A 288,358-nucleotide genomic window follows, 5' to 3' on the forward strand; every position below is an offset into this window, starting at 1 on the left:
AAGAGGACCATGAAATCAGAGTGATGTCATGACTTGCAGTGAACTGAATGTAAGTGAGGGAGGGCTGTGCAAAGTCACCAACTCGCTCTCTCCTCCAGAGCCATCTGCGTTCAGTGGCAAGATATACATCAGGAAAACTGCATTAATTAATTAATTAATTAATTAATCATATATTAGGCACTTACACTGTGCAAAGCAACATTGTGCAAAGCACTGTGTTAAGTGCTGGGGATACAAATCAAAAAGTAAGACAGTCTCAAGGAACTCACATTCAAATGGTGGAGACAACACACACCAGTGTACATTAAGTACACTTCAGACATGTAAAACAAACTGCTATGCAAGGTTAGCTGGAAAGGAGGAGAACTATTCATTCATTACTGGGAATGAGGAACGTGAAAGCCCAGGAACCTATTCTTTAGGATTTGCCTTAAGACTTCCATTTATTTATTTATTTTATTAAAAGATTAACAATTTAGTATTGAACATCAATATATCTAATCAAACTTCCCTAGTAACTATTTACATTTAAATTAATTTTAAATGTCATGGCAACTTTTTAGTAATTCCATCTCAGCCCCCATCAGCACTGTTTGTCTATTCCTTCTCTTTCGTTTTCCTTCTTATATGGTGTGTGCTCCATTCTGCTGGTTTTGTTTTGGTTTTTTTTACTTCATATTATTTCATTTAAAAATCTCCAAATGTTTTATACTCCTCATATTTACTGGTCTTAAACATATTATAATATTCCATAACATTCATGTATATGTAAATAGGAGAAGTAATAGATCAGCTTACTCAATGACTCCCACCCACCCTTAAACTTAATCTCAGAGTCTAAACTACATATATAATTTAACCATTCTCCAATTTAGGGCGTTTAGGTTGTTTCCAGTTTTTTTTTTTAATTGCACACAATCTTGCCATGAAAAACTGTTTAGATGACTATCTTTGTGTGTTTGTGTTTGTGTGTGTGTGTGTATTTTTTTTCTGTGGGGCAATGCGAGTTAAGTGACTTGCCCAAGGTCACATAGCTAGTAAATGTCAGGTGTCTGACACTGGATTTGAACTCAGGTCCTCCTGAATCCAGAGCCGGTGCCTTATCCACTGTGCCACCTACCTGCCCCTAGATGGCTATCTTTTGCTTTTAAGAATATTTTCAATATTCACACACACACACACACACACACACACACACACACACTCCTAATAATTAGAGTTGTCCAAAGACAGAATGGGTTTCCTCAAGAGATAGTTCTTCCTCCTTGGCAGAATGAAGTAAAAGCTTAAAAATAATCATACCTCTTGACCAAATAATTCTATTGTTGGACATACACAAACATGTAAGTATGGTGTGTGTATGTATGTATATATGTGTAAGAGGTATGCTATATCTACATCTATGTAGCCATGATATATAGTATATGAGGTTACATATATGTGTGTATACATATACATATATAAGAAATATCCTCAATGATGGAATTATTTGGACAAGAAGTATGATTATTTTTAAACTTTTACTTCATTCTGCCAAGGAGGAGGAACTCACTACCTCTTAATTTTTTTTTTTTTTTTGGTGAGGCAATTGGGGTTAAGTGACTTGCCCAGGGTCACACAGCTAGTAAGTGTCAAGTGTCTGAGGCCGGATTTGAACTCAGGTACTCCTGAATCCAGGGCCGGTGCTTTATCCACTGTGCCATCTAGCTGCCCCCGAACTCACTACCTCTTGAGGAAACTCATTCCACCTTTGGACAGCTCCAATTATTAGGAAGTTTTTCATGACATCAAGAACAAATTGATCTCTTTGCAAGTTCCACCCATTGCTGCCAGTTTTCCCTGCAGAGCTGAACAACAAGACAAATCACTCTTCAACATGACAGCCTTTCAGATTCTTGAAGACAGATATCATGTACCCTCTGAGTCTTCTCTTCTTCATGCTAAATGTGCCCAGTTCCTTTAACAGATCATCTTATGATGTGAACTCAAGGTCCTTCACCATCCTGTTTGCCTTACTCTGGATCCTCTCCAGCTTCTTAAATGGTGATGCCCATAATTGAATACAATATTCCCCAAGGAAATCTATAAAAATGGCTGAGAACAGTGGGACTAAAACCTCTCTATTCAATCAGTCAATCAACGAATATATTAGCCACCTACTGGGTGCCAGGTACTATGCTAAGTACTGGAATCTTGGAAGCTATGCCAATTTTAATGCAACACAAAATTATTTCAGCTTTTTTTGGATGCCACATCACACTGCTGACTTATATTGAGTTTTGAATTTCACTCAAACCTCCCAATCTTTTTAAGAATAACTGCTTTCTAGCCATGTCTCCTTCATCTTCTTCATCTAGAGTTGATTTTCCAGACTCATATAATGACAAAACAAGAAACCAGATCTAGACAGGCTCAAGTCATCATGGTAATGGAATCACATATCACAGTAGAAGGGCAGGACCAAACCATATTTGTATCAAGTAGTTAGAGTTAACTCACTCATCCGTAAGCAATCAAGTGTCAGTAGCTGAGCAGAAGTATACAAGACTCCAGGTTAGTTTGTACAGCATTAGCAAGGTTTCTGCTAAAGCAGGCACTTTTAACCAGGATTGGCACCACAGAGCATTCCAAGGAAGTGGTTCCTTCAACAAAGTTCTTCTACTAAAATGAGGTCTTTAATCCTATTTTCAAATTCTGCCTTAGGTACCGTACTATCTACGTGTCCCAAGACAAATCGTTTAATCTCTCTTTGAGCCTCAGTTTTCTCGTTTATAAAATGGGGATAATAATAGCACCTATCTCACATTGAAGTGAAAAATCAAAGGAAATAATGTATGTGAAACACTTTTTGAACTTTAAGGTCCTATGCAAATGTCAGTTACTATTATCGCCCCATAGCTATTCTTTCAGCTATGCTACAACTCCTAGGGCAAAATTCTTCTTCTTTGTCTTAGGATAATTAGAGCAAGTTCATGTCTCCTCAGAAGGAAACCATTTACTTCATTTACCCAAGAACCTTTAGAAGAGACTTGTCCTTTAGATGCCTTCTAAAAATGGTAAGTCAGTCTTTCTCAAAGGCTTTATTGAATCATATCCAACACAGGCAGTACTGCTTTTTTCAGAGGGATCTGCTTAGAATCAGGTCTCAATTGCAATGATCTCCACTGGAGCTGGGGGACTTCTGGTCAGGAAGACTGGCCTCTAAGTCAACTTGGAGTCATGAAGACCAGAGCTCAAATCATACCTGAAATACTACCTTTGTGATCCTAAGCAAGTTTGGAAATGTCTCCCTCCTTCCCTTCCCTCCCCACCTCACACTAGAGGAGACATAAATGATAATGTGGGAACCAATTTTTAATTGGGGAGTGCTAGTTAAGCGGCTCACCGCAATATTGGGGCAAGGAAGGAGACCAGCAGCCTCCCTCAAAACAGAACAAGATTTATTTTAACAAGAACGAACTTAAAAAAAAAAAAACACAAACAGGATCAGTAGGATCAAGGGAAAGGAAATAAAATGGGGAAAGGGAAATTATAATACCTGAAAAAATGCCACCACCCAGGAATCAGCTGAAAATACGCAGCAGAACACCTGTTGCTTTCCAGCTTCCACCTAGAATGCCCAATTCTCCTCCCCCAAACCTAGAAACACCCCACACAACTCCAGCCAATGGGATGGCCACTCTGACGGTCACATGACTGCCCTCACTAGGCTTCCAATCATTATAATTTTGCCAGGCCCATGTAGGTGTCCGCGAGTGGTGATGACATGAAGTGCCAGAGCCCTGGCAACAAGCAGTGGGTGGAGCACCATGCGGTTTGCAGAGCCCCAGGCCAGTGCACGCTGAGGCATAAAAACCTCAAATAACAATTAATTCTTTACAATAGATAGATAGACAGACAGACAGAAAGATAGATAGATGATAGATATGTGTATACATATTTACATTATATATGCACATCATAGATACATCTATGCATTGTCATATATATACATTTATTATGCATTTACAAATGTATGTAAAACCATACTCTGCATACTACTAATTATCAGTTCCTTCTCTGGCAGTGAATAGCATCTTCCTTCATAGTTCCTTTGTAGTTGATTTGAATATTTATAATATTCAGAATAGCTTAATGGGGGCAGCTAGGTAGCGCAGTGGATAAAGCACCGGCCCTGGATTCAGGAATACCTGAGTTCAAATCTGGCCTCAGACACTTGACACTTACTAGCTGTGTGACCCTGGGCAAGTCACTTAACCCCCATTGCCCCCCCCAAAAAAATTGATGTCAGAAATAGCTTAATCATTCACAGTTATTCTTCATACAATATTGCTGTGACTGTATACAATCTTCTCTTGGTTCTGCTCATTTCCCTCTTCATTATTTCATGCAAGTCTTTCTGTTTTTCTAAAATTAACCTGCTCTTCATTTCTTATGTTTACAGAATACTTTCTATCCATTATCGGTTCTGAAAAGACCATGTATCTGGCTGCCCTGAATCCTATACTACCCTAAGGGTAAGCCATAGATAAAACAAATCCAACCGACCAATCTTCCAAAACCCTATTACTTCCATATTTTCTCATAGAATCATGGAATTCTAGATTCAGAAGAATCCTTAGAAATCCAACTTCAGGCCAGTGTGTAAAGCATCAGCTTTGGAGTCCTTCTACACTCACGTCTTTTGTGACTTTAACCTCCCTCAGGCTCAGTATCTTCATCTGTAAAATAATTCAATTAGATTAGATGGCCTCTGGAGTCCCTTCTATCTAAATATCTCTGATTCTATGAACGCTTTCCTTTTACATGCCAGAAAACTAAAGTCTAACAAAATAAGGTAACTTCCCCAAGGTTACACAGCCAAGAAGAAAAGTTTGGAAACACACTTTCCAAAACACTCCCCCAGTCTGAAATCTCTCATGTCTCTCAATTACCTGCAGAACAAAGCTCAAATAAAGGATGGCATTCAAAGACTTTGCCATCTTAAACCAATCTACTTTTCCCATTTTACCTGGGATAACTCCCATACATGACCTAATTGAAGGAGAATAACTCAATTCAAATGGCTTAAATGAGCTAAAAAAGGGACCTTCCCACTAAGTTCCCAGCTTCAGGACAAAGTGACTCTCAAAAAGGCAGCTATAATCAACAGGCAGGGGGCTGGCTTGCCGAGGCAGAGAACACAAGGATCCTCTGGAAGCTGTGACCTAAAGATGGTATCATGAGTTTTTCTCTAGGGGAACATCAGAGAACCAATTTCCAGAAACTAAAAAGAAAACAGCCCTTACTGCTTATAGCTGTTTGAATTCTTTGAATATAAGACTGAAAAATATTTGTTATTCCATTTGTTAAAAGCTGGTGACAAAGATCCAGGCTTTGTTAATAAAGAGCTTGATCTGGCTCAGAGAATTCAGGCTTGTGTCTTTTGAAGTCCTTTCACAAGCTACTTCTAAAGAGATCAAAGACCATTCAGCTGAAGCATTGCATAGGCGCCATCTCGTGCCCAGTCTTCCACATTGCAGGCACAATACTAGGAAGGCAGGAGAAATACCAAGGATACAGTGAGCTGGCTATAGAACAGCCTAGATATGTAACCAGTATCATCCTACCCAAGCACACTAAAATCATTCCCACCTATAAGCCTTTGCTCACACTGCCTCCTTTGCCTGGAATGCTCTCCCTCCTTTTCTCACAAATGACAAGTCTTTGAAGGTACAACTCAAGAAATCTAAATAATGATGATATAGGAGCAGCTAGGTGGCAGAATGGATAGAGCACTGGCCCTGGATTGAGGAGGACCTGAGTTCAAATCCAGCCTCAGACACTTGACACTTACTAGCTGTGTGACCCTGGACAAGTCACTTAACCCCAATTGCCTCACCAATAAATAAATAAATAAAATAATGACGATGCTGAAGATGATTATGATAACTAGCATTTATATAGCACTTTAAGGTTTGCAAAGCAATTGACATATCCTATGTCATTTGGTCCTCACATCAACCCTGTGAATTGCTCTAAAATGCCAAAGGAGTCCCCGGCATAGCCACAAGCCTTTCTCTAATGTAGGTGCAGTTATTATCAGTCAGATGAGGAAACTGAGGCTGAGAGAGATCAAGTGACCCACCCAGGTTCACACAGCTAAGTGTCAGAATTTGACTTTCGGCAAGGATTAGGTGAATTTAGGTCTTCCTGACTCTACCACTCTATCCCCTGTACTACCTACCTGACTTGACTAGACAGGACTTTTTGAAATCCAAGAACCCATCAGGCCAAAAACAATTTGCAACCTTCTGCATCTGCACTTTCTCAAGCACAATGTAATGAATCCAGATTCAGTATTTCACCATGAATATGGGAAAGAGAAGGTACCCCAGGATGGAAGTCAGGAGGCTTGTGCTCTGCCATTATCTAACTGTTTGAGCTTGAGCAAAACAGGCTCTCGGGGCCTGTTTTCCCAAATTCATATTAAGGGAATCAGACTTACCTTCCATCTCTAAACTTATATAATTACAACTAAAAAATTGTAATAACTTTGTTCTCTAAGGCAAGGAATCTTAACCTGGGGTCTCGGAACTAGCTAAATATAGATACACACACACACACATACTACACATACTACACATACACATACACATACACATACACATACACATACACATACATATACATATACATATACAAAACTGCATTTCAATGTAATCCCATGCTTTTATTTTATTTATCTAAAAGTCTTTTTCTGAGAAGGGTTCCATAGGCCTCACCAAACTACCAAAGGAATTCATAACCCACAAAAACCCTTTAAGAACACATGTTCTGGGGCAGCTAGGTGGCACAGTGGATAGAGCAATTGCCTCACCAAAAAAAAGTATAAAAAGAAAAGAAAACCACTTTCTTTCAAGAAAAGAAAGAAGAAAAAAAGAACACATGATCTGGGGGCAGGTAGGTGGTGCAGTGCATAAAGTACCAGCCCTGAAGTCAGGAGGACCTGAGTTCAAATCCGGACTCAGACACTTGACAATTACTAGCTGTGTGACCCTGGGCAAGTCACTTAACCCTCATTGCCCTGCAAAAAAAAAAAAAAAAGAACACATGTTCTAATATATCCTTAGATGCCCATTGCCTCATTCAGTATGACATCATGGACATTCATCATTGGCTTGAACAGACATTTCAGCCTCCTGGCTTTGTGAGTAAAGGAAATCCTAAGGTCTACCTAGGGATTGTCTTCTTTCTTCTCTGCAAGAATACCTTGGTGTTGTCCTTCCTGGATCTCTCACTTTCAAACTTTTCCCCACACCTTCCTGGAAAGAGGGAAAGGTTATCAAGTACAGGAAGAAAAAAGAAGAAAATGCTCTGGAGTAAATAAGTCAGAGGATCTGTGTTTGAATCTTTGCTCTGTCACCTGTGTGACCTTAGACAAGTCACTTAAGCTCTATGAGCCTCAGCTTCTGTATCTGTAAAAGAAAGTTATACTATATCACCTTTAAACAACCTCTCCCTCCCCATCCTCAAGATTCTAAATCAATGATCTTAAAATACTATGGACCTGCTTCCAGACTACTTCCCAAGTCCTCCTTTCTCTGCATCAGTATAGAGGAATGTTCCTTCACCCAAGCTAATAAAGAGCAGAAAAGTCCTAGAGAGTTGCCTGAAGCACATAAAGGTTAAGTGACTTAGCCAAGGTCACAGAGTTAGTAAGTATAACAAGTTGAACTTGAATATGGATCAGGCCTTCCTGATTCCACACCAGGCACAGTAAGATGCCTCCACTCAGAGGTCAAAGGTGTCCCTTAGGAAAAACTGAATTAGCCTTAGGAGGTTTAACCTTTCCTTGAGCTAGGGGGAGGCCTGGATATGGAATCACAGAACCTGGTTGCTGTTCAGCTAATTACAACCTGTGAGGCCTCTAGCAAGGTATTCTACCTATCTGAGACTCAGTTTCCTTTCCCTAAAAGCAATAGTATTGAATCGAATGTTTTCAGGATCTATTAGAGCTCTAAATCTATAATCCTCTGATCTTTGACTGGAGAAAGCAAGGCCTAGTCCCTCCCCATTCTTCCAAACAAAATATTCCCAGTGAACCATTTATCTCTTTGCTTACTATATTAATATTTTTTCCCAGTGTAAGACTAAACTGACAAATTAGTTCTTTTTTTCCAGTCAAGATGAGGGATTTTTCTTTTTCAGTCATGTAGAATAAAGTAATTAGAACTGTAGCAATGTGAAAGAGTTCCCCTCTCTCATGTTCTATCAACTGAGAAGAAACTCTCTTAACTTCCTGATCATTCTTCATCCTGAAATTTAACATTTTTCCCCCAAGTGTGAGGATGAAAACAAAGTGTTAGTAATAACACATCTTAAATATCTTAAGATGCCTTGTACCCATCTAAAAGTTCAGTGCTTTGTGAGCTGGCATGCTAACCAAAAGAAACCTCTCCCTGAATAAATAATTAAAAAAGAAAGAAAGAAAAGTGAAAGATTTAAAAGAAAAGGCTGTGGAAGCACTATTAGTGCTGTTCTTTTTTGGTGAAAGTGCCATCACAAATCCATGCATTGTTAATGAGGAATTCTCCTCTCCTAGCCTCCAGACTTATGTGGAGACTGACTTACTCGTTATAGTTGTCAGGAGCAAAGCTTCTTACAATGAGTACTTTCAAACCCGGTCACTTCAAAAGTTCTCTGGAAAAGAAGCCTTGTGAGAAAAGCAAGTTCCCAACCCCACCCCCAAGCCCCAGGCTTCCAAAAATAAATCAGATTCCTGTGAACTGGCAGGGTGAGGGGATGGAAGTAATATTGACCCAGGCTTTTCAGATCTCCCTCTGAATTTCAAAATCTGTAGCAGGATTTTACCTTTTCTCCTTATTACAGAATCATGAGCATGAGGGCAATCTACCTGGTCACACTGATAAAGGTAACTCATCAAGAAGTCAGTCAGTCAATAAGCATTTATTAAGCTCTTACTATATGCCAAGCACTGACTTGAGGGCTCAAATACAATGGGAAAAAAAAAAAGACAATACCTGTCCTCAATAAGTTTACATTCTAATGGAGGAAGACAGCACATAGAAGTGGATGGAAAAGCTCCCTGGGGGAAACTAGGGGATACATGGGGAGGAAAATAATCTGCCTTCTGTGGGGGTATGGTGGTGAAATCCAGAGAGTCAGAAGTAGAGCTGGGAGAAGGATGGAGGGTAGCATTCCTCAAAAGGAAGATTCAACAATGGGAGAAGGTGGCCCCAGGGTGGGAGGATTTTCCAAGGTGAGAAGGCCATGGGAAATGAAGGAACTTTCAAGGTACCATTTAATGTATGACTGTTGTAGTCAGTGCTGTCCTTGGGGGATGGGGTTGTTGTTGTTGTTGTTTGTCCTTCATTCTTGAAGAGGACCATGACATTGGGTGTCATGACTTGCAGTGAACTGGATTTAAGTGAGGCAGGGCTGTGCAAAGTCACCAACCTCACTCTCTCCTCCACAGCCATCTGGGTCCAGTGGCAAGATATACATGAGGATGACTGGAGATGGCCCTGGACGTTTGAGGCAATTGGAGTTGTGACTTGCCCAGGGTCACATAGCTAGTAAGTATCTGAGGTGAGATTTGAACTCAGGTCCTCCCAACTTCAGGGCCAGTGCTCTATCCACTATGCCACCTAGGTGCCGCTAGGGGTGAGGTTGATAGGGCGGGGGTAGGAATAGGACTGGGAAGGGATAAGATTCTGCCTCTGATCCTTACTACCTATGTGACTCTAGGACAAGTCACAACCATCCTGGGCCTTAGGTTCCTCATTTGTAATAAGTGAAGAGAATGAACTAGATGATCGCTGAAGCCCCTAAAAGTTATGTTCCTATAATATTTGGGAGACAGAGGTAAAGGGTTTGAATACAGGGGTAGGAGCCAGAATGGAAATGGCCTATCCCAAGGATGTTCAATAGAGGAGTGTTCAGAGAAAGGGAATTCTCTCAAAGGTAGAAACTAATGGTGGACTTTTAGTGACAGGAACACCAAGGGTTCTCAAAACCTGCTGGATCTAGTACTGAAAATTACAATCCAACACTGAGAGAGCCTCAAAGATGAGTTTCCTTAGAAAGGAAACCCTCTGAGTGTTCTGAGCCTTTTGAATGTTTCAGAAAATATTCATGAAGCATTCATTATAAAGTTATAGCCTTTGCCATGACAAAGCTACAGTTGGGCTGGAGTAGCGTGTTCATGTAGGAGAGTGATGAGAAACAAGATGAGGAAGGTAATTTAGGATCAGAACTTCAAAATCCTCAAGAGACAGGCTGATGATTGAGGCCCATGACAAGTACCACCAGATATCTAGGGCAAACAATTGTGGGGCTAGGGACAGTGGGAATGAGACAAGGAGAGACTTAAGGTGAGAGATATCGCCTGAGCAGGATACTCCAGGCCCACTGGGAGTACTGATGAAAGAGTTTAAGTATTGCCAGCTACTGAGCCCTGGGTTGGGCAAAGCTCAGATCACTCTGCCCTAGTTACCACGCTGGTGTTTGGATTTGATCTTTAGGTAATGGAAAGCCATTGAAGGTTTCTGAACAGTAACATAATGAAATGAAAATAACATTTCAGGAAGATTTATCTGGTGCTAGTAAAGCCAACCCTTTGAGACTAATAAGTCTAAAGATCATTACAGATGACTCATAGGTCCCAGGACAAATTTCACAGTATAGCTACTTCCTACTCTCCCTCCCCGCTTCAACTCAGTCCCCCCCCAATAAAAACCTTTCATAAAAGTTAAATCAGATTCATATGAACATGTACAAAAGGGGGAGGTAAGTCACACAAGGATAATATGCATCTTGCCTTAATGAAGGCATGTGTATAGGTTAATTGTATATTTAAGGATGACACAGGCTTACACCTTGGTTCCCCATCCCTCTGTCTAGTGCTGTGTTGCTGGGCTCCAGACTGCTACAGTTGCTTAGGCCTCAACCACCAGCTTGATCACAGTACTTCAGGAGTGAAGACCTGCTGAGTGCACAAACCTGGAGGCACCAGCACTATAGGTTCTGAACTGCTGGTGTTGGTGCTGCCCATGGTGGTCCAGAGAACTGAAGGATAGGACAGATCACCAGGACAAGACACCATGCATGGGTAAAGGAGGGGGTATGTAGCACTCCACCAAGTCTGAGAAAAAGAGTACAGCATCCAGCTGGGGCCAGTTCTAATCACCCAAAAGTCAGTTGGGGCAGATTTCCCTGTATGGGGAAGGTTAAAATGCTTTGAGATCCAGCCCCTAAGGAAACCACAAATGGAGGGGAATGAGTCAGGAAGTGAGTGATAAAGAAAATGAGGAAAAGAAAGAAAGTACCAAAGATTTTAGGAAGAACTCTCCAAATCCTTGAATGTAAACAGATAAACCAACAGGAAAAAACAGTAACAAGAGAAGAAAATATGGCCTTCAGATTTAGCAAATGAATTCAGGCATCTAATGCCTAAATTGGTATACAAAATAAAAGAAAATGACCCAACATTTGATGAGACAGAGGACCCTAAGGAATTTGAAAAGAACATGGAACATGGCGTTCCTGAATGATTTAAAAGAGAAATAAGAATCATGAGAGCAGAATTTATGTCCTGCACAGCAAAATAATGAACAAGATTGAAAAACTTGAATCTGAAATGGCAAGCTTCAGCAAAGAAGCAAAAGGGAAAATAGACTGGGAATGTGAACATAAAGAAGTGAAGGACAACTTAGAAAAAAAGAAGCAATAAACAATGACATTAAAAGAAAATATGCTCCCTGTGCAAGCATACTGAACTCAAAGAGAAGATGTACAAAGATAACCTAAGGATCATAGGTCTCCCAGTAGAACATGACAGAACAAAAAACCTCATCTCCCTAATGAAGAAACTAAAAGAGAGAATTGACCAGAACTTCTAAATACAGAAAAATGAAATTCCAATAGAAAGAACTCAGATTGCCTCCAAAAACAAAAAGAAAAACCCAAGGTTGCAAAATCCAAGACACGTAGTTAAATTTAACAATTCAATTCAGAAACAAAAAGTTCTGCAAGCCATAAGGAGAAGGATACACAAACATAAAGGAAAGGACATTGGAATAACACAAAACCATTCTGCACCCAGTAGAAAAATGAGGGAATAGAATAATGTGTTCTGAACAGCAGTGGAGTTCAGGATGCAGTCTAGATTAGCCAATTCTTGTAAATGTGATATTAACTATACAGGACAAAAGATAGATCTTCAATAATAAAGATGAGTTTGGAACAATTTTAGAAAGAAAATAAGAAATTAAGAGATTGTTTGTTTCTCAAACGCTCCAAACAACAAAAAAGCAGGAGTGAATAAATGTAGCAAGACAGAACAGTAAAGGCAACAGAGTAACCACAGAGATCGGTAAGAAACTTCTTTCTAAAGTACACAAGGAAAAGGGTGAAGGCAGAAATTTGGTAGAGATAATGGTGAAGAGGATGACAGGTATTATGGACAGAATCCAGTTACACTGTACCTTCAGGTGAATCAATGCTTTTTGGGGGGAGGGGGAGCGGTAACTACAATATAGAGAGATGGTCAGTGAAGGGAGAAGAGGGCCTACACTAAATGAGGCCTGAGGGATTTAGTGCTTCAAGTCAACTTATCCTAGAGGAGAAAGAATTGGAACCTCTAGGGCAACTGACACCTGGAGGAGTGGAAGAGCATGGACATAGGGAGATTTCCAGACAATTATAGAAAATAAGAAGGGATCAACGAGAAGGTATAGTTCAGTGGTGGGCTGCATAATTAGGGATATGGGAGGGTGGCAGGTGAAGGGACTCTGCCATGAGGTCAGTGTCCTCTCTGACATGGACAATAATGAGCATTGTTCTGGAAGTGAGGTGATGGAAAAGGGGAAGCAGTGGGACAAGCTCTCAGAAGTGGCAAAAAAATGCCCAGGGGGAGAGCCAAGAATGGATACCTTAGAAGCTTTGATTGCCTTCAGATTATAGAGAAAAGAGATCAGATAATTTTAGGAGTCATGAATCAGAGACTGAGAACCTAGAGTAAACAGAAAAGAAAGTGGATAATGAAAAGAGTGTTAGAGAAAGCCTTCTTGGAAAAAGGGCACAAAGAATGAAATTTGAAAACTAAGGTACAAGATTAGTTGAAGGGGAGGAGAGGAAGGAGAAATAGATTATACAGTAAGAGGAAAGCAGGGTTGAAGAGAAGAGAGCCTGTGGGAAAAAGGCCACCTTAAAAAAAAGATTAAAATAAGTGAAGGAACACAATACTGTGTTTACAGCAGAAGAGGGAACTTGAAAATGAAAAGCTTCTACACATTACAACATTAATGCACCTAGGATAGGAAAGAAAATAGTCAAATGGGGAAAAGTCTTTCTATCAAATTTCTCTGATAAAGTTTGGTATCCAAGATGGAAAAACAATGAATAAACATATATTTAAGAATAATAGGCATTCCCCAAAAGATAAATGGTCAAAGGATACAGTTCTCAAAAGAATTGCAAAGTATTCACAGCCACATAGGGGAAAATGTTCTAAATTGCTAATAATAAGAGAAATGAACATCAAAACAACCCTAACAGGGGGCAGCTACGTGGCGTAGTGGATAAAACACCAGCCCTGGATTCAGGAAGACCTGAGTTCAAATCTGGCCTCAGACACTTAACACTTACTAGCTATTTGATCCTGGGCAAGTCACTTAACCCCCATTGCCCACAAAACAAAACAAAAAAGCAAACAAACAAACAAACAAAAAACCCCTAAGATTATACCTCATATCCTGGGAATTGGTAGAAATGACCAAAAAAAAAAAAAATGACATCAGTCAATGCTGGAGGGATTGTGGAAAGATAGGCACTCTAATACACTGTTGTTAGACCTTTGAAATAGTCCAAATATTTTGAAGAGCAATTTGGAATTATATAAAGTGACTAATATGTCTATACCCATTGAGTCAGAGACTCCATTACTGGGCTTATACTTCAAGGAAGCCATTGATAAGGGGAGGGAGGGGGTCCCTATGTATTCCAACCTGTAGTTTTTGTGATAACTAACAATTGGAAACAAAACAGATGCCCATCAATTGGGGACTAAAAATTGTGGTAGATGAATATAATTGAATATTACTGTGCTCTAAAAAATGGTGTGTATGAAGAATATAGAGAAGCATGGGGAAATCTGTGGAGTGAAGTAAGCAGAGCAAAGAAAACAATATGTACAGTTAACTATAACAATGTAAATGGAAAGAACACACACAATCAAAAATGAATGAAACAAAATTATAAGGATCAAGTGGCACTCAAATGAAGAGATAGGAAAAGATACCTCCAACCTACCACTTTGTGAAAGCAAATTATAAATTGCACAGGTGTTACAAATTGCACATATTTCTGGACTTTTTCAAGGTATCAATCAATTGTGCTTTTTTTCCTTTCCAAAAACTGCTATTTGTCATAGGAGTTGACTCTCTAGGAGGAGAAGGGGGAAGGGCCCATGGAATACTATGGTGATGTAAGAAAGAGAAAATATCAATAAAAACTTATTTTTTAAATAGAAATGATAAAGGGGATAGTTCCAGAGAAATATGATAAAATTTGTATAAAATGATGTAGAGTAAAGAGAATGAAAAGTTAAACAACTTTGAAAGAATTAGGAATTTATCAGCATAATGATCAACCATCATGATTCCAGAGGACTAATGATGAAACATGATACCCATCTCCTGGTAGAGAGATTAAGAATTCAAAGTACAGAGTGAAACATCTTTCTGGACATGGTGAAAGTACAAATTTGTTTTACTCAACTATACATATTTATAATAGGGGTTTTGCTTGTCCTTCATTTTCAACTGGTGGTGAGGGGGTAGAGGAAATGAGGAAATTGGATTTTTGTGATTAAAAATGTAATTTTAAAAAATAAAGTATTTTGATAACTATATTGCAATATCTAAAACTTTTTATTTGAGTCTTATATGACACCACCCAACAAAACTTTTATCAGTCACTGACCAGAAACATAGTGCTTCCAAAGCCAGGGGACTAGAACAATTACTTCCATTTATCACATGTAAGGATGGATTGTAGCTGTAGAGCTAAAAATGGTGCACCAGTGGTTGGGGAGTTAGTGCAAAACCATAAACATACTAAGTTATTGGCTCAATTCCACTTACAATGCCAAGGCCCTGTCCTAGGTGTTGAAAATAAAAAGGCAAAAACTAAACAGGTTTTATGAATATAAGATTTATATTCTCATAAGTGGCTAATATTAAACTGGGGGGATACAAAGCATACACTGATGAGTATAATACAAAGTGAGGAAAAAATAAGACAAGGAAGAGCTCAAAGTATTTTATGGAAAATTTGAACAGGGGAAGTATACTAACAATTGTGTGGATCAAGGACTGGCAGGAAAGAATTTATAATTTTCTATTTGTAAGGGTTATAAGTTCATTGATTTAGAGCTGAAAGGGCCAGTAGTAACCATCTAGTCAAACCTCCTCATTTTATACGTGAGGAAACCAAGTTTCAAAAAGACTTACCCTAAGTCACTGAGCTAAAGGATCAGTGGTGGAGCACAAGAACAACAGGTACAAGAAGATGAGCCCAAGACCCTGGAAAACAACAGAGTCTATAATTTCTCCAGTGACAAGAAGAATGTACTTGGGCAGTTGAATACTTGGCCCTAAGTATATGACTTTACATTTATCCGAACTAAATTTCATTCTTTGAAAGTATTTTGGAGGAGAAACGGAATGTCCAAAGAACTACTATCAGGAAGCCTAAGATGCTTTGCTTCTGTCACAGTGAATCTGAGGTACTTGCAAGACAACCAAGCTTTATTTCAGCAATTAAAACCTGATGGTTACAAAAGTAATGTTGATTATTTTTAATATGATGGAAACAGAAAAAACAAATAGTCATTCTATAGACATTTATTAAGCACCAGGCATTGCACTAAGTGCTGGGGATACAAAGAAAAGCTTAGAGCCTTTCTCTTTAATAATTTTAGCCCCTAGAATATTACTGTGATGAATCCTTACACTGAGTAAACTTCTTTTTTGTTTGTTTGTTTGTTTGGGGGGGGGGGTTGTGGGGCAATAAGGGTTAAGTGATTTGACCGGGGTCACACAGCTAGTAAATGTCAAGTGTCTGAGGCTGGATTTGAACTTAGATCCTCTTGAATCCAGGGCTGCTGCTTTATCCACTGCACCACCTAGCTGCCCCATAAACTTCTTTTTTATTAAAGAATTTAGCCATAATACTTACAGTTGAGATAGTGGTGAGAGTGCAGAACAGAAAACATGACCCAAAGTAAAGTAAGGTTAACAATAATCTGGTAAATTTGAATAGTTAAGGTAGAAAGCACAGAAAATTCAAAGTGACCTATTTTCCCTTAACAATAACATTTGTTTGATTAGACTGTCCCCCAATTCATCAGCTATTCGCTTGAGAGATAACATGGGCTAGTATGAATAAATGAATGAAAAAAGCATTGATTAAGCACTATGTATCAGGCAGCAGAGACACAAAAATAGAAATGGAAGACGGTCCCTGCTTTCAAGGCGCTCACATTCTAAGTTGGGGAGATAACACTTCAAGAGGGATGGAAGGGACTTTTGCTCTTAAGGGGGTGGTATTAAGAAAGGATGGAAAAGCTCAGGGGTCTTTATTGACATCAGCAGATTATATGTCTGTGATTGGGGTCTAGAGGACATAATAGCAGGACAGATGGTAAAACCCTTTCACCCTCCTTGCTGGACACTGCCTCCGACCCCATGTCCCTGAAATGGCAGGAAGGCAAGGGGTAAGTGGATGGATTGCCTCTTAATTGTTTCCCACTGTGCTGTTGGATATAGAAAGAGAACTGGTTTGGGGAATTAGCAAGATGTAACTTTTACCAACAGTATGATGAGTAGACAAGTGAGTTTACTTTTTAAAAGCCATAATTTCTTCATTTGTAAAATGGTGGTAATAATAATAATGACAATACAGGGACAGCCAGGTGGTGCAGTGGATAAAGCATTGGCCCTGGATTCAGGAGGACCTGAGTTCAAATCTAATCTCAGACACTTGACACTACGTGGCCCTGGGAAAGTCACTTAACCCTCATTTCCCTGCCCCCCCCCAAATTAATCATGACAATACCTGCTTGAGAGTGTAATGTCATAAGGAAAGGTAATCAACATTTATATAGTGCCTACTATGTGCCAGGCACTGTACTAAGCTCTTTTTACAAATATCTCATTTGAAAGTACATGGTCAGGGGCAGCTAGGTGGTGCAGTGGATGGGGCACCGGCCCTGGATTCAGGAGTACCTGAGTTCGGGTCCGGCCTCAGACACTTGACACTAGCTGTGTGACCCGGGGCAGGTCGCTTAACCCCCATTGCCCCGCAACCAAAAAAAAAAAAAAAGAAAGTACATGGTCAACCTTAAAACACCAGCAAAATTATTTATTTTAAATATTTCATTTACATAGCACATGTATAGAAATATATGCAGATAGTTACCTCTAAATAAAATGTTATGGTAGAGAAATTTGTTATTATTAGCTCAATGCCTAAGGACACACTAGCCACATAATACTTATTGACTTAGATTGAACTTAACCTTGTTCTTTTGAATAAGAAGTTATATTCACTATACCATAGCTTTCTCATCTGCAAAATCAAGGAAATAATACCTACTTCACAAGAAAGTTGTGAGGAATAGCTATAAATAGCCACAATGTTGGATTTACAAGGCACCTTTTTCCTCTGAAGGTTGTATTTATCTTCTCAGCCTTCTTGTGAAATAGGAAGAGGCAGGTATTTAGTTCACTTAACACAGGCTAAGTGACTTGTCCAATGTGATGCTGTTAGAAAGCCCTACATCCCCCATCTCCTGTTTCAGTTGTCTCTCTACCCACTAGCTAGGACTGACTGCTTATAAAGGGATCTGTGAAGTACTCTTTGTCAGCTGTGACTTCTAAAGAACTGATGTGAGGCATGTGTCCCGTCCCTGGCAATGGTGGTGGACAACAGTTACTAAACAAGGTATACACTTTCCAACATGCTCAAAGCACTAAATTAATTTTATTTCACTATACTTAGTTGTTGTAAGGGACAATTATGTTGTGGGAGGAGGGAGATCATTGGGAAATGTGATGTAAAAAAGGGAAAGACTACCATGGGGCAGATAGGTAGCACAGTCAATAGAGTCAGGACTGGAATTAGGAATCCAGGAGTCCACCCCAAGTTCAAATCCAGTCTCAGATACTTTTATTGGTTATATAACACTGGACAAGTCACTTAACCTCTGTGTTGTCATCTGCAAAATGGGGACAATAATTGCACCTACCTCCAAGGGTTGTTTTGAGGATCAAATGAGATAGTAATTCTAAAAGTGCCCAGCACGTAACAAGCACCATATAAATGATGATGATGAAGACCATGGAAAGAGCTGGATTTGGCATCAGAGGAAAGGGACTCAGATTCTGTTTGTTCCATATTACTTATTATTAAGCCACAATCACACATGAACCCAGGCTCCTCATTTGTAAAATGAACAACTAGGACTAAATTTCCTCTAAGGTCCCTTCTAGCTCTAACTCTGTGATCTGCACACTGAGATTCTGTGAAAAGAACATCAATAAAACATATTTTTAAAAAATAACATGCTTCATAAATAGTTAATGTAGTATTCTCATTGCAAATTAAAACAACTCTGAGGTACCACCTGACACCTATCAGATTGGCTAAAATGACAAAAAAGGAAGATAATAAATGTTGGAGAGGCTGTGGGAAAATTGGAACACTAATGCATTGTTGGTGGAGCTGTGAGCTGATCCAACCATTCTGGAGAGCAATTTGGAATTATGCCCAAAGGGCAATAAAGCTGTGCATACCCTTTGACCCAGCAATACCACTTTTGGGTCTTTTGCCCAAAGAAATCATGGAAGGGGGAAAGGGACCCACATGTACAAAAATATTTATAGCTGCTCTTTACGTGGTAGCAAGGAATTGGAAGTTGAGGGGGTGCCCATCAATTGGGGAATGGCTGGACAAGTTGTGGTATATGAATACAATGGAATACTATTGTGCTGTAAGAAATGATGAGCAGGAAGAGTTCAGAGAAACCTGGAGGGTCTTACATGAGCTGATGATGAGTGAGATGAGCAGAACCAGAAGAACATTGTACACAGTATCATCAACATTGAGTGTTGACCTACTGTGATGGACTATATTCTTCTCACCAATGCAATGGTACAGAAGAGTTCCAGGGAACTCATGATAGAAGAGGATCTCCAAATCCAAGAAAAAAAAAGAAAGAACGAACTGTGGAGTATAGATGCTGATTGAACCATATTATTTCTTTTGTTTTGGGTGCTAGTTTTTTTTTTCTATTTTGAGGTTTTGCATCACTGCTCTGATTCTTTCTTTTGTAACAGGATTAATGCAGAAATAGGATTAATGTTATTATGTGTATATATATATGTGTGTGTGTGTATATATATATATATATCTATATGTATATGTATAGAGATATATAGATATAACCTATATCAGATTACCTGCTGTCTAGGGGAGGGGGGAGGGAGGGGAGGGAGGGAGAAAAATCTGAAATTGTAAAGCATGTATAAACAAAAGTTGGGAACTATCTTTACATGTAACGGAAAAAATAAAATACCTCAAAACCTGAAAAAAAAAAATGTAGTATTCTCATTTGGAACACCATCTCGACTGTAGAGCATATCCAAGGACCAGGTTCTGTATTCCTTAGTGTCATGTCAGGGGCCAGACCTCAAGATTGCCATCCTAAATCTCTGGTGAGCCTCCCAGTAACCCAGCCTGATGCTGCTTTGCTTTCAAGACTGGCTTGGCTCTTTCTCACCACAACATTCCATGTTATTTTGGCCAAACCAATTTCATTTATTTAATTCAACAAGTATTTATTGGGAGCCTACTATTTTCAAGGCACTAGGCTGGCTGATATGGGGGCTGGAACTAGGTATCTACCATCCAATAAAGGACCTTTGTATACCATGAGTGAAATGGACAGTAAGTGCAATAGGAGTTCAGATCCCCAAAAGGTCATTCCTAGATATATTTATCAGGGAAGGCATCATAAAACTAGACCATTATTGATAGGTGGCACAAGGGCATCTAGGTGGTCCAATGGATAGACTGACAGGCCTTCATTATGGAAGACCCTACTTCAAATGTGACCTTCAATACTTAATAGCTGTATTAACCTGGCCAGTCACTTAACCCTGTTTGCCTTAGTTTCCTCATCTGTAAATGAGCTGGGGAAGGAAATGGCAAACCACTCCAGTATCTTTGCCAAGAAAACCTCCCAGACATGATTGAAAATGACTAAATAACAAACAGCAAAAGGATGAGCTGTGGAGAGAGAGGCAGAGAGTAAATGATTTCCAAGGCAAAAAAAAATCCCATCCATGGGGCCTCTACAATCCTGCCACACTAAATTACATACTATCCCATCTCTGTGATTTTGCTCTGGCTTCTCTCAGCCTGGAAAGCCCTCCTTACCTCTTCCTTTCAGCATCTACGGCTTCGTTCAAGACTCAACTCAGACATTACCTTCTGCAGGAGGCTTTGCCTGGTCTCCTCAGCTGACAAAATGCTTCCCTTCTGAGGTCACATACCTCTTTATTTATATATTCTATTTCCTATTAGAATGTAGCTAACTCCTCGATGGAAAGCAGTTTTTGCCCATCTTTTTTATTCCTTGAATTTAACATGGTACCTGACAGTGCTTAATAAATGTTTGCTGACTACCTATTCATCCAATTTGATTGGTCCATGGAGTTCTTACAGGGGAAAAGGGCAAAAAGGTTAGAATATGAACGGCCTTGAATGCTAGGTAAAGGAATGTATATTTTATCCTGTGGGCAGTGGGTAGCCTGAAAATGTATTTCTACACAGTGAAGAGGCATGAGAATAAGATTCTTTACAGTAAAGATGATTTTTAAAAAGTAAGACACTTGTTGTATATGAATAAACTTTTATTGAATTTTAGACAATTAGAAAGAATAAAGAAATACAAGAGAAGATTCTCTCTACAGAATGACCGATACAGCTTCCTGAAACAACAGCTGACAGTGTCTCCTTTACAATGTCAGAATATTCCATTTACTTTATAAAAGTAGAGACATTCATTTCATTTATTTAGATTTTTACAAAGCCAAGAGCAGTCAAATGGAATAATAAGTAGTACACAAAAGCAAATCCAAATCCGTACTGATATTGGAATTTCTGAGAGGATGAGGTTTGGAGTCTGGCCTTCTTAAAAATGATCCTGGTGGAGGAAGGATTTTTTTTTCTTCTTTTTGTGCAAAGAAGGCACAGCATCATGTGAAATCATGGCCCAGGAAGCCATCTCCAAAGATGACTATGTTGATCAAAAAGGATGTGTGTGGTAAGGAGGGTGGAAAAGGGTCATGGAAAGGGAGGGAAAGAGACATCCTGGAAGAACTAATTTTAAAATGAATTATGGGTCCAGTAATCTGGATAAGCTACATATTAAGTAATCATATCCCAGAAGCAGCTGCTTGTGCTTTTAGCAATCTGGTTTGATTAAGGCTCTACAGTTACCAAACACATTACCTGTGGGCAGGTCTACACAGCACAAAATGATGTGGAGAGGTGGCCTATTTCCCAATGAATCTGGGCTGTGTAGAGACCCAAGCTGGTTCATTCTGGAGAAAAGGAATACTTTTACAGTGGCGTGAGATACCTTTGGGTAAACCCCTGTGCAAAATGGCAACCCTGAGCTGTCACAGAGATCGGGCAGGCCTTGCTTACTTTGAGCAGGAGCATATCACAAAGTAGGAAAACATCCCAACTAGCCTATCTTCCCATTTGTCTCTGCCTTTTCTCTTTGCCAAAAATATATATTTCTTTAAAAAAAACAAATTAACTTCACACTCCCCCTTCCACCCATCTAGTAACAAGTATCTGTCACATGAGAATTAAGTTATCTGCCTCAATGCAAGAGGTATTGTGTGCTGCCCTCCTAGTGTGCTAACAAGGGAGACCCACAGACAGCCCTCTACAAAGAAAGTGCCCTATAATGCTACATCCCCAGAAGGTTGCCTTCCCTGAACTGTATGAACCAAAAAATAAAACAGAAAACAGCTCTTGGGTGATGAAAATGTTACCTAACTCACTAAGCATAAACACTGATTCTCAAACCTCTACTACTTCTTGCTCAGCCTCACACCCTCCTATCCCAAAATAGCCCTCTCCCCAAAATATTTTCTTCCCCGGGGAATAACGAATAAACAAACAGTGGTGGTAGCCATGGGCATAAAACCAATCCTAGAAAGAAAAAGTGGTCATCGATATGTAACTAGTAGCGAAATGGTCTAAATATGAGATGGTTCAAGAAAAAGAGATAAATAAATAAACAGGAAGGGAAACCTTGATTGCAGCTGCCTTCTTTTCTCCCCACTTCACACTAAGACATGTTCTCTCTGTGCTTTTGTCACTGAGACCTTGAAGGGGCAGGGGGGAAGTCCAATATTAACCATTTCTGCCCCACTCCCTTCCCATAGAGGATGGTTAGAACATCATTTCTCTAAAGGAACCTCTCTTCTGAAGTGGTTTTCATACTTCAAATACCACCTGGCACTTTAGTCTTTTTTTAAAAGGGGGAAAACAAGGTAAGTTAGGCATAGATTAGAGAATAAGCCCATCTGGACTGGAATTTGGATTTTACCTGCCCTCTGTACTTCTTCCCTGGGCTTGGCACATCTATGAGATTCAACTCTGTAATAAGAACCCCATGAACCCCACAGGGTAGAATGGAATCAGCATGCTGCAGGAGCTCCATCCTTTTTTTTTTTTTTTTTCCAAAATCTCAAGATGGAGGGATAGCCAGTTCTTCCCAATGATTTTTTTTAACTGATGTGAGGATGAGGAAAAAAATCTCCTTTCCAGTGTTCTACCCCTTCTATAGTAAAATCTTCTTTTCTTGGACTATCTCAGCTCTATACTAGTGACCCTGCTCTACTCTGGGCTGGCACCATAACTGGCACTGCACCGATTCGCTCTAGCGTGGTCTGGCTCACGGCATAGGAGTGTGTGTGCTGTGGCCGAGGCTTCCGGCTGATGGAGCCGTTGCTCCTGGGCGTGGCCTGTGGTGACGGCGCTTTGTTGGCAGTCACGACCAGAGTTTTCACTGAAGGTGGAACCAGATGGCTTCCATTGGCATAGATAGATGGTATATTGGCACTGCCTGAGTGGAGAGAGAAGGACTGGTGCAAGTCCCGCAGGTGGCCATAAGACTCCATGGTGTGATGAACTTTGGGGTTGTTGTTCCAGTAGCGACTATTGTAAGTATTAGAAGAGGTCAGTGTGTTGTTCTCTGAAGATGAGACCTCGGTGTGGAAAGCTTTGGCAGATGAAGTACATTTTGGTGGAAGGTCATCTTCCCTGGAAAGGAACAATGATAGGGTTTAGAACGGAATAAAGATTTGTTTTCTGTCTTTACCCACAGGCTCAGCTTAGGCATGCCAAGGCTGAAGTCATCTATGTAACACGAACATTCTTGTTTTAGCCTCCATGGTTTAAGAAGGACACTGACAAAGCTCAGGAGTGTCCAGAGGAGTGTAGCTAGGATGGTAAAGGGCCTTGAGTCTATGTCACATGAGAACTATTTGAAGAAACTGAGTGTGATTAGACTAGAGAAATAAAAATTCGAAAGGATGCACACAGTAAGCTATCTTTAAGGATTTGCAGTATGAAATGACAACTATGACTTGAAGAACTGTCATACGGAAAAGGGTTTAGATTTATTCCACTCAGCCCCAGAGGGGAAGAATCAGGAGTAATGAGTGAAATTTGCAAAGTGATAAATTTAGGCTTGAGGTCAGGAAAAACCTCCTAAATATTAGAGCTTTCCCAAAGTGGAATGGTCTGATCAAAAGAGGTGGTGCATCCCCTTCCTTGGAGGTTTTCAGTCACTCATCATTTATGTTACATTGAGGATTCCTTTCATGTAGGGCTGGGACTAGGTAGTTGCCACAATTCCTTCAAACTCTCAAATTCTGTGACTCTGGTTCAGTCTCCTATGACATTTTAGACTCACGAATAGAATGCTAGACAGGGAGTCAGAACATCTGGGTCCTACAAAGAGATCAAAGAAAGAAGAAAAGGACTCATATGTACCAAAATATAGCCACTCTTTTTTGTGGGGCAAAGAACTGGAAACTGAAATCAAATGGACAATGGCTGAACAAGTTAAGGTCTATGAATGTGATGGAATACTATTATGCTATAAGAAATAATGGGAAAATCTATATGAACTGATACAATGTGAAGGGAGCAGAACTAGGAGGACAATTTCTCAATATCAACAGTATCATAAAGACAATCTATCTTGAAAGACTTAGGAACTGTAATCAACCCAATGACCAACCACAATTCCAGAGGATTCATGATGAAATCTGCTAGTGATCTCCTGATAGAGGTGACAGACCTCAGACTGCAGATTGACCAATGCAATTTTTTGCCATGGAATGGTCTGCCGGGGAGGTGATGGATTCTCCCTCCTTGGAGGTTTTTTTTTAATCACATTATTTATGTTACAGAGGGAATTTCTTTCATATAGGAGTTAAACTAGGTGGCTGCTGCAAGTAAAAAAAAATTATATGACCAATGTAAAAAATTGGTTTTGCCTGACTATGTCAAACAAAGAAGGGTTTTGCTTTTCTTGCTTTCTCTTGCAAGGGAAGGGGGGAGGAGGAAAAGGAGACAGGGAGGAGAGAAGGCTAATATTCATTGTAAAAAAATCAACTCCACTCTCAGCTTTCATACTAACTCATGTCCTCTGTCTTCTCAGCTCAAGTGGTCTACCTGCCAGTCCTCAAACATTCCACTTCCCACCTTGGTGCTTCTTGATAGGCAACTGTTCTCATGCCTGGAATGCCCTTCTCACCAATGCTTTTTAGAATACTTGGTTTTCTAAATGGCTTGTTAACTTATATGACACCTCCTCTAGGAAGTTTTTCCTGATACCCCCTAGTTACTGTCTCCCTCCTCACTCAGTCATGTTTATTCTGCTTACATGTTTTAACTCCCAGTAAAATGTAAGTTTCTTAAGGGCAGAGGTTGTTTTTATTCTGTTTTCTTTTTTCACAGAATCTAACACACTACCTTGAACATAGCAGGTGCTTAATAAATGCTTGATAGATTGCATTGGATTAGGCTGACTGGGCCTTAAAGCAATAACCTAAACAATAGTTTAATTTAGGATCATGGACAGTGCGAGAGGAGACCTCTGAGGCCTGTGAGTATAACTCCCTGTAAAAGTCAAGAGTGATCTTTATTAAGCAGGTACAAATATGATCATGTGGAAGAGTCGGCCTAATGCTCAAACAGCCCAATTTGGGGAAAGCCAAGAGAGGGTTTCTATAATTTGCAAACAAAGGAAGGTGGAAGATGGGCTGATTCAGGGAGGGAAGGGGCTGTCTTATGTATGTAAACTGAGGCATGATGGGATGGAGAGTTCCAGGAACATGGGCACTGAGTTCTTGGTACACTGAGAAAAGCACAATGATGCAGAGAGTCCAAGGCTCAAGTACAGATGATAGGATAAGCAGGATGTTTAGAAAGTCATTTTAAAGGGAAAAAAACTGAGGTTCACAGTAGTGCAGTGACTTGCCTAAGATCACACATGTAGTAAGATGATAAGTCACTCAAGTCCAAAACCAGCACTCCAAATCCACCATCACCAATATCAATATGACCTTGGGCACATTACTCCATCTCTCTAACCCTCAGTTTCTTCATATAAGGATGGACTAAACGATCTGGAAAGACCCTTCTAAGCACCTCCATTATTCCAACTTACCTTGCATAAGAACAGAAGAAAGGAAGCTGTTGGACATCCCCTTTCCAGGAGCTAGTTGGTAAGTAACACCAGTTAAGAAGTGATTAACTTATTCTCTGGCTATGGACAAAGGAACAATCCTTGTGGACCAGTGGGTGGTTAATTAGATCAGGTGTGGTATGAGAAAAGTAATGCTTTTCCTCAGGTCTATTCCGGTCAGAGGTAGTGTTATTCAAGGGAAAGAACTCTGGATTAGAAGTCATAGGACTCAGGCATCAATTCTGAATGTTCTTTTTTACTACCTGGGTGAACCCAAGAAAGTTATTAACATCTCTGGGCCTGAGTTTCCTCATTTTTAAAAGAAAGGGTTGTGGGGGCAGCTAGGTGGCGCAGTAGATAGAGCACTGGTCTTGGATTCAGGAAGACCTGAGTTCAAATCCAGCCTCAGACACTTGACACTTATTAGCTGTGTGACCCTGGGCAAGTCACTTAACCCTCATTGCCCTGCCAAATATTAAAAAAAAAAAAAAAGAAAGGGTTGTAAAATAAATTAAAGGGGGGGGGCAGCTAGATGGCATAGTGGTTAAAGCACTGGTCCTGGATTCAGGAGTACCTAAATTCAAATCCGGCCTCAGACACTTGACACTTACTAGCTGTGTGACCCTGGGCAAGTCACTTAACCCCCATTGCCTGCCGAAGAAGAAGAAGAAGAAAGAAGAAGAAGAAGAAGAAGAAGAAGAAGAAGAAGAAGAAGAAGAAGAAGAAGAAGAAGAAGAAGAAGAAGAAGAAGAAGGGGGTTGTGCTAAATAATGTCTAAATCTGTGCTCCTCTGTGTCACACAAAGAAATAGCCAGAACTGAGAACAATATGAATAACTAGCATTTATTTATACAGCATGTTAAGATCTGCAGAGCATTTTACATACGTCATCTCATTGGATCAAGAACTTAACTGGTCTCAATAACCATATAGCACTTTACGGATGCAAATTCCTTCCACACCCACACTCTAATTTGCTATTTATTATTCAGTTAAATTTAATAAACATTCATTGAGGGGCAGCTAGATGGCGCAGTGGATAAAACACTGGCCATGGATTCAGGAGGACCTGAGTTCACATCCCGCCTCAGACACTTGACACTAGCTGTGTGACCCTGGGCAAGTCACTTGACCCTCACTGCCCTGCAACAAAACAAAACAAAATTAAAAACAAAAACATTCATTGAGTGGCCACTCTGTGCAAACAGAGATAAAAATGAACAACATACCCTGCTCTCAAGAAGTGTGCACTGTGCTAGGATATAAAATGTGCTGAGATAGAAATACATTCAAGACAATCTGAGGTGGGAAAGAGCATTAACAGCCAGGGAGGTTCCATAAGATAATGGAAGACACTTTTGAAAGGAAAAAGTCCTTTTAAAAGGTCACAATGATGATGATGATGAATGTAATAATCATAATAAATAACTCCTCATTTCTTAGAACCCTAATAACCTATAAAATATGCATAGCAGGCACTGGTATCCTCATTTTACAAATTTTCAACTACAAAGTCTTAAGCAACATCATTAATAAGCAATGGAGCCAGGATTTAAACCCAGGTTTTTCCGCTCTAAGCCCTGTGAGTTCTCCACTCTTGTTCCTTAACAACTTCGCATACTTTCCTCAGTGTGCTCGAATTCTTGTTCTGGCTTTCACTTTTAGCTTGGGCATGCAGCTTTGGCACAGCTGTGCAGAATATAAGAGTGTCCCTGAGTATTCTCTGTAGAACTTTTCTGGCTCCTATGTCACCATGGCCTAAGTGGAGCTCAGATGTTGGTATGGGGGCACTTCTGTTAGAATAAGAACAAACATTTATATAATAGAGCTTAAAAATTTGCAAAGCACTGGAGCTACCTCTACATTATCTCATTTGATCCTCACAACAACCCTAGGGCATAGGAACTATCCCCATATGAAAGATATGGAAACAGGATGAGAGAGAGTAACTAACTTGCTTAGGATTATACAACTAGCAAGTGTCTGAGGCATGATTCAAACTTGGGTTTCCCAGGCACCTAGGTGTCACAATAGACAAAGAACTGAACTTTGGAGTCAGGAAGATCTGAGTTCAAATTCTGTCTCAGATACTTAGTTTTGTGACCCTAGTCAAGTCATTATACCTTTGGGGCATAATAAAAGTACATACCTCACAAGGCTGCAGTGAAGATTAAATGAGATACATGTAAAGTGCTTTGAAAACCTTGAAGAATAATATAAATGCAAGCTATTGTTATTCTTATTATTATTATTATTATTTCTGACTCCACATACTGACAGTGTGAAAGTTACCAACTGGTCCCACACCTGGAAAATCTTAGACAGCAACAGGGGATCAATTAAACTGAATATTACCAAGCTTCCTTATTTTATTGAGGTGTGTTTAGGACAAGTGAAAAGAAATATATATATATTCATGCACACACAGAGAGGAGGGTGGGAGGGAGAAGGGAGAAGGGAGAAGGGGAGGGAGGACAGGGAGGAGAGAGAGAGGGAGGGAGGGAGAAAAGAATCAAGGATCATATAGCTATAAATATTTTTGTACATGTGGGTCCTTTTTCCTTTTTTAATGATCTCTTTGGGAAAAAAAGACCTAATAGTGGTAAAAGTGGGTCAAAGGGTATGCACAGCTTTATAGCCCATTGGGCATAGTTCCAAATTGCTCATCAGAATGGTTAGATCAGTTCACAGTTCCACCAACAATGCATTAATGTTCCAATTTTTCCACAGCTTCTCCAACATTTATTATTTTTCTTCTTTGTCATATCAGCCAATCTGATAGGTGTCAGGTAGTACCTCAGAGTTGTTTTACTTTGCATTTCTCTAATCAAGAGTGATTTAGAGCATTTTTTCATATGACAATAGATAGCTTTGATTTCTTCATCAAAAAACTGCCTGTTCATATCCTTTGACCATTTCTCAATTGGGAAATGACTTGGATTCTTATAAATTTGATTTAGTTGCTGATATATTTTAGAAATGAGACCTTTATCAGAAGTACTGGCTATAAAAATTGTTTCCCAGCTTTCTGCCTCCCTTCTAATTTGGATGCATTGCTTCTGTTTGTACAAAAACTTTTTAATTTAAAGTTCACATAATTCTTTGGATTAAAACTGGAATAAAACTGAGTCTTTAAAGCTGTGTATGTGTGCTGTAAGATATAATGAACAGGTTGATTTTAGAAAAGCATGGAAAGACTTGCATGAAATAATGAAAAGTGAAATGAGAATGTTGTATACAGTAATAGCAATATTGTCCAAAGAACGAGTGTGAACAACCAAGTTATTCTGAGTATTACAAATTGTAAATACTCAGAAAAACTACAAAGCACCCATATAGGAGATGCTATCCACCTTCAGAGAAAGAACTGATAAACAGAATTATGGATAGTACAGTTTCACATATATTTATAAATCTATGTCAAATAATGACCTTCTCTAGTGCGAGGCAGAGAGGAAGGGAGGGAAACAGTTTGGAACTTAAAATGTGACAAAACTTAATAAAATTAAATTTAAAAAATAAAGCTGTGTGTGTGTTACAGTGAAATCCATCAGTAAATTAGCAAAATGAACCTTTGTTGATACTTCTGTTCTCAATATAATGGAACATCTATTTAACAAATGGTCGCTGGCCTTATTAAAGCCCCTTAGCATACCAAAGAGGTACAAAAATAACTAGTCTTAGGAACAAAAGAGTAAACACAAACAGAATTTTACCTTTGGCCAAGCTCCATCATCAAAGGGGCTAAATCAGAGCAATAATCATTGGTTAAATGCAAAAACTGAAAGAGAGAGGTCAGCATAAGCCCCACTTGCTAATTGGATGATCACTGATGGCCTTCAGCTTTAATATCTTCACATGTGAAGTGAAGTACATGGTTAAATCTGTTATCCAAATAACTCAAATATTCAAAATATTATTACTGAAAAAATGTGGCCTACCCTGTGAAGATTTGTTAACTACAGCTTGACTTCAATTTACCTGTAAAATAAATGTGTTCCTAGAAAACTGTCTGCAAGTGAAGATCTATTATTATAAAATAAGATTTTCCCCATTAACTTTCATTGTAATGAGTTTCCAAGCGGGAGGGGGGGGGGAATGGAGGAGGGAGAAGAATGACTGCAGAGTATAATAAGAATCACATTTAAGAAACCTAACATTTGCTTTGAGAAAGATACTGTCATTATTGGGTTATAGTCTTTATTGCATTTAATTCCTCCACACAACCCCAGTAAGAAACTTTATTCAAATGGACAATTAATCCATTTGACCTCAATGCATTCATTAACCAGACAAGTTTAAAATAGCCACTTGCTTAATTTCCATTTCAACTTTTCCTTTCACCATATTATATCTGACCTAAAAATCTGTAGAGTCCAGTATTCTGTCTCCTATAGTATCACTGAGGAACAATTTGTTGGACAGATGATATAAACCTCAAAAACTGAAGACTATATCCCCAAATCATATCTTGTTTCCCTTAACTTATGACTCTACCATCCACAAATTTGTACAGACCTTCTCTGAGCCCAATTATGTTTTCAATCTAAACTACCTGATGGGGAAAATGAATATTAATATTATCCCACCTGGGAAGACCATCAAATGAAAGGTCTAGATGTTATTCTTCATCTCATACATAAATTTATTTCCACACATATGAAACTTTCTCTGAATAAGTGATTACTGCTCTCGCTAATGTCTCATCTGTGAAATGCACCATGCTGCATGGCAAACCATACCACAACACCCCCAGCAGCATTATGACTAAAAGCCTGGCTGAGAGCTACCATGTATAAATTCTTTCTTTTTTCTTTCCTTTTCTTTTTTTTTGCAGAGCAGTGAGGGTTAAGTGACGTGCCCAGGGTCACACAGCTAGTGTCAAGTGTCCTGAGGCCAGATTTGAACTCAGGTCCCTCCTGAATCCAGGGCCAGTGCTTATCCACTGTGCCAACTAGCTGCTCTCCCTGTATAAATTCTTTTTATTCCCACACAGATGTCTCTAAAGCTACCAGCACAATGATATTCATAACAACTCACAGTCCTAGTTGGCATTGTAAGGTCTACAAAGTTCCTCACATACTGACAGTGCATAACACCTGATGGACCCTTCCTGCTGCTCGACAGTCCTTCTATGCTACTTCCAATGGTTCCCTAGCTCATTCTCCACAACAGTCGTTCTAAACCTTTTCTTCTTTTCTCAGGCCCCCAACTTTCCTGTTGGGATAAAGAACCCACTTTCTTACCACCCATCCCTCACACTCCTAATAAAGAACTTAGCCTTCCATTTCACTGAGAAGACTGAGGCAGTTCAAAAAGATACCCCCATTTCCCCTCCTCCAAAAGTCTTAGTATCAGTGCCAAGTCTCTACTCTTCTTCACTAAAGCTAATCTCTTTACCTCAGAAGATCCTGGTCTTTTTTATGTCATGGACCCCTTCAGCTGGTATAGTCTATGGCTCCCTTCTCAGAATAATATTCTTAAATATATAAGCCAAAACACATAGGATTACAAAAGAAATCAATTATACTAAAATATAGTTATCAAAATGTTTTTTAAAATGACAAGTTCATGGACCCTAGGTTAAGAACCCATGCTCTACCCATACCCATGACCTCTTCCCTTCTACCTCCTTCAGAAGCTTGCTCCAGCGATTATCCTTTTTCTCCCATTTATCTTCTATTTCTCTCTCCATTGGCTCCTTCTCATCTGACTATATGCATGTTCAGATCTTCCCAGTCCTTAAAAAGTCCCCTCTTGACCTTTCATCCCAACATAAATATAGTCCTATATCTTTCCTTCTCTTTAAATACCAACTTTTTACACAAGTTGTGTACATTTGACATAAACATCTACTTTCTCAATACCTGCTTCTTTGATGCATACAACTCCTCCATTATGATGGTGAAAATGTTCTCTTAAAGGAAGACTTCCTACTCACTAAACCAATGTGGTTTTTTTATTTTTATTTTAATCTTTCAGTCCTCAGGCCTCCTCTTCCCCAATTTGTCTGAAGCACTTCTCAACAACGATCAAATCCTCCTCCCTGTATACTTTTTCCTCCCCCAGCTTTAGGGACATCATTCTGTTCTGGTTTTCACTCTAGCTAATAGCATCTTTTATCTACTTTGCTAGCACTCTCTCCTCTTCTTGACCCCTTATGGTGAGTGATCCTTGAAGACTTATTTTTGGCTTTATTCTCTTCCACCTATTCCTTTGATAATCTCATTCACTTCAAAATGAACCTAGTTTTACATATCATCTCAAAAAAAATAATAACTCCTGAATCTCTATCTTCCTGACCCCATTTTTTTCATAAGTCTATATGTCCAATGGCCAACAAAGTATCTCTACATGTATGTCCTAGTAGCATCTGAAACATGATATGTTCCAAACTGGTCTTGGAATCCTTCCCCTAAAATCCACCTGCATTTGACTCTTTCTGCTTTCATGTTTAAAATCTGTGGCATTTTTACTATTTCCTGTCCCTTACTTCTCATATCCAACTTTATATCAGGGAGGAAAGTATGACCTTAACAGGGTTGATAGAGAACAGAGAAGAACTAAGTCATGATCAATCAACCAACAAGTATTTCTTTCTTTTTCTGCAGGGCAATGAGGGTTAAGTGACTTGCCCAGGGTCACACAGCAAGTAAGTGTCAAGTGTCTGAGGCCAGATTTGAACTCAGGTTCTCCTGAATCCAAGGCCAGTACTTTACCTACTGTACCACCCAGCTGCCCAAGTATTTCTTAAGTGCCTAATATAAGCCAAGCACTGAGGATACAAACACGAAAAATGAAACAACCCCTACTCTCCAGGAGTTTATATTCTAATCACAAGGGGAAAAAGTCGGAGAGGTAATCACTGACAGGACCTGAGCACCAGGTAGGGAAAGGGTACCCTCATTGGGATATAGGCATGCTGCAACAGAAACAGACAAACTCAATTCTAGGTCACTTGTCTATAGGAATGACTATGCTTTTTGTTGAACTGAGAGTATGATACCTTACATGACATACTCTTTCCAATGTCAGTCCCTTGTGATAAAGAAGGAAGACAAAATCCAAGTAATCAAGGATATAGACAGCAAGACAAAGGAAGCCATGCTGTTGCTTTTGCTGAAGTTTTTACATCCTAACTATATAAAGAATTAGACCTGGTGGTCAACACAGTGAAGAGATGAGAACATGCACCTCCCTCTTTTCACTGAAGAAGCAGGGGGTCATGGGATTGGTATGTTATGTTTGCCACCAGACACAATTGGGAGTTTTGGTTGGTTTTGTTGAATTAAAAAAAACATTGGAAAAAAAGGAAAACTCACTGGAGAGGCCAATGGGGAAGTATTTGTAAAGGAATTTGATATAAGAACAAAAGGTAAAGGGAGATAATGTGATGGTGAATGGTGCACTGGTCTTGGACCCAAGGAGACAGTTTCAATTATCACTTTGTTTTGGGGTTTTGTTTTGTTTTGTTTTGCGTAAGGCAATGAGGGTTAAGTGATTTGCCAAGGGTCACACAGCTAGTAAGTGTCAAGTATGTGAGGCCGGATTGAACTCAAGTCCTCCTAAATCCAGGGCCAGTGCTTTATCCCTGTGCCACCTAGCTGCCCCACAAGTATCACTTTGAACACACATTGGCTGGATTTTGGACGAATCACTTCACTTGTGAGTGCTCTGAGCAATTCTCTAAGAACTCCAAGTTGCAAAGAAAGTGCCAACTTTCTACTGGTACAAAGGGAATTTTCTCCCCTGGGAGCTAATTATCACAAGTCTGGTCCTTATCCCTTATCATTAAAAAAGTTTTGAAAAACAGATGAAGAGAACAGTTCTAATATATTATTTGATTCACATTTTGACCCAGGCTTGCATCCCACATCAGTGACAGATTCTATACATCAAAAATGGTCCCTTCTGGTATTCTTATTTAGGAAAGAGAAAGTACTCTAGAAAAATTCACTTAGGTAGAATTTGCAGCCATGTTGGACAATTAATAAAAAACAACAAATATCAATTTAATGATGATGTCATCATTTGAAAATATAACCACAAAGCTACAAAACAATGACATAGGACGCAGTCTCAGAATTAAGATGGCATTTTCATCATGTCATGAGATTATGCAGGTGGGGATGGGACAGTGTATGTATGAACACCTTGCAAGTTTGTCCCTAAAGAAATGGTCCTTAGGATATGTACTAAGACCTGAGAAATAATACATGAGTATTAGTCAATGTTGTAATCTTAAAAAACCATGGATGAAAAGTGAGGAAATGTTCATTACTAAGGTAAACAGAAATATATACAGAGACAACCCAACCTATAGCTATTTCACCAAGCCCCAAACTTAAACAAACCTTATCTCATTAGGGATCTCTTCCTCCTCTTCCTCTTTATTTCTGTTTCTCCAGTAAAAGAATGCCACAAGCATCAAAATTAGACAAAGGATAACGACAACCACAGCACTGCTAACAACTCCCGCAATGACACCAACACTCCTGGGCTGAGCTGTGACATACATTGAAAAGAGAAAGAACAACAGCATTGGCCCACATTGCATAAATATAAGAGATGCTACCAAGAAAGCATGGAATAGTATGTACAACTGTCCAGTCTGTTTTATTCATATTTAATAAAACTTCAATTAATTGGAATCGCCATTAATAAACTGTCTAGGATTTTCATTCCACCTTTATGATAGATACAAATTAAAACAGATTTTTACTGCTCAAAAAAGCAATTTCTAGGATTTATCATATGGGCAGTTAGGTGGCACAGTAGATAGAGTGCTGGGCTTTCAGTCAGGAAGATTCATCTTCCTGCGTTCAAATCTGGCCTCAGACACTTACTGTATGACCCTGGGCAAGTCACTTAACCCTGTTTGCCTCAGATTCCTCATCTGTAAAATGAGCTGGAGAAGGAAACAGCAAACCACTCCACTATCTTTGCCAGGAGATCCCAAATGGGGTCACAAATAATTGGATATAGTTGAAAATGACTGAACAACAAGAAGGATTCACCATAGGCTCAGCAAAAATTCAACCCAGTTTCCTACATTTTCTGCATAGTGGTTGAATGAAAATTAATCATCATAATGTGACTTTTGAGCCAATGTGGTATGGCAGAGAGCTGGCCTCAGAGTAAGGGGACCTGGGATCAAGTCCTTCCTCTAACACATCCTGTCTGTGTGATCTTGGGCAAACCACTAGACTTCTCACTGAACCATGACCTTCTCAGTCATGTCTGACTCTGTGACCCCATTTGGGGTTTTCTTGGCAGAGATATCAGAGTGGTTTGCCATTTCCTTCTCCAGCTTATTTTATAGATGAGGCAAACAGGGTTAAATGATTTGCCAAGAGTCACACAGCTAATAAGTGTCTGAGGCCAGATTTGAACTCAACTTTTCCTAACTCCTAAGTTTTCCTAACTGCAGGTCCAGCACTCTATCCATTGCACAACCTAGACTCTTCATGACCCATGGACTATACTGTCCATGTTTTTGGCAAAGATACTAGTATGATTTGCCACTTCCTTCTCCAGTGGATTAAAGCAAAGAGAGGGTAACTGACTTGCCCAGGGTCACACGGTTAGTACATGTCTGAGGCCAAATATGAACGCAGGTATTCTTGACTCCAGATAGAACTCTACCCACAGAGCCACCTACCTGCCTCATGAAATCACACATCAGAGAAATTTTCAAGGACAATAGGCAGAAAATATTTTAATAGAGAGAAGGGATTTTTTCCCTAACCCTTAAGTAATCATTAATTAACTAATTCCATTAGAATATGAGGTCCTTGAGGGCAGGGAATCTCTTTTGCTTGTTTTTTTATCTCCCAGAGCTAAGCACAGTGCCTAGCACAATAGTAAGTGATTAATAAATGTTTACTAAATGCCTAATCAGAATACCCCATTGCTCAAGATACCTGTTTGAATCCATGCTTTCTTGTTCTAGAAGCAGGAAATACTAACATAGTTCTCAAGATAGACTCACGTGAAATGACCTGAAGATCCAAGAGACAAGTGCTGGTCCCAATTGCATTAGAAGCGACACACTGGTATAAGCCAGAAGAGACAGAGCTGATATTACGGAGGGTGACTGTTCCCTGGATTTGGTCTGCATAGAGAGCGACAGAAAGAGTATTTAGGCTTGGAAAAGAAAAGGAGAATTTTTTAAAAGGCAATTTTGATAAAAATTTCTAGCCAAAAGAAATCTTCATTGAATATGACAAACATTTAGCACTTAACTATGTGCAAAGGCACTGTGGTGAGAAAAATAAATGATAAAAAATGAATCTGTCCCTCCCCTCAAGGAGAGTACATTCAAATGAAGAGATGCAACATGTAGACAAGTTAGTAATTGGTAACTCTACATACAGAGTTAATGCAAAATTATTTCAAAATTTCAAATGAGGAAAGGTTTCATGTAGAAGGCAACACCCTAACTCTGAAGGACTCTACAATGTGAAAAATGGAGCAGATTTCAGGCATAAGAGACCAACTGTGGCATGTCCTGTACCTCTACCTCATCTTTCACACCTATCCCTTTCGATTCACTTCCAGGGCTCTACCCAAGTTCAGGTCCTCGTCACCTTTTCCCTGGACTACTGCAAGAGCCTAACAGCCGCCTAATTGGCTTCTACCCAAGCCTATCCCCATTCCCATTCATCTACTATACATCTAATGTAATATTTCTGAGGCATAAGTCTGACCATGTCATTCCTGTAAGGAATTCTAGTAGCTTCCAATCACCTTTTGACTTAATTATAAACCCCTGCATTTAGCATTTTAAGCCCTTCACACCTGCCCCAGCCAACTTTTCCAGCCTTCTTATACACACTCTATGATGTAGCCAGATTGTGTTCCTTGCTGTTCCTCATAGCATCCAACCTCCCTGCAAGCCTCTTTGCCTTTGCAGCGGTTGTCCCTAAAGCCTCTAGAATGCTCTTCTTCCTCACCTCCATCTCTCAGGACCCTTAGTTTCCTTTAAGATTCACTTGAAGTACCACTTTCTGTATCAATTCTTTCTCAGTTCTTCCCAGTTGCTAGTGCCTTCCCCCTCCAAGATTAGCTCACATTTGCTGTAGGATAAAATATAAACTCCTCCATTTGGCTTTAAAGCCCATTACAAGGGCAGCTAAATGGCGCAGTGGATAAAGCACCGGCCCTGGATTCAGGAGGACCTGAGTTCAAATCTGGCTTCAGACACTTGATACTTACTAGCTGTGTGACCTTGGACAAGTCACTTAACCCTCATTGCCCTGCAAAAAAAACCAAAAAGACAAACAAAAAACAAAACAAATAAAGCCCATTACAACCTGGTTCCAACCTATCTTTCCATCTGACTATATATGACTCTCCTTTCAATCTATACTCATGCCAACCTGTCCTTTCTGTTCCTGACCCAAAGAACTCTACCCCTTATTTCCATACCTTTGCACTGGCTGGGAAGTTCTCCCTTTCTCCCTCCCTCTCACAGAATCTCTCATTTCCTTCAAGACTCAGTCCTTCTGCATAATGTCTTTCACAGTCCTCCAACTGCTACTTATTTCATATTTACTTATATAAGTACATGTTGTCTCTCCTGATTGAATGAAAGCTCCTTAAGAACAGGATTTGCTTTATTTTTGTCTTCATATCCCCCCAGTGCCTAGCACAATGCCTGGAATATCACTGGCTCTTAATAAATTCTTCTTGATTGATTTGACTGAAATGCTAATTATATGAAAGTAATATGAAATAAGACTGGAAAGGTAGATAGGCAACAGATTGTGAAGGGCTTTAAATGCCATGCTGAGATAATGTTTCAAAGGAGCATGCGCTACACTTCCCTTCTTTTTTAGTTGAATCAGGAAACAACCTTACTGAAGTTCTGAAGGGCATTATGGCAAAAGCAAATAAGTAAACGATCCCCTCTAGAACATTTGGCCTCTGCCTCTCCTCACTCATTCCACTCTTACTGGTTCAACTGTTAGGAACCTTTTCCTTACATCAAGCCAAAACCTATCTCCATTTTCCACTCATTGCTCCTAGTTTTAGCCTCCAAGGACAAGCAAAGTCAGTGAACTTCTGGCTCTCCAAAGAGCAATGGAGAGCAGATATTGCCTAGCCGTGTCTCAACCTGCCATTATGTATATCAACTTGGTACTTTCTTCTTCATTTCCACCCTAACCCTCTTCCCAAATTTTTACAAGGTTAACCCAGACACTTCTGTAATTGATTTTCTTAAGCTATAATATAAACACACCACCCCAGCCTTCATCCAAATCACAGATAAAAAAATGCTAGACAGGACAGGACCAAGGACAGCACCCTGGGACATTACACTAAAACTCCTTTCAAAATGTCTCTGGGTCTAGTCATTCAATTATATCTAAATCCACCTATACATATTATAAGCTAGTCCACACATTTCCACTTTGTCTACAGGGATATTATGACATTCTCTGTGATACACAGAAAGGCAACACTGGGTCTAGAGTCAAAAGAATGGGTTCAAATACTACTTTCTGAAACATCACCTGTGTGAACTTGAGTAAGTCACTTAAGCTAAATGGCCTCAGTTTCTTCATCCGTTAAAACAAATAAAAAGATGGAATTGGACATATGGCCTTTTAAGTCTCTTCCAGTTCTTTATCTATGGTCCTATGACTTGCTGTACATAATATCTACATAATTAATCGTATTATAATAATTTTAAAGGTGGGAAAAGTGGCATTTCATGAGTAAGATGTTGCCAGTCTCTGTCCAAGAAAAATAATGCAGTAATAGCTAATTTCAATTATTAGCTAAGTTATATAGAGAATAAGTAGAATTAATTTTAACAATTTTCAACTGAGATATAACCATGCAAACTACTGTTCTAGAATTCAGGATGTTACTCTGTACCCCAATACTACCATTATACTACTGATGTTTCAAAAATGTAACATTTCTGCAAATAATCACTATTTGTATAGTTATCAAGTCTCCCCAATGACTGTAATGAAAATAATTTCTTTATAGTAACAACCACTTATCCACAGGTCAGAGCCTCAGTTAATTCAATTGTCTGAAGTCACCAAAAACCTGGAAGTCAATAAAGAAAACTCAAGAATTAGCACTGATGAAAATAGAAGACACAAAGCCCAAGCATTTTATGCCTAAGAAAGAAGTACATGCATTGTGTCAAAATACAAAGAGTTAGGTCGTCCACTGATCTTCCACAGGGGGTTCACACACGTAGCGGGGTCCTTCCTCTAGATGTCTTGCCCTCTTGTGGGTATCAGTGGATGAAAGAACAGGACAAGGGGCAGTTAGGTGGTACAGTGGATAGAACACCGGCTCTAGAGTCAGGAGTACCTGAGTTCAAATCTGGCCTTAGACACTTAACACTTACTAGCTGTGTGACCCTGGGCAAGTCACTTAACCCCAATTGCCTCACTAAAAAAAATTTAAATTAAATTAAAAAAAAGAACAGGACATTTATCAGTTTTCCTTCATTTTTATCACATCTTTTTTCAGTCATAAAGCTTCTTGATAATATCCTTTATGTTTATTCTCTTGTATAATCTGTGGCTGTCAATGTCTTATAGACTATTTATGTCCCTCCCCACTGCTCTTTAAGTGACCCACAACTTTAATCCTTTGGAGATGATAATAGTCAATGATTTGAAACTATATAGCATCAGTAGGAAAATGTTATGATGGGGTTCACTGTTCGTCTAGTTTCTATCCAATATATAGATATTCATGATTCATATTCATAGTCAACCTTTTCTGCTAGTCAAAGTAATTTTACATACAAAACTAAGGCTTAATTATCAGGCTTCCCCTGGCAATCTTCAGGTTTTTTTAATCATCTTTTTAAAAATTTTATTATTTATTTTATTTTTATTTATGAAATAAAACAAGCATTTCCATAACATAGTATAATAAAGATGACTGCATATGAAACTGCATATATTATATAAAGCTTGCTATTCTTTTTAAATATATAATAAAGCTATCATGTAAATTACTTTTTTTCCTCCCCCAACACAAATCTGTGTGTATATAAAATCATTCTACACATACTTCTCCTTGTCAGTTATTTCTCTGTATGCAAATAGCATAGATGGGTATTTGCAAGAGTCAAAATTACTTATTTACTCAAAGTCGTTCTTAAAATAATATTGCTGTTACTGTATACAGTGTTATCTTGGTTCTGCTCATTTTGTTCTTCATTATCTTGTGCAAGCCTTTCTGTACTTTTCTATCACTGAACTCATCATTTCTTAGAGCACAGCAGTCCTCCATTACAATGATATACCACAACTTGTTCAGCCATTCCACAATCAATGGGCATCCCCACAACTTCCAGTTCTTTGGCACCACAAAGAAAGCTACTTTATATATTTTAGAACATATGGGTTCTTTTCCTTTTTCCCCAATCATCTTTGGAAACAGACCTAATAGTAGTATTGCTGGGTCAAAGGGTAAAGGCAGTTTAATAACTCTTGGCATAATTCCAGATTGCTCTCCAAAATGGCTGAATCGGTTCACAATTGCACCAACAATGAATCAAGTGTCCCAATTCTTCCACATCCCCTCCAACATTTGTTACTTTCCCCTTTAATCATTTTAAGCAATCTGATAGGTGTAAAATGATATCTCAAGGTTGCTTTAATTTGCATTTCTCTAATCAATAATGACTTACACCATTTTTTCAATGACTTCAACCTTCAGTTCTGTCCTGAGCTATAAATGGAAAGTAGAAAGCAAAAATCAGAGGCTATAGATAGCAGGTTAGAAGGGCAGGGGACAGTGAAAAACAGATGCACTGAATCTCACAGAGAAAGACACAGGGGAAGAAGCTAAATAAACACCAAGTAGGATAGCAGAGAAGTGAGGGAATTCGAGGAAAGGACAAACTGAGTACTAAATATCTCCAAAGACCCTTGAGGATATTTATAATGATTACCGAGTCATCATTAAAAGGTTAAATTGTGTTTAGTACACTTTATTTACTAAAGCAAGGGAAAAGTTAAAGTAAAGTTTGGACACCTAAAAGGTCAGGATTCGATTAGATGGTAAATTAATTTACCCAGACTACCCCATTCTCCAAGAATGCCTGATAAATAAGGCCTCGCTGTACACTGTAAACATTCGTTGGATGAGACATTTTTGTGGGTTTCCCTTTTATTGCCTGGACAATGTTTCTATGTTTTTTTGTTTTTTAATAGTCTTTTTTAAGTTGTAGTGTTAGGGTCCGAGTGTGATATCCTGTTCCTGAGGCTGAGGACCCTCCTTCTCCCAAGAAGGAACTGGAGCAATAGGTCTCTTTCCTGCACTATTACAGTGCCCTCCTGTCTAAAGCCTCTCCCCACTCTAATTCATCCTCTACAAAGATGCCAAAGAGATTCTCCTAAAGTATAGATCTGACCACCTTACTCCCTTATTCAAAAGATTCTGGTGACTCCCTCGTATTTCAAGGATCAAATATAAACTCTTCTGATGCTTAGTCTTTTACAGCCAGGCACCAACCAACTTTTCCAGTCTTGTTATATTATTTCCTTTATCCACACTAGAGTCCAGTCAAACTGGCCTGCATGCTTCCAAACCTAACGTCCCATGCCTAATTTGACCTTTGGGATAATTTTTGGTTCCACCAACTATAAATAAAACTTCAAAGGTTATAGAAATTAGCCATTATTGTCATTGTTATTAACACTATCACCATATAGCTACACCTGTTGTAATCCTAATTGATCTATCAGTAATCATTAAATACAAACCTACTCTGTGCTGGGTCAGGTGCTGAAAACATAGATAAAAGAAATTAAACAATCCCTACTCTAAAGAAGCTTACATCCCTCCCCTCTCAGCCTCACCAGTTTTTGTTGTTGTTACCCTTCCAATTTATAATGTTATCAGTTATCATTTGTATTGTTTTCTTGGTTCAGCTAACTGCACTTTGCATTAGTTTATGTGTCTTCCTATGCCTCCCTGTATTCTTCATATTCACCATTCCTGAAAGTACCATGGTATTACATTACACTCGTGTACCACAATCTGTTTAGCCTTTCCCTAATCAGTGGACATGTGTGTCACTACATCTCTTTGAAAATGTATTCCACATTTTACACAACTGTTTTAGAATGAAGCTTTTAGAACACTACTTATTTGTGAGTTGGGATGCTAGCATAAGAATGGCAAACCCCTACCTATCCCCAATTCCTACCCATTGTGATAGGAATCATAGGGACCTGAATTGAGTGGGTTAAAGATGCTCCAATGGAAAGAGCATTGACTCTGGAGTCAGATGGCCTGGGTTCAAATTATGACCCGGATGATGCTTAATAGCCCTGTATCTTTGAGTAAGTCCTCCCTTTCTTCATCTGTAAAAAACAAAAATAATATAACTTGTGGCTAACACCTCTGAAACTTTTTTGAATATGTAATTCTATTGAAATACTGAAAATTTATAATTAAAAATAGCAGGAAGCAATACCATTATAATGCAAGTCATCTAAAATGCAGAACAATTACTCCAAACAAGAATTTTTTTTTTATGTTGATGCTTAAAGAAAGCAAATTTAGAGGAGGAAGAGAAAAGGAGGTAATCATAATAGATTGAATATATTCTGAAGGAAATGTCTGAGTATCCTTAATTAGAGTTTAGACATTGCCTTATTGGTTCTACATGTCTAATTTCATACTAAAACTTGGGGCTTCCCTTTTCCATGAAGTAAGCATTTACACTTATTAGTCACAATTAAGGTTTTCTTTTTGACTCACAGATGAAATGAAGAGAGCTTCCCAAAGTAAGTTGGCAAAAGTCTGAAAATGGAGGAAGGATAAAGGAGATTTAAAGGGATGCATTAATGTACTCAGAATAAAGACTGCCTGTGGTACAATTTCTAAGCTATGAGCAATGAAAAGAGGAAAACGGTGGATAAGATTCCCTTGGAGAGGAAGAAAGGAGGTGGTGGGGGAAGAGAAATTTTCTAAAGCCACCAGGTGGCACCATTGGCCCAGGACAACTTGTCTGTTACATGAAGGTGGTTGGATCCTGTGTGAAAAGCACATTAAGTATCCTTAATTCAGAGTGCCTGAAAATATTTTATGAAATACATAATTATAACACTGCAACAGAACACAAAATTAAATGGAAGACAGGCCCATAACAAACATTTTGGTTTTATTTCATTCTAAGTGCCTTTCACGTACTCCAGCTAAAATGAACTAAATAACCATTCTTAAATTTCATTTTGTCTTCACCTACCTTGGTTTACACTGGAGAGGACTGTCCTCTACCTTTTCCATTGGCCCATCTCCATCTGCTAAAATGTTTCCCATCCTTCAAGGCCTGGCTCAGGTGCTACCTTATCTATGATCCAATCCATCCACCCCCCACCCCAGTTAAAAGTGATTTACCCCTCCCTCAAATCTCTCATTGCATAATTATACTTCTTTTTAATATACTTAAGCATATTATAAAATATTTTTTCATTTTTTGTGCCCATGTCTTAGCTCTCCCATTAGACTCTACACTCCTCGAGGTTAGACACTGTCTTATTTCATCTTTATAACTCCTCTTTGGATTGGATGCATCTTTCACAAGGTAGGCATTTAATATTTGTTTGGATTTAAACATTAAAGTGAATCTTGACTATATGGAAAGAAAATCTGAGTAACTTAGGCAAAGACTCTTACATAAGCCTAATCTCTGAGTTTTCTACACTGAACATTCTATGTCCTTCCTAGGGAAGATGAAATAATCGGGACTGCTAAATCTCTTTCCAAAGTGGCAGATTTCATTCATAACTGCTAAATTCTCTTTTCCTTACATTCCATTAATGAAATGCAATTTTCTTCTAAAATATCAAATTAAAGTTTCCAGGTTTCGTAAAGGAATGGCAACTACCCTATTCATTCCTACCCATTTTCATTTCAGTTTTAGTAAATACCTGAACCTTTCCTTTCAACATTTCTTTGCCAGGCTCTTTCTTACCCTGAAGCTTTCTCTTTCTGGACTATAAGCCTTATGAGGACGGGGACCTGTGTCTCACCTAAATGTTTTATCACCACTAGGGCACAGAACAATGCAAGGACCTGATATTTGTCTTCTGAATTTCACATATGTCTCCTTTGTCTAATAAAAATGTGTGCTGAGAGGTCCTCAAATAACAAAGTAAAGCTTAGCTTTAAATTTTCACTTCCATGAAAGAAGAAAATTGGATGGCATTATAATTGCCATCCCCATGGCCCTAGAAAGCAAATCTATGGGCAGATCTTCATTGTAATTATGGGTCTTAGGACATCACAGACACCAATGAATATAGATGGTAATTTCATAAATAAGGCACATGTAGAGATGAAAAGAATACAGTTCTCTTACCATAAAAGGTTAAGCATATACAGAATGATAATAAAGGCAGCATCTCTGTGAACCCTTAACACAATATTATTTTTCAAGAACTACATGGCAAAACCAGTGACAACTGAACATTATCATGATAAACTTGGTAACATTTGTGCTTATAGCAACAACACAGGCTGCGTCTGCAAATACCTTGTGTAGCAGATGGAGGTAGCCTGGGGATATTATCCAACTTTTCCCAGAGATACGTTGGCCGGGGAATGCCTTCTTCTGAACTACAGATCAGTATGACATCACTACCTATGTCCTGGGATCCTTGAATGCGACAGAGTGGGACAGAAGGGGGAACTGCAAAAGGAAAAGAAAGTTATATTATCTTCTAACTCACAGCAAAGTGATAACCTGTGAAATATATCCTAATTAAGTAACACTCCGGGTGCCCATACCATGGGAAGGATCACCTTCCAGGTGAGACTGCCTCACAGCAAGGTTCTAAGACCAGAGCAGGAAGAGACCTCAGAGGCCACTTAATCCACCCCTCATCTTTGAGATCTACATGTATAATGGAGGTCCAGGGAAGTTAAACTGGGCAACTAGGTGGCACAGTAGATAGGGCACTGGGCCTAGAGTCAGAAAGACCTGAGTTCAAATTCAGCCTCAGACATATATTAGTTGTTTGACCCTGGGTAAGTCAATTAGCCGCTGTTTGCTTCAGTTTCTTCATCTGTAAAATGGGGTTAATATGAGCATCTACCTCCCAGAGTGGTTGGGAGGATAAAATGAGATAATATTTATAATATCACAGTGTCTGGCACATAGTATGTGCTATGGAAATGTTAGACACCACCACCACCACCACCATCATCATCAGGCTTGCTCAAGGTTACATTAGTTGTAAGCTTCAGAAGTGGGATATGAATCTAGTTCCTCTGACTGTAGAATTAATTAATGCTCTTTCCAAAGTACTAAGATGCTTCCTTGTGGTACTTTCAAAATCAAACCCTCCTACATAGGATTATAAAGTGGATTTGCCTTATAATTAATTCCTCTCAGACTAGTTAACAGTACTGTAATCAGTACCAAAAGCATTTATTTACTACCAACAACAGGCCAGGTATTTTATGAACATCAAGAAAAAATGTTTAGGTTAAAGGTTTTCAATCTAGATTAATTAACATAGTACAGGTGACACAAAGAAAACAAAAGAGAACATTTGGAGAAGAAGTTAAGAAACAACAACTACGGAATAGTTATTAGATTTATTTCCCAAGTCAGAGGGAGAATGGCAATACTGTTCCAAGCCCAATTAAGGATCACATAGCTCTGCTCTACTGGGTTTTCAACAGCTCTTGTTGCCTCTGCTTTCAAACATCAAGTGTTCTTCTAACCTTCATCTCCCAAGTTTGTGTCCCTAGTCTCATGGAAGACTAAGAAAGTATATAGATAACTGGGCACAATTCAACACAAGCAGTGGAAAAACAAGTCCAAGCAGAAATGTACTGCCTATGCCACCTTAATAAATGAAGGATATCATGTTAACTACATTAAGAGCTGCCACATTTTCTATGAATTTACCACACCTTATTTCCACATTTCCTAAAAGTAAAGGAAGGGAGGACAATGGGAAGTTGGCTGAAGAGGGAAATGGTAGTTAAGTTCTAATTGAGTGATGGAGTCAGAGACATGACTTTAAAGCATGGTGATAAGCGTTCTTTTTAAAATGTGCATAATTGTCAATTTCATGATTTAATAACTTTTTGTTAATTTGGGGGAAATCCTCATATTCTACTTGAGAACTGAGGAGGAAGCAGCATAGGGTAGAGGAAGGAACACTGGATTCTGGGGTCAGACAATCTGGGTTTGAATCCTAAGCTTGGATACTTAATATATGTAAGGTTTGGGGAAAGTAACAATCTCCTGAAACTCTAACTTCCTCATTTGTAAAATGTGGGAGGGGATTGGACCAGATGATCTCTCAGGTACTTCTCACCTCAAAATCCCATGATCCTAGTTAATTCCAAGTCTACACTATATTCCCTCTCCAAGGGGGGAAGAGAGGACATACACTGAGTAGGGGGGAAAGGGCATAAATGGAAATAATACTTACTGACTTAAAGAAACAATAAGTATCCAGATCCAATTTAGTGAAGTCACTCAAGAGTAGAAGAGAAAGAGGAAGAGTTGGGAGGAGTGTAGATTAAAGGGAGTAAGATGTGAATAGTCAGCAAATATCCAGCTTAATCAAGTTAAGAGCAGGGAATTTGCTAGCAGCTCTCTACTTTTATATCCTATATCTTATTTAGGAGTGCTTTACAATTTATAGAGCACTTTCACCTATGTTATCTTAATTGATTCTCACAATCGCCCTCTGAAGTTACACAGGGGACAAGTATCACCACCTGCAGTCCCTCCAATTACAGAGTATCCTACAGGAATCCTCCCAATCTCACCAAGACCCGGGTGTCCCCTCTTACCTTCCCCTCCTTTGACCCACTGTCACCATGTGTCAGACTGCCAGACTACCTCTTCCATAATAATCAACATGGGGCAATGTTTTATGTTGACTGCAGGGAAACCAAAAGATTATAAAGTATAACTTCAGGGGAATTACCCTAGTGATCAGTCAGACAACTGTTCTCTACTTGTCACTAAAACTGACTCTGGCCAGTGGCAAGTGGTGGCTGCAATCCCAGAAAGAGACTGCTACTTTGGTAATGATATTTAATCAAAGGTCTCTCCCTATCCATCTCCTTACCCCCTCACCGGGGTCTTACTTCCTGACCAACTTTCCTCATCAGAAAATTTAACTTTGATCTAGGAAGAACACAACTAAATGATAAGTTTCAGAAAGGCACATGGGAAATAACATGGTACAGAAAATAGGTATATGGAAAAACATGGGGGAAACACCCAAGAGATGATAATGAGTGAAAAGAAGAACAGAGACTAAAGCACCAGCCCTGGATTCAGGAGTTCCTGGGTTCAAATCCGGCCTTAGACACTTGACACTTACTGGCTGTGTGACCCTGGGCAAGTCACTTAACTCCCATTGCCCCACAAAAAAAAAAAAAAAAAAAAAAGAAGAAGAAGAACAGAGACTATCTAATGGGATAACCAAGGGAAATAAAAGACAGGAACAATAACTAGACTTACATGTAAAGACCAAAAAAACCTTGATCCCTTTTTTAAACCCACCTAAAACAGTAAGCCCAGTGACCCCAATGTTCCTGCCACCTCTGTCTGGGAGGTTATTGACTAAGCACTGATATGTGCCTGTGTCCATCAGCTGGGTGTTATTGATGAAGATTGAGACATTAGTGGCTGGCATGGTGCCTGTAAATCCTACCCTACCATGGAACCGTGGGGCACCATCAAACATCTGTCCACCCTGATACAGAATGACCTGCAATAAAAAAAGAGAGAGAAATTAAATCTGCAACTGAACCTTCTCCTAGACTATGACAGAAGCGGCTTGGGTGACTGTAGGTATTAGTGCATATTAGGAGACTTAACCCCATAGAGTCAGATCAAGAAGCAATGATCACAAATTCTACTATTTGGTTCCTTTAAGGTGAGTGGTTCTCATAAGCTTTTTGATCTTAGGACTCCTTTATACTCTTAAAAATGATTATGCTTGGACATGTTTATAACGAGGGTTTTATTACTTTCTTTTTTCAACTAGGGGGAGAATAGAGAGGTAAGGAAAGAGGGTAGATATTTACTAACTGAAAAAAAATGAGGAATCCAAAAAGCTTTTATGTAGAACAGACACACACCAATCTTTACTGTATTAGAAATTAAAACTAAAACATTTATTAATTCAGTTAAGAATAAAATAGTGAACCCATTATTACATGGTTAACTAATCACATATTTTTATAAAAACTAACTTCATTTTCTGAAACAAAAAAAATGAGAAGAGTCACTGTTTTACAAAGCTCTTTTATGTCTAACTTAAGAAGGACAGTTGGATTCTCCTATCTGCTTCTGCATTCAATCTTGTTTCAATATTTTTTTTGATTGAAGTATATGAAGAAAACCTGGCTTCAAGCAGATACATAGTTGGAAAATGGAGGAGCATTTTAATAGACAAATAATATCTTAGTATTTTATGAGAATGATTTTCATCTGAAGGAATATGTGAAAAGGTTTGAGGGACTCCCAAAGTCCTCAAAACACACTTTTGAGAATCACTGCTCTAGGCCCTAAACACTAATCTGTAAAATGGAGATGAAAACTTTCTTCTGTCAGTTCCACAAGAACAATATCCACATGTTTACCTTGAGTATAGCTTATAAAAATCGGTACACAAAATGTTTTTAATAGCTCAGAAAATCACTACCCTTCACCTGATTAGTGTATCACAGAATCATAACTATAGTCAGAGACTGAATGCTGACTAATATCCACAACAAGGAAGAACAATTAATAAATTTATGATCTGTCTAGTTCTAATTTTATTACCAAAAATAACTGTTCCAGTAACAGATCTTTAACAAATGACAGTTGTTTATACTTCATAAGCATGTCTGAATTTCATAGCACGAAGACAGGTTCATCAGATACTTTCATGTGCTAATGTCTGACCAAGACAAAAGAACTTATGAAAAGCAATAATTATCTTTAAGTGCAGTACTGTATACAAAAGTACAATTCATTAATCTGCTAAAATTTTTTACTGCAATGAACATTAACCAGTGTGAATCTTTAGCTAAAAATAGATACATCTAGCAGTAATGAGTATTAGTAACCTGAGCAAGTAAAATATTAATTTAGTGAGTCATAGTTTCAATTTTTACTTGCATATACCTTTTTTTTTAAAGACCTTGTCATTTCTTTCAGACCATAATTCTAGCTAATTTCCTTGAGTGCTCTAATGTACTTTTGAAAACTTTGGAAGAAATCTGTTAAGTAAATACAAGTTGGAATTATCATTCCATTATTTCTTTATTACTGCTGCTATGACTAGCAATGACTGATACCACATTCTGGTTTGGGAATGACACTGTTTTCCTGAAGGTCTATACCAACGGAGAACAAACTCTGGCAAGGTCCCACAAAGCTGGACTAGTTTGAAGTAGAAGGCTGGCAAAAAACTATAGGTCTGTTGCCCAAAAGCCAGTGAAGCCAAGGACAGAATGGCTTATCAACAAAGGGCTGGAAAACAACACTTTTTCATCGGTAGTAACTCAGAAATAACATGGTAGGATTTCAATCCACATCAATGGAAGGTATGACCCACAGCAATAAATCATAGTTTCTTAAGTATCACACCTATAACCTAACTTCATTAACTCACTCCTTAAAAACAAAATGCTCAAGTGACATAACATAGGTTGGGGGATGGCAGAGAGAACGGAGAGGGCTATGGTTCAGGAAGGGAGGAAATTAGCTCAAAAGAAGCAATGTTATAAATGTTACAAATAGGCAACCAGTCAAAAAACACTACCGTGATGTTACCATAATGTTAAGTGAAGTTTGATTACAATGTATTAACATTATTGAGGAAGGATATTAGTTGGGGGCTACATTATTTAGAGCATATCTGTATTAAAATACAAAGCTCTCTTATTCATTAGTGCTTACTGGCCCCATCTTTACTATATCCTTTTTCCCCCTTTCAGTGCTCATACATCTTACCAATTCGCATGGGAAACAAACAGTAAACACTTAAGAAAGGGTCCTTTTACCCTTGGTTAATTTCAAAGTTGATATCCAGGAGAATGGGTCTATTCCTCTGGTGTATATGTATGTATGTATGTATGTACATATTTACACACACACACACACACACACACACACACACACTGCAATGATCAGAGCTGCTTGAAAAGGAATTTCTATGAATGTCACTTGTATCATATTGGATAGTTTACTAGCTCTTAGTAAATGCTTAAGTGATTAGAGGTGATCCAGAGCAGATACAAATATATTATTACACTGAACAACAATACCTGTTCAGGCTGGTTGGCATTGGAGAGGGGGATGACCATCCAAATGACATTGAGGTTAATTAGGGCAGCACTAGTGGTGAAGGTACAAGGCAGCACTGCTGTCTGGCCACGAGCTACTTGTATACTCCCTGGGCTCTCTGACACATCTAAAGATGATGCTATCCCTATAAAACAAGAAACACAAGAGTCAAGCACTTGCCTTATTCTTGCCAACTTCAAAAAGATTTCATTAACAACATAATAAAGACAACGCCAGAAGGCAGAGAAGATAATTTTGATTACATGAAGCTGAAAAAGCTTTTATACAAATAAAATTAACTTACCTGAAGGGAAGTAATCAAAAGGGGTAATGTATTTGTATTACATTTGTTACATATAAATAAGGGTTCAATAACCAAGATATATAGACAACTAACAGAAAGCTGTAAGATGAAATGCCATTCCCCAATAGATCAGTGGTGAAAGGAAATGAACAAGCAGTTCTCAAAAGAAGTATCACAAGCAAATTAGCAGTCATATGTTCCAAATCACTAATAACAGGATAAAATTCAGTCAAAACTACTCTGACATTTCACCTCATACTCTCAGCTAACTGAAAAAGATAACAAAAGACAAAAATGGTCACTGTTGGAGGAATTGTGGGAAGGCAGGTACACTAATGGGCTGTGATGGTGGAATTAAGAATTGGTATAACCATTCTGGAAAAAAATCTGGAATTATCCAAATAACGTGATTAAAATGACAATACCCTTTGACCCAGAGATCCCACTGCAAGGCATATACTCCAATGAAATTTCTGACAAAAAGAAAAACTCCATATACACAAAAATATTCATAATGATGCTTTTCATGGTAGAAAAATCTGAAAACAAAAGGCATGCCCACTGAATGGAGCTAAACTAACTGCAGTGTGTGAATATAATGGATTATTACTTGCTGGAAAAAAATACCAAACATTAATTCAGAGAAGCATGAAAAAAGCTTTATATTAACTGATGCTGAGTGAAGTAAGCAGATCCAGGAAACTACAGAGACCACAAAACAAGTAAAACTAAATGTAAAATTATATAAAGCATAAGCTTTCCCCAAAGATATGAGAAGACACTGCCCTTTTGCAGAGGTAGGGATCTAAGGGTGTTGATATAACACGAATATAATAATGTCAGATTTTTTAATGTGTTAACTGGTCTTACTGAAATTTCTTTTTCTTTTAAAAATAAATTCCTTGTTATGAGGAATGAATCTCTGGGAGGAGATGGAGGTATAGAACACAGGAAAAAATGTAGGCAATGTAAAAACTATAGCTATTTTAAAAATCCATTTTAGAAAAATCAAAAATGTGAATTGCCTGAATGAGTCCTACTACAGTCCTACTAAGTCACTACAGGCTTAAGTCACAAAATAATAAAAATGAAAATTTTGAAAGGTTATTAAGACCATGCTACCATCTTCTAGAAACAAGCCATATCAACATTAGAATCATATATATATATATATATATATTTTTTTTTTGTGGGGCAATGAGGGTAAAGTGACTTCCCCGAGGTCACACAGCTAATAAGTGTCAAGTGTCTGAGGCCAGATTTGAACTCAGGACCTCCTGAATCCAGGGCCAGTGCTTTATCTACTGTGCCACCCAGCTGCCCCCAGAATCCATTATATTTTTTAAAAAATACTCCAGACCTGCCATCCCTTCCTTTTGGGTCCATGAATACAGGTTTTCTGTCATATTTGACCAACAGCAACTGCTCTGAGTTACCTACACTGAGTTGCCAATACTGATGTGAACCACCTCAGCTAACCTCAGGTTTAATCCTAGGTCTTATTTTGTCTTCACTCCCCACCTCTAATCAATGGTAAAACAAGGAGAAAAGGAGGCTTGGTAATTTCTTACTTATGAAGTTTACTTAAACTTCCACGTGGTAGGGGGAAAAAAGCCTAACTGCCCACTGGGTCTGTAAGGACTGAATTTGGCCTTACTCCCTCAACACAAAAACTTCTATTTCAGAAGAAATAGCCTTACTGCTTCATCAAGTAAAATATTAAGGATTGTTATGCACAGTCAAATTGGGAGAAAAGGATAAAACTAAGTGCAAAGCTAAAACAAAACAAGATGTTGAAATATCTAAGAGTATGAAGTTACAGCATATCCATTTGATCTTCTTTTCTCCTTTGATATATACTATCTCATTTGGTGATCTCATCAATCATTTAAGTCAATGAACATTCATTAAAACCCTACTATGTCAGGAACTGTGCTAAGTGCCAAGGATACAAATATGAAAAAGAAAGACAATCCTTGCCCTCAAGAAGCTTACATTCAAAGGAGAAAGATAATATACAAAAAGAAACTGAAAAGGAGAGGTGGGATGGAGAGAAGAGAAGGCATAATGGAGAAGTCCAAGGAGTGCAGCAAGGTGGAAAAGCTATACAAATGATTCTCAGACCTATTTTTCTAGCTCCAACATCTCTCTCCTCCCTCTATGGTATCAAATCACAAACTGTCTATTACACATCTCAAATCGGATGTCAGGTATCCTTCTTAAAACTCAACATGTCTAAAACAAATCTTTTCCCTCTCCCCATACTCCAAACACTCCCCTATTTTGAATTGCTTTCCAGGGTACCACCATCCTCTCAGTCACTCAGGCTTGCAACCTGGCTGCCATCCTCACTCCTCCAGTGTACTCACCTCACATATCCAATCCATTGCCAACTCCTGTTGTTTCTACCTTTACAACATGTCTCACATACATTCCTTTCTCCTCTCTGATATCACCCTGGTGCAGGCTCTCATCCCATCATGCCCAGACTTTTGGAATGTCCTGGATTCCCCATTCTTGTCCATCCTTCACTCAGCTGCCAAAATAATCTTCCTGAAGTTCAGGTTTGACTAAGACACACACACACACACACACACACACACACACACACACACACCCTTATTAAATAACTCCAATGGCTCTCTATTACTTCCAGGATCAAATATTAAGATCTTGTTTGGCTTTTAAAACCCTTCACCATCTGGATGCTTCTTAACTGTCCAGTTTTCTTACAATTTACTCCTTTTTACCTACTCTTTGGTCCAGCAACACCAGCCTTCCTACTGTTTCTCAAACAGGACACTCCATCTCCTAATTCTTTACCTTTTCACTGAATGCCCTCCAAGTCCAGAATGCTTTCCCCTCTCACCTCTGCCTCCTGGCTCAGATTAAAATCCCATATTCCCCAAGAAGCCTTCTCTATTCTCTGCCCATTATTCATCATTATTCATTATTCACCCTCCTTCTGAGATTACCTCCAGTTTTATCCTGTATATTTCTTGTATGTATATAGTTATTTACATCTCCTCCATTAGAATGTGAGTTCTTTGAGGGAAGGTATTGTCTTTTTATCCCCAGCACTTAGCACAGCATCTGGTGAGTGTTAATGTTAAATTGCTGTTTAATTGCGTCCAACTCTCTGTGATCCCATTTGGGGTTTTATTGGGAGAGATATTGGAGTGGTTTGTATTTCCTTCTCCAGCTCATTTTACAGATGAGAAACTGAAGCAAAAGGTTAAGTGACTTGCCCAGGGTTAACAGAGCAAGTAAATGTCTGAGGCCAGATTTTAACTCGGGGAGATGATTCTTTCTGAATCTAGGCCCAGAACTCTATTTTGCCGCCGAGCTGCCCCAAAGGGCCTAGCATATAGTCATTTCTTTTTTTTTTTCTTTTTTTGTGGGACAATGAGGGTTAAGTGACTTGCCCTGGGTCACACAGCTAGTAAATGTCAAGTGTCTGAAGCCAAATTTGAACTCAGGTCCTCCTGAATTCAGGGCCAGTGCTTTATCCACTGCACCACCTAGCTGCCCCCACATAGTAATTTCTTAATAAGTGTTGGTGAATGACTTTTTACACAAGATCATGGCTTTTTTAAAAAAATCACAAACATTATTCAGAACACAGACTAAGTTATATTCTATAATTATTTTCAAGAATACCTATATGTCAACTGATAGATAACTGAAAGAACTAAAAAGGAAGGAATCATAATCTTTCAAGTTTCAGGTCAACATTATCCACAAAACAGAAATCTGAAAGAGATACATAAGCAGAATGGGAGCACATTCCATCACTAATCTCACCTTTTCCTAAACCTCCAAATTCAGTTTAAAGACTGTCTTATTTTGAAACATTTACTCATATTTGTGTTGTTAAAACTTAGCTATCCAACTTACAATAGAGAAACAAAACCCTGTAAAAGTAGTAATAATGTTCATGTAATCCTAACCATATCTGAATGTGAGGGTATTTCCTCAGCAAGCATAACAAGGGGGGCACTCGGGTACTCCATCAACTCCCTGAGGGAAGGGGCTGTCTTTTGCCTCTTTTTTGTATCCCCACTGCTTAGCACCATGCCAAGTGCACAGTGGACATTTAATAAATATTTATTGATTAATTGATGCATCGTTGCTCCCTTGTAAAATGAGCAGGTTTGAACTTGCCTATGGTCCCCCCTTTAGCTCTAAGTCAATGAGCTTAATCAACAGAAACGCAGCCATATTTGGAGTCAGATAACCTAGGTTCAAGAATTTCTACCTATGTGATCCTGGTAAAGTCATTTAACTTCTGTAGGCTTCAGCTTCCCCCAAACATAAATTTGGGGCAGGAGGAAGGGTGGAAAAAAAGAAAAAGAAATTAGACCAGATGATGGTTAAGGCCTTTCCAGGTCTAAATATATGATACTAGGGCTCCATTCTGTACTCTCTCTAGCACTCATCCCTAAGTTTCCCAACACTCATTCTAACGAGATAAGGGGGCCTCAACCACTGCTGCCACCACCACCACACTTAGAATAGAATAGTAACTTCCCTCTCTCCATGGTTACATCCTTCTGGACCAATTCCACCTCCACTGAGTTCCAGAGGCATATGAGTTAATTTTAGTAGAAATCTGACAAAGAGATTAAGGTAACACAGGGAGGGGGAAGTTCCCCAAAGGAAGAGTATAGTTTTCTGAATTTCTATGGATGCAAAACAAATATAATCTAAACTGTATATTTAGGTAAATTTGGTCTCTGTTTTGAGATCTGGCAGACTCATCAATCTATCCAAGAGATTACCTAAAAGAGTTCTTTACTAAAGAAGAAAAATTAACTGAAATGTAAATATAAAATCATGTGTGCTTTGCTTTTTATGCTTGGGGATATGGGGAAGAGGGTAGATTGGGAAGAGTCCTGTGTGTTTTATTTTTTTGGACAGGCATAAAGATAGTGCATTGAACTCACCTGCATTTTAAATTAAGAAAAAGAAATATAAAAAATGTGTTCAATATACTTTTGTTCAAGAAATAGTATGTTAGTTCCACATTGTAGTCAGTTACCAGAGAGGAAGTGAAAGGAAGGAAAGAGCAAAAGTGAGAGGGTTAAAAAAAGTAGAAATAGGAGGAGAAAAAAATGAAACAATACTTACAGAAGCTTGTGGGGGTTGGGAATGGGTAATAAAGGTGCAGGGGCAGGTGGGGAAAGTTGGAAGAGGAGAAAAGGGTTTATTCTCATTGCAGCAGTACTGTGACTAGAACAATCTCTTCTACAGTACATCTATAAACAAGTTGGCACCTATGTCTGGAATGAACTCCCTTTTCACCTCTGCTCTTCCTAAGAATTTCTAGTTCCCTTCAAGGCTATACTCAGATGCCCCCTGCTACTGGAAACTTTATCTGATCTCATCAGTTGTTGGTACATTCTCCTTCCTGAAATGACACTTTGCTGTGTATCTCCCTAAAAGAATAGAAATTCTAAGAAGCGAGAAATTCACTTCATTTTTTTCTTTACATCTCTAGTACCTAAGACAGTACAATGCACAAAATAAACAATAAATGATAGTTTATTCAATATTATCAGAGAGTGCGTGGAGCCAAGATGGCAGAGTGAAGTGATCATTTTTGAGTTCTTCCAACACACCCCTATAAACTTAAAAAAGCATGTCAAATTGATTTCTGAGTGGGATAACCAACAAAAGTTGAGGGCAGTGACCAGAATTCTCCCCAGATCACACCACTTTGGAAATATGAAACACTTACAGGCTGCTAGACTTAAGTGTGAAAGGATTAGGACATAAGAATAAGAAGACCAGGTCAAATATCTCCTCCTCCTATCCCCAGAGGTGAACAAAGCCCAAATTTAGCATAAAGTCCAAAGTAAAAACAAAAAACAAAAACAAAAACGGGCTAGAAAAATAAGCAAACAAAAACAAAAGGACCTGACAAGAAATGTTACTATAGTGACAGGAAAGCTCAAGACACAATTCAGAGGGAGACAACTTGAAAACAAGAAAAGCCTCAAAGAAAAATGTAAATTAGATACAAGCCAACAAGAATTCCTAAAAGTACTAAAGAAAGATTTTTTAAAGAGCAAAAAAAATTTAAAAATCAAATAAGAGCAGTAGCAGAAAATGGGTAAAGAAATGAAAGCAATGAAACAAAATTATGAAAAGAGAATTAGGGGCAGCTAGGTGGCGCAGTGGACAGAGCACCAGCCATGGAGTCAGGAGTACCTGAGTTCAAATCTGGCCTCAGACACTTAACACTTACTAGCTGTGTGACCCTGGGCAAGTCACTTAACCCCAATTGCCTCACTAAAAAAAAAAAAAAAAAAAAGAGAGAGAATTAACAACTTGGTAAAAGACACAGAAGAGCAAAAGTGAGAGGCAAAAAAGTAGAAATAGGAAAAGAGAATAAAAGGATGTTTAGAAAAGCTTGTGGGTATTAGAGATAAGTAATAAAGGTGGGTCAAAGGGGCATGCTAGAGGGAGGAGAAAAGGCTTATTCTCCAGGCAATAGTACTATAAGCAGAGTATTATCTCTAGTCATGTAGAAGAAAATAATTCCTTAAAAGTCAGAATTGGCCATATGGTAAAAGGTACAAAACCTCACTGATGAAAATAATTCCTTAAAAATTAAAATAGAACAAATGGAAGCCAATGATTCCATGAGATAGCAAGATACAATAAAAGAAAACCAAAAGACTGAAAAAAACAGATGAAAATGTAAAATATCTCATGGGGAAAAAACGACCTGGAAAATAGGTCAAGGAGAGATAATTTTTAAATTGTTAGTCTACCTTGAAAGCCATATTTTTTTTAAGTGTCTAGACATCATAGTTCAAGAAATAATCAAGGAAAGCTGCCCAGATATCATAGAATCAGAGGGCTAAGTAGAAAATGAAAGAATCTACCAATAAGCTCTTGAAAGAGATCCCAAAATGAAAACTCCCAGGAATATTATAGCCAACTTCCAGAGCTCCCAGGTCAAGAAGAAAATATTATAAGCAGTCAGAAAGAAATAATTCAAATATCATGCGGCTACAGTCAGGATCACACAAGATTTAGCAGCTACCATTATAAAGGAAGAGAAGGCTTGGAATATGATATTTTGGAAGGCAAAGGAGCTAGGATTACAACCAAGAATAATGTACTCAGCAAAATAGAATATAATCCTACAGGAGGAAAAAAATGAATATTGAATTAAACAGAGGACTTTCTGAATAGAAAAATCTGATATAATGCAAGACTTAAGAGAAGCATTAGAAGGTAAACATAAGTGAAAAATCATAAGGAATGTAATAACTTTAAACAGTTTATATTTCTATATGGGAAGATGATGCATGCAACTCCTAAGAACTTTATTGTAATTAGGGCAATTAGAAGGAGTTTATTTACAGGGCATGGGTATGAGTCTATTATATTGGGTTGATCTCAAAATTAATGAAGACCTTCCTCCCAGAATCTCAAGAGTTAGGAGAGACCTCTGAGGTCAGAGGTCTTCAAGTTGAAACCACCCCTTGCCAGGAATCTCTTTATAATCTCCCCAACAAGTGATCATCCAGTCTCTGCTTGAAGACCTCTATAGGGAATTCATTCTAATTGTTCTCAAAGTTTTCTATATATCAAGCTAAAATCTGACTTTCTGCAACCTCCACAATAATGCTAAGTGTACAACTGAGTAAGGTACATACAAAAACTTACCTTGTACCAGAAAACAATGTGTGCTATTTTGCAAAAGATCTTGAAAAAGAAACTGGGTAGCTTTTGTGCCTTGAGAAACTTCAATATTTTTCATTTTATGTTTCAAAAGAGTTGATTTAAAAGAATAATATTCAATAACATTCCCAAACATTTTTTTGCAGTAAAACCAAACACACAAGTGGATGGAGAACTAGACCCTGAGCCAAGAAGCCAAGAATTCAAATCTGACATCAGATACTTACTAGTTGTGTGACCCTGGGCAAGCCACTTAAACACTGTCTACCTCAGTTTCCTCATCTGTAAAATGGGGATAATAATAACACCTACCTTCCAGGGTTGTCAGGATAAAATGAGATATTTACAAAGTACTATATAAATATCAGCTATTATAGTACACTTCATATAAATTTGCATATTAGTGTCAAAAGGACTTAGAATTCTAAGTATGAAAAAGAAAATTAGTTTGGTTCACTATTGTTATTTTTATTTATTTTATTTTATTTTATTTTTCTCAATTACATGCAAACAAAAAATTTTTAACATTTGCTTTTTAAATTTTGAGTTCCAAATTCTCTCCTTCCCTCCTTCCCCTGCCCCCTACCTGAGAAGGCAAGCAATTTCAATAGAATATACATGTGCAATCATAACATATACGACCATAGAGAAGAACTGGAAACAGGGAAGCTGTCCTTCTCTTGGGGAAAAGTTAAACAAATTGTGGTATATGAATGCAATGGATTATTACACCAAAAGAAATGATGAAGTGGACGGTTTCAGAGGAAATATGGAAAACATCTATGAAATGATGCAGAATGAAGAAAGAAAAACTAGGAGAACAATTTATATAATGACAATGGTGTAAAGAAAAACAACCTTGAAAGAACTCTGCTCTAGGAAATGACCAATCATAGTTCCAAAAACCCTGTGATGATGAAACATGTTACCCATCTCCTACCAGAGAGCCACTGGAATTAAAATGCAGAATGAAATATACATCTTTGAACATGGCCAATACTGGAATTTGTTTTGATAGATTATACATATTTTTATGAGTTTTCTTTTTAAATTATTTAACGCAAGCATAGTGGGAGGGAGACATAAAATACTTATAAGATAAATCAAGAAATAATTTTTTAAAATAAATAATAAGATGTTTTAAAAATATAATAAATATAAGACTTTTAAACATAGCTCTTCTTTCCCCTGCTTTGTCAGAAACAGCGGTGACAAATTCAAATAGAAATAAACAGGAGGCTACTAAACAATACTGTAAGGGCTCCTAGGTGCTGCATATCGACACAGTCTTAAGATTCATTACCTATGTTTTATTTTCCAGTTATATTTTAATATTTCAGGCCACCCTCAGGAGGGTTGTGGCCTACGTGTTTGACACCTTTGCTCCAGAGTGCAGAAGTCACTGTAGTTGTACAGTCCATCAGGATTCATTGTTGTTATAATCAACACAGATGTAACATTCAATTATTTTGCATTTAATCTGTTAGCATGTTCACACAGGATCACAGACTTGGAGACGAAAGGAACGTGAGAAGTCTTCTAGTCCAACCTTCCGATTTTACAGATGAGGCCCAAAGAGACTAAGTGACTTGCATACGGTCACATAGGTAATAAGTGGCAGAAATGGGATTTGACTTTTTACCTTTGAACTGGCCAGCTTTTCTATTATAATACTCAGCTTCTATAGCAGCAGCTAGGTGGCACAGTGGACACAGTGCTGGGCTCAGGTTAGGAAGACATAAGTTCAAATACTACCCCAAATCGGACACTAGGCAAGTCACTTAACTTCTGTTTACCTCATTTGTAGAATAGGGATAATAATAGCACCCATCTCCCAGGACTATTGGGTGGATCAAATAAGATCATATTTGTAAAACATATAGCACAGTGCCTAGAGTATAGGAGGTGCTTAATAAATGGTTTTTCCCTCCTATCATTCCTTCTTCTCTAGGACAACATTCCAGCAATGTCAAATACGAAATACATAAGTATTCTCTGAGTAATCTGAATAAGCACTAGATCAGAGAAAGAGAAATGCAGATGCCCAGCATGAGGAACTGTGGAAGGAATATAGTCAAAGAAATGTAAAATGGTTTGATTGTAGAAAAAACAGTCAAAAGAGACAGATAGATGAAGCCCGAAGATGGGAGGTTAAATTCTCTTTGTGTTACAAGCAAGTAGTCTAACTCTGCTGTGCCCAGTTTTTTCTTATACAAAAATGAGAGAGGTGGATGAGATGATCTCTAAGATTCCTTCCATCCCTGAATCCAATGATGAGGAATTTTCTTTTATCATACCCAACTCCTATTTTCTACATATACCATCACCCTACAGTCACCTCCTTATAAGGACCCAAACAGGCATGGAAAACCCACAAATTCAATAAGTAGCCCCAGAGCAATTTATCAGTTTATTCTATTTTTTAAATTTCTTTTAAAAATATTTTATTTTTCTGCAATTACATGGTGTTTTTTTTTGTTTGTTTGTTTGTTTTTGGTGTTTGGTTTAAGTGACTTGCCTAGGGTCACACAGCTAGTTAAATGTTAAGTGTCTGAGGCCGGATTTGAACTCAGGTCCTCTTGACTCCAGGGCCGGTGCTCTATCCACTGCGCCACCTAGCTGCCCCTGCAATTACATGTTAAAACAATTTTTAAACATTTGGGTTTTCTTTTTTAAGTTTTAAGTTCTACATTCCATCCTTCCCTCACCCCTCCATGATACAGTAAGCAATCCAATATAGTTTATCCATGTACAATCTTGTAAGACATTTCTATATTAGTGATTTTGTGCAAGAAGACTTGAAGGAAGAAAGGAAGGAAAGAAAAAGAAAGAAGGGAAGGAGGGAGGGAGAGAGGAAGGAAGGAAGGAGGGAGGAAAAGAAAATATCATTTCCATCTGTATTCAGACAATATCTGTTCTTTCTACTTTGTAATCTCTTAATCCTCTCCATTCAATCCAATTCAATTCAATAAACATTTGTTAAGCACCCACTATATGCCAGGGGCATGATAAGTGAAGTCTTGGTGGAACAGAATGAAACGTAGAATCACAGATGAGAAGTGAAAGGGACCTTAGTGACTAAATGGGTGCTGGGTTTAGAGTCAAGTGGACCTGGGTTTTAATTCTATTTCCACCACTTATGACCTATATGGACACCTGGGCAAATTCCCTTAATGTCCCTAGATTTCAGTTGCCTGATCTCTGATGTCCTTGTGAAGATGTGACCCTATAAGCTAGACAATTCCTTCACTTTAAAGATAAGTAAACTGAGGCCCTGGGATGTCATGTGACTTGTCTACGGTTCCTCTGCTACTTCATAGGGCTAGAGATTTAGAGCTGGAATGGAACTTAATTCCAATCCCCCTCATTTTAAAGATGAGGAACTGAAGCATCCCCGAGATCATAAGAAGATCTAAGGCGGCCTGTCTAGTCTGGCCTATGACGTGACTTTCCCTTGGTGTCACACACTTAAGTGAAATAGACAGGGCTTGAATTCAAGTCTCCCCCACATACCGCACTCCAAAGCCCAAGTTCTTTTCACTGCACTAGGAGAACCAGAACACAGCTCTCAAGATTATAATATGCTCTTTCTAGTGCTTCTACTGGTTGTCCAAAAAAAGCTTAAAAACAAAATAAATAAAACCAACAACCCCCTCTACCACTCCCCAGGATTAAAACTGCACTAAAACTTTTGGGACACCCTTTGGGACCAGCATTGCAGAAGTAATCCAATTCACTGTTTAAAAAAAAAAAAAAGGGAGGGGAGATCTTTAAGGAGGAAATATGCCAAAGCAAGGGTTCTTAAACTGCAGTCCATACATAGATCCTCAAGAGGCCGGACAGATTTGAGGACTTCTATAACTTGGGCAGGAAAACAAATGATCTCTTTCTTTCAATGTTAATTGGCTTCCTGTGTAATTCTATGTATTAAACTTTATGAATTCAAAAACAAGCAAGAGTCCACAGGCTTCACCGGACTGCCAGAGGGGTCCACAATACCAAAAAAAAAAAAAAAAGTTAAGAGCCATTATTCCACAGAGAAGTATAAAGGCTTAAACAAAACCCTAAGGACAGTTTTTCTAAGAAAGGTTGGCATTCCAACTGAAATCAGGATTGATGTTTGATACTTTTAAGGTGGAAAAGGGAACAAGAAGAGATCTTCAAAACAATGTCAGCAAAAATGTGCCTTTTCACAAACTGGTGCCAAGTTAGGGGTTAGCTGCATTTAAACAGCATAGAGCCTCCTGCCAAGATGGACCAAACAAATAGCTCTTCTCCCACAGAAAGTTCCTCTGGAAGTTAATATTAGCTGTTATTTCTACTGGAGAAGGAGCCAGCCCCAGGGACTATGTAACAGGATCAGAGAAGCTAGGGATTATCTATCACAAGTCAGGTAGTAGTCTATAAAGAAGCTCATGAAAAATACATTCAGTAAAACAGCAGGAGCACAATTCATTTTATTGTAAAGTATCATCTCCATTTTTAAGGATAAGTGATGCAATAATAGGCCATTCATCTGGATTATGACTTGTAAACATGTTTGAGAAATGTCACCATGAATGTTGTCAAAGTCCCCTAGGATAAGGGCGCAGGAGTTGGGGTGGTAAGAAACAGAACTAGAGAAAGAAGGATGAATGACCTGGGATTGTTGTAGATAACAACAACCCAGATCTCAAAGAAAGAGGGTCTGCTGAGGATCAGAGGCCTTGTCCTGGGATTAAGAATTCTCCTTTGCCAGCTAGGTGGCGCAGTGTATAAAGCACTAACCCTGGATTCAGGAGGACCTGAGTTCAAATCTGACCTCAGACACTTGACCCGTACTTGCTGTATGACCTTGGGCAAGGCACTTAACCCTCATTGCCTTGCAAAAAAGGAAAGGAAGGAAGGAAGGAAGGAAGGAAGGAAGGAAGGAAGGAAGGAAGGAAGGAAGGAAGGAAGGAAGGAAGGAAGGAAGGAAGGAAGGAAGAGAGAAAAGAAAGAAAGAGAAAAGAAAGAAAGAAAGAAAGAAAGAGAAAAGAAAGAAAAGAGAGAGAGAGAAGAATTCTCCTTGATAGACATGAACAAGTATCTTTGTTGACCCAACACCATGGAAAAACTGACTAAGACAAGGCCAATCATACACCTGTACCCAATCCTAAAACACCAAATTGGTTCTCAAAGTATGATTCTAGGACTCCTTAGGGTCTATAAGACCCTTTCAAAGAATCCTTAAGGTCAAAACTATTTCCATAATAATACTAAGATATTGTTTGCCTATTAAAATACATCTCCCTTTTTACAAATACATATATGTGATACCAGATTTTCTTAATACACTTCAATCAAAACAACAAGAAACAACAGATTGAATGTAGAAGCAGATGAGACTCTAGCTGTCTTAAGCCAGGAATTAATAAAAAAAATTTTAAAACATTTGCAAAAGTATGTAAAACAATCCTACTTTTTTCACTATTTTTTTTGTTTTGGAAAATGAATAAATCATTTTACTGATTGTTTTACTGATTGTCTAGACTTCAGAAAGTGATAGAGAAAATGTTAATGTAGATTAAAATTAAAAGTATGTCCTGCATACATTTTGGAGGCAAAGTCATTGTTATACATCCAGCATACTTCTGGATATAATTCCCATAAATAAAAGTTCTTTGGGGTCAATAACTTTTAAGTATAAAAGTGTCCTGAAACCAAAGAGTTTGAGAAACAATGCCCTGGGGCAGCTAGGTGGAGCAGTGGATAGAGCACAGGCCCTGGAGTCAGGAGGGCCTAAGCTCAAATCTGGCCTCAGACATTTAACACTTACTAGCTGTGTGACCCTAGGCAAGTCACTTAACCCCAATTGCCTTATACACCCCCTCCCAAAAAAAAGAAAAAAGGGAGAAGCTATGCCCTAAGTTATGTCCTTAAGAAGGGAGAGCTTGGATAGAGCACCGGCCCTGAAGTCAGGAGTACCTCAGTTCAAATCCGGCCTCAGACACTTAACACACACTTATTAGCTTTGTGACCCTGGGCAAGTCACTTAACCCCAATTGCCTCACTTTAAAAAAAAAAAAAAGAAGGGAGAGCTGACATAGGACAGTGGAATGGAGAGGACCAAATCTAAGCGAATACAGAAAGGAGAAAGACTACAAATACCCTGGACTCAAATTGTGCTTTTCTTATAAAGAACTAAAAGTTCTTCACATGTTAAGTCAACAGTTATCAAGTACTCACTATATACTAGGCACTGGGGCTACAAAAGTATAAATGGAACAGGCCTTGTGTCCCAAAGGGTACACATTATTTATGAATATTACTTTAGATATATATATAGTAGATGCATGGGAATGGGGATTGGTTTGAGGCTGAGAAGTCAACTAGGAGGCTGTTAGGCTGTGGCACTAGTCCAGGGGAGAGATGATGAGGACCTGAACTTGAGTAGAGCCATGGAAGTCAATTGAAAGGGATGGGTATAAAAGATGAGGTAGAGGTATAGGACATGCTACAGTTGGTCTCTTATGCCCGAAACCCACTCCATTTTTCACATAATATAATCCTTCAGAGTTAGGGTGTTGCCTCCTACATGAAACCTTTCATCATTTGAAATTTTGAAATAATTTTGTATGGAGGGAGGGAGGGGGGAGAGGGAGAGAGAGAGAGAGAGAGAGAGAGAGAGAGAGAGAGAGAGAGAGAGAGAGAGAGAGAGAGAGAGAGAGATCATAAAGACTAAACAGTCTTAAATGCCAGAGCAAGGTTTCTGAGCAGAAGAATGTCATTGTCAAAACCTGAGCCACTAAAAGATAATTTTGGCAGCTGTGTAGAGGAAAGATTAGAGAAGGGAGAGACTGGAAAGCAGAGGGACCAATTAGAAGACAATTACAACAGGCCAGAGAAGAGATAATGAGGGTCTGAAAGCTGGCCTAATGAGTGAAGTATGATTACTTCAGATGCTTTTAACAACATCCTTGGGAATTAGAATTTTTGAAAGAAAATTTCAAACAGGGAATCAGTGAAATGTAAAGTACTTTAAATTGTGTATAAATCATCAAGATTTGAGCCAATGTTTCTCAGATGCCATTTCAATTTGGTGTTTACAACCAATCTATGACGTAGTTAGTATGAATGTTATTATCCTCATTTATATGAGGAAAATGAGATTTAGCAGACTTAAATGATTTGACCAAGGTGACAGGCCTAATAAGAGGAGGAAGAGGGACCTAAGTCTACTGACTCCAAGTCCATTTATCTTTCAAATTAGATAATATTTGTAAAGCACTTAGCCCAGTGCCTGGAACACAGTAGGTGTACTTTCCCTTCCCCTTCTTTCTACTATGCTTTGCTGCAGTTCACAGGATCATAGATGTGGAGTTGGAAGGAGAACTTAAATATGTAAACCAGTACTCCCATTTTACAGATGAAGAAACTGAGTCCCTGAGAAGGGGAGGTCATTTGCCTGAGATTAAAATAAATTGCCATATTCCTTCTTAAGAGCTAAATGGCATACCATCTTAGAGAAGAGAAAGAATCAGATGAGAAGATGAAGTCAGATCAAATTAGGGCACAGAAGAAGTTGGGGCTGACACATTTTAAGCAATGATTATGATGAAAATAGCATTGTGGGTACACATAAGAGTAGGTTTGAGGATGCAATTAACAATAATAATACCTTCAAGCTAGCACCTATCCCCTATTAATGACTAGTAACAAAAAAATTTACTGTGGAATTTAAAAAATATCCAACATGAGCTAAACAGGGTAGGATCTAGAAATAAATTATTTGAGGAACTCCACACACAGAGAAATAAAGAGTAAGGAAAACAGACTTCACAATCTTGCTAACGTCAAACCCAGTCTTATCTCAAGAAAAAAAGTATTCCAGAAAAGTTGTTTTCAAAATCTGGGAACATTCTTGGAGGAAACTACCATGACTCAGAAAAAAAAAAAACCAACAGTAAAGATTATCTAAGAACTAGTGGAGGGGATTGGGAGGAAAGGAGTTTTTCTGGTAAGAGAACAAGTGTACAGTGGCATGAATCTAGAATGAAAGCTATTTTTCATAAAGAAATACCATACAACTGCCTTACCTCCATTACCTCATTTACATAGAAACATTTAATATGAAAAATCTGGTAAGACTGTCATTGACAGTTGGAAAATCCTCAAGTACAAACCAAATTTCCTTGGGGATAGAGGAAGGAAAATAGGTGCTTTTATATGCCTGGGGTGGACAAAAATAAATACAAAACATCAGCTTATTGAAGACAACTAAAAACTCTGTTCCTTTTAGAAAAAAAAATTCATTCCCTAAATTTCAAGGCAAGACTTTAAACTTTAATGCTAAACAGTAGATTAAAAATTCATTGAAAATATCTTACAATTTGCAATATTTACATGTAAAATGCATAATTTAAGACCTCAGACTGGTGGCATTCTACAGGCCTGAATATTTTCTTAGTACTTTCTTCCCTAGAAAATTAAGTCAGCTCATGAACACTGAATGACCCTTGGCATTAAATGAAAAAGACAGAAAAAAGTAAACAGCCATATTCCTTCTCAAGAGCTAAAGCTATAACAAGCATTATACTATTCTAATTTCTTCTATCAATTGTTCCCATGGCTCAAAACAAGGAGATTAATAGGCCCATGTCGGAGGGGAAGAAATGGAAATGAATGAATGAATGAATGAGCCCTGATTAAGTACCTACTGTATCTCAGGCATTGTGCCTGGCACTTGAAATACTAACACAAATCCCTCAAGAAACTTACATCTAGCTAGGGAAAATAACATGTATATATGTAGGCATATGCTAAAGAGATACAAAGTGATGAGAAGAGACACAAAGTAAATGAGGGGACCAAATAAGGGCCTCATATAGAATATGATGCTTGAACTGAACCTTAAAGAAAACTATAGATTTTGAGAGATGGAGATGAGGAAGAATTGAGTTCCAGACATGAGATTCAGCTAGAGCAAAGACATGGATGTTCAGAGGCATAGAGAAATAGATGATAATAAAGATAATCTGCTAGAGATTTATGTGGGTGAGATCAAGGGTACATGTAGTGGGGTTGGATTTGGCAAGAAATGACACCTCTTAATCAGAGACTGAAGTACAAGGAAAGAGAATGGGGAAGGATGTCAAGGAGGTATGAAATGAAGAAAAAGAGGGGAGGGAATTGATGGAATGGCTTCTCAGTAAAGAAGGAAAGTCTTCAGCTGTGGTGGCTGGGGATGGGAGTACTATGGGAATTTTCAGGATACAAGAGAAGGTTTTCAATAGCTGTTGTGAGAAGTAGAATAAAAAATCAATAAGGAAGAAATAATAGAATTTCTTTGCTACAATGATGGCACAGTTGAGATAACAAAAAATGTAGACTGGACTCAATTAGCATAGGTGCCAGACTTTTTCTAATCCATTCTGCAACCATGATTAGGAGTATAAGAAGGTGGATGGTGGTAGTAATCAGGGTTAGGGTTTGGCAAGGTTTAAGTAGTGACAGAACAAGGGAGCAAGAAATTCAAGAATAGAGAAAAGTATAAAACTGATCTGGTCAACTAAAGGATTGAAAATGGGAGAGAACTAGTGTTAAACCAGAGCAGGGCTGATGGCCTTGGAAAGAACTAAGAAATTGAAGGACTAGAATTTTTAAAAGAATAAGGCATAAGGAAAAAAGAATAATAGGATGTTATGACTATATGAAGGTATTTCAGAGTTCTTGATCACAGAAGTGCATCTCTTGTGGTTGATGGCAAGGTGAAGAATATGACCACCTCTGTGAAGGTGAAATGGAGAGGAGCAGCTCATAGAGGTTAAGTAGATTGAACGACTGGGGCATTAAGGTGCTTGAGGGAATTTCAACCTGAATGTTAAAGTCCTATAGTATAAAGGTACGGATTGATGTGGTGAAGAATTGAACCCCTTAAGAAAAGAGAGAATTCCCTGAGGACAAGTAAATAACACCTCATATGTGGACTAGGTGATAAATTTGGGGAGAATGAACTTCAAAAGAAGAGAAATTGATAAAGAAATAGAGGCAATCTTCTGGAACTGAGGAATTGTCCTTGATGGGAGTAAGAGCAAGTCTCTTTGGGATGAGTCATGGAATGATTAAGTAAATTTGTTTGTAAATTAAGCAAGTTTGGCAGCTTTGCCAAACATTATGATATGGCCTTAAAAAGGGGAAAGCAAACACAAAACAGCAAAATGAAGAGTAATAAATCTAAGAGACAGTGAAGAGAAGGACAATAAGCATTCAAACTTGATTTCTAGGGAAGGGAAAACTGTTTATCTGCAAAGTCCTTCCATCAAACCACATGGCCTCAGAGATCCTAATGACTGTAGACAGTGTTGGAGTAATGTGTAGAGTTATTGTATAATCCCAAATTCCTGAACCAAGCCTTCTGGATAAGAGAGAAATTGTTCTTGCATAACACTGAGTTATAAGACCACACAAGAACTGGGACTGAGCAAGGAAAAAGGCTACAATGTGGGGAGAAAATTTGGGCTTTTCTACTATGATTTATGTGGCCTGAGGAGGTCCAGAAAAGAGACTTGTGTTTATCCAAGTATCCATTGTGAAGGAACCTCAAATCTAGGGTAGCATCCCAAGTCCCTGGGAGAGGTGGACCTTGACAGGAAGGGGGGAAATTGTCTCATTCTTTTATGGGCTCAGGTGTGAGCCCTTTACATTTGATTTTACATGGGGTAAAAGCCTTGATTTGTATTAAATGAACTGCTAAGTCCTAGTGTCTCAATAGAGCTGAAGGCCCTTTTTGCCTTTTCTGTAGACCTAGACACCAGCTTTCACTGATCTATGGCTTGAACAGAGACTTCATAGAAGAATTAGATGGACTTACGATGCAAGCCAACAGGCCTCTTATTTGTCACATTCAATTCTTTAAAAAAAAATAACTAGCTATCTAATCTGTTAAAAAAATATTAACTATAACTAATCTTAAAAATTATAAGTGATTATCTGAAAAAATTATAACTAGCTGAAAAATTATAACTGGCTCATAAGTCCTGCAGTGGTCACCATTCAATGTTAGAATTATTATTAACTGAGCCCTAATCTGTGAACTCCTGGCTGGCTATCTGACTGCTTTGCCTAAGCCAGTCTGCAAGGGTCGTTTAAAAATTCCCCCACTGCTTCTCCCAGACTGATAAGGAAAAGATTAAAAAACTTCTTTGCTATTAAAGCAAAACAGTTTATTTATGAGAACCAATTTAGAAATAAGAATACAGGAAAGTAAGATATACAACCTGAAACCTCAGCCAACGAACTCTGCTGCTTCCTATCCCCCTGCATGTTTCTCGCCTGAAGGTATGCTGGCCGCTACAGCCACACCTCACTTGGAACCAGTTTGCCTTCAGTGCTCTGCAACTTTCTCAGTCCTCTCCCTTTCACTCTTTTTCTCCTTCACTCCAGCTTCCCTGTGCTTCTTCTCCCACTGACCAACCACTAGCATCTCTACCTTCTCACTATCTCTCCTTCAGTTTCACTCTCAGTCATCTCCTCTGCTTCACTATGCCTTGTAGTCTCCCCTACTAACTGAAAGCCCCCCGGTGCCGCTTGTACTTCCACATAAAAACCCCTTTCTTTCACAGGAAACACGGGTCAGCCTACACCCACACACCCAAGCTAATTCATTGGCAGCGCCCAAGGCCAGCTGGGTGAAGGAAGCTCCAGCGTCTCTGAGGTCCTTCATGCTCATCCCCACTGAGTGGGGGATGGGCACACAAGGCTTATGTGCCTGGTGCAGTTTCGAAGAGAGCAGTTGTGCTGAGGGAGGGACGACCCATTTGAGGCCAATTTTAGCCACCTACAAGTCTCCCCTTTGCTTCAAAAAGAAACACTGGGTGTTTCCTTGATGAAGCAGTAAAATAACAGAATATCATAACCTATGCTAATAACAATACTAATAACAATATAGGAAAGGGAGAAAGGGAAAATTTTGTCCAGAAGGGCAATCCCTCACGGACTTGCGCTTTGACAATATCTACAGAGGGAAGGCCTCTGCAGAAAATACACATTACAGATGGTATATATAGGAAGGGGAAAAAAGTCCATTTAAAGTCCTTGAAATCTTGTCTTTGAAGGAGTGTTGAGATGTCATCGGGGAACTGGATTCTGGTCTGGACTCTGGATTGCCTCTAGACAGTTTTACTTCTTCAGCTGTTGAACTGCTGAATTTTCACTAATCTTTAGTATAGCATTGTTAAAATTTTCAAATTAAAGAATGAAAGTTCTTCAAAATGTAACATACATAAAACAAATTTAAACTTGATACATACAGCATATTACAATTCATATTGCAAAGTATGAGACTTGCCTGGAAAGGTATTAGGTGAAAGAGAAGAATGATGGGAGAGGGAAACAACCAGAAACTGGAGGGGAAACAGGGTACAGAGGGCCTGGTCATAGCTCAGGGCAAAAATATACAAATAGTCTCTGAACTGGGATCTGGACACCAGGACAGAAGGAACAAGGCCAGAGATTCAAGAGGCTCTCTCCCTGGAACTTAGCTTATTGTTACAGCAAGCCCTTGTCATCACTCTACTTGCCATCATTCCACACATGGAGAAGAGATATGACAACAGGTGTTTTAGAAGAAGGGAAAGGTACATCTGATTGATTTTTCACCTGTCATAAGTTGGGTGCCAATTCACAAGGGGCATTATTTGGAAAATAGAAATTTCTGGCATGGAAAGGTCTTGACAGATTCTTGAAAAGGGACAGGGGACCAAGCTGTCCATCTCTCCTGTCTGTCTGTCTCCCTATCTATCTATCTATCTAAGTCTCATGCAAGTAAAACTAGGCCTGAAAAAACAAAGGAAAAATCCACACTACAATAGAACTACATTCTGATATTCTCCAGGAAGACTGTCAGTTGGGGCATAGGCCAATGCCAGTGACTTGTGCAATCTCCAAGACTGAACTCAGTCTGTGTAAACTCAGAGCTGCAGTTATGGCCTATTGATAACAACTTAGCACCTTATGCATAATGCTGCGGACAAGAGGTCCAGAGTAAAAGAGTCGCTGAATTTTGAGGGAGGTTTAAAAATATGTTCAATTTTATCTTATTTTAATTGGTTATATTTTCTATTTTATTTTAATTAGTCAATTGTGTTTTTAACTTTTTTCTTTTTGTTTTGTTGGTGTGGTTTAGGGGCCTGAAAGTTTTCAGTATCTGCAATCTCTAAGTTGAGAGAGTGGCCCTGCAAGCACCAAGATAAGTATGAATCTGACTGAGCGTGGCATGCTTGGGCTTTGGACATGAGCAGCCAGTCTTCTGAGATGTCTGGACCATTACAATGGACTGTAGATATTAGGAGTCCCTATGAACTGCCATTAAAATGACATTAGGCTGCTAAGAACTCTAAGAGGGATGTAAGATGCTGGGGAAACTACTCAGGAAAGAAGACAATGCACCTGCTGTAATGAGCCATTTACTTTGGAACCTTCCCAAGACCCCAGGGGGACAGGGATAAAGGCCAATGTAACAAAAAAAATACATTGGTGTAGTCTTCTGGGAGTGACCGGATCTTTCCCAGGCTATATTCTCTTCACTTAAACATTTGTAAGCTTTAAAAACAGAAGCTTGACAAACAAGATAACTACACCCTAACTCAAGCAGACCCATGCGATGTCTCAACACAAATTCTTATGTGGATAGTGATGCCAACAACACATCTGGGTAGTGGGGACTACTTGTCATGTCTGTTTAAAGCACAGACCTCACTTCTCTTTACAATTAGTCACCAACCAGCAGGCAACGGGAGATATTTATTTTTTACATTATCATATTCAATACTGTCTTTTATTTAAAATTTTATTTAGTGTATGCTATTGAACAACATAAATACTAATGAAATGTAAAAGTGATTTTTTTTTAACCAGCAGGAAAAAGCACAAGAAGACACTGCTTGGCTTTGTACCTCCCCCACCCCATCATAAATTTAAATTATTCAGATTTTCCTATTCCAATAAACAAGATAAAATAGAATTCAGTTCATCTATTTGAAATGAAGATAAGGCTTTAGGTTTTGTCTAAAGATATTATGCCAATTATTTTAAAATTTGGTTCGTTGTCTGGCCCCGGGCAGATGACAGTTTGCCAAGTGAGCAGTGTTTCATTTGTGGAGAGGTTTTGTTGAATGAAAGCAAGAAGCCAGCAAAGCTTCTTCAATAATTGGAGACAAAACATTCAAAGTAGAAAAAAAAAGTTAATTGATTTTTTAAAAAAGAAAATCTTTTAGAATGAAATATCAAAGGAGTCCCTCTTTTAAAAATAAGTGCTTATTAGTTAAAAATCCACTTGTGAATGCCCTTATTTAATTGCCTTTAGAACTGGTACTGGCAAGAAACCATTCTGACAATAATAGAATCAAAGATCAGAAATCAGTCGGTATCTGGCCCTGCTCCATGTCTTACAGTCATATTTTATGGACCAAAAAAAGTGATTCAGGATAGCAGCAATCATGCTGATGATCTTTGATTTCAGCAATATTTGTTATTATACAATAATTATTATCATACAGTAAATATTTTAACCAACTGGTATTATACAATAAATATTGTTATATAATTATATTATTATACATAGATTTTTATTATTATAATTTTGCATAACATACACAAATATGAATTTGTATGTTACATGTCCCTATAGTTTTAACTGTCAAAGATACAGAATTTAGGCATTTCAGAGATCTGCAGCACAGTCTAGATTAAGAAAAAATGCTGGGGGGCAGCTAGGTGGCGCAGTGGATAGAACACCGGCCCTGGAGTCAGGAGTACCTGGGTTCAAATCCGGCCTCAGACACTTAACACTTACTAGCTGTGTGACCCTGGGCAAGTCACTTAACCCCAATTGCCTCACTTAAAAAAAAAAAAAAAGAAAAGAAAAAATGCTGGAGAACACTGGCAAAAAGGAGTGAGGGAGAGAACTGTACAAAAGGCACTCTCTATCTAATTCTGGATTCTTTGGTAAATATTATAAAACTATGGAATAGAATAACTTTGGGAGGGGTGGGGAGCTGCAGGATCAACTTGGGGTTCAGTCTGACTGTCAGAGGATTTCCTTTACAGCACAGGTGTCAAACACACAACCTGGCCTACAACATTCCCAAATGCATGCGCATGAACCTGATTAAAATACAACTGAGAAATACTTAACAAAATAAATACTAAACAAACAAATAAAAAAAGAACAAAAATATAAGAAAAACACAGATGATATTTATATGTAGTTTTCTAAGTCAATATGCAGCCCACTGAGATCTTTATGAATGGTTTAGTGACCCTCATTTCTATTTGAGTTAGAGAATTCAACCAGGTTACTAAAATGCTTACTGGCTAATAGGGTTCCTTTATTATCATTATTTCAAGTTAAGAGACTTGGGCTACTTTTCTGAATATGAAGGATGTTATCCAAAATGAAATTAACCTATGTAAAATCTGTCTTATACTCAACCATCTGACCATAATGAGTTTCCAATGACAGAACTTTATAATCAATCCCCTGTTTTCTGGAAGAACTTCATATGAGAATGGAAAGGGATGATCTTCTAATGTATAAGATTTCAAAACAAATCACTTTTCTCTTTCTACTCAGACATTTTTAAATAGTAAAAATCACTGGCCATATAACATTAACTGACTTTTAAAAAAACCTTCTATATTATCTTAGGAAGAAATTAAAATGATGAATGATGAATATTCAATTACATGTTAAAGTGGATTTTGCCTGGGTCTACAGGACAGAGAATGAAGTGAAGATACAGCAATTATCTGGTTAATTTGAGTAATGTATCACTGGGAGATGACTATCATCTCCATAAATCAAATTAACAGACACATGCCAAAGTTTTCTTTCACTTAGTGTCATGTAGACAATGATATACATATGTAAAAATACAGATATAGATAGATACACACACACACACACACACACACACACACATATATATATATATATATATATAAACATACTTACAGGCTGGCATATAAATTCAGACCATCACAAAATTAAACCCTCTTCTTATCACCCTTTGTCTGCAGTGCTTCACGATACATCTGACCTTTGAATTCCATTCACTGTCTTATCCTGATTCTTCGATGCCTTTTGTAAATGTTGTACCAGTTCCTCTTGTAGTAGATAATTTTTACTCAATAACTATTTGTTTACTCTACAAGAGGGATTTCTATTGCTTGTTGCTTTCCTAAATCTCCTTCCTTTGGGAAATTAGAAGCAAATATGAACTCCAAGAAGATAAAGACAATACAATAACAATTCAGTATTTTACAGCCCAAAGGTAAAATGACAGGGTCCCACTTCATGGCCTCCAAGGTCCCTTCTAACTCTAATCCATGATCCTAGGATTTAGAATGTGCATGCAACTAGGCAATATAATACTGTCTTACTTTGTTTTCAACTGAATATAAAATTACTGGAAATAGAGGGGTTTTCTTTTTTCTGTCTTTGTATCTCAAAGGTCTAGCACAGTTCTTGACGCAAAAAGGTGCTTAAAAACCCCCCTTTTTACTACCTAAATCTGTGACCATCAAATGACATTAAAAATAATGTTTTCTGCATACCCTTTGACACAATAATACCACTATCAGGTCTTTATCCCAAAGAGATCATAAAAAAGGGGAAAGGACACACACATACAAAAATATTTATAGCAGCTCTCTTTGTAGTAGCAAAGAATTGGAAACTGAGGCGATGTCTATCAATTGGGGAATAGCTGAACCAAGCTGTGGTATATGAATGTAATGGAATACTATTGTGCTGTAAGAAATGATGAGCAGGCAGATTTCAGAAAAACCTGGAAAGACTTAAGTGGACCGATGCTGAGTAAAGTGAGCAGAACCAGGAGAACATTGTGCATAGTAACAGCAACATTGTGTGATGATCAACTGTGACAGACTTGGCTCTTCTCAGCAGTGCAATGATCCAAGACAATTCCAAAGAACTCATGATGGAAAATGTTCTCCACATCCAGAAGAAAGAACTGTGGATTCTGAATGCAGATTGAACCATACTGTTTCCACTTTTGGGTTTTTTTTCCTCTTTTTAGGCTTTTCTCTTGTGTTCTGATTCTTCTTTCACAACATGACTAATGCAGAAATTAATAATAATAATAATTATTATTTCCTTACCAACCATTGGGAAATTAATCTTGTTCTATCACATTAATCCTCTTATACTGCTGCCTTATGATGTTACTCAATTTTTCATATGTTTATGTTTTATTATCATCCTAACTACAAGGCAAATTCCTTGGAGGCAGGGGCTGTGTCTTATGCTTCCTTCTATCTGACAATGAGGTCTTGAGTTAAGATAAGGATAAATGGAGAAAAGGCTACAAATATGAGAAATGTTGGGGAGGTAGAGTGTCAGCAGAAAGGAGAAGTCTGGATAAGGTAGACTTGAGAGTAAGCTGCATAGAGATGTTAGTTGAACCCATGAGAGCTGATGAGCTCACTCAAGGAAAATTTATCGAGAGACAGAGCTCTGATTATCACACATAGCAAGCAGGACACAGATGACAACCCTGCAAAAGAGTCTAAGAAGAAAGTTTGTCAGAGAGATGGCAGGAGAACCATAACAGAACAATTTCACACTTCTGTCCCAATGCAGCAAAACCCAATTCCTAATACTCTACAGGGGGCAATAAGGGAACGGAGGCAGGTTTCCAAGATCTCCCTTTTTATGCTGTACCAGACTGAATCCCTACCCTGCCAATCAATAGCAATATTTGCCAGTCCTCTCAGTATTTCACGAATCTCACTCTCACTCTGCATACTTCAAATGGTAGGTGCTCCCAAATACCTTCTCACTAAGTAATCCTTATCCCACTACTTCCAATCTTCCCTCAATCACAATCGAGTCACGGCTGAGGTTTAACAAAGACTTATTCATCTGAATGCAAAGGATAAGATCTGCAAAGCATATATCAAAAGTGATGTCAAGAGTTAAAAGAACAAAAGATGATCAAAGATCAAGTCTGTCTCTGCCTGGAACAGAGATAGCCAGGACTGCTAACCATAACCCATTAGTAGGAAGCCGATTTCATACTTACTGACCACACAAAGCTAATCCGGCCCTTTCCTGGTCTGTGGAAAGGGTTCTGGCTGCTTGTGTGGGCAGAGTAGGTCAAAGAGATAGGCAGCAAAAAAGAAGAAAAGCTAGAAAAAGATGCTGGCAACAGGCCATGGGTTGGATCCTCTAGCAAGCATGGCATAGATTGGGTCAGTGTTATGGCATTTTCTTCACACACCCACACTGGGCAGCCTAAGGCACTGCCCAAGATTAAGTACTCGGCAAACATCTAATGATCTGATTTATAATATCATAAAATCTTAGCACTACCTGTAATTTTATCCAATAAAAATATATCATTTTGTCCCAAAATCCCTCCTGACAAAGCCCCTACAGAATAACCTATTATCTAAATGAGCACTAAGGTCTTGGTAGGACATACAGCATATACGCTGCTGTCAGATGCCTTTGCCTTGCCGCTAGATGGGCATACACTAAATGGCTGGAAACATCACAAAGGATAATTAGTGAGCATTTCTCAGGGCCCCAGGCCTCGTCACACAGGAGTGCTCAAGCGGAAATGTTAAGATTTTGCACAGTGAGTTGTTTCGGGTTTGGAATGGCAGTAAGACCCCCAGGGTGTACTGTCCTCTGATTGGTTGGTGAACACGAGAGGGATCAATCGGTTAAATCTCCACAGTTCAGCTGAAAGGTATTTAAAACAATTATGGAATGTCAAGTTCAGATTCCATTGGTGAAAAGGGAATACTAGAATGGAGTTGTATGGGACACAGCATAAAGAAAAAGCTCTGGTGACACAAGAGATTTACCTTATAATAAATCACTCCCTACCCAGCCTTCCAGTTAAAGATACATCTTTACAAGCAACCCTGTATAAAAGAAGTTGATCGCTTACACAACTTTCATTCTCCTTTCCCAGACTTGCTATGTATAGGAGTGTTGCTTTGGAGGGCACTGAACTTTTAAGAAATGCTTGTGGCAGTAAATATTTGTGGCAAATTGTGTAGCCACCAGTCCAACATTCCCTCTAAGGTCTGGGGCCACAAAGGATCAACCCAGAAGTCCCAGGTGTGAGGTTATGGATGTAGCTCCCCATCTCCTCACAGGTTCTGCTACTAATTTAATAGACTGTTATTAGGGGCACCTAAAGTACTGATTTACATTCCTATGTACTTTGGATAAGTGTTTAATTTATATAATAGTTCTAAAAAACACAGTTATTCAAACCTGTTGAGCCATTCATTTCTCTCTAGCTGGGTGAAAGGAGAAAATGCAAGAGACAATGGAAAAGAAATCTTTCTGGACCAATCTCAGTGTCAGACCCTACTAAACAACCCCCTCCTTCTAGATCCTTTCTCTTCCCTGGGTTTTTGTGCCACTGGTCTAGTATGCTTCTCCTGCTTTCTATCTGACAGCAAAATGAAGCAAAAGTTTATTATATTTTTTTAAAGTTTATTATATTTACCAAGGCTATAAGTGAGAAAACAAAATTTCCAATATGCTTCCCTCCCATACTACAGTTCCCCTCAAAAATGGAAGAAGTTTAGTGTCAAGCTTTTGGAATTTTCTGAAGGCTCCACTGCTGATTCTCAGGACTTCTACCTCTTCCTTTGCAGCCTTCTCACCTTTGCTGTCCAACTCCCCTTTATCTTTTGTCTTGCCCCAGTGAAATATAAGTTCCAGTTCAAGAACAAGTAAAGCCTATCCTTTGCTGCTTGTATTCGTATTCTCACTACTTAGCAAAGTGCCCATAGCACTTAATAAATGCATTCTCTCTCTATCTAAAGAGAAGAAGATGTGAAAAACAATATGAAATTAAAGAGTACACAGAGAAGATCCTTGCAGGGGGAGAACACATTTGGGAGGGGTATTAAAGGATCAATTCACAAGGCATCTGAAAAGAAAAGAAAATATCAAATGTCAGACCACATTAACACACACACACACACACACACACACACACACACACACACAGAGTGAAGAAGAGAATAACAGCAACTACTTGCTTATACACCTACATTCTCCTCTATACACAGTTTTTATGAGAAAAACATATACACAAATTGATAGTATCCTCAAAGAGGGCAAAGTAGGGACCAGGAAGTCTTTTGCAAACAATATTGTATAAACTATGTCCTTACCATTACCGAAATGAATCATAGAAGCAAAGAACAGCTATGTAAAGATAGCATTTCAGAAAACAGACCCAAGTATACTCAGCACAAAGATCTAAAGCTGAAAGAAACCCTAGGGATTATCTAGTCCAACCCTAGTAGCACAAGGGATAGAGTCAGAAAGATCTGAGTTTTAAAAGATTCAAATCCAGCCTCTGACATTTACTAGCTAAATGGTCTTGGCTAAGTCACTTATCCTCATGTATGCCTTGGTTTCCTCAACAATAAAATGAGGGTAATAAAAGCACCCTCTTCCCTGGGTGGTTGTGAGGATCAAATGAGATAATATTGATTAAGTACTTACCGCAGTGCCTGGCACATAGTAGTCACTTAATAAATGCTTGTTTTCTTCCCCTTCATTTTATTCCCTTCCTTTCTCTGAATGGTATGTATCTGATTGGTAAGCAGGAGAGCCAGAATTTGAACCTAAGTCTTAGACCAAATCTATCGTCCTTTCCACCAAATTACAAAGCATGTAGTGATTTTTTTTTTAAAATTCTGACCATATTTACTTTGTACAATACTTGTAATCTTAAAATTATCCAATGTGTCATCTTTTAAGCATATAATTTACTTTGCTTAATGTAAAAAAAATCCTTCTTTTGTCATGTGCTTTACTATAAATATATATGGATTGGTGCAGCAGCAAAAAGCAAATGAGCTAAATTTTTCAGCAGGAAAGATGTGACAAAGGAGGCAGGAAATGGTACAAATGAATAGTGAGGGAGACACCTGAAGAAGGAGGAAGAAACAATACTACATTGTTAAGAGATTGCAAAGGAGCTCAAAATGAAAGATAGAAGATAGTGAAGGAGGAACTGGCAAGTAAAAAAAAAAATGAGGGAAGGTTTGGGGAGAAAGGAGAGAAGAAGAGACAGTATTGTTGACAGCATCTGATCCACCGATTAATGTATTTCTAAGCAGATTAACCAAATCCCAACTGTTCTACGTCAGGTCCTTCCACTAAGCTTCTCCTCCCTCATATCAGCAAATAAAAAATAAATACAATTTATAAACACATGAACACACGAAACCAATAAAGGAAAAAAAAAAACACCCACACAATACAGAATTAATTTCCCAAGCTGACTGTTCACCCAAATATGCTTATTCTTCTCTTTCGATCTGTGCCTATATTCTAGTCATCAAACGTATAAGAGGAAAAGGAGGAAACTCGATCCTCCATGTAATTTTTCTTAAACCTAGCATCAAGCTTTCCTCCCCTCAACAGCATGCATTAGGTTATTAAAGATCATATATCAGCATGAGGGTGAGAGGCATAAAAAAGTGTTGGTGGGGGAAGGGTAGTTATTTCTGTCCCAGATGCAGAACTTTTTCAACCTTGTTATGCTTTCCTTATCATAACCTTCTCCATAGCAACACAGACAATGCAGTGCCCAGGACAGAGAAGAAGGAATCAAGAACACACACATACATACACTCTTTCTCTTTCTCTCTCTCTCTCTCTGGTTCAGTTTTATCAATTATACGGAGAAAGTGATTTCTAAGGTCACTCCAAGCCCTATATTCTATCATCTCTTATGACCTATAATGAGAGGCCATATGTCCTGGGAAGAGGCAGTTATTACAATAGTCTACGTTAATTTTTAATTTGAATGGAGAAGAGATGAATGTTCAGAATAATGAGCATAGAATCAATAGGACTTAGAAAAGTGATTGGATGTGGTGATTAGGGAGAAGAAAGAATGAAGATGGTTTGTGGTTTCAAGTCTGGGTGGCTAAGAAGATAATAAAAATAGCTAATATTTATATGTTACTTTAGTTTACAACACCCTTTACAAATATCTCATTTTATCCATACAACAAATGCGAGGTAGGTGCCATTGTTATCCCCATTTTATATATGAGAAAACTGAAGCTGAGAGTAGTTAAATGATTTTACCAATTACCAGCTGAGAAATGTCTGAGGCAGGATTTGAACTCTTCTCTTCCTGACTCCACACCCAGAATTCTTATTCACTGTGCTACCTAGCTTCCTCTTCCAAGTGCATATGGTGGATGGATAGTGAGGGCCACCCAGAGTTGGAGATTATCATGGAACCAACAATACTGGAAGGGAAAGAACGAATAAGAATAGAAGAAAGACTAGCACTGAAAGAGCTTCTCATAAATCAATTCAATAGACCATGCCCCACTATGTGCTAGGTTATATTCTAGGTGCTTGAATATAGAGACAAAAACTAAATAATTTCTGCCATCAAGGAGCTTACATTCTATTGCATCTACGTATACAGATAATTAACTTATAAGAAAGATATAGCGGACAGAGCACCGGCCCTGGAGTCAGGAATACCTGAGTTCAAATCCAGCCTCAGACGATTGACACTTACTAGCTGTGTGACCCCGGGCAAGTCACTTAACCCCAAATGCCTCACCAAAAAAGAAAAAAAGAAAGAAAGAAAGAAAGAAGGAAGGAAGGAAGGAAGGAAGGAAGGAAGGAAGGAAGGAAGGAAGGAAGGAAGGAAGGAAGGAAGGAAGGAAGGAAGGAAGGAAGGAAGGAAGGAAGGAAGGAAGGAAGGAAGGAAGGAAAGAAAGAAAGAAAGAAAGAAAGAAAGAAAGAAAGAAAGAAAGAAAGAAAGAAAGAAAGAAAGAAAGAAAGAAAGAAAGAAAGAGAAATCTATAAATACAAAATCACTTCAGTGGAGAGAGGATTAACAACTGGAGAATGTCAGGGAAGGTCTTTCATGGGAAGTGGTCCATCCTAACCAGAGCCTTGAAGGCAGTAAGGGCCTTCCTATTTTCTAATTTAATGTTACCTACCTCATAAGATGATAGAATTTTTAAAACTAGAAGGGGCAATAGAGATTATAATTCATTCTCATATTACAAATGAGGAAACTGAAGTACAGGGTGGCAAACCAACTTGCCCAAAGTCACAAAATAAGTGGTGAACTGGGATTTGAAACTGAGGTTCCCTGACTCCAAGACTCATGTCCTCACTGTGCACCATTAAAACATCTGAGATCACCTAGTCCAAACCCTTGATTTTCCATACAAAGAAACCGACACCCAAGGCTTAGTGAAAATCACAGGTAATAAAGAGAGCAGATTAAGAGCTGATTCCCTTGACTCCAGGGTCAGTGCTTTCTCCATTGTACCACAATGCCTGCATCCCATATCCTCTGTATAATGCAACTTTAATGGTCAGTAGTCTGAATGTCATAACTATAATAACTTACCTATAATAACAGCTCCCTATAAGGGCTGTTTCATTCTTTGTGTTTATCCCCAGCCTAACACAGTGCCAGACACAAAGGAGGCACTTAATACTTTGTAGACTGACAAGTTGGTCTTTGTTGCATCTTCTGTTAAAACACGGAGGTAACTATTTCTATAAACTGAGGTACAGGAAAGGAAATAACAGGCAGTCAGGTAGAGCATCCAACAGATAAAAACCGGTAAAAAAAAAAACCCTGAATCACTGATCACATGGCCAATGGCTAGGGGACAGAAGGGAGAGGAAAAAGGGAACTGCAGGATGCATATTCCTGAGGTTTTCCTGAGAGACTCTCCTCTTCCTCCCCATCTCAATCTCCTCAACTACAAAATGAGAGAGTTGGCCTAAATAATATATAGGGTTCCTATCAGCTCTGAGTCCTCTCACCCTATTTATTTGTTTTTGTTTTTTTTTTTTGGTGAGGCAATTGGGGTTAAGTGACTTGCCAAGGGTCACACAGCTAGTAAGTATCAAGTGTCTGAGGACGGATTTGAACTCAGGTCCTCCCGAATCCAGGGCCAGTGCTCTATCCACTGCGCCACCTAGCTGCCCCAGTGACTTTCTTTTTAAATAGGGTGAGAGGGGGCAGCGGGGTGGCTCAGTGGATGGAGCACCGGCCCTGGATTCGGGAGGACCTGAGTTCAAATCTGGCCTCAGACACTTGATATTTACTAGCTGTGTGACTCTGGGCAAGTCACTTAACCCCAATTGCCTCACTAAAAAAAAAAACAAACAAAAAATAAAATTAAAAAAATAAAATAAAAAGAAAATCACTAACATGTATAAGGGTCTAGTATTCAGAAATCTAGAACCACTCCCTCTCAGTGAGTAAGAGTCTGTTCTTACCTACTTAGGTTCATAACAATAGATGATTTACTTAGATTTTCTGAGTTATAGTGGGCATCTTCCTTCATTAGAAAAGCAGGGGAGGGGCAGCTAGGTGGCACAGTGGATAGAGCAATGGCCCTGGAGTCAGAAGTACTTGAGTTCTAATCCGGCCTCAGACACTTAACACTTACTAGCTGTGTGACCCTGGGCAAATCACTTAACCCCAATCGCCTCACTAAAAAAAAAAAAAAAATTAAGAAAAGCAGGGGAAACTGCACTTTAGACTTAATTCATAGAGACCTGTTAGTGAGGTTGCTGCTACAGCTGCCTTCAGAGTGGGAACCACTCAACTATTCCTGAAAATGTCAAGCTTTTGAAGCCAAAGAAAATCCACTGAGATGCCAGGCTGGTTTGCCTGTGCCTACAGTAATTCCTGCTAACAGGGAGGTAGATTTCTTGAGCTCAGGAGTTCTGAGCTAAGTGGACTAAGCCAATTGGGTGTCCCAAACTAAATGTAGCATTAATATGGTGAGCCCCAAGGAATAGAAGACTATGAGGTTGCCTAAGGGGGCAAATCAGTCTATGTAGAAAGAAAGAAAGAAGGGGCAGCTAGGTGGCACAGTGGATAAAGCACCGGCCCTGGATTCTGAAGGACCTGAGTTCAAATCTGACCTCAGACACTTGACACTAGCTGTGTGACCCTGGGCAAGTCACTTGACTCTCAGTGCTCTGCAAAAGAAAGAAAGAAAGAAGGAAAAGAAAAGAAAAGAAAAGAAAAGAAAAGAAAAGAAAAGAAAAGAAAAGAAAAGAAAAGAGAAGAGAAAAAGCAGACCCATGAGTAGCCCCTTTAGTTCTAGCCTGAGCAATGTACCGAAACCCAGTCTTAAAAAAAAAAAGCAATAGAGAACCAAGGATAGTAAAGAAATTAGTGAATTAAGCATTAGATATGGAGTCAGAAAACCTTAATCTAAATTCTGACAGTGTTACTTGATACTCATATGACCTCGTACAAGTTACTTCCCCTCTCTAGGCATTGACAAAAATCATAGGGCTTGACCAGGCCCCTTTCAGCTCTGAATTATATTATCCTGGATTCCTGTCCCCTAAAATCTGCCAGTTATCCCTTTCTTCATTAGCAGAAGAAATATCTGTATCTGCATTTCAGATAACTTATGACATTTCCAAGCTTTTAATTTAAGTGGCATATATATTGCCCCAGAGATTGGACTAAGGTCTTTTCTGATACTTAAGCTTCTAGAAGCACCAGGGAGATCCCTTTTCCTCAACAAAAAGACATTCGTACACATTACACCTCACCCCAGCCTGAATCCAATATATGAGGAAACGCAGAGAAGCATACACATCCAGTAAGAGCACCATAGCATTTTAGAGTGCATAGATTATAAATTTCTTTAGACTGGGGGAAGTTTCATTCGTTGAACCTCTGCAACCCACTGACTGGCTTGAGTCCAGCACATATTCCTTCCCTACTTCCTTTCCCTAGTGTGACAATGGGTTAGAGCTGATCCCAAAAGGCAGCACATGAAGAAATTTTAAGTCTGGGATTGTAAGGAATATCGACATTTCAGTAAGTATGTACAATTTTAGAGTCAGGAGAAGGAAAGCTTTTCTTTATATGTGTGTTTTCATATAATAGATGCTTAATGAATGCTTTTTTTATTGTACTGAATCCTACTGTCTCTGCTGGACACCAAAGAGTCGGGGTAAGGAGGGACCCAGTGGATGAGCAAGGGGAGGTAATATTTTTCCTTGTGTCTTGGAGACAGTGGCCTCAGCTGAGTGACCAGCCAGCAGGAGCCTGGTCCCTGCAGCCTTGCCCAGCTTCCCTACCTCTGCCTCAGCTCTCCAGCTCCTGTTTCAGGGCAGAATTTATCAATCTGGTAAGAAGAGGGGAGACAGGTGGACATTTATCTTGTCCTCAGTGGGGTGTGGATGGATGTTTTCTTTGGCATCAGCAACACTGGCCTAGGGAAACCGGAGACACTCTACAGAGCTCCCAGCACTGTTGCTGTTTTTCTAAAATAGTTCAATTACTCCCTATGTGTGCTGGCTGACAGCCTGGGGGTAGGACTGGCATTCAGGAGCCTTCCTCCTTTGCTTTCTCTCCCCTGCCCCAATAAAAGGGCTATGTACAGCCACAAGATATTCTTACCCTCTAAGGCTTAGTACCCCTTTAATTGTGCAAATACTTCACTGGAACCCTCCTTGCTTTGCCTCCCCGGATTCAACACCATCCTGCTAGCTAGAAGCAATGACAGTTGTGGTTATTAGGAGCAACTCCTACACACACACACACACACACACACACACACACACACACACACACACACACACCCTGTGCTTTCAGGATTGGATTGCGTCCAGAGCATACCCATATCCTATTCCCTTCCCCTGTCCCTATGCCTGCCCTTAAGGGCCAGGGTTGGTCCTAGTACAAATCCTCAGGGAGAAGCTATAGATACAAGAAGGCACCAGTGAATGGCTTTAAAGAAGGGACTCAACCTTTTTTTGTGTCATGGGCCCCTTTGACAGTAGGATGGAACCTACAGATCCCTTATCAGAATAATGTTTTTAAATGTATAAAATACAATATATAGGATTACAAAGGAAACCAATTATATTGAAATACGATGATCAAAATACCAAAAAAAAAAAAAAATCAAGTTCACAGACCCCAGGTTAAGAATCTCTGCTGTCTGGCTGGTGCCCACACTCACCCAGTGATGACTAGGTGAGGAAAAAGCTAAGTTCAGTTTACAGCACTAGTAACAGGAGGGGAAAATGTAAACAACATAATGATGAACCTACTAATGGGAAAGCGTTCCTAACTGGAGAGAAAGGAATTTGAAAGAGAGCTTCCAGGAAAAAATAAGGTGAACTCTAAGCCGAAATTTAGTGAGAGAAGAGACACCACCACCGAGTAATTCTTTTTTTTTTAACTCAAACAATAATGTGTGTGTTTTACTGTGTGTTTGGGAAATTCAGGTGGCTTCTTTTAAGTGGCAATGAATAGATGTTATATGATCATAAGCAAATTGCATAACCTTTTCCACCCGTTTCCTCTTCTGTCTAATGGAGTTTCCCCATCATTAGAGGTTGTACTGGATGACCTGAGAGGTCTTCTTTCAGTCCTAAACCAATTAGGAACACTTCTTAGAGTCCTCTCCAACTCCAGAAATACACTATTATTATTTAGTTCTCTCATGGGAAAGGGACAGAGCAGTAAATAGGTCAAGAGGACGAGAGGCCTTCATTTCAGTCCAGGCTCTGATGCATACCGTTTTCATGACCCTGAGCAAAGCTGCTAAATCTGAGTCTCAGTTCCCCTATCTGTAAACTGGAGATAATAATTCAGTACTTAACTTCACACAGTTACTGTGAGGGAAACACTTTGTAAATCTTAAAAGTGCCACATGAATGGAAGCCATCACCTATGATCTGGGGCTGCTCTTCACCTTACTTACTGGCTCACTGAGCCTCTGGTGGGGATTTAAACAGAGAGAAAGCAGGAGGAAGATAATGATTCAAAGGACCTGAAAAATCCATAAACTGGATAATCGGCTTCTGAATAATTAAATTATAATTATAGCCACTCTATAAACATAACAATGATGAACATTCTAGCTTTGGGGAACTTTCCAGAGAAGCATAAATCTGATAGAAGCAATTGAACTCTTAAGTCCCACAAAGGCCAACTGAGAGAGATAAGCAACTGAGTTTAAAATTAAATAGAATTCTTTTTTTCACTTTTCTCCCCTCAGTCCTTAAATCAGGAAGTGAATATATAATAATAATCAGGCTCTTTATCTTTCTGCTTTCCCTGAGGGCATGACCTTAAAGTCCTTGAACTATTAGCCCCAAAGCCCCTACTATCTAAGCAGGCTTTATAATAGATGTGGAGGGTGGGGGAGAAGGTGGAAAAAGAGGTTCAGTCAACATCAGTGGTGAAGAAAAGAAAAGTGATACACCCCGTAGGGCAACTGCAATGGTGAAGATGAGCTCTGAAGGGAACAGTTTCATCATGCAGATGAGAGAAAGAGACAGAGACAGAGAGACAGAGACAGAGAGAAGGGGAAGAGAGGGAGGGAGGGAGAGAGAGAAACTAAATTAATTATTCAATTCATGATCCCAAATACCGCAAATAAATCTTTGCAAATCTGACCTAATCTTCAAGCCTTTACCAGTTTTTATTTACAGAGTCATTTGGGGAGGAACCTTGGGATAAAGGTTGCTGATGCATGGTACATCCTATTCATAAGAGTATCAATTACCCTTCTTGTGTTCAGAAAACCAACCCAGTGACCAGATGGCACGTGCTTTCAAGGCTCTCTCTGTCTGCTTTCATTAACTGGGGACAAATCAATTTGCTCCTAAAACACATTTATTTGGGATGTTTCTCTGAGCCACCTCCAGGTTTGAACAACTTTCCTGACTTATAAGAACTCAAGAAAGAACCTGGCAATTTAAGGCCCTGGGGCCAAACTTGGTCTCAACATTTTTGTTCTCTTTTTTTCTCCTTCTATTAGCTGCCTGATGCACGACCCGATATGTTCTTAAATAAACAGTGCTGAACCTCAGGGGATGATTATTTTGGGTGCAAATTATTCAGTCCTTTTCCTTCTTCCCCCTTCCAATCTGTTCCCTATCTCATTTCATTGCTCATTTACACATCCACCAAAAGGAAAAGGAGAAAATGAAAGGGAAGTCGGTAAATTTTGTTTCTTATTAGCAAATCCAGTAAAAGAAAGAATCAGGAAAAGGGTTAGAATTATAGGGGCGAAATTACATTAAGCGATTATTTGCAGATTTCATTTACTCATACCATCTATCTTAATGCTGGTGATTTGAAGATAAAAAGTTACATCATAATGATATGGTCTCGTGCTTAAGAAGTTATGGAGCAGGGGCAGCTAGGTGGCACAGTGGATAAAGCATTGGCCCTGGATTCAGGAGTACCTGAGTTCAAATCCAGCCTCAGACACTTGACACTTACTAGCTGTGTGACCCTGGGCAAGTCACTTAACCCCCACTGCCTTGCAAAAAAAGAAAAAAAAAGAAAAAAAGTTGTGGAGCATGATATGAACATAAATAAGTCTAAGGTCCATGACAATATGGGTCAAGAAGAAATCCAGTAGAGCAATCTAGGAAAACCTGAGGTAGAAGAGAATATCTTTAGTTGGGGGGATGTCGAGGGACACAAGAATCAAGGAAGGTTGCATGAAGATCACACTTAAGCTTAGACTTTAAGTGAGATAAACATTCACACCGTGAGGATAAGATGTAAATTTCAGCTATATACAGGGATGGCCTGTGCAAATGTAGTAAGTTGGAAGGTGTCCTACTGAGTTTGAAAAACAGGAAGTAGTTCATTTTGGCTGGACTGAGGCTGGAAAGGAATCACATTGTAGAGGCCCTTAAATGCCAGGTTGGAGGTGTTTTATTTTATCCTAGGGGCATTCAGAAGCCATAAAAAGACACATGGGCAGAGTACTTTTTCTCTCTTCTATTTTCCATTCTCACCAGTGTAACATGCACCTCATGGGGACATAAATATTCACCAAATTGAACTGAACACTGTCATTAATGTTGCAGCATCTGTTCATTTGTGTTGACAAGTGCTTTCAAACTGAACTTGCCACATGAAGAAGCTCAGCTCTTGCAACAAAAACTGTCTGGGAGCCTTTTGGGGCATACTGACTGTCTATAGGTTTGCTTCTACTTAAAGAACACCTGATTATACAATGTGAAAAAAAAATCCAGACTTGCCAAAAGTAAGGTAGGCAGCGATTATTTCCAAAATGAGTAACCATTCCTTATTTTACAACAGGATTTCAACACATGGTTGGTTCCTTTAAATAGCTACCTCCCTCATACCATTTAAAATCTGTTGACTTGAGGAACTTGAATTTATATTTGATTTTTCAAGACCATAACTCTTATGGCAAACAACCATGCCTAAAACACAGCTTAAATGTTACCTCCTTCGGGACGTCGTCTCTGAATCAATCCGTCAGAAATGATCTTTCCCTCCAAAGAACTCTCCACACTTTGTACATCTTTTGGCCAGTAGAAAGAGTGCTAGTCCTACATTCAAATCTCACCCCAGATGCTTACAGGACCATGGACAAATCTCTTAATCTCTCACAGCCCTAGTTTCCTCTTCTATAAAATAGGGATCATATTTGCACTGACTACCTGGCACCGCTGTTGATGGAAGTAAACCCCAAACACTAAATAAATGGGAGATATTCTTATTATGTACTTGATACAAAGTCCATTTTACACTGTAGTTCATAAAATCTCCACAAGAGAAGGTACAGATTCTTATTTATCTTCCCATTACCCAGTGCCTGGTACAGTGATATGCCCTGAGTGTGCATTTAATAAATGTTTGTTTAATTAAAGGTGGATTGGTACCTGCTTCCTGTATAATCCGTCAATAAAACTTTATTAAGCACATAGTGTGTCCCAGGCATCGTGTTAAGAGGAGTGGTGCATATACATATACACAGCATACATATAAATTCAGTTCAAGTTCAAGTTCAAGGATCTGTGATTTTATCGGTGTGAATATTCCTTCCACTGTGCAGATCACAACCCCACTACAACTTAGAGAAAGGTCTCAAGACTAGTTATAACCAAAAAAAAAAATTTAATCATTATTCTGTGGCCAACCTTGGGACAGGTCTCTCTTATCTTGGACAACAGGTAGATAGCTCCATATTAAGCCCGGACTCAAAGTCCTTCCAGGTTGGTAGGGCATGTCATGACTTCTGATCCACTGACATGGTCTTCAAAAAGCCATGTGAGGGGGGCAGCTAGGTGGCGAAGTTGATAGAGTACTGGCCCTGGAGTCAGGAGGACCTGAGTTCAAATCTGGCCTCAGACACTTGACACTTACCAGTTGTGTGACCCTGGGCAAGTCACTTAATCCCAATTGCCTCACCCCCCCCCCCCAAAAGCCATGTGAGCATCTCCATGCCACAAAAAGACAGAGGTAAAGTAGAAATATAGACAGATTTAGAGGTAGGTCCTCTATATGAGTTTTCATATTGGTTTAAATCCTAACTCTGACTCATGCTACCTGTGTAATATTGGGCAAGTCACCCTCTCTAGGTCTCAGTTTCCTCATTTGTAAAATGAAAGGGTTAGACTAGATAATCTCCAAGGTCATTAAATAACTCTAGACCTACAATGCTATGATTTTGTAACTTTAGACAGATATTCATTACATAAAACATTTTTTTGTTGTTTTGGAGGTGGGTTTTTTTTTGTTGTTGTTGTTTTTTTGGTGGGGCAATGAGGGTTAAGTGACTTGCCTAGGGTCACAAAGCTAGTAAATGTCAACTGTCTGAGGCCAGACTTGAACTCAGGTCCTCCTGAATCCAGGGCCAGTGCTTTATCCACTGCGCCACCTAGCTGCCCCCATTAAACATGTTTAAGGAGAGCTTTTCTGGATGTCTGCTCATTCCTACAAAACTTGGGCCCAGTGAAGAGCTTTCTATCTTAGGCAAGCGTTCATGAACACGTAGCTTCAGAGGCAAGAATTTTAAAAGGAGCCTTGAGGAAGCCAGGGAAGAAAATGAAAGAGAGGGGCAGGAAAGAATTGCTGAACAGGAGCTTCCTTTTTGCCATGGTTGGTAATCACTATGGTTTTCCTTTCCCCATGCCTGTGGACACCGGCTTTTGGAACTGGATAAAGTATTGTCCTGTTGACCATTAGCTTAGAAACAGTATCCACTTTCATCAGAAGTATCCTGGGGGGCGGCTAGGTGGCACAGTGGATAAAGCACCAGCCCTGGATTCAGGAGTACCTGAGTTCAAATCCGGCCTCAGACATTTGACACTAGCTGTGTGACCTTGGGCAAGTCACTTAACCCCCATTGCCCTGCAAAAAAAAAAGAAGTTTTCTGTTTGTAAATATAATTTGTAAATACTATTTGAACACACTTGTGGCAAGGAGTAGTGACCTAGAAGTCAAGACAGCATCTTTCTTGGTCATTGTGGGGCAAGTTATTAATATACCATGTTCTGCTCAACTAGAGGGGGTAAAGGGCCTATAGCAACTATGAGATTTATTGGACTTCAATCAATTCATCAAAAAACCATTTATTAAGCATATACTATATGTCAGGCACTATTCTTATTTTTAATTTAATTCATTTAAAATTTTTCTCAATTACGTGTAAAGATATTCTTGAGTTCCAAATTTTTCTCCCATCCTCTCTTCCTTCCCCCCTCTGGAAGGCAGCAAGCAATTTAATATAGGTTATACATTCCTATCATGTTAAAGATATTTCTACATTAAAAAGAACCAAAGGGAAAAAAAGTAAGAAAAAATAAACAAGGACAATAACAAAAAAGCAACAACAAAAGTGAAAATAGTATGCTTCAGTCTGCATTATGACTCCATAGTTCTTTTTCTGAATGTGGAGAGCATTTTCCACCATAAGTCTTTTGGCACTGTCTTGGCTCATTGTATTGCTGAGAAGAGTTAAATCTATCACAAGTGATCATCACAAAATGTTGATACTGTGTATGATGTTCTCTTGATTCTGTTCATTTCACTCAGCATTAATTCATGTAAGTCTTTCCAGGTTTTTCTGAAATCCATCTGCTTATCATTTCTTACAGCACAATAGTCTTCCATTACATTCATATACCACAGCTTGTTCAGCCATTCCCCAATGAACGGACATCCCCATAATTTCCAATTTTTTCCTACCACAAAAAGAGCAGCTATATTTTCGTACGTGTGGGTACAAGCACTATTCTGAGCACTGGGAATACAAATATAAAGATGAAACAATCCCCACTTTCAAGGCACTTACACTCTGATGACTTATAACTTTCCAATCCCGGAGAGGGGGGAGATAGTTTGATTTTGGGACCAAGGTTGTTGAGAATGTTTGCTGTTTATATATTGTACTTATTTACTGTTGTAGAGTAATGTTCCTGTCTTTTGCCTCTTTTTGTTACCCCAGAATTTAGCACAGAACCAGGCATATAGTAGGTGCTTACTAAATCATTACTGACTGACTGACTGATATTGAACAGCAGCTAGCCCCAGGGAAGAAATTCTGAGGGAACTGGGGCTCAGAGTATTATTTCAAGTTCATATGAATTCAAAACCAGGTTCTGGGACCTAGTTATGACAAATTTATGTCATTCTTGACATGAGTGACTCCATTTTGAATTTGCAGTGTATATGCATATGCCAAGCACTTGGTCAGCATAACTTACACAAACAGTTTATGAAAACAGACAGACATCCTGTTTGTATGAGTTATGGTAACCATGTGTTGTTTGTGCCGGTCAGGACAGCTTAGCCAATTTGATATAACTTGTCTATTAAATACATGATGGCCACGTTGAGGTCATGATGCCAATGTAGTAACATACTGGCACAAACCAACCTCTCTCGATGATTAGACAATAATCACATGTGCAAAAAGCGGAATGGCTACATCCACTAAAACATCAGGCCAGACTAAGTCAGAGTCCCCTCCCCTCACCCCAATAAACTACCCTGGTACCACAGGACAGACTGAGGACTCATGCCTGATGCACCTCATGAAGGCTAGAGGGGACTGGCGACTTCCTCACAGACTAGGCAGATGGAAGAAAGTCAGACTTCAGATATCACTGCTCACAGCCCAGACCTCTCCTACTGGCCACTTACTATTTTCTGCCTTGTATTATAATTATCTATTTACATGTCTCATCTTTCTTACTATATTTGTAACTTTCAGGCATTATGTTTTTTTATGCATTTCACTGTGCTCTGGATGATGCCAAATGTAATCACTCAAAAGCTAGAATCAAAAGGATTTCTCCTATGTGGCTCCTTAATTTCTAATTTGTTATGTTACTTAATATATCGATCTTATGGTAAACTAGACAGTAAAAAAAACCACATGGACTAGGAGAATGAAGAATAGATTAGGAAAAGAAGACCTGTGATCTAGTACTGCTTTTGTCCATACCTAGCTATGTAATCAAGTTATAAACATTCCCTGTACCTCAGTTTCCCTTCACTGTACAACAATAACACTAGGGTTATTATAAGGATCGGATAGCACAGATGACATAAAAGCATCTTAAAAAGTACAAAGGACTACACAAAAGCATATTAGTAGTATTAGTAGGATGATCATCATGAAAGAGACAGGGTAGTATGATGGAAAGGAAATTGGCTTTCAAGTCAGTAAGACCTTAATTCAATTTCTGCTTCTGATATATACTGGTTGCATCATTCTGGGCACATCATTTCACCTCTCAATGACCTGGGTAATTCTTTAGAAGTCTTTAATTCTCTATAAATCCCAGAACAGTTGCTGATCAGCATTAGTAGGGAGAGCATCCTCAACTGAAAGCTCCTTCTACCACTGAAATCAATGACTCTCTCAAAAGAAAAGCATGATCATTAAGTGCCTATAGTCTAGACAACAAAAAATTAGAAGGGGCATGTGCACATTTAGCAGAAAATCCTCAAGAAGCCAGTTAAAATACATAAAATTCTGGCCATGCCCATCTGCATCAGCTTTGACAAGATTTTGTAGATAACACTAAGTCTAACTTACTGCTAAAGCAAACATCTTATTGGATGAATCAGGTGTTGCTATGGTGATTCAGAATGAGGACATCACTACTAAATAGTATCAAAAGCATATGATAATAGGAATGTGAATTAATTAAAGGTAGAAAAATATATATCATGAGTAATGATGCCACCCAATGTGTAACCAGAGGATATTGCTATTGTAGATATAAGCAAGTGCAATAAACCTTAGTTATCACTAAAAAAATTTAGAATGAACAAACAAAAAACCCAACCACACCACCATGCTTCCTCAAACAATCTGGAATGCTTCCTAAATAGGAAGTACAACATCATCATCATCACAACTGATGGCAAATCAACAGCCACTGGAGCACCTAGCAACACAGAAAATAACAGAGAAGAGCCCAAGACAGGAAAATTACTTGCACTATTTTGTAACTGATCAGTTCTGTAACGATTGGAATAATGCCATCTGCTGGATACTTACTGTAGAAGAGTTCTGCCCATGAAGGGAAGGTCTTTGAGGGCAAGACCAGGAGTCTTTTCTTCAGGATTCAGGAAGTGACGCGGACTAGTGGGAGGAGGAAGGAAGAGACTGGCGCTCAGTCTGGGGCTCTTTCCTCTGGACTCTGGTGGAGAAGGGAGCTAAAAATGTGCTCTCCCTTTAATAGATAGAAATCTAGGCCTTTCTCTCTCTCTTTACCAAATTCTTATTCTCCTTAATAAATGCTTAAAAGTCTAACTCTTGCTAAAGCTTATAATTTATTGGCGACCACTCATTAGATATTTTAGACAGTTTAGCTAGAATTTTAACCCTTAACAGATGGCTGACCACGAAGAGGAAAGCTAAACCTGTCTTCTGATCTTCTGGTTGGGTAAGAAATTTCCCCTCCCTCTCCCTTTAACTGCTAAGTACTGGTGTACTGGCTGTGTTTTCCTTTAAATTTTTTCGAATGGACCTTTTAAACTCCCTAATTATCCTATTTTTGATTTTAGTCTGTTTAACCAGACAAATGGGAGATAAGATCATGTTAATGCTTTGTTTTTGTGGATTTTCTATTTTTCTTTTTCTTTTTGTTAAAAGAGCCAGCAACTTACTCACACAAGGAAATATCTCTCCCTCTCCCAACCATGCTTTTTCTGAGAAGCCTGAAGAGATTCCCGCAGCTTTTCCCAGTTCTAACAGTAATTGTTGCTTTAATTTTGCATGCCTGGAGGCAATGACCCACCCTCTAGAAGCTTTTAATCCCCTAGCACCTGGAGGCAAAGTGGGGGAAGAGGAATCCAGGCCTGAGTTCAAAATCAAGTCTGATTCAAATTGCTCTGGTCCCTCCCCTCCTCTCCAGACCCCACCCTCTACTCCTCACATGGCCAAGCCCATTGCTTCCCCTGCCTGGGAAGTCCAGAGATCTGATGCGCATGCTCAACTTTTTCTACCTGCATTTGCAGCTTCAGGCTCAGCCCTTCCCCGGCCTGGCTGTGCTTCTGAGACAACCTTAGAAAACCCTTTAAATTCCAGATATGCTCGTTTTGTTCATAATTTTGCTAACCTGCTTTTGTCTTTAATTAGTAATCTTATAAAGCATTTGTATGGTGAAAAGACTGACAGACAATATAGAGGGGTTAAAGAAGAAAAACTTAAGCTGAATAAGAATGACAATCAACATAGTTCAAGACTCTGCCTCTTTTGCCATGGAAGGGTATATATTTTACAGAAATGTAGAAGTAAGCAGCAAGGTATTGATATGAGTATTGGGGATTTTAGATATTGGAATCAAAGGTGTTCTGAATTCACTCAGAGTATTAATATCAGTTCAGAGGTTACATAGGATTTCTATGCTATTACATATACATTTTGAAATTAATGGTATGGGTTTATTTTCATAGAGATTTTCATGCTTTTGAGATTGTGTTTTATATTTAGTTTTTAAAACAAGGAGAATATTTGTAAAAGCTTTTTATAGTCATGTGATCAAGTTTATATTTTATAATACTCTTATTAATATTAAGTTCACATTCATTTAGACTTCCTTAGTTTGAATTTCATTGTCTTTTATTGTTCCATGTGTATTTTCTTCTATTCATTTGTCTATCTAATTTTGAAACATTGCAAGATGGTTTTGATTTTATTATACAATGTTAATTCTAGGAGTATTGTGCTCCCATATTCTGAGTTATTTGTTTTTGTTATTTTTTCTCAACTGATTATTTGATCAAACTCTTTAAAGCATTTCCCTGGCAAATTGGTTGCCATGGCAAGTGTAAATTGATTCTAGAAGTATTATTTTTGATAAGCATATTCCAAAAAAAAAAAAAAAGAGGGGAACATTTGTAAAAGTTTTCTTTTTAAAAAAAAAGTTTTCTTTGAGATTCTGTTGTGCTTTAACTTGTATTTAAGTATGTTCTGATTTTTCACAAAAGTAATTGTATACTAAGTAAAAAAAAGGTATTATTTGAAATTGTTGCATAATTATATATTATATTCTGAGTCAAGATGTATTCACATTTTTTGCAATCATTTATTATCCTCAATTTTTAAATCCATATGAGACTTGGATTATGGGAACTTATCATTTAAGACATTAATTGCCTTTATTCTGAGTTATCAGATGCCAGTTGGCCAAGATGCCATCCAATCACAAGAGGAATACATGCAAGAGCAGACACTGAACTGTCACATGAGGGGAGACATGCATGAAGTCAAGGTATGGCCAAGGGAACGGCTTTTGACAAATGTTGAGGTTGGATTCTCTTGGTTTAATATTTTATTTTATTTTTCCCCACAATATTGTACAGATGGCTGGAAGTATTGATCCCACCCATCTCACTTCTACACCTGGCTTCTATGCTCCCTCCTATATGCCTGATGCCATGGACATCTCAATCCCATGCATCTGATTAAGTCTGACTCAGTTTCTTCCAATATGTTCGGTGGCATGGACATATATTCCATCCACCTATTTTAAGCCTGGCATACTGTATGGGCAGTACATATTGCTCAAGTGTGGGAATGCTCATATCCCATCATTTCTCTGTTCTTTTATGGTAACCCCCATAATTATCTCAGATGTCATGATAAATACAGTGTTGAATTTGGCCTTGACACCTGTTACCAATTATATTAGATTTTTAAATTTCTCATAATGGCATGAGGATAATTAGGCAGATGATGCAAAAAGTGATAAAACAAAGATAAAAATTATTTTTATTAATTAATATTGCAGCAATTGTCTTCTCAATTACCCTCCATGAGGGGGGACTATAGTAAGATTATAATTTTAAAGAATGTTTCAATTTTTGTTTTATTATATGTTTCATGTGTAACAACTAAGATTCTGAATTCCCTTAGACATGTTTTTGAGAACTTTCATTGTTTGATTTGATTATTGACAAAGCTATTTTAAAGTTGTGTTAAGCTCAATTTTGTAGGAAATTTTCCTGGCTGATTACCAGCATCCACACATCAACCCCTGAAAAGACTTCCATTCCAGGACTACACCTAGAGGACATCTGAGAAAAGACTTTCAGAGACTTTAAATGAACAGTTTTGATTTGTTGTTTTTGTTGTTTTTTTTTCTCTTTCTGTTATAATATACACCATCTGTAACATGTATTCTCTGCAGAGGCCCTCCCTTTGCAAGACTAATGTCAAAGCGTCGGTTCATGAGGACAAAAAAAAAAAAATCGCCCCTCTGAACAAAACTTTCCTCTCTTCCTTTTCTATATTGTTGTTCACATATTATTAGTTAGCAATAGTTATTATATTCTTTTTACTGTTCCGTCAAGGAAACATTTTGTTTCTTGAGGAACAACAGGGGGGACTGTAACGATTGGAATAATGCCATCTGCTGGATACTTACTGTAGAAGAGTTCTGCCCATGAAGGGAAGGTCTTTGAGGGCAAGACCAGGAGTCTTTTCTTCAGGATTCAGGAAGTGACGCGGACTAGTGGGAGGAGGAAGGAAGAGACTGGCGCTCAGTCTGGGGCTCTTTCCTCTGGACTCTGGTGGAGAAGGGAGCTAGAAATGTGCTCTCCCTTTAATAGATAGAAATCTAGGCCTTTCTCTCTCTCTTTACCAAATTCTTATTCTCCTTAATAAATGCTTAAAAGTCTAACTCTTGCTAAAGCTTATAATTTATTGGCGACCACTCATTAGATATTTTAGACAGTTTAGCTAGAATTTTAACCCTTAACAGTTCATTGACTAGAGGGAAAAGAAAATTCAGCCTGGAGGGCAATGCCTATAAAAGGCCAGACTTTCCCATATGAAAGACAGGGGGTACAAGGAAAGTCACACAAGACAAAAGAGATAAGAATGAAAGGGAACAAAAAGACAGAAAGAAGTAGAGAGGAAAGGGCAGGGGAGATTAGAAGTGTTGACAGGAACAGGCAACAGGAATTCTGACAGTAGAGAAGACCAGTCAATGACAAATAAGACAAAAAATAGAACAGCCCTGCTAGAAGATACAAACTACCATCTGAACCACAGTTTAGGGAGAGGAGAGGAGAGGAGAGGGAGAGGAAGAGAGAGAATATAGGGAGAGGGGTAAGATCATGATGCATAATGGGGGGTATCAAAAAGCTACATCAATGTCAAAAGTGCCTGAAGGTACAACTGGGCAAGGCTGAAATTACTCTAACCTGTAGACTTCAGCAATCTGGGGAGGACAACAGTCATACTGTAACAAGCTAAGTCAAAAGACTGTTGAAGGTTTTAGTACAGCCTCTGTAATAGAATACGCAAGGGACAGAACAAAGCAACAGCGGAACCATAGAAGTTATCCTATACCCTGGTTTCTAAACTTCTGATGAAAGGCCAAAAGCAGAAGTGTAAGAAAATTGTGCTAATATTTAGAGAATAGACAACTGTAGATGATTTGAAAAGAACAAGCACAGGAGAAAGTGAACCTGTGGTTCATTTACCATGACATCAAAGCTCATAACAGTCATTTGCTCAAATTCTTTGAAGATTTTAAGTCACCTAAATCTATTTAGCAGCACTGTCATTCATGATCGTCTAATTAAGGCATCAAGAACAAGTTTTGTATACATGATTTTCAGCTTAAAAAAAAAGATTTGGGAGATTTCTGGCTCAATGCTAACTAGAAGGGCAAAAATGTTGTTTATTTCCTAAGTAAATACAGTTTATTGGGCAATGTATAATTTTGAATGGATGGCCTTGGCATTTCAAAAACCACATGGCATGAGATGGCTATACTGTAATGGAAAAAAAAATTTTTTAATGAATAAATAAAGGTCACAATGCTCCACAAAAGTCCTATTCCAATGCCTACTGATGTGGAGATGAATCCTGGGTCCTGGAAGGCCAGTGGAACACAGGTTCTATAATGCTAGAAAAACTTTTAATATGGCCCTGAACACAAGACAGTTTATTTTCCAAGGACCAGCTGAACTAATCATGAAGAAGCACATCACCCATAGTTTAGTCGCTTATTGCTGGAACTTTTTTGGTCATGGAAACCCATGAAACAGAGAGGGTGGGAAAATGTATGACCCTCAGTTCTGTGCTGCCCTCTTCTGTTTCTGCAATGATGGTGGCAGAGTATATACTAAGAGCCATACAATTTCTTGGTCATCAACAGATATCAATTTGACTGTTGGTATTACAAATGTGAGCTTCTTGTCCAATGATCAACAAGTGGTCATGTTGCTAAAGGAGAGGAATCACATCAATCTGGAGAAGAAAGAAGGCAACTGTAGTTAAACGGAAGATGGCTCACAATTTCTTCTGAGAGAAGCAAAGAAAGCACTTAGTGGAATGTGTTCTATCATATGCCTAAAAGTTACATGAAAATGGGCTATCTTGTCATCATATATTGAAGTTCTAATGAGAAGCAGTGTGAAAAGTCCACCATGAAAATAGTTGCAGCTTAAGTGCCAACCTCACAGAAGACAAAGTGGTACAGAAATCCTAATGAAGAATTTGATAAGATCCTCCAAATCAAATCAACATACAATTTGATAACTTCACGACAATTGTCTGTGCACAATGAGACCATCAACTTGTCAGAGCTAAGATCAAAACTTATAATAAACAAGAATAAAAAATAGTAATGAGAAAAATGCAGTTTTATAATTAAGAAGATTCAACCCTGAATTATTTAAACAAGCCATTGAAAATTCAAAAGTGGAAAACAGACAACAGAAATAACTTCAACACTGATTAAAATAATTTCATCCAGAAGTCAAAACCTTTTCCCTTAACTCTGATAGGTGAGCTTTTGTCCTATCTTTTCCTGGAACTAGGTTTTCCATACCACTTCAAGGATATCTCCAAACCATGTCTCTATACACATAACACCTTCCCTCCTCCCCTTTCCAACTCCCATTTATGTGTTGTCTTTTCCCATTAGAAGATAAACTCTCTGAGGCAAGAACTGTCTTGCTTGATTGTATTTGTATCCTCAATGCTTAGGGCAGTGCCTGATATATAGTAAGCATTTAATAAATTTTTTCCTTATGTAGCTGTTTAAATTAATTGTTAAAACAGGAAGCCAAAAGATCCCAGAAAGCACTTTAGTCAGCAAACATCTGACTTACTTGCCAAATAGGGAAAGAAAGGCTGCCAAAATGCAACACTTTTTCCTCCTGGGTTAGGAATATAAATTCACCTGTAAAAAATCTTATGAGGGGGCAGCTAGGTGGCACAGTGGATAGAGCACCGGCCCTGGATTCAGGAGTACCTGAGTTCAAATCCGGCCTCACACATTTAACACTTACTAGCTGTGTGACCCTGGGCAAGTCACTTAACCCCAATTGCCTCACCAAAAAAACAAAACAAAACAAAAAATCTTATGAGGAAGGATTATGGAACCTTATGAGCAGTATTGCCTCCTAAGGCAAATGGAAGAAGTCAAGGTAAAACCAGTCAAAAAAAAAAAAATGCTTGTCAAGATAGCCAACTATGCAAAATCATCTCAAAGGCAATCAAGGATGAAAACAGAAAGAAAACTATAAACAAAAAATGGAAAATATTTGCGAAAATTATTACAACAAACTATTTTCCCCATCAAGGATAGAGGAACAAGCACATTTAGACAGTCCTTGGGGTGCTTATGGATTGAAAATACTAAATAAAAATGGTTACTAAAGAGAGCAGCAGCTAAAGTGAATCAGATTTATACAGAGGAATTCCATATATAGGTGATATGATTGTGAGAACATTAAAGGATTTTACAATTTACAAAATAAATACTAAAAGTATAGAAAAAGTCTTGAACCATATTGACCTTTAAAAAGGTGACTGAGAGGGGCAGCTAGATGGCGCAGTGGATAGAGCACCAGCCCTGGAGTCAGGAGTACCTGAGTTCAAATCCGGGCTCAGACACTTAACACTTACTAGCTGTGTGACCCTGGGCAAGTCACTTAACCCCAATTGCCTCACTAAAAAAAAAAAAGTGACTGAGAAAACTAATATATATAACAACATCTAGTGAAATATACACATCAATTAACAATATTCTTAACAAGAAGACTATTAGGGAATAAGCAAGCTTTCACAAGTAATTATGTAAAAACAAACCACATTTTTACCAGCTCCCATAAAATCTTGCTGTAATGATTGTTAGATTACCAAAAAGCATTATCAAACCCTGTAGAAAAATGCCACATTATAGTCTCTTTTATAAGAAGTTATCTTCCACCTTTATATTATGATAATTAAAGATTTCTTAGATGATCTCACAACAGAAAGAACCCTGTTCAATGACCTGCCAATAAAAAGCATCAGACAAAGCAGAAAACAGGGAGATATATGCTTGCCAGAATTATTCACCACTGGGATAGAAGAGCTTCAACACAGAGTCCATACTGATGGATTCTCCTTGAATGGTGAAGTCCTTCAGATGCTCCTGTTTGGTAAATGATTTTTTGTTGACTACATCAAACACCAAGACATTGTGGAGTATTCTGTAAGAAATCGGTAATCACTCAAAGGAGTTTGGCCTGGCCATCAATACAGAAAAGACCAAATTGGATTTTTTAAATGCCTAATGCCCAGATTTCAGAAGGTAGCAAAGTCAAGGGTTCTTAACCTGTGCTTTTTTTTTTTTAATATTTGGGTCATTGTATTCAAATACAATTGGCTTCCTCTGTAATCCTATGTACTTTATTTTATGCATTTAAAAGCATAATTCTGAGAAGGGATCCAGGGGCTCCAAGGGGTCTATGACACAAGAAACATTAAGAATCCCTAGCCTAGAAGTACTCCTGCAGAGCCTGTCCAACACTAAGTATATCTGAGACAGTTAATACACACTGATACAGAGCTGAAAAGTTGAGTTAGAGCCAGAGAGAGAAGGGAGAGGAGACAGAGTACTGGATTGCTTTCAGGAAACTGAAAAGCACCTTTACTTACTTCAAGCTGCCTATTACAGCAAAAGCTCATCATTTCAATATAAGGACTTCATCAGTTTTGCTATATAGCAATAAGACCTGGAATACCACTGCCTCCAAAGAAATAAACAATGAGCATTACACAAAGGGCAAGGGAAAGGCACATGGTTGGGGGTGAGCAGACTGTAATATACAGCCAAGAAAGAAACTTTAAGAATAGCAGTAAAGGATACCATCAAAAACTTTTATGACAGAAAAAGAAGATGGGCTTTGGGGCCAGTGTTCCATTGATAGCACTGGGACCAGATGGTGGGGGAAAGCAAGGAAGGTCTCCAGCACACTGGATGAACTCCTGGGACTAACTTTGTGACAAGAGCTGTAAAGGATGGGCAGACATGCCTAGGTTTCAACCTCCATTATTAGAGGAAACACCTGAATTAAAATCACAGGTTCATTTTGAGTATCTGAGGTGCCAAAAAATAATTTTGTGGCCTTTTAGAGAACTCATTTTTGGGCACTCTGAACAGTTTTGCAGTGCTGATGAACTGGGACAGGTGCAGGTGCAGGTGAATCCAATCCCCAAATTTAACCAGAGAAGGGACAGCCTAACTGTCTTCCATGTCCTTTTGCTGCAAGAATAATCTTATAAAATAGAATCCAAGCTTTCAGTGGTACTGCAGATTTTTTGTTGCTTACAGTAAAAGCACAAGTAATTTTTTTTCTATCACCCTTTGTACCTTCAGTGAAAACAGAGACAGCAGAACAATCCTACCGATGGGCAAATGTAAACTTCACCCTGAAGAAGCAGTATTGTGGTCTGCTGACATTTTTATTATTTTCCTACCTGCTAATATAACCAATGTGTCAACTGTGACATGAAATGTTGTTACAGAAAAAACCCACAGCAGACACTATACAGGACTCTCAACCCTGTTGTAACATTAAAGATGTAACTTCTGATGATGCTTGTCCCTGGAATTGAGTTAAAATTCAGACATTAAGGAGAACCTGAAGAAAATAGAGGCTGGGCACCCCATCTACAGAGGTGTCACCCTTTCAGGATAAAGAAATCTTCAAGTGGCATAGGACACTCTTGCTCAGCACTCCATGAAAAAGCAAGGCAGCATGTCATAAAGTATTTACGAAGCACGTAATAAGTGGTATGCACTCTGCTGTATGTGACAGGAAGAGATACATGTTTTTCTGAATGTATCGTATATGTGAGTTTTCAGGTGACAGTCAACAAGCCTTAATGAGGATTCACATTGTACTGGGCATACAAAGAAAGACAAGAACATGGTCCCTTCTCTCAACAAGGAGCTCATATTCCAAAGGCAGAGATGATAGGCAGATAACTATTTATATACAAGATATATACAGTACAAATAGAAGATAATTCTCTACTGGAGAAGTGGAAGGAGGGTGAGACAGGGAAAGGCCTCTTGCAGAAAGTGACATTTCAGCTGAGTCTTCAAATAGACTAAAGAAGGGCAGCTAGGTGGCCAGTGGATACAACACCGGCCCTGGAGTCAGGAGGACCTGAGTTCAAATCCAGCCTCAGACACTTAACACTTACTGGCTGTGTGACCCTGGGTAAGTCACCTAACCCCAACTGCTTCACAAAAAAAACCCAAACCAAAACAAAATAAAACAAAACAAATAGACTAAGGAAACCATGAGGTATAATACGTGAGAATGAGGTCAAACATCAATTGTGCCTGATGGCTCTTTCTATCCCCTCTTTCCAAGGACAAATAATTACCCAAGTGATTATATAATAATCTAGGAATCGTTCTCTTCCAAGTCCACAAGTAATTTAGAAGCAGTGACTTGAGGCTTCCTACCTGAATGGAGTCCATGGGTAAGGTCTTGGGATCCTTTAATTAAAGAATGATTAGAAAGTTTAGCCACCGTCTAGTCTGGGAGAGTTTATGTACACTTCTAATTGCCCAACAAAGCACCCAGTGATGGTGGCAGTGACAACAGAAATAAAAAAGAAAAAGAGAGGTCGGGTGGGAAAGATCTCTGAACTCAAGGAACCAAGCAGGCTTATGGACCAAAAAAAAGATCAGAAGGCTTGGTACCTCGAGATGATGGTTCAGTGGATAGAGAAAGTTTAGGAATTTGTGAAAGGTGACAGCCCAAGGGCCAAAAAAACAAGTGACACTTGAATCAATTCTAAGAGGGAACTGGGATCTCCGGGCAGTGGATTCAGTTCATCCCAGAGAAGGATTTCTCAAAGGATAAGATAGAAGAGTAGGTATGAGCTGGTAGATACAAAGGTGCTTCTGAGTTCCTTGAATTAGAGATGTAGATATAATAATGTTTTGAATACTACTTACAAATCAATGGATACACACAGAAACAGTGAATAAACTAAGGATTTTCTTCTAGAGGGCAAGACAAATGCCTGGGGAAAAGTTACTTCCGTTTTTCATTCATTAATTAATTTGCAGAAAAACAGCCATGCTATACTAACCAAGCAATCTTACACATCCTTCCTGAGAACGAAGCAAATGACTAAAAAAGCAAGCAACAACAAGAAACCAAGGTCCAGGGCTCCATGGGTCAATAGCCACTGCGTCTTATGTCCACCATCAGATTTAACACCTTATATGCAGTGGAGATTCCATAAATTCTTGCTAAATCAAAGCCACCAGTATCTATAGTATCTCCATAGCATGATAATTAAAGAGACATTTGACAGAGTGGATAGAGTGCTGGGCATAGAGGCAAGGAGGCCTGAGTTCATATCCTGACTCTGAGACTTCGCAGCTTTGTGACCCTAGAGAAGTCATTTCATTTCTCTGTACCTGTACCCTAGGGTTGCAACCCCACTTAGGGTGGCGCAGTTGAATGTTGGGGTTGCAAAAAATTTGGCAACAATAAAAGCTTATGTATACCTATTTTATATACCTGGTGTCACATAGAAATTTCTCCGGTGAAAAGGGGTCGTGAGTAGGAAAAGTTTAAGAAGCCCTGCCCTGAACAACTCCATAGGATTTATCTCCTAGTCATGGCACAGTTGAGTATAATTTGTTGGTAGGCGTGTTCCCCTATGATAACAAATCACAGATGCTGTACTCCAAAAGAGCTCATGCTTATACACCAATGACCCTGAATCATCAAAAGAAAAAAATGTTAAATTATGTCTTTTGGACATAAAGGTTGGAAAGTACATAGTACATTTAATAAATATATCCTTCAACAAACTGGAGAAATCACCTTTCAGGAGCAAAATGCCTTGGACCTACACTAAGGGCATATAACCATACCATTCGAATAATTCTTACTTATATAGTTCCCAAAATAACTAATACTTAGTTGTTAAGTAAAGATCATGTCTTTGTGATTTGATTATTTTTTTCCTTTTTCAGTATTTTTAAGGTATATTGTGTATTAAATTAATTTCTCATTGGGAAAATAAATAAACATCCTACCAAAGAAGGAACATTAAAATTCTGGTCTTCACTCTCAATACATGAAGAATCTCCCATTTCTCCACTGAAGAAAGACAAAAAGCAGAATAATATAGAAAATCATGCTAACATTAAAAGAAAGAAAAGGCATCTGTAATTGCACCTTAGTACAGTGCCTGGTACTGTGAAATTAATTATTGATCATCAATTGATTAGTAGTGAAGAGTTTTATTAATCACAGTAATAATCACTGTGACCACTTTCTAAAACTTAGATTTAGAACTATTTTGTACAGGTCTTGGAAATATGATACTTGATAGGAGACTATGTGTGTCCCTTTGAGCAAACCTGTCTCTTAAAGGAGTTAGAGAAGATGAACGGAAGATGATTCAAGCTGGTCGTGGGACGTTTTTCCCAGGACTGGGTTTCTTTAGTACAGGGGAGTATGGAGTTGGGGACTTTCCAAGGATATTGACTAATTCTGTGTCCCTGTTACCATGGGCGCTGGAAGACCCCTTTTGCAAGTCAGTGTAATTGTGGATCAATCCCCACTCAACATTATGTAATGAACTTATATAACTAGACTATATAAGAGAATGGTCTGATTGTATGGGTGGATCTTTGATCACTGAGAGTCACCTCTGTTGTTGGCAGCTGCTAGCCTTACTAACAAATAGATTATGCTTAGACTTTTGTGCCTCAGTTTCCCTTAATTGTAGATTTACTGCAGCAGTACACAGTAGGTAATTAACAAATGTTTATTGATTAATTTACTGGTTGACTTGTAAAAGAACAAGCATAGGAAAACATGATGGAACTCTTTAAAACTAGTTTCCTTACCATTATATCAAGGCTTAGAATAGCCAACCACTCAAATTCTATAAACAGTCTTGGCATACTGTAAGTTATCCAAAGCTGTTTAAGAGTAGCATCATTTCAAAAACAAAAACAAAAAAGGAAAAAGTAGCATCATTTACAATGACTCTACTAAGATTTTGTATGATGTATAGTCACAAATCGAGGCAGACTCCTAATCCCTCTAAGACTTGTGGAGTTGCTGTAGTCAAAAAAAGAGTCATGACTTACAATCAGACTTAAAGTGAATCTCTCCAAATCAGTGGTCCTTAGACCAAAAAAAAAAAAGGCATTTAGTTCATAACCAGTTTCATGAATGTTTAGAATACTGAAGGGGCAAAACCCTCAAGCTATGGAGGGTATTCTCTTCTCCAGAATGGCTCGTTCTCCATGATTCCAGACACCAGATTTCACATTTAGTTCTCATGGTACAACTTTAAGAATAACTTTGATCCACTGGAATAAAGTGATGACTACAGACTATCAGACCTAAAAATCATAATTAGTCAATAAACACTAAGTAAGTAGCTAATATGTGCCAGGAACTGTGCCTGGAAATGGGAACACAAACAAAAGGCAAAGGAGCAGCTAGGTGGCGCAGTGGATAGAGCACCGGCCCTGGATTCAGTAGTATCTGAGTTCAAATCCGGCCTCAGACACTTAACACTTACTGGCTGTGTGACCCTGGGCAAGTCACTTAACCCCAATTGCCTCACTAAAAAAAACCAAAAAAACCCAAAAAAACAAAAGGCAAAAAAAAAAAGAGTCTAAATAGGGAGACACATGAAAACAACTGTGCACAAATGAGAGATATGTCGGATAATTTGGAGAGAACCACTAGACAGAAGGCACTGGCACTAAGGGGAATCAGGAAAGGCTTCTTATAAAAGGTACTAGTTTAGCTGGGACTTAGTCCAAGTAGGAAGTGATAAGGTCCTAGACCAGAGTGGTAGCAATGTCAGAGGAGAGAAGGTGGCCTATATGAGAGATGTTAGTAGAATCAATAGGATTTGACAACTGATTGGGAGAAGAGTGAGAAGTCAAGGATGATGACTAGGGTACTAGTCTGGGTGACAGGGAGGCTAGTGATGTCAACAATAATCTGTAATAGGAAAATTAGGAAGAGAGCTTGGGGAAAATAGAATGAGTTAGATGTGTTGAGTTTAAGATGTCTACAGGATATCCAGTTTAAGATGTCCATTAGGCACTTGGAGTCGAGGTTGGCAGAGAGGTTAGGACTGGATAAAGAGATTTGAGAATCAGCATAGGGACAATAATTCAATCCCATAGGGACTAATGGAATCACCTATAGAAATGGTATAGAAGGAGAGGACCAGGGGGTGGGAAGGTGGGCAGGAGGGGGACTGAGTCAAAGCCTTGAGGGATACCCACCGTTAGTGGGCATGAGGAAGAAGATCCAGGAAAAAAAGTTTGGGAAGGAATAATCATAAAGGTAGGAAGAGAGCCAGGAAATATTTGGGTCACAAAAACCTAGAAAGAAGAAAATATCAGGGAGAATAGGGTGATTGACAAGGTCAAGGTGAGAAAACTGAGGCCCAGAGAGGTGGGAGAGGCCCAAGGTCATAAAGCCAGTAAGTAAGAGAGACAAGAGTAAAATCTAGATCCTGAATTCAAAGCTACAGTTCTTTCCACTATGCCAAACCGAGAAGACTAAAAGGTGGATAGAAATTCAATCTGTTAATCTGATAAGGAAGTGTGCTTGTTGATCTGGTTATCAAAGACCTAAATTGAAATCCAGCCTCAGACATTTGCTAGCTGTGTGACCCTTGGCCAGTCGCTCTTTCTCAGACTCAGTTTCTTCATCTGTAGAATGGGGATGAAAACGCCCCCTATGTCACAGAGTTGTAGTGAAGATAAAATGAGATAATGCTCATAAAAAGAAGGTGCATAAACCTTAATATGCTGTATAAATGCCAGTTGTTGTTATTCTGCTTGGTAGAAATATTGCAAAAACTTTGTGAAGGTTCCTCAGTTCCTCTAGTAGTATAATTCTCAATAACTAAGAAAAAGATTTTGGGTAGAATATTATATATGGCGAGAGTTCTCTATATATGGATGTAGTCCACATGAGTAAGGGCCAGGGCTATCCCTAAGCTAGATATGAAAGAGGTTCCATCTTGCCTTCCATTTTATGTCCTGCTCAATCATCCTCTTCCAAATTAGACCCACCACCTTTGTTAGTATAGCCCATCTTGTGCAGTAACCTGCTCCTTGACCTGCTCTTTCTTTCTCTACCCTCACTAATAAGTTACCTGGCTTTTATCTTATACGTAGGGCTGCCAGCTGGCTAATCTTTGATAAATTCTTACATTGGAAAGGTGCTGTGGATAATAATGGCTAGATGTGTTACATCTTCCAAGGATAGTTTAAAAGAATATTACTAGAAACAACACCTTCACCCAAATGTCCGATTATCATTTATTGGCTATGTTGATGGTGGGGATTCCTTTCCAATGGGATTTGAACTGTATGGCCAGTGGGACCCCTTCCAAATCTAAAATTCCGTCATTCTGTGAAATTTTAAGTACCAGAACAAGAAGCTGGGAAAGGGGTTTGTGAGTAAATGAACATTGGCCCCTCAAGTCACTGAATAACTTCACCTAAGATCAGCCCTGCTTAGGGCCACAGACTCATCCTCTTTACAAGGGGTTAAACCTGCCAAGGAAAGTATCGTCACAGCCCCAAATTGTTTTTCAATGACAAGCTGGCAGGAACGTGAAAGCTCATGGGGTGACCTTTGAGATCTTCCAGTCTAATTCAATCATTTGTGATGAGTGACTGACACGAGTCCCAAAGAACTGAAGTTAACTGCCCAACGTCAATCGAGATCTGGTTAGTATAAAAAACCAGTACCAAAACCCTGTGTCCTGACCCACAGAACCAATGAAGGCTCTTTTCATTATGCCAGTTCCTGGGGTATTACAATAACCGGCAACATGAGCTGCCTCTTACAATCAGGAATGGACATTATAAATGTGTCTGACACAAAAGAAAACACAAAGGCAACTTGGGTCAGATATTTTCTATAAATTAGATGCAAAAAAATAATTGTTCTAAGCCAGATCAGATTTTTTCATTGTTGTTCCTTCATTTTTTTTTTTTTTTGCAGGGCAATGACGGTTAAGTGACTTGCCCAGGATCACACAGCTAATGTCAAGTGTCTGAGGCCAGATTTGAACTCAGGTCCTCCTGAATCCAGGGTCAACTCATATATTTTTTGTTGGGGTCACTTTCTATTTCAGAAGTCACTTTCTATTCCTGCCAGAATCAAGGAAATTCTGAGACCTGAAAAGATGTGCTCAGGGGTATGCTGGAATCAGCTAAGATGGACTCTCCAGACAATTGTTCAATTTTCAGTATGCATATTTACATCTCAGAACTGGTAAATTCTATAAATCAGGGCTTGATTTCCTATTTTGTTGATTTGTCTAGGTTTACAAAAGTGATGTAAAAATGCTAATTTGTTGTTAAGTCATTCAGTCGGGTCTGACTTTTTGTGGCCCCATGTAGGCGGTGTTTCTTGGTAAAGATACTAGACTGCTTTGCCATTTCCATCTCCAGCTCATTTTACAAATAAGGAACTGAGGCAAACAGGGATAAGTGACTTGCCCAGGGACACATAGCTAAGAAATGTATCTGAGCCCAGATTTGAACTCAGGAAAAATGGATCTTCCTGACTTCAGGCCCAGTGATCCATCCATTCTTCTACCTAGCTGCCCCCCAAAATGTTAATAATACAGATTAAACTTAAAAGTGTGTCATATGGAGTTTTTTTTTTCAGAGAACAAGTTGTTAAAACATTTACCATGACACTCCTGGATGCACCTATAAAGAAAAATGGGGAGGTGAGGGCAACTAGGCAGCACAGTAGATAAAGCACTGGCCCTGGATTCAGGAGGACCAGAGTTCAAATCCAGCCTCAGACACTTGACACTTACTAGCTGTGTGACCCTGGGCAAGTCACTTAACCCTCATTGCCCCACTCAAAAAAAAAAATTTAAAGAAAAGAAAAATGGGATGAGAGAGATAAGGCACCTCTATTGTTTCTTTTCTACCATTTGTTTAATAAGCAAACACATACATAGTAGAAAGTTTCACTTCTGGTCCTGCCACTAACTACTATGAGACCTTAGGCAAGTCATTTAACTCTGTGAACCTCAATATCCTCCTATGTAAATGAAGGGGTCTGAGCTAAATGATTTCTAGAGTCACTTCCAGTTCTTGATTTGATAATCTCTTCCATTTATATTATTTTGTGAATCTAAACCATGCACTGAAGTCCTCCTAACATAAGGCTTAAAATCTGTGCAGAGCCAGACTCTAAGGGAAGAGTTCAAGATAAAGGTCTGACTGACTTAGAAATAAGTAGTCTAGGATGAGCTGAGATCTACAGAAAAAGTTAATGTTTAAACCCATGACTACATCAAGCTATAAGAAGCGTCTGTGTCTTAATCTCTGCTAGCCACTTTTTTCTTACGATAATATCCTAAAGTTGTCTCCCTACAGATAGGACAGCTGCCTTCCCCCATCTTCTTCATCCCATTCTCTTCTCCCCAGTCCTAGTACATGGTTTTTTATCCTAAGTTAAGATGGTTTCCCTTCCTGCAGAACACTTGGGACAGCAGTGGGCTTTTGTGTCTAGATCTGCTGCCCAAGGGACTGGTTCATCTTGGTAACTCCCCATCATGCTTCACTGCCCATCCTTTGCTTAATGAGCCATCCCAGAAAGGTGACGCTGTTCCTCCTGGGAATGTGAGGCTCCAACAGGCAACATATTTTCTATGTCAAGGAGTGCAACACATGGATTTCAAAATAATTTGTACTAATTCCTAACCACTGGTCTAACAGTAAAGGCATGCATGAAGGCCTTGACCAAAAGAAGCATACAAAGCAGACTGAGACACAGTAGATTCTGACACTGTATCGAATGTGAGTCACAACAGTTGCTTGCCTCAAGCGATCCCAAATTTTTGTAAAAGCATTACAGATGACCCTACCACTTACCCCATGCAAAAGTGGCTCTCCATGATTCCAACACACACATGCACGAGTACAAACCTCTGCAAGAGACTTTCTCCAGGCCTCCTCATTTGCTAGCCAGAGCCTTCCCTTGAAAATTACCTTCCATCTACTCTTAATATATTGTAAGTACAGTTATCTGCATACTGTTTCCTACATTAAAATGTAAGCTAAAGGCTGTGTTTTTGCCTTTCTTTGTATCCCCAGTGCCTAGCAATGTGTAGGAATTTAATAAATGCTTGTTGACTACCTGACATAAGAAAATAGAAAGATCATGCAAAGACCTGGACAGACTTGTCATAGCAATACCAACATAGAACAAACTAGATGCCATAGGAAATTTTGTGATATAAGCACAGAAAGCCCATATAATTAAGTTCAGTGTTACTCCTCTCAAGCATTCCAAACACTTTCACAGGTATTTTTTCTGTATTCCTTCCAGGTAACTGAGTGTTGGTATCATTAGCTCTTCCATTTTACATGAGGAGAAAATTAAGAAGAGATTTGTTGGGTAGGTTGCCTACAGGCAGATTTTGCCTGTTCTCTTTAATTAGATCTGCAAAAATAACAATGTTGGATGAAAAAAACTTCACTGGGGGCAGTTAATTAGTCCACCTGATTGGCAGCTTAGGCAGTCAGCTGAAATATATTAACATCAGCATTTTACAAGAGGTGGTTTTGCTTATAATGTATTAATGATAACTCTTAAACTTAGTAGCTGTGTGGCCCTGGGCAAGTCATTCTCATTCTATGAACCACAGTTTCTTCATCTATAAAATGAGGACAATAAGACACAATATATGGAAAATTCTCTGTAAACCCCGAAGCACTGTATAAATTCCATGTGTTATAGAATGACACTGGCTGGTTCAATTATCACTCAAGGTAAAAAGACCACAGTACAGGACTAAAAAACCCCATCACATGACATTCAATGTTCTTTCCACCAAAACACATGACTTCAAGGGGTCTTAAAAGACAGGATCAAATAAAATAAATTCATTCACAAACCAAAATGTCTATGGATTGAGATTGGTATCTCAGAGCTACACTCTGTGCCATGCCTTTCTCCCCATGAGAAGTCCAAGGATTTCTCTCATGGTTTCCCTTCCCTTCCTTTGCCCCTAAATAAACTACTATCTTATTCTAAAATAAAAAGTCTATGGATGCTTCATCTTTAGAAAAGCAATGCCTTTTATAAATCTATGTCAAATAATGAAATTAGTTCAATCATAAAAACTGGACTCAGTTCTCCAGGCCAAGGCTTAGAATAAATTAGCTCAAACCTAAGAAAAAGTTGGTCTATAACTATCTTTAAATCTTAATTTAAATTTAAAATTTTTTGAAAACTGAAAATATAACCCACAGCAATGAATCTATAGCCATCCATTTCAATGATGAAAATAAGAGTTTTCCCGGGGCAAATGGAAGCTGCCACCACCACCACCCCATCCCCAAGGCACAAATATTTAACTGGAGGATAAGCAATGTGATTACAGTACTTGATGGAATGATTGCTCTTCTCTACCATCTGCTGCCAGCTTCCTATAAAGGAAGTATGTCTCTGTCTCTCCATCTCTCTTTCTCTGTCTGTGTTTGTCTCTTTCTCTCTCTGTCTCTGTGCGTGTCACTCATGCGTGTGTGTGTGCGCGCGCACACACACACACACACACCTGCCACCCCTCTTTGCTCCCTATGATCAGAGAACATAAGTGTGAACTATGTCAGGAACAGCCAGAGTTGCAAGTCTGTCTATTCATCACCCAGGTGGCCTTATGTGACCTAATCTGCATCCTCACCCCCTCTAGTCAATCTAGCTCCTAGGTACACTTTAGCAATGAAGTTCTGCCAGCATCCTCCTCCCGTCACCACTGTTCACCACCTCAGGACACAATGTATATGCATGTAGACACTACTGGTAACACACAGTTCTAAAGGCAGAGCCTGGGGTATCGGTCCAATAGGAAACTACCATAAGGTTTCCAGAAGTGTGGCTAGTGTGTTCTTCCTTATGAATATAGGAGTTTTGTTCTATAACGTCTCTTCCAATTTGCATTAGGGGAAAAAAGGGATGCACAAGCCAGTCAAATTCTCCCCTTTTCGTCTGAATCAGGAAACCAGCCTCAGAATCATAACTAGGGCAAGGTGAACAGGGCTCTGACAGCCTTACACTCTGATAGCAACTCCCACTCCTACAGCTGTGGAGAAACAACTGAGCTTAGCACCTAGTTAGCAAAAATAATTGGTTAAAAAAGGAAGCTAACAAATGTGTCCCCCACCCCCCAGGCATCTTTCCCCAACAGCAGCCTTCATTATAAGGTACCCTCAACTTCTATGCCCACAGAGACCAGTATCTCCCAAAATGAGGTAGTATCATGGGATCTGACTAAATCTGTCTCTTGAAGTTGTTTTAAAAGTATGTTTTGTTTAAAAAAACAAAGGAGTATGTTTTGTACAAATTTTCTCCAAGCTTCAAAATCACTAGTTATAGCAGTGTCAACACTATTAGAAGTCTCAGGTGATTTCAGGGGCTCAGAGGAAAGGGGAAACCCTCCATCAAAACCTTTGCCAAATTATTCCCTGAAACTAATATAACCCTGATGCCAGGGCCTCAGGAAGGGACTCCCAAGGAGTGGAACTGCATGTGGCACTATTAAAAGAGTCTGTGGTCCCTGAAAGTGAAAGGTTAGGCAAAGAGTAAATCTCATTTCCCCCATCTGTCAGTACACACTAGTCACATCAAGGCATGCTTATAGGATTAGGCCACTCCATGTCCCTATGTTACAACTCACTGGTGTATCCACAGTCAGTGGGCAAGGTAACATACCAGACTGAGAGATAGCGGGCCATAAAATATTACAGACTCCAAAGAATGCACCTTCTCATTGAAGTGGGGCCTCCCTCCACCACTGCAGGCTGTAATCCAGATGTGCCTTCCTATGCAATTAAAAGCATAGTGCAGCTAAGGGGCTCAGTGGATAAAGCACCGGTCCTGGATTCAGGAGGACCTGAGTTCAAATAAGGCCTCATACACTTGACAGTAGCTGTGTGACCCTGGGCAAGTCACTTAACCTTCACTGTCCCGCCAAAAAAAAAAAAAAAAAATAGTGCATCATTCAGGTAGTCCATTACTAATTCTCAGCAAAAGACTAGTACAGAGAGCCAGCATGGTATACTGGACTAGGAGTTGAGAGGACATGAATTTCAAATCTTGCCTCATATACTTATTACCTATGTAACTTTGCACAAGTCACTCAACATCTCTCTGACTCAGCTGCCTCATCTGTAAAACGAGGGATCAGTAAGGTCCTTTGCATCTCTGAATCTATGACTCTATGACCTCCTCTTCCAGCTACACATCCCTGATGATGTCTTCTCCAAAAGGCATTTTCTGCATACAAATCAGCAGGAATAAGCTATTGCCTATTATATGCACCGTGTATCTTTCTGCAATTTTTATTTTCCTGAGAACACAATGTTCCATGAATTGTAGTCCTATACCATCTCTGGGAAACAATGTTGTTATTGTTTTGGGTTTATTACCAAAATAGGCTTGGGTGGCCAGATCGTTAAAAGTTCTACACCATTGGGGGCAGATAGATGGCGCAATGGTTAAAGCACTGGCCCTGGATTCAGGAGGACCTGAGTTCAAATCCGGCCTTAGACACTTGACACTTACTAGCTGTGTGACCGTGGACAAGTCACTTAACCCCCATTGCCTAAAAAAAAAAAAAAAAGTTCTACACCATTTCCTAAATGTGATACAGCCCAATATCATTCTTCTATTCAACTATGGGTCAAGTTCATACCATCTAGCAAAAACACCTAATCAAAACATATATATATATATATATATATATATATATATATATATATATAGTGAAAGACTAATTCAATGGGCTGCCAATTAGCACCAACGAAAGTTTTAGGGACTTTCTGATTTTTAACCTATTTCCAAGTTAAATTATTTATTATCAATTTACCCGCCTTGTAGCTTCTCTTTTACTGGTGTTAGTAGAGTGGGGAACTAGCCAATGAGACCCAGCTGAGGGAGCATGCACAGTGTACTGGGCACTCACTGCCCAGTCCCCTGTTGCACATACAAAATTAAAAAATGACATTTTTCTCAAAATCCTCCTTATAAATCTTTCATACCTGCAAAAACAAGTACCAAACTCACATTCACAGATATTAAAACATGTTTCTTTTTCTGTACTATATCTAGTAAAGTATGTTCACCCTCCCAGATTTCATATACAAACATAAACACATTTGATTTTTTAAAACATTTTCCCCACATGGCAACACATTTGATTTTTTTTTGGGGGGGGGGTAAGGCAATGGGGGTTAAGTGATTTGCCCAGGGTCACACAGCTAGTAAGTGTCAAGTGTCTTGAGGCCAGATTTGAACTCAGGTCCTCCTGAATCCAGGGCCAGTGCTTTAACCACTGCGGCATCTAGCTGCCCCAACACATTTGATTTTTTAAAATATTTTCCCCACATGGCTACCACACTCACTCTAGCCCCATGTCTTTTTCTTTTGTTTTGTTTCTTTTCACTCTCCAAATCAGAACTGCCAGCAACTGCTTTAAAGAGAAGACCTTTATCTTTATCAGGACAGACAAATAATTACATGCACAAGTATAAGATGGAGGAAACATGTATAACAAATTCTTAACATTGGAAGGAACCTCAGAGGTCATCTAGTTCAACCTTTAGCTGACCAGGAATCCCCTCTACAACATATCTGACCAGTAGTCATATCACCTTGTCACATGAAAGAGATGGAAGACTTTAATCAACTAGAACCTCAATTTGAGTCAAGAATAAAAAGTATCTACTATAAAAATCAATAGAATCTGAGGCTGCATTAAAATAAACCTAGAACAATGGAGGAGACAGTTCCACTTTGGCACATTTTGCTCAATTGTACACGCCAAATTTGAAGGGATGTTGGCAGCCTGGAGCCTACCTTAGATGACTAGGATGGGTAAGGGTCTCAAAGTCATATCGTATGAAAAATGGTTAAAAAAAACTGGACATGTTAATCTGTTAGAAAAAAAAAAGATTTAAGGGATACCAGCTGTCTCTAAATATCTGAAGCTCTGTCATGTGCAAAAGGGATTAGGCATGTTTTGTGCTGCAGAGGAAAGAGCCAAGTAATTAAGTCATAAAACTTGAGTTCAAGTTCAAAATCTTTCCCCTTTTTACTAAGTGTTTAACTTTGGGCAAGTGATTTCTATCACTCTACACTTTAATTTTCTTATCTATAAAATGATTCTACTGTCTTACCTGATGAGTTTCTAAGATTAAATTGAACTAGTGTATGCAATCAGGTGCTTTGTAAACAGTAACACATGATCTATTTATTTCTTTACTGTCACACTTGTGATTTTGTTGCCTAAGGAATGAAGAAACTTGGCTCTTATCAATGTAGACTGACAACTGTTTAGCATCATAGGGTCTTTAACTGGGTTCTTAACTTGGGTCCATGGACCCCTTAGATTTCAGTAGTTCCAGGAACCTGAATGGGGAAAAATATTACATCTTTATTTTCACTAAACTCAAGCTGAAATTTAGTATTTCTTCCAATTATTTAAAAACATTACTCTGAGGGGCAGCTAGAAGGCACTATGCATAGAGCACCAGCCCTGGCGTCAGGAGGACCTGAGTTCCAAATCTGACCTGGGACCCTTACTGGCTATGTGACCCTGGACAAGTAACTTAATCCCAACTGATGACCAACCCTACCCCCCACAAACAAAAAAAATTACTCTGAGAAGTTCACAGACTTCACAACTGCCAAGAGTCCATGACACAAAAAGGTTAACAAACACCTTGTATTAGAGAATGGTCTGGAGCACTGATTAGTAATGTGACGCACCCCACACCACAAAGCCAAGATGTGTCAGGGGTGGGACTAAAACCTGGTTCTTTCTGATTCTAAGGCTACCATTCTCTGCACTCCTCAACACCTGCTCACAACATATTATATACGTGTAAACTGTTAATGTAATTATTATTATCATTATCATTGTAGTGCTAGAGAGCAGAACAGGGACTCAAGGATGGGAGGCCCAGGGAGGCAGATTTGGGCTCAAGAATAATAATTTGGAATAGAAGAAGAAAGAAGAAGGAAGAAGAAGGAAGAAGAAGGAAGAAGGAAGAAGAAGGAGGAGGAAGAGGAGGAGGAGGAGGAAAAGAAGACTGCTCTATAAAGCAATGAGTTCACTGCCACTTGGAGTGGATACTGGATACTGAAAAAAACAAATGTCAAGAATTTTGTAAAAGAAATTCCTATATTGAGTGAAAACTCAAATTCCAAGGTCACTTTTATGATTCTACAATTCTAAAGGAACAACTCTCTGTTGGCCACTGTCTCTATGGGGAGAAAACTAGTCAGCTCTTGTGGCCCTTGCCAAGTTTTTACTTACTTCATTTTTCCTACATGGCCTGAACCAGAATACTGACCTCTCTTAAATCCCCAATGTATCTCCCATCCTAAAGGGGAACTCAGGGTAGCACCTCCTTGGAGATGCAAACAGGTTATCAGGAGATGCTTCCATCAGGCATCTCCCCACCAAGGAGCTGTTCATCCCAGCAGTAGGAGCTAGGGTTGTGGGCGTCTGCCAGATCCCCTGTCTCCTTCCTTGCTCTTAGCTTCCTTCAAAAACACCTTTTCCAAACTGGAAACCCAAAAGGGAAAAAATAAATCTGACAAAACACTCCTCTTCAGTCATTCACAAATCATCTTTCTGAAGCTCCCTTTAGCCTTTTCCCTCTATGTAGTTTACTTTTTTCAGGAATTGCTGAAGCAAGAAAGAAGTGTTAAGAGGACCTGACTCCAAGTATCTGTAATACACAAGAATGAGAACCTCAAAAATTTGCAAGGAAGGTTTCCAAGTGTGGCAACAGACCCTGCCCAGATACATAATTTCCTACTACATTCCTACCTTTTTAGAGAGTAAAAATCAGGGATAAGAGAAAAGGGGGTGGAGAAGAGAAAGAAGGGGAAGAGAGGAAGAAGAAGAGAAGGAAGTGAGGAAAGGGAAGGAAGAAAGAGCAGAGGGAGAAGAGAAATTTAGTAGTGAAAAAATATTGGGGGGAGATGGGGAATTGCACATATACCCATGAAGTAACCTTCATGAATATAAACATTCTATAGCTAAGACTATAACCTAGTGCTGCCTTGACTTCCAAATTGGAAAAAAAAAAATCTATATTTAATTGAACAAGGCAAAAAAAAAAAAAAAGAAGATAATTACAAGGCCAGCAGGAGACATAAAGAAATATGAAGTGTATTTTATACTTGATGCTCTTCAACATTTGATCAGAATGCATTTCTGTGATAATTAAATGAAAGAGATGCAAAGACAGTCATTCCATCAATGACCATTTACTATATTAAAAGCTGCTCCATTCTTATACTCTGATGGGCACTGGGAGGGATATAAAAGTGGTACAGATTTTCTACACCGAGGGAGTCATCAGTCCTGGTTTCAAATGTTTTCTTTGCCAAGCCACAATATCTAGCCTAGCAATAACTTGGTTTTTACTGAGCCTCCATAGGGTACAGTGTCGCTTACAAAGGTAATTAATGGGGGGAAAGGGAGAGCAGTTCAGCTGCAATGATGAAATAATGCTAATTCTATATACTTAACTCCCTGGAAGATTAGAGATGGGGAAGGGGAAAAGGAAGGAAGACAGAGGAGGCTACTTAATGACTGCTATAAAAGGGAGAGTCTCTTTTCTTTCTTTTTCTTTAAAAACAAAAAAACGAGGTCTCTCTCCCCCAGGAGGACAAGTACAGTGGACTCTAACAGCCCGGATCCCATGCTAAATGGCATAAAATCTTTAACCTGTTCCATTTTTTCCAATCTGGACTAGTTTGCCCTTCCTTAGGGAGTTAGGTGGTATTGAGCCTCAAGTCAGAAAGACCTGAGTTCAAATTCAGGCTCAGACACTTACTAGCTGTGTGATCCCCAGGAAAGTTCTTTAACCTACGTTCAAGTCATTTTCCTCAACTATGAAATAGGAATAGTAATAGCGCTATCTCCCAAGGTTGTTTTGAGGATCAAATGAGATAATATCTATAAAGCACTTAACATAGTGCCTGGCACATAGTAGATGCTTAATAAATGTTTATTCCCTTCCATCTCCCACACCTCCTTGAGTAGCCTGAGCCTGGTGGCTGTCTGCTACAATGGGCTCTCCATATTAATGCGGGATTTCCTGCAAACACCAATCAGTTTTAGTCAACTTACACCTCCCCCAGTAGCAAGGATCACAGACATATGCTACCACTCCTGCCCCTCCCCCCCCCCCCAGTGATACTCTTAAAGCACAAGTCCGATCCCATCATTCTACTCAAGAAGCTCCAGTGGCTTCCTAATGTGTCTAGGATCAAATACCAATTCTTATTTGGCATTAAAGCCATGCACAAATTGTTTCCCATCTATCTTTCCAGCTTTGTTATAATGTCTGCATTCCAGACAGACGTGCCCTTCTTCAAAGGCGATATTCCACGTCCGTGTTCTGAATGACCATTGTCCATGCACGTATTCCCAGCATCCTTCAAAGTTCAGCTCCAGGGTTACTGCCTACATGAGGCCTTTTCCTAGTGTCCTCCCCCCAAAATTATCTTGTACTGGTTTCATACATAATTTGAATATACAAAGAGATAGTATGGAATAATGGATAGAACGCTGTAGTCAGGAAGATGTATATTGAAGTTCCACCTCTAACTGTATATGCTCCCTCTGGGGCTATTTCCCCAACTCTTACTCACACTGGTACACCAAATCTCTCAAGAGTAGCTAATTACTTCTCTCCTCAGAGTTCTAAGGATGGTTCTAAGTGGCTGGGATTTTGAGTACTGTTGTTCCCAAGCCCCCACTAGTGTCTTCCTCCATTAATTATCAGCTGGATTGAATTAACTTTATCAAAGATATTTACTAAGATGGTAGAACAAGGACAACATAACATAGACTACTGCCCCCAAATCAGGGACATACTCCCCCCTCACACATATAAAATTCCTTGGGGAAATGGGCTCAAATTTAGAAAGCATATGTAGCCAAAGAGCAAAGCCACAATCCACAGTTGCAGTCCCCATGAAGTTCCCCGTAAATGTGGCCTTCTACAGGACTCAAAGGATCCATGTCTCGTAGAATCATGAGGTTACCTTTCCTCAGTGTGTCCAATGTAACAGATACTGCTGTCAGCTATGGCTGTTCTGGGAACACTGCTACTAGGTCAGAGGGAGCTAGGCAGTGCAGCAGATAAAGTACTGGGCCTGGAATCAGGAAGGTGTGAATTCAAATTTGACCTCAGATACTTACTTGCTGTGTTATCCTGAGCAAGTCACTTAACCTGTCTGTCTGTCTCAGTTTCCTCAACTATAAAATGAAGATTATAATAGCAACTACTTCACAGGGTTGTTGGGAGCATCGAATGAGATACTTGTAAAAAGCACTTGGGGGCAGCTAGATGGCGCAGTGGATAGAGCACCGGCCCTGGAGTCAGGAGTACCTGAGTTCAAATCCGGCCTCAGACACTTAACACTTACTAGCTGTGTGACCCTGGGCAAGTCACTTAACCCCAATTGCCTCACTAAAAAAATAAAAAATTAAAAATAAAAATTAAAAAAGCACTTAGCACAGTGCCTGGCACATTGTAGGTGCTATGTAAATGCTCATTCCCTTCCTCATCCCCATTTCCTAGTGGACACTATTACCAAAGTAGCCCTAGGAAATCCAGATCTTCTGACCGATCAAAGTTCACAAGGTTATCATCTGGTCAATAGAGAGGGGAGAGGGAGAGAAAATCGGTCCTCTTCCCCATACCCTGCCCCCCAACCAGAGCATTCCCTCTGAGGAGTCTTCACCACTGGATTCAACTACCACCCTACTGTGTGGCATGACCTATATTTATCCAATGATCAAAGCACATTATTCCTCACAAATTGCCTCTAGTTTATAATTTTGATTGATTGATTCAATCTAGGTTCTGTACCATCTTTGATTATACCAACTTTAGAGGACTAGAAATACCCATACTTACATTTGTATATTCTGGGACTGTTTCCTTTCTATCTTTGCATCCCCAGTGCCTAGCACAAATAAAGTGCTTAATTAATGATTATTAAATACCAGAAGCCTTTCTACTTAAACTTTCCATGAGATGTGAGTGAACAAGCTTCTCTTTCAGGATCAAAATGACCCCTGGAAGTATGAAGCCCATCATCATTCATACTACATTCTTTATTAGATTCTGTATTTGTTCACTGTTTCTCCTGAGTACAATTCCGATGAACACTGAAATCTCTCATCCCACAAAAGCAGATTGCTCAATACCTAGCTGGCAGCCTCAGACACTGAGAACTTTGGTGGGTAGGAGGTATTGGAGAAGGAGGGAGTAATTTTAGAGCAAAGAATCAAGTATAACCTTTGTGAAACGCAGCAAGAAGACCAACCTGAATAGTGCAGAGGTTCATGCTATACAATAATGGGAAGTTAAGTGGTATGTGCAAAGATGTTAGATTTGAGGGGGAAAGTAATAGACTTGAAGCCCCAGGCGCATCCTAGATCTGCCTCTTATTAGCTGTGTGACCCTAGACAAGTCAATTCTCCTTTCTGGGCCTCAGGTTCCACACCTATAAAATGAAGAAATTAGCCTAGGTATTCTCTAAGGTGGTGGTATCAAACTCAAAAAGAACTGTAGGGGGGGCAGCTAGGTGGCGCAGTGGTTAAAGCACCGGCCCTGGATTCAGGAGTGCCTGAGTTCAAATCCGGCCTCAGATACTTGACACTTAATAGCTGTGTGACCCTGGACAAGTCATTTAACCCCCACTGCCCCACAAAAAAACCCCTCCAAAACCCCCAAAAAACCAAACAAACAAACCAAAAAAAAAAAAAAAAAAAAGAACTGTACCAGGCAGCTAGGTGGCGCAATGGATAAAGCACTGGCCTTGGATTCAGGAGGATCTGAGTTCAAATCCAGCCTCAGACACTTGACACTTACTAGCTGTGTGACCCTGGGCAAGTCACTTAACCCTCACTGCCCTGAGAAAAGGGGGGGAAAAAAAGAACTGTACCACTAAATTGTACAGCAGGATCACTGTAGGTTGCAAAATGACTTAGAAAACCACATATTATCTCTGTTCTACTGCATTTTTATTTATTTTGTTAAATATTTCCCAATTACATTTTAATATGGCTCTGGCTGTATTCAGGAGTTTTGTGGATGCTTGCCATCTCTAACGCCCACCCAATATAGCTGACATCTCTGCTCCGAGGTACCTTCCAGTTCTAATATTCTATGATTCCTGATAGCTGTGTAATGTTCAAAAGAACACTGAACTAGGAGCCAGAAAACAGGTTCTAGGCTGCCAATGAATACCTCCCAGATCAATGTGGCAAAAGGTCTACATAATGAAGCAGTACGTGGAAAATTAATTTTGGAGTCAGACTCCCTATGGGCAAAATTATGTGGAATATAAATCAGGTTCATTTTGAGAGTACAGCTGTCCGCACCCCCTTGATGTACCAGCCAACAATGTATGGAATTAGAAGATTTTCCAACGTGCTTCCAATAGATCCAAGAAGAAAGTCATAGTTTTTTAAAGTCAGACTAAAATCCTGAGAGAGACTGTGTTGGTAAATGTAAAGATCCTACAGGGAAGGGATTGTTTCATCCTTTACTTTGTAGCCCCAGCCCCAGAACAGTGCTGGGCACTTAGCAGGTACTTAACAAACGCTTGTTAATTGACTGATTGATGGCCTATTTTTAAAAATAGGAATAGAAAATACCCCTTTGCCAGATCTTGTGATTTCAACGCTTGCTTCAAGTTCAGTTTATGACTATTTGATTGTAAACTTTCCACACTTTATCCTCTTCATAAGCTGCAAATTTCTGAGGGAACATTTTAAAAGATGTAGGACCAGGCATAGATGGAGAAATTCATTTAAAAAGGGAGTCCTCTCTCAGCTACCTCTCTTTGGAAAGTCCTAGAAATGACCCACAGGCTATATAGGCTATACAGGCTCTAAGACTTCCCTTGGTTTATGAAATTCTAGAATCCACAGAGGGCTTCTGGGCTCTCTGTAAGAGATATCAGGGTAAGGAATATCAGTGTAACCTTGGTGGGGTGTATTGAATATGTAACAAATGAGAATAAAACCAACTCCAAAAAAAAAAGAGTCCAACAGATGGACTGATGTTCAAATATCTCAAGCAGAGCTTCTGGACTTCAATCAACTATGCTTCTGGTTTGGTTTTGTTTGGTTTTCCGTTGCTTTGAACAAAGAGGCCAGTCAAGGAACAATTTTTAAAACATTGCTCTGCATGTTCATTATCGACCTGTAATAGTTGGCAAGGGTTGGACTAGTTGTCAGGGGAAGGGGCCTTAATGGCTAAAGAAGATGGGAGAAGTATCCCTTCTCAGCTGAGTAAGAGAGGCAACCATTGCAGGAAAGACAGAGACAGAGAGAGTCAGAGACAGGTGCTGAGATAGAGACAAACAGAGAAAGACAGAGACAAACAGAACCAGAGACAGAGAGACAAGGACACATAGAAAAAGACAGACAAGTACAGAGAGAAAGAAAAAGAGGAGAAAGAGAAAGAAAAAGAGAGAGAAAGAGAAGGAGAAAAGAGAAAGAGAGAGAAAGAGAGAGAGGGAGAGAGAGAAAGAGGAGAAAGAGAGAGAGAGAGGAAGAGAAAGGGAAAGAGAGAAAGAGAAAGGGAAAGGGAAAGAGAAAAGGAAAGGGAAAGGGAAAGAGAAAGAGAGAGAGAAAGAGAGAGAGAAAGAGAGAGAAAGAGACAGGAGCAGAGATAGACACAGGGTAGAAGGGGCAGTAGCTACAGATGGAGAGGACACTTTGCAAGACACAAATCAATCTGCAAGGTTGGGCAGAATTTCCATACTGGGCGTTCTCCCAGATTAATGAAATCACAGGTCCAATCCCCTCCACCCTCCAAAATTTAAGAGTTTGCTTATTTGTATTTTTTAGTGTTATTAAGCTTGATAATAATTTTTTTAAATCAGAAGAAAGAAGGTATTCTCTTCAGTCTTAGTATCTCTTAGTATCTCAATAATATCTCTTCAGTCTTTAAATTTGTTAATGTGCTTTGTGAAGAAAGGGCTTTTTAAAGGTTAAGCCTTAGCCAAATAATTTGCAAATTCCAAATGAATGGAGTTCAAATCAAATTTTCCATCATGTCCAAGGCTATATTAGGTGCACATATACTGACTTGTAACAGAAATATGTCTACATCATACAAGCCTCGAGATTGTTTAAATCTGTTATTTACTGCCATTTAATAAAACTCCATCCTCTCTACTTGAATGACACTTTTGAGAAAGATCAAATTTTCAAGACTTTAACTCCAAAATCATTCGTTTTATGTCTCAAATGAACATTAAAAATAAGAACTAAAATTCACAAATAGATCCCAAGTTACCTATAATACTATGTAAATACCTGTGCTTGCAACTTCACAGTAAGAATTCAAGTACTGTCTACAACAAATTCTGGTGGTGTTTTCTGATATCTGTCATCCAGAGAGTTATTTGGAAATATAAACTGGATCAATTAAAAATCAGATCTTTGCTTGCCACTCAAGGGCCTTGGCAAACACCAAAACAGCGATTATATAACCACAGGCATTAGGTGTTATTTTGCGTGAATCACCTGGTACAGTTTGCATTAAATTAAATGGTACATTTTTAGTGTTGTCTAAAATTACTTTGAGATTGAATTATTATAGGACACAGAATGGGGGAGGGGTGTCTTGGCTTGAAATGTTTTGGTTTAAAGTCTCCAGTAGAAAAGAGATTCAATTCAAAATGTTCAGTTATGAGGCCCTTCCTGATGCTTCAAACAGTGAGCATTTCCTATCCCTGAAATAACTTTGCATTGTTGTAGTTTGTACACATTTTTGTCTATGCTTATCTGTGTATATGAGGTATCTTCCCAGTAAAATGGGTCCCTTTGTGTCCAAGGGCTGTCATCTCTGTCTTGGTCTTCCTAGTACCTATCTTCCTCACCAACACCAGCAAACATTATTGACCAACTGGTAGATAAATACAAAGAGCCCTGAGAAAGTAGCAGCAACCTGCCCCCCAGACCACTGGCCCAGCCCTGATAAGGAAAGAGAGAAGGTAATAGGCATACATTAAGTACCTACTATGTGCCTGGTACTTGGCAAATATCCTCACAACAACCCTGCAATGTAGATGCTATTATGATCCTCAAATAGAGACGAGGAAATTGAGGTAGATAGAGTTTAAATGACTTGCCCAGGATCACAAAGTAAGTGTCTAACACCAGATTTGACCTCAGGTCTTCCTGACTCCAGGCCCAGAACTCAACTGATTGCACCACCTAGCTACCATCATTACAGCCATCATCGAGGGAAGCATGAGTCTATGACTGTCAATTAGGCCTACCAACTCCAAAAGTCTTAAAATGTCATTTAGGGGCAGCTAGATGGCACAGTGGATAGAGCACCGGCCCTGGATTCAGGAGGTCCTGAGTTCGAATCCAGCCTCAGACACTTAACACTTACTAGCTGTGTGACCCTGGGCAAGTCACTTAACCCCAATTGCCTCACTAAAAAAAAAAAGTAAAAAAAAAATGTCATTTAGTTTTCTGTAGTGACTGTCACTTTTTCCTATTGTTTGTCACTTAAAAACCTACTACCTACCTCTACATCTACAGGGATCCTTAACCATTTCTGTCTCTCTCTCTCTCTCTCTCTCTCACACACACACACACACACACACACACACCCCTACCTATCTGGTAAAACCTATGGACCCCTTAGTTGAATGATGTTTTAAAATATGCAAATTAAAATACACAAGATTACAAAGGAAACCAATCAAGATGGAATACAGTTATCAAAATAATTTTTAAAAAAGAATTCATATGGGGCAGCTAGATGGTACAGTGGTTAAAGGACCGGCCCTGGATTCAGGAGTATCTGAGTTCAAATCCAGCCTCAGACACTTGACACTTACTATTTGTGTGACTCTGGGCAAGTCACTTAACCCCCATTACCTGCAAAAACAAACAAACAAACAAACAAACAAAAAGAATTCATGAACTCCAGGTTAAGAACCATTGCCCAAAGAGAAATTAAAGAATGGTCATGTGCTTATTTCAGAGACAGTAGAGTAGGATGGCTAAAGAATAATATTCTCCTGGGAGGAAGAGCTGAAAGGAGCCCCTCCCCCAGGAGGAAAGATAGGTAGGTGGCAGTGAATACCTAGGAAAGTCAGGTGGGTACCCTATGTTCACTAGACAGAAGCAAACTGGGCACTAGGAGCTGACCATGCCTAAATCTGCAAAAAGTCAGTCAAAGAACGTCAAAACTACAAGGGACAGAAATCATCTAGTTCAGCTCCTTTGGTTTACAAATGTGAAAACTGAGGCTCCAAAAGAGGAAGCAATTTGCCCAAGGCCATATTGCCACTAAGTGGTAGAACCAGGACATGAGCCTAAGAGCATAGCTCTTTGCACTAGTCCAAGCTGCTTAGCACTGATCACTGAGATTCATCCAGATGTTAGGAGCCTCCAGTGGCACACACAAAAATGAGGAACACTGAGGCTAGACCTGCCATGATCCATTTTTTATTCTACTACATATTTATTCTCCCCAGGAATAACAGCACCAGAATAAGTTCCAATGGGCAGTGGAGTTCTTTCATCTAAAAGGGACCTGATCAGCTGACAAACTAAATTTTCCATTGTATAGCTTTCACTGACATTTATTAAAAGGAGACACCAAGGGGGGCAGCTAGGTGAAGCAGTGGATAAAGTACCGACCCTGGATTCAGGGAGGACCTGAGTTCAAATGCATTCTCAGACACTTAACACTTATTAGCTGTGTGACCATGAGCAAGTCACTTAACCCTCACTGCCCCCCCACCCCCCCCAAAAGGCTACACGAAAATCCTTAAAAGGAGAACAGAAGAACCGAAAAGAGGGTCATTTCCAAACTAAGCTGTCTACACTCCAGGATTCCCCTCAATTCTCTCCCACAGGAACTCTGGTCTTTGCCTCTGGAATGATAGGCTTCCATAAATGAATTTTCAGTTTAAATTGACCTCCACAGTCACTTCCTGTCTATGGGGGAACTTCCCCCAGTTCCCCCACTTCCTAGCTTCCCTTCCTATTAGAAGGTAAACTCCAGAAGGATGTTTTCATCCTGACTACTTGTATTTGTATACCCAGAGCTTAGCACAGTATCTAGCACATGTAAGTACTTAAATGGTTTATCACTCATTCATTCATGGGAGGGAGGGGGTTCTGGGTTTTAATGGTAGAAATAATCGTTAAATTCACAAAACTCCAAAACCTTACATTTATTTCCTCTAAGTACATTTGGTAAGCACCTAGGATTGAGTTGGTTCTGAGTTCTCCATGGAGAAAAATATGTTTCACTTAGTCACATGCTTTTCTTTAGGGAAGCTGTTGTTTTAATTAATATTCCAGTAATTGATATTGACTTTAATTGACTGATGATGGTCTTATGATAAGTCATTCCCTGCCAAATTCTGTTTATCTGGATGCCTGAAGGCCAGGAGCACCAGCTCTGATTAAATGAAATCTCTTTTTGTTTTTTCTGCCCTCTTCCCTGAACCACACATTTTTATTTCATAATATTCTAAAACCAGAGAGGTCCTTGAGAGGTCATGGAATTCAGCCTTGTAAATCATTTCCTAAGACTCTTAGGCCAAAAAAAAAAAAAAAAGCAAAAGCAAAAACCCTAATTAATGCACGTTCAGTTTGCCTTAGCCTTCCCTACATTTAGTTTCTCCTTTAAGGAGTCTTTTTTCATATTTTTCTTCTAATTCACAGGCCACTCTTTTTTTTTTTTTCCCAGGGCAATGAGGGTTAAGTGACTTGCGCAGGGTCACACAGCTAGTTAAGTGTCAAATGTCTGAGGCTGGATTTGAACTCAGGTCCTCCTGAATCCAAGGCCAGTGCTTTATCCACTGCACCACCTAGCTGCCCCCAAGCCACTCCTTTTCAAACAGAATAAAACATTTTGGGGGAATTGTGAAATCCTTTGCCCATTTCTGACCAAAGGAGAGGAGGAGATAACCACCATAGAGAAGGAAACTGAAGGATAGAGGATAAGAAACATATATGGAGCTATCTATGGTAATATAAACCTATGGCCTGAGGGTCCCACTCTCTAGACTTGTGCCTACCCACTGGGAATGCTTTCATGCAGATGTCCCAGCAATGCTCCACCCCACTTCTGACTCATCCATATTTTACAACTGAGAAAAAAACAGTTTTAGGAGAGGTTGTGACTTCTCCAGGGTCACGAAGCTAATAAGTCTATGAGGCAGAATGTAAATCCAGGTCGCTTGACTCCAAGCCCCACTCTCCCTCTTATACTACATCTTCTTCACTGTAGTGAACACTTTTACTGTGCAATACAAAGGTCTTAAATTACTCCCTTCTCAAAAGCAAAATTACCACCAAAGCACTTATTTGGGAGAAATCATCATTATTTCCAATATTACATAATTTGGAGTTATAACTAATGGATTAACCCTATTATCTCCTCCACATTTTGGTGTCCCTAAGGTAGCAACCATAAAAATAGAATGTGGGGAAACATGGGTAAGAGGGAAAGTAGCATATATGGAACACAGAAAATGTCACCAGGGCAGGAAAACAGGTAGAAAAAGAAATAATCAGAAGAGAGAACTGAGAGATTGGCTGGGAAGTTAATTCCTTATGACTAATCGACTCAAGTTATATTAATCCATCTTCCAGGCTTTATTACTGGAAAGGAGAATCTTCACCCAAAGGTTGAACATGCCCTTGGATAGATTTTTATCTGACCAGAAGAGTGATGTTGCTCTGGTTACCTCCAACAGCCTAGAGAATGATCTCTCCCATGGGGGCTGTGGAGGTGACCCTGCAGAACCAGAAGAAATGAAGAGCTTCCAGCAGTGGTTAATCATCTAATTAGCATTTCAAAGAGAAATGATAAGAGGTGTTAACACTGGGAAACTCAAAGCCCAAGTGAATTGGCAGAACCCCAAAGGTTCTTGCAAGCTGGTTTGCAGCCCAAGAAATCCCAAGGGAGGGCCAACTCCCAGGGCATCCAGGGGTGATAACACTATATGTATTCTTGTACTGTTCTCCATCTTGCCATATCCCTGCATTTTAAAATATCCAATCAAATTTAAATACTATTTATTCGTTCAACATTCATTTATTGTTTGTTGATAATTCTTAAATAAAAAATAAAATTACGTTGGTTACCATTTCTTAAGTTTATGATAAAAGGAAAAAAAATTTTAAAAGCATTTATTCAGCACCTGCTGTCTGCCACATATTGTGCCAAGATGGGTATGAAAATTTTTTAAAAAGCTATTTTTGCCCTTAATTATCCTAAGGAAGGAGGGGGTGGGGAGGGAAGGCTTCAAAGACAATATGAACTTGGCAACCTGAACTCAGAATATAAGCAAAGTAGGCATAATAAGGGGAAAGCACTGAAAGGTAGCAGGATCAGGAAAGGACTCTGCCTGACAGGATTCTAAGAAGAAAAGGAGGCAGTGCATTCTAGGCATTTTCACCCAAATCATCCAGTGTTCACAGGATCGAAAATTTTAAACTGGAAGAAAACTTGGCAGTCATTTAATCCAAACCCCTCTCTAATGAGGAAACTGAGGCCCAGAGAGGAGAAGGAACTTGCCCAAGGTCACACAAGTAATCAGTGGCAAAGCCGAAATCTAAACATTGAAAGTTAGAAGATTAAATTCCCAAGGCCTTCAAGTCTGGCCTACTGGTCTACCTGCCTCACATCTTTTTCCCATTCCAATCTATTCTCCATTCATTTGTCAAACTGGTCTTCCTAAAGCATAAGTCTGACCATGTTCCCACACACACACCTACCTCTCTCTCTCTCTCTCTCTCTCTCTCTCTCTCTCTCTCTCTCTCACACACACACACACACACACACACACACACACCCACCCCTATTCAATAAACTCCAATGGCTCCCTATTACCTCTAGAATCAAATATAAAATGTTCAGGCATTCAAAGACCTTCACAACCTGGCCCCATTCTACCTTTGTAGTCTTCTTTTACTTTACACCATGACCCCTTTCTACTCTTCAGTCCAATGGCAGTGGCCTTTTTGATAATCCTTGAACAAGACATACTCTATATCTCTCCTACTAGCAGCATTTTCACTTGATTGTCCCTCATACCTCAAATTTTCTCCCTCCTCATCTGTCTCCTGGCTTCACTAAAGTTTCATCTAATGCAAAAAACCCTTCCTAATCTTCCTTAATCTTAATGCTTTCCCTCTGAGACTACCCCCAATTATCCTATAATATCTTGTTTCTACATAGTTGTAATGCATGTTTTCTCCCCCATTAGCTTTTGAGTGCCTTGAAAGCAAAAACTAGCTTCCACTTTTCTTTCTATCCCCAGTGCTTAGCACAGTGCCTAGTATAAAAGCCAAGACTGGTTGTTCTTTGGATCCAGGACTTGGGACAGTGTTGAAAGAAAAAAAAAGAATCACAAAAAGGCAACTGGTAGACTAAGGAAGAGGTGAGGATAAGGGGTGGTCCTACCTTAGTGATGGAGGAGCTGGAGCTAATGTGCTTTTATGAACTTCTGGGTTGGTTTGGTTTTTTTAAAACTCTGGTATACCTTTTGAGGGGTCATAGACCCCTTTGATAGTCTAGGAGTCTATGGAGCCCTTCTCAGGACATAAAATAACACACAAAGGGATTACAAAGGAAACCCATTATATTGACATACAGTTTCAACTAAATTTAAATAGTTATAAATAAATATTTTCCATTTATTTGACCACAAGTTAAGATCCCTGAGGCAGATGATGAAGTTCCCTAGATGTTTCTATTTGCATATAATATTGAACTCATGACATCAAACTCCTAAACGCCTTAGAATGGGAGTTCCTAATCTGGGGGTACATGGATGGATTTCAGGGGGTCCATAAACTTGAATGGCAAAAAAAATTACATCTTTATTTCCACTAACCTCAAAATGAAATTTAGCATTTCCTTCAATTAAGAGATTTTATCAGAAAGGGGGTCCCTAAGCTTCACCAGACTGCAAAAAGGCACATGGCACAAAGAAGGTAAAGAAACTCTTCTATGGAGCATCCCAGTGAGATACACCACCGCTTAAAAATATTAGTCAACCAAAAAAAAAAAAAAAGGATAAAGCACCGGCCCTGGATTCAGGAGGACCTGAGTTCAAATCCGGCCTCAGACACTTGACACTTACTAGCTGTGTGACCCTGGACAAGTCACTTAACCCTCCTTGCTCCACCCAAAAAAAAAAAAATACTTTTTAGTCAAGTAACAGACACAGAAGAACTAAGCAGATAGGAACATGTACTGCCTAGATTATGACACCCAGCTGGATGGACCCCCAAGTTATTCCCTTAACCAGGCACAGCAGGATGAATGTGACCTAAAAATGACTAGCATAACATGTTGGGAAACTCTGTGGTACTTATGACAACTTGAGATGCTTGCTGGTGTCAAAGCACAAGTTACTGACAATAATGGTCTCCTGGTGAAGCTATGTGACTACAAATCATGGACTTCGGTGATTCTGGAATTTTGTGGGGGATTTAAATGATATTCTAATGACATTCCATGGGTAAATGCAGACAATAACCTATTACAAATGATCGTTTGGATGTAAGAAATAATATAAAATGCCTAACGATGAATCAGGCTCGTGCAGTTGGATGACCTCAGAATTCTCCAGGGTGGAGAAACCTTTGCTACAGGATTTCCAGCATATGGGGATCTAACTGAAACCCCTGAGTGAGGGGAAATCTACTCCCTACCTTCTGCAGCAGCCCATTTTACATGAGGACAGCTCTAATCGGCAATGACTAGTTTTTGTAGGACAAAAACTCATCCCTTTTTCGAAAATGAGGACAACTGCCCTTCTCCAGTCCTGCAAACTTCTCTCCCATTCTCCACAGTCTTAAGTAGATCACTCAAAGTGGTTCAGAAATTACGTCTTACAGTATTCTGAGCCATAAACCATCTGGGTCTGGTGACCTAAACTCAGCAAGCCAGCCAATTCTTTTCTCAAACTCTCCCCTACTTATTTTGGGTATCAACTCCCTATTTGCTATTTTTGATCTGTCCTTTTCAATCAAAAAGACCGTTCTTCTTGGCAAAGAAAACAGAGCAAATTTTCTAAACGATCATCATTTTTTAAGCTTCTGGTTCTCCATTTTGTGGTCTTTAATATTTGGTGATTTATGCACGTTTTATTATAATGCTTAATGACTCATTCAATTACTATTTGCTGAAATATTGGAATTTATGGAACATTCTGATGGTTTATGGGAACAAATCAAACAACAAAAATTTATTAAGTGCCTGTGTGCCAGGTACTGTGAAGAGTAGAATGTTTGAAATTTGAATTCTCCCAAAAAATATGAACGACACAACCACACAACCACACAACCACAACCTGAAGAGGCAACTGCCACCCATTCTCTCAATGTGTCTGGCCTAGCAGAAATGTGTTACAGAAAGTCTCATTGCTAGTAGACTGGCCATGTTCCAGCTTCCTATTAGCTATGCTGCCTTGCCATTTAATGTTAAGTATGGCTCATTGAGGACACTGAAACTGTTTAAAAGGTCAAATGTAACAATGGCACATTCAGATCTCACAGCTATAAAGAAATGCAAGCCTTTTGAGGACATGGATCTTATTCATCTTTGTATCCTCCCTCCTCTTCCTCCTCCTCCCATCCCAGCCCCACAGAAGAACGTAGGTACTCAATAAATATTTATAAAGTCATAGAATTTTAGTACTAAAATGAACCTTAGTTATCATCTGGTCCAACTCCCCCTCCTTATTTGACAGATGAGATAACTAAAGATTCATATATCTTTTATAAATGTATCACTTCTTATTTTGTACTATAATTGTCTCTGTAGGTTTCTTAGGTCTTCCTAAAGGGCAAAGCTAGATGGCCCAGTGAATAGAATGATGGTGAGAAAGACCTGAGTTCAAATTCAGCTTCAGATACTTTAGAGATGTGTGACACTGGGCAAGTCATTTAACTTCTATTGACCTCAGTTTCCTCAATTGTAAAATGAGGATTATAACAGCACCTACCGAGCACAAAATGAGATGCTATTTGCAATGTGCTCAGCACAGTGTCTGACACATAGTAAGTACTTAACAAATGTTTCTTTCCTTCCTTCTTAGAAATGAAAGAATGTACAAACAAATGAGTTACAGAAGGCAAAATATGATACCATGCTCTGAAAGTCCAGGCTGCCGCCATGTTGATTTCACAGCTCTGGTTGGGTCAACAACATTCCACACTAAAATAAAATCTGAAAGCTGGTTTTCAGATTCCAGGCTTCCTAATTCCTTTTCTATTGCCTTGACACTGGATAATGCACAATGAACTGCCTCAATAGCAAAACTCAGTGAAAGCTTTTGCTCTATTTCAGCTATGAAATTTAGAGCACTATAGGACTTCCCAGGTACACACTAGTTCATGAAGCTGGAATTCCAATCACTATTTGTGTGACTATAAGCAAAGTAAAACCAGATTATACCACTGAGGTTCAGAATCAGTTCTGAAAGAGATAGATGAAAATGGAATAAGTTTTATTTTATCTTTGCCATCAGATTTTTGTCTCATAAGCAGAACCACTTCCTCTAACCTATCCATTTTGGCCAAGCATCCTCCCTTTGTCCAATATAGCGGTAATATATTTGTTATGCTAAGGACTGATTTCATAAGAGGAAGTACATCAAGGCCATTCTTTCTAATTGAATAGGGATTCTTAATTTTCTTTTTGTGCCATGGATGCCTGTGACAATCTAGTGAAACACATAGACTCTTCTCAGGATAGGGTTTTTACAAGCAGAGAATAAGATATATAGGATTATAAAGGAAACTAATTATATTGAAGAATAGTGGGAAGAAAGTATAGCTTTTTTTTTAAATTTGTGAACAGCAGGTTAAGAACTCTTCTGACCATTTTCTGTAACTTTCTTTAAAAAAAAGTTAAGAACAAAAGAAGAAAGAAAATAAAAAGCAAGCAGAATTTAAAGTGACCCAAATTTTTCAAAAGTACTAATCTAATAATTCAAGCCATCTATATTACTAATCATAATAGAAGGAGCAAAGGAGAAATCCATACTCTATTTTCTAATAAAAATAAATACATACATTTGAAGAAGAAATCACTTTTAGATGAGCAGATCAGGGAAGATTTTGTGAAGGAGAAGCCACTAGGCCAGGACATTGAAAGACGATTTAAGTATTTTAGCAGGAAAAGATGAAGAGGGTATGTGTCCTAAGAATGGTGGGAGTAAAAAAAGAAGATACCATTTGTGAGTAATATGAAATAAAACTAGAGTCAAATCACTCAGGGCCTTAAATGACAGGTTAAAGCATTTACATTTTAACCAAAGACAAAGGGAAGCCACTGATAAATGTGTGATTTTTTTGTTTGGGGGTAGTAGATAGATAAGAAAGGATACATTAGGGAGACTTCTTTGACAACTTAAGATGGCAACAAAGTCAGTCAGGGGGGTTTGGGCAACATTTTAATTTTTAATTTTAATTTTTTTTTTTTTAGTGAGGCAATTGGGGTTAAGTGACTTGCCCAGGGTCACACAGCTAGTAAGTGTCAAGTGTCTGAGGCTGGATTTGAACTCAGGTACTCCTGAATCCAGGGCTGGTGCTTTATCCACTGTGCCACCTAGCCACCCCGGTTTTTGGCAACACTTTAAGTAAGATGTGATGACCTAAACTAGGGATGGAGAAAGGACCTTTTTTGGGCTAATTTTCAAGAGTATCAGCACACACTATTTAAGTGTTCACTGAGTTCTACTCGTATATATCCAATAAATGTTTTAAGTAAACAAAAAGGAAAAACAATAGGAACCCCCTTATTATCCTAAAGAAATAATGCAGGTCTTATAAATTCTTCCGACCTCTGATAAACTTATAGTTTCAACCTGAATTTCATACTTTCAAATTCTTGATTTCATTTTAAGAAAACTTCTAGACTTCTATGCTACTTGTCACAGTTTATTGACGATATAACATCTCTGAATTACCACATAAACCATAAAGAAAGAAAATCCAAGAGATATTTATTAGTATGTAAGATCTCATCTTGTCTATATTTTTGGAATAATTATACTGTGCACAAAATTTGAACATAACTCTACTGATCCATGGTAAGGGCAGCTAGACAGATGGAGTGCCTAACCTGTAGTCAGGAAGACCTGAGCTCAAATCCAGCCTCAGACCCTTCCTAGTTGGGTAACCCTGGGCAAGTTACTTGACCCTGTTTGCCTCAGTTTCCTCATCTGCAAAATGAGCTGGAGAAGGAAATGGCAAATAACTCTGGTACCTTTACCAAGAAAACCTAAAATTGGGGTCACAAAGGGTCAAACATGACTGAAACAACAACCACAACAAATTATTGTTATATTGTTTAGTACTCCATTCCTCCACAAGCCATACCCTCTCCAGTGCTTTCCTGTTATGGACCCCACTGATCATCTTTTTAAATTGAGAACTACCTATTTCTTAATAAAGCAAATGGCATGCTACTGGAAATGAAAACATATTCTAAATGATGGGTGGAATCATCCCATCATTTGTGAATACAAACAGGCAGCTGAATCTTCTAAAGAAGGAGTTCTTAACCTGGGATCCATTAACTTTCTTTTCATAGATTTTGATGACTGTATTTCAGTATAATTGGTTTGCTTTGTGATCCCAGGTATTTTGTTTTATGTATTCAAAAATACTACTCTAGGAAGGGGATCTGTCCGTGGCTTTGACATACTACCAAAGGAATTCAAGACACAAAAAAGGTGAAGACTTCTGCCCTAGCAAATAAGGATCTACTTATCATTTGGACATACACACTGGAGCCTATCACAATGAGCTATATATACTGGATGCCTAATAAATGTTTGTTGAACGAATGAGCAGCTTTTTGAACACAGTGTCCAAGTGTACCTTGGAATGATCTGAGGCCTTATCTGATGAAAGTTTCCTTTCCCTCAGAATAAAATAAGTGAATAAACTACACCGGAGCCTCACTATAATACTGGGCATTTGTAATGTACACTGTGGGGTAAAGTTGTAAATGAAACAGTATTAGAACGAGAGCTTTTGGACACTTCTAGTAATATAATCCAATATAGGCTGCCTTAGACCAAAGGCAAAAGTTATACAATGTTAAGGGGTTTACAAAGCAATTTCCTCAAAACAACCCTGTGAGGAAAGCAGTATAATTATTATTCTACCCACTTTGTAGGTGAGGAAATTAAAGCTTAGGTAGGTTAAAATGTAAAATTCATTGCAAATGGAAATTTTCATCTCCTGTATTCCCAGCTGCTTAGCAGAGTGCCTGCCCATAGTAGGTGCTTACCAAATACTTGTTGCTAGTTGACTCATTCATTCATTCATTAAAAGTTGCCCACAGTTACAGAGCAAACATGTACTGAAGAGCCAGGACTCAAAAGTTTGAGTCCAAGTCATGTGACAATGAGGCTGCTGAGTGTTTCACAATTACAGGTTGTTTTATGTCTCTTTGTAAGTAGGCAGTTATGTGTTGCTTTAAAAGAAAGACAAAAAAAAAGGAAGAAAGAAAAAGAAACACCAGAAGACATATTTCTTAATAAAAAAAAAGATCAATGATATGAATTATTAACTAGGAGTCAATGTCCTACTTCTACAAGAAAAGGCTTTGTTGTTTTCCTGGGGGAGGAAAAGCTGACTCAAGGGAATCAGAGCGGGAGGCAGAATAACAGCTCTGTGTGTTAGCTGCCTGGCAAATTTTCTGCTGCTTCCTTCCGCCTATCTTCTCTCCATCTTGCAGCCAGGTTGTCTGTCTCTATCTGTGAGTGTGTGTGTGTCTGTGTCTGTGTGTATCTAGTTTTCTCAGTCTCTCCGTCTCTGTCTGTCTCTGTCTCTTTGCTCCTCTCTCCATTCCCTCTATGTCTCGGTCTGTCTCTCTCTGTTTCTCTGTCTCTCCCTCCTTCTCTGTCTCTGTCTCTTCAAGTCCCTTTCCTTTTTTGCGTACCTTTAAGGACAGGTTGCTTCTGTGATCCCTCACAGCACCTGACCAGGAGATGGGGTACAAGGATTAGCTTCTACGGAGTAGGCTTAGTGTATTGGAATGTGCTGGGATCTGTGATTCAAAGGATTCTCTTGAAGTTCTCAGTATCAAAAGAAACCCCAAAACAAACAAGTTTCACTGAAGGTCAACACGTTTCAATAACTAATAACTTCAGGCAAGTATATCAGGTTTAACAGGGCAGCCTCTTTCTTTAGCCCTTTCATAAGCTGGAAGATCATTTGGCCAAAAGACAGGTGTTAGTCCTGCGACTCCTGCCACCTAATGCCAGCATTTATAAAGGAGTTTGGCCACGTTAAAGAAACACTGGAGACTTTTTTTAAACCACTATTTAAAAAAGCATGTTATAAATGGACCCCATCAAGGTGGCTAAAAATAGAACAAATCAACTTCATTTTCTTTTGGGGACAGACAAGCACAGTACATCTCTGTTCTTAGTTATGAGTCAGTAGAGAGGAACCAGGGAATAATATAAGGATTTCACTCCAACCCCAATCCTTTCTCATCCTCCCATTCCCACTGTCAATCAAGAGTATTTCCTGGGCATAGCCTTACCCTATGCCCAGGACTGTACCTGTGAAGGCTACAATGAAGGCAAACACAGCTCCTGCTCTTACAGGGCAGCTGGGAAACCCAGGTGACATCCATCAAATAGAGCAATAAATAAATGTGTATAATCAAGTTTTAAGTGCTGGTGAATCAGAGGTATTTCAAAGAAGGGGGGGGGGCTCATGGAGAAGCTGCATATTCTAGGAAGGGGACAACCAAGAAAGGATGAGCAAAGATGGGGGACAGAAATGGTAAATTCATTGTGGGTCACAATGAGAAGATAAATTCACCAAGAGCACTGGTTTCTTGTTGGTGAGAAATAGATGGGGTGACATCAGAAGAAAGAGAATCTTTTTTTTTTTTTTTTGCGGGGCAATGGGGGTTAAGTGACTTGCCCAGGGTCACACAGCTAGTAAGTGTCAAAGTGTCTGAGGCCGGATTTGAACTCAGGTACTCCTGAATCCAGGGCCGGTGCTCTATCCACTGTGCTACCTAGCTGCCCCCCAGAAAGAGAATCTTGAAAACTACAAAGTTAAGGTTAAACTGGAGGAGCAAGACAACTGAGAGCCATTACAGATTTTCCATCAGGCAGATGAGCAAATGAAAGCAGTTTAAGATTAGTTATACAGGAATGGGAAGAGATTTAGGGCCAGAGACTTAGGCAGTAATTCAGGCTATTCAGAAATGGGCTTTGTAATGATAAAGCACTAGAAGAGGCCATATGATAGTGCAAAGAGTACCAGATTTGGAGTAAGGAAGAACCTAAGTTTAAATTCAGCCTCCTCCACTTGTTAACTTTATGACTATAGTCAATCACTTTGCCTCTTATCCTCAGTTTCCTTACCTGTACAATGGAGATAATCATACCTGTAATACTTATCTAAGAAGATTCTTGAGGGGATCAAATGATAGGTATATGTAGTGCTTTGAAAGTCTTAAAGCCTCTATAAACATCTATTATTATTATTATGGTAACAGTGGAATAGAGAATAGGTAATGAATTAAGGAAGCATTTTGAAAGAATAATCAATGAGACTTGGTGACTAAAGTGGAATGTGAAGAGGAACAAGAAATCAAAGATGATTCTAAAGTCTCAAGCCTAAGAAAATGGGATAATTAGTGACAGTGACAGAGACAGAAAGGAGTTGGTTTGGTGGTTGAGAAAGTGGAAAGATGATGAAGTTGGTTTTGGACATGCTAAGTCCAATATGATGAAAGCACAAGATAAATCAAGTAGTTAAATATGTAAGATTGGAGCCCTGCTCCTGGTTAGTGCTAGTGAATAGTTTCCCCACAAATATGTTCATTATTACACTTATTTTCAAACATTATTAACATGTCTTCTAGGAAACTGTCCCAATAAATACAAGAGTTAAAACAAGAATATCCTACTCTCCCCACTATTATTTGACAGAACTCTAGAAATGCTAGTAATAGCAATAAAAGAAAGAAATCAAAGGTGTAAAGACAGGAAGACAAGAAAGAAAACTACCCCTATTTGCAGATGACATGATGGTTTACTGATAAAATCCTAGGTAATCAGTAAAGAAACCAATTAATAAGACAACAATTTCAGCAAATTGTAGACTACAAAATTAAGCTACAAAAATAAGCAGCATTTCTATATAATAATAATAACAAAATCCAGGAAAGAATAATAGAGAGGGTAATGCCACTCAAAATAACTATAAAATGCATAAAATTGTTGCGAGTCAATCTTTAAAAGAACACAAAATACTCTGCTTTAACAAATTCAGTTATGAAATGCTCCTAGAGTAATACTAAGTGCTCATGGCTAGACCATGCTAAAGATAAGAAAAGTGACAATACTACCAATATTACCAAAATTAATTTACACCCCTAAGGCTACACCAATCATACTGTCAAAAAGGTACTTTATAGAATTCAATAAACTAGTAACAGATTTCTTTGAAAGAACAAAATATCTAGAATATCAAGGGAAATAAAGAAAAAGGGTAGGACTGAAGAGAAGATAGCACCTCCAGACCTATATTTTAAAGCATCAGTCTGCAAAATAACTTACTATTGGTTAAAAAATTGAGGAGAAGGGGCAGCTAGGTGACACAGTGGATAAAGCACCGGCCCTGGATTCAGGAGGACCTGAATTCAAATCCGACCTCAGACACTTGACATTTAATAGTCATATGACCCTGGGCAAGTCACTTAACCCTCATTGCCCTGCAGCCGGAAAAAAAAAATGGAGGAGAAGAAACAGAAATAGACACCCCATAACCCTGTGTCTGACAATCTCAAAAGATAAATTACCTAGGAAAGAATTGCCTATTTGATAAGAATTGCTGGGGAAATTTGAAAGCAGTCTAGTAGAAATTAGGCTTTGAACAATATCTTACACCAAATTTCCCCTACAAATTCAAAATTAATACACAAAAGAGGTATATCACATGACTTCATAGCTATGGGTAAGAGATGTATTCTTAACCAAACACTGGAAAGGTACTGACAAAATGTAAAATAGATAATTTTTATTACATGAAGTTGAAAAGGTTTTGCACAAATAAGATTAATGCATCTTGGTTGAGAAGAAATTGAATAGGAAATCACCACTGAATCAAATTTCTTATATAAGGGTTTGGGATGCAAGGCATATAGAAACTAATTGAAACATATAAGATTAAATGTCATTTCTCAAAAGATAAGTGGTCAAAGGATATGAACTGGTTCTCAAAAGAAGAAATATAAATTATTAACAATCATATGAAAAAATACTCCAAATAACTAATACTAGAGATACACACGTCAAAACTACCCTGAGGTTTTTGCCAATTGCAAAGCACAAGGTGACAGTAATCAATACTAGCAGAGTTGTAGAAAAATAGGCACATGCTAATATATTGTTAAGTGGAGCTGTAAAAATGATATAACCATTCTGGAAAGAAATTTGGGATTATACAGAATAAAGTGAATAAAATGTCTATATGCTTTCACTCAGAAATTCCAATTCTCGGTATATATATATATACTGTAAGAAAGTGATTAAAAAGAAAAAAGGCACTATATCTGTAGCAGCACATTTTTGTGTTAGCAAAAACTTCAGAGAAAGTAAAAGCCTATTATGCTATAAGAAAAGATAAATATGATGACTATAGAGAAGCATGAAAAGATCTATATGAACTGATGCAGAATAAACAAAGAAAACAGAGATATTAGAAGATACCCTCCCCCCAATATTTTGCAGAAGTAAATTGTCTTGGGATGTAGAACACTGTATATTTGCCAGATTTTTCAATGTTTTGATTGGATATATATACGTGCATATGTAAATACGTATGCAAGTATGTATGCATGATGCATTATGTGTGTATGTATATATACATCTATTTTTGCTCTTCTTCCTGTATCTTTTACTCTTAAAAAAATTCTTGGTTGTACAAGATTGCTCTCTGAAAGGGGGAAAGCAAAACATATTGGGGGGGGGTGGAACTAATGAACTGTAAACACATATACAGCAGATACAATAACATTTTAAAAATATCTTTTAGGTCAGATGTTACAATTACAAAAGAATTATTCTAGGTCAGAAATTAGAAACTTACAATGTAAAACAGTTATAATTTTATGCTCCACAAGGTGCAACTGATAATTTTTAAACAACACTGAAGATAAAATTGTAAAGCACTAAAGTAGGAGTTCTTAACTTTTTTGTGCCATGAATCCTTTCCAGAATCTGGGGAAGTCTATGGGCCCCTTTTTTAAATAGATAAAATAAATGTTAAGGATTACAAAGGAAACCAATTATATTAAAATAGTTATCATCATGTTTTTTTGAAAACATGTTCACATGGCCCAAGTTAAAAACCCCTTGAACCCAAATGTGTTCCTAAATTTCTAAGTTTCTACAGAAAGCTTCTTTTATGAAGCTAGATGACAATCAATATCTATACTATGAATTCTGTGGAAGAAAGATTAGATCAAAAAGAAGCCAAGAATAATAAAGCAAAAGGCAGACTCCCAAGGCTAGCTATATGGGTGGAAGGGGCAATGATAAACCTGACAAGAATGAGCCTCTGCTCTTTATTTAACAGGCACCCAACCTAATCCCAAAGGGGAATCATGTTCCTGGTCTGTCCTGGAACTAAAAGTAGAAAGCCAATAACAGCGTACTGCTTGCCTGGATTATAATTTAAAGAGCTTTGAAGAAAAGTTAATTCTAGTCCTTAAGGGAAACAAGGCAGAGAGGACAAAGCATGGACCTGGAGTCGGGAAAACCTGCTTCTGACACATACTGGATGTGTAGCCTCAGAGAAAAGGAATTTCTCATTTTCCAAAACAATTCTCTAAGAAGTTTTCATCCTCAATGGTAAAAAGGGTCCTCACTCAAAGATCCCTATAGTGATGAAATTGAAGGTCCAATCTTAAAAAAAAACAAACAACAACAACAACAACAACAACAAAAAACCCAAGGAGAGGGGAGGACAAGAAGAATATACTGCTGGAAACAATTAAGTAAAGTATAGAATTCTTTTTTCAGGTCCATAGGAGGCAGAGAGTGGCAAGATATTTTTACTTATTATTAGATGTATATAGTCAAATAAGCAAGTTGTCTCCTTCAAGAAACTGAAAACTGAATAACAGAAAAAGTATGCCTAAAGAGAGACATGGAGAAAAGAGAAGGAAAAGAGGAAGGCATAAAAGAGATTTGAGATATACTTAGAACTGGTCCACTCAAAACTCAGGGTTATACTAAACCACATAGACTATTTCCTCACTGTAATCTTGTTAGTTATCTCAAGAAAGAGACAATGGAAGGAGACAGTGTGGTCTAATGGAAAGAGCACCGGACTTCAAGTCAAAGGTTCTGGATCTACTACTAACTTGCTGTGTGACTTTCAAAAAGATACCCTCTTGGCCTCAGTTATCTAAAAAATGAGACTTGGACAGGTTATTCTCTAAGTCTCTTCCAACTAGAAACCTATTAACTAGAGATGGAAAGGCATGTACATTTTTTAAAATAACTTTTTCCCGGACATGATTATTTTTCTAAAAATATGGTTTATGTATTTTTAAATGATGAATAAAGTCTATTTTATGGGTCATCATGGCCAAAAAATTTACCAAGTTTCTGGGTTTGAGTCTCTTGGTACTTGACTGAAATGCCTGGGTGGCAAATTCCTTTGCAAATACCCAAAGAAATCAAGTAAAGACCCCTCCCCTTTTCTGCTGTTTCCTGAACAGTATGAATTCCACTTGTCCAAGGTGATCCTGAATCTTCTTGATCCACTGATCTGTGGATCAATCCTTTCTAAGGTGGCTAGTTGTACAACATATCTGTTGTTGCTGTTTGTCATTTTCAGTCGTGTCTTGCTGTGTCCCATTTGGAGTTTTCTTGGCAAAGTGGTCTGCCATTTCCTTTTCCAGCTCATTTTACAGATGAGGAACCTGAGGTAAACAAGGTTAAGTGGCTTTCCCAGAGTAACATGGCTAGTGAGTGCCTGAGGCCACATTTGAACTCAGGAAGATGTCTCCCTGTCTCCAGCCCTGATGCTCTATCTACTGTGCCACTTAGCTTTCAAATAAGCCATAGGTGTTATAATTGAGAGAAGCCCCACAAAGTAAAACGTTCTATCATGTCAGATGCTGGGGCTCAAGTGACAGAGACCTCTCTAGGATAAAAATGTTTCTACTCTGACTAAACAAATTCATTACTATTACGTACTTCCCTAAGTGAAAACTCCCTCTACCAATGCAGATCAGCAATTTCTCTAAAAGTCATAGTCCTACCTAGAAAGTTGCCTGGGGTGCAGGGATTAAATGACCAAGGTCACAAAGTCCGTATTTGTCATAGGCAGGATTTGAACCAAGGTCTACTACTGACCTTTCCACATTGCTTCTCTACCCACAATCTTTACTCCTCCCAAAAGGATTTATAAAAACCACATAACAGAAAGCATGTTTATGCAAAGGTATCCACATTATTACAATTTATGGTACTTTACACTGAGGAAAAGCAGACTAACCCTCTAATGTAAGTGCGAGCTACATTTCTGCCTTTACAGAGATAAAACTCATTTTGACAAAAGAAGGAACCATTCATTGCCTTCTTTACTTGTGTGACTTTCAAGCTAATGACTGGTAGAGATGTTACTGGTTTCTTGACCAAGACTTCAGAATAAATGGACATTGCAAGAACATCCACTTCTTCCAGTAGAGAACAGAAAAAATATGTTTATTTTTCTACTTGGTCAAAAAGTTCAAAGCACAGAGGAGTAGCAGCAAGTCTAAAAATTATTAGAGGTAGAGGTCAGAACCCAATTTATCCTAGCTATTACCTTGATGACCACAAAGGTCTGAAACCCTGCTTAATGGAAATGGTTAAGAGGTGCAATTCATCTGACTTCCAATTCAAAAACAATTCAAACCATAATTGAATTCGACCTATGTGATGTTTTTTGATGAAATCACTTACCCAACCCTGAGCCATGAAGTAAAGCTTGTAAAGTCAGAGAGCACTTCATATTCAACTCACCTAGATCACAAATCTATAGCTAAAAGCCCCTCAGAATCCATCCAGCCCAACCATCTAACTTTTGAGAGGAGGATCCTGAGACCCAGGGATTTTGCATCTTATCCAAGGTCACATAAGTAATAAATGACACAACCATGATTCAATCTCAGATCCTATAACTCCATCTGTGTGTGTATGTCATTACTACATCTGTACTGCTGAATAGTTTATTGCTCTCAGGCAAGACGGGCCTAAGTAAAGTTTTATAGCATAAAGGATACCCTTAAGAGAAAACAACTTGTTTGTTCCCACATTTTTTCTCTCTTCAAGAGAGTAGTAAGAGCTAAGAGAGGCTATATTCCTTCCAGTTAAGCAGTTTTTAACTCCTCTGTGACAAAAAGCAAATACATTTAAGAGTAAACCTGTAGGCCTGTAGTAGTGTATTTTTAGAATTAGAAGGAATATTAAAGGTCTCCTAGTGATTCAAGACCAACCTTCTCATTTTACCCATGAAGAAACTGAGGTCCAAAGAGGTTTAGTAGCCAGGCCATGTCACACAGGTAGTAAATTCAGGGGTAGCTAGGCGGTACAGTGGATAAAGCACCAGCCCTGGATTCAGGAGGACCTGAGTTCAAATCCAGCCTCAGACACTTGACACTTACTAGCTGTGTGACCCTGGGCAAGTCACTTAACCCCAATTGCCTCACCAAAATTTTAAAATTTAAATTAAAAAAAAAAAGTTGGGGGGCAGCTAGATGGCGCAGTGGTTAAAGCACCGGCCCTGGATTCAGGAGAACCTGAGTTCAAATCTGGCCTCAGACACTTGACACTTACTAGCTGTGTGACCCTGGGCCAAGTCACTTAACCCCCATTGCCTAAAAAAAAAAAAAAAGTAAATTCAGTTGGTCAACCCAAAGTGGTCCTTTGGGTAAAAAATGTATATTTTTAATTTAAGTTTTAATTAAAATTTTGAAATTTAATGCCAGATGTGATTTTATAAGCAAAATACCTTATATATAAATTTGTATGTTAGGAGATCCAATCTGTAAAAGGCTCTAAATATTACTACATACATTCAAATTTTTCCCAAAATCTCCATTTCCTTTTTCCTTCAGCTAACTTAAAAAAATTTATTTTTGGAGAAAAGTAGTTCCCCTCACTACCCCCACTTCAATAGTGTCTACCCATCCAATCATTCTACATTTCTATTAAGAATAGTACTCCATTTAGCTGACAACTACCTGCTAGCCTCTGAAAAGAAGCTTGGAGAAACAAGAAAAAACTGGTGTTCCTTTCCTTGAAAAAGATTCTATCCACTTTGATTAATGCGGTTGCCCCTACATCTAATCAGAGATGAAAAAGCTATACTCTCATTCTCTGTCTTCTCTTCACTTACATATATTTGCCCATCTTCCTTCTTTCCCCTCCTGTCCCCCTCTCCTACCCTCCCCTCTCCATACTTTTTTCCTCCTCTTTTCCTCTTTTCCTCCTCTTTTCCCTTCCCATCTTTTATCCTCTCCTATTCACTCCTTTATCCTCCCTCACCTCAAAGCCTATCTCAGAGTCATATGCACAGAAGTCAGGCTCTTACAAACTAATGACCATGTGCCAGGCTCAGCAGTAACCTGGCAAATAGATTTTTGAGTACTAATGTGAACAGAATCTAGAATGGATACACCCCAAGAGTTAACTCTTTTGTAACTAGTACACTTGACCTGCATTCAGAAGGCAAACGAAGCTGAGAATAATTCCAGAGAAAGTCAAGATTTTCTCTTTCAAGAGACTGTGCAGCTACAGAGAGAGAATGAGTTCTAACACAACATGAGGGGTTTTTTAATGTGATTAAAAAAAAAAATCTTGTCTAAGAATCAACATAGCATAGTGGAAAGAGCACTTGCTTGGGGGCAGCTAGGTGGCTCAGTAGATAAAGCACCGGCCCTGGATTCAGGAGGACCTGAGTTAAAGTCCAGCCTCAGACACTTGACACTTACTAGCTGTGTAACCCTGGGAAAGTCACTTAACCCTCATTGCCAGAAAGAAAGACAGAAAGACAGACAGAAAGACAGACAGACAGACAGACAGACAGACAGAAAGAAAGAAAGAAAGAAAGAAAGAAAGAAAGAAAGAAAGAAAGAAAGAAAGAAAGAAAGAAAGGAAGGAAGGAAGACAGACAGACAGAAAGAAAGGAAGGAAGGAAGGAAGGAAGAAAGAAAGAAAGAGCGAGCACTTGCTTTTAAGGAAAGAGTACTACAACTAAAATTCAATTCCAGGGCAGCTAGATGGCGCAGTGGTTAAAGCACCGGCCCTGAATTCAGGAGTACCTGAGTTCAAATCCGCCCTCAGACACTTGACACTTACTAGCTGTGTGACTCTGGGCAAGTCACTAACCCCCATTGGCCTGCAAAAAAAAAAAAAAAAAAAAAAAAATTCAATTCCAGACATGTTCCAGCCAGGTCAGGAGGGGAGCCACACTAGCCCCTAGGTTTCCTGGAACAACCATTCTGTGGTGCTCCCTCCCAGCACCCCTTAAAGACTTCTATATCTCCACCTCCATCGTTGCCTCTCCTGAGTCTGCCCACATATGGGTACCCTACTCCCTTTCCATCCCCAGTCCCCTAGGGATGTTGATAACCTATCATCACAAGATAATGAGCTGATAAACTCATTCTTCAATGATTTTTTTGGTTTGTTTTTTTTTTTTTTAGGGCAACGGGGGTTAAGTGACTTGCCCACGGTCACACAGCTAGTAAATGTCAAGTGTCTGAGGCCGGATTTGAACTCAGGTACTCCTGAGTCCAGGGCCGGTGCTTTAACCACTGCGCCATCTAGCTGCCCCCATTCTTCAATGATTAACATACTCCTGCCTTGTCATGTCCTCTAACACACCTAAATGATATGGACTAGCCCACTACAGTTATCCTTTCCACTGCTTCCCCAAAGAGTCTTCCAGATAACCCAAACCTTTTCAGAGCACAATACAAATGTCCTCCTCCCCCTTCCTCACCCAAAGGAGGTACTCTAATTGGATAAAGAATGTAGTGAGATGCAGACGACAGATGGCTAAGGATTAAACCTCCCTCAAAGAAGACTGCCTTACTTTATCCCATTCTTGGTTAGAAAATTTATACCCTGAAGCCATCCCCCAAAGGGTTACAGTTTAATCATTTTATTGGACAAGGATTAATGTTTAAAACTTCAATTCCATGGTATCCCATTTTTACGATTTCATTCAATTATATTTTCTTTCAAAAAATCCTGCTTATGAAGACCATTGTAGCCACAATGTATATGGAAAAGGCAACATAACATTACATAACATAACATAACATTTACTAGCTGTGTGTCCCTGGGCACTTAACCTTTTCAGGCTTCTTTTACTGTTCAGTCATTTTTTCAGTCACGTCTGATTCCTTGTGATCCCATTTGGGATTTTCTTGGCAAAGATACTGGAGTGGTTTGTTATTTCCTTCTCCAGTTCATTTTACAGATGAGGAAACAGAGGCAAACAGGATTAAGTGACTTGCCCTGGGTCTCAAAGCCAGTGTCTGAGGCCAGATTTGAACTTAGAAAGAGGAATCACCCTGACTCCAGGCAGCATCACCTAGCTACTCAGTTCACCATAAATAAAATAAGGGTGTTGGACCAGAATGCCTCTGAGGTTCTTTCTGGCTAAAAATCTATGATCCTATAAACATACAAAAGAGAAACTGAATTCTGTATATTATAAAAAGCGAACCTGTCCCCAAAGAAGCAAGAAGAAAATTCACCTTTTTCACTTCACTGCAGAATGATGGGAATTTTTCCACTTCTGTATCTGTATCCAGTTACCAAAGTACTTGACACATGGTAAGATCTTAATAAATTTTTCCTTCACTCATTCATTCATCTATCCTTACATTCATTCATTCTCTGTTATTTGCTTAGTTATAAGGGATAGCAAAGAGGAAGGTTATATATTTGTAAATGAAGTTCATATAAAAACAAAGTATCAATACTTTTTAATATCTTATCTAATGGGAAAATAGCATTTAGTCACTTCTTGCTCATTTAATTTAAATTTTGGCTTTTTATTAATGTGATATAAATGTATATACATCTTTTTTATTTTATTCCTTTTGGGTTAATTCTTGGTACAATTCAACTAATGTCTTATAATATACAATTTTTCCCAAGATACTAACACCCTCTTACATGCAAATATTTAAGAACAGGCAGTACCAGTTAAGGTACCTCACAGAAAAAAAAAAATGTTCAAAAGAAATTGTTTGTAGTGGAGAAAGCTTAGATGGGAAGTCAGAGAACTAGATTTTATTTTTAATTCTGCTTCTTTACTTACTCTGTGACCTTGGGAAAATAACTTCCCCTTTTAGGCCTATTTTCCTCATGTGTAAAACAAGGGAGTTTTGGGTTACATAATCTCCCTAAGGTCCCTTCCACCTCAAAAATTCTATTAATCTATAAAATAAATGCAAAGTGAATCAAATGTTCACTTTAGATTTGTTATTATGTAACAAGTATTATGTAATTTGTAATCTTTATTATACAAATTTGTTATAATTTTTGCAAGTATACATGTTAGAATTTTAAAATGATATTGTTATAATTGTAAACATTCTTTCCATGACCCAAAATTGTTGAATATGAGTTAAAAACATATTGCTCAGGGGCAGCTAGGTGGTGCAGCAGATAGAGCACTGGCCCTAGATTCAGGAGAACCTGAGTTCAAATTTGGCTTCAGACACTTGACACTTACTAGCTGTGTGACCCTAGACAAGTCACTTAACCCCAATTGGCTCACCAAAACAAAACAAAACAAAACAAAAACAAAAGAAAATAATCCATCAATTTAGGGCAGCTAGGTGGTGCAGTGGATAAAGCACCGGCCCTAGATCCAGGAGGACCTGAGTTCAAATTCATCCTCAGACACTTGACATTTACTAGCTGTGTGACCCTGGGCAAGTCACTTAACCCCACTGCCCGCAAAAAAACAAGCAAACAAACATATTGCTCATTTCCAAAAGACCCTGACCAGGAGAGACTGTGTGAAGTCTCAAAACCATCAGATATTGATCTCCAAATTCTACCTCCTTTCCTAAACTCCAGACAAAAACTAACCTCAGAACATAAGGATATTAGGAATTAGCTCAAAAAGACATTTGAGATATCGATTTCAATCCTCTCATTTGACAGATGAGGAAACTTGAGCCCTGGCCAAGGTCACAGAAGTTAAAATAACAGAGCCAAGACTAGAACCTGAATCCTCTGACCCCAAATCAGTGATCTTTTCTTCTGCCTCCTGCTGCTCCCTCCACTAGGCAGGTCTGCTATCACACCCTTATCTAAAAGTCATATGTCTCAGGGGAAATGAGTCACAGTGATTACCTTGTCAACCACACTATAGCAGAAAAAGCAAAGAGAGCTCCAGTTCCACATGATCAGCTGCCTAGTAGGTGTTTGGAACTGTATTGGTGCAGGCATCTCAAACTCAACACACTAAAAGAACTTAGCATCTTTTCCCCAAGCCACCCCAAGTTATAAAATGCCTTGTTTTCTGGTGAGGCACCATCAGCACGGTGCAGTGGGAAAAGCATGGAATTTGAGAATCCTAAGACCTGGGTTTCAAATCTCACTTCTACCGCTGGGTGCTGTACCAACAGTTTTTTGGTTTTTTTGTGTTTTTTTAGTGAAGGCAATTGGGGTTAAGTGACTGTGCCCAGGGTCACACAGCTAGTAAGTGTTATGTGTCTGAGGCCCGATTTGAACTCAGGTACTCCTGACTCCAGAGCCAGTGCTCTATCCACTGCGCCATCTAGCTGCCCCTGTACCACAGTTTTAACATCTATGTGACTTGAGAAAGTCGTACCCTCTCTGGACCCCCTTTTCCTCACCTATAAAATGAAGGGGCAGGATTAAATGGCCGCTGAGGTCTGTGACTGAGCTTGTGAATGATGGTTTTTCTAGTCACCGGAATGAGCAACTTTGGAGTTATCCTCTACTTCTTAACCTTCCTCATCTCCCATATCCAATCAGTTACCAAATCTTGCCCACAACAGCTTTCACATCCATCATTTTTTCTCTACTCATAAGCCACAGGGCAGCTAGGTGGAGCAGTGGATAAAGCACAGGCCCTGGATTCAGGAGGACCTGAGTTCAAATCCGGCCTCAGACACTTGACACTTACTAGCTGTGTGACCCTGGGCAAGTCACTTAACCCCACTGCCCCGCGCAAAAAAAAAAAAAAAAAAAACCACAATGTAGGAACATAAGGCCCACTACCCTATTTCAGGCATTTATCACCTCTCACCTACTCACTACTACAATGCATTCTCATTCAGTCATCCACCCCAGGACATCTTCCTATCGCCCCCAGCCACGACAGCCCACTTCAGCTCACCTGGAATGGTACCCTCCAAAGAAGACTCCCACAAGTTTTTCCTCCAGTCTTGGACAGTTAATCAACTGGCTTTGAAATTTCTTCCTGGGGTTGAGCTATCTTGATTGGTCTTCCCCAACAACTTGCCATCACACACGTGTTCCACCCAAATTTCTTTTATCAAAAATCTTCTATCAGTTTGCCTTTCCCTCTGCCTTATAGACCCTAGTCCTACTCTCTGGGATTACCAATTTCTCCCTTCCTCCATTCTTTCCCAGGCCATCACCCTGCACTGACTATAGTCTCTTTCCTTCCCTATCTCTACCCTTTCATGACCTAATTCAACCCTACAGTATCTTCTACAATGGGGTCCTCTGCTCCCTTATTATATCACTGATCATGCCTTGCTAAGCCTCAATCTGAATTATTCCTGCCATCTTCTGTCTCTCCCCTATTTATGCTGCAGAATATAGCTGAAGAAACCATATAACCCTGCTGCCTGGGTCTACTACAACATTATGTTACATGATCTCAACTAAGACTCATTGCAGCAAGACATTATTTTTATATGTTCCTAATCAGTTCACAGAGACTCTTCCAAATCTTTTTATCCCTCCTCCAGCCTCCCATGGCTCCCCTCCCCCTCCCCTCAGAGGAGAACCTTGATTCATATTTCACTGGAAAAATGAGGTCATTTACCAAGAGCTTTCTCTAGGCATCACAACTGACTTATTTTGCAACATTTTCCAAGAGACTTGATAACTGAGCAAGTCTGTGGATAGCTAATTGAAAGTTATTTCTAGGCGTCCTTGAATCCTTAGGCACTCCCTAAGCACTGTCATTTTGTCTTAATGGCTTAATTAATGGTTATGAATCACTAATTCCACACACAAAATGTGTGAATTTGTGGATTTTTTTTAATTAAAAGAAGAGATTCACATGATGTGAAAGTTTGAACTTCAATCAATCAATAAGCATTTGCTAAGCACCTCCTATGAAACTAGGCACTGGGTATACAAATAGGAAGAATGAGATAATCTCTACTCTCAAGGAGTTCCAACTTCACGACCTAGAGGGTGAATCAGCTGCACCTAATCTTCAACACCCACTTCACCAACATATACCACTAGCCACACAACACAGGCTCAGGAAAAAGTAGAGGTGAACATCCATTACTACTGCTGGAAATAGGTGATAAGTAGATCAGAGCTTTGGACTTGGAACCAGGAAGAACTGAGTTCAAATCCCACTTTAGAGATGTATTAGTTGTATGACTCTGAGTAGGTTACTTCACCCTCTATAAGCCTTAGTTTCCTTCTGGAAAATGGGAATAATAAGATCCACCTCACAGGATACTGGGAGGACAAAATTAAATAATATGTATAAAGTGCTTTGCAAATCTTAAAGTACTATATAAATGGTAGCTATTATTACTGTTATTAAAATGTGTGTTCTCCTCACAATGTTTCAGTACTGATATCTATCTATAGCTATATCTGTCTATACCTCTTCCTCTATTCTTATGGAGAGACAGACAGAGAGACAGAGACAGAGAAAAGGAGATTTCCCCAGTGGTAGATGAGCTTTTCTCCGCCCTCAACACAGAAGACTGTACTGTACCTGAGAAGTAGGAGTACCTAATATTATAATGTAATGTAATGTATGTTATGTTGTATTATTTTGTTATGTTATTTATGTTATGTTAAGCTATGTTATGCTATGTTGGTATGATGTGTTATATTGTTATGTTATGTTATGTTGTGTTGTGTTATGTTATGTTATGTTATGTTATGTTATGTTATGTTATGTTATGTTATGTTATGTTATGTTATGTTATGTTATGTTATAATAATGAGGTAATATAATAAAGAGAGCAATGAATTTAGAAAACCTAGATTCCAGTCCTGGCTCAACAACTTAAGTAACTTTGAAAAAGATATGTCACCTTTTGGGACCTCAGTTTCCTCCTTTGTAAAATGAAAGTGTAGAGAATCTCTAAGATTCCTTCCAGATCTAGCATTCTGTGATTCTGAGGGGCCATCACATATCTAACACGTATTAAGATTTCTCCCCTTCTCTACAGAACAGTCAGGAGAATCAGCCCTACAAAATCAGCCCTAATTTCCCAGAATTCACTGACACATATACACAACCTAATCAAATCTGTAATGGCATATGGGCTGGGAACAAAGATGGTGAGTAAGGACAAGAATTAAGGGCATAGGAGGAAGGCTAGAGCTTGCTACCCTGGGAAGTCTAGCTTTTGCAAATCTCAGGAATGTGTGTTTTCTTCTCTATGGAGGTAAGCCAACCCTGATAAAGGACTGTGTTTAACACATTAAAATAAAATGTTTGTAGTTCATCACTCAGAGTTAAAAATTGTACAATTCAAGGACACCTTATCAAGAGTATCCTTGAAGCCTCAGCAGCCTTGGGGTTTAAAAAAGCACAGGGGTAAAATGTGGCAACTCAAGAGTCAACTGACTTGTTGGTCCTAGTCAGCAGCCTTCTTTGGTGTGGAGAAGCTTATGTACTAAGAATCCATATTTGCATAGTCTATGCTTCCAGAGGCCTTTCTGGTACATACCAAGTAATACCAAACCAGTTCTTCCACCAAGAAATTGAGGAGTTTCAAAAGCAAACCTAATAATGGGATGTTCTTGGGAAGGGTATGTTATAAGTTAATGCAGCTGTAACTGGCATTTCATAATTTTTTTCACTTAATAGTTATTCTATTATTTACAGTTACATGTAAAGATAGTTTTCAACATCTGTCTTTATAACATTCTGGTTCCAAATTTTCTCCCTTCCTCCGTTCCTCTCCCCCCCTCCCCAAGACAGAAAGCAATCTGATATAGGTTATATATGTACAATCACATTAAAATATATTTCTCCATTAGTCATGTTGTGAAAAAAGAATCAGAACACAAGGGAAAAGCTCAATAAGAAAAAACGAAAAGAGTAGAAACAGGTATGGTTCGATCTGCATTCAGATTCCACAGTTCTTTTTTTCTGGATGTGGAGAGCACTTTCCATCATGAGTCCTTTGGAATTGTCTTGGATCATTGCATTGCTGAGAAGAGTTAAGTCTATGACAGTTGATCATCACACAATGTTGGTACCGTGTACAATGTTCTCCTGGTTCTGCTCACTTCACTCAGTCTTTCCAGGTTTTTTCTGAATCTGCCTACTCATGATTCTTTTGTTTGGTTGGTTGGGTTTTTTGGTCTTTTTTTTTTGTTGGTTTTTTTTTTTTTCAGGCAATGGGGGTTAAGCGACTTGCCCAGGGTCACACAGCTAGTAAGTACCAAGTGTATGAGGCCGGATTTGAACTCAGGTACTCCTGAATCCAGGGCTGGTGCTTTAACCACTGCGCCATCTAGCTGCCCCCTCATTATTTCTTATAGCACAATAGTATTCCATTACATTCATATATCCACAACTTATTCAGCCATTCCTCAATTGATGGGTATCCCCTTGATTTCCGATTCTTTGCCACCACAAAGAAGCTGCTATAATATTTTTGTGCATGGGGGGCCTTTCCCCTTTTTGCATGACTGATTTCCCCCAAAATGCACCCTATCTCTGTCACAGGCATCACCATCCTTATAGTTTCCCAGGTTACAACCTCACAGTTATCCTTGCCTCCTCACTTTCTCACACTTCGTTTATCTAATCAGTTGCACTGCCTTAAACCAGGAGCTCATCATCTCTTGCCTGGGACTATTGCAATGGCCTCCTAATTGGACTCCCTGCCTCAAATATGATTTTCCTTCAGTGCACGTCTAACCATGTCACTTCCTGACTCAAACTCCAGTAAACTCCTATCACATCTAGGATCAAATATAATTGTCTCTTAAAGCTCTCCACGACCTGGTGCCAGCTACTTTTATTTCCCCATTTCTACATTTACTCACATTCCTCCACTCCATGTCTCCCCAGATTGACACTCCTGCTGTTCCTCGCATGTGCTACTCCATCTCCCCTTGCCATGCTTTTGGGCTGGCTGTGCCATGTCATCTGGACCTCAGAGAATCCCTTCCTTCAAGATTCAGCTCAAACTATTTTCTAAATGGAGCTTTACCTACTGTCCCTGTCTCCCTGAACCACTTTGTACTGTGTGTGTATATACATATGTGTATATCTACATGTGATTTAGATATACATATGTGGAGATACACAAGATACATACACACACACATATACACGTGGGGGGGGTGGAGACAGACAGAGAGGACAGACATATAGACACACACTGTCTACCCCCACTATAAGCTCCTGGCTTTTCTTTTCTTTTGCTTGTCTCCCCAGCATGGGGTAGCATAACAGGTGCTTAATATCCACTTGTTGAGTGACCATTGGGAAGGCAATAACCATGCTGTGCTCTTTATCAATAAAGAGATGACCTCAAGGCTATTGATTCTTATTAAACTAATTATCCAATATTAAATAGCTCCAGACTGCTTTGCTTTTTGTATTCCTCTATCTGCTTATTTTTTAAATGGATGTCTTCTGGCTGCTATCGAGCTTCTCTGAATGAATCACAAACAGAAGGAGACTTCACTGTTTGGCAAACAACTGGGATTTTCAAGGTGTTGTTTGACTGCTGTTCCTCCTGGGAACCTCCCCTCCTGCTGGACTCTGACCCCTCCCTGGCTCACCTCCCCAGTGGAAATGGATCATCACACCTAGAGGTACTTGCATCCACCAGGAAAGAGAAATATGCTTGGCTGAGCTCTAGGCTCTGTCTTTGGTTGCCCCTGGAGAGACCTTGCTTCATTTTTCTTCGACTTTGATCTGACTGAGGCTTCCTCAAAACTGGACAGCTTCTATTTTGCCTCTTTTCTCTCCCTTTAGGGCAAACTGCTCTAGTGACCGAAGAACCTAAGGTGGAAAGGACTCACACATAAACAAAAATGTCCTCCACAATGGTGATACAGCTTTCACCTGAGAACTTCCAGTGAGGGAGAAACCTCATCCCTCCACTTTGGGATGTTTGGAAGTCACTTCCTTACAAGTGATTAATGCCTCTTTGCACCTTCCACCCACTGCTCCCTCATTTTATCCTTTAGAGCCAAGCAGAGGTAGTGTAGTAAAAAAAAATAAAAATTAAAAAAAAAAAAAAAACCGGGGCAGCTAGGTGGCGCAGTGGATAGAGCCACCAGCCCTGGAGTCAGAGTACCCGAGTTCAAATCTGGCCTCAGACACTTAACAGTTACTAGCTGTGTGACCATGGGCAAGTCACTTAACCCCAACTGCCTCACTAAAAAAAATTAAATTAAAAAAAATTAAAAAAAAAAAAAGTAGTGTAGTATCATTCAATTCACCAACAAGTACACCTACTATGTGCCAGACACTATGACAATCCCTGAGGGACAAGTACAAAGAATGCATCATAGATTTAATTACCATTTCTATGCTGACATTCTGAAATCGACCTTTCTTGCCCCAATCTCTCCGCTGACCTCCAATCTCACCTCTTCAACTGCCTTCAGATATCTCAAACTGGATATCCAGTAACAACTAAACTAAGTATGTTCCAAAACAGAACTCATTATCTTTTCCCAAAAACACTTCCCCCGTCCCTTCTAACTTCCCTATTACTATAGAAGGCAATACCATGCTTCCAGTCCCTCAGGGCTGACAACCTAAGATTATCCTGGACTCCTCACTCTCTCTCACATACTCTCACCCCCACATTCCAAGCTGTTGCCAAGGTCTGTCAATTTCACCTTTGCAACATCTCTGGCATACACTCCCTTCTCTCCTCTGGCACGGCCGCCACTCTAGTACAGGCCCTCATCACCTTACCCCTGGATTACTGCAACAGCCTGCTGGTATATCTGCCTGCCTCAGGCCTCACCCCACTCCAATCCATCCTCCATTCAGCCACCAAAGTGATTTTCCTATAGCTTCCTATAGTTTCCAGGAACAAATATAGAATCCTGTTTGTCTCTCATAACCCTTTACAACCTAGCCCCTCCTGCCTTTCCATTCTTCTTACACCTTCCTGCCCAACCACGTACTCTACAATGCAGTGACATTGCCCTCCTGGCTCTTCCACCAACAAGGCACCCCACCTCTTGACGCTGGGCTTTTTACTCACTGGTTGGAACACTCTCCCTCTTCCACTCGATCTACTGACTTCTCTAACTTCCTTTAAGTCCCATTAGGATCCATCGTCTGTAGGAAACCTTTTCCAACTTCTCTTAACTCCTAGTGCTTTCCTTCTCTTAATTATTGCCTACTTATCCTATATATGGCTTATTTGTACATATTTGTTTATTGACTCCCCCATTAACTTGTAAGCTCCTTGAGAGCAGGGACTCTATTTTGCCTCTCCTTATATTCCCCAGTGCTAGCACCAGTGCCTGGCACATAGTAGGCTCCCTGACACATAGTAGCTGCTTAATAAATGTTTACTGATTGATTGAATGCAAAAAATCCCTACTCACAAGGAGACGATAGGTACATATATAAGTATATAAAACATAGAGTTACTAATTACAAATATATACAAAGTTCAATAGAAGGTAATTTGGGAGGGAAGGAATTGGAATGTCGGAGAGAAATAAAGGCTTCATGCAGAAGAAGATGCCTGAGTTGCATCTTACAGGAAGAGAGGAAATAGCACTGGTTCTGGAATCAGAGGACCTGAGTTCAAATCCCATTATTGACTCTTGCCTCTTTATGATATTGAACAATTCAAGGTAAGTCAAGAGAATTTATTAAGCACCTACTATGTGCCAGACTCTCTGCTAAGTGCTGAGGATACATGCTGAAGATATAAATGAAAGGTAAAACAAGTCATTCACCTTCTTGGACCTTACTTTCCCTCATCTGTAAAGTGAGGGGATTATAACAAGTGACTTCTTAAGTCCCTTTCAGCTCTTTCTCTGTGACTGTTTTCCAGGCTTGTTCTCCAAGCACTAAGTATCCACTGGCTTGCGAGTAATTTACCTCTATATGTCAGATTAAATGAGTATTCCCTGTCCACAGCAACAATGTCATGAGGTTTGAAAAATCTAAACTAATAACCTTACACATAAACCAAACCAGATCCAGCCACAATTAATACTACAAACTGAAAACACAGATACATGACTTTGTGAAGGTTCTTTGTTTTTTTGATCTAGTCCTATGACTACATTGGTACAGGAAATTCTAAAGAAAAGGAACTCCAGGGGGCGGCTAGGTAGCCAGTGGATAGAGAACCGGCCCTGAATTCTGGAGGACCTGAGTTCAAATGCGGCCTCAGACACTTGATACTTACTAACTCTGTGACCCTAGGCAAGTCACTTACCCTCAGTGCCCCACCAAAAAAAAAAGAAAGAAAGAAAGGAAACTCCTTTTAGCAATGCAAGATGCAAACTTTCTACAACTTATATTTTCCCAAGGTCAGAAGAGGGACTTCAGTCCTCAAGTCCTACACTGGTGACTCATCATAAATGAAGATGATCCAGCTGCTCCTACCAACCCAAAGAAATAGGCTTCATGTCCTACCATGAGAGCAGAATCAAACAATCCATCAATCACCAGTACTTATTATGCACTTTCTATGTACCTGATCCTGAGCTAAATTAGGGGCTTCAAGCACATTGATTAACAATCCTCACTGGCAAAAAATATGTTCTTACAACAAATCATATATCTGCTGTCCAAGGACCAGTCTAACCAAGTTTGGAGAAGATCATCATCAGGTTGGCTAGAAGGTATTTTGCAGACCATCTATTAAAGTCTAGATAGTTGTAACCTGCAACCATGAAAATACTTATACCAAAGAAACCACCAAGAGATTCTTAAAGTATTTGTTATATATGTTTACATATACAATGTACCCACCTGATATAATTTGACTGGTTCTACAAGTAACAAAAAGGACAATATATAGCATATTATTTTGCTGCTTCATAAAGATCAGAATTTACAAATTATTTATTATTCCCCCTGTGCAACCAGGTTATAGCAATGCTAACAGAAAAGAGGACATCTCTGTGTGTGGGTCCTGTTACAGGGAAGTTTTACCCCTTTAGGAAACAGAAGGGAACATTGCTACAGCCTGAGCATATGGTGAGTGGGGCAGACAGTCAGTGAGAGTTCTCAGCTCAAGGCTCCACATGGTTTTCCCTGGTTACTGACCACTCTGGCTCTTCCCATTCTGACACCAGTCTCTTATCTCTGTGCCCCTGTCCTCTTTCCATCCTCTGGATCTGCCTACCATCCAACTAATCCTGGTCTCACTAGAATTTAACTTCCCAACTTCATTTTACTGGCTCTGATAAAGTAGCAACTCCCATTCGCCATCTCTCAGCTCCCATTCGCCATCTCTCAGCTTTTGAGGCCTGTCCTCCAACTAAGACCACTACTCTCCTAACTTCATTCCTTCTCTGGCATCCAAAACCTCCTCCTTATGTAGTATGTACACTGCTACACCACACTGCCAAAAAATCAATCAACAAGAATTTATTAAGGACCTACTATGTGCCAGGCACTGTGATAGGCTCTAGGAATACACAGACAAAAAAAGAATAAATCCCTGCTCACAAAAAGCTTACATTTTATCAGGGAGACAACATTTACATAAAAAAGTACATGTAAAATAAAATATACAGAGGTGAAAGACTCCAGAGTATTGAATGAAAGACATATGCATATTTTTTTTCTTTTGAACATGGACAATGTGTATATCTGTTTGTTTAAACTATGTAAGTTTGTAATACGGGTTTGGGGTTTTTGTTGTTCTCAATTGAGGGAAGGCAGTAAGAAGGGTCTTGCTGACAAAAAATTAATTTAAAAATAGATAATAATAAATAAATGCAATTTTATGCCTATCCTGACTTCCTCTGTGTGTGGCACAAACATACCCAACAGGCTTTAACTTCTAATAAGCTACAAGTACATGACACCACACAGTAGGCCGCTTAATGAATGTCTGTTGAATTGAATTAGGCATTTGGAAAAAAAAAAGGCAGCAAGTGATTGAGCATACCCAGAAACAAAGCTTGATGTTGTTCTACCCCCACCCTCCTGGCACCCTGTATAACTAAAACATGTGTGTACAATGGCTCCTCTTTCTGACACTGCCACTAGAGGGACAAGACAAATACCCGTCTTGCCATATAATTGTGTTGTTTTATCAGACTTTAAAATAAGCAGTTGTCCTACTTTGGAGACATATTTGACCCATAGTATATAATGAGCTAAGTTATAATGGGGTTTTACTGTACTTCAGTCATACACTGGATAAATGGCCTCTTTTGTCAGTTTTGATCAGCTTTGTGATTTGAATTTCTTCAAATCCCTACACTACTTCTAAACAAACCAAGAAAAATCGGACAGTTTCTAATTATCTAGTATAGTAGATCAATGAATCTGACCAGTCAGCATAAGCCAGACTTTTTAAAAAACTTCCTTGTCTTCTGTAATAAGTGGATTATTGCCTGAATGATACCAAGCTAGGCCTCCTTCACACATCAATTCATTTGATAAAGATGTGACACTGCTTGAAGCAATGGTACAGAGCCAGTTAGTTCCACAAGAACAATGCTATAAATGAAATTCTGGCAAAATGACATTATTGGGAAGGTTTGAATACTTCATGTAGGGTTTAGGTCAGGATGTAGTTATACATGATGTCATTGCAATATTAGTGGGAACAACCATGTGCAAAGCATGCCTGCAATAGCTTCAACTCTCTACTACATCTTCCTAAATAAGAAGCAGAGAACATGGTTCTGGCCATGGGTTTGAATCCTAGAACTAAAACTTACTAACCACAATCAGGTCAATTATCCTACCAGTCTCAGGTTGTTGTTGTTGTTGTTGTTTTTAGTTGAATGGGGATGTTACCACCTTTGGTATCCACCTCATGAAGTTGCTGTGAGGCTTGAAGTAGAATAATATATGTAAAGCATTTTGCAAACTTTGAACATCTATACAAACGTCAGCTATTATCATGTAGACACAGCATGCTGTCTATAAGCCTATGATTAAGGGTTAAGATAAATACACACAAACACCCAAAAAGAAAGAGGAAATTAAAAATATTTTCTAGTAGTAATTATTGCCATTTCTAATTTAAGTTAAATAATTAGACAATATGTTACTGAGCACCGGTGTGCACAGTAGTATGTGTAGGATACAAAAATCAAACAAGTCCAGAGAAGATAACAACTAATTGTTTAATATGAGTAATACTAGAAGTGAGGAGAGGAGAAGCTCTCTCAGTTCAAAATTCAGGACCCTCCGAAAGTTCAATACAATGCCCTGGCATGGAAAATGATGAATAAGCTTCATTGATAATAGTGTGACTACGTCATGGCTGGCTGAACATTCAGTCCACAAACAGAAAGCTTCTTGTTTTCTGAACTCAACTACAGGAAAGTTTTAGCAGAAAGACTGTGGCATTCAAATGGAAATTAGGACTCTGCACTGAGAATGGACAATTAGCAATTCCTCCAAACTGGCACTAAGAGATTTTTTTTTTTAATGGGGAAAATGGGGAAAGCAGGGAAAAAATTTAGAGAGGTACCCAAAATAGTTACAAACTGCTTACATCCCATAAGTGGATATCCAAAATGATCAGTTAATGGTTTGAAAAATTTATCAGGCAATCATTAGCTAAGTCTCTCTTGAACTAGTGTCACTCCCCACTGCCCCCCTCCCAAAAGGGCTTTCAATTATCATCTAAAAAAGCTAGATTTCTTACAAGCTTACCCAAATTCATCTTCAAAAGAAAACTCTACTATATTAAGCTTAAACTGCAAGCGTAGGTATTGCCAGAAACACCACAGGGATGCTTGCCTGGAATATTTAGCAAATAAGAATTGACTATTTATACAAGGTTTCAATCTGGACAAAACAATCCTTTATAAACCAGATCAGTGTCTTTTGCTTCATGAGCAAACCATGCGGCAAAATACCACTGGGAGGATGGTAGAGCAAAAGGTACCCTGACTGATTCACACTCTTAGGCTGACTGATTGATGGTCTAGATCCCAGTTCTAGATCTGGCCTAAAGTCTAGTACAGCCTGATCCTAGGTCATCCCCCAGATCAAAGTTTCTCAAATGGGCCAGAGTGGCTCCAGAGCCACTTGGGGAGTGAGCAAGTTGAAGACAAATCAGTTTCAAGAGCCTGAACTGCACACCTAGCATTTACTGTACAACTAGGTAGGTGGTTCTATGGCTAAAGTTCTGGGCCTACGTCAGGAAGGACCAGTTCAAATCCAGCCTCAGACGCTAGCTGTGTGACCATGGGCAAGTCATTTAAAAACAGCTATATGCCTCCGTTTTCCCATCTGTAAAATGGGATAATAATAGCCCCTACCCTTCCAGGGTTTTTGTAGGATTACATAATTGTAAAGTATTTACAGTGCCTAGAAACAGTAAGCACTATATAAATGTTACCTATTAGCTACTGACCATTACCTAGTATTTGCATAGCACCATGCTATAGAGACTGAGGGACTGATAGAGAAATGAATGATTAAAGTTGAAAAGGGCTCCTCAGAGATATATAGCTCAAAACTCTCTTTTACACAAGAGGAAAATAAGACCCAGAGACATTAAGTGATTTGTCCAAGGATACGCTGACAGTAAATGATGGAGCCAAGATTCAAACACACATCTTCTGCCTCCAAATACAGTGTATCTGATATAGTCCTTTTCCTCAAGATACTTACAATCTAGGAATGAAATCCAACCCATATAGAAATGCCAATAACAATGAAAAGATTTCAAGTGCCATGAATCCATGATACTAGCACTTCCTTCGAACTGCTTTTAAATCCACCACTGGCCCCCTTTACTTCCTGACATCAATCAGGACTCTGGTTAATTGTGGCCTAGAACTAACAGGACCCTCTTGGAAGGTTTCCAAAACATGTCAACTGACCTCTACAGCAACAATGACCTCCCCAGCCATCTCAGTTTGAACCTGTGCCTCTGCAGTTGGCCCAAAACTGAGCTGTATTTTGTGGACAGGGATGGAGGGGACACTAAATTTAGATACCATTGTCCACATTAGTGAAATTCTCTAAAATTTTAAGAATTGATACTGTTTGGAAGCACTGGCTACCATTTAAGGAGGATGCAATAACTAAGGTGATGAATGTAGCATAACTTTAAATGCAGGTGCATGGGGCAGCTGGATGGCGCAGTGGTTAAAGCGCGTGGCCCTGGATTCAGGAGGACCTGAGTTCAAATCCAGCCTCAGACACTTACACTTACTAGCTGTGTGACCCTGGGCAGGTCACTTAACCCCCATTGCCGCCGCCAAAAAAAAAATGCAGGTGCATGAACAAAAATGTTGCCAATCTCCTATACAGCAGCCACCCAGAGCATACAGAAACAGTACAAGTACACAATGAGATGAGATTATTCGGAAATGTATATGGTTCTTTCAACATGGCCAATGAGAGCATTTGCTTTGCCTGACTTTGCATATTGTTACAAGGAATTTGTTTCTTTTTTCTTTTTTTCCATGGGGTGGGGGAAAGGGGCAAGGAGAGAAAAAGATATCTGTTCATTTAAAATTTTACTCTCCAAAACCTTAAGTAATTTAATACTTTGACGATGATTCACTACCTTGAGTACGGACTCTCCACCCCCTTACTCTGTTGTTCTTTGACTCTGCTATTCCCAAAACTATGTAATTCACTGTTTCAGAACTAAACCAAGCGGTTATCTGAGGCAAGGGAGGCTAAGAATATCCCTGGATAATCATGAACTAAGTTAATAAAAGCTCGGGCAAGCTCAGCGTCTTAGAAAAGATTAAAGTACATGCCATGACTGATACTCAGTGTACAGACATAACTAGGTATCCTGGACCACTCTGCCTTAGGAATTCCAGATACACCGGTACATAGTGACTGATCTATTACAGGACTTGGCAGGGGGGGGGGGTCTTTATGAGAATCCTTTTGGCAGCAAAATCCATGAATGTTCCCTTCAAACTGCTCTCAAATCACAAGGGTACCCCCCCACCTTTGATTGTCCTGACATCATCACTACTCTCTGATGATTTTGCTGTCAATTAATCCTATGTCCTTACCTGGAGGTTTCAGAGAAGGCATCCAGGGCAAATTCACCAGTCTGCCAGTGTACTAGAGGCAGCTAAGTGACTCAACCGATAGAGCACTGGATGTGCAAATTGGGAAGAACTGAGTCCAAATCTGGCTCATCGCTACTAGCTGGGTGACCCTGGACAGGTAATTATAACCTGGTTTCCCTCAGCTTCCTCATGTAAAATGAGGCTGGAGAAGAAAATGGCAAACCACTACAGTAATCTTTGCTAAGAAACCTCCAAATGGGGTCACAAAGTGTGAGACATGATTGAAACAACTGAACAACAAAGTGAAGATAATAATACTTATCTCCTAGGATTTCTCTAAGGATAAAATAAGATAACATTTGTAAAGTGCTTGTAGCTAATAATAGCTAAATGGCTAATTAGTATTATTATTACCACTACTAAGGTAATATATAATATTCTTTACCGATTTTGGCCCTTAGGACACAGCAATAAAAAATCTTGCCAACAGCAGTATATACGTATCGCAGTATATACATATTACTACCCCCATGGAATCCTGCCTTGAAATCTTTGCCACCATGGGAATACAACAAATTACAAAGGTTTTGACATCCAAAGACTTTGGGGAAAACAATTTCTTTCTTAAATTTTATTTAATATTTTATTTTCCCCCAATTACATTTAAAAACAATTTTAGCTTTTTTTTAAATTTTGAGTTCCAAATTCTATCCCTCATTCCCTCCCTTCCCTCACCCTGTCCTGAGCAGAGACGGTACACAATCTGATATAGTTTTTACATGTGCAATCACATAAATATTTCCATATTAGTCATTTTATACAGAAGACTCAAATTTTTTTTAAAAGGATAAAAGTGAAAAAAAAGCATGTTTCAGTCTGTATTAAAACAGTATCATGGGGCAGCTAGGTGGGGCAGTGGATAGAGCACAGGCCCTGGAGTCAGGAGGACCTGAGTTCAAAACCGGCCTCAGACACTTAAACACTTACTAGCTGTGTGGCCCTGGGCAAGTCACTTAACCCCCACTGCCCCACCAAAACAAAACAAAACAAAAGTATTCTGACTTCTTACTTCACAAGTTTTCTGTGAGGATTGAATGAGATAATATTTATAAAGTGTTTACTTAGCACAGTGCTTGCCATGTAGTTGGAACTTAATAATTACTCATTTCCTTCCCCCTCATTCCAGTATTTTTTAAAATGACAGCCTGAGAGGTTATGATTTAATTACAGTCAGATACTATAATCAGTGACAAATCTGGGGTCTCCTGATATTTAAGTCTAATGTTCTTTTCTTGATACTTGACAGTTTGAGGAAATGCATGCTTTTTTTTATAATGACAGAGAAAAAGTCTATTTCTATCCTACCCATCCTCTGGAGTCCCACCATTCCATCTAGAAGGGATCTCTCTGTGGCTATAATTGAACTCAGGTCTTCCTGCCTCCAAGTACAGAGGCTAAACCAATTGGCTGGAAGATAGACAGGAGGTGGAGGGTGGGGAGAGTTAATATGTATCAACCTGGGGAAAAAATAGGCTGGATTGCATAATCACAGAAAGGACCTATATGGACAGAAAGATAGGATGATTATGTGAGTTCAGACGTAACAGATAATCAGCCAAATGCAGTGTTTTGGTTAATGTCAATCTGGAGGAAATCTCTAGTGGTATCCTGCAAATGCCTGAACTTGAGAGATTTTTTTTTGTTTTAGACATCATTCCATAAAGAATTTGAATGAAGACATGGCTGATATAAAATGTACAAATTACATAAAGCTAAGATGGATATCTAGTAAGTCATGGGATCATAAACTTAAAGCAGATAGGACCTTATTGAGTATAAAACCCTCATTTAAAATGAGGATTTTTGTTGTTGTTTAGATGTTTTTTTCAATTGTATCCAACTCTTCGTGATGCCATTTGGATTTTCTTAGCAAAAGACACTGGAATGGTTTGCCATTTCCTTCTCCAGCTCATTTTATTGATGAGGAAACTAAAGCAAATAGGGTTAAGTGACATCCTCAGGTCACATGCTAATAAGTGCCTGAGCCTGGATTTGAAATCATGAAAATAGAGATCTTCCTGATTCCAGGCTTAGCCTCTAACCATAAGCAATTTGTATGTCTCCAATTATTTAAGTGTGTCTTTATTTCTGGAGTATTTTATAGTTTTATAAAATGAAAACTTGATAAGTGGACTCCCAAATATTTTATATAATTGTAGCTATTTTAAATGGAATTTCCCTGTCACTTGCTAATAGGCTCGTTGATAATATACAGAAAAGCTGATAACATGTGGGTTTATTTTATATTCTATTTTGCTTATTGTTTCAATTAGTTGTTACTTCCTTCTATTATACCATATAGCGGCTTTTAAGATCCAAAAAGATCCTGAATTTGGGGTCCAAGTGTCAAAAGATTAAGTTCAAGTAGGAATGACAGTAATGTCAAGTAGCTGAGTGCACAAAATCAAAATGCATGAAGTAAAAGATGGTGGAGACATGGTTAGAAAATAATTCATGTCAAATATTCCTGGGAGTTTTATTTGTGCTCCCATTAAAAACTGAGTCAAGGGGCCAGCTAGGTGGTGCAGTGGATAAAGCATTGGCCCTGGATTCAGGACTACCTGAGTTCAAATCCGGCCTCAGAAACTTGACACTTACTAGAGCTGTGACCCTGGGGCAAGTCACTTACCCTCATTGCCCTGCCCCCCCCCCCCAAAAAAGTGAGTCAAGAGTTCGGTGGCAATGGCCAGACAAAGTGAATGTGCTCCTAGGCCAAATAAAAAAAATATATAATCCAGAATGAAAACTGTTTTAAGTTTACTGTACACTTCCCTGGTCAGACCACATGATAGATGCAGTCTCTTCTCTCAAAATTACAACCTAGAATTTGAATGCAGTACATAAAAACCTAGAGTTTTCTGTCCAGGTTCTGCATACCATATTTTAAGATGGGCACTGAGGAACTGGAACACATTCAAAGGAGGCTAATCAAGAAGGTAAGGAGATTTGAAGTCATGCTATATGAGGACCACTGGAAGAAGCTGGGGATGCATGCTTAGCCTGGAGAAAAGACTTGGGAGAGGGAGATGGGGAGATGACCACTGTCTTGAAATATGTGAAGAACTATCATGGCCAAGATTAGATTTTGGTTCCAGGAGGTAGAACTATGACTAGTAGACTGTAGTTACAAATTAAATGTAGGCAAATTTCAGCTCAATATAAGAAACAGGAAAACACATGGAGTTCAGAAACTTAAGAAAAGGCCTCTCTAGCCTAGAGTTCCAGCCTGGTCTGGTTCTTCCTCAAGTCCTCCACCACAAGTCTGCTTCAACCAACTGCCTCAGCAAATTGAGTGTGGAGGCTTTTTATAGGTCTGGTGCATAGGCGGTCCTTACATGCTGCTTCAAGCTGATTGGTTAGCGTCATCCAAATCCACCGGTTCACTGGACTTGAAGGTGGTCTCCAGTTGAGTTCAAGGTCCTTAGCTTCTGAAAACAATACCTTCTTAAGGGCCGTTCAGGTGTGATTACAATCTAATTAACTTTAAGTAGGCTAATCAGCAAAGTCAATCACTCTCACTTAATTCAATCAGTTTAGATGAATCTTCAGGTGGGGCCTTTGAGTATCCACCAAATCCCATTATTTTCTCACACTTGTGATTTTCCTAAAATGTAGTATCCACAACAGAACACAACAGATATAGCCCTGACCAGGGTACAGTATAGGCAAACTATTATTTCCCTCATTTTGGACTCTGTGCCTTTATTAATGTATCCATCATATGACACACAATTTTTCACATTCTATGATGGACTGCTGACACATACTAACCTTGAAAGTCACTGTAATCCATAGATCTTTTTCACTACCATTATTTCCTAGCCAGTCTCCACCATTCTCTACTTTGGAAGATTTTCTTAACACAAATGTAAAATTGATTCCAATTCAACAAATACTTATTAAGCACCTACTATGTGTAAGGCATTGTAGTATGCACTGTGGATACAAAAACAAAACAAAACAAAAAAACAATCATTGCCTTCAAAGAGTTTTGTTTTGTTTTTTAAGTTAGGCAGTTGGGGTTAAGTGACTTGCCCAGGGTCACACAGCTAGTAAGTGTCAAGTGTCTGAGGTCAGATTTGAACTCAGGTACTCCTGACTCCAGGGCCGGTGCTCTATCCACTGTGCCATCTAGCTGCCCCTCTTTGAATGTTTTGATAGAACTCACTTTTAAATCCAATCTGGTCCTGGGGGTTGTTTTTCCTCCTTCCAGAATTGGAGTGTTGTTGTTTGTTTGTTTTAATGGCTTGTTTGATTTCTTTTTCTGAGGTGAGTTATTTAAAATCTCTATTCCTTGATGTTAATATGAATATTTTGGATTTTGTATGCATTTTTCCATTTCATTTAAGCTCTCACAGTCTGCTGGCATATACTTTGGCAGAATCATTTTTTAATTATTTTCTTTTATTTCCTCTTCATTTGTTGTGAATTCTTCATTTCTAGTTTTGGCATTTTGGTTTTCCTTTCTCTGAACTCTTTAAATCACATTAGGTAACAATTTACATATTTTATTGTTTTTTTAAACCACTCCTAGTTTTATTTATCAACTAACTGTAGGGAGTTTTTGCTTTCAATTTTGATAATGTCTTGTCTGATTTTCAGACTTTCTATTCTGGTGTTTAAACTGGATTTTTTTCATTTGTTTTTTTCTAGTTTGTCTGCTTTTTAAAGTTGCATGCCCAATTCATTGATCTGTTCTTTCTGTCTTTTATTGATGAAAGTTTAAAGATATAAACTTTCTGCTCAGGATACTTTTGCCAATACCACAAAAAGTTTGAGTGTATTATCTTATCGTTATATTCTTTAATGAAATCATCTATAGTTGCTATGATTTGTTCTTTGACCTGTCACTTCTTTAGGGTTAAATTATTTAGTCTACATTTAAGTTTGAATTCTCTCTTCAAAGGCTTTTAACTGATAATATGTGAATTGTATCAGGGTCAATAAAAATTCTATTTAATATTTCTGCTTTTCTGCTTTTGTTGATAAGATTTTTATGCCATAGTAGATGGCAATTTCTATAAAGGTGCAGAGAAGTATACACTTCTCTATCCACATTCAGAAATCACCAGAAATTTATCATGTTTAACTTTTCTAAAATTCTATTTAGATCCTTAACTTCTTCCTTATTTATTTGTGTTAGATTTAAGTCTAAAACTACTAGGGTTTTACTGTGTATTTTCCCTAGATGAACTTTTTCTTTAAGTATTTACATTCAGTGTAAATATATATTAAATATTGATATAATTTTAGTCTATGGTTCCTTCAAGCATAATGCCATTTCCCTGTTTATTTCTTTTAACTATGTCTATTTTTACTGTTGCACTTTCTGAGATCATAAATGCTATCCCTGCTTTTTTGAGTTTGCTCAAAGCATAATAAATTTTGCTCCAGTTTCTTGTTTTAACTCTGTGTGAATCTTTATGTTTCAAGTCTGTTTCTTGCAAACAACATAGTTATGGATTCTCCTTTCTAATCCATTCTACTACTCTTTACCTTTTGGGAGAAGGATAACTTCATCTCATTCACATTTATGTTCCATTACATCCTTTTATGTTGTTTCCTCTCTTCACCTTTTACCACATTTTTATAAAGGTAGTGAAAGTGAAGAAATGTCATCAACATATAATAAAATAATCTATAACTGAACTGATTTCCTATTCCCCTCATTCAGACCACAATCACCAGTTTTTAATCTTTCTTTTCTTTTAGCCTTCCCCTCCCATTTTAACTTTGTTTTATTTATGACTATTCCTTCTCCAACTGTACCCTGCCTCTTAAACTCTTGTTTCTCCTTCACTCTACCCCTGCCTACTTCTCTGTTGAGTTTAATATATTTTCTAGACTAAATGTATTACATGTATGTGGTTGTATGTGTAAATACAAGTTTAATCATCATTTGTATAGTTCAAGTAAGAGTTAGGTTTATGAGATGCCGGCTCCCCTAGTCCTTTCCTCCACTTTGATATATTCTTATTCTTCTTGAACATCTCAACTATGAAAAACTGTTAGTTTTACTCCTTTCTTCACTACTCTATTCCTTTGTCCTTCCTTTTTATTTCCTCTCTTAAAACCATTAAAACAGAAAAAAACACCCTTAAACCCTGTAGGACACTTAAATATTATGATTCTGAAGGGATTCTTGTCCCTTTTCTAATAGAATGTACATACTTCATCATAATTTAACTGTTTCCCAATGCTCAAATGTACTTTTCTTTTCTTTTTTTTCGGCGTGGGACAATGAGGGTTAAGTGATTTGCCCAGGGTCACACAGCTAGTAAGTGTCAAGTGTCTGAGGTCACATTTGAACTCAAGTCCTCCTGAATCCAGGACCTGTGTTTTATCCACTGAACCACATAGCTGCCCCTGTACTTACTTTTCTAGGTTTGACTCATGTTATTTGGATTTCAAAGTATTTACTTATCTCTAATCTTTCCATGAATACTGCTTGAAAACCCTCTATTCCATTACAGGTTCATTTTTTTCCCCATGAGATTATATTCGTTTTTTTAGTTGGTCATAAGCCTTTATCTTTTGCCTGCTGGAATACTACAGTCCAAGATTTTCTCTCTTTTATATAGCTGCCAAGTCCTATGTGATTCTGACTGAAATACTTGAACTCTTATGTTGTGAATGCTTACAATAGATCTTTGAGCTGGAAGTTCTATATTTGGGATAAGACACTCATGGGAGTTTTCACTTTGGAATTTTTTTCTAGAGGTGATTAGTGGATTCTATTTTCACTTCTCCCTTTAGTTCTAACAAATCTTGGTAGTTTCCATTTATGATTTCTTAAAATATGATCCAGGTTTTTATCTGTGCATGACTTTCAAGGAATTCAATAGCTCTTCAATTAGCCTTCCTTGAACTTTTTTTCCAGATTGGTTGTGTTTGATGGTATCCATGTTAGTTGTTTTTAGCAATTCTACTACCAAAAGCATTTTTCTTCTATTTTTCAATCTTCTTATCAAAATATTGTTCTAATATTTCTTATTATCTCTCTTTGCTCTATTCTAATTTTCAGGGAATTTTTAACTTTGGGAAGGTTTCCCCCCTTCTAATCTGAGCTAGTTTCCTTCCAATTCTTTCTTCCATAGCTTTTATTTCTCTTATAAATTCGATTCTTGTCTCTTGCTTGATTTCTTCCACTTACCATTATAGTTCTTATTATCAAGATATTTCTTTCTTATGCTTTTCTTATCATTCTTGTGGCATTACTCTCTTCTTCATCATCTTGTACTTCTTTGGTTTCTCTTAAGCCACAATAATTCAGAGTGATTTGTGTCTTCTTCTGTTTACTCATATCATCAGCTTCAGTTCCTAATTTGAGACTTTGTGCCAAGGCCAAACTCCATCATACTTCTGCATTCTTGGAAGGAATGGCCAGCCTCTATTTGGTTCTGAACTCAATTATCTGGGCTCAAACTACTGACTTCTACCTACACATAATCTTGTTGGAAAAATGAGAAAAAGAAAACCCAACTTCTTACCAACATCTTCCATACATGTAGTATTAGACTAAACTCATATTAAAAAATCATGTTCCCAAGACCAACTTTTAAACACTGATCAATGTAAAGTTTCAGTTGGTTAAAAAAAAAAAAAAAGAACTGAACAGAACTAGAACAATGTATACAACTACAACTTTGACAAGGAACAAACAAATTACGAAGAAAAGAATATGATAACAAGGGCAGTTTACATGAAGGAAAGAGAACTAGGTTTTCACTGACTTAAAGTTCAAAAAGTATGATATAGCTGCCTAAAAGGTCATTTCAATATTATGTAGCACTGATAAAGAATATCCAAATAAAGAAGATAATAGTCTCACCTGTTTCTGTATTTCTCACACTACTGTGTGTCATTCTGAATGCAACATTTTAAGAAGAGCACTGATCAACTGGATTATGTCTGAATGCCACATTTTAAGAAGAGTGTTGATCAATTGAATTCTATACAAAAGAAGAAAATCAAGTTGCTCAGTGCACTAAAAACCATGCCATATAAAGTTCTGTTGAAAGAACCAGGGGGGCAGCTAGGTGGCGCAGTGGATAGAGCACCGGCCCTGGAGTCAGGAGTACCTGAGTTCAAATCTGGCCTCAGACACTTAACACTTACTAGCTGTGTGATCCTGGGCAAGTCACTTAACCCCAACTGCCTCACTTAAAAAAAAAAAAAGAAAGAAAGAAAGAAAGAACCAGGAAAGAGACTTAGGAGGACATGATTAGTGTCTACAAATATTTTTAGGATCAGAACTCACACAGTATTTTGTTTTGCAATTCAGTAACATAATCACCATGTAATATTGTGTTATAACTATCTGTTGTATTCCTGAAAGATTTGTAAAGTATGTGAGAATGTGAACTGTATCTTATCTAAACTTTGTTACTACCCAGTGCTCTGTACATAGTAGGCATTTTAAATGTTGGTTAAATTAATAAACGAATGGATTACATGTTCTTCATGGCCCTAGAAGGCAGAATTGGGAGGAGTGACTAGAATTTACAAGGAGGCAGGTTTTGGTTCAATATAATAGAAAATCTAACAATTAGCACTGAACAAAAATACAATTGGCTGACTGAGGCAATAGTAAATTCTCCATCACTGGCTGTTTTCAAGCAGAAGCTGGATGATCATTTGTTACGGATGTTGCATGGGGCTAATATAGAAATATGTTTTGCATGGTTTTACATGTGTAATTGATATCATATCGTTTGGTTTCTCAATGGATAAGGGAGGAGGAGAATTTGAAATTCAAAAAGATTTTAAATGAATGATTTTTAAAGGTAAATTTTTAAATGCTTAAAATATATATGAAGATGTTGCTTGGGGAAAGGCTCAAGCTTCAGACAGGGTTGGCCCTTATACCAGATAATTTTTCAGGTACCTTCCAGCTCTGGGATTCTGCGAGTACACTTTATTCAATGACCAAATACTATCTAAGATCCTTGGAGCTTATTTTTTTTTATTCGATAAAAGGTTGCCCACAAAATATTCTTCATTTAAGCAGGGATACAAACTTTAGAGTACTTGCTAAGAGTTAAGCAAATGATGGTAGTGTCGATCCTTTGTTCTGGGGTCTAGTACCTCTTTATCCCAGAATAGGGTAGAAGCACTTCTTAGGAAGTGTGACAAGCTAACAAATGAGTATACACAGGTATCCCCCTAAACAAAAACAATCCAGCCTGAAATCTAAGTCTCTCAGAGAGTTTCTCTGAGGGTTGTCCAGTGGAGCTGGGATGACTCTAAGTCAAATTCAGGGAAGATGAAATTGCAGTGAACTTGAATACCCAGAATTGCCTATAAAAAGGCACAGGAATGGAAGTAACTACATATTTTCATAAAGACATATTGACTAAGACATCCCAGACTTTTCTGAGAAGTTTTCTAATATCTACCCACACTATGAATATAAGTAGCTTGGTCAGTTTTTCCTCCAGTTTACACTGTTCATTGAAGCTGAAAGTTATCTCTTATCATGGTTCCTAGATAAATTCTCCAACAATGCAGTTGAAAAGTAGAGACAGACAACTGGATTCTAGTCGCGATCTATTGCTAACAACCTTTCAAGACTTCAGTTTTCTTCACCTATAAAACAATGACACCCATATTGATTCACCTCACCTATTTCCTCTACCTGTCCCCATTTTGAGAAGAAAATAAAGAAAACTGGTTTTGTCCCATCACTTCTCATATGCTTTTTTCTCTTCCACTTTGAAACAGTAACTATAGTTGTTCATCAAAAAAATTAAATTAAACCAGCCCTCTGTGTCTAACCCAATTAAATATTCTCTATCAACATTTATGTGGAATCATTTATACTCTAGCCTTGGTACATAGCAAAGTGATAACAGTTAGGGAGATGCATTTTTCTTCTTCATACCCCAACCAAGTACCTTGAGATAAGAGAAGAGAATTTATTTCTTAAAAATCTTTATCCCTTCAACAAATTCAATTTTTACTTTAGACAAAACTCACATTACAACAAATACTACAAAGAAGCTTCTGTGCAGCTGCTGGACATCCCAGTAGATAGTTTCATGAGGATGGTGGATTATATGCATTGAAGGCCTTCCAGATCTAGAGCTAAGATCACAGGACCTCCATGACAATTCAACTTGACAAGCATTTCTTAAACATCTATTAGATGCTAGACAAAGGGAATACAAAGATAAAAATGAAATAATCCCGGCCCTCAAGAAGTTTACACTCTACTAATAGAAACAACACCGTAAAGGCAAGTTAATGCAAAATATTTATAAAATGCATAGAAAGTAATGGGGGAGGAAGGAGAGGCTAAGAATTAGAATAAACAGGAAAGGCTTCTTGTGGGAGAACCTGAAAACCTGAACTAAGCCATGCAGAGAGCGAGGAAGGGGTTCTAAGAGGTGGAAGAGAGGACAGCACAACTTCCATGGTACGGAGGCAGAAGATGGGGTGTCACATATGGAGGACAGCAAGGAGGCCAAATATAGAGTACAGAAGTGTGTGAAATTAACTACAAAGATGAATTAGGGGGTTGTATTCTGTCCTAAAGGCCATAAAAAGCCATGGAAGCTTCCTGAACAGGGAAGAGACATGGTCAGACTCATTTTTGAGGAATATCAATTAGGCAGCTGTGTGGAAGAAGGTTGGAAAGAGGAGAAGCAGGATGCAAGGAGAGCCTAAGAAATTTTCAGAACAGGACTTCAGTAGAGACATTATTAGTAATTCCCTTTGGCCTCTATGCATATGACAGAACTCTCCATAAAAGTGATGAGTGAATGAATAAAGAAGGAAGCAGTCCCTACTCACAAAAGGGTTACATTCTAATAGGGGGAAGAGAATAAATATATAAACATGTATATACCATAAACATAAAGTGAATTTGCAAATCAATACAAAGAAGTTCAATAAAAGGTAGTTTGGGAGGGAGGGCACTACTAGTTGGGGGGGATAAGGAAAGCTATACAAGATCTAATACTTGAGCTGTGACTTAAAGGAAGACAGGTACTCTATGAAGTAGCGGTAAGGAGGGAGGACATTTTGAGCATGTAAGATGACCAGAGCAAAGTAATGGAGAAAGGAAACAAAACAACACTAATCCCTCATCCATGTGACAGCCCTTCAGAGACTTGCAGGCAGCTATCATGTCCTCCAGAGTCTCCTCTCTGGCTAAACACCCTGAGTTCTTTCAAATAAACTTCATGTGACTAAAGGTCTTTAACCATCATGGACATACTTCTGGATGCTCTCCAGATTATGAATATCTTTCTTAAACTTCATTTGAAATGAACACGATACTCCAGATGAGGTCCAATAAGGATAGAATGCAGTAAGCATCATCATCTTACTGCTCTTTGGAAGCTTACACCTCTTTTAATGCAACCCAACATCCCATGTGTTCCTGACTTCAAGTTCAGCACCCTATTGTGACACCCTTCCCCAGAGCATCAATTTACCACAGTAGTAGTCTTCACTTAACCCACCACTCCCCTTGCTGACAGCCAGACTGGACAGCTGTGCTCCATGATTTTGAGTGTGTGCCATTTGTATCACAGGCTGACAGAGGAAGAAAACATTGGAGCCGCAACTGGACAATTTACAGCTATTTAGTCCTATCTGTGACAGGGACATCAAGCAACAAACTACCCTTTAACTCTTTCCCAATTCAAAACATTGCTCACTAACTGCTCTCAAGCTGCTCACTAGCATCAAAACAAATCAACATAAAAACTAACAACATATTAAAATATCCTCAGTTTTAGAAAAAGAAAGGATCAAGGATAAAAATGTATATAAAGCACATCTACATTTACTACAGAAAAACAGGGTAGATTCTCTAGATCTTGGAAACTGGAAATGTTTTCTATCTAGCAACATATTCATTTTAATGATATTCTATTACCAAAATAAAAATTAAGAGATTCATTATAATGGATGATACCAGTAAAAATAAACAAGTATGTTTGCTTATATGTTACCATGCTGTTTCCCTACATCATTTTCGCAACCATGTACTTTTCCCAATCACAGTAGTAGAGATTGGCTTCTTTTTTGCTCTGTGCCCTCCAAGGATCTTAGAAAGGTATTCTATAACTAGAGGGTGCATAATAAATGTTAACTGACAACACAAGCGAGATGGCTTAGGCAATACATCTGTTAAATAAAGGAATTTTAAGTAACCCAGCATTAAGGTTGATTATATTTAACATATGATCCTACTCATACTCATTTTTTAAAAATGCCATATAGGGGGAGAAATGACTTGAGCTTCCATTTGAAGGAAGAATAAGCATGGCATGAAGGGAAATTTTAAATGAAAGAAATAATAGACATACAGCAGTGGGAGCTGAGATTCATCTGTCAGTAAATGACATCTATTTGCACTCGTTAGCACTGCCTGGCATGTGCTACACCACCCCCTCGGGTAATTTACATTTTTTTTAAAGCACGTATTTCTATATTTAGGAGGTTAGGATAATCAGGGTGGAAAAGCCCATCTGTTTGACGCTCATTCCAGCTGCTGTGGATACTGAAATGAAATTTGCGTATTTTCCTCCCCTTGCCTATTTCATCTCACTGTGTTTGGAACACTAGGACATGACAGAAGCATAACAGTAGCTGTGGGCAGAGAAATCTAACATGCATTTTATGTATAGTATACCTTCATTATCCCATAACATACCTCACCACATAATATGCTACATAGATATATAGGTAGATGGGTGTTTATGTTTGTGAATACTAACATATACACACTCTAAGATTCTGTGACCCCATTATTCTGATATAGATATAGATATATGTGCATATAAAAATATGCATAATATACTTAAACATGCACACATTAAGAGACATAAATTCATTTGGTGACTCTTTGCCCTCAAAGCATATTGTACCGCATGTGCTTGGTACTATGAGATGTAGATGAGGAACTACAAACACTGGAAATAAGATATCTCATTTCTAAAGAGATTTCCATTGGTTCTGACAAGACAGATAAAAAAAAAAGCAATCGAAACAAACTAGCAAAATTATTCTCATCAGCATGAAAGAGCATTGGTCTGGATTTCAGAGTTCCAGTTCCAAGTCTACCACTAACTAGCTCTGTAACCTCCTCAGATGAAAACTCTGAGCTTCAGTTTTCTCATCTGTAAAATATGGGCACTGGATTTGTCAGTCTCAGAGATCTCTTCTACATCTAACGATGAGTTCTACACAAACCTTCATGAAAAGTTACCCACTGATAAGGGCAAAAATTAACAAAGTTCATTTTAAACCTATCGAATAAAATCAAATAAAAATGGGTTTCTATTTTATATTTCAGGTTTTCTTCTTCTTAAAGGAACAGGTTGTCTCAGTCTAAAATATGATAAAGTAGTTCACCAGTGTCTATCAATGGATGTCTTTTCATGATTTGTTTGAAAGGAAAACCATTACTGGTTACCTGAACCAAACCAATTCTTGGGGAGAGTGCAAAGAATATCTTTCCGAACTTGGTACATGGCCCATTCGCACTGCAACACACCAATTGCAATGAACATGACATACCTTGAGGAGGACACAACAAACATTAGGATCAGAGCTATCAAACCCAACCTCTTCATTTTATGGATTAGGAAACTGAGAAGTTAAATGGTTTGCTGAAATTCAGAAAAGCTAGTAGTAGAACCTGAATCCAAGTCCTCTGATCCCAAATCCCAGCATGTTTTGCACTATTATTATTAAATAACCATATTAAATGATGATGGCGAAAATCAGAAGAAACTACGATGATGCAAAAAGTCAGCAAACTTAAGTTCTTTATACCATTATTTCCATTCCAATTATGGTTTTATTCTTTGGACTGGAATACTATTTTACTGGTATAGGGAAAGCTCAGTGAGGAAACACAATACAGTTCAGCACCTGCTCTGCAACTTATATAGTTGTAGAAAGTTGCTTTAGACATTGAGAGGTTAAGTGACCACTCACATGGAACTAGCACATGTGAGAAAGTACTCAAACCCAGGACTTCCTGACTCTGAGGCTGGCTCTTTATAGTGCCTCCACCAAGTATGCTTTTCCCCACACAATGTACCTATTTTCTGGAAGAAGGGAGAAAATAAAAACATTTTTAAATTTCCACAAATTCAGAAAAGAAATAATTTAATGGTATTTTATTTTTGGATACATATGTCACTGGCAAGATCTTCTTTGTATCCTTCAGTAATTTGGAATCAATTGATCAATCAATTTGTCTAAGTCCTTAGTGTATGTGCCAGGCACTGTGCTGAGCACTAGTGATACAAAGAGAGGCAAAAGACAGTCCCTGCCCTCAAGGAACATAACACCTAATGCAGAGAGTAAATATTAAATGTTTGACGTTTGAATATTTGAATATATTGTTTATTAAAGGATAATGAAAGGAGGGAGTCAGTAGAGCATGATCAGTGACTAGAGAGTAGCAGGAAGAGAGTAAAATAGAAGGCTAAGCTGATAAATAAGGAACAGGAATCCTTTGGCATTAGAGAGGAGCAGGAACGTGAAATAAAGGGGAGTCAGATTAGAAGATCACTAAAGAAATCAATTTAAGAAAGCTGGAAAGATCAAAATGAGCAGCTCTTAGAAAGGGCCGATGTCGAACAAAGAAGTAGGACTGGGCCGGACCAGAGCACAAGAGAACAAGACTCTATATGGGTGGGGCAGCTAGGTGGCGCAGTGGATAGAGCACCAGTCCTGGAGTCAGGAGTAACCTGAGTTCAAATCTGGCCTCAGACACTTAAAACTTACTAGCTATGTGACCCTAGGCAAGTCACTTAACCCAATTGCCTCACTAAAAAAAATTTAAAATTTAAAATTAAAAAAAAAAAAGATTCTATATGGGCAGAGTCAGACAAAATAGGTGAGGAGTTACATCAGCTGTAAAGTAGCAAAAAGAATTCCAGTTCAGTCGTTAAGTTCAAGATCAACAGGCTCTAAGTGCTCAACCAAGGACAATGGGCTGCTCAGGTTTGCGGTCTGATTGAAGAAGGGGAATAAATATAATATCTGTTGCCAGCTTTGTAATTTATTTCAAATAGAAACCGGCTGTAAAGTAAAGACCTAGAGGATGATACTTTACATACAGCCTTACAGTGAACTTTTTTTTTTTACATTTTGGAAACTGTATTTCAATATAATTGGTTTCCTTTGTAACTATATGTATTTTATGCACTTAAAAACATCCTTCTGAGAAGGGATCCACTGGCTTCACCAGACTGCTAAAGAGGTACAGGATACACACACAAAAAAAGTTTAAAATCCCTGAGTGATGGCTTTAGAATACTGAAATATTATTAGCTCAAAGAACACAGATAACATGCATAAAAAGAAAATAGATAAGTTGCCACAGCTATGAAGGAACAATTAGTTTTGAAAAATCAAAAGGAAAAATACTATTAGATAAGAGAGTGTGAGAAGGCCAGAAACCATACACATAGCATCCAGCATTAACTACTATTACTTCTTAACATGAAGAAGACATGCCAAAAGTATTGATCCTTGGAGCAGCTAAGTAGTGCAGTGGTTAAAACACTGGCCCCAGATTTAGGAGGACCTGAGTTCAAATCCGACCTCAGACATTTGACATTTACTAGCTGTGTGACCCTAGGCAAGTCACTTAACCCTCATTGCCATGCAGAAAAAAAAAAAGGTATTGTTCCCTACAATTGCCCAAGTAACTCATATTTCTGCCCTTGCCAGGGATTCTTAGGCCCCCTTTTTTTCTACCTCTCTAAATTCCATCCATCCTTCAAGGCCCATATCTAGCTTTAACCCAATGACAACAATAACTGCCCAATTGTTTTCTGTGTGTAAGTTTTGTTTCAATACCAAGACTGATGTTATTCAAAGTAAGGGACTGCCTTTTATGTTCTGTTAACATTCAATGGTTCTAACACAGGGCACATTAACAGTACTGAATAATAACTTGGTGAATTAGATAAATATTAATTGCCATAAGACATAAATAATTATTTTTATTCTGGAAATTATCACTCTCAGAATCTGATGAAACACAAAACCTCCAAAACTCATGTTTGCTTAATAGAAACAAGATTTTTTCTTTTTCTTTTTTTTTTAACCTAAGAAACACAACCATACCTATAGTGTTGCCCTAATCCTTCCCTAGTCAGCATCCTAGAATGTGGACCAGACAACCATAGTGCCAAAGAAATCTAAAGAAGAAGAAGAATTCTTGAATCAGAGAGTGTAAGAGCTTGAGTGAATAAATGAATGAAAAAAGGTCATCAAACTCAATGTGCCAAGCACATAGCGCTAGCATTGGAGGTAGAAATAGAAAAGAGGGGCAGCTAGGTGGTGCGGTGGATAGAGCACTGGCCCTGGAGTCAGGAGTACCTGAGTTCAAATCTGGCCTCAGACACTTAATACTTACTAGCTGTGTGACCCTGGGCAAGTCACTTAACTCCAATTGCCTCACTTAAAAAAAAAAAGAAAAGAAAAGAAATAGAAAAGACAAGATAGCCCCAGCCCTCAAGAAGCTCAAACTCTACCCTGATGAAGACAACACATATAAAAGACTCAGTGCTACAGTGGAAGGAAAGGCCCTAAATACTAAGGATGCAGCTGTGGTGTAGAGGGCTGAGGGCAGAGCCCAGAGGATGCTTAAGGTGCCCCAGCAGGGCAAATCTAAAAGGTATAGTGGCAGGGCACATGATAAAGTCCATAGACCCTTAAGATACATTTTCTACAGACTTCCCCGATCCCTCTTAATGCTAGTAGAGTCCATCTCTTTTCTTCCTATTTATCCCGAATACAGATTGCTTGTACATATCTGTTTTCTTGTTGTCTCCCCCTCTATATATTGTGAGGGCAGGGACTGTCTTTTGACCCTTTTTGCATTCCCACTGTACTTAACAAAGTGCCTGGCACATGTTGTTGTTCAGTCATTTTTTCAGTCGTGTCCAACTCTTCCTGACCCCATTTAGGATTTTCTTGGTGAGAATACTGCACTGGTTTACCATTCATTTCCTTCTTCAGATCATTTTACATATAAGGAAACTGACCAACAGGGTTAAGTGACTTGCCCAAGATCAAGATCACACAGCTAATAAGCATCTGAGGCAGGATTTGAAGTCATCTTCCTGACTGCAGACTGAGCACTCCATCCACTGTGCCACCTTGCTGCCTGGCACATAGTAGGTACGTAATATCTTTTGACTGACTGACAGCAACAAAGCAATGGTTCTCTATCTCACTGGAAGGTTTATTTATAGCTGGCAACTTATAGATCATTCAAGTGTTGAGAATAGCCGTGGGGGGGGGGGGGGCGGAGCCAAGATGGCGGAGGAGAAGCTGTGACTCCCACAAGCTCCAGATAAACCCGTCCATTCATGCCCAAATAATGTGGTAAAAAATCAAAACCCAGAACAGCCTAATGCACATAAGAACAGAGTGAGACTATTTCTCCGCAAAAGAGGGCAATTCTGACCACCTACTGATCGGGCTGAACAGCTCAGCGCGCAGTCCGTACCCAGCCAGGGACACTGCTTCCAGTGCATGTCAGAGTCTTCTGCACCAGCAGCTTCTGAAGCTCCGATCACGGACTGGTGAGGGGGTTCGGCGATAGGCCGGAGTGAAGTGGAGGCAGTATCTACTGGAGTTGGGGCAAAGTGCCCTCGGTCTGAACCAGTGGGCTGAATTGAGTGGTGGTGGCCCAGTGGGGGAGGGGCAAAAGCACGCCACACTTCTGACCATAGAGAATCAGAGTTCAATCAGACTTCTGTTTCCGGGTCAAAGGGAAAGCGGCTGTGATTACTCACAAGTCAGGCAGGCTGAGAAGAAGCCTAATCACCCCCCTGGGCCACGCTGTAGCACAAACAGGGTGTCCTGGAAGCAGTGCTACACTTTAAGAAGGAGTAAAAAGTCAAGAAATAGTAAGCCAGGATGAGTAGGTAGAGAAAGCAGAAGACCATCGAAAACTTCTTAGGGGGAAAGGTAGACCACAATACATCCTCAGAAGAAGAAGATAATAACAGGGTCAAAGCTCCAACATCCAAAGCTTCCAAGAAAAATATGAACTGGTCTCAGGCCATGAAAGCTCTCAAAAGGGACTTTGAAGAGAAAGTAGGAGAGATAGAATGAAGATGTAGAGAAAGAGAGGAAGGAATGGAAAGAGAAATGAGAGCAATGCAGGAGAGTCATGAGAAAAAAGTCAACAGTTTGAAAAGCCAAATGGAAAAGGAGATTAAAAAACTGTCTGCTGAAAATAATTGCCTAAGAATTAGGATTGAATAAATGGAAGCTAGTGACCTTATGAGAAACCAAGACACAGTAAAGCAAATCCAATTGAATGAAAAAATAGAGGGCAATGTGAAATATCTCCTTGGAAAAACAGCTGACCTGGAAAATAAATCTAGGAGAGAGAATTTGAAAATCATGGGACTACCTGAAAACCATGACCAAAACAAGAGCTTAGACACCATCCTCCAAGAGATTGTGAGGGAAAATTGCCCTGATATTCTAGAAGCAGAAGCTAAAATAGAAATTGAGAATAGCCATGTCACCTTCTAGATTGGCCATACCATGATGTCTGGGTGACCCAGGGATTCCTTGGGGATGGGTGGGAGAGGAAGACAAGGAAGAAGGATGCTGGAGATTATCTAAACCAACCCCCTCATTTTACAAATGAAAGGTCCAGAGAAGGAAAGTCACTTGCCTAAGGGGACAAGGCTAATTAGGGGCAGAAGAAGAACCAGATCTTATGTCTCCTGATTTCCCAGTCAATGATCCCTCCTTCCACAACTCACTGCTTCCTCACCCCCGTTCAGGTAGCAGAGAAAAAGGAGAGGATCAGGTATGAGATTTCTTCTCATCACCTCCACACACATTCAAATATCCTTAAAGAAAGCCTTCAAATTGAAGATGTATAAAACTATACAGAGTAAGGGTTACTCAACTGTTGAAAGGGAGCTGCATGAAATGTAGCAATGAGTGGAGCCATGTCAGAAGTTGGAATGCCTGGCAAGATGATCTGGCTTGTTACCCTCTACATAAGTGCCAGGAGTCCTTTCTCTATTCACCTCTGGTCAGACAATGAAACGATTTCTGGGATATCATACAATCCATTCACTGTGGGTACCTTAGGACCAACAAAATCTCTGCCAACACCCTCTAAGGGACTGAGTGAATGAACAGATTTTCTTATGAGGAAGATCATTTATCAAAAGCTAAAGTAAACCTTCAGGATACAGTTCTTCCTACTGCTAACACCTTTATGAGTATGGTACACCAGTGGTGGTCCGGGAGCAGGAACAAATTCTCTTAATTACTAGTCAACTAGTATTTATTGTGTACCTACTATGTATGAGATAAGCACTTTATACACAAAGAAAAGGGGAAAACAATCCAGTTCCTGCTCTCTCAGTCTCACGGGGAGAGACAAAGTGCAAACAACTATATACAAGCAAAATATATACAGGATAAACTGGGGGTTGTCTCAGAGGGAAAACACTAAGATTAAGGAGGATGAGGAAAGGCTGCTTCTGTTTGCTTAAAAGGGTGAAACCAACACCCAAGCCCAAGCTGACGACACTTTATAAGACATATTTCTGAGATAGTAAAGCATTTAAACTTAGTTTAATTCATTTGGAGCATTATTTATTCAAGTACTAGCTATATTTAGAATACTGTGCTAAGTGACGAGGGAAGATATAAAAATAAATAAGCCCCCTGCCTTCATCCAGTTTACAATTTAGGCTAGATTAAGCAATGTAGTGATAGCAAAACCAAAAAGAAAATTTAAAAAAATAATAAAAAAAGAAAAGAGTGTCAATTAAACATTTTTAAAATACACACAAAAAACCGGAAGGGATTTCAGAAGAAGATACAGATAAGCAGGACAGTGTTGAAACTATCAAGTTATATTTGGTATTTTTAAAAAGCTATACTTAGGGCAGCTAGATGGCGCAGTGGATAGGGCACCGGCCCTGGATTCAGGAGGACCTCAGTTCAAATCTGGCCTCAGACACTTACCAATTACTAGCTGTGTGACCCTGGGCAAGTCACTTAACCCCAACTGCCTCATTAAAAAAACAAAAAAACAACCAAAAAACCCTCAAATCAAAAAGCTATGCGTAACAAAAATTCATGGGGTCATACAGAGTTGTCCTTTTCTATTCTTTATACAAGGAAAATTTCCCATGTCTTGACGTTTATGTGTGTGTATATGTGTGTGTGTGTGTGTGTGTGTATGATAACAACACTTGGTTTTTTGTACTAGACCAGTGATTTCATCAGTATGAAGAGTGTCCAGTGAGGAGCTTCCTCTCTCAAGGCAGATGGAAGCCTGCTCTACAACTTAGTCTTGGAGAGTTGCCTGGGCCATTACAAGTCACACCAACAGTAGGTGTCAGAGGTAGGCCTTGAACCCGGGTCTTCTTGACCCAAAGGCCAGTTCTCTCTATTCACTATGCCTTGCTGCCTCTTCTATATACAAAATAATCACAGAAAAAAAAATGGGGGGGGGGGAGGGACATCTTTAGCACAGGGTGTGAAGTAACTGAACTACTACTGTCTCAGTGCAAAATTAGCAAAATTAAAACCAGAGAGTAGAGAACAAGCTAAGGAGTTTGGACTGTATCTCTAGTCTTAGAGAACTACTTTAAGATTATGAGCAGGTGTACAAGATGAAAACAGAATTTTATAAAAGTTCATCTGGCAGTAATGCATCAGAGACACTGGGGGAGAGAGACTGGAAGCAAGCAAACGAGTTATGAGACTATTGCAAACGTGATAGGTTACATTGGAAATAGGAGGAAAGGGGCAGAGTCAAGAGAATTGAGAGAGAGAAAAATTGACAGTGCGTTGATCAGATGTTGGGACCAAGGGAAATAAGGAGTCACAAGTAACTGAGATATCCAGTCAGGGTGGACCAATGGATCTGGCATGCAGAGGGGGATTCTATGATGCACAGGTGAGGAGGAAGCTCATTCCAGCTATAGCAAAGAGCCAGTGCAAAGGTACAAAAATGGAAGGTGGGCTGTCTTGTGTAAGAGGGGAGGCCAGTTTGGTTGGACCATAACAATATAGGAAATGAGTCCGTAAAGACAGATTGGGGGTAAAGTTGTAAAGAACTTTTAAAACTGAACAGAGGAATTTGTATTTTCTACTATATGTAATAGTGAGTAGGGGCAGCTAGATGGCACAGTGGATAGAGCACCGGCCCTGGAGTCAGGAGTACCTGAGTTCAAATCCGGCCTCAGACACTTAACACTTACTAGCTGTGTGACCCTAGGCAAGTCACTTAACCCCAATTGCCTCACTAAAAAAAAAAAAAAATAGTGAGCCATTGAAGTTTATTGAGTAGAAGAGAATAACATACTCAGAATTGAGTTTAATGCAGTTCACTTTGACAAATGTGTAAAGGATTTACTAGAGGTTTGGAGATGGACTTGAGGAGGGGAAATCAAACAGAAGGCCACTGCAGTAATTTAGGCCAGATACACTAATGCATTATTGGTAGAACCATAAAATGATACATTAATGCATTGTTCATAGGGGTATAAATTGGTCCAAACATTCTAAAAAAAAGTTGGAAGTATGCCCCTAAAAGTCACTAAATTATGCATGTCCTTTAACCTAGTAATACTACTAATAGGCCTATACACCAAAAAGATCAAAGAAAGAGAAAAAGGACCTATATGTACAAAAATATTTATATAATTAATTTAATAATAGCAAAGAACTGGAAACTAAGGGGATGCCCATCAATCGGGGAATGGTTAAACAAATTATTTTATATGAAAGTGCTATAAGAAAAGACAAAAAGGATGATTTCAGAGAAACCTGGGAAGATCTGTGTGAACTGATACAAAGTGAAGTGAGCAATCAGAAGAGCAATTTATACAACAGCAATAACTAAAAACAGCCATGCTCAATGTACTAACTAATCATGATTCTGGAAGATTCATGAAAAAGTATGCTACCTACCTCCTAAAATAGAGGTGAGGACTCAAGATGCAGAATGAGGCAAACATTTTTTGGACATGGCCAAAATTTTTATTTGAGAATTTTATAAGAATTTTGCTTTTCTTTTTTTCAAGGGGAGAGAGAAATTGGAAAGGAAATGAATGCTTGTTAGTTGAGGAAAAAATAAAATTCAAAAACAATAATAAATCTAGGCTATTGGTGATAAGGAACTGAACTAAGGTGATGGCTATGTGGCTTGTATGTGAGAAATATTGTGTGGACAAAATCAGCAAGATTTTGCAATTATCTGGATATGAGAGGTGAGGGAGAATGAGGTGTTAAGGTTAATGCCAAAGGATACAAACCTGCAAGATGGGAAGAACAGTGGTACCTTCAGGAGATGGTGGGGGGGTAGGTCATAAGAGATTCCGTTTTAGACATGTTGCCTTTGCAACGTCTTTGTTTTTTGTTGTTGTTGTTGTTTTTTGGTGAGGCAACTGGGGTTAAGTGACTTGCCCAGGGTCACACAGCTAGTAAGTGTTAAGTGTCTGAGACTCAGGTCCTCCAAGGGGCGGCTAGATGGCTCAGTGGATAAAGCACCGGCCCTGGATTCAGGAGTATCTGAGTTCAAATCCGGCCTCAGACACTTGACACTTACTAGCTGTGTAACCCTGGGCAAGTCACTTAACCTCCATTGCCTGCAAAAAAACAAAACAAAACAAAATAACACAGGTCCTCCAGTCTCCAGGGCTGGTGCTCTATCCACTGCACCATCTAGCTGCCCCCTTTGCAATGTCTTTGGAGGGACAACCACTTTGAGATGTCCGATAGGTGAGTCACTTTTATGGGAATGAAGTTCAGATAAGCTTCTTTGTTTTGCTTTGTTTTTGTTGTTTTCTGTGGGGCAGTGAGGGTTAAGTGACTTGCCCAGGGTCACACAGCTAGTGAGTGTCAAGTGTCTGAGACCAGATTTGAACTCAGGTCCTCCTGAATCCAGGGCTGGTGCTTTATCCACTGCACCACCTAGCTGCCCCCAGATAAGCTTCTAATAACAAATCCTATTAGTATTCTTTCTACCATCCCATGCTGCCTCACCTCAGAAGGAAAAAAAAAAAAGTTCATTTAAGATCAGTGGGAAACAGAAAATAGTGACTACTGAGAATGGTCCCAGAGTTATCACTGTTACATCCAACATCACTGTCATCATTGCTAGCATTTATATTGCACTTTACAATTATTATTACATTTGTTCACAACAACCCTATGACGTAGGTGCTATTATTATCCCCGTTTTACAAATGAGGAAACTCAGGCAAACAAAGGTTAAGTGACTGGGCCAAGGTTATACAGCTAGTAAGTAAGTGTCTGAGGCAGGATTTGAATTCAAGTCTTACAGATCTCAACTCCTTATATGCTATGCCACACCCATGGCTTTCACACACATGAATATTTATGTAAATACATATCATATGTGATGCATATATGTATAAAATATGTGTTTAAGTTTAAATGCCATATATATACATATATATAAATGAAAGGTAATGGAAACACATTTGTGGGACAAAGATGATAAAGACTTGAATTAACTGCATAGGCCAATTTTAAGTTTTTCCACACTGACCTAAGCAAAAGAATCTCTTTAATTTTTTATGTGTTTTCAAGTACTTCACTTAACTAAAACAATTTGAAGATTCAAAAAAGCAGGGGCTGAGAAAGTTATTTTATGTTCTGAGGTTGAAAAAAATTCAGGATACATAAACTTATCATTTTAGCTAAATAATTTAAGTACCTGCTTTTAAAAAATAATCATAACAGCTACACACCTAATATAAAGTAGTGGCAACTCTTGTAAATGCCCAGGATTAAACTGTTAAACTGGAAATGGCTTGCCTCCTAAAGATTTCACAAGAATATACTTCAATTCCTTTTTTAACAAAATGTCAAACATTTCTTTCCTGACCTCAATAATACCCTGTCTAGTTCCTGCTCTTGATCCCTTCTATTCTACAATGTCCTGATTGTATGTTTATTGTATGGGGGTGGAGAGGGAGTTTTATATGGCAGAAAAAGCACTGAATCTGGGAGTCACAAGAGTTTGAACTCTACCCCAATACTTAGTAGCTAGCTCTGAGACCATGAGCAAATCACTTGTGCTCTCTGAACCTCAGGTTCCCCATCGGTAAAACAGTGACCAAAACACCCCAACTTTACAAGGTTTGGGGGAAGATCAATGAAAATGTATTGAGAGCACTTTGTGAACCTGAAAGCACTATATGCATACAGCTCTTACTGAGATTGGTAGCACTTCAAGTTTATATATGTTGTCATAGTCAACCCTGTCCAAAGGCAGGGACCAGGTCTTAATGAACTTTTTTTTTTTAATTTTTTTTTTTTGGTGAGGCAGTTGGGGTTAAGTGACTTGCCCAGGGTCACACAGCTAGTAAGTGTTAAGTGTCTGAGGCCAGATTTGAACTCAGGTCCTCCTGAATCCAGGGCCAATGCTCTATCCACTGCGCCACCTAGCTGCCCCTCTTAATGAACTTTTATGCCCCATCAGTGTCCAGCACAAGGTTTTCTCCTTGGTAGAGATAAAGAAAAACCTCTGCTTTCATCAGTGTGGGGAACTACAGGTGTGGAAAGTCCCTCCACTGAAGCAGATGAGCAGCCCTCTGTAACTTCCATACAAAGATTGATGGAAAGAACTGAAGCTGTTTAGCTTGGAAGTTACAGCACCAGTGGCAGGACCAGTACCCAGATCCTCCATGCTCCCAAGATCAGACCTCTATCCAGATATCACAGCTGCCTCTCTGTTTCTATCTTTCTTTTTCATACTTGCATCCTCTGTACTTAACACAGTTCCTCATACATAGCAGGCTCTTAATAAATGTTTATTGACTGACTGACTTCTGATTACTTTGAATTTCTAGTGAAATGTTCCTGGGGTCTCTCCTTGACTCTGTACTGTTCAACACTTTTACCAATATGCATGCTAATCAAATTTGCATAAGACAAGAAGATAGAAAGTGTAGCTAATATTTTCAGTGAGTCAAAATCCGAAAAAAGATCTCAAGAGCCTAAAACAATGGGCCAAATATAACATAATTAAGTATAACTTTAATAAATTAAGTCCTTATTTTTAAAAATCAACTGTACAAACCATGCCTGGACAACAGCTCCTATGAAAGAAATCTGTTTTAGTTGATAGCAACCCATATCACAACAGTGTGATATGGCATCCAAAAAAATTTACCCAATTAACAGCATCCAAAATGAAGGGATAGTCTCAGGTCCACTCTGCTACTTCCCTGGCCATCTACCTCTCATATTTTCTTTCTACCTCTGAGAACAATAATCAAATCAACACTACCATTCATGGTTAAGTTGTTCTTTCACTCCAATCACCATTTTCTCTGACTTCCTAGTCCAAAAGTAAGCTCCTTGAGGGCAGGAATTGTCAGGCTTGTTTGTATCTGAATCCCCAGCACTTGCCTTCCCACTTTGTTCCCAAGGCAACCTGGCCCAAACCCACCCGATGAAATGGGAATCACCAACTCTATTCCTTCAGGTATGATGGAGGACCATCAGGCCTTACCATCCAACCTTCCACTGCCCACTAAGGTCCTCCAGACCTTACTGTGCACCCTGTCTTTATGCTCTGCAAATCTCCAGCACTGTCATTTAATATACTAACTCAACTAAGGATTCTGGGTTTTGTTGACCACTGTAAACACTCCACTGTCCCTTAAGACCACCGGTTGAAGTTTTTTATTTGTTAGCTCCCCAAATTATAGTAAAGACTCCTTGAAGAACAAAAAGACTGTCTCAATTTTTCCATTTGTATCCTTGGAGTTTAGCGTGGTGTTTGGTACATAATAAACACTTAATGAATGCTTTTTTCAATCATTCATACTCTGTCCTGGTCAGATAATATGTAGAGTATTTCACTCGTTTCTAGGTACCATATTTAGAAGGTTCATTGAGGATAAACAACAGCAAAGGACCTAGAAATCACCATACAAAGATTGATGGAAAGAACTGAAGCTGTTTAGCTTGGGGCCCTACCTCCTGGTTTCCCTGGCTTTCTAAAGCTGCTAAAATCCCATCTTCTTCAAGGCTTTCCCAGTTGCCCTTAATGCTGGTGCCTTCCCTTTGAGGCTACCTCCTACTCTGACATTATTCTATCCTGTGAGCTCTAAGTTTCCTCTGTTTCCCTTAGTTCCTCGAGGTCTCTCTGAAGAACTGTGGAATAGACTGCATGACATGGGAGATACTAGCAAAGGACACCCACATCAAAGAAGGTGCTCAGCTCTATAAGCAAAGCAGAATTACAGTAACTCAAAAGAAACCTGAGATACACAAATTTAGAGACATCTCCACTTCAAACGTTCCTATGGACTATTTGTGCCTGACCTGTGGTAGAGCATTCCCAGCTCATGTTGGTCTGATCAGCCAGTCAGACACATTGTACCTTGACTCAAACAGAGTGATGTCATTTTGGTCCTCTGTGAGGAAAAAGGACAACAATCGACCAAACTCCAAATTACCCAGTATGTATCTTGGTTGTACATAGTTGTTTGCTTACTGTTTCTCCCATTAGACTATTAACTCTGAGTGCAGAGACTGTGTTTGCCTTTCTTTGTGTCCCTAGTGCTTAGAAGAGTACCTCCTGGCACGCAGTATTGCTTTTTTTAAAATGCTTGCTGACAAGTATAACCTATATCTGATTGCTTGCCGCCTGAGGGAGGGGGGAGGGAAGGGAAGGAAGGAGGGATCAAATTTGGAACTCAAAACTTTAAATAGAAATGTTTATTATTATTTTTAAAATAAAGAAATGACATGTTTTTAAAATGCTTGCTGACTAGTGACAGACAGAAAAGATTTAGTAGGGCCATGATATCTAGCTCCATGTACATGAATGGCTGTCATGGCTATCAAAAGACTAGTCCTCAGAATTAGGAGAAATAAGAGCAGAATTAATGGAGAAGCAGATTAAAGCTTGACATAAGGAAAAACTTCCTAATAATTAGAGGAATCCAAAGTAGAATAGGCTAACTAGGAAAATCACTTGAAGTCTTTTAAGTGGAAGCTGGATTAACGAAAAGTACTTATTAAAAGCAGTTTAGGGGGCGGCTAGGTGGGGCAGTGGATAAAGCACTGGCCCTGGATTCAGGAGTACCTGAGTTCAAATTCGGCCTCAAACACTTGACACTTACCAGCTGTGTGACCCTGGGCAAGTCACTTAACCCCCATTGCCCCGCAAAAAAACAAAAAACAAAAAACAAAAACAAACAAACAAACAAACAAACAAAAAAGCAGTTTAAGGGGCAGCTAGATGGTGCAGTGGATAGAGCACCGGCCCTGGAATCAGGAGGACCTGAGTTCAAATCCGGCCTCAGACACTTGACACTTACTAGCTGTGTGACCCTGGGCAAGTCACTTAACCCCAGTTGCCTCACTTAAAAACAAACAAACAAACAAACAAACAAACAAAAAAGCAGTTTAAGTGAGGCAGGTAGGTGAAACTGTGGATAGAACACCAGACCTGGAGTCAGGAATATTCATCTTCATGAGTTCAAATCTGGCCTCAGTCACTTTCTAGTTGTGTGACCCTGACAAGTCATTTAACTCTGTTTGCCTCAGCTTCCTCATTTGTAAAATGAGCTGGAAAAGAAAATAGCAAACCACTCCAGTATCTTTGCCAAGCAAATAGTCAGATACGACTGGAAAAAAGGGTGCTAAGCACTAAAGACACAACTACAAAAGTGAAGATAGTCCCTGCTCCACAGAGCTTACATTGTCATGGGGTAAGCAACACATATGAGAGTATCTAGCCTTAGAAATCTACAGAGGTGATAAGTGGAGCCACAGGGAAACAGACGGGCACACTGTTTCCAGTAGCAAAGGCAGTATTGATTTGACTGAGGTTCCCAAAGAAAAGGGAGGCAACAAGGTGGGGTGTCAAGAAGACAGCAGTCAGCAGAGTGAAGCATGACTAGAGCCAACCTAGATATAGTGGGTCACATGAGGCAATCACCAATCAGGACAGATGGATGCTAGCGCAGATATTTTGGCATTCAAAGGGTTAAGGGTTATACAACCCTTTGTCAGGAGGGGCTCTAGAAGGGATTCCAATTCATGTTCAGTTGCACTAGACAACTTTTCAAGTCCCTTCTAACTGACATAATTTGACCCTGTGATCTTTAAGTTTCCTTTAGAAGTGTGAAACAAATTATGAGAATGTGCCATTGAGACCATTTTTAAGTTTAGCAAACTTTGAGTATATATGCAAAACTTCAGGTGGCATCAGGCATAAAGGTGTAGCCAGTCATGTGAGAAGACCTGTGACACTGTGTGCACCATCTGAAAGAGAATTTCAATTGTACTTCAATAGGTTGTGTTGATCCCTGTCATCTTCCAAGGAGAATGCTATTTCAATGGTACACCAACATTGCCATATTTTATTTAACCCATGTAAACAATGGAAACCTATTGGTATATATGGTTGTCAAATTTATTATATTGGAATACATGCCTATTTGATTATTTATCATAATATAATATAAATATACTGTAATACATGGTTATTTACTTTATATAAATCATCATGTACATTGTATTTGTAAACAAGTATCAAAATGAAGGGGAAAAGGGTGTTGAAAAAGGTTCCTAGGAACACAAATATTACTATGTCTATAATTATCTTTCTACTAAAACCATATCTTACTGCAGGATAAGATAAACTTAATAAGATTAAAATTATACAAAATGTGCCAGTGATTTGGATCTATAGAGACGTTAATTGGGAGGGGCTGGGAAAAAGGGAAAAGCTATTTCCTAAGGACCTGAAGCCCTGTGGGCAGCAATGGTGCCACTGTCCCAAAACCGGACCCCAAAGCACTTTTAAGGATAAGCAGATGTCAAAGGGGTGCCAAAGCAAAATAGATTTGTGGAAGTGTGTTAAAAGCTGAATAGTAGAGCCTGGATAATTAGGCAGTTCAGGGTAAAGATCTCTGGAGGATAAATCCAGGACTGCAAGGGATCTCAGAAGTCTTCAAGTCCAACCCCCTCATTACACATACACACACACACACACACACACACACACTCTCTCTCTCTCTCTCTCTCTCTCTCTCTCTCTCTCTCTCTCTCTCTCTCTGTCTGACTTAAAAAGATGAGCTTGGGGCTGCTAGGTGGCGCAATGGATAAAGCACCAGCCCTGGATTCAGACCTGAGTTCAAATCTGACTTCAGACACTTGACACTTACTAGCTGTGTGACCCTGGGCAAGTCACTTAAAGATGAGCTTTCTGGTAAGCCTTGGGCAAGGGCAATAGTCAAGGTTCCTTTATGATTTTTCTAGTATAGCAGGAGTGGAGAGATGTGGTAAGAAGGACTGTTCAAACATTTCTATTTGCCCCTTTCTCATCTTTCTACTCAATGAGTTTCCTGCTCTGTTTGGGGAGGTTGTACCAAAGGATCTGTAATCTTCTTTATCCTTTTTTTAATTCTTATTTTTAGGCCCACGTCCCCAGCTAAAGAAAGTGCTTCTTGCAAAACACTTCAATCTATCTCAATCTTTATCTGCCTTTCTGTCTTCTTTGGAGATGCTTCCCCACTCAAGCACTTCCTCCAAGTGACATTCCAAATTGAGTTCCAAGCCTGTTTTTTTCCTTTCTTGAGAAGTCTCCTTAAGCATTTGAGCCTTCCCTTCTAAAGTCACCCTCTTCTACTCTATACATATCTTGTACTTCTCTACTTTTCTCCATTAGAATGTAAGCTCCCTGGGAGCAGAAATTATTTTTGCCTTAGTCCCTTTCTTTGAACCCTGCGTGCTTAGAATAAAGAGCTTAATATATAGCCTTCCTGATAGACTGAGGTACAGATCAGCAAACACCAGAAATAAACATTACTTATAAAGACAAAGTAAAACCTTTAAAACTGAGAAAAGTAAACAGACTTTCCCAGTACCCAGAGGTAAAGGTTTCAGGCCCCCATGAAGTAACCCAAGGGGAGAGGGAAAATATAAAAGGAGAGAAAGGGGAGAAAGGGGAGAAAGGGGAGAAAGGGGAGAAAGGAGAGTTCATTAACAGTGTTTCCCTTATGCTGGATCAACCCAACCATCCAGGCATGGCACTATGTGGCTTCTTTTGGTCTCCTCTTCTCCAGCTCCAAGGGTCTTGTGGTCTTATCAAGAACTAGGTATCTCTTTAGCCCTGACTTCTGTTTGGATTGACTTTTAAAGGTCATCAGCCTATCGCTGTTCATCCTATAATGAATCTCTCTTGTTCACTCAAAGGATCTGTTCCCACCTCATAAAGTTATAACCTGGCAATGTCTCATCTTCACAGTTGGTTTCAACTCTCATGATCAGCTCAATGTCTCTGTGACCTAGGGGTTTTTTTGTTTGGTTTTTGGTTTTGGTTTTTGTGGGGCAATGAGGGTTAAGTGACTTGCTCAAGGTCATACAGCTAGTAAGCGTCAAGTGTCTGAGGTCGAATTTTAATTCAGGTCCTCCTGAATCCAGGGCTGGTGTTTTATCCACTGTGTCACCTAGCTGCCCAGGACCTAGATTTTCAAGAATCAATTCCTTTGCACTTCCAAGGTGTCCTTTAATCCTAAAGCCCTCCCTGAATATGGAGCCCTTTCTCAAATAACAGTGATCAAGTTTGAATATAGAATTCTTTTGAAACCATCAGCCATAATAAAGGAAACATTCATTCAAAAGAATAATACCAATTCCCAATCCAACCTGGGGGGAGAGGCGTTAGAAAATCTATTAAGAAAACATGGTTTTAAATCCTAAAGAACTGGGTTCAAATTCAAATTCTCACTAACTGTATGACCCTGATACTGTCACAACCTATAGTCACTGTAAAATGGAGGCAATAATAGCACCTACTTCTCAGGGTTGTTGCAAGACTCTAATGGCATAACATATGTAAAGTTCTTTGCAAATCTAAAGTGATATATAAAGTTAGCAGACATCTGGGTCACATGAGGAAATTTGCTCCAGAAGAGAAAGCACAAAAGGTGGCAGTCCTTCAGAAGCAAAAGCTTGCTGGGGGGCCACAACCCTATAGCACCAGAGCTGGCAAAGCTCTGAAATGCTAGCACTGCAGATGACAACCCCATAACACTAGCACAGGAGAGCTCTGAATACCAGTGCTGAGCAGAGAATTATAGAACAGAAGAAGCAGGACACAACGCCATGTCAGGGCACTGTATAGTAGTACTTCAATAAGCCTGAGAAAGAGTACAGCATCCAACTGGGTCCAGTTCTGACCATCCAAAAGCCACTCCACAGAGACCTAGGCTGGTGAACTGTGAATTTCCCAATTATGAGAGGAGGCAGAAACACTTTAAGATTGAAACCCCAAGGAAACGACAGAGGAGACAGAAGCAAAAAGGGAATAAGGGAAAATCAGGGGGAGAGAGGAGCTGAGATCGCCAAAGATCTGAGGAAGAAGAAATCTCAAAGACTCTGAATACACATATATAAATTGAGAGGAAAAACACACAACAGAAAGAAATATGGCCTCCAGATCTAATAAACATGTTCAGGAATCTATGAATAAATATTAAAAAACAAAGGAAAATGATCTAATACTTGATTAGACAGAGGATCTTATGGAATATAAGGAGAACATAAAGCCACAACACACTGTTCCTAAGTGGTTCAAAAAGAAGTGAGAATTAAGAGAGCAAAATTTATGACCAAGACAAGCAAAAATAATGGGCAGAGGGGCAGCTAGGTGGTGCAATGGATAGAGCACAAGCCCTGGAGTCAGGAGGACCTGAGTTCAAATTCGGCCTCAAACACTTAACACTTACTAGCTGTGTGACCTTGGGCAAGTCACTTAACCCCAATTGCCTCACCCCCCCAAAAAAAATAAATAAATAAATAAATAGATAGATAGATAGATAGATAGATAGATAGATAAATAAATGATGGGCAGAATAAAAATACTGGGATCTGTGATGGTAAGTCTCACCAAAAATACAAAAAAGAAAAACTTAAATTCAGAATTCAAATATATACAGAAATGAAGGACAATCTGGAAGAAGAGATGTAAAAAATAACAATATTAAAAGAAAATATGCACATTATACAAACAAAAAATTTATCTTCAAAATAGGATGCAAAAAGGCAATCTAAGGATCATAGGTCTCCCAGAAGGACACAACAGGATAAATACTTTTAACACCATAATGAAGGAAATCATAAAAGAGAACTGCCTAGAATTTCTGAACATTAAATTAAATATAAAATTAAATTAAATATGAATTGAAAGAATCACTAGATTATGCCCATTTTTAGAAAGCTATAAACTCTAAGACACATAGTGGTTAAATTTAACAATTCAATTCAGAAATAAGTTCTAACACTCAACAGGAAAAAGACCTTTGAATACAAAGGAAAGGAAATTTGAATAATCCAAGATTATTCTGCATCAAACAGAAAACACAGGAAGAAATGGAATAATGTGTTCTGAAGATCAATGGAACTCAGGATACAACTCAGGGTACTGTAAAAGCTGCAAATCTGATCTTAACTATAAATGGAAAAAAAAATCCATGTTCAATAGTACAGAGACATTTAAAACATTTTAAGGGGAAAAAACAAAGCTAAAAAGATTTGCTTTGCAAATACCTCCAAAAAATAGAAATGTAGGAGGAGTGAATAAATGCAGCAGGCGAGGACAATAACAGCAACAGAGTGACAACAGAGAGATTAGTAAGAAACATCTAGGAGACAGGGGCAAAGGCAGAAGTCCTATGGAGGTAACAGTGAAAAGGTGAGCCAGGGCATTATGGACAGAACCTGGGAACACCCTGTCTAAGGTAGACCAATGTTCTGTCTTTTATTTGTGGGACTACATTACAACCTGGAAGGGGTGCAGGAGTGGGGAAGGGGAGACTAGAGATGAATATGTTATGTACCTGAGTCAAATCTAGAACTAGCAATGAGGGGAAGTTGACCCTGTGGCATCAGAAAGAGAAACTCTTTACAAGAGAGTAGGTAGGGGGCAGCTGGGTGGCGCAGTGGGTGGAGCACTGGCCCTGGAGTCAGGAGGACCTGAGTTCAAAACCAGCCTCAGACACTTGACACTTACTGGCTGTGTGACCCTGGGCAAGTCGCTTAACCCCAATTGCCTCACTAAAAAAAAAAAAAAAAAGAATAGGTAGGAGGCAGCTAGGTGGCGCAGTAGATAAAGCACTGGCCTTCGATTCAGGAGGACCTGAGTTCAAATCCAGCCTCAGACACTTGACACTTAACTAGCTGTGTGACCCTGGACAAGTCACTTAACCCTCATTGCCCTACCCCCCCCCAAAAAAAAAAACAATAAGAGAGTGGGTAAGGAAATGGAAAGGATTAAAGAGTACAGGAAGGAGACTTTGCTTTGGTGTTAGGAAGGAGTACCATTGATCAGTGCTCCTATAGGTGAGGAGAGATGGTTTGTGAAGGGAACTGGGGACCTTACACTAGGTGTGGCCTAAGGGATTTGGTGCTTTGAAAACTCAATTTGTCCTACACTTTGGTGGGGAGGTTGGAATTCCAGGGGGCAAACTGGAACTGGGGGAGTGAGAGGGCATGGACCCAGGGAAGTGATTTTGAAGCAAATGCAGAAAAAAGGTAACTTGGGAGGGTATAGATCAGTAGTGGAATGCACAATCTGGGATATCATATGGGAAAGTCCTGCTCATGGGGCAGTGTCCTCTCTGACACCTAACATAATTGGCATTGTTATAGGAGTAAGGCAAAACAAAAAAGGGGAATTCAGAGCACAAGCTTTACAACAGTGGCAGAAATTGCACAGAAGGAAGAGACTAGAAGGGATACCTTAGAAATTTTGACTGCATAAAGAATTGAGAGAAAAGAGAAAGAGCAGATAATTATAAAGAACATCAAAGAATGGGGGTCTAGGTAGACAGAAAGGGCAGATAATAGAATAAGATAAATCCTTTTTGGAAAATTAAACAAAAAATGAAATTTTGAAAACTAATAAACAGGACTAGTTGAAGAAGAAAGGAAGAATTTACTTAACTGAGATGGAAAAAAGGGGGTGGGGTGAGGAATTATATAAGCAGATGAAAGCAGGAGAGAAAAAGAAACAAATAAGCAAAATCCCAAAGGAAAAAGAGTAACAAACTGAAGGAGGGGGTAAGGGGAAGAGAGCCTGTGGGAACTGGGCCACCTCAAAAAAAATTAAGGTAAAGTAACTGAAGGAACATAGTATTATATTTAAAGCAGAAGAAAAGTGGAAAAAATCATAACTTGAAAAAAATTTTAAAGAGAAAACTATAAGCCTCTCATAACTTTAAATGTAAATGGATTAAACCATTTAATAAAATTTAAAAGAATAAGAAATGGTATAAGAAAACAAAACCCTGGGGGCAACTAGGTGACTCAGTGGATAAAGCACTGGCCTGGATTCAGGAGGACTCGAGTTCAAATCTGGCCTCAGACACTTGACACTTACTAGCTGTGTGACCCTCACTGCCCTGCCCCCCCCCAAAACCCCTACAATCTGTTGTTTACAAGAAACACATTTTAAAAACAAAGATATAAACAAAATAAAACTGAGAATGGAAAAAATTTATCAAGTGAATCTAAAAAAACAAGAACTGCAATCATGCTATCTGACAAAGCAAAAACAAACATTCAAAAAATTAAAAGATAATGATTAAATGGAAATTATATTATGCTGGAAAAAACATAAACCAATATCATTAATAAATCCATATGTTTCAAGTGCCTTAGCATCCAAATTCATAATGGAAATGTAATCTGAGCTACAAGAAGACACAGACAGTAATACAATAGTGATGGAAGACTTCAATATCCCTCTTTCAATTTTACATAAGTCTAACATAAAGATAAACAAAGGGGAAAATATGGAACTGAAAAAATTCCTAGAGAAACTAGAGTTAAAACTTAAGGTACATTCTAAATGTGACAGCAAAATAATATGCATTATTTCTCAACACAATATGGAACCTTTAGAAAAACCTATCATAGGCTGAGGCTAAGAGATATTGCAGACAAATGTAAAAAAAAGGCAGAAATAGTTGATTTTTCCCTTATAGATTACAACACAATAAAAACAGTAATGATTCAGAGAAAATAAACAAAAGATACAAACCTGAATGAGGCTTAAAAATTAAAATCTAAATAATGAATGGGTCAAAGAACAAATCATAGAATCAATAACTATGGAAAATAAAATGATAATGATGAAGCAATATACCAAAATTTCTATGGTACAATTAAAGCAGTACTAAGAGGGAAAATCATATCCTTACAAACATAAATTAATGAAACAGAAAAAGAAAAGATTAATGAATTGAATATTAATTTTTAAACATTAGAAAGCCAGGAAATAAGCCTAAAATAATCACAAAAGAGGAGATATAAAAAGAAAAAAGAAATAGATTAATTGGAAGCAAAAAAAATAGAAATGGCAAGCCAGACTAAAGTCTAGTTCTTTGAAAAGATCAATAAAATTGATAAACCCTTAGCTACTCTAATTAAAAAGAAGAGAGCAGAAAATCAAATCAATAAAATAGCAAATAAGCAAGGTGAAATCACAGCAAAGTCAGAAGAAACAAATAATCTGAACATATTATGCACAATTATATGCTTAAAAAACTGAGAACACAAAAGTAACAGAGGAATATCTTCAATAATATAAACTATTCAAACCATGAAAAGACTAGTTAGGGATATTAAATAACCCAACCTTGAGAAAGGAAATAGGTCTAGCTGTAAAGGAATTATCACAGGGAAAAAAAACCTCCTGGTCTTGATAGATTCACAGGAGAATTCCACCAAACTTTTTTTTTCCCCGCCAAACTTTTAAAGAACAATTAATACCCATACTTTACAAATTATTCTCAAAAATTAAGAATTTTCCAGAATCCTTTTATGAGACATAGTCCTGAGAGAAAAGACCATATTTGGACTCTTCTCAGAGCCCTAAAGGCAGAGAGTGAGTTTGGTTTCAGGCCCTACAGCTTTGTTGCCCAAACCTCCCAGTAGGGAGCCGCCCAGCACACAAAGCTCTGAGGAGCCAAGGCTCCTGGGTCTTAGGCCTAAGCAGGGCCTGAAGAGGGGCCTGAGTTTTGTGGGAGTGGGGCTAGGCTGTGAGTTCACCTTAAGGCACCTGAGGTGATCCCCATGTGACTCGGAGCTCAAGCCCTGACTTGAGTTTTGTTTTGTTTTGTTTTGTTTTGAAAGGTTATATTACACAAGCACTGTTTAGTGGGGAATGGGGACATTCTTACTCCAGCATAGGGTTGGGGCCTTATGCCACAATCTGATTGGTTGACCAGTACAAACTGATTGGTTATTAATGGGGCAGTCTGATTGGCCAACTGATACAATCTGATTGGTCCTTACAGTTACCATATATGGGAGGTTGGTACTATATGCTGTGATCATTAGTTGTTTTTATAATGCTGTATGTAAATGGAAACTGTAATGTGATTAGTCCAGAGGGACCCTTGAGGGGTATAAATAGAGGTGAGGGACCTCACTTCAGTGTACTCTCCAGCACATTCAGAAGAGTGCCCATCTTCCAAAGATGAATAAAGAAGCCTTCACCCACCAACTGCTGCCAGCTTGGATTCTTTGAGCAGCAACCTGCTAGCAACACTAGAGCTGCCAACACTTGAGCTGCAACACTAGGACTGCTAACACTAGAGCTTTGCAACACTATTTGAGCTGTTAGCCGCGTTTCTAACAGTCCTAATACCTAAAATATAGAAATATAAAACACAGAAAGAAAACTATAAGCTAATATCATTAATGAATATTGACTCAAAAATTTTAAACAAAATCACGTCAAACAGATATAGCAATTTATCCAATAAATAATTCAATATGACTGCGTGAGATTCCTACCAAGGATACAAGGATGGTTCAATATTAGGAAAACAATCAAGATAATTAATCATATTAAAAACCAAAGCATCCAAAACTACCTGATCATTACAACACTCGGAAGCCTTTGACAAAGTACAACACACATTTATGCTAAAAACCCTACAAATATAGGCACAGAGGTATCTTTTTTTAATATCACAAAAAAGTACCTATCTAAAAGTAAGCATCATGTGTAATGGGGATATGCTAGAAGCTTTGCTAATAAATACAGGAGTATAGCAGGGTTCCCTACTGTTGCCACTATTATTTTATATCGTTCTGGAAATGCTAACAATAGAAATAAGAAAAGAAAAAAGTAAAAGTCATAAATACAAGTAATGAGGAAATAAATTTATCCTTATTTGCTGATGCTATGATGGCTTACTTAGAAAATCAGTAAAGATACTGAGACAACTAATAACTTCTGCAAAACTGCAGACTACAAAAATCTTCAAAAATTAACAGCATTCTATATAATAATAACAAAACATATTAAGCAATAATAGAAAGGGAAATACCATTTCAAATAACTACAGAGTTCACAAAATATCAGAGAACTGACCTACCAAAACACACAAAGACTTGTATAGCTTCAATTACACAATGCTTTTTTTTTTTAATTTTAGTGAGGCAATTGGGGTTAAGTGACTTGCCCAGGGTCACACAGCTAGTAAGTGTTAAGTGTCTGAGGCCAGATTTGAACTCAGGTACTCCTGACTCCAGGGCCAGTACTCTATCCACTGTGCCACCTAGCTGCCCCTACACAATGCTTTTTAAAGAAATAAAAAACAACATAAATAACTGGAGAACTATTCAATGCTCATGGCTAGGCTATGACAATATAATAAAAATTATAATGCTACCAAAATTACTTTACACTTTTTTTTTTTTTGCAGGGCAATGGGGGTTAAGTGACTTGCCCAGGGTCACACAGCTAGTAAGTGTCAAGTGTCTGAGGCCGGATTTGAACTCAGGTACTCCTGAATCCGGGGTGGGTGCTTTATTCACTGCACCACCTAGCCGCCCCTTACTTTACACTTTTAATGCTATACCAACCAAATTACCAAAGGGGTTCCTTATAGAACTTGATAAAATAATAACAAAATTCACTTGGAAAAATAAAAGATCTACAATATCAAGGGAAATGATGAAAGAAAGAAGAGGTAAAGGAGAAATAGAACTTCCAGACCCCAAATTATATTATAAAAGAGTAGTCATCAAAACTATCTGGTATTGGTTTAAAAAAAATAGAGGTAGTTCTACAGAACAGACTAGAGAGAATCAGAAATAATACAGCTCAATAACCCAGTATTTAATTGTTTTTAAAAGTGGGAAACATAAATTACCTAGGAAAAATGCTTTATTTCATAAAAGCTTCTGGGAAAACTAGAAAGCAGTCTGGCAAAAATTAAGCTTAGAATAACACCTATTCTACAATATATTCTAAATGGATATGCAATCTTAATATTAAAAATCATACTACAAAAAAAACATTAGAAAAATAGATCATATCCCTCATATAGCTACAGGTAAGAGATGTATCCTTAACTAAACAAGAGACAGAAACAATTACAAAAAATAAAATGGATAACTTTAATTACTTGAAACTTAAAAGCTTCTGCACAAACAAAATTAGCACACCTAGGAAAAGAAGGGAAGCAGTTGAAAAAGAAAAAAATATTTGTATTAAGTTTCTCTGATAGGGGTTATATATCCAAGATATATAAACAATTAATAAATATATATGTAATATATATACGTACATACAAATGTAGATGACTAATAACCATTCCCCAATAGATGTGACCAAAGGATATGAACAAACAATTCTTGAAAGAACTGTGAAGTATTAACAACCACATGACAAGACTGCTCCAAATCACTAATAGTAAAGAGAAATGCAAACCAAAACAAACCTGAGGTTTCACCTTATACCTTGCATTTGGAAATGGCAACAGTCAATGTTGGAGGAGTTGTGAGATGATAGGTACACTAATACAAGTTGGTCAAACTTTGGAATGGTACAACCATTTTAGAAAGCAATTTGGAATGATGCAAATAAAGCAACTAAAATGTCCATACCCCTTGAACCAGAGATTCTATTACTGGGCTTATAGCCCAAGGAAGCCACTGATAAAAATAAAGTCTACCTATACCAAAAAATTTAAAGCAGTACTTTTCATAAAAGCTAAGAATTGAAAACAAAATAGATGCCCATCAATTGGGGAATGGCTAAACAAAGTGGTACATGAATGTAATGGAATGCCACTGTGCTATAAGAAACGTGTGTGATAAATATAGAGAAACATAGTAAGATCTATGAACTGATGCAGAATGAAGCAGAGTCAAGAAAATAATATATACAGTAACTACAACAATGTAAATGGAAAGAACAGTACACACCAAAAAAATCACTGATAAATGTAACAAAATTATAAAGATCAAGCAGGACTTAATTGAAAAGATATGATAGGACACCCCCAACTCTTCCCTTTTTGGAAGTGGAAGTTCCACAGGTGTTATACACTGCCCATGTTTTCAGACACTTTCATTGTATTCCTTAGTTGTGCTATTTCTAAAAAACAGTATTTGTTATACTGGATGGCAGTACTTCATCTGTAAAATGGGGAGGTGGGGTACAAAGGTGCAAAGAATAGCATCTATCTCACAGGCTTGCCTTAAGGATGAAATGAGATAATATTTGTAAAATACTTTGCAAATCTTAAAGTGCTATAATAAATGCCAGCTATCATAATTATCATTCAAAATATTAACATGAATAATGTACCCAAAAGTGAACAACTTCGTAGGTATAAATGGATAGATGCTAGACAAGACTATATATATATGTGTGTGTGTGTGTGTATGAACATGTATGTATATATACATATAACATGTATATACCAGTATGTGTATATGCACATATCCTATACATACATGAATGCCTCTCAATCATCATGACTACTAAAACACACAAAAGGAAGGAAGCTCTACCTATGAGAACAAACTTAAAAACAACTGGAATATGTTAAAGTTTTACCATCCAGTAAATTTGACTGAGGATCAAGTTGCAGCTAGTATGGCTACAAACATGTTAATAAGCTGTCCGGAGACATAAAGGTGTCCTCCTTTGCTACTATAGCCCATGAGCTCTACAGAAGATCACTCCAGCCCCCATTATTTTAACCCACATATTCCCTGAACTCCTGCTGCCCACTTAACCCCATGTCCAGCTGGCAGAGCAGCCTAGTTAGGGAGTCACATTCCTGCTCCTTCCTGCTGCTTCACAGAAATGAACCCCAGCCCCCCAAAAAATTAAAATATAAGAAAAGATGAGGACCTTGGAGTATAAATTCTGAGTTTTCTCAGCATTCTAAAATAAATTCCTAACAACCCAAAACTTTGAAGGGTGGGAGGGGGCAGCAGAAATCTCTATTTCAAGAATAAACATAAACTATTTGAGAATAACAGAGATACTAAGCACCATCAATGAAAAAGAGCAAAAGGTCTCTTCCAAGTACTGCATTTTAAAATAAACTTTTGGAGGGCTCGTCGGCATCTGAAAGAATTATGATAGCTGAGAATGTGGCAGTTTCAAGTTAGGTTGGATAAAACTAAAACACTAGCATCAAAACCTAGGGAGGTATTTTTGAAAATTATTTTCATTTCTCCTGAAAGAAGAAAAACAAATTATTTGGGGGTTATTTGGCAGAATTATTCTAGTATTGTTTCCGAACAAAAATAAAACCCCACCACTGTAGAACAGCTCCAATGCTAGACCATTAATTTAATGTCACAATGTTGCAAATGTCACAATGTTACAAACGCCCCTAGTACCTTGGTGCCAAATGAAACTGGCCACATCCTCCTCATGTCATCAGCCTATCATCCTTTGATGTCAAAGCCTCAGCTCTTCAGGCTTTCCTCCCCAACGACTATCTGCAGCCCAGGAATTTCTCTGAAATCGGTGCTTCTAAGTTCTCAATAGCTTTGCTGTCCATGCTCTATCAAAATAAAGCTTGTGCCTTGGAAATGCATCATGTGATCAGCCAGCTTAAATGGAGAGACACTCCTGACCTCGGGTTGTAATGCATCTTTTCATTTGAGAGATTCTATCACAGGCACAGAAAAGCAGTCTTAGTATGAGCCGAGTGCCAGAATAGGAAAACTGCTCCATTTTACAGAAGTGACCATTTTAATGACATGCACTAAAACACAATTCTGCCAGAACTCTGGAGCAGGCCTGGGGCCAGGGTGTATACTGTATCTAGCATGATGTCGCAGTAGCTGATGATCCCAAGTCGGGAAAGCCTTGGCTCAAATCCCAGCTAGGCTACTTACTACCAGCACTACCTTAGGAAGGTCACTGCCCCTTTAAGGCTCATCTGTGAAATGAGGGTTGGTCTGCATGACCTCTAAGATCCTGTGTAGTTCTAAACCTGTGATCTTATAGCACAAAATTTGCAACTCATTTATAGTTCAGTCTACGCATCTTTAAAATGAGGGTACCCGGGCAGCTAGGTAGCGAAGTGGATAGAGCACCAGCCCTGGATTCAGGAGTACCTGAGTTCAAATTCGGCCTCAGACACTTAACACTTACTAGCTGTGTGACCTTGGGCAAGTCATTTAACCCCAATTGCCTCACTAAAAAAAAAAAAAAATGAGGGTACCATTACATTACCTTATCAAAACTGGTGTAACTTGCCATTTCTGTGATTCAGAGGTGTTACTAAGACAAAAAGTTTCTATTATTTAGTAACGATTGAGAGAGGAAACTAAGTTATCCAAACATTCATGGAAAGGGGAAAAAAATCATTTCTCCAATAAAGTGAGATAAGCTAACTTAAAAAGTTAATGAATTCACATTCCGCTTCTGGGACCATTATCTGCTGAAACTTGATGAATTTTGAATACACATATGAGCTCATGACCTCCTAAACCAATGGCTCTCAAATGTCTGCTGGGCCTCCAGATTTGGATGGGGGTAGGGGGAAGAGTCTGGTTCCTAATGCAATGTGGAATATGTGAGATATGGTGGTGTCTGGATGAGTTTCCTTCCCAGTTCGGGGAGAATCGAGAGGAAGGGTGGGGATTTTTATTCTAGGTGACTGTGATGCTGGGAATTCACCAACTACAGCTTTAGAGCATCAGTCAACACTTGCTGGGTAGAATTAAGGCCATATATGCAGAGACCAGGATTATTAGGGAAAACTGTAGAGGGCCCATATCCAAACTTGGCCCCAACTTAACCAGTGTTGTCAGTCCTTGTTCTCATATACCTCAACTGCATAATCTTATGCACTAGCACATCACCTTATCTGACACCAAATCACAGGGTAAAGTATGAAGATTCAAAAGAGAATTTTCAGTATAGATGTTTCCACTATCAAAGTGTGATAACACATTTGAAAATCTGCCACATACTGTTACCAAGGGGGGAAAAAAGTCAAAACAAGTGCCCTTTATCATTGCATCATTACCTCCTGTCTGACAGTAATGCAAGTATCATGTTTTCTCAGTGGAGAAAAAGTTTTGTGGCTTATATACATTGGTCACAGTGAAATATGTGAGATGATATGTTAAGCTTCAATTTCTTAAATTTCCACCCGAATTTGGTTAGGCTGCATGTGGCCCTTAATAAAAAGCACCTACATTCCAAAATTGATAATGAATCTGGAGTTGAAATTTACACTAAAATGAAGAGAATTCCTTCCCATTTAGGTTTATTACTTTCCTCATTTGTATTCATAATACTATGGTGAACTCGTGGGGAAACATGGATAAGAATCAGGCATGGATGGATGGATGGATGGATAGCAGACTGCATCTTTGGAGGGAATATTCACATTGATGAAGTCTCAGGTCCATTTGAACATTATCTGACTACTATTTTTTTTGTAGATATGCTACAAAGAAGGTAGCATGGTAAAAAGGGAAAAAAAAAATCCACTAGATGTGGAGTGAGAAGGTTTGGTTCAAACCAGCTTGTGCTGCTTGCTACCTACAGGAACTCTCTACCTCTTCTGTAAAATGAGGGATTTGAACTAAATGATCTTTAAGTTTCCTTTCAGTATTAACTCTGTTATCCCTAAGTTCTTTACTATTTTTGAACCCATGTCATGGAGTTCTATAGGCATGGATTTTTCTCTTAAAGTTGTAAATGAGGCCACAGAAATAAATCATGAGAGCTCAGAAGCCCCTAGGGATGGCAGTTGAAATAAATCTGATTTCCTCAAGAATTTTCTTTTGCTGATAATACTTCTTTTGTTTCATTACCAATGTAATATTATATATTTCAAATTTCCCATATCATATCTACTGAATTTGGAATTTATAATGATATAATTTTGAGTCAGTCGTATCAGGAGCAATTACAGCAACTACTTTTTCTTTAAATTTGCTATGCCTGGTACCAGGTGGCCCCCCACTACTAGAATATTCTGTCCTAGGCTTCTTCAGTAAAATATGTACGTGTGTATACACACACACACACACACACACACACACACATACATATAATGTAAATAGGAGAGCCAGAAATATGATGAGATCAGTTAGTCAATAAGCATTTATTAAATATCTACTACGTGCCAGGCTTCTGTCCTAAAACCTAGGGATACAAAGAAAGCAAAAGATGGTCCCTGTTCATAAGAAGTCAACATTCTAATGGGGAAACAACATAACAATAGCTATGTACAAACAATGTATATGTGTATGTACATGCACAGGATAAATTGAAGATAATCGACAGAAGGAAGGAAAGTATAAGTCTTACATAAAAAGATTCAGGAATTGAGGTTACTTTATCTAGAATAAAGACAGCCAAAGGTAAACATGGTGAGGGCTGAAGGTTATTAGATTAGAGGGACTAGCTAAAAATTTCAACTAGAAATTGGGCCAAAACTATAACACAGCAACCTACTGGATGGATTTGCCCAGGTATATTCACAGTATTTCGAAACTCTCTTTCCAGTCTTGTGTCCAATTACTCAGTTAAAAATGACCTCCACTCATGGAAACAGGCAGACTCCCTATTCCCAAACACACTGTCCTGACTTCATGGCTTTGTCATTCTCTCTGCCCCAGACTCTATTTTCCCCATCCTCTAGTAGGTTTCTTGAAGATTCTCTTCATCCTTCTAGGTTCACCTCAAAGTCCAAACCCCCTACGTGAAAGAGAGCTCTTCTTCATTTGAATCACCATAGCACTTCTTTCCTCCATGACAATCATCACATCCAGCCTTAAATCAGTGATTTCTCTATGCCTCTCTGACCTCCCCTAGTAACTGTAAATACCCTGAAGTTAAGGACCCTTATTCATCCCTATATTCTCATGATGTAATGAGCACAGAGCCCTTGGCACATGGCCAGTGCTCTGTAAATACATGCTAGATGAATCAGTTTTAGGGAGGCAGTGAAGAATGCTACTGAGTATGAGTTAACCCCAGCAAGGCTTTCAAAAGGGATAACTTCTCATCATATTGAAAGTCATGAAGTAAAAGAGTTTTTAAGGTCCCCCTGTGAAGCAACTAGGTAGTACAGTAGATTGAGTGCCTGGCCCAACATCAGGAAGATCTGAATTAAAATTTGGCCCCTGACACTTACCACCTGTGTGACTCTGGGCAAGTCACTTAACCTTGTTTGCCTCAGTTTCCTCATCTGTAAAATGAGCTGGAGAAGGAAATGGCAAACCGCTCCAGTATCCTTGCCAAGAAATCCCCAAATGGGGTCATGAAAAGTCAGACACAACTGAAACAACTAAACAACTACAACAGTCTAACGACTGAACAAGAAGCATCCAAAACCAAAATGCACAAGGAAAGGGAAGTATACTGTATTATTTCACCTTATTAGTATAATAAATGTGGCCAGTTACTGACCAAAAACCTTGGGCTACTAGAGGTAAAATAACAACAAGAGCTAACATTTATATAGCGCTTGCTATGTGCCAAGTCTTTACAATATTCATTTGATCTTCACAACAACCCTGGGAGGTACATATAATTATGCTCATTCTAAGCCTGAGGAAACTGAGACAAACAGGGTTTAATGATTTGCCCAGGATCATAGAGCTAGCACGTGTTCTGAGGCCAAATTTGAACTCGAATCTTCTGAATTCTTTTTTTTGAGTTTAGTTTTTGGTTTTTTTGTATTTTGTGGGGCAATGAGGGTTAAGTGACTTGCCCAAGGTCACACAGCTAGTAATGTGTCAAGTGACTGAGGCTGGATTTGAACTCAGGTCCTCCTGAATCCAGGGCCAGTGCTTTATCCACTGTGCCACCTAGCTGCCCCCCGAATCTTCTGACTTCTGGCCTGCATGGTAGGGACATTCTATCCACTCCACCACCTAGATGCCCCTACAATCAAATCTCCCTTGGTCATTTAGATCCTAGCTTCTTAAACTGTGGGTCTTGACCCCAAAGGGAGTCTCATAACTGTATTGGTGGGGAGGGGGGCATGAAAAAATTTACAACACTAAAAGGTTATATATACCCATTTTATATACCTATATACCTGGGGTCCCTAAAAATTTCTCCAGCAAAAAGGTCCCAAGTGGAAAAAGTTTAAGAAGCCCTGATTTAGGGAGCAGCTAGGTGGTGCAGTGGATAAGGCACCAGCCCTGGATTCAGGAAGACCTGAGTTCAAATCTGCCCTCTGACACTTGACACTTACTAGCTGTGTGACCCTAAGCAAGTCACAACCCTCATTGCCCCACAAAAACAAAACAAAACAAACAAAATGCCCCAATTTAGGAAGTTTATAGTAATTTTGGTTAGTTGGAGAGGTTGAAACAAAAGCCCACTCACTCTTCAGAATATAACATATAAAGGATGTAAAAAAGGAAAAGTAACCAATAGGAGAGCTGATGTCTACCAGAGAGGGGAAGAATCGCAGCCTACTCACTTGTGCCATCTGGGAGTATGACCAAACCTAGTTTAAAGACGAAATATGCTCTTGCCCTCTGTCTGTCTCTGTCTCTGTCTCTGTCTCTGTCTCTGTCTCTGTCTCTCTCTCTCTCTCTCTCTTTCTCTCTCTTTCTCTGTCTCTCTGTATGTGTATGTACATACACACAAACACACACACACATTCACAAAATCATTACCAAACCTAGTTTGAAGACACAATATGACACTTATGTATACTATATTCAAAAAATCATTATTTACACATATGAGGCTCCAGGAAAGTGCTTTGTATTTTAATATTTATGCCTTCACTCAGTTTCTGTTGGAAAAGGGGTTGTTGCACCAAGTTCTTTCTTCTCTTCTTCCCTATTAAATGAAACCAATCACTCACAAGGTAACAACTTAAAGTTGGTTCCCAGTCTGAAGACAAAGTAGCAAATCAATTACAGTATAAAACTGGGCAAAACTTCACCAGTCCTCCCAGAAAATGCAGCAAAGTTAATTAAACTTTTAAAAATGACTCTTCAAAACCAATCTCATTAATCCTCCTTATCAATTAAGTCAGAACACAGATTCTGCAGACGGTCAAGCAGAAACAAAGAAAAAGGGTATGGATGAAAAGATGCTTCATATATGAAATCAAGTTTCTAAACTATGAAAGCAACTTAGATGAAAACAAAATGTTTAAAAAGATAAATAGAGTGTAAGAAATTTTAATTAGGAAGCCTTTTAAAAGAAACTTTGGGGAAGGCACATGCTTGTTTTCATCATAAATATCATGTGGCAATTTGCATTTTGTGAAGTTTTTTTTATCTGAACTTAACAAACTTCAAATAAAATGACACTAATTAGATATTATGTACCAGAAGGAGGGCATTGTACATAAAAACAGACTCTATGCCTCACGCAGCTCGCTTTTCACTTTAAGCATAATTTGTCAAGTCAATTTCAAAGCTGACGTGGTTTGCAGAGCTCACTTCCATCTACAATAAGGATCATGAATGTGTAAGCGTCTGCATTATATTCTTAAAAGACTTGGATAAAAACCCATAAGCGAAGTTTTACGAATTCGTTATAAAGGCTCATCCCTGGACCTCGGAAGTAGTTCCAAATACAATACGAGCTGGCCACAAGAATCGTTTTAAAGAGGTTGGTTGCATGTCCAGTCATGCGGTAGACCTAGGCACGATGGGGTGACAGCAGATCTAGTTCTCGGAACTGGAGGGGGGGGAGGGGGGCGATGATCGATCTTCAATAGAATAGATGAGGACTGGATGGGGGTGGAAGGCGGTCAGGGATCAATCAGCTCACTGGAGCAGGCTGCAGAGAGATGCGTCTTCGTCCCACTAGCCACTGTAGGCGCAAGGCTGGCCCCGGATAAACAGATGGGCTGCAAGACGGCCCCGGGAAAAGTTGGGATTCCCGGACCCGCAGGAGGCATTTGCCCCACTTGTGCCCTAATCACCTGGGGGTGTGGGGTCTTTCTTACCTTGTAGAGAGAGGAGCAGCAGGGGCGCCAGAGGGGAGCCCCTTGAAGTCATTCCGGGGGCTGCCGGGCACCTGCCTCCCTCGCCCCCTCCCGGGCTCCGAGTCGAAGCACTGGGGGGGGGGCTTCGGCCAGGGTCCTCGTTCGCTGCTCCCGAAGAACACTCGGCTTGGCTCCGGCCACTGCCTTCCGACGGTTCCCGCGGCCAGACCTGAGCGCCCCCAGCAGCGGGCAGCAGCCCTCCCCAGCCGGTCCCCGCAAGCAGCGCCCCGGGGCGCTCGGAGCTAGCCGCCACTACCGCCGCCGCTGCCTCCTGTCGGGCGCACCAGAGCGAGCAGCAGCGCGCCGCCGCCGCGCCTCGCGCTGCCCCAGAGCCGCCGCGCGGGCCCCTCGCGCTGCCCCAGGAGCCACACTCCCCCAGTGGCCCCGCGCTCCCTCCCGCCCCTCGGCCCCAACCACCCCCGCACGCCTTCCCCCAAAGCCACACCCCCGCACTGTCGCCCCGGCAACCGCGGAGACGCGACTCCAGCGCGACGCCTAGCGGCCCACCCGCAGGGCGAGGGGCGCATCCCCTGCTCGCAGCCACCTGTGGATTCTAGCCCCGCCCCCTCCCACAGCACCAATCAGCTCTGGGAATCCCAGAGCCGCGTGGTCCAGCCCCCAGCCTCCAGGCAGAGCTTCTAAAGAACTATTCCGACCTGATGATGGCAACTAAAAGTACTCACTCTGGCATAAGACTATGGTTTGGCTTGAACAATCTCTTTGGCCCTTAGTTTCCTCTCTAAAGTAATAAGTTGGATGTGGAGTTCTAGAATTCCTTGAGGGCAGGACTATCTTTTAGAGGCAGCTAGGTAATGCAGTGGTACACCTCAGAGGCCTGGAGTCAGGAAGACCTGAATTCAAATTAGCCTCAGATATTTACTAGCTGTATAATAACCCTAGGTAATTCACTTAACCTCAGTTTTATTAACTGTAAAATGGGGATAATAATAGTACCTACCACACAGGTTGTTTGTAAGGATTAAAAGAGGTGAGATTTGCAAAAGTGCCTAGCCTATAGTGGGTTAACATATTAGTGGGACTATAAAAAAACAGTAGAATTAACAAATGTTTATTGGGGGTGAACGGTTTTAAAATTTTTTTTGTCACTGTCTTTCCATATAATTGGTTTCCTTTGAATACTGTGTTAGTTTATGCGATTAAAAACATTTTTGGAGATAGAGGTCCATAAGTTTCACCAGACTACCAAAGAGGTCCATGACACAAAAAAAGAATGCCTGCTCTAGGTTCTGTCCAGCTCTAGACACTTTTCTAGATCCATAGACTTTTATTCCCTGAAGCACTTTCATGGCAAGAAGCTCTTTGGCTTTAATTAATTCCCTCCTGCTGTAGTTTTCTAGTCAGTGTCCTCTTTTGGGGCCTACATAATAGTTTCTTCAGATATCTGAAAATTCTTTTTTTCTTCTTCAGCTTAGCTTCTCTAAGCTAAACAATTTAAAAAAAAAAACCTTTGACAAAATTGATAAGTAGGCCAAGTTTATCTTCAGCATCCTTCCCCTGATTCCCCTTTCTGTACTCTTCTCCCTATCCAATACCATTTGCTAGTAGGATAGCATTCATATAGGTCATTTACACCATCATGTGAATTTAAACTTGTTTACTTTTCCAGGAAGTCTGCTTTTTAATTTAATTTCTAATTAAGGAATAAAGGTATTAATTAAAGTCGTTTGTGGCTTTCTTGAATCTAAGATTTTGCAACATAGCTAGGTGGCTATTTAAGCTCCAATCTGATCCCAATTCCATGAACAGTTTTAATTTATATCTTCATAGTCTATTTCACATCCCTTTCTATTTTGATTGATTTTCTACTGAAGCTCAGTTCGGGGGCAGCTAGGTGGCACAGTGGATAAAGCACCAGCCCTGGATTCAGGAAGACCTGAATTCAAATCCGGCTCAGACACTTGACACTTACTAGCAGTGTGACCCTGGCAAGTCACTTATTCCTCATTGCCAGAAAGAAAGAGAGAGAGAATCAGACAGTTTGACTCTGCTCAACTGAATCTGAGCCCTCTCTTGCCCTTTACTGACAATTGAGCTTCTAGAAAGAGAAGTCAAAACTCGCTACCTCTACTTACCACTTCTCTATTGCAAACCCTGCAATCTCTAGTCATCAGCTAATTGCCCGGATCAAGTAGCCTCAGGCCCCTTGAAATTTTCTATAGCATGTGACATTTTAAGTGTTCCATTAGTGATTCTACTCCCTTGGTTTTCGAACACTGATTTATCCGGATCTCCTACATACTTAATAGTTTCTCCTCTGTTTCTTTTTCTAAATAGCTTTTTTTTTTTTTTTTGCGGGGGCAATGGGGGTTAAGTGACTTGCCCAGGGTCACACAGCTAGTAAGTATCAAGTGTCTGAGGCGGGATTTGAACTCAAGTACTCCTGAATCCAGGCCAGTGCTTTATCCATTGGCCCCACCTAGCTGCCCCTCTAATAGCTTTTTGATGCCTTTGGTTTTTACTTCATAGGTGATTTCCAATTCCCCCCTTACCAGAATGAAACTTTCCTTTTGACAAAGAAAAAAAAGCAAAACCACCTAATACAGAGGTAATCTGACAATGCTGTGTGACAATATTCAATTCCAACAGCCTCCCTCTCTTCAAGACAGCTAGGTGGTATAGTGGATAGAACTCTGGACCTGGGAGTCAGGAATATCTCATCTGGCCTCAGAAAACTTGCTAGCTGGTGTGTGATTCCTGGGCAAGTCACTTAACCCATTTGCCTTGGTTTCCTCATCTGTAGATGAACTGGAAAAGACAGTGGCAAGCTACTCTAACATCTTTGCCAAGAAAACCCAATTGGGGTCATGCAGACATGACTAAACAACAACAGCCTCCCTCTCCCCATCCCCATACACACACCTCTCTGCTATGAGAAGAGAACTATATTTCATTATCTCTCCTCTAGGATCTGTTGGTTTCCTCTTTACTCACAGTTTAACTTATAGAATTTTTCATTTAAGTTATTGTAATCATTACATATATTGTTCTTTTAACTTGCTTTTTTCACTAGAACTGTCCTAAATATTTTCTAAATCCTATTCCCATGAACTTTTTATGAAATGAGGAGTTTAAAGGAAGTAGCTCTTTGACTCTAATCAGATTCATCACTCATAAAATATCTCCCCATATCTCTGAATTCTTCATATTTGTTATTTCTTACTGCATAATCATATTCCCATTGCTTTCATATATCAAGATTTTTTAATCCATTCCTCCTTTGATAGATACCTAGTATGTTTCCAGTTCACTTCATCCACAAAAAGTAGAAAATACAAATTTTTGATGTGTGTGGGATGGACCCTATGTATCTTTCTTTTATTTCACTTAGCAATATATATATACCCAAAGTGGACTGTCATAGTATGATGACAGACAAGTCAATTTTCTCGGCATGATTTCAAAGAGTAATCCAGAACAGTTAGAACATTTGACAATCTCCACCAAACAATACATCAGTATGCCTGCTTCCCACAGAACCCCCACCACATTAATTTTCCACCTTTTTTTCATCTTTACCAATTTGCATGGAGAAAATTTTCATTTCCCTTATTAACAATTTCGAATATTTTTCATGTGGTAGTTGAAAATCTTTTTTTTAATTGTTTGTTCCTATCTTTTGGCCTCTTACTTATTAGGGAAGGAGTCATTGATATTATAAATTTGTGTCAATTACCTTTATGCTTGGAAACCAGACTTTTACCAGTGATATATGGCACAATTATTTTTTTCTACCCTTTCTTTTCTAATTCTGTTTTCAGTGATTTTACTTCAACATGATCTTTTTTATTTTTATGTAGTAAAAGTTAATTCTATCTTTTGGTATCATAGGATTATAGTTTTGGAGCCAGAAGGAACCTTAGAGGACATGTAGTACAAACTCTTTATTTTACAAATGAGGAACTGAGACTGAGAAAAATTAATTAATTGCTCAAAGTCACACAGCCAGGAATCAGAGCCTCTAGCCTTTGTTTTCTTCTCAGTCTCTTCTGTTTTTTCCCTTCTTGACACCTGAAGTAAAAATGTTGCATAAGAGCCTCTTCTGGTACTCCATCTCCCTACATACTCTCCCTCTTGGAAATCTGATCCATTTCTATGTCTTAAATATCACTTCTACCAAGATGACTCCCAAATTTATATATCCAACTTATCTCCTCTGATTTTCAACACCACATCTTCAGTTACCTACTTAAACACCTATACCTAAATGCCTCACCAATACTTAATTCAAGTTGTCTAAAACTGAACTCAACATCTTTGTCCTCCTTCCTAACTTCATTTCCGTAGATAATTACCGTTATTTGTCCATTTCTTAGGCTCTAAATATCAGAATTAACATGGACTTTTCCTAATCCCTCTCCCTCTCCCTCCTCTGCCCAGTGAGGTGAGGTGATTTCCCATTGGTTATATAATTGTTGTTGTTGTTCATCCTTCATTCACCAAGAGGAACCAGAAGGGCGATGTCTTCACTTGCAAGTAAATTGGATTTAAGTGTTGGACAAAGGAATGAAACCTAGATTCTACAAGTCCAATGCTTTTTTCACTACGCTATACTTTGTTGTTTGTTTAGGTCATTTTTCAGTCATGCCACAACTCTCCGTGACCCCATTTGGAGTTTTTCTTGGCAAAGGTACCATACAATACTATCCCTGCAACAACAACCCTTCATGCCATGACTTTAAGGAGTTTGAATTATAGTTTTGTCAGTTATCTACTAAGAACTATTCCTCCCTCCTCCTTTTTTCTCCCCCTACTCTTCTTCTTCCTCTATCTTATCTTCCTGCCCTGAACATAAGTAACTGTTCCTGCCAGTTAGTAGGTTGCAGAGCGGTCACAGTTTGGCTACTTTAATAGCAGAAGAAGGCAGCTGCAGTAAACAGATCTCAAGAGGCAATCTGGCTACCCAAAAGGGGACAGGGCAGATGGTTGGGGGGAAGGGGAAGGCAGAAGGGAGGGGGAGGTGTTGCTCAGAAGTAGGAGGATCATGGAAAAGAAAACTCAGGGTCCTTTATATACTAAGGCTGCAGGCAATTTTTTCAAATGTTCTCTCTCATTTCCAAAGGTGAGTGCTAATGAAGTAGACTTTGTGGATTTGGGGATATGGGTTTTGATAGACCTCCTCGAGCCATTCACTCTTCTATCTTTTTCCCCATTCAGCCATGGTAACATTTTCTTAAATAATTTCAAAGCACTCTTAGATATAAAGGAATTGATGGGCAGATCCATAGCATGTGATTCTAGTTGTCAGGGTGGAAGGGTGGGGATACCTCTGCCCAGAAGATCCTAGGTTACATTTTCTGGGATGGTCCACTTTCCTTGGCTCAAGTTCCCTCTCAGAAACCAGAGAAAATTGTTTCCACTGGGCAGCCCAAAAGACTGCACCCAAACCTTCAATTAGCAAACACAATGGTTATAATATATAAGTTTTTGTTAAAAGAAAATATCGGGCAGGTAGATGTGCAGTGGATAGAGCACCAGCCCTGGAGTCAGGAGTACCTGAGTTCAAATCTGGCCTCAGACACTTAATACTTACTGCTGTGTGACCCGGGCAAGTCACTTAACCCCAATTGCCTCACACACACAAAAAATCAACAAACATTATAAGTCCAACAACAGGTAATTTACTACACTCAAAGATCCCAAGATAAATATTTCTTGGGGTCTCTCACATCTCCTGTACCTGAACCTCAATGAGGAATACAGATGTGCTCTTCCTATGGTATATACACCCCTTCTGGACTGTATGAGATGTTCAGGGAGGACTGGCACCTCTGATGTGAGGCTTGCCAAGTCTGTTCAGGGCTGCTCATCCACCTTTGGTGTCCACCTCTCATCCAACCCTCACCTGGGACTCCAAGAAGCTGTAGCCACACCCTATGAAAAAACCATCTCGGCAGATGGGCTAAACAAGGTTGAGATGGTAACCAACAGGCCTCAAACCTATCAGTGAGTTAGAGGGATGTTTACCCCAAATATGTGAAGACTTCCCCCTCCCCCATCCCAGAGGAATAGGTGGATGAGAACAATTTGTTTCAATGGCCAGGAAGGTGAATGAAGCAGATGCTGTGGAGTACTTAGAGCTTGGTCATACATTGAAGACACCAAAGTCTGCATCACGGCCATCACCACTCTTCCTGACTTTTGTCCTGCTGCTGGACTTTAATGACTCTGGAAGAGAGAGTGAGGTTGACAACTTGGTGCACTTCTGCCTCCCATAAATCCAATTCACATGAGCTTCCCAGGTGAGGAGGTTTCTGGAGCTTAGTAGAGAAAGTCCAGGATAGTTGGGAGAATACCCTGGAAAAGAATGAAGTGCTAATCCTATTTAGTGGATCTAGGCTTTGATCATCTTGATTGATACAAATAGAAATCTCAGGACACATGTTCCCCATTAATTACTGTGATGAGAAAGCCCAGAGGACAATTTATATTAATGATAACAAATAGCAGCATGTTCTTGAAATGACAAAATCTCATTCTTCCTTGCCTTCTTCCTTTCACATGAGAAAGGAAGGGGCTGGGACAACAAAAGGTCAGTCTGTCTCTTCTTCTTCTTGTCAATTCAACCACAAGTATCCCTCCCTCTCCCAATGTATCTTTCCACTTACGCTGCAGTTGGCACTACCATGCAACAACTGCAGCTCTCCAGTGATAAGGAAGTTATATACAATACAGAAATTGCAATTAGCATTAATGGAATGAACTACTTTTAAAAAGATACACATTGTTGTTTAGATGCTATCTGATCAGTCTGTCAACAAGCATTTATGAAGTACTTACTATGTGCTAGCCTCTGTGCTACTCACTCTGAGTGTTAGTATATGAAGAAAAGCAAAAATATTGTCCTCATCTTTAGGAAGCTCACATTCTACACGAGAGAGACAACATGTAAATAACGCTGTTGCTGCAGCTGCTGCCATTACCATTGCTATTGTTGTTGCTACTGTTGTTGTTGCTGTTGAGTTGTTTCATTACATCTAACTCTTTGTGACCCCATTTGGGGTTTTCTTGGCAGAGATACTGGAATGGTTTGCCATTTCCTTCACCAGCTCATTTTACAAATGAGGAAACTGAGGCAAACAGGGTTAAGTGAATTGCCCAGGGTCACACAGCTAGTAAGTGTCTGAGGCTGAATTTGAAATCAAATTCTGACTCAAACTCTGACTCCAGGGCTGGTGCTCTATACACTGAGCCACCGAGCTGCCCAAATATATAATATACATAGAGTATAATATATACATATATATATATATATATACACATACCTGTATATATGTGTGTATAGCTCTATATCTATATATATGTGTGTATACACAAATGTATGTATGTGTATATGTGTGTATGTATTATGTATATCTGTATAGACACAGGGTAAACTGAGGTAATCTCAGGGGAAAGATGCTTACAGCAAGGAGAACCAGGAAAAGCCTGCAGATGTTGGGATGTGAGCTGAGTCCTGAAGGAAGCCAGAACAGCCAAAAGGCAGAAGGGAGAAGGAAGAGTATTCTAGGCATGGGGCCCAGCCAGTAGGGAGGCATTGAGTCAAAACAAAAAGTGTCATGTGTGAAGAGCGGCAAAGAGGCTAGTGTGGTTAGATCAGAAAACATGGGGGAGGGGGAGGGGATGGTTAAAGTGTAAGAACACTGGAAAAGTAAAAAGAGGCAAGGCTGTGAAGAGCTTTAAATGCCAATCTGAGGAAATTATCTTTGATCCAGGAGGTAACGAGAAGCTTCTGGGATTTATTGAGCGGACAATGGTCAGGAGACATGGTCAGACCCAGCTTCAGGAAAAAGACTTTGGCAGCTGAGTGGAGCAACGATTAAAGTATGGAGAGACTTGAGGAAAGGAGGCCAATTAGAAAGCTATTGATAGGGGGCAGCTAGGTGGCGCAGTGGATAAAGCACTGGCCATGGAGTCAGGAGTACCTGAGTTCAAATCCGGCCTCAGACACTTAACACTTACTAGCTGTGTGACCCTGGGCAAGTCACTTAACCCCAATTGCCTCACTAAAAAAAAAAAAGAAAGAAAGCTATTGATAATCCAGGCAAGAGATCGTGAGAAAGAGGACTAGTCTTAGAATCAGAAAGACCTGAACTCAAATTGAGCCTCTCACAGTAGCTGAGTGGTCTTGGATAAGTCATCCAGTTTCTCCGTGCCTCAAGCAATTGTCTAAAACTATAAATTCCTGGGAGTTTGCACATTAAGAGTTGGTTCCATAAAGTGAAAAAATCACACTTCTAACCCCCCTAAATCACAGTCTTGACCACAAAGTCTCTACTTTGAAATCAAATGAGTCAGTTATCAATTATCCAACTAAAACAAATTTTAAAATTCAAGATAGCTTCCCCTAGCTACCTTTCATATTTCCTTTGTCTAACCGATGCAGGTTAGAGAGCTACAAAGTTCTTAATCCCAGAGATGAAAGTAGAGTATGCCCATTTTTTTCTTTCAAAATTCATTTTGTTATTTTTTAATTTAATATCATTTTCATTTCTGAACATATTCCTCTCCCCTTCTCCACCCAGTGAACTATCTCTTATAATAAAAAACAAATGAGAAAGAAAACAACAACAAAGACAGTTCAGCAAAACTAACCAACATATCAATTGAGTCTAATAGCATATGTCATGTTTCACACCCAATTCTACCACTGCAAAGAAGAAAGGAGGGGCACACAAGGTAGAAGCCTAAACACCTAATATACTCTGGTCAAAGGCCCACAGTCACTGCTCTCAGAGTTATATAGGTTTTACATAGGGTTCTCACCATTGGGTCTTTGGGATCAGGGAACATGGATGAGTAGCAAAAGGGAGTTCTCTAATATTAACATAGGACAGCCTACTCGAGTTCGAGAAAGGTGGAATTATAACTGCTATATCAATAAGCTTGAAGGAAAGTTCACAAGCCTACTCCAAAGAGAACTGGCATTCCATAACAGGAATCAGGCCTGTGAGAGTGGGAACATAGACTGAGGCTATTCATATCAGGCCCTCCAGAGATAAGCACAAGAGTAAGACATTGAGAGTGATCAGGGATCCAGAACAATAGAATCATATCCACAAACTTAAAATATCTGATGTGTAAATAGATATAGTTCTAAAGCAAATACCCCTCTTGAAGACAGATCAAAAGAAACAACTGACCAATTTTGACTATACTTTACTATTCACAAAAGTGGGAAATAGACTTTGGAGACATGAAATGGAGTCTCTCCATTTCTATATATCCATGCGATTAAGTGGGGAAAGAAACGAATTTAATTAGTTTTGTTAGTGTGTGTGTATATAAGAATATGTATGTATGCGTACTCACCTATATATTAACAAAACTATGTCTCTATATCTTTATTATCTATTTCAAGAGAGAGAGAAAAGAGAGAGAGAGAGAGAGAGAGAGAGAGAGAGAGAGAGAGAGAGATACACACAAACATACACATTGTAGAAACCACTTCTGGGCTCACATAGGTCAGGGGTCCTACAGGGAGATATACTAGCTCTTTGTTCTATACCTAGGCATGTGATCTAGATTGAGAAGTAGGGATACTGGGGCAGCTAGGTGGTGCAGTGGATAAAGCACTGGCCCTGGCTTCAGGAAGACTGCCCCCAAAAGAAGAAGAAGAAGGAGGAGGAGGAGGAGGAGGAGGAGGAGGAAGAGGAAGAAGAGGAAGAGGAAGAGGAGGAGGAGGGGTACTGACCTTTAATGAGGGAGCTAGCCTCCTTGTTCTTACATTCTTTGGTTTATTAAGTCCCCCACACTGGCACTCCAGGGACAATTTTACTTATCATTCATGTCTAGTTTTTTCCCAAGAAGGAAGAGCTAAAAAAATTAATCTGATATGGGACAGGTAATTTATTCCTACACACAAAAGAAATGTTAAACACAAATTTGCATTTGATTAAAACAAATTTAAAATAGAATCAGTAATTTACCATAACTACTACTATAATATACTGATATTTAAACCTCATGAGAAGATAAAGCAATTTATAAGACTACTAATCACATGATTATATTTCACCTAGGCTTGGCATTTTCTAAACAACTCCTGGTACATGACTGCTAGCCAAATGGGCCAGGCTTGAACCAATCCTTTTGTCACTAGCTGTGTTCTCCAAGAAACTGGAAAAGTTGCTGAAGATTCTCTCCTGTGTCCAAAAAATAGATAGATAGATAGATAGATAGATAGATAGATAGATAGATAGATAGATAGATAGATAGATATGTGTATATGTGTGTATATACATATATGTAATATATACATACATGTGTACATATATATTCATATATTCACTCAACCTAAGTGAAGTTACTTAACCTTTGTCTACCTCAGTTTCTTTAATTGTGCCCTGGGTCATACAATTAGTTAAGTGTCCAAGGTCATATTTGAACTCAGGTCTTCCTTATTTCAGGCTCTGTGCTTTATTCTAGCTGCCTCAAAACAATTTAAGGTAATTCATAGGAATCTTAAAGAAAAAAGTCAAAATATGCTAAAAATACAATTTGGGATAAAAATGCCATAACAACAATCTCTAACAATAATCACTTAATTTTCAATTTGAACTACTCATTTCCTTCCTGAAACCTCCATTTTAAGGAAAGTGTTCAGGCCAACCATGTTCATTCCTTCATTCATCTCTGGGCTCCACTCCTGATTCTTCAGGCATCTTTCTTAGTCTTGCCCCAACACATGGATTTTCTCTCCTCTTTCTCTCCCCCTTCAGCTTCTGTTTATGTGTTGTTTCTTACGAGTAGGATATAAGTTCCTTGAGGTAAAAATTTGTCTTTCTTTTTTGCCACTCAGCAATCCACTTCCATTTTATGTGTGAGTTCACCCCATTCACATTCATAGTTATGGTTATTAGCTGTGTGTTTCTCTCCAGCCTACTTTTTCCCCCTGTCTAGCTTTCTCTCTCTCCTTTCACCCTTTCCCTCTTCAAAAGTGTTTTGATTCTCACTACTACTTCCCCTAATTCATTCTCCCTTTTATCAGCCCCCATCCTTTCTCTTATACCTCTCTTCTCCTACTTCCCTATAACATAAGATAGATTTCTATACCCAACTGAGTGTGTATGTTATTCCTTCTTTGAGTCAATTCTGATGACAGTAAGGTTCAAGTGTTTCCCACAATCCCTCCCCTCATCTTCTCTCCATTTTAAAAGTTCTTTCATGCCTCTTTTATGTAAGATAATTTATCCCTTCTACCTCTCCTTTCCCCCTTCTCCCAGTGCCTCCCTTTATTACTCCTTAATTTGTAGTTATTTGGATATCATCCTATCATAGCTAATTCACACCTCTGCCCTCTGTCTATGTATACTCCTTCTACTTACCCTAATAATGATAAAGTTCTTAGGAGTTACAAGTATCATCTTCCCATGTTGGAATATAAACAATTTAACCTTATTAAGTCCCTTATGATTTCTCTTTCCTATTTACCTTTTTAGGGGGGCAGCTAGGTGGTGCAGTGGATAAAACACTGGCCTTGGATTCAGAAGGACCTGAGTTCAAATCCAGCCTCAGACACTTGACACTAGCTGTGTGACCCTGGGCAAGTCACTTAACCCTCATTGCCCTGGAAAAAAGAAAAAGAAAAAAACCTATTTACCTTTTTATGTGTTTCTTGAGTCTTGTATTAGAAAGTCACATTTTCTATTCAGCCCTGATCTTTTCATCAGGAATGCTTAAAAGTCCTCTATTTTTTTCTCCCAAAGGATTATGCTTAGTTTTGCCGGTTAGCTGATTCTTGGTTGTAATCCCAGCTCCTTTGCCCTCCAGAATATCTTCTGATCTTTTAATACAGGAACTGCTAAATCTTGTCTTATCTTGACTGTGGCTCCATGATATTTGAATTATTTCTTTCTGTTTGCTTGCAGTATTTTTTCCTTGACCTGGGATCTCAGGAATTTGGCTATAGCATTCCTGGGAGTTTTCATTTTGGGATCTCTTTCAGATGGTGATTTTCTATTTTACCTTCTGGTTCTAGAATATCAAGGTAGTTTTTCTTGATAATTTCTTAAAATATGATTCCTAGGTTCTTTTTTAAATCATGACTATAAGGTGGTTCAATCATTATTAAACCATTTCTCCTCAATCTATTTTTCAGTTGTTTCTCCAATGAGATGTTTTACATTTTCTTCTATTTTTTCATTCTTTTGATTTTGTTTTATTTTTCTGGATGTTTCATGGAGTCATTAGCTTCTCCTTGCCCAATTCTAATTTTTGAGGAAGTCCTTTCTTTAGTGAATTTTTGTACCTCTGTTTTCATTTGGCATATTCTGCTTTTTTAAGTTGTTATTTTCTTTAGTATTTTTGTGCCTCCTTTACCAAGCTGTTGACTCTTTTTTTTGTGATTTCCTTGCATCGCTGTAATTTCTTTTCCCAATTTTTCCTTCACCTCTCATTTAATTTTAAAATCATTTTTGAGCTCTTCCAGGAATTTTTTTTTTCCTGAGACCGATTTACATTTTTCTTTGAGGCTTTGCACATAGCTGTTTTGGCATGTTTTCTTCTGGGTTTGTGTTTTGAACTTCCCTTTCACAATAGTAACTTTTTTGTGTGTGGAGGAGAAATGAGAGTTAAGTGACTTGCCCAGGATCACACAGCTAGTAAGTGTCAAGTGTCTGAGGCCAGAATTGAACTAAGGTTCTCCTGAGTCCAAGGCCAGTATTTTATCCACTATGCCACCTAGCTTTTTTTGTTGTTTTCTCATTGTTCTAGCCTATTTCTTTACTTTTTAACTTTATGCTAAAATTGGGTTCTGTTCCCAGGGTGAAGGAGGCACTGTCCCAAGCTTCAGGTTTCTCATGCTGCTGTTTTCAAAAGTGTTTCTGGGTATCTGGAAGTTTTTAATTCCATGGTGGTATGATCTTAAGGAGAGGTGTAGTCACTGGTCCCCTGGCTTGTGCTCTGTCCTATGAATAACCACAAGTATTATTTTCTAATCTATAACTGTGTCCATGATCCTTGCTCCTTCTAGTGTTCCTCCTTGCCCTGAGACTATCAGCCAGATCTCTGTATGGTCAATGCAACAGAGTCCTGCTCTCAGTGTCAGTAATGGGTCCCCTATACTCTCTTTCTGACCAATTGTCCTACTCCCTTACCATCTATGGGCTGAGAGGTCTGGAAGCCATGATTCAGTTACCCCCCCAAGGCCTCTACTGGATTGCTGGGGCACAGACTGGGCTGACAAGTCAGCAATGTCTCAGCCCAGTGAGACAGACCTTTCCTGCCTACCTTCTAAGTTTTCTTTGGCTTAAAAATTGTCTCACTCCACCCTTTTGTTGGTTCTGCTCCTTCAGAATTTGTTTTCAGGTGTGTTTTAATGTTGCTTAGAGAGGAACTTGGGAGAACTCAGACAGATCCCTACCTTTGCTCTGCCATCTTGGCTCCACCCCCAGGACATATTTAGAGACTCATGGCTACCATGAGGCTGGAGGTAGAAGATAGAATTAGTGTCCTTTCTCCAGCCCCCTTCTTGAGAAGTAGCTCAGAACAGTCCTGACATGATTCATAGAAGGAAGAGCTATGAGCAGGGGCAGATTATTCTCTTTTGTACATCCACTGAGTGATCAGGTCTTCCAGCTCTATAGCTCAAATTATTCATCATCTCTAAGTGCCAGGCTCTGGGTGATAAATTCCACATGGCCAGAAACAAATCCCTTCCAAAGCTTCCACATGAATGCGGAGCAAGGAATGGCAACTCCCAGGACACTCTATGAAATAACCCCTGTGCCTTTAATTCTCTGCCTTGGGCAGCTAGGTGGCACAATGGATAAAGCACCAGGCCTGGATTCAGGAGGACCTGAGTTCAAATCTGGAATTGGACACTTGACACTTATTAGCTGTGTGGCCCTGGGCAAGTCACTTAACCCTCATTGCCACACACACAAAAAAACGGAATTCTCTGCTTCTTTATCACCATATTCTGCCCTACCTGGTTTCCTTCAGGTAGGAACTAAAATCCCACCTTCTTCAAAATGCATGGAAGAGGGGCAGCTAGATGGCACAGTGGATAGAGCACCGGCCCTGAAGTCAGGAGTACCTGAGTTCAAATCCGGCCTCAGACACTTAACACTTACTAGCTGTGTGACCCTGGGCAAGTCACTTAACCCCAATTGCCTCACTTAAAAAAAAATGCATGGAAGACAGCCAGTGAAAATGCATGAAACTGGGAGATGGAGTATCCTGTGAGAACATAAGGGAGGCCAGTATCACTGAATTGCAGGATACATGAAGGCAGAATAAGGTTCGAGGAAGTGTAAAGGTAGATTATGAAGAACTCTGAACACAAAACAGGATTTTGTATTTTATCCTGGAGGTGATAGTAAACCACTGAAGTTGATTGAATGAGGAAAGGAATGGTGACAAATCTGTGATTAAGGAAGATCAATTTGATAGCTGAGTGGATGATGGATTGAAATGGGAAGAGATTTGAGGCAGGGAGACTGACCATCAGGGTATCACAATATTCAAGATGTGAATTGATGGTAGCCTGTACCAGAATGGTGGCAGTATAAGAAGAGAGAAGCAGCCATATACAAGGTATTAAACTTAATAGCTTAAAACTTTACTCACATTTTGGGACACCTTGAATAAAAATTGTTATGAAGGCAGAATTGACAACAGATTGGCTATAGGGGGTAAAAGAGTGAAGAGCTGAGGATGACACTTAGATTGGGACCCTTGGTGACTGGGAGGATGGTGGCACCCTCAAAAGGAAGAGAGGAAGACTTGGGGAATATGACAATACTTGACACAACTTCTATCTTCCCCACCTACAACATGGGGAAGCTTGACCTAAAAAAAAGACAAAGCTATCTAAGGATCTGATTAGACTACGTACTGGCTCTCCAACGAGCTTCCTGCCCTATCTTCCCTCTCCCTTCCCCACAGCCAACATGGGGTAAGCCTACGACAAAGGCCAAGAACTGTTCCTATCCCTGGGACTTGATTGGCCCTAGCTTCCCTGATGCAGGTTCCTAGTCATCTAATAGCAAACAAAATACCAGCCATGTGAAATTAGGCCCCTCTGATTTGGTGGATTTTTGAAGGCCACACAAGTAACCTTATCAAGCCTTGACAGCTTCCATGTGGAGATAAGGGAGGCCATGTTCAGGGAAAGTCAATGCCATTGTATCCTTGTTGCATATCTTTGCTATGTTAGGGCAAAGTAAACCTCCTTGCGTTAATACGTTCAAAGACTTGAGAGTACCTCATTTCATCCTAACATTGAATCTGAACTAATAGAGTGCTAGCATTAAATCCATACCTCAGATGGGGGAAAGATGAGTTCAATGTTGGATATGTTGAATTGAAGATGTCTCCATTACATCCAGTTTGAGATGCCCATTCGGCAGCTGGAGATGGGAGACTAGAGGTCAGAAGAGAGGTTAGGGCTAATTTAAGAAGTGAGTTTTGAAAAGACCTGGAGATCTTAAGGGCTGTAGGAGAGGGGAGAAAGCATTCCAAGTACAGAAATAGCAGGTAGAGCAGCAAGGAGGCCAGTTTAACTAGAAAATAGAGTGTATCAAGAAGTCTAATATATTGTAAGCCTGAACAGGTAGGCTAGGGCCAGATTATGGAAGCTATTGAATGACAAACAAAGAACTTTATGTTTTATAAGGGGTCACTAGAACTTTTTGAGCTAAAGAATGACATAGTCAGAGCTGGAGAATAGCGTGGTCAAGTAAGGGCTTAAAATCCAGATCATCCTATGTATTTATCATTATTTGATCTGGTACTTCCTATCTGTCAGCTTCAAAACCCAATTTAGGAGTGGGAATCTTCCTAAGACCTTCTTACAGTGAAGGTCTATTTTTCTAGCTAAAATGGGCTTTTGTTCATTTCTATCTTAATCAGGGGTCATTCATTGATTTAACTGATACTAGCTTATATAATCAGACACTTCTCCACTAAAAATGAAATTGATTTTTAAAAAAGCATTTCATATCTTTAAAGTGATCAAATAAAATCCAATTTATAAGTGCTGTTTATTTATATTCCAATGCAACCAAAAATAACCCTTTACAATTAGGACTCAAAAAAAAATCTTTGAGAGAAGTCATGTTTCTATGGTAACACAATGAGAAACAATTAGATAGCCTGAAAGATCTGTTAATGCTGATAAATTGGTAGACTATATTAGTAACATTCATGGCATGATTCTGATAAATCTTTGTGGCCTATCATCATACTCACTTTGACATTTGAAAGATCTGTGGTTTCAACTCTTGTTACCAGTGAAGATCAAAAGTCCACTCTACCTTAGTAAACAGTCTTCTAGGATTGCTATGACCTCCAAAACTTTAGCACCTGGTGACCAGCTTTTTAGTGATGAGTCTTTCCAACCTTAACTGGACTGATATTCAAACAATAGCCCATCACTGTCCCACACTTAAAGACTTTCTTTGCTGGAGGTGGTATTTTGCCAGCATAGTCTTTGAAAAAGCATGATGAGTGGATAAAGCACCGGCCCTGGAGTCAGGAGTACCTGAGTTCAAATCCGGCCTCAGACACTTAAGACTCACTAGCTGTGTGACCCTGGGCAAGTCACTTAACCCCAATTGCCTCACTAAAAAAAAAAAAAAAGAAAGAAAAAGAAAAAAGAAAAAGCATGATGAAGGGAATCGATGAAAAAATGTGAAAGAATGTGGCCTAGCTATAACAGATTTCAAACTATTACAAACTGGGATTCATCATCAAAACAATCTGGTACTGGCTAAGAAAGAGTGGTGCAATAGTGGCATAAATTAGGTACACAATACACAGTGGTAAACGACCATAGTAATCTAGTGTTGGAAAAACCCAAAGATCCAAGATTTTGGGACAAGAAATCACTACTTGACAAAAATTGCTTGGAAAGCAGTTTGGCAGAAACTAGGTATATAGATCAACATCTCACATCATGTACCAAGATAAGGTAAAAATGGGTACACGATTTAGACATATAAGCAAATTAAAGGAGCATAGAATAGTTTACTTCTCAGATCTTTGGATATGTGAAGAATTTTTGACTAAACAATAGATAGAGAGCATTATGAGATAGAAAATGGATAATTTTGATTACATTAAATCAGAAAAGTCTTATACGAGGGTAGCTAGGTGGTACACTGAATAAAGCACTGGTCTTGGATTCAGGAGGACCTGAATTCAAATCTGGCCTCAGACATTTGACACTTACCAGCTGTGTGACCCCAAGCAAGTCACTTAACACTCATTATCCTGCCCCCCCCCCAAAGAAAGGTCTTATACAAACAAAACCAGGGCAGCCAAGATTAGAAGGAAAGCAGAAAACTGAGGAGAAATTTTTTTACAGCAGATTTCTCTAATAAAGGCCTAATATCTCAAATATATATATATCACTGAGTCAAATTTATAAGAATACAAGTCATTTCCCAATTAATAAGGATATGAATAGGTAGTATTAAAAAAATCAAACCCATCTATATTCATATAAAAAATTCTCTAAGTCACTATGGATGAGAGATGCAAATTAAAACAACTCTGAGGTACCACTTAACACCTATCAGATTGGTTAATATGACAGAAAAGGAAAATGACAAGTGTTGGAGGGGATAGAAAAAATGGAAACACTAATGCAACCATTTTGCAGAGCAATTTGGAACTATGCTCAAAGGACTATAAAACTGTGCATAACCTTTGACCCAGAAATACCACTACCAGGTCTATATCCCAGAGAGATTTTTTTAAATCAGAAAAGGACCTATTTTACAAAAATATTCCTAGCAGTTCTTTTTGTGGTGGCAAAAATTGGAAACTGAAGGATGCCCATCAGTTGGGGAAGGCTAAACAAGTTGTGGTATATGATTGTGATAGAATACTATTGTACCATAAGAAACCATGTGTAGGATGCTTTCAGAAAAACCTGGAAAGACCTAAATGAACTGATGTGAAGTAAAGTGATCAGAACCAAAAGAACATTGTGCATAGTAACAACAATATGGAATAATGAACAATTGTGAATGACTTAGCTAGTCTCAGAAATACAATGATCTAAGATAATTCGAAAGCACTTAGGATGAAAAATGCTGTGAACCTCCAGAGAAAGAACTGCATATAAATGCAGATTGATGCCTACTTTTTTTAACTTTTTCTATTATTCTTGGCTTTTTGCTCTGTGTTTTATTTTGCAACATGACTAATGAAATGAAATGTTTTGCCTGACTTGCCTTCTCAATGAGAGGCAGGGCAGAAAGCAAATTTGGAACTCAAATTTTTTTTAAATAAATGCTAACAATTTTGTTTACATGCATCTGAGAAAAAATAAAAGAAAAATTAAATTGAAAAAAAAACAACCATGCTACAACTATGTAAAGTAAAACGGAGCAGCTAGGTGGTACAGTGGATAGAGTGCCAGGCCTGGAGTCAGAAAGACTCAGTTTCCTGAGTTCAAATCTAGCCTCAGATACTTAAAAACTATGTGACCCTGGACAAGTCACTTAACATTATTTGCCTCAGTTCCTCATCTGTAAAATGAGCTAGAAAAAGAAATGGCAAACTACTCTTTTCCAAGAAAACCCTAAATGGGGTCATGAAGAGCTGGATACAACTGGAATATAACTGAACAACTAATTGGTATCACAACTGCACTAGCATTTTTTTTTAAGTGAGGCAATTGGGGTTAAGTGACTTGCCCAGGGTCACACAGCTAGTAAGTGTTAAGTGTCTGAGGCCGGATTTGAACTCAGGTACTCCTGACTCCAGGGCCGGTGCTCTATCCACTGCGCCACAACTGCACTAAGCATTTTAATCAAATATTAAAGTCACCACTGACACTGAACTATCCACATATAGCAAATGCTTAATAATTACTTATTAGCTGGTAGACAAACATGAACTTCACTATTTTCAACTCATATCCAAACTCTAGATGAATTAAATTTTCCCTTTTCACTCTCTTCCTATTCCAAGACTTTTGTCCCATTCAGACAATTCATATATCATAGTCCCATTATTGCTGTTCCTAGATTCTAAAATGACTATGTGGGGACTGGACTACACCAGCCTCCACCAGTTCCTATGCCCAGTTCTTCAGTGTTCCTGCACTACAAGCTCAAGCTCCTAACTTTCGAGAATACCAACCTTGCATAACGGCTCCATATGCAGTCTCCTCATCTCCAGTCACTCTTCCATACTGGTTATGAACTCTCTTACTCTTGTTTGATTCTAATTACCCTATAACCAGCCAGAACCAATCCAAGGGTCAAATCTCCCACTGCTCTGCCAAATAATGATCACTAGCATCAAGAGAAAACTTTTTTCTGCCTCTCTCCTCCTTGCAGCGGGAACTCACAACAGCCCTTCCCACTTTTTGACTATTCTAATCATTAGGAAGCTTTTTCCTTTTATCAAATGGAAATGTGTTGTTTCATCCCTTTCCCCTGTTCCTAGTTCTGCCCTTTGATGTAACTGTGCTATTGGCAGGGGCCTGCTAAGGGGACCCAGAGAGATCATGTCTTTTGTATTCTTTTTAAAGTTAATCGATTAATTTTAAATATAAAATTTTTTCAATCAGCAAAATCTACCTACTCCCCATTGAGACCAAAAGAAAAGCAAAACTCCTGTTATAAACATGTGTAGTTAAACCAAAAAAAAATAATTCTGTATTGTATTGGCCATGTGCAAAAGAGGGATAAACATATACTCATGAATACACATGTATAATTTATATACCCATATATGTATATTTATGTGAGAATTTAAATACACATATAAATATATATGCATATACATATATACACATATACATACATACACACATATTCCATTCTGTACTCCAAGTTTTTTCTTACTTTATCAGGAAGTAGGTAGTATATTTCATCATTAGTCCTCTGGAATCATGACTGATCATTGAATTGATTAGATTTCCTAATTATTTCAAAGTTGGTTGTCTTTGCCATATTGTTTTCAATGTATAATTTTTTTCTTGGATCTAGTTACTTCACTTTGCATCTGTTCATACAAGCCTTCTCAGGCTTCTCCGAAGCGATCTCCACCATGCCTTAAAGCACAATAGTATTCCATACATTTTTATATCATAACTTGTTCAGCCCTTCCCCAATTTTTTCCTTTTTTTTTTTAAGGGCAGTGAGGGTTAAGTGACTTGCCCAGAGTCACACAGCTAGTAAGTGTCAAGTATCTGAGGCTGGATTTGAACTCAGGTCTTCCTGAATCCAGGGTCAGTGATTTATCCACTGTGCCACCTAGCTGCTCCCTGAGCCCTTCCCCAATTTATGGGGACCCCCTCAGATTCCCACTTTTTGCCACCTTAAAAGGAGCTATAAATATGTTTGTAAGTTCTTAGAGTTTATTTTGCTTAGAACTAATGCCTCCCTTAATCTATCTTCCCTCTAATTCTCCTTTCTCCCTTTTCCCTCCCATTTTCATGTTGAGTGAAATATATTTCTGCATTCAACCTTGTGTTTGTGTGTGCATATCATTCCTTCATTTGACCAGTTCAGACAAAAATGAGGCTCAAGTGTCAACCATCCAGCCCTAAACTCCCACCTCCCTGTTTGTACAGACTTGTACTTGAACACCTTGATTATATAAGATATGATTTCTCCTAAGCCTCCTTTCCCTTCCCCATTAATCTGTTCCTCTTTCTGTCTCTTTTCATTCTTCAGATCATCATGACATAACAGAAGCACTATCAGGTCTTGTCTAATGAGTCTCCCTGTATGACTCCTATTATGATGATAAATTTCAGAAGAGACATGTGAGTCATCTCTCTAAAGTACAATGTAAACAGTTCAGCTTTGTTTGGTCTTTTATCATTGTTTTTTAGTGTTTACCTTTTTATGTTTCTCTTAACTCCTATGTTTAAACTTCAAAGTTTCTAAACATCTTTGGTCTTTTAATCAGGAACACCTGGAAGTCCTCTATTTCATTTCAAAGATCTATTTTTTTTTCATATGTAGGATTATATTCAGTTTTTCTGGTTAAGTTATTCTTGGCTATAAATCTATATCCTTTACTTCTATAATATCGTATCACAAATACTCCACTACTTTATGATAGTAGCTTTTGTTATTGTTGCTTGGTAGTTTTTCAGCCATGTCTGACTCTCCTTAACTCCATTTGGGGTTTTCTTGACAAAGATATTGGAGTAGCTTGCCATTTCCTTCTCCAGCTCATTTTACAGTTGAGGAAACTGAGGCAAACAGGGTTAAGTGACTTGCCCAGAGTCACACAACTAAGAAGTGTCTGAGGCCACATTTGAACTCAGGAAGATGAGTCTTCCTGACTTCAGGCCCTTTGCTCGATGCACTATGGCGCCACCTAGCTGCCATAGTAGTGGCTACTAAACCTAAAATATGGTCCTGACTATATGGTTCCTTCTCACTTGAAGTCTTTCTTTCTATCTGCTTGTAGTGTTTTTTCTTTGACCTGGAACCTCTGGATTTTGACTATAATGTTCCTGTGAGTTTTCATTTGGGCATTTCTTTTAGGAGGTGACCAATGATTTCTTTCTATTTCCACCTTGTCCTCTGGATCTAAGAGAAATGGGCAGATTTATTGAAATATGATGTCTAGCCTCTTGTTTTGGTTATGTCACTCAGATAGCCTAAAGATTCTTAAATTTTTTCCCCTTACTGTCTTCCAGGTCAGTTGTTCTTGCTATGAGATGCTTCACATTTTCCTCTATTTTTTTCCAGTCTTTTGACTTTGTTTTAATATTTATTATCTCATGACATCATTTGCTTCTATATGGTCCATTTTAATACTCACAGTTTGTTGCTTGAGCAAGGTTTTTTTTATTTCTTGTGCCAAGTGGTTAGTTCCCTTCCCAATTCTTTCTTCCATAGTTCTCATTTCTCTTTTAATTTTTTCCTCTAACTCTCTCATTTCATTGACAAAAAAATTTTAGACTTTTAACTCTTTGAGCCTTTGCTTATAGATATTTCAGTTATTCTCTTCTTCTACATTTGTATCTTGAGCCTACCCACCACTATAATAGCCTTTTATGATAGGATTTTTTTGTTTGTTCATTCTTCTAGCCTTATTTCCTGACTTCTGAATTGGTTTTAGGTCTGAACTTTGTATACCTCTGAAGGGAAAATCTAGACTGGTCCTTTTGCAGCTTTCTTGGGGTATAGAGTGTTATACTGTACCAGAATCTCAAGGATAGCTCAAGCTAGGGACTTGCAAGCTTTCAATGATCCTGAAGTGTTCTAATTGTGATGTTTAAAATCTATGTTGTGGTCACATTAAATTATAAGCTTCAGCACCAGTCTTTGGGCATTAAACATTTATTAAAGCATATAGGTATTAACATAGAGTTCAGAAAGTTAAGAAAAGGCCTATCTCCAATAGAGTTCTAGCCTGGTTGGGTTCTTCCTCAAGTCCTCCTCCATGAGCCTGCTTTAATCAAAAACTCTCTAGCAAACTGAGTGTGGAAGCTTTTTATAGGTCTGGAACAGAGGCGGTCCTTATACACTGCTTCAAGCTGATTGGTTGGCATCATCCAAATCCATTAAGGGCTAGCCAGGTGTGATTACAATCTAGTTATCTTTGAAGTAGGCTAATCAGCAGTCAATCACTCTCACTTGATTCAATCAGTTTAGATTAATCTCCAGGTGGGTCTTTGAGTATCTGCTAAATCCCATTATTTCATCACATAATCTAGGATGAAGTCTAATTACTGTCCCCCAGTCTGAGTTCTGCAAGTTCCTGACCTGGATTTGGATCTGAGAAGGAGTAGACTACTGCTAGACTCAGTCACTAGCCACCATCTAGGAAGCTCTGCTGGTGCAGAGTGACAGAACAGGCTCCCCTTTGGTCTAGGATTACCACCCCGATTGTTCTTCTGCAGGCTTCACACTGGGCTACAAGTTCAACCTGAGCCATTTGCTGCTGTTTGTTTCTGAACCTATTCTTCTTGGTACACTGCTTGTAATCCTTCCCCTGGAACATCACTCCTGGGCACAGGTGCCCTCCTCAGTCCAAGCCTGGATCTGTGACCTAGAATAGGGGAGTTGGCAACAAAGGTTGGCACCTGTTCCTAAACCCTGCATGAGGTAGCATGGTATGGGTCCAGGGCCTCCCATTGCGTTGTTGCACATACTCTCCCTATGGTGGAATGCTTCCTGTTTTGAACTCCTAGCCACATCAATCCCATTCCCCAGTGTCCATAGACTTGTCTGTCTCTCTATGTGGATCTGGGCTAGAAAAATAACTCACTGGGGTATGTGGATCAGGGTGGGGTGAGGGACCAGGTCTTGGACTTTCTCACTGGGATTTGGTCTGGAACATTTTCTAGGTCTATTCAAAGGTGATGGGTTTTTGGAGTTTTTATTTTTGGTTTTTGTTGGGGTTTATTGAAGGGCAACTCACTTTACTTTTTGCTATTTTGCCATGTTGGCTCTGCCCTCCAAGAGAACATTTTAATGCTTGTTCACAGCCTGGGAGGTAACTGCAGAAAAAGTTTGAATACTTCTTCCTCCTTGATCCAGTACCACACATAATATACATAGAATGCAACATAAAATACACGTGATGGATAATTTTTCTCGGGTATATCCAGTGGCCTTCTTTCTCAACTCATTCCCCAACTCATTCTCAACTTATCTGATCCATTAAATGATAGAAAGTTCACAGAAAGCAGATCATCACTAATGATGTAAAGAAATGCATTAATAGTGTAAAGTTATTTTTCATTTTTATTTTTTGAGCAATGAAGTCATTACATTATTTTATCCAAAAATTATTTGTGAACTTTGTTATCCTTTTAAATAAGGGAATCTTGGGCCAGCTAGGTGGCGCAGTGGATAAAGCTCCAGCCCTGGATTCAGGAGGACCTGAGTTCAAATCCGGCCTCAGATACTTGACACTTACTAACTGTGTAACCCTGGGCAAGTCACTTAACCCCAATTGCCTCACTAAAAATAGATAGATAAATAGATAAATGAATGAATAAATGAATAAATAAATAAGGGATTCTTAGCCTGGGGTCTACGAACTTTTTAAAAAAGTATTTTGATAACCATATTTCAATATAATTGGTTTCCTTTGTAATCATATGTATTTTATTATATGCATTGAAAAGCTTTATTCTAAAAATGGGTCTTAGACTGCCAAAGGTGTTCACAACATAAAAAAGGTTAACAACCCCTGTTTTAAAGGCTAGTGAATGAAAATTCTCAAGAAATAATCCCCAATTCTTACTTGATTCTCTGACTTGATTAGTCTTAACTCTACATAATAGTGTATCCCTTCTAAACAGATCCCCTAAGTAGTTGAAAGACAATTATTATTAGTTTTGTAACCAGTACAAAAGACAAGTACTTACTTATAACCCAAGTAGTCCATAGGTTACAAGTACATAAGAAAATAAAGTGATAGGTACCCTTCTGAAATTTTTACTTGGATACCTAGAAATTAAACATATTACTTATTCAGGAATTCTCAAAGAATCTCTAGTTTCTTTAGAACAGGGTAAGCCCTCCAGTAACAACACTGATCATAGCCAAGCTATGACTTAGTAGATAAATCCTTAGAAGCTGCTTAAGGCTCAGAAGGGTTAAATGATTTGCTTAGGGCCCCAGAGCTAGTGAGTGTTCAAGACATGATTTGAACCCAGGTCCTCCCAACTCCAAGCCCACAATTCTATCCACTATACAAGGCTGCCTTTTATATACACCAATAAGATACCTAATTCTCAATTTTGGATAGTGGTCTCTTCCTTCAGAGAGTAAGGTACCATGTGTGATTTCCAAGATGGGGAAAGAAATAGTCCTCATTTTTCATTACCATGACTACAGAAACATAAAAGTGAAAACTTTCCTCCTGACACAGTGAGTAACTGTTAACAAGTAGCACCTTTTTAATTGGTGGCAAATGTGTGATTTCTTTCCTTCTTCCTCCCCCTCCATTTCAACCAGTTTCTCCTCTTTTGACTGTCTGTTCTATGAGGATTCAGAGGAGAAACTGATTATCGATTTTCTACTTGCCATGTAATTTGCAACAATAGTACCTGGTAATTTCATATCAGAAAGCCACAAATTACTGTGTGCCAGAAGAATTGTGAGACACTTAAAGTTTTACTATGATCTGAAAATTGCCACTTTCTTAATCAATATAAGCATTTGTAGCATCTTCAAGTCACATCTGCTCACCTTACTGATAGCAATCACAGAATCATGGGTCCAGCAGGATCATTTACTCCATCCTCCTACCTCTAGCTGGAACTACATTCAAATCATTCCAGTTATTTCTCTGTTTTTTAAAAACTATTTTTCTTCTATTCTTTAAAGTCTCCAAGGAAAAAGACTCTTCGGTCTCCTTTAGTAATATACATCTTCTTACAACTTTGACCATTAGGAAGTCCCTCATAGTAGACATTTCAGCCTATTAGAATTTAAGCCTGATACCTCTTAGTTTGTCATCAGAGAAAAACCACTATGTCTCAGGTAGTCCAACAAACCCCAAGGTAAATAATAATAATAGCTAATATTTATATAGTGCTTACTATGTGCCTAGCACTGTGCTAAGCACTTTACCAATACTATCTCATTTGATCCTTACAACAACCTTGGGAGGTAGGTGTTATTATTATCTTTATTCTACAAAAATGGAGTCAAACACAGGTTAAGTGACTTGCCCAGGGTCACACAGCTAGTAAGCATCTGAAGCTGGATTTAAACTCAGCTGTTCCTGACTACAGGCCTGGCATACTTTCCACTGAGCCATATAGCTAGGTTAGTATCTCAGACAGATGCTATTGCAGTGGTGCACCCTCAGCTGTATCAGAAAAGTCTAATCATCACAGATTTGCTTAATCCCAGAAAAGTAATCCCAACCCCCAACCAGTAGAGAGAGACAAAGACTGGCTATAGTAGACAAGATGGGGGAAGAGGGGGAGGAGACAGGGATAGATAAGGGAAAGATACATAAACAAAGCTCCTTTGGAAGCCTTCCCAAGTAGTAATAGAAACTCCAGGGAATCTTAATGTAGTCAAGTCCTTCCTAAGAATTGAGGGCTTACCTAGGTCTTTGCAAAAACAACTGAATCATTCAAGCAATCAAAAAATAATGTCTTTATTAAGTTCCCACTATATGCCAAACAGTGTGCTAGACTCTGGGGATACAAGTACAAAAAAAAATGTAAACAAAAATTCTCTCAAGGAACTTATACTCAAATGGGAAAGACAAGTACATATATAAATATAGGTTGCATGAATACAAAGTGAACAAGTACAAATTTATACAAAGTAAGTACAAACTGTAGTTTGGCAGGGAAAACACTAACACTTGGGGTGGTGGAGGAGAAGATCAGGAACGATTTCATATGGAAGGGGGTTCTTGAGCTACAGAGAAGGCTGGGCTATAATCCTGGCTACTGGAGAAGACTGGGGGACTACTGGATCCCTTGAGCTCCAGAGTTCTGGGCTACAGTAGGACTAAAGTTGATCAGGTATTGCCATTGAAACACCCCATCTTGGATGTTCCAAATAAATATAGAACCAGTGTGGTGAGGCTGAGGAGGGCCAAACCTACCCAGGTTGGAAACAAAGCAGGTCAAAGCTTCTGTACTGAATCAGCAATACGGCCAGGCCCACGAGTAACTGCTGCCCTCCCAGCCTGGATGAGAGTGGGAGACCCGGTCTCTGTTAAGGGCTAAAATTCTAGCTAGACTGTCTAAAATATCCAATGAGTGGTCGCCAATAAATTATAAGCTTTAGCAAGAGTTAGACTTTTAAGCATTTATTAAGGAGAATAAGAGTTTGGTAAAGAGAGAAGAAAAGGCCTAGATTCCTATCTATTAAAGGGAGAGCACATTTCTAGCTCCGCTCTCCACCAGAGTCCAAAGGAAAGAGAGCGAGACAACGCTAGTCCCTTCCTTCTTCCTCTCACTAGCCAACGTCACTTCCTGATGCCAAAGAAAAGACTCCTGGTCTTGCCCTTAAAGACCTTTGCTTCATGGGCAGAACTCTTCTACAGTAAGTCTCCAGCAGGTGGCGTCATTCCGATCATTACATCTCAAAAGAGAGACAGACAGGCAGACAGACAGGGAGGGCAGGCTTCTATGTATGTGCCACAAGGCTCCACGATAGTGGTTAATCCAGTACTATTGGGACTAAGCTCATTAATCTTCCTCATCCTTAGATCCTCCATTAAATGCCATCCCTATGTGCCCATTATGGAGATACAAAGAAATAGCTCAGTCCCATTCACTTGGAGCAGTCCTGTGCCACAATACTGAGTCAGCTCTCTGTTTTCATATTTTCTGCTGACCCTGATCATGGTGTTGATACAAAGCAAATAATGACTACTCTGTCACCAAGTCCATATCCTGCTTATCACTGGAATTACAAGGCTCTTTGCTCATTTTCCCCTGGATCCCTTCCCACATGCACAACCATCTTTCCTCTTTCTGGGATAAATGAACTCAATACTTCAGTGGATTTGTGATTTTACTAGACTGGGTATTCCATCCACCAGTAACAGAACACAATCCATCTGTGCCATCTCTTCCTGAACTGGTCTTTCTGTAAGTAATCCAGAAAGGATATACTTTGAAGGCCTTCTTCCAGTTCTATTTGTTCAGTCATTTTCCAGTAGTGTCCAACTCTTTGTGATTCCATTTGTGGTTTTCTTAGCAAAGATATTTTCCAAAGATCCGTTTGCTTTTTCCAGCTGATTTTACAGATGAACAAACTGAGACAAATGGGGTCAAGTGACTCGCCCAGGATCACATAGCTACTAAGTGTCTGAGGCCAGATTTGAACTCAGAAAGACTCTAAGCCTAGGGCTCTATCCACTGTGCCACCTAGCTGCCCTCTGGGGCTATTAGTCGTTTGTAGCTACCTTTGTAGCCCCTTGGATTATCCATCTGTTATCCCTCACTCTTGCTCCATGGCCATCCCACTCCTTTTCCTAGTCATATGTATCTTTATGATAGCTTTTATTCCACATCCTAAATGTAAATCATCCCCATTTTTGTTGACATTATGCTGCAGCCTTTTTATACCTGTCATAAGTCTTTGCATTGCCCTTGAGTAACCTTCACTTACAAATCTTCTGAGAGTACTGTGTTTTATAGTCCGCAACCACATAGTAACAGTAGGAAAATATTATTGCTACAAAAGACCAGTTTTCTCACCAATAAGCAATTTGGTATCATTTTTGTAACTACAAAATTTTCAAAACAAAATCCAACCTGGTCTCTTCCTCATATTCAATTCTGGGCTAATATCCAACTGATAGATGAATCCAATGGGTTGCCCAAGATGACATTATGCCCTGAGCAAGATGTCTCTTCATCTACCTTGTTTTTTCTATGCAGATGGCTGGGCTAATCTCTTTTGAATGATTATGGGTCTGCTACCAGGGAACAGTGAGCAATGGGGAAGGGGATGCTAACAGTGTTATTAGGGGATTTGCACTACTCTTTTGTTAGTTCATCAATTTTTACCTTGTTTTGGTTCATGGTGTTCTAGATAGCTGAAATTTCTTTAACTCTGGAGAATACTTCCTATTTTGGAGAGTTTTGAAAGGTTTTGAGAATCCATGAAAATGTCTATTCTTCCATCTTGTTAACCACATAACCCAGAACTTCTCTAAGTTTTCATTCATTCTTCCTTCTGTTTTTGAGCCTCTCTGTTGCTTATCTTTTTGTGAGCTAGGTTTTTACAGATTTTTTTGTCCTTAGTTTTTTTGGTCCTTCTTTTTAAATTCCCAAGCACTTTTTGCTGGTTTCTCCACACCCCTTGGTCTCTCCCATTTCCATTGCTGCAAAGGCCCCTCGAACTAAGGGTGGAAAAAAAAAAAACTAAGGGTAGAGCCCAGAGTAAATTCTTGGGAGAGGAGACTAGCCCCAAGAGGGTTTCCAATCCCCTTTCCTTGGGGTATAGAAGATTTTTACCTTTGATTAACTCTGCACTCACTCCTTCTGCCTTCTCCCTCCATTTGTTTTCCCTTTCCCCCAGAAGACTGGGCAGAATCATTGTCTACCAGCTGTTGGGTGAAGGGAGATTCAGGCTGAGTCACTGCCATGTGTGTGGGAACCCAGCAGGTACCCCCACTGCTAAACCCTGAAGCACCAACCAGTGAGGTTGCTTACACTCACTGTACTCTGTGTATAGAATAGGTCTGGGATGGCCGTGATGAGTAGGAACTCAAAAATATTAATTCTGCAATGTTATTTCATGTATTTTTACTTTTTCCAGTGTCTCTGTTTCTAACCTTATGGATTCAACTTTAGTTATTCTATATTTTGCACAAAATGCATTTTTTGTGTGGGAGGGGTTCAAAGAAAACAACTACTCTGCCCTCTTGGTAGTCATATGATCTAAGTTTTATTTTTTTAAAAAGAAGTATCACAAATTTCATATTTTTGTGATGCTTGCTACATTCCATGTCTAGTACCTTTCTTTTTTGAAGAAAATATTAATGATATACAGGTACAAGGATTTTGACTAATCGATTAGCCTTTGATCTCTTTCATTTCTTAATCCTCAATCATATTTTCAACATATTTTCTTTCCCACCCTACCCTGCTTCCACTTTCACAGTAACATTACCAAGTATCAAGGCCGGTGTTGATTTGACTTGGCAGACTTTTTCAAGTTAATCATTGGCTTTCTTTACTTATTCTCTGCAATAGGTGCTGTGAATAACTCCCATTATCCTTCAGATAACTTGTGAATGAATTGGTCTCTCAGAGCCCTCACAATTTTGTTGCTTCCAGCATGTATTTGATCTGATCTGGCTGATTTTCCTAGTTTTGTTACAATTTCTGTTTCTTCTATAAGCATAATCAAGATTGTGACTTGAGGCTTGCATTGTGATGGCTTTATTGTCCTCATGCTCAAAACAATTTGTTAAAAATATCTTTGCAAGAGGACCAGCCAATATAGCAGAGTAGAAGAAAGCAAGTTAGCCCCACTTCCCTCACACCTATTCCTACAATAATCCACCTTGAGATTGGGAAACCAAAGGAGAAATTACAGTGGGTCATGTCTCCAGCCCATAATCACAAATTTTACCTATAGGCAAGTGACCACCACAGGAACTGTGGAATAGGAGTAGGCCAGGATCATGGATCCAGTGCCCACAGCTCTGAGCTCAACCAGTGGCATAGCTTCCAGACTCAAGTCAATAGCATAGGTGCTCCCAGAAAGGTCAAGAACATAGACTCAGAGCCTAGAGCCCTGAGACTGGGCAACAGCACAAGGATGTCCAGAACTCGTCTCAGACCCCAGGTCAGAATTGCAAGGTCTCTCAGTGGGGCCTAGAACAAAATCTCAGTGCCCAGAGCCTCCATCAAGAGAAGATTATAGAAAAAGTCTCCCAGCCAGGAGAGCAGTTTAGGGGTCTGCAAGAGGGGATGGGACAACAGACACATAGCTCAAAGCTCCCAGCTATGCCAGTAATGCCAGTAATGCCAGTAATGCCAGTAATGCTGGGTTACCCAGAATAGATTTCTGGAACAATAACTAAACATGAGAAGATAAAAGAGTTATTATGATGACAAAACCAAAAAATGAAAATAATCTCAAAAGGCCTAAAAGCAAAGTCTCAAAGAAAAGTACAGTTTCCCCATTACATACATACCTATATGTACATATATATGTATATATGTGTGTGTGTATACACACACGCATATACATATATATACATATATATACATTAAATATAATTCCTAGAAAAATGAAGCAATAGTTTAAAATGAGTTAAAAGTGACACAAATTAAATGAGATCAAGAGATGAAAGAATTGGAAAAGAAATGAAAGCTATGGAGGAGAGACATAGAAAGATAATAGCTAATAATACACAGTAGTAAATGATTATAGTAACCTTGTATTTGACAAATGTAAAGATTTAAGTTTTGGGGATAAGAAGTCAGTATTTGATTAAAATTGTTGGGAAAAATGGAAAGCAGTCTGGCAGAAACTGGGTATAGATCAATTACCTTATACCACTTACCAAGGTAAATTAAAAATGGATATGTGGGGGCAGCTAGGTGGCGCAGTGGATGGAGCACCGGCCCTGGAGTCAGGAGTACCTGAGTTCAAATCCGACCTCAGACACTTAACACTTACTAGCTGTGTGACCCTGGGCAAGTCACTTAACCCCAATTGCCTCACTAAAAAAAAAAAATGGATATGTGACTTGATATCATAATTTACTAATATATTTACTAATTATAAGAACATCAAACACATTACCTATTAGACCTATGGATAGGAGAATTTATGAATAAAGAAAGAACACTCTGAGATGTAAAATGGATAATTTTTATTACATTAAATTAAAAAGCATTTGTACGGGGCAGCTAGGTGGCTCAGTGGATAGAGCACCGGCCCTGGAATCAGGAGTACCTGGGTTCAAACCCGGCCTCAGACACTTAACACTTACTAGCTGTGTGACCCTGGGCAAGTCACTTAACCCCAATTGCCTCACTAAAAACAAAACAAAACAAAACAAAAAGCATTTGTACAAATAAAATCAATATGCCCAAGATTAGAAGGAAAGCAGAAAATTGTGGGAAAAACTTTTATAGACAGTTTCTCAGAAACAGGTTTCACATCTCAAATATATAGAAAACTCTGTCAAATTTATAAGAATGAGCCATTCCCCAATTGATAAATGGTCAAAGGATATGAACAGGCAGTTTTTTGATGAAGAAATCAAAACCATATATAGTTGTATGAAAAAATGCTCTAAATAATAATTAATTAGGGAAAAACAAATTAAAACAACTTCGAGATACCATCTCACACCCATCAGATTTGTTAAAATGATAAAAGGGGAAAATGACAAATGTTGGAGGAAATGTGGAAAATTTGGGACACTAATAAACTTTGGTGAAACTATAAACTTAATCTAACCATTATGGAGAGCAATCTGGAATTATGCCCAAACAGTTATAAAACCGTGTATACCCTTTGACCCAGCAATAACACTATTTGTTCTGTTTCCCAAGGTAATCAGGGTAAAAAGGAAAAAAACCCGTGTGTTCTAAAATATTTACAGTAGTTCTTTTTGTGGCGGCAAAGGCCTAGAAATTTGAGGGGATGCCTATCAAATAGGGAATGGCTCAAGTTGTGTATATAATTGTGATGAAATACTACTGTACTGTAAAAAATGGTGAGCTGGTTGGTTTTAGAAAAAGATGGAAAGACTTGCATGAAATAATGAGAAGTAAAGTGAGCAGCATAAGAGAACAATGTATACAGTAACAGCAATATTTTTCAAAGAATAACTGTGAACCAAGTTATTCTGAGTATTATAAATACTGAAATCAGATATAAAGGACCTATGAAGGAAGATGCTATCCACCTCCAGAGAAAGAACTGATAACTAGAAGTATGCATAGTATGGTTGTACATATAAGTCAAAAGAACGAAAAAAATAGAAAAAAAATATAAGGGATCAGATAGCAAAAACAGCTGACCTAGAAAACAAATCAAGGAAAGATCATTTGAAAATCAATGAAAGTCATGACCTTAAATATCTTACTTCAAGAAATCTCAAAAGAAAACTGCTTAAATCTCTTAGAATGAGAGAGCCAGGTGGAAATAGAATCCAATTGTCACCTCCTGAAAGAAAACCCCAAATGAAACCTCCCAGGAACATTATAACTGAAATCCAGAGCTTCCAGAAAGAAAAAACTACTGCAAGCAGCCTTAGACCAAGGAAGCACAATCAGGATCACACATGATTTAGCAGTCATCACTATAAAGGAGTGGAGTGTTTGGAATATGGATTTCTATAAGGCAAAGGGTATGGGCTTATAGAAAAAAATAACTTACCCAGAAAGATTTGGTATAATTCTACAGGGCGAAAATAGATCTTTGTTGAAGTAGAAGAATTCCAAGTATTCCTAATGAAAAGACCAACGCTCAGTAGAAACTTTGGAAAACAAACATGGGGGTAAAGAGAAACATAAAAATGTAAGTACAAGCAAGCAATCTGAAAATATTTTATAATAATAAAATGCCTGCATTCTAATGGAGAGGTTTTGGGGATGATATAAGCACCCACCGAGAAACATAATATCATCAGGGGCTATAGGGGAAGTCAAATAAGATGGAAGACCTAGGAGTAATGTTTGTTATGTTTTGATCATCTTAAAGGGGGAGAGAAAAGGGAGGGGGAAATCAATACAATGGGAAAGAAAAGAGAACAGATAGGGAGATTTATTATTTCACATAATTGAGAGGTTCATGTAGAAGGCTGTTGACGTTTGTCCTTCATTCACAAGAGGACCATGACATGAGGTGATGTCATGACTTATAGTAAATTGGATTTAAGTGAGGGAGGGCTGTGCAAGGTCACCAACTTCATTCTCTTCTCCAAGGCCATCTGAATCCAGTGGTGAGATATACATCAGGATAACTGAAGATGGCCCCAGGCAATTGGGGTTAAGTGACTTCTCCAGGGTTACAGAGCTAGTAAGTATCTGAGGTGAGATTTGAACTCAGATCCTCTTGACTCCAGGACCAACACTCTATCCACTGCACCACCTAGCTGCCCTATGTAGAAGGCTATACAAATGAGGAATGGGTAGGAGTGGTTAGACATTTAGGCACTTTGAACTGAGATAATTTGATATAATAGCAACAATTATGTAAAAATTAACAATTTTGAAAGACTTTAGAACCATGGTCAACACTACTCACATCCTAACAAAGAGATGATGAACTAGATAAGCAGAATGAGATGTATTTTTAGAAATGATAGAAGAGTTTTGTTTTAATTGATTATGTGTATTAGTTGAGGGGTTTTCTTTTTTCTTTTCCCAGTAGGTGGAGAGATGGAAAATGTGGTAAAGAGAAGAGGGAGATTCTTGTTAATTGAAAAAAAAAACATTTAAAAATTTACAGTCTTCTATCTTTCTTCTATTTTTTTTTCATTTTTTCATCCTTAAAAGCCCTTGAAATAATTTTTTTTTGGTGGGGCAATTGGAGTTAAGGGACTTGCCCAGGGTCACACAGCTAGTACTTGTCAAGTGTCTGAAGCCGAATCTGAAGCATCCAGGAGGTCCTCCTTGATCCGAGGCCTGTGCTTTGTCCACTGTGCCACCTAGCTGCCTCCTCTCATCAACTTTTTATAAACCTGGGTTGACCTCCATTGCTTCCCTATGGTTGAAGAGGTGACATTGCTCATGTTCTTTTATAACACTTCATCATAAAACTTTATAAACAAGTTTGTATTGTAAACTGTTGTTGCTTTAGGTAGCCATCTCTCTACTTGACAATTAAGTTAAGTGTTTGATAAGGTACTCTTGATCTCCTTGTTTTTGCTACTGATTTATATTAACTAAACTTTAGTATAAAGCTACAATAATCAGTGTTGATTTTCTTTCTACCACCTATTATCCATTTTTATTAATAACTTGTTTGACTATATCAATATTGAGTTGTTTCAATCTCATGCCATATCATTTTTGCACATTTCTCCTTTATAGATGTTGATCTTGCTTGGATAAGTTAGTAGTCTAACCACAGAAAAATGATTCAGGAATGATTTCCATATTTGAAACAAGTCTTCTCCTGACTTAAAATATAATCAAGTTCATTGCTCACTATATCTAGCATTTAATTTTTTCCCTCATGTTATATTTATAGAAACTGAACATGTGTGTGTATATATGTATATATATATATTTTCTAGAAAGTGAACATTTATACATGTACACTTTCACTTACTATAAAATTAGTCTGATATTAACAAAGAATTAGAATATTTATACAAAATTATACATATGTAAATGTGTCACCTTCAAAAGTCCTACTCTGATGTCTCATTGTGGTGTGGTGGCAACTGTTCTCAAAGGCTATGCTAGTGGAATATATGCAAAAAAGTTCTGGTAGTTTTTACCACACTAGTTTGATTATGGGGGTCAATTGAACCAATCAATCACCCCATCTTACAGGACCTAACTCCCCCAAAAATATGTTTATAATTCACATATATGTTCACTTTCTATAAAAATTGACCTGATCATATTAACATATATAGTATATTTGTGTATTTCTATATAAATATATATGTGAGTTGATCATTGGCAAAGAATTACCCTTTCTTTAGTTATCCATGCCAATTGGTAACTTTTCTCTATGAACCATGTTGCCATAGTCTAGGGACTATCATTTAGAGATGGTTCCCCAAAATGCAGGCATGATGTCTAGGATGAAATAAACTGCCTCATACATCATTTTATAGATTTGGTTTTCCAAGGAAAGCAAGATCATAGATCATAGAACTTAAGAATCTTCCAGCTCTAAAATTCTATGATCTATTATCTATGCTAGCCTTGAAAATTCAGACTCATAAAGTAATAGCAAACATCACAGGTCCATTTTCAAATAATCATTTTTGTCGCTTTCTGCTACAACTTAAATGTCTTTCAAATTGATTTCATATATATTGCTAACAAATTCAAGTCAACAAATATTTAGCAAATGCCTACTATGTGCCACAGAGAATTTAAAATGTTTGAAAAGCAGATTGCATGTAAAATGTTAAGTGAATGTGAAACAATAGAAAGATTAAATTATGAACATACATAGTAAATAGTAGTAAGTGTCATGGGAGCAATTTACAATGACTTGATAAGGCATTGCTTTTTGAAATTGGTATATTGATGTTTGACATGAGGAAATGTTGGGAAAATTTAGGCTGGAAATATGATGATAGGGGCTGGGAGAGGAAGAGAATATTCAAAATCTTTTAGAAGATGAGACCTACTTGGCAACAGAACTTCCTTAGGGAGTAACTTAATTTACATCTCTTGGAATATTCAAGAGATTAAGAGAGTGAGCATATGGTAAATAGCCATCCTATGTTGTCTCTTGGTGAATAACTTAACCAGATTTTTTTCCATTTGTTAATTTTTATGACTCTCCAGCAACCATAGAATAATGAAGCCTGAGAATTTACTCTAATTCTGGTTCTATAAATTCATATCATAGAAATTTCTATCTTCTTGTTTTCTACCCTAGAATACTGATGAACACAAGCTTCAGGAAGTAGAACACCTCTACAGAAGCAGTATGGAGCAGTGGAATGAAGAATGAATGAATGAATGAATGAATGAATGAATGAGAAAGCATTTAAGTGCCTTCCTTTTATGTATCCTAAGTGAAGTGGTTATTCTTTGGGCACAGGGTTCTTTCTATCCAGTCTCTTTAAGCATCCTTAATGAATACATACTAGCATCTTTCCCACTTTCTTGATCCACTCCCACTTCTTCAGTCATTCCTAGTTGTATTCTATTTATTTCAATAAATATGCAATGTACTATGCTAGCTGCTGGGGATACAGACACAAATACAAAATAGTCCTTGATTTCAAGTTGCTTACATTCATACTTAGAGGGCATTATATAAGCTATGGATAGAGTGCTGGGCCTGTAGTCAAGAAGATCTGAATTCAAATCTATACTCAGACATTAGTTGTGTGATCCTAAGCAAGTCACTCTCTGCCTCAGTTTCCTCATCAGTAAAATTGGGGTAATAATAAAGCCTACCTCACAGGGTTGCTATAAGGATTAAATGAGGTATTTGTGAAAGTGCTTAGCAGAGTGTGGCATACAGTAGGCATTATATAAATACTACCTATCATTATTATTATTATTAATGAGATGAACATGACAAACACAATTGACTGAAAATGGACTGAATTCCATCTAGTTTCATTCCCCAGGCCAATGAATTACCTGGGGTTGACCCAACATTGTACTTTGGCTTCTGACTAAATTGTAAAACTCCCCCAAACTCTCCTCTTCCTAGGACTCAAGCTTTCTCCCTGATATTCAATTTGTTATGCAAAGGAACCTGACTGGGGAAACTGTGAGAAACTTAAGTCTTCTTTCTTAAGTCACTCTCTCGGTTCTGGTACCTGAGAACTACAAAATTTACTGAGAACTGATTCCCCACCCAGTCCCCTCTTTCCCAGGCAGGTGAATTGCCTGGGGCTGACTGTCTGTCATTTCCAGACTCTTGATGGACTTATGGACCTTCCCCCAAGCAACTTATCCCCTCCCAATGTTCCCCACCTTACTCCCAGGACTTTATGTTATTATGTAAAAAGGGTCCACCTGCATTAAGTAGTTTCTATTCAGAGTCAGTAACGCCTATATTTATATTAGGAGCTGTTCTGTTATTTCTTTTGTCAAAGGTTCATTTACATTAATTAGCTATATGGAGCAATCTTTTTGTTCTGTTACCCCATTAAAAACCCTGTCCTCTGTTCCCATCTTTGGGTATTCCTAGCTTCCGAGCTTTGCGATACCATGAGCTATAGTTCCTCTGCCCCGATTAAAGACCTTATTTCTCCTATATTGATTGTTTCCTTAATTTCCAGGTTAACATACCCCATATAAACCCCTTCCCCAGTTCCCATGCTGTCAGGTCCTCCTAACTCTTGCTATGGTGGTATCACAAGTTATGACTCCTCTACCCCAATTAAAGACCTTAATTTTGTTATAGTAATTGTTTTATTAATTGTCACGGTGACAAATGGATACCGAAACATAAGAGTTTGTTGGGGGGGGGGAGAAGAGAGAGGGTTCTTGATCACCTTGATGCTATATTATAGGGAGGTAGGTGTCTTAGTTTAAGATTTTGATTATATCCTTTATGGAGGTTGTGGACATGCTCTTTTGACCCATTCTCAACTCATTTATCTCACTCACATGGCCTGAGGGAAGATACTTAAGTTCCACCCTTCCTCAGAAAGAAAAGAAGATCCCTGTGTAGTGGGATGCAGGACCCCAAGAAACCTAGAGACCCCAACACCTAAGGAATTCCTAAACTTTGGACATTAAAACTAAAGATCCAGAAGTGAAAAACAGCTCTGCCTCTCACCTCAGAAATGTAGTATGATGTAAACACTTGTCATACCCCAGAAGTTCTCTGGGGCACATGAAAGAATCTTCTCCTAGAGAAACTAAACCAGAGGACAGATGCCTAGAGAGATAAGCAGAACCAGTTCGTACTGAGCTGGCTCCACAATCTCCACCCTTCATTCTGGTCTCCCTTACCCCTGGGTGCGGCTGCTGCCTTTGTGTCCTGAAGAGAGAGATGGCTTGAGAGATCTGTAGCCACCCCTCACCCAATTCCTCCAGTCACTACCAGTGGGGGATGGTCCTCCACCCCTTACTAAAGGAACTTTCCAGTCAGATGGTCACCCCCCCCCATCAGTCCTCTATAAAAGTACCTGCCAGTCTCCTGCTCAAGGAGATTGGTATCTCAAAGCCACATGCTTTGTGCCATACCTCTCTCCCCATGAGAAGTCCAAGGATTTCTTTCATGGTTTCCCTTCTCCTCCCTTCCCTTGCCCTGAAATAAACTATCATCTTATTCTAACTGCTTTTGCATGCAAGAGGGTGTAATTCTTTAAAGAGGAATTCCTAAGGACCCCAAAACCCAAACCCCATACCCCATTTTCCCCCATGACACACTGATAAGTATACCACAATCTGCAAGGAACAAAGACATTATGCAAGTTCCATATACTTGAGATATGGGCCCTTAGTATGTCAGCAGGATGAGTGCTACACATCTTACTGATAGCCTATTATTCAAACTCCAGGCACTCCCTCCCCAGTTATTTTGGAATCTCCACACTCAGCACAAAGCCTTCTTTGTCTGTAAATGTATATAAAATCACCTCATTCCACACTCGAAGAATGTCTCCATATTAACTCTGTCTCCTGGCCATGTAGTCCTCTCTCCTAATAAATCTATTTTTACAAGATTTGCTGTGAGCCTCCAATTCTTCGGGTGAGTTAGCCTTCCCAAACCAGGTCAGAGTTCCTCCCATAACATTATGTTCCTCCCATGATACTTGAGTGATATAAGCCTTGAGGTTGTCTCTCTGGTAACCCCAAGTATGAGAGTTTGGGAATCCTGCTTCCTAGCAAAAGAAGGCAGAATTCTTGGGTAGTGATCATTTCTTGGTAAGAGTAAAGAATCCTGGCATGAAGACTCACAGCAAAAAAAGGGAAGATTTCCTGGGGAATGTCAACCTCTTGAAGAGAAGAGGATTGTATATGTGCTCTCATGGCAAGAAAAGTATTTAGGAACAACACCATAAAATGAAGGCGTTATAAAAGATCCTTCACTATTGTAATGGTGGGAAATGGGGTACGGGTTGGGTAGGGGATGGGGTTCTTGGGAATTCCTCTTTAAAGAATTACACCCTCTTGCACACAAAAGTAGTTAGAATAAGGTGATAGTTTATTTAGGAGCAAGGGAAGGGAAGGGTGGGGGGAGGGAAACCATGAAAGAAATCCTTGGACTTTTCATGGGGAGATTTGGCATAAAGCACATGGCTCAGAGGTACCAAATCTCCTCGAACAGGAGACTGGAAGGTACTTTTATAGAGGACTGATGGGGGTGGACCATCTGCCCGTGAAAAGTTCCTTTAGTGAGAGAAGACCATCCCCCACTGGTGGTAGCTGGAGGAATTGGGTGAGGAGGGGAGGACCATCCCCCACTGGTAGTGACTAGAGGAATTGGGTGAGGGGTGGCTACAGATCCCTCTTCAGAACACAAAGGCTGCAGCCACACCCAAATTTATCTCCCCAGGGTAAGGGAGACCAGAATGAAGGGTAGGAATCCCAAACTAGCTCAGTCTTGGTTCAGCTTATCTCTCTAGGCGTTATCTGTCCTCTGGTTTAGTTTCTCAAGGAGAAGGTTCCTTGATGTGCCCCAGAGAACTTCTAGGGTGCTCTGCACCCCATTACACTATGAGAGAAATTATTATTTTTCTCTTATATTTAGGATTAAGATTTTTCCTTTCTATTTCCTCCTTCAGAAACCAGCCCCATCTAGGTTATTCAGTCTCTAAAGGATATTGCTAATGGATAAAAGTGCCCAAATCCTGAGAGTACATGCTTTCTGATCTTGGGTAGCACCCCACCCAACTAGAAGACCTAGCAAAGAGACTCTTATCTAGGTGGAATTCTTATGCCCGACTATTGTTCCTTGTTCATTGCCTGGGTAGACAGGAATACCTTTGTCCAGATAGCTGGAGGCAGCTGAGCCTCATCCTGTCCTCAGCAGGCAGAGCTAAAGGCTTTCTTTCAGCCCATCTCCTCTTCCACCCCCTCATTGAATGTTAACCAATTTCCACCCTCAGGAACACCCCCCCTTCTCCAAAAGCTTTTTAAGCATTCAGTGTTCCCCAAAGTTCTTCTTTGGTTTCTTAGAGTGCCACTGAGCCCATATTATTAATTATTTGCTAGCCATAATTAATAAATTGATTATAATTACCCAGAAACTATGTCTCTTGGACTTTTCAGCACAACTATTACTGTGAGTTATTTGGATCATGCAGGTCCAAAGGGAAGGGAATTAGGATAGCTTCTTTAGCAACCCTCATGACCCAGCAATCTAGGCTTACATGGATCACATTCAATCTTAGGAAAAGTCTCAAAAAAATCCCTCTCTTTTGGGGCTCATTTTTGCCCTCACCCAGAGTTATCCTGGGAAACCCCTAGTTATTACAGTAAACTCTAGTCTTCACATATGGGGATAAGGATCCACAACTCAATGCAAGTATTCAAATTAACAATGCATCTAACAATAGGATAGCCTTTATTTCTACCCACACACAAAATGTATAAAAAACTCAAAGAAGCTGAAAAATAACCAATAAATTATCTTCCTAATTCCCTAAACTTATGCATTCACCCAGACTTTCTTTGTGGTTTTGAACTCCACTCAGAAATGAAATGAGTTGGGATTGTTAGAAGAGCAACCATGGAAGAAATACCCACCCCCCAAGAGTAACCACTCCCCAGGCAACCAGCTCTGTTTTCAGTCCAGTCTCTGCAGTTGTTATCCAGGTGAGCAATCCTTTTATAGCATTGTAATGGAATTTATTAATTTGATCATTGACAATGCTATGCTAAGGTTTAGTAAAAATACAGCAATTCGAAGAGAATACAGCTTTCCAGACCAGAGTCCAGAATCCAGTTTTTCCAGACCAGAATCCAGACCAGAGTCCAGAATCCAGTTTTTCCAGACCAGAATCCAGACCAGAGTCCAGAATCCAGTTTCCTCCTGATGACATCTTACCACTTCAAGAAGACAAGAGAACTCAGAGACTTTATATGTTTTGTTAGTTTTTACTATCTCCTTTCTGTTATAATATACACTATCTGTAACATGTACTCTCTGCAGAGGCTCTCCCTTTGCAAGACTAATGTCAAAGCGTCGGTTCATGAGGACAAAAAAATCGCCCCTCTGGACAAAACTTTCCTCTCTTCCTTTTCTATATTGTTGTTCACATATTATTAGTTAGCAATAGTTATTATATTATTTTTACTGTTCCATCAAGAAAATATTTTGTTTCTTGAGGAACAAAAGGGGGGAATGTGGTAAAAAGTTTTAACAGTCAGTTAGATAATGGAGAGATGCCAGGTTTTTTTTTAGGACCACCCTTTTGGGGAGGAGACCAACAGCATGAGCTACGCACACCAGTCCGCCTGCGACGCACGCCAGATTGCCTGCTGAGCACTCGACTTCCAGGGTGCAAGCTTAAAAGGCAAGGAGAGAACAGAAGTGGGGCCTTTTTCTAGCTCCGCTGGTCTCCTGGCTGCGCTGCACAGACAGACGCGGACTGGAGTTTGACTCGGCCTGGCTCTCGGTTAACAGCACGCACTTGACTCGGTCTCTCTCCCCAAAGGTGGCCTTCGGCTTTTGGTGAGTTTTATATGGAATATAGACTAAGCCTAGACTTAAGACGATTTGTATTGTATTTCTACTTTCCTATCCTTCTAATCAACATCACCTTGTGACTATCATACAATAAAAGCTCTATCTAGAAAACCAGAAGCTTCTTCCATTTACTAGTCTGGGAGATAAATTAAGGGAAAGGTTAAGTAGGGTAGATTTATGATCTAATATCCAATTTTAATCTCACAGCATCAACCTGGCAAATTCCTCTGCAGGTGTTGCAGCCTCCACCTCCTTGGCAGCCACAGCTACTAAAGACTCAGGAAAGAAAGATCTCAACACCAAGGTCCTTGGCACTGTCGATTGGTTCAGCATCAAAAATGTCATAGTTTCATTAATAAAAATGCCACTAGAGAATATGTATTATCATCTGCCTTGCCACTGAAATCCTAAGGACCCATGATCCAACCAAACTATGCTTCTCTTTGTTCCTCGTGTAAGCCTTCTTCTTAACTCTCTATACTTTGTTTCTGATCTCATTCAACTTAAACTGTCCTCTCCAAAGTTACCAATGATCTCTTGCCAAATCTAATGGACTTTTCTCATTCCTCATCCTCATCCTCATCCTCATCTCCTCCTCTCTTCCTCTCTGCAGCCTCTGACACTGTCAATCAGTGTCTCTCTTATTTGGTCATCTCCTCTCTAGTTTTTTTTCTTTTCTTTTCTTTTTGCAGGGCAATGAGGGTTAAGTGACTTGCCCAGGGTCACACAGCTAGTAAGTGTCAAGTGTCTGAGGCTAGATTTGAACTCAGGTCCTTCTGAAATCCAGGGCCAGTGCTTTATCCACTGTGCCACCTAGCTGCCCCCTCTCTAGGTTTTTGTAATAGAACTTTCCTGGTTCTCCTACCTATCTGACTCTTCCTCTGTCTCCTTTGCTGGATCCTTATCATCCATCACACCCTCTAATCATGAGTGCCCTACAGGACTCTGTCCTGGGCCCTCTTCTCTTCTTCCTCTATACTACTTCACTTGGTGATCTCATCAATTGCCATGGATTCAATCATTCATCTTTACAGTGATGATTCTCAAATCTTTTTATCTTGCTCTAACCTTTCAGCTGACCTTCAGTCTCCAGCTGCCTACTGGACATTTCCAACTATATGTCTCATAAAAACTTAACATGTCCAAAATCAAACTTATCTCTCCCCCTAAACCCTCCCTTTCTTCCTAATTTTCTTACTCCTGTTAAGGGTACCAACATCCTTCCAGTCACCCAGGTTCACAAACTTCCTCTCACCCCCACTCCCTATATCTAATCTTTTGCCATACACTGTCAATTTTATCTTTGTAACATCTCTTGCATACGCCTCCTCTCCTTTGCCATCACCCTGGTGCAGACTGCCATCTCCTCAGGCCTGAACTATTGCAACAGACTGCTGGGTAGCCTTCTTGCTACAAGTCTTTTCCACACTTCGGTCCATCCTCCACTCAGTTGTCAAAGTGATCTTCTTAAAATGCAGGTGTGGCCACGTCACCCACTTGTTCAATAAACTCCAGTGGCTTGGTATCACCTCCAGGATCAAACGTAAAATTCTCTGCCTTGGGGGCAGCTAGGTGGCACAGTGGATAGAGTACTGGCCCTGGAGTCAGGAGTACCTGAGTTCAAATCCGGCCTAAGACACTTGACACTTATTAGCTGTGTGGCCCTGGGCAAGTCACTTAACCCCCACTGCCTGCCAAAAAAACAAAACAACAACAACAACAACAACAAAAAAAAAAAAACTGTGTCCCTGAGAGTGGAAGAGTCTTGCCTAAAGTTCCACAGGTAGTGAAGACGAAGGCAGATCTCAAACCCAAGTTTCCTGATTCCCAGTCCAGTGAGATATCAACCTGCCTATGAATGCAGACGTGACAATAGCCACCACCTGCAAGCTTCTTAACATTAATTACAGAGTTCTTGGTCTATCCTCTCCTGTCTCAAATATGATAGCTGAAAAATCATTCATTCAGTTTTAGAGTGTTTTTAAACCCACTGCTAGAGTTTAGAGGAAGAAGTAAAACCTAGTGAACAGAAGGCTAAACTTGAAATCTAGAGAGACCTGAGTAAAAATCCCACCTCTGACACTTACTACTTTTGGGACTCTGGACAAGACAGTGAAGCCTCAGTTCCATAGTAGCTATAATAATAGATAGAATTTATATAACACTTTAAGGTTTGCAAAGCTCTTTACAAATATTATCTCATTTGAGTCTTACAACTGAAGTAGATGGGGTACTTTGCCCAGGGTCACACAGCTAGTATGTGTTTAAAGCTAAAGTTGAAGTCAGATCTTCCCAAAAGGTCCAGCAGTCTATCCACAGCACAATGCAGCTGTCTAACCTACCTCCCAGGATTGTTATGAAGATGAAATAAAATTACATATGTAAATCTCTTTGCAAACTTTAAAGCACCATATAAATTTTAGATATTATTATTATTATTATTATTATAGAACCTATCTGACAAGGTTGATATGAGAACTAAGTGAAATTATGCTTGTAAAAGAGTTTTTCAACCCTATATAAAGGCCAGTTATTATTATGAAGGGGAGACAGCTCTGGGGGTGAGGTTACTTGGAGACAATTTCTAATACAAGATAGGTTTTAAGCTAGGCCTTGAAGAAATGTTATATTTAGTTTGCAAAGAGGAACGAGGAGAAATATAATGAGGATGGCATTTCAGGTAAAGGGAACAGGATAAGCAACAACACAAAGGTGGAAAAGGAGCTGGTGGTTACTGGAAGGAGGGGATGAGGAGTCTGGCTTAATTGCAAGTCCACTATTATGAAAAATGGTTAATTATTAGCTCTTAGAATCATAATGTGGCTTTAGGCCTCAAAGCAGCACATCACACATGAACTTCTTAGCACAAAAGATACAAAAGGGTACTGCTCGCCTGTATTTATCTCATATATAAATAGGTGATCATCATCCATAGTCTCTGGAAGGACAGGCCCCTGGTCTCTGGGTGCTAGTAAACAACTTTGTTTATTCTGAGAAAATTAAACAGGATTCCAAGAATAATTCATGGTAAGGTAGTTAATCATGCCAGAGCAGATGGTGCCCGGTTCATTCCATTCCCCATCACCCATAGAGACGGGGGCAGAGTTGCCTACTCATAATAGGCCCCATCTTGTTCAATCTATTTTACATAGCCACATTCAAGGACAACAAAATGTTTCTTATCTTCTAAGAAGCTCTTTCAACTTAACATACTCCAGAGTCCTCTGGAAAGTCCATCTCTTTCTGTTGATAACTGTACTTTTAAAGTATAAATATAAGATGATATGATCAAGGGCATTGATTGGTGTGCAGGGTTAGTGCAGAGCTATGGATTAGTGATAAACCTGCCGGGGGCAGCTAGGTGACACAGTGGATAAAACACTGGCCCTAGATTCAGAAAGACCTGAGTTCAAATCTAGCCTCAGACACTTGACATTTACTAGCTGTGTGATCATGGGCAAGTCACTTAACCCTCATTGCCCTGCAAAAAAAAAAAAAAGACAAACCTGCTGATGGACATTGTATGCCAGCTAGCACCTAAGAAATCTCTCACACAGCTAAAAGTTTTCATTGATAATGGAAAGAATTGCATCCTGCTACCTTAGAAGCCTACCATTCCATGACACATGTCAGGCTTCCTTCCCAGTTCATTTTCGATGTGATTGCTGAGACTTTGTCTGTGATATCAAAAAGACAGTGGACAACAGTAGGGATACAGCAAAAGTCTCAGTTTTCAAAATCATGGAGGGAGAAAAATAATAGATTTCATCTATACTTATATACGTGCATTTTGCATCCCACCTTAACATTTAAGCTCCTTCAGGGCAGAGACTATCTCTTTATACCTCCAGTGCCCAGGATAGTTACTGGTAAAGAGTAGGTACTTAATATATGCTTGCTGATGGATTTGTAGAGCCTGAAACTATAGGCCAGTGAGCTTGAACTTCATGACTGGGAATATTCTAAGGGGTGAAGGGAAAAAGAATTAATTATACCTCTAATACATGTCAAATACCAAGCTAAGCATTTTACAGTTATCTCATTTGATCCTCACAATAACCCTGCCTATAGGAGCTACTATTACCCACATTTTACAGATGAAAAATTGAGGCAGAGATTAAGTGGCTTGCCCAGAGTTCCACAACTAGTAAGTATCTGAGGCTGAATTTGCACTCAGATCTTCCTGACTCTAAGGCCAGTACTCTCTACTCACTGCACCACCTAAATGATCTAGAAAAGATCAATACAGGCTGTGTAGTAAGGGGGAAAAGCAGTGGCCTAGAAGTCAGAGGATGTGGGTTCAGATGCTGCCTCTGTCATTTATTATCTGTGTGGCTTTCAATAATTCACTTAACTTTTTTGGCCTCAGTTTCTTCATCTATAAAATGAGACATTTAGCCTAGATCACCTGTAAGGTCCCTTTTTTTTTTTTTTTTTAGTGAGGCAATTGGGGTTAAGTGACTTGCCCAGGGTCACACAGCTAATAAGTGTTAAGTGTCTGAGGCTGGATTTGAACTCAGGTACTCCTGACTCCAGGGCCGGTGCTCTATCCACTGCGCCACCTAGCTGCCCCGTAAAGTCCCTTCTGACTCTAAATAGATGACCCTAGTTGGCATCTAGGAAAGGAATTGGTGATTACAAAGAGCCAAACTGGCTTCATTAAGAACAGATCATAACAGCCTAACCTTCTATGTCCTTTCTTGACAGGGTCACTAAACTGGTAGATCAGAGGAAGGCTGTAGATACGGTTTACCTGGATTTTAGTATTGCACCTGATAAAATATCTCATTCCATTCTTATGGAAAACATGGAGATGTGTGGACTAAACAATAATACAATTGGATAAATTAAGGATTGAAATGGGTCCACTTGATAGTTCTATAGTGGAGTGACCCAAGGATCTTGTGCTTTTTGACATTTTTATCACTGACTCAGATAAAGGGATGGGTGACAGTGTAAGAGGTTTGCAGATGATCCAAAACTTGAAGGAGAATCTAATACATTAGAGAACAGTCAGAATGCAAAACTATCCTGACAGGCTGGAGCATTGGGCTGATTCTAATCAGTTGAAGTTCAATAGGAATAAATGAAAAGCCTTACACTGGGGTTCAGAAATCATCTAAATAATTATAAAATGGGGAAGTTCTGGTTAGGCAGCAGGTGTCTGAAAAAGACTAGTGGGCCACTTGGTGGACATTAAGCTCAATATGAATTCAGCAGTATAATGTGGCTGCCCAAAAATGCTGGTGTGAATTTGGGATTCACCAAGAGAGAGGGAGAGCTTCCAGGAAGAAGGAGGTGGGAGACCATCAGTACCCTGCCCTTGCTACACCACATTTGGTGTACTGTGTCCAGGCCTCGGTGAGCATCCAGAGGACAACCAAAATGGTGAAGGTGCTTGAGTTCATGTCATGGCAAGACTGGTTGAAGGACCTAGGAATGCTTAGCCTGGAGAAGAGAAGACTTGGAAGATCCATGCTGGTCCTTTTCAAATATGTGGAGTATTGTCATGTGGAAGAGACTAGATTTGTTCTCTTTGGGTCCATAAAGCAACACTAGAAGTAATGGGGAGGAAGTCGCCAAAAGGCAGATTTAAATTTAAATTTAGAAAAAAATTTCTAACAATTTTGGCACAGTGGATAGAATGCCTAGTCAGGAAGACTTATCTTCATTAGTTCAAACCTGGCATCAGACACTTAGCCAGTCATCTAATTCTATTTGCTTCAGTTTCCTCATCTGTAAAATGAGCTGGAGAAGGATATGGCAAAGGACTCCAGTATCTTTGCCAAGAAAACCCCAAATGGGGTCACAGAGTCAGACACAACCAAAATGACTCAACAACAACAAAGGTGAAATGGAAAGCCCTGGAAGAGAAGTGTCAAACATGCTGCTAATGCACTGGAAACAATTTAAAATGTAACTGGAAAACATTTGACAAAACAAATAAAGGTACAATCAAACATAGATAATGTCTATATGTGGTTTTCTGAGTCAAAATGCACAGCCTGCAAGGATCCTTATGCATGGTGCAGTAGCACTGGTTTCTGTTTCAGTTTGACACTACTGCCCCTGTCAGGTGGTGTGTTACTTTTCCATTGGATAGCAGATAAAATGATCATAGACTTAGAGCTGAAAGGGACCTCAAAGGCCATCCAACTCAATCCCCTTATTTCACAGATGAGGAGCTAAAGCTAAAGATTCAAACTCAGGTTTTTATAACTTCAAGTCCAACAATCAGCAGCTGAATGCCTTTGTTAAAGGTTAAAGGCCCTTCCAACACTAAAATTCTGTTCTTCTGTGAAGTATGTGCTAGTTAAGAGGCCCTGCAGCTATTTCAGATCCCAAGCTAGTTTTCTATGTGGCTTACCTCATCTGCTCCCATGTGGTAATTATCTCTACACAGATGATTCCCAGAGCTATGTAGCTAGCCCTAATTTCTCTCCTGAGTTCCGCCATCACCAATTGCATTTGAACATTTGGAAATTGATTTCCTCTTGGCCTATCAAACTCAACATGCCAAAAACTGAACACATTATTTTTCCCATGAAACTCTCCTTTTCATCTGAACTTCACTATTATTATCTAGGGCACAACCTTTCTCCCAGTCACTGAGGTTCACAACCTCATTTGTCATCTTTGACATCTCATTCTCTCACCCCATATATCCAATTAGATGTCAAACCTTGTCATTTCTACTTAAGGACAATAACTAGCATTTATATAGCTCTTTAAGATTTTCAAAGAGCTTTTAAAATATTAGCTCATTTTATCCTCACAATAACTCCTACAGGTAGGTGCTCTTGTTATCACCCCCATTTTACAGATAAGGAAGTTGAGACATATAGAGATTTGCCTAATGTCACACAGTTAATAAGTGTCTGAGACAGATTTAACTCAGGTCTTCCTGACTCCATGAAGTGGAGTCAGGAAGTGGAGACTAGTGTGACTTCACACCCTCTATAGCCCAACCATACTGGCTTACTTACCCTCTCTCACATAGGATATTGCATCTCCAACTTTGCCCTGTCGGCCTCCTATGTTGGAATGCTTTCCCTCTTACCCTCTGTCTCTTAAAATCCATGACTTCCTTTAAGACTCAGCTCCAATGCCACTTCCTCTATAGGCCCTTTCCCAATTGTAAAGAATTAATTGTTATTTGAGGTTTTTATGACCCCATCTTTTGGCTAGAATTTTTAAAACCCCGGTGTGCACACTGGCCTGGGGCTCAGGCAGCATGCCTCCACGATGGCATGGTGCTCCACCCACTGGTTGTAAGCCATCGCCATGGGCCTGGCAAAATTATAATGACTGGAAGCCCAGTGAGGGCAATCATGTGACTGTCAGTCAGGGCTGTCAGCCAATTGGCTTGGGGCTGTGTGTGGTCAGCCTGGGATCTGCTGGGAGGGAGAAGGGAGGAGTTTTGCCATTCTAGCTTGAAGCTGGAAAGCGACAGGACCCAGCTGTGTGTTCTCAGCTGATCCCTGGGCGGTGGTGTTATTCAGGTTGTATCGTTTCCCTTCCCCCATTTTTTTCCTTTCCTTTAATTCTACTGATCTTGCTTGTGTTTTTAAGTTCATTCTTGTTAATAAACCCTGTTCTGTTTTTGAGGGAGGCTGTTGGTCTCCTTCCTTGCCCCAATATTGCAGCGAGCTGCCTAGCTAACACACCTCAATTAAAATTTGGCCCCTACACAATCCCCCAGCTTCTAGAGCTTTCCTATATAAGGTAACCTTACAACTACTTTGTATGTATAGTGTATCTGCCTATTTATATACATGCTGTCCTCTCCATTAAACTGTGAGGGCAGGTACTCTTTTTAATTTTTCTTTATCTCTAGTGTCCAGTTCAATGCCATAGTAAATGTTGAATAAATGACTGACTGATTGATTGATGAAATAGATGAGTTGTGACCCAACTTGTTCTCAGAAGACAAAGGAATCAGGATAGATCATTATCCTAGTAGCCCCTGTTTTCCCTCAGCACAAATATCCTGGCAAGGTATATAATCCTGGGCCTCAAATCCTATAGAAGGAGACCTCAGGAAACGAGCATCACATATAGGAAGAGAGGAGGATGGAACCCCAAGACCACAATGGCCAAGATAGGCACTTCTCTGGATCCCAAATCACCCTAGCTTTTCCTGAACTAAGCAGTTTAATCTGATAATCACCAGCATTGGACCTATCTCTGGCAGTGCCTTAAATAGTTCTGTTCCTAATGAGTAAGCTAACAAATAATTAGTAACAGCTGCTTTACAGAAACTAAATGGCCATCCAATGATGCACCTGCATTCTGCTGCCTGCCTTCCCATCTGCCCCTATGCACGGGCTCTGTAACAGCCTGTCTCCTACTCTATCATATATCAGTGTTACACTTCTCATGGTTTTCCTGTGGAAGGAAAAACCAATCACAGACTTCTCAATCACTTACTCTCCATCCTTTCTGTCCTTCCTTGAGGACTTACTCCCCTTTCATCATTCTTGTCATTCTCTTTCCTCTTCCCAGCTTCCCTTCTATGTTGTTACATGTTATGTAGCTTCTTCTCCATTGCTATGTTCAGCCATTATTCAGTCAGGTCCTACTCTTCATGGCCCCATTTGGGGGTTTTCTTAGCAAAGATAGTAGAGTGGTTTGTCATTCCCTTCTCTAGGTCATTTTATAGGAAACTGAGGCAAACTGGATTAAGCGACTTACCCAGGGTCACACAGCTAGGAAGTATCTGAGGCCAGATTTGAATTCAGGAAGATGATTCTTCCTGACTCCAGGCCTGACACTTTATCCACTCCACCACCTGCCTATCCTCTCCATTGCTAACAGTCCACTGATGGACAAATGCCCCTATAATTATAACTATCATAACAGCTTAGCCTGAAGTCAGGAGTATAGAAGTGGCCTGTATAAATGTGTGTGTGTGTGTGTGTGTGTGTGTGTGTGATGGGGGGAGGGAGGGAGAGAGAGAAAGAGAGAGAGAGAGAGAGAGAGAGTTTGTCCTTGCATATAGGAGATTAATAAATGTTTGTGAAAGGAATTAAATAAAGTTGTTACCTGCCAGGAGGCATAGACTATTAAAAAATGAAGTATGGTACAGCAGAAAGAATTCTGTGGTCTTAGAATTAGAAAACTTGAGTGACTCTGGGCAAGTCATTTAACCTCTATAAATCTCAGTTTCCTCATCTGTAAAATGGGGGTACTTACATGATATGCCTCACAAGTTTATTGTAAGGGTTATTATGCAGCAAAAGTCCTTTATAAGTAAAATCTATCTAGCTATCCACAGACTATAGGGAAACCATTCCGCCAAAACCCTCTAGGATGGCAAGGCATGTGTAGGCATGAGGAGGCTAAAGAACTGTATCAACTGAGACAATCCACCTGAGTGGATAAAATCATAGCTCCACTAACAGAGCCCTGTAAGGTGATTTCCAAAATGCACTGTCAATATCTACTCTCCCTAAAACTGGAAAAAACTGCTCAGGCTTATAGTATACCCAAAGAGTTTATTTTGAAATGGAGCCAGCCTCTTGGTCTCAGTCTAGGCTAAAGTCATTGCTGGAGGCCTTCTCAAGATACTCTGATTCTCTCAGGGATGTGAAAGCAGTGCCTGTTTTGTGTTTTATCTGATTTATGCGTCATCAAGGCCAAAGAATTTATCCCCTAGGGCTGACCTCCTGGTGATAAGGCGATCCAAACATAGCTAGGCTTGTCCTGAGAGAATAGGCGCAGTCTGTGGACTCTGCTTGATTGAACTTGACAGAGGCACTTCCAATGAGCCATCTGAAAAGGACTGACAAGTAGGTGGCAAAGTGGATAGAGTGCCAGGCCTGAAGTTAGGAAGAACTGAGTTCAAATTTGGCCTCAGACATACTAGCTGTGTGACCCTGGGCAAGTCACTTAACCCTCTTTGTCTCGGTTTCCTCATCTGTAAAACGAACTGGAGAAGGGAAGTGCAAAGCATTCTAGTACCTTTGCTAAGAAATAGCCAAATGGGGTCTCAAAGAGCCAGACATGACTGAGTCAACTGAGCAACAACATGAGAACTTTATATCCCTTGACTGCAAGGGAAATGCCTTCTGTCTTCAGAAATCTAAAGCAAGTTCTCTGAAATAGACATGGGTCTCAGATTACCTTACTATAAACCAAACCACTAAAGCCTCAGGGATTTTCAAGGTTCTCTGAAGCCTAAAATGTAATCTGGAGGAATAAATCCTATAGCTTTCTGAAACCAAAGGTAGGCTAGGCTTCATTCATGGACAATCAGCAACCCCTCTGAAATATACGGGGGTCTTTACTATGGCAAAAAGCAACAAGGTGTCCAGTGCAGGTTATTCAAATGAATAAACATGTAAGAGGCACTTCCTAGGTACTGTGCTAAGCATTGGGGATACAAATATAAAAAAAATGTGCTTACAATCTAATAAAGGAATATCATGGGTTATTTCAACCTAATAGGTTGAAGAGCAAGTCCTTTAGGGAGGTGATGAACAGACTGTGTTAAAAGCATGCTGTCATGCTCCAAATACATCTACAGGACCACAGTGGCTGCTACTGATAATGATAATGTCATCAATTTATTTAGTATTTTTCACATAATAACATTGTGATAGGTATTATTATCCCTACTTTATCCCTACTTTTGGTAAGCAAACTGAGGCTTAGCACGTTTTTTGGTTTTTTTTAGTGAGGCAATTGGGGTTAAGTGACTTGCCCAGGGTCACACAGCTAGTAAGTATTAAGTGTCTGAGGCCGGATTTGAACTCAGGTACTCCTAACTCCAGGGCCAGTGCTCTATCCACTGTGCCACCTAGCTGCCCCGGCTTAGCACATTTAAGTGACTTTTCCCTAGTCAAAATGAGGTAGTCTCAGAACCAGAATGCAATTCAATAAAATAAACATTTATCAAGTTTTTGTTACCCTACAAAGCTCTGGGCTGGGAGCTCAGATTCAGAAACAAAAACAAAGCAGTCATCATCTCAAAGAACTTGCCTTCTTTTTTGCAGGTGGGGGTGGGAAGGGTTAGAGATGGCATGTGCACAGATAAGTAAAGACAAGATAATTTGAGGGTGGAGAGAATACTAACAACTGAGAGGATCAGGAAAGTAACTCAGGAGGTGGTATATTTACTGAGCTTTAAAAGAAGCTACGGATCCTAAAAGGCAAAAGCAAGAAGGGTTAGTACAAGCATCCCAAGCATGAGAGGCAGCCATGCAAAGGTATGGAGATGGGAGATAGAATATTCCTAATGACAAAAGTTTATTATCATTGTTCATATTCTTGACTTGGTTTTCTGTCCCTGTTACAAACCAGTAAATAGGTCAGTCCTACCAGAATGAAATGTGCATGAAGTGGAATAATATGAAATAAATCTAGAAAGGTGCATAATTGAAAGCCAGATTATGTAGCCCTTTAGTTCTCTCTTAGGCAGTAGGGACACACTAAAAATTTTTGAAGAGAGGCATAGAATGGTCAGTGACACTGGCTTTGTTGCTGTTCCTCCCCCAACTCTATGAATTTTTTTTTTAAACTCTGTGAATTTTTATTGGCTGTCCCCCATGCCTGGAAATTTCTCCTTCCTCATCTATACCTCCATCAAGTCTCAGCTAAAATCCCACCTGCAAAAAGCCTTTCCCCTTAATCCTGTGATTATCTCCAACTGATTTTATCTATATCTTGTTCAAATAGCATTCTGAGGGGCAGCTAGGTGTCACAGTGGATAAAGCACTGTCTCTGGATTCAGGAGGACCTGAGTTCAAATCCGACCTCAGCCACTTGACACTTACTAACTGTGTGACCCTGGGCAAGTCACTTAACCCTCATTGCTCCACCAAAAACAAAAATATTAAAGAAGGAAGGACCACCACCACCACTACCATTGCCGCCTCCGCCTCCTCCTCCTCCTCCTCCTCCTCCTCCTGTTCCTCCTCCTCCCACTACTACTACAACTGATATTTGCAAGTCCAAACATACATAGTATTTTGCATGTTGCCTTCCCTCTTAGACTGTGAGCTCCTGAGGTCAGGAACTGTTTTTACCTTTCTTTGTATTCCTAGCATTTAATGTAGTGCCTGGCACACAGTACTCAATTAAAAAATGTTTCTTGACTTGACTTTATCTTGTGCCACTGATTCTCAATCTATTAGTCTTCACATCTGACTTCCTGGTTGGTTTCCATCAGCCTTCTCCATAAGCCATACTTTATATGACATGAAATGGCATTTAAGCCTGGACATCTGACTGTTGGACTTCACTAGTTCTTATCTCACTGTATTTTATCTGCAACTTCTGTCCCTTGACCTTTGCCTGGCATCAGTTGTGCTCAGCAGTTCAAGGCTTAAAACTAAAGTGCCAAGACTAGTGGGAGGAATGCTTCTTTATTCCTGCATTTCATGTTTCTATTAATATACTCCAGCATCATGTTGGCTTTTAATAACAGCACAGTGTTGTAGTCCTCCTCTCCCTTCTCCAAAGAATCATGGACGTTTGCAAAACACAGCTTTCTACCAGCCAATGAATGTGACAGTAGGGGAAAAAATATCCACACTATCTGCACAGTGTCAGGGGACAGATTTTTCTTCTTTCTTTCTCAGTCACAGTGGGAAGTCTTTCCCACTAACAAACATTTTTGCAGGGATAAAGCCCGAGAGAGGAGGGACAGAGGCCTGAAATGGTGTATTTTTAGCAATTTTGATTAAATTATGGAGATGTGAAGTTGATAATTTATTGAAGGGGAATAGGGAACTCTATGTAAATGTTTGTGAGATGAATAATTAATGTGACTTTCCAACATCAGTAGGCCTTTAATTAAACCCCCTGTGAAACAAAGCGAGACCCAAAGAGCACAATTATTACAGCAGCTAATTGCATCTTTCCCATGTGAAGCAACATTTGAGATTCCATGCTTAATTTGCATCTTTAAAGGAGGATGGACCACACCTAGGGTGGCAGTTGCTTTTACCCTAGTTTAACTGCTTCTTTGAGAGCTAGAATTCTTCTGGGAATTAAATCCCTCAATGCTTAGAGGGGCGGTTGACTTAAGACTAGTGTTTACCCTGCCATTGTGCATACCATGGTTTGGCTGCACTTAGAATACTGCATTCTGTGCCTTAAGAAAGACCTAGAGGAGTCAGAGCCAAGATGGCTGAGGAAAGACAGTCAGTAGCCTGAGCTCTCCCTAATACCCCTCCAAATACCTTCAAAGAATGCCATAAGACAATTCCTGGAGCAGCAGAACCCACAAAAGGACAGGGTGAAATCATTTTCCAGCCAAAGACAACTTAGAAAGTTGGCAGGAAAGATCTGTTGTACCAGGGTAAGAGCAGAGTTCAGCCCAACACATGCCGCACCAACATAGACCAAGCCCCAGAACAGACCCAGTGCTAGCAAACCAGGAGCAGGCCTCTGGGGCTTCTGAATTAGCAGTGGAACTCAGCCCACAGATGGTAAGGCGGCTGAACAACAGCCAGAAAGAGATTACAGGGGAATCTTTGCTAGCACTGAGGCAGGACTCTGTTGTTTTGCTCATACTTGAATCCAGGTCACAGTCAATTGACCTGAGTGTTGGTCCCAGGCGGGGGAGGAACACAAGCACACAAGAGCTTACAGCCATAGTGGAGCAGGCTCCATACTTCCAGGGCAGAAAAGCAGGCCTGTGGTTGCTAGCAGACCAAAGCACAGGCCAGGAGAGTAGTAAACATACCTCTCCTTACTACCCTAGGGATTTCTGGGGCAGAGGCAAGATGGTGGAGCAAAGGCAGTAAGCACTTGGAGCTCCTGACACAATCACTCCAAAAAACCTCATTATAATGTCATAGGACAATTCCTGGAGCAGGAGAACACACGAAAGAACGGGCTGAGATCATTTTTCAGCCAAAGATGGCTTAGAAGGTTGGGGGGGGGGGCGCTGCTGTGTCAGGGCTGGAGTGGAGCCCAACCCTGTAGTCACACTGACATTGATCCAGTCCCAGGTAGGCCTCACCAAAGAAAGAGACCCCCAGAGCCTCTGAATCAGCTACAGCACCAACATCTTCTGGAACTAAGCTTACAGTCTGGTGAGAGAGCTGAGTGGTTGACCAGGGGGAAATTACAGGGGTCTATGCTGGTGCTGAGGCAGAACTTGGGAGTTTCACCTCTGCTGGGAACCAGGATGGCTTAAGTGGTGGTGGCCCAGGTGGGGGAGGGGTGCAGGCTCATCAGAGCTAACATCCACAGCACACAAAGTTTTGCTGCTTGGTTAATTAGCAAGTTGACCTGGGGTTATCTATGAACCAGAGAACAGACCAGGTGAGTGAAGAGCCTGCCCCTCCTTAAATCATACCCCCTGGGACCCCCTGAAGTTTGTGATAGTACAGCCTGAAATCAGTGGCCCATTTTAAGGAGTTAAAAGTCAAGTAAAAGACAGGCAAGATGAGCAGACAGAGAAAGATGAAGCCATAGGAAGTTTCTTCAGTGACAAGGAAGATCGAGGTGTACCCTCAGAAGAGGATAGCAATGTCAGAGCTCCAAGCTTCCAAGAAAAATATGAATTGGTCTCAGGTCATAGAGGTGCTCAAAAAGGACTTTGAAGATAAAGTAAGAGAAGTAAAGGAAAAATGGTAAGAGAAATGAGAGAGATGCAGGAGAGTCATGAAAAAAATGTCAACAGCTTGAAAAGTCAAATTGGCCAAATGGAAAAGGAAGTACAAAAGCTCTCTGAAAAAAATCATTGCTTAAAAGTTATGATTGAGCAAATAGAAGCTAATGACTTTATGAGAAATTAAGACACAATAAAGCACAGCAAGAGATAGAAAGAGAAATTCCATTTAAAGTAACAGTAGATAATATAAAATACTTGGGAGTCTACTTGCCAAGACAAACCCAGGAACTCTATGTACACAATTACCAAACACTCTTCTCACAAATCAAATCTGATCTAAATAATTGGAAAGATATCAATTGCTCATGGATAGGTAGAGCGAACATAGTAAAAATGACAATACTGCCTAAATTAATTTACTTATTCAGTGCCATACCAATCAGACTACCTAAAAATTATTTTATACAGCTAGAAAAAATAATAACAAAATTCATCTGGAAAAACAAAAAATCAAGAATATCCAGGGAAATAATGAAAAAAAATTCACAGGAAGATGGGTTAGCGGTACCAAACCTGGAGCTTTACTATAAAGCGGCAGTCATCAAAACTATCTGGTACTGGCTGAAAAATAGAGTGGTAGATCAATGGAATAGGCTAGGCTCAGGAAATGCAGTAGTAAATGACACTAGCAATGTAGTGTTTGATAAACCCAAAGACTCCAGCTTCTGGGATAGGAACTCAGTATTTGACAAAAACTGCTGGGAAAACTGGAAGATAGTATGGTAGAAATTAGGCATAGACCAAAATCTTACACCTTATACTAAAATAAGGTCAAAATGGATACATGATTTAGACATAAGAGGTGATACCATAGGTAAATTAGGAGAGAAAGGAAAAGTCTACCTATCAGATCTTTGGAAAGGAAAACAGTTTATGACCAAACAAGAGGTAGAGTATATTATAAAATGCAAAATGGATGATTTTGATTACATTAAATTAAAAAATTTTTGTACAAACAGAAGCAAAGCATCAAAAATTAGAAGGGAGGCAGAAAGCTGGGAAACAATTTTTGTGGCCAGTACTTCTGATAAAGGCCTCATCTCTAAACTATATAGGGAACTAAATCAAATTTATAAGAATGTAAGTCATTCCCCAATTGAGAAATGGTCAAAGGATATGAACAGGCAGTTTTGTGATGAAGAAACCAAAGCTATCTATTCCCATATGAAAAAATGCTCTAAATCTCTAATGATTAGAGAGATGCAAATTAAAACAACTCTGAGGTACCACCTGACACCTATCAGATTGGCTAAAATGACAAAAAAGGAAAATAATAAATGTTGGAGAAGCTGTGGGAAAATTGGTGGAGCTGTGAACTGATCCAGCCATTCTGGAGAGCAATTTGGAATTATGCCCAAAGGGCGATAAAGCTGGGCATACCCTTTGACCCAGCAATACCACTTTTGGGTCTTTTCCCCAAAGAAATCATGGAGGGGGGAAAGGGACCCACATGTACAAAAATATTTATAGCTGCTCTTTATGTGGTGGCAAGGAATTGGAAGTTGAGGGGGTGCCCATCAATTGGGGAATGGCCGGACAAGTTGTGGTATATGAATACAATGGTTTTTGGTTTTGGGGGTTTTTTTTGCAGGCAATGGGGGTTAAGTGACTTGCTCAGGGTCACACAGCTAGTAAGTGTCAAGTGTCTGAGGCCGGATTTGAACTCAGGTACTCCTGAATTCAGGGCCGGTGCTTTAACCACTGTGTCATCTAGCTGCCCCGCTATGAATACAATGGAATACTATTGTGCTGTAAGAAATGATGAGCAGGAGGAGTTCAGAGAAACCTGGAGGGTCTTGCGTGAGCTGATGATGAGTGAGATGAGCAGAACCAGAAGAACACTGTACACAGTATCATCAACATTGAGTGTTGATCTACTGTGATGGACTGTATTCTTCTCACCAATGCAATGGTACAGAAGAGTTCCAGGGAACTCATGATAGAAGAGGATCTCCAAATCCAAGAAAAAAAAAAAAAGAACTGTGGAGTATAGATGCTGAACGAAACATACTATTTCTTTTGTTTTTGGTGCTATTGTTTTTTTCTATTTTGAGGTTTTTCATCATTGCTCTGATTTTTTCTCTTATAACATGACTAATGCAGAAATAGGATTAATGTTATTATGTGCGTGTGTGTGTATATATACGTATATATACATACATATATATATGTATGTATATATATATATAACCTATATCAGATTACCTGCTGTCTAGGGGAGGGGGGAGGGAGGGGAGGGAGGGAGAAAAATCTGAAATTGTAAAGCTTGTATAAACAAAAGTTGAGAACTATCTTTACATGTAACGGAAAAAAATAAAATACTTTATTAATAAAAAAAAAGACACAATAAAGCACATCCAAATGAATAAAAAATTGAGGGCAATGTGAAATATCTCCTTGGAAAAATAGCTGACCTGGAAAATAGATCCAGGAGAGATCATTTGAAAATTATTGGACTACCTGAAAACCATGATCAAAAAAAGATCTTAGACATCATCTTCCAAGAGATTGCCAGGGGGAAATTGCCCATATATTCTAGAAACAAAAGGTAAAATAGAAATTGAAAGAATCCACTGATCACCTCCTGAAAGAGATCCCAAAATGAAAACTCCCAGGAACATTATAGCCAAATTCCAGAGCTCCCAGATCAAGGAGAAAATATTGCAAGCAGCCAAAAAGAAACAATTCAAGTACTGTGGAGCCACAGTCAGGATAGCACAAGATCTAGCAGCTTTTACATTAAAGGATTGGAGGGTATTGAATATGATATTCCAGAGGGCAAAGGAATTGGAATTATAACCAAGAATTACCTATTCAGAAAAACTGCGTATAATCTTTCAGGGGGAAAAAATGTGACTTCAATGAAAAAGAGAACTTTCAGGTATTTGTGATGAAAAGACCTGAACTGAATAGAAAATTTGACTTTCAAATACAAGATCCTAGAGAAACATAAAAAGGTAAACAGGAAAAAGAAATCATTAGGGATGTTAAAAGGCTAAACTGTTTACATTCCTACATGGGAAGATGATACATCTAACTCATAAGAATTTTCTCAGTATTAGGGCAGATAAGAGGAATAAATTTAGATAGAGGGCACAGGTAGGAATTGAGTATGAAGAGATGATATCTGCAAAGAATTTATTTTTTGTTTATCTTTTTCTGTTTTGTTTTTTGTTTTTTTGCAGGGAGGTCAGGGTGGGATGGCATGCCTTGGGTCAGGCAGCTGGTGAGTGTCTTGTGTCTTAGGCCGGATTTGGGCTCAGGTCATCCTGTGTGTAGGGTGGGTTCTTTGTCCACTGTGTCACCTAGCTGCCCCATGATGACATCTTTAGGGTAAAATTGATGCGGGAAAGGATTGCACTAGGGGAGGGGGGAGGGGAGAGGTAGAATGGGGTGAAATCTCACATGAAAGAAGCAGGAAAGAGCTTATGGAGTAGGGGGAGAAATGGGAGAGGAGTGGGGCAGTGAATGAGCCTTATGCTCATCAGAATTGGCTCAAAGACCTTACTCTCATCAGAGCTAGCTCAAGGAGGGAATAACATACACACTCAATTGGGTAGAGTAATCTATCTAACCCTGCAAGAAAGGAGGAGTGGAAGGGGATAAGGAGGCGGGGGGGGGGGGGGGGGGGGACTCGAGGGAGGAAGGGAGTGAGGGAGGGGGCAGTCAGAAGCAAAACACTTTTGAGGAGGGATAGGGTAAAAGAAAATAGAAAATAGAGTAAATACCATGGAGAGGGAATAGGATGGAGGGAAACAGTTAATAATAGTAAGTGTGAAAAAAATTTTGAAGCAGAGGCAAGAGTAATGTAAGATGATGGTGATGATGATGATAATTGATAGATTTATGATGACTGGAGAAAGATGAGGATTGATTTATGAGGAAGAGGCTCGAATGCTGAAGATGAAGATTTACTGATTATGATGATGAGTATTGATTGAGGATGATGGGGATTGATGATGATGATGATAAAATGTATGGTACTTTGCTGGGCTATTGTGAAGAAAATTCTTTGTCAGGTATAAGGTACTATATAAATATTATCTATTACTGTTGTTGCAAGAATCAACCTCATGGGTTTATTGTAAGGAACTCTCTCTTTAAAGTACTATATAAATAGAGTTTACTATTTAAAAAATGATGAGCAGGATACTATCAGAAAGACGTGGAAGGACCTGCATGAGCTGATGCAACATGAAATGTACTGTATACAAAATAACAGCAATATTGTGAAATGATCTGCTGTGAATGACTTGCTTATTTTCAGCAATGCAGTGATCCAAAACAACTATAAAGGTCTTATGAAAAATGCAATCCATCTACAAAGAGAGAACTGATGGTATCTGAATACAGATTGAAGCATAATTTTTTGTTAGTTCCTTTATCTGAAGTTTTGGTTTTGTCTGTTTTCTTTCACAACCTGGCTAATGTGGAAATGTTTTGCATGAGTGCTCATGTATAGTTTATATTGAATTGCTTGAGTTCTTGGGTTTGGGGGTAGGGGGCAAGGAAGGAGGGAGGAAGAGAATTTGGATCACAGGGTTTTTTTTGTTTGTTTGTTTTTTCTTGTGTGTTTTTTTTTTTTAGTGAGGCAATTGGGGTTAAGTGACTTGCCCAGGGTCACACAGCTAGTAAGTGTTAAGTGTCTGAGGCCGGATTTGAACTCAGGTCCTCCTGACTCCAGGGCCGGTGCTCTATCTACTTCGCCACCTAGCTGCCCCTGGATCACAGGTTTTTAAAAATTGATGTCAAAATTTGTATTTTACATGTAATTTCGGAAAATAAAATTCTAAATATAAAAATGTGAAAAAAAAGAAATATTGTTGACTCCACAAATGCATTGTTCAAAGGACCTGGGTAATGAGGATCCTCCTTGTTTGTAAATCAACAAACAGTTATTAATCACATACTACGTGTAAAGCATCATTCTAAGCATCATGAATACAAAAATGAAATAAGAAATAGCTGACATTTATACAGCACTTTCAGGCTCACAAAGTGCTATAAATAATATACCATTTCATTTGATCCTCATAACAATGTTGTTAGGCAGAGTGAAATTAAAAGAGATAACAAATAAACTGCTCTGTCAACCTTATGGTGTTATATAAATCTTAGTAATGATGTTTCCATGAGGTCAAATGACTCGCCCATGGCTAGCAAGTGTCAGAGATATAGATACAAGATAAGATTCTTCCCTTAAATAACTTACCATGTAATATAGGATATCAGATCAGTACTTATTGAGAGATAAGCATGAGAATAGGACATTGAAGGAACTGAGAGATTCTAACAGAGAGAGGAGAGTCTGTTTCAGAAATGGGGGACAGACTTAGTAATGGCAGACTAAAGATGACAATACACAAATTGGGTTAATAGAGTCCAAATTGATTGGTATGTAGAAGACACAATGGGAAGTCATGATAAAAGAAAAAGATGGGTTTAAGTTAAATCATGGAGGACTTTGAATGCCAGGAAAAAGGGTTAAAATTTAGTTGATAGGTAATGGGGAGCCACTAACGATTTTTGAACAGAGGGATGATGTGACCAGCCCAATCACATTTAGTAAGATTACTTTGACAACATTGGGAAGGCTGAATTGTAAAGGAGATAGACTAAAAGCCAATTGGAGGTGATTTTGGTAGTCTAGGTTAGAGCTGATGAGGTGTTAAACTAAGTTTGTTGCAGAAATAGTGGCAGGAAACAAGAGGGAGAGGTATTTAAGAGGTAAACTTAATAGGACTTGGCAACTAGATACAGAGTAAGATGGAGGGAAGAATCAAAAATAGCTTTAAGGTTTTGTGCCTGAGTGAACTGGTAAGATGGTGGCACCACCAACAGAATTAAAGAGGTTAGGGAGGTTTGGAGAGGAAGATAACTTGTTGTGTTGCAGGTGTCAGTAGAACTCTTAGATGAAGATACTCAGCAGGCAGATGTAGATGCAAAACTGCAGTTAAGACATAAAATCAAGGGTGGAGATATAAAAGTGAGAATCATCTACATAGAAATTATAATTTGAGCCAAGAGAGTGAATGAGATTTCCAAGAAAGAAAAGGAAGAGACCCAAGGACATAACTTTGGGGGACCTAATGTTAAAGGAATAGGAAAAAAATTAGGAGCCAGGAAAGTTAAAGAAATGGTTAAACATATGGGAAAGAAACCCTGAGAGTAGAGGATCATAGAAAGCAATGAAAAAGAGTGTATTTAAAGACATTATCAATGATGCCAAATGCTTTCAGAGAGGTCAAAGAGGGTAAAAATGATCATTAGTGACCTTGAAGAGAAGAATTTCAGTATAATGGTTGGTCAGAAGACGAATTGAAAAATTTTGAGGAGAAACTGGTCAGGAAGTAGAGGTTTCAAGTATAGACCAATCTTACTACTTGCCTATATTCTTTTTTTGTGGATGAGTATTCCAGTGGTGGTTTTGTGGGAATTGAGTGAGCCACACTGACTCCATGTTGTGACTCAATTTTGGATCTGGCTCAGTGCCCTTTCTACTTCATTATGGGAATTGTGAGAAAAGTTATTACATTATTTGAAACTAGACTTGCACAGCTGGGAAGCTAGAGCACCTCTACCTGTTGCTTTGAGATCTTTTTTTTTTTTGGTTAAGTGACTTGCCCAGGGTCACACAGCTAGTAAGTGTCAAGTGTCTGAGGTGGTATTTGAACTCAGGTCCTCCTGAATCCAGGGCCAGTGCTCTATCCACTGCACCACCTAGCTGCCCCGAGATCTTTAACAAAGGAACTAGGTTATGCTGACCAGAAACCCAGTTAGATCCAAAGGTTGATCAAGTTTTCTCATAATTCTATACCTCAAACAACCTATATATCTAATCTGAAAACCAGTCCTGTATTGGCCAATCAGTTACTGTTTCCTTGAGCCTTTTATTGAATATGGATACCTGGAGGGGAGAAGGGAGGGGGACACCTCTTTATCTAATTTCAGAGAATTGCTCCTGTTCATTCTACCCCTCCCAATTTGGAAAGCCTTTATTTAATCTTTCCTCCAATTAGAATCCAATTGTTGGGGGCAGCTAGGTGGTGCAGTGGATAGAGCACCGGCCCTGGAGTCAGGAGTACCTGAGTTGAAAGCCAGCCTCAGACACTTAACACTTACTAGCTGTGTGACCTTGGGCAAGTCACTTAACCCCAATTGCCTCAGCAAAAAAAAAAAAAAGAATCCAATTGTCTAATCTTGTATACTAGTTTATATCCTGTTGAATGTTTTCTTTAAATGCATACACATCAGTCTCCCCCTATATTTGGGATCCAGTGCCAAGCTGAGGAGTCCCCGTCCCAATTTGTTATGCAATTGGCATGCATTGCTTAATAAATCTATATGCTTGGAAGCTCAAACCTTTGCTTCCTCAGTTATTTCAGATTTCACCCATCTGACTATGCAGTGCTGAGGATACAGTTTGTGTGGACATTTTCATGATCTATGATTTTATTGATGTGGGTACTCCCTCAAATGATGTAGATTGAAACCCATTGATACCTTCTCATAAAGCAGGCTTTCCCAAGAAGAACCACTGAGTAGAAACAACAGAAGTGTACATGTGAACCTATCTCTAAAAATAGAATTAGGCATAGGCAACTGCCTAGGATGAAGCACACTGATGTTCAAAGAACACTTTTTAATAATATTTCTGGAGCTTGTGGGAGTCACAGCCTCTCCTCCGCCATCTTGGCTCCGCCCCCCCAATAATATTTTAATGAATATTCAAATTTTAAAGCTAGAAAAGTCTGATCCCTGTAGAATATAAGTATTTATTTTGTAATATCAAGTCATGAGTATTAGTTATAGTGAAGGCTCAAAGCCTCTAGTGGAAAGATGGAATGTGATTCAAATCTTGCTTAGGCATACAAATGCCTTGCTATGAATTTGCCTGTCACTTCACACCACTGCCAACCTTGAATTTTATTATTTGTATTGATTTTTTTACCAAACTGACAAGTGTGAGTTGGTACATACATGTTTTAATTTGTATTTCTACAGGTATCAGCAAGGTGCTATATTTTGCCTTTTTGATATTTGTGGAAGATAAAATTCCTAGAGATTGTGTAATTTAAGATTTTAAATGTGGATTCTAATCTGTTCCCCCAGTTTTGGGGGAAACTGACTAAAATCACTGATAAAACGAGTTTAGGTTTTTAAGGGTTTATTGGAAAATAGAAAGAAAAAAGATTGAGAACAGAATTCCAACAGCCTGACATTCCTATCTTTCCTCAAATTTCCTGTGAAGTCCTCTACCGCCACCACCACCAAGTCAGGAACCCAAAAGCCCCAGCGCTCTCCGCTCAGGCTCCCTTTCCTCCTTCCTGTCTCCTCCCAGAAAATAGGAGGCTCCTCAAGTTGATTGGCTGGTAGCCTTGATAGACAGCACCCATGAGCAAACGTCATTTCCTGATGCCAAGGAAAAGCCACAATGTCTCTGAGGCATTTTCCTCATGGTGGAGCTTTCCCACAGCAAGTCTCCAGTAGGTGGCATCATTCCAATCATTACAAGATAAAGTCCAAAATATGATTAAACAATTTATTAGTTATGCTAACAATAATAAATTGAGGTCATTGGTCTCTCTTGGTGACCTAAGACCCCAAGTGAGAATCTTATGGCCCTTTAAATTCAGGTGTCTTCCTTCTAACAGTACATCACTTGGACCTCCCCTGACAAGGAAAGGACTTTGTTATGTGGGTTAGCCTCAAGGTGTGGCTGATCCCACTCCTTTCTGACACTCTTGACAGTTAGGTGGTACAGTGGATAGAACACTGGCCCTGAAGTTGGAAGGACCTGAGTTCAAATCTCACCTCAGATACTTACTAACTGTGTGACCCTGGGCAAGCCACTTAACCCCAACTGCCTTAAAAATAACACATTTGGGGTCATCTCCAGTCGTCCTGATTCTATATCTTGCCAATGGACCTAGATGGCTCTGGAGGAGAGAGTAAGGTTGGTGACCTTGCACAGCCTTCCCTCACTTAAATCCAATTTACTACAAATCATGACATTACCTCCTGATGTCATGGTCCTCTTTGAGAATGAAGGACAAACAACAATACTCAAAGAATGCCATTTGCTGCATGAGATAGCTGCCTCCAGCAATCTTGGTTAGAAAAACATAAGATATTTCGGGGGCAGCTAGGTGGCACTGTGGATAGAGCACTGGCCCTGGATTCAGGAGGACCTAAGTTCAAATCTGGCCTCAGACACTTGACACTTACTAGCTGTGCGACCCTGGGCAAGTCACTTAACCCTCATTGCCCTGCAAAAAAAAAAAGATATTTCAATCAGTTTTTTACTGGCTTGGTCTCCCTTTTTTGCCCAGGTCACTCCAAACTTTGATTAGGAGAGGCAAGGACACTTCTCCACCCTAGCTAAAGTTGGGGTAAACAAAAACAAGGATCCCTGCCCAGACAACTTTGTGGTATAGGAATAATTACATTCCTCAAGCAGTTGTGGCTGGGAGAAATATCTTTTTCAGCTAGGCAGCTAGGTAGTACAGCAGAGTATAGGGCCTGGAGTTCAGAAGACTAATTTTCCTTAGACACTTACCAGCTGTGAGACCCTGGACAAGTCACTTCACCCTGACTGCCTCAGTTTCCTTTTCTGTAAAATGATCCAGAGAAAGAAATTGCAAACCATTCCAGTATCTCTGCCAGGAAAACCCCAAATGGGGTTATAAAGGGTCAGACATGACTGAATAATAACCAAAGATGGGAGTTTTACCACAAAAGGGTATATTACAAATTAATATTAAATATCAAATGATACAGTATAATATTAATTTCATCAGATTCACATTTTCTCTTTTGTTAGGTACTTGTTCTATTATGTTACCATTTGTCTATTGGAAACCGGTATTCATAGGTTACTTACTGAAGTTTTCATGAAAGCTATAGTGAAGCCACAATAATGGCTCAAAGTGACACAGCTGAGGATTTGAGAAGTACTTTATTGGGGCAGGACTTCTCTGGGAACCCCACTGTCTTCTTCCTTTGAATTTCAACCAGGACACAATTCCCACCTTGTTGAGATAGGTCCTACTTTTTTGCACTTGGCTAATATGAAGATATACCTCAAGAATTAGGAATTATAGGGTCAAAGTTTACCCATTTTTTTTTGGCAGGGCAATGGGGATTAAGTGACTTGCTCAGGGTCACACAGCTGCTAAGTGTCAAGTGTCTGAGGCCGAATTTGAATTTAGGTACTCCTGAATCCAGGGTTGGTGCTAAAGTTTACCCATTATCAAAGTGGGATTAAAATAAACTTGATCCAGCAATACCAGGGAAAGTTGGTCTGGAATTCCCAGCCCACAATCTGACAGAGCATATGCCATAAAATGTTAGCATAAGGGTGTCCCTCTCCCCCTCTACAGAAAGTACTTCTCGTCCTTGAGAAATATACCTAACTCCTCTCTGATGACCTTTTGTGCAACACTCTCACTGTTAAGAATGCAGAAAAGAAAAGAAATAAATGCTCTCAAGGCCAAATTGAAACAGAAAAATATAATAAAACAAACAACACTTCTAATATGTCCCTATCATGGGAAAATGAGAAGGGCCAATGAGTTCTACATGGGCTATAATCTGAATACATACATATATATCATATATAAATGTAATATATACACATTTATATTGGGTATTTGTTGGGAAGGGTCTATTATGTCAAAATAAAATTTATCACTGAATGTGCATATATCCATATCCATATTGTATAATATATATTGTGATATTAAAGTATAGACATTATATTATAGTGTTATATTTATAGAATAATATATAAAGATGGTATATAATTGTATATTAGATAACAATATTATATATTATAATATTCATATATATAGTTGGATTTGGGGTAGTTGGGTAGTTGTTAAAATAAATACTACTAATAATATGCATACAAATACTACTATATATGTATGTATGTATATTTACATGTCTGTGCACATGTAAATGGATACTAAAGAGAATCTTTTTTCTTTCACTTCTAGCCCTTCTTCACTTCTTTGCTAATATTTGTTTTGAAGAGAAATGGGTTCAGAAGGCCCTGTTTTTCTTTCTCTCTCCTCAAAAACCAGCATGTAGGTGGACTAAGAAAGGCTTGCACTTTCTAAGCTTATCTCAGATGAGGTATACTTAACTACTCACTCTCTAAGCATTCTCTTTCTGAAGACTGACAAGCTCAGAGAACCTCATCTCACTTTTTCTGCCTCACTCACAACTTCAATTCACCCAACAAGAACGGCCCAACAAATCTTTTTTTTAAAGGGTTTCCATTCTGTCCTGTCTCCCTTAAGATATCTATCCTGCCACCAGTATTGTAGCTGCTTGTGTTTTCTCCCTTTCATAAACCTTGGCCCCTGGGCAGCTAGGTGGCGCAGTGGATAAAGCACCAGCCCTGGATTCAGGAGGACCTGAGTTCAAATCTGACCTCAGACACTTGACACATACTAGCTGTGTGATCCTGGGCAAGTCACTTAACTCTCATTGCCCTGCAAAAACAAAACAAAACAAAACAACCACAAAAAAAACCCCAAAAAACCTTTGGCCCCTTCTGGATATGCCTGAATGTGGGTATGGGGGTTCCTGTTACCAATTTTAAAAGTTAAATACTCTCATTGTATTTATTCCCATTTTGAAAATTATTTGCATACTTGTTTTTGAGCTCAATTTTCCCCCCAATATGAGAAAAAATTTATATATTCATTCTGTAAACTTTATTATCCTATGTAAGGGGCTAAAATTCTAGCTAGTCTGTCTAAAATCTAATGAGTGGTTGCCAATAAATTATAAGCTTTATCAGGAGTTAGACTTTTAAGCACTTCCTCCCAGAAGCAAACATCACTTCCTGACGCCAAAGAAAAGACGCATGGTCTTGCCCTCAGAGACCTTCACCTCATGGCGGAGTTTTTCTACAGTTAAGTCTCCAGCAGGTGACATCATTCCAATCGTTACACCTATTTGCAAAGAAGAATCTATGAGAGTATGAGCTGTCAGCTTTTGTCAAAGCTCAAAGATCCCAAGTTCATGAAACTCTTGGAGCATGTATAAGAGAAGCACATGTCCATGAAAGGAATATTTTAAACAATTCTTGAAAAGGATGCTGACATAGAGTTTAACTATGCCAGTTAATACTGCATATTAGCCTCACAGATTTGTATTGTTCCCAGCAAATTGTCAATGTCAAGCTTTAATCTAACTGAATCATCATTAAAAAAATTTCCCAAACTGATACTTTTCTTTTTATCTTGGTTTTATTGTTTTTCATTATAAAAATTTTTTGGTATACTGAAACCTATTAAATCCCTAGTAACCTCCTCTACTGCCTTGATAATTAATAATTTCTCTTCCCTTCTCATTTGGGTCAAGTATGCTGCCTCATTGCCTTCTTTTTTAAGACTTTAAATATGTATATGCATATATACATATAATTCTGATCTCTAACTGGTTTTGTTTTAGTATATGCTGAGAGGCATAAGCTTAAATTTATTTTTCTCCAAATTGCCATCTAATTTTCTTAACAGCTTATTAGAAAATGATTCAGGTTCTCACTATTTACAAAGGCAGAGGAAAAGTACATTTGGAAAATGTATTATTCAATACGCAGATATGTTCATTCAAAGTGGCTAAATTAAAGTTTTAGCAATTTAAGGTGAGCCTATGAAAAGCTGATTTATGTAACTCACTCATTCCTGAACAATATCAGCTAAATAATACATTAGGGCATATGATAAAGTGTGAAATTGAATATTACTTTACTGTATTTTTCAGGTAATAAAAGAAATGAGTAATTAGGAAGGGGAGTGATCAGTGTTTCCTAGAATTATTGGAAAAGTCTTTGTGGAACTGGTGAAATAAGACAGCATAAACTAGACTTGGAGTCAGGACTACTCAACTTTGAATCCTGCCTCAAATACTTACTAGCTGTTTGACACTAGTCAAGTCAGTAAACCTTTGTCTGCCTGTTTCTTCATCTATGGATAATATCTATCTCACAGAGTTGTTCTGAAGATTCCCTAAGATAACACATGCAAAGCACTCTACAAACCTTAAAGCATTACATAAATATTATTATCGTCATTAATAAAGGACCTCCTTGCAAGCCAGCACAATCTCTTTCCAAACACATAGAATGCTGGGAGCCAAGATGGCGGAGGAAAGACATTAAGCTCACAGGGCTCCTGATACAATAACCTCCAAAATAGCAATAAAAGAACCCTTGGGGGCAGAAAAACACACAAAAATACGGGCTGAGAGTTTTCTCCAGCTATAGATAGATTTCAGGGGGCCATGCTGGAACACGAATAAAGCCTATCCCCGCAATCGGGCTGACACACCAGACACCCGCCAGAGGAGTTTGTCCCAGTGCTTCTGAATCGGCTGCAGCACCGGCATCTTCTGGAACTGAGCGTGCGATCGGACTGAACGGCTGGCCTTGGGGGGGGGTAAGTGCAGGGGTACCAGTGGATTGGGAGGAAGGATTCAACTGTCCCACCCTAGCGGGCAACCAGGAAGAAATCCTGAGCAGTGGGAGACCCAGGTGGGGGAGGGGAGCAGTCTCATTGGAAGCTGAGAACCACACCACAGAAAGCTTTGCTAGTTGGTTTCTTAGTAAATAGGCCTAAGGTTATCTCCGGACCTGAGAACAGGCCAGGTGAAATTAAGCAAAAAAAAAAAACCAAACACCTGGGACCCTCTAAAGCTGAGAACAGGAGTGGAGCCAAGAAGCAGCCCCCCCCCCCCCCAGTGGAGAGTTTAAAATCAAATGAAAGCGAGGCCAGGCAGGCTAAGAAGAAGCCCAACAATCCCCCCCAGGCCACACAGTAGCTTGAACAGTGTGTCCTGGAAACAGCGCCACACTTAAAGAAGGAGTTAAAAGACAAGAAATAGTAAGCCAGGATGAGCAGGCAGAGAAAGCAGAAGACCATCGAAAACTTCTTTGGGGGTAAGGTAGACCACAATACAACCTCAGAAGAAGATAATAACAGGGTCAAAGCTCCAACATCCAAAGCTTCCAAGAAAAATATGAACTGGTCTCAGGCCATGGAAGCTCTCAAAAGGGACTCTGAAGAGAAACTAGGAGAAACAGAAAGAAGATGTAGAGAAAAGGAGGAAAGAATGGAAAGGGAAATGAGAGCAATGCAGGAGAATCATGAGAAAAAAGTCAACAGTTTGAAAAGCCAAATGGAAAAGGAGATTAAAAAACTGTCTAAGGGGCAGCTAGGTGGCGCAGTGGATAAAGCACCAGCCCTGGATTCAGGAGTACCTGAGTTCAAATCCGGCCTCAGACACTTAACACTTACTAGCTGTGTGACCCTGGGCAAGTCACTTAACCCCCACTGCCCTGCAAAAAGAAAACCAAAAACAAACAAACAATAAAAAACTGATGGAAATAACTACCTAAGAATTAGGATTGGACAAATGGAAGCTAGTGACTTTATGAGAAACCAAGACACAGTAAAGCAAATCCAATTGAATGAAAAAATAGAGGGCAGTGTCAAATATCTCCTTGGAAAAACAGCTGACCTAGAAAATAAATCTAGGAGAGATAATTTGAAAATCATTGGACTATCTGAAAACCATGACCAAAACAAAAGCTTAGACACCATCCTCCAAGAGATTGTGAGGGAAAATTGCCCTGGTATTCTAGAAGCAGAAGCCAAACACATAGAATGCTAAGGAAATGCCTTATGTCTTTAAAAAAACACCATCATAATCATCCTTTTAAAAAAAGAGGCATTGAGAGGGTTGACTGTAGCAGTTACAGCATATTAGCATGGTGAGGTAGAAGGTTTGGAGTGACAACTCTGAAATTTATTAGTTGTGTAAGAAATCACCTTGTGCAAATTTGACCTTTTTTAATATATATATATATATATATATATATATTTTTTTTTTTTTTTTTTTTTTTTTTTGGTGAGGCAATTGGGGTTAAGTGACTTGCCTAGGGTCACTCAGCTAGTAAGTGTTAAGTGTCTGAGGCCACATTTGAACTCAGGTCCTCCTGAATCCAGGGCCAGTGCTTTATCCACTGCACCACCTAGGTGCCCCAAATTTTGACCTTTTTAAGATCATTTCTCTTGGCCTCAATTTCTTTGTCTGTAAATTAGAACAAATGATACCTGGACTGCCTGTCTCATAGCATAGTAAAAAGAGCACTGTATAAACTTTAAAGCACTATATAAATGTGAGTTATTATTTACACTGAGAGAACAATTCTGGTCGGGATCCATTAGAACTAATCACTGAACCACATCAGTCAACAGGGTTTGCTTGAAAATAAAATTGTGGCTTCAGAACTTAGAACAACATAACAGGCAACGCTCTTTTTTCATCTATCAAATATTAAATAAAAATAGGAAAAGACTTCTAAATTGTGCTCATTGGTGCACCACAAAAGACCCACTCTCTGGTAGTTAACAAGCAGGTTTGGAGGTACATACCCCCGTGATCTGTGGGCTCTTCTTTAATGGTATGTTGACAAGGTTAATGATATGGACTCTGATCCATTCTCTACCCTTAAAACAGCTGGCCTGGAATTGAAGATACATTAATTAAGGAGACAGAAAGAGATACAGAGAGACAACCACAGCCACACAGAAACAAAAAGAAAGGGAGAGACAAAGACAAAGAGACAAAGACAGAAACAGAGACATAGAGACAGAAAGACAGAGAGAGACAGGGAAAGAGAAGGAAAGAAAAAGCATTTACTAAGTTTATTATGTGTTAAGTTCTAGGGATACAAATTCAGTCAAGCAAGGCAGTCCCTGCCCTCAAGAAAATTACATTCTAAAGAAGGAAGATAACACATTATTAAAGCCCTGGAAAAGGGGAGAGGGTGGGGAGAGGAAGAAAAAGGTAGCAAGAAAAAGCAAATGCTTACTTGTCAGTGCCTAGCATGTCAGTGGTAGAGTCCAAGATGGGGGGGGGGGGCGGAGTAAAAGGAAGGGGGAGATGGAGTTGATGGCTAGAGTAAAGCAGCATGGTATAAAGTGCTGTATCATTCAATCAGGCATGTTAAAAGGATACAACTAGAGATGTGGCAGTGTCAGACTAAACTCTGGGCCATTTGGAAAAATGGTTTCATATTTATAGGCATAAGGAAGCTAGTTGGCACAGTGGATAGAGCGCAGGACCTGAAGTCAAGAAGACTCATCTTCCTGATTTTAAATCTGGCCTCTCACACTAGCTGTGTGATCCTGTCCAAATCACTTAACCCTGTTTACCTCAGTTTCCTTATCTGTAAAATGAAAAAAAAATAGCAAACCACTCCATTATCTTTGCCAAGAATACCCCAAATGGGGTCATGAAGACTTGGGCATAACTGAAAAATAACTGAATGAAAAAGACAGACATGGAGTCATAGATTTAGAGGTGAAAGAACCCTTAGCGATCATCTTGTCTAATGCCTTTATTTTTACAAATGAGGAAACTAAGGCCAAGAGGTAAAGTGACTTATCCACATAAATAGTGTCAAAGTCTGATGCATTAGAAACCAGATCTTCTGATCCTAAATCCACCTCCATGCCATAATGGGTCATTTGAATAAGTCTTGAATAGCGAACTATAGATGCACAACTTCTTTTCTTTCTTTCTCTTTTTTCTTTTTTCTTTTCTTTTCTTTTTTTTTTTTGCAGGGCAATGGGGATTAAGTGACTTGCCCAGAGTCACACAGCTAATAAGTGTCAAGTGTATGATGCCGGATTTGAACTCAGGTCCTCCTGAATCCAGGGCTGGTGCTCTATCCACTGCACCACCTAGCTGCCCCAGATACACAACTTTTAAAGGGGAGCAAAAGCTTATGAAAAGGGTGGGGTTTGTATGTGTGTATGTGTGTGTGTATTTGACACAGCTCTTTGAACTTAAATGTTAAGCTTTAGATATGTAAGAATTCAAGTCCTCAGTCTTAATGATTATAGATTCAACCTCCTAAAGTTTTATGTACCTATCAAAATGGCTGGAGCTGAGATTAGGGCATAATGCCAACAAAGTGAAAGTAGGTACCTTGGTCACAGGGTCTAAACTACCAGATTTACACCAGAAGTATGTCTTAATGAAACAGAGATGTTAACTGGATTTTCCTTATCTTTCCTTTTTTTCATAAATATATAACCCTCTATTAAAATAATTGAAATGAAAAAGACTAAGCACCTCATATAATTTAGTACCTTTCCCATTAATCCTCAATCGTTAAAATTTTGAATCCTTTCCTTCATTGCCTTTCATGGTGGAGAAAAAAAAAAAGCTTCCCTACTTCTCTCACTTCATTAGATGCTGAAAATATTCCTTTGATATACAGTTTGCTTCTATGGCATCAAAGTTGCTTCAGTGCCTTTCATCGCTGTGAGGTCTGTATACTATCTTGGTGTTTCTTTTATTCAATTCAATTCAACAAGCATTTATAAAGATCCTACTAAGTGTGAAGCACAATGCCAGGATCATATACAAAGGATCCTATATAAATACAAAAGTGAAATAGCCCTTCCTTCAAAGAGCTTACATTCTCCTGGAGAGACACAATGAATACACATATGAGTGACACAAGATAAATAGATGATGGAGAAGATGCTAACAACTTGGGGACAGGGAGGTGATCTGAGCCTTTCAGACAGCTGGAGATTATAAAAAATGGTGGTAAGGAGGAATTGCATTTCAGGTAAGGAGGGAATGAATTCCAAGAATGGAGATATCCTGTTCCAAGCAATGGTACCACAAGATGGAGTGCCAATTTTAGGAAACATCTAGGAGGTTGATTTAGCTGAAATGAAATAGAAAGCGCACAGAGGACAGTAATATAAAATAAGTGTGAAAAGGTGGTGGGATCAGAACTGTGAAAAACTTTTTGACAAGGCTTCCTGCTGAGTTCACTTACCCTCCTCCACAACAGTTAATTAAGATGATCATCAATTACACAGGCAAGGCCAAAAGGAATCCCAATGGTACTGAGTGACAGTTCACTCAGGGCCCCAAGTCTCACACTCTTGAATCCCAGGTCCAGAGTTCTGCCAGAGTTTCTAGCTGTGCTTCTGATGACCAGTCTCACTAGAAATACAAGTCAAGCATCCCATAGAAATTGTGTTGTTATTCCCTCCTTTACTGATTCACAGGACCACAAGCAATGGGGAACTAAACTAATTTAAACTATTCATGTCCTAGAATTCTTGGATACAAATTAACCCTCTGTCTGGAGGGATTTCAAGGGTTTAAAAAAACACTTAACTCGTGTCAACTTGGCAGGTGTCAACTGTTTTATTATTCATTTTGTTCTCATACTCACAATTTGCTCACTGATGTTATGCTATTGTCATTTCCTTTGCACCATGAAGGAGCAATGTCACAACCTCACTCTCTCTTCCAGAGCCAGGATATACATCAGGATGACTGGAAATAGCCCCAGATGTTTAAGGGAATTGGGGTTGTGACTTGCCCAAGGTCACACAGCTAATAAATGTCTGATGTGAGATTTGAACTCATGTCCTCATGACTCCAGGACCACTGCCCTATCCACCATGCCACCTGGCTTTCCCTGTTATGCTGAGTTAAAAATTAACTGTATGCATCATTCAAGAATGTATGTCTGTGAAGAAACAACTCCATTACCCTAGAGCTAAATGAAATACAGGCATTTCAAACGGAGGTGGAATTTTATGACAGCTAATTTTGTTTGGGTAGATTCACACATCCCCACATCCTTTGGCAACAAGTCAACACGGCCCCTTGGAGATAGGCAGAGCTAAGGGATAGAGTCTTGTAACCAAGACTGCAGGCCTGGCATTCCCTGGTACCTAGCTTTTTAAACTGTGGGTTGCGCCCCTGTAACTGAATGTGGGGGAAAATTGGCAACAGTAAAAGGTTATATGTACCTATTTCATATACCTATATGGTGGTGGGGGGGGGGGAACAGCAAGTAAACACCTCTCCAGTGAAAAGGGATGCCCTAGTGAATGCTTATCACCACCACCTGGTGCTTAAAGATAAATGTAGTCAATTTCAAAGGAAAGGTGGTTACTGAGCGATGAAAGCATCTATGAGGAAAGAATGAGTCCAAAGACTCCTCCTGCTGGGTTGGAGACATGAGAATCATGTAGTACTAGAAAAAGTAGACCAGGATACAATGTTTTGTAAGAATTCTCACCCCATCCCACGCCCAACTCAGAGACTATGAGTCACAGGGATTTGGGGAGAAGAGGATGGGAGTCTGCCAGCCATAGAATGGGGTTGTTTGCTGGTGTTCAGTCCCTTCAGTCCAGTCCAACTCTTCATGACCCCATGCTTCCTAGCTGAAGCTAAACCCTAGGGATGTTGATAACCCATGTGAATCCATGCCTCAACCCCATGACATACCCTCCCCATTATTCAAACCCCACTCTGTTTCCCACATCCTTATTCATATCTCCCTCAACCCACCCCCTGTCCATATTCCACAATAAATCTACCCATTCCTTCCACTGTGCTCTGTGGAATGCCTGCTCCAGAGGTAACATACTTGTTTTCATCTTAAATCTTTTTTTGCTTCCCAATCATTCCATCATCTGAGACCTGGTTCCTTCCTGCTGACAAACTACCTCTTCACCATTTGTAGTACTGGCTGAACTTTCATTCGTGCTCTTTGACTCACTGGTTGAGTTGGAGGAGTTGGAATACTCCTAGCTCCCCATTGCCACTTCCAGGATCTTCCTCTATCACCATCACTCAGCAACCTCTGCTCCTTTAAGGTTCACTCAATCAATTTTTACCACCCAATCTAGATTCTAGTAGCTGTTATCTACCAACTTCCAGGACATTGTTCTTCTTTCCTTTAGGAGTTCAGTGTCTGGCTCATTTGGGGTGTATAGGTGTTCAAGGAAGACTAGTACCTCTGGTGTAAGAGCTGCTGAGCCCTTTTTAGAGCTGATTGTCCACTCTTGGTGTCCACCTGATTCACCCTATTCTTACCTGTGGCTCCAAAAAGCTGTAACATGCACAGTGGCCACACAAAGTAAAACCCTCTCAGCAGGCAGGATAAGCCAGGCTGAGGGTAACTGAGGAGTCTAAAACATTTTGGTGAATTAGGGGGTTATCTACCCCAAGCATTTGAAGGCTTCCCCAACAGAAAGGGCTGAGGAGAACAATTTGCTTCAACTGCCATGAAAATGGCTAAAGCAGGGGGTGTGGAGCACTTAGTGTTTGGTTAGACATTGAAGACACTGAAGTTATCCACTGCAACCCAAGCCATTAGCCGTCATCTTGACTTCTGTCTTGCCACTGGACTTTGACGACTCTGGAAGAGCAAGGCCAATGACTCCACACAACTCTGCCTCACTTATCAAAAGAGATCACCCGTTCCGTTTTGCCACTTTAGCTACCTCAAAGTCCTGTGGTGACAGGCAAGTCATGAAGCAGCAGGTGCAGATACACCAGGAGATGTAATCACAACCCTACACACAAGTGACCCAGGCCATAGGGTTGTCTTCTCACTGGACTAAAGCAGCAGTGGGATTTGGCAGCTCCCTTGGTATCCGAGTAGTCTTTCTAAAGGATGACATAGCTCATTTCCTGGTGTGAGGAAGGGGCAAGAAAAGGTGCCCTAAATATTGTCAGCCTCACCCAATCTTGGCCTGCTTACTACATCAGGCAGGGATCCCACCCTGTGATTAAAACACTTTTTAAAAATTAATTTAATTTTTTGTTACATTTTAAGTTCCAAACTGCCTCCTTCTCTCCCTTCCTCCCCACCCTGACCTAAAGGTCACCATCTGACACAGATGTATAACTATATGTAAAACCATACTGGGCATACTTCTATGTATTCGTTCTTTCTCCAGAAGAGAACAGCATCTTCCTTCATAGGTCCTTTGTAATTGATTTGAGTATCTATAGTACTCAGAATAACTTGGTTTTTCACAATTATTCTTCAAACAACATTGCTGTTACTGTATACAATGTTCCCTTAGTTCTTCTCATTTCACTTTTCATTATTTCATGCAAGTCTTTCCATGTTTTTCTAAATCAACCAACTCATCATTTCTTTTTATTTCTTTTTTTTTTTTTAGTGAGGCAATTGGGGTTAAGTGACTTGCCCAAGGTCACACAGCTAGTAAGTGTTAAGTGTCTGAGGCCGGATTTGAACTCAGGTACTCCTCACTCCAGGGCCAGTGCTCTATCCACTGCACCACCTTGCTGCCCCTAGCTCATCATTTCTTAAAGCACAGTAGTATTTTATCACAATCATGTACCGCTACTTGTTTAGTCATTCCCCCAATTGATAGGTATCCCCTAAATTTCCAGGCCTTTGCCATCACAAAGAGAGCTGCTATAAATATTTTAGAACACATAAGGTTG

General features: G+C 39.1%; 1 protein-coding gene across 2 annotated transcripts; it reads right to left on the reverse strand.

Moving 5' to 3' along the window:
* Positions 1-21,001: 21,001 nt before the first annotated feature.
* Positions 21,002-211,001, reverse strand: IGSF11 (immunoglobulin superfamily member 11). 2 transcript variants are annotated; one of them, XM_043998255.1, is made up of 7 exons: positions 210,647-211,001; positions 50,144-50,307; positions 47,385-47,592; positions 44,382-44,537; positions 35,841-35,963; positions 34,204-34,354; positions 21,002-23,412 (listed from the first exon to the last, which is right to left on the reverse strand). In XM_043998255.1, exons 1-7 carry the CDS (start codon positions 210,696-210,698, stop codon positions 22,968-22,970), a joined length of 1,299 nt encoding a protein of 432 aa, XP_043854190.1. In that variant the 5' UTR covers positions 210,699-211,001; the 3' UTR covers positions 21,002-22,967. The 2 variants fall into 2 exon arrangements, with proteins under 2 accessions (XP_043854190.1, XP_043854189.1); XM_043998254.1 differs by lacking the exon at positions 210,647-211,001 and adding an exon at positions 133,942-133,961.
* Positions 211,002-288,358: the final 77,357 nt, after the last annotated feature.

Source organism: Dromiciops gliroides, chromosome 3 (genome assembly GCF_019393635.1).
Source record: "Dromiciops gliroides isolate mDroGli1 chromosome 3, mDroGli1.pri, whole genome shotgun sequence".
Lineage (NCBI taxonomy): Eukaryota > Metazoa > Chordata > Mammalia > Microbiotheria > Microbiotheriidae > Dromiciops > Dromiciops gliroides.

Excerpts from the sequence above, each read along its gene's own strand:
- IGSF11 (XM_043998255.1), bottom strand. The coding sequence starts at position 210,698 with ATGACTTCAAGGGGCTCCCCTCTGGCGCCCCTGCTGCTCCTCTCTCTA. Across the intron at positions 47,593-50,143 it reads ATGCCAACCAGCCTGAACAG|GTCATTCTGTATCAGGGTGG; the intron begins GTATTGTTGTTC and ends TTTTTATTGCAG. Across the intron at positions 35,964-44,381 it reads ACCTCCATCTGCTACACAAG|ACCAAATCCAGGGAACAGTC; the intron begins GTATTTGCAGAC and ends CTCTCTATGCAG.